This window comes from Hypanus sabinus, chromosome 10 (assembly GCF_030144855.1).
Source record: "Hypanus sabinus isolate sHypSab1 chromosome 10, sHypSab1.hap1, whole genome shotgun sequence".
NCBI classification, from domain to species: domain Eukaryota; kingdom Metazoa; phylum Chordata; class Chondrichthyes; order Myliobatiformes; family Dasyatidae; genus Hypanus; species Hypanus sabinus.
This window is the reverse complement of record NC_082715.1, coordinates 121,748,789-122,037,146: the sequence shown is the minus strand read 5'-3', so window position 1 is coordinate 122,037,146 and position 288,358 is coordinate 121,748,789. Positions and strand designations below refer to the sequence as shown.

General features: G+C 41.9%; 2 protein-coding genes and 1 pseudogene across 4 annotated transcripts; 2 read left to right on the top strand and 1 right to left on the bottom strand.

The window, feature by feature from the left end:
* Positions 1-61,153: 61,153 nt before the first annotated feature.
* slc4a1ap (solute carrier family 4 member 1 adaptor protein) lies at positions 61,154-214,398 on the bottom strand. 3 transcript variants are annotated; one of them, XM_059982808.1, is made up of 16 exons: positions 213,857-213,944; positions 202,446-202,688; positions 166,275-166,960; positions 158,905-159,100; positions 157,503-157,625; positions 150,670-150,730; positions 144,027-144,166; positions 134,301-134,461; positions 131,787-131,856; positions 123,840-124,029; positions 121,405-121,516; positions 105,818-106,037; positions 83,859-83,966; positions 73,866-73,936; positions 65,256-65,328; positions 61,541-63,939 (listed from the first exon to the last, which is right to left on the bottom strand). In XM_059982808.1, exons 2-16 carry the CDS (start codon positions 202,471-202,473, stop codon positions 63,890-63,892), a joined length of 2,289 nt encoding a protein of 762 aa, XP_059838791.1. In that variant the 5' UTR covers positions 202,474-202,688; positions 213,857-213,944; the 3' UTR covers positions 61,541-63,889. The 3 variants fall into 3 exon arrangements, with proteins under 3 accessions (XP_059838792.1, XP_059838791.1, XP_059838790.1); XM_059982807.1 differs by lacking the exon at positions 202,446-202,688 and adding an exon at positions 214,269-214,398 and having other exon boundaries at positions 61,543-63,939; positions 213,857-213,955; XM_059982809.1 differs by lacking the exons at positions 83,859-83,966; positions 202,446-202,688 and having other exon boundaries at positions 61,154-63,939; positions 213,857-214,061.
* On the top strand, positions 117,164-117,754 carry LOC132400341 (annexin A1-like; annotated as a pseudogene).
* A 342-nt stretch (positions 214,399-214,740) lies between the features above and the next one.
* supt7l (SPT7 like, STAGA complex subunit gamma) lies at positions 214,741-269,644 on the top strand. The gene is made up of 5 exons (XM_059982811.1): positions 214,741-214,879; positions 242,461-243,134; positions 247,406-247,730; positions 257,185-257,425; positions 266,859-269,644. The coding sequence occupies exons 2-5, from the start codon at positions 242,722-242,724 to the stop codon at positions 267,125-267,127; spliced, it is 1,248 nt and encodes a 415-aa protein (XP_059838794.1). The 5' UTR covers positions 214,741-214,879; positions 242,461-242,721; the 3' UTR covers positions 267,128-269,644.
* Positions 269,645-288,358: the final 18,714 nt, after the last annotated feature.

Genomic DNA, 288,358 nt, shown 5'->3' with positions numbered 1-288,358 from the left:
GGGGAGCGGGCATCCCCGTTGTTAGTTAAAAGCGGTTTTCCGTGATTCCAGCCACAGATTCCAGGCCCGGAATCTAACGCACGTGGCTTCCTTCAAAATGGCTTCCCGCTACGACGGGATCGCTATCGTGTCTTCTTGGTGCGTCTGAAGGTGTTGTCCCCCCCCAGACCCTCCTTTATACTTCCTCATGGGATCGCAGGTGTCAATCAGTTTGGGATGATGTAATCTCTCTCTCACCAGCCCACTTTGCCTGAGAGCTTTACACGTGGTCTCCATGAGACAATAGTCAATGTCGCCTTATTTTGCATCCCGGTGGAACGCGGTATTCGGCCCGTCTCTCTCTCTCCCACTTCCTGGGTCTACTGACCCCCCTCAACTAGTGCTCTTGCGATTCTCACAAAGGAGGGGGCTGCGGACGTAACACTCCACACTGCCAAGAGTCTTGCCATTAATACTACATTCTGCCATCACATTTGACATACCAAAATGAACCACCTCACACTTACCTGGGTTGAATACCATCTGCCACTTCTCAGCCCAATTTTGCATCCTATTGATGACTCGCTGTAACTTCTGACAGCCCTCCACACTATCCACAACACCCCCAACCTTCGTGTCATCCCATCCCTCCACTTTCTCATCCAGGTCATTTATAAAAATCTCCCAGTCTGCGGCGGGTCTCCCCAATGTATAAGTGGCCACATTGGGAGCAACAGATACAGTATATCACCCCAATTGACTTGCAGGTGAAGTGGTGCCTCACCTGAGAGGACTGTCTGGGGCCTAGGATAGTGGTGAGGGAAGAAGTGTGGGGGCAGGTGTAGCACTTCTTCTGTTTGCAGGGATAAATGCCTGGAGGGAGGTCAGCGGGGAGGGATGGGAGGAATGAATGGACAAGGGAGTCATGTAGGGAGCGATCCCTGTGGAAAGCAAAGGGTGGGGGGGGGAGGGGAAGATGTGGTTGGTGGTGGGATCCTGTAGGAGGTAGCAGAAGTTATGGAGAATTATACGTTGGATCTGTAGGCTGGTAGGGTGATAGGTGAGGACCAGAGGGACTCTATCCCTGGTGGGCTGGCGAGGGGATGTGGTGAGGGCAGAGGTGCGTGAAATGCGGGAGATGCGATGGAGGGCAGAGTTGATAGTGGATGAAGGGAAGTCCCTTTCTTTAAAAAAGGAAGACATCTCCTTTGTCCTAGGATGAAAGGCCTCATCCTGAGAGCAGATGCGGCGGAAGCAGAGGAAATGAGAGAAAGGGATAGGGTGGGAGACAGGGTGGGAGGAGGAATAGTCTCGGTAGCTGTCACCTGCCCCCAAACTTCTTCCCTCACCACCATCTTAGGCCCCAGACAGTCCTTTCAGGTGAGGCACCACTTCACCTGCGAGTCAACTGGGGTGATATACTGTATCCGGTGCTCCCGATGTGGCCACTTATACATTGGGGAGACCCGCCGCAGACTGGGAGACCGTTTCGCCGAACACCGGCGCTCAGTCCTCCTGCAGTGGTGGGATCTCCCTGTGGCCACACACTTCAATCCCACAGACCACTCCCACTCCGACATGTCTGTCCGTGGCCTCCTCTACCATCAAGATGAGGCCACACACAGGTTGATGGAGCAATACCTTATCTCCCGCCTAGGTAGCCTCCTACCTGCCGGCATGAACATTCAACTCACAGACCTCCGTTGATACCCCGCCTCCCCTTACCTCATCCCTATCTACAATTTTAGTCTGGTTCTCTTTCTCTGTCTTTTCCCCCCCTCACTCTAATCTCCCCCCAGCCCTAACTTTCTTTCTCTTTTATTTCCCATAATTCTCCACCTTCCCCCTAGCCCATTTCCCTCCAACCTAGCTCTCTACTTTATCCCTCCCCCACACTTCTTATCCCCCCCTCCACTATCCCATGTTACTTCACTCCTGATGAAGGGGTTCGGCCCGAAACAACGTCACTACCTCCTCCCATAGATGCTGTCTGGCCTGCTGAGTTCTGCCAGCATTTTGTGTTTTTATTTACTTCCAGCATCTGCAGATTCCCTCGTGTTGCCTCTTAATCATTTATTTACTGTTTTAGAGATACAGTGTGGAACAGGCCCTTCTGGGGGAACATACATGGGGACAAACATACAAACTCCTTACAGATGGTGTCAGAATTGAACTCCGAAGCCCTGTGCTATAATAGTGTTGTGCTAACTACAATGCTGCCATGGCCCCCTGGGACATAGCTATCACTACAGTAGAGATTTCAGTTACCTCGCAAAGTAGCTCCTCTGTGATAGGAAGAAGGTCAGCATGACAGGATTTTATCCATTGCTGCATTAGACAATGAGGGGTGATATTCAAGAGGCGTACAAAATATTGAGTGGCATAAATGGGGTAAATGCATGCTGTTTTTCCCAGGGTTGGGAAATTGAGAACTAGACTTCATAAGTTAAAATGAGAGGGGACAGACTTAATAGGAACCTGAGTGTAATTTTTCTTTTACCCAGAGGATGTAGAAGGCTACAAACTACATGCTAGTAAATGGAATTAGTGTGGTGGGTTCTTAATGGCCAGCATGGATATGATGGGCTGAAGGGCCTGATTCTGTGCTGTATGATGCTATAATCCTGTGTCACCCCTTATGGAAAACAACATGCCAAAACTGGAACAAGGGTCCTGCATACATATCCTTAGTTGGGGTAAATTTTAACAGACAGCCCGGTGTTAATTAAGTTACTTGGCTTTCCCTGTAGCTTAATAGTGGGAGATGTTAGGTTGACTGTAAGTTTGCCTGAAATCCTTCATGTGAGCTGTTTGGGGGGTTCCACCTTTATCTCAGGACCTGGTGAAAGGTTGTTTGTGCTCCTGATTATGAGGAAAGTACAGGCTGGAGTCTTTCATTCGTGCATTGGGTTCCTTCCAGAGGTGAAGCCACTGGTATCCATCACATAGCATAGACCTGCTCACCGACAGCAATTTGTATATGAGCACCTTTTATATTACAGCCTGCCAGTTGTGAAATGTTGCAGGGGGATAGAGAGAAACGGAGAGGTTGGTGGGGGCAGGTAGGTGGTGGTGGAAAGACATCTTTATGCTAATCCTGCAATTATGTTCTGCAAAGGAAAACACGGTTTCAGAACTTAAACACAAGAGATTCTGCAGATTCTGGAAAACCAGAGCACACACACAAAACGCTGGAGGAACTCAGCAGCTCAGGTGTATCTATGGAAAGGAATAAACAGACAATGTCTCGGGCCGAGACCCTTCTTCAGGGCTGGAAAGGAAGGTGGAAGAAGTGGAGGGGAGGTTCTTCTCGCGCTCACCCCAGCTCCCTGTCATGGTTTCGGACTGGCCGTCACTCGCTTCTGCGCGTGGAGAGACTGTGCGGAACGAGTGGCCAAAGTAAGCTGCTGGTGCCTGTAGCTTTAAGAAAATCAGGGTTGCTGTCAGTTTGCATTAAGCTCACTGGAGTCACTGCCAGCTTCCCACACTCCCTGCCAGTTCAGTAAACTTTCATGACATATCCTTCGAAGCAGCTTTAATGGTCTGAGCTCAGATCACAGTCTGACTTTAATTTAATAAAGCATGCACTGATGACTGGAAGGAGGCCACATAGAAATGATTAAAGACTGGGCTAATTCTTTCTCTGCAGCTTGCTAGAGAGCTTTTTGCAGCTGCATAACCAAAGAGTCTAGTTGTCCGGCCAAGTCCATATTGATTGTTGAACATCCATCTGTGTGAGGAACAGCACCTCATACTCTACCTTGATAGTCTTCAAACCCAGCAGCAGGAACATTGATGTGTCCAGGTTCTGGTAAACTGCTCAACCTTTGTCTTTTTTTCTCTTTGCTCCTGATCCATGCTGTTCTTCCTACCCTACACTCACCCCAACTCCCTGTCACTATTTATCTTTCTTCTCCTTCATCATCTCCATCTGCCTATCAAGATATTCCTCTCACCATGCCCTGCCCACCTCACTCACTTTATTCTGTACTGCACCTTCCTCTCCTATCAGATTCCAATGAACATGACCCTTTGAATGCAGGACCACCCTCCTCCCCATCTCACTAGCTCCCTGTATGGCCCTGCTGAAACCTATAGCAGCAACTGGAAATTTCACTGCTATCGAACCACATCTACGTTGGATGGCACCTCCCTGGCCCTACGCTCATCTCTGGAGTATCTGAACAGTGAAGACAGCTACATTAAACTATTTAGTGAGTTCAGCTCCGCCTTCAATTCTCTAATGTCAAGCAAACTCATTTCCAAAATCCTAGATCAGGGTCTCGACATCTCCCTTTGCGTCTGGATCCTTGACTTCCATCAGTAAGGATACAAAAACACCACCATAATTCTCCTCAACCATGGTTCCCCATAAGGCTGCATCTTCAGCCCGCTATTCTTTTCCCTGTACCTTACATTCATGACTATGTTGTCAGACTCTGCTCTAACTCCATCTACAAGTTCACAGATGACACCACCATTTCAAATAATGATGAGACAGGGTGCAGGATGGAGATAGATAGCCTAGTAGCATGATGTCAGTAATCTTTCCCTCAATGTCAGCAAAACAAGGCTTCCAGGAACATGGTGAAGCACACACCTATGTCAGTATTAATGGTCCTGAGGTGGAGATGGTTGAAAGCTTCAAGTTCCACAGTGCAACTATCACCAGCAAATTGTCCTGGTTGAGCCATGTAGATGCTAAGGCCAAGAAAGCACACAGGCACTGCTACTTGCTCAGGAGGTTAAGGAGACTCAGCATGTTTCAAATGAGCCTCACCAAGTTTTACAGATTCTCCGTAGAAATTAAACTATCTGAATGCATCACAGCTTGGTATGCCAAGAAACTGCAGAGTTGTGGACATAATCCAGTACCTCCCCCCTCCGTTGACACTATCTACACTTCTAAAGAACCAGCCAATATAATCAAGGACCCGTTGCACACAGACATTCTCTCTTCTTTCTCCTTTGATTGGGTAGAAAATACAGAAGTTTGAGAACATCTACCACCAGGTTCTAACCCACTGCTATCAGACTTTTAAATGGACATCTTATATGATCCACCAAGAGGACCTCAATGCCTCAATGATCAGGAGACCAGTGCTGGCTGGAGTCAGGGCTTGATGCTTTGGCTCTTGGGAGGGTCACCTACGCCAAACAAGTCAAAGGGTAGAAGTCAGTTTAAGAGTGGTCTACCAGTCCTCCAGGTTCAGGGGTTCAGCTCAGGCTAACAACCCTGACTGGTCAACAAAACAAGGCAGATCAAGTCACTTTTGTTGTCACTTCGACCATAACTGTTGATACAGTACATAGTAAAAATGAGACAACGTTTTCTCAGGACCATGATGTTACATGACACAGTACAAAAACTACACTGAACTACGTAAAAAAAAAACACAAAAAAAACCTGCACTAGACTACAGACCTACCCAGGACTGCATAAAATGCACAAAACAGTGCAGGCATTACAATAAATAATAAACAGGACAATAGGGCAGTAAGGTGTCAGTCCAGGCTCTGGGTGATGAGGAGTCTGATAACTTGGGGGAAGAAACAGTTACAGTCTGGTTGTGAGAGCCCGAATGCTTCAGTGCCTTTTCCCAGATGGCAGGAGGGAGAAGAGTTTGTATGAGGGGTGCGTGGGGTCCTTCATAATGCTGTTTGCTTTGTGGATGTAGCGTGTAGTGTAAATGTCCGTAATGGTGGGAAGAGAGACCCCGATGATCTTCTCAGCTGACCTCACTATCCGCTGCAGTGTCTCGCGATCCGAGATGGTACAATTTCTGAACCAGGCAGTGATGCAGAGGCTCAGGATGCTCTCAAAACAACCCCTGTAGAATGTGATGAGGATGGGGGGGTGGGAGATGGACTTTCCTCAGCCTTCACAGAAAGTAGAGACGCTGCTGGGCTTTCTTTGCTATGGAGCTGGTGTTGAGGGACCAGGTGAAATTCTCTGCCAGGTAAACACCAAGAAATTTGGTGCTCTTAATGATCTCTACCGAGGAGCCGTTGATGTTCAGTGGGGAGTGGTCGCTCTGTGCCCTCCTGAAGTCAACAACCATCTCTTTTGTTTTGTTCACATTCAGAGACAGGTTGTTGACTCTGCACCAGTCCGTTAGCCGCTGCACCTCCTCTCTGTAAACTGACTCGTCGTTCTTGCTGATGAGACCCACCACGGTCGTGTCATCGGCGAACTTGATGATGTGGTTCGAGCTGTGTGTTGCAGCACAGTCATGGGTCAGCAGAGTGAACGGCAGTGGACTGAGCATGCAACCCTGGGGGTCTCCCGGTCAGGAAGTCTAGGATCCAGTTACAGAGGGAGGTGTTCAAGCCCAGTAAGCTCCAGTTACAGAGGGAGGTGTTCAAGCCCAGTAAGCTCCAGTTACAGAGGGAGGTGTTCAAGCCCAGTAAGCTCCAGTTACAGAGGGAGGTGTTCAAGCCCAGTAAGCTTTCCAATCAGTTTCTGAGGGATGATTGTGCTGAATGCTGAACTGAAGTCTATGAACAGCATTCTTATGGAAACAGCAATGAAGAATCCTTCTACATTTGTATGTGTTATGGTGAACAGACAGAGATGAAGGATCTTCATTGCTGCCCTAAATACCAGCAGGCATAATGGGCAGAGAAGTAAGTATCTTATATGATAAGGACGAAATCTTGATCTCTCGGGTTACTTCATCATGGCCCTTGTACTTCATTTGCCTATCTGCTCTGCACTTCGTCTGTGACTGTAAAACTGGGTCTGCATTATGCTTTTTTCCCTCCTGTACCACCTCGATGTGCTATTGTGTGGAATGATCTGTCTGGATGGCACACAACCCAAAAGATTTTCACTGCACCTTGGTCCATGTGACAATAATTAACCAGTTACCAATTACCTCTGGATGCTCTGCCCAAAGTAAAATCAGGGGTTGAGCGCAAACTCAGGAGCAGTTGTTCAGGTAAAATTTCTGTTTTGCCGATCTCCAAAGATTCATGGAGTAATACAGCAAAGAGCAGGAACTTTGGCCCAACTCATTGATGCCAACCAAGATGCAGCCTTCACCTAGTCCCTAACTTCCTAACATTCAGATGTTTATGTTCCTCCACTGAAATGTGGGAATGATTAATTCTGGCAGCAAACTGATGAACAACTTTAAATATATGCATGTACATAAATAAACAATATCCTGCTTCCAATACTTGCACAGCAGAGGCAGAAAGCATGTCAGGAAGATGCTTTCCTGATGTTCCTTAATGCTGGTTCTGTTCAGGCGCTGCCAGGAACAAGCGCTTGTCTCCAGAAAACCTCTGGCATGGACACACTGTACAGGGCCTGCTGGCTTCCAGAGACTTAGAACAGCAGCAGTCTGACATGGGACAATTACTCCTCCTCTCCTAGGTTTGTAACAGTATACTCGGTATCTAGTGCGGTAAACAATCTGCTGAAGTAATTCAGCAGCTTCAGCAGCATCTGTGGGTACTTGTTATGTAAAGTAACTTTGACTTTGAGGTTTTGGATTGAAACTCTATATCAGGACACATGGCAGATATGGACTTGGTCAAAGAGCCAGAGAGCAGTAGAAACCATAAAGGGGGAGCAGTGAGAGAGGGTCTCACAAGATTCCTATCACAAAGAGGAGAGAAAATGTCTTCTGGTCTTAATGTAAGGTCTCGACCTGAAATGTCAACAGTTCCTTTCCTCCCAAAGATGCTGCTCGACCTATTGAGTTCATCCCTTCCCTTCCTTTATGCCTCACCATTGTCTCCTATCAGATTCCATCCTCTTCAGGCCTTTATCACTTCCATCACTCCCAGCTTTCGAATTCATCTGCACTCTCTTCCCTCCCTCGCCTGCCTATCACACCCCACCCTCCTCATATGGAAGCACCTATCAGCTAACAGCTCTTGCTTCAGCCCTTTCCTCCACCTTTATAGACCAACTAGCTCCCCTTTAGCTTTCCAGTCCAGATGAAAGGTCCCGACCTGAAGCATTAACAATTCATTTCCCCCGCCACAGATGCTGCTTGGCCCACTGATGTCCTCCAGGAGATTGTTATTGCCCCACATGCCAGTATCTGCAGTCTCTTGTGTCGCCATACACCAACATCTGCTGCAGTGGAACAAATGAACATTAACAGCCCAATGGCACAGCAGGGAAATGAGCCATTTAACCCATTCTCTTCATGCTGGCTCTTTTGAAAGAGCTCTGCAATGTATCCTAATACTTATTGAGTATTTGTCCACTTCCTTCTGTTGAGTACCTCCATACCATTGGCTCTAGATGTGCAGTCTGTCTTTCAAGCTTCCTTGCTGAGACACTTCTTAAAACAAAATGCTTTGACAAAGACTTTATATCATCTTAGAGACACAGGAGATGCCCAGATGCAGGAAACGTCAACTGTACATTTCCTTCCACAGACACTTCCTGACCCACTGAGTTCCTCCAGCAGTTTGCTGGTTTATATTTTCCTGTAAAATTCAATCCAATTTGGTTTGATAATTTCATTAAAGTATCTTGGATGGTTTTATCCTGCTTCCTCACTCAACCGTGTCTGCACTTTAAAAAATGAATAACAATGTAGACATAAAATACATTGTAGATGCTGTGGTCAAATCAACATGTACAAACAAGCTGGAGGAACTCAGCAGGCCGGGCAGCATCCGTTGAAACAAGCAGTCAACATTTCGGACTAAGACCCTTCATCAGGACTGAAGGAGGAGGGGGCAGGGGCCCTATAAAGAAGGTGCCAGGTGAAAAACCGATCAGAGAAAGGATCAAGGGGTGGGGGAGAGGAAGCAGGGAGGGTATAGGCAGGAGAGGTGAAGAAGGAATGTAAGGGGAAAGCACTATGGGTAGTAGAAGAAGGCAGAATCATGAGAGAGGTGATAGGCAGCTGGAGGAGGAGGCAGAGTGAAAGTGGGATGGGGGAAGGGAGAGGAAGAGAATTACCGGAAGTTGGAGGATTCGATGATCATACCAAGGGGCTGGAGACTACCCAGACGGTATATGAGGTGTTGCTCCTCCAACCTGAGTTTGGCCTCATCCTGGCAGTAAAGGAGGCCATGTATGGACACATCCAAATGGGAATGTAAAGCAGAGTTGAAGTGGGTGGCAACCGGGAGATAACAAGGTAGTGTTGATGGGGTCATTGTTCGCTTAGAAATCTGATGCTGGAGGATAAGAAACTGCTCCTAAAGCACCAAGTGTGCATCTTCAGGGTCTTGTACATTCTCCTTGATCATAGTAATGAGAAGAGGGCATCCTGGCTGGTGAAGGTCTTTTATGATCAATGATGCCTTCTTGAGACATCATCTTTTTAAGATGTCCTTGAGGCTAATGCCCATGATGGAGCTGTTTAAGTCTATAACCTTCTGCAGTTTTTCTTGATCCTGTGCATGGGGCCTCCATGCCAGATGGTGGTGTAAGCAGTCAGTTGCAGAAATTAATACAAATTGCATTACATTTGTAGAAATTTGCTAGAGTCTCTAGTGACATATCAAATCTCCTCAAATTCCTAATGAAGTATTCTTCATGTTTGCATCAATATGTTAGGCCCAAGATAGATCTTCTGAGATGTTGATACCCAGGAACTTGAAGCTGCTCACCCTTTGCATTACTTACTCCTTGATGTGTTCTCCCAACTGCACCTTCCTGAACTCTACAACTAATTCCTTGATCTTACTGACATTGAGTACTAAGTTGATGTTGGGACACCACTCAACTAGCTGATGTACTGTATCTCACTCCTGTGTGCCTCCTCGACAACGATCTGAGATTCTGCCAACGACAGTCATGTCATCAGTGAATTTATAGGTGGAAGTTGAGTTGTATCCAGCCAAACAATCATGAATGTGGGGAGAATACAGCAGTGGGCTAAGCATGCGTCTTTGAGGTACACCAGTGTTGACTGTCAGTGAGGAGGAGGTGTTGTGACTGATCCACACTCTGGTGTACTGATGAGGATGTCAAGGTACAGAGGACCAGGTATGAGGTTTGTTAATTAGTACCAAAGGGATGATAGTGTTGAATGCTGAGCTATAGTCAATGAACAGCAGGTTGATATAGGTATTGCTGTTGCCCAGGTGGTCCAAGACTGAATGGAGAGACAGTGTGATTGTATTCACTGTAGACCTTCTGAGGTGGAAGGCAAATTGTAGTTGATCTAGGTCCAAGATCAGGCAGAAGTTAATTCTATCCATGACTTCATCACAGTAGATGTGAGTGTTACCGGTTAATAGTCATTGAGGCAGCTCATCTTCCTCTACTTGGTCACCGGTATGATTGATGCCTTTTTGAAGCAGGTGGGATCCTCCAACCATAGCAGCGAGAGTTTGAAGATGTCCTTGACCACTCTAAACAGTTGGTTGCCATAAGTTTTCAGTGCCCTGCATGTAAACCATTAGGAACTGATGCTCTGTGAGGCTTCAACATCTTGAACGATGTTCTGATCTCACCCTCCAAGACAGATAACACAGAGTCACCAGATGCTGTGGAGACTTCCACAGGCATAGTGCTATTCTCCCTTTCAAAGCATGCATAAAAGGCAATTGCACTCAATGGGAAGTGAAGCACGACAGCCACTTATGCTGTTAGATTTTGCTTTATAGGAGGTAATGGCAAAGTCTGATACAGCTGCAATGCATCTATCTGTGTCAATAACAATGAACTTTTGATTCAATCTACCTCGTCATGCCCTTGCACCTCATTCATCTATGTGCACTGCATTTTCTTTGTAACTGTAACACTCTGCATATTCTGCATTTTTTTTCTTCTGTACTATGTCATATGGGATGATCTGTCCAAATAGCATGCAAAACAAAAGCTTTTCACTTATCTTGGTACTTTTGACAATAATAAACCACTGATTACCACTGATAAGTCACTGATTACCAATTAGTCATAGCATAGACTTCCTTCTTCATTGTTCACTGCTGAGTTCTGCCAGCATCTTGTGTGCGCTGTTCTTCTTCATTGTGTCTGGAATTGTCCTGATCTGTCTCCCCCATAGTTTTCTGGGAATCCACTGTTAAAGGGCTAATTCAGCATAACTCTGCGTGCCAATAGACAATAGACAATAGGTGCAGAAGTAGACCATTTGGCCCCTCGAGTCTGCACCACCATTCTGAGATCATGGCTGATCATTCACTATCAATACCCAGTCCCTGCCTTGTCCCCATATCCCTTGATTCCCCTATCCATCAGATATCTATCCAGCTCCTTCTTGAAAGCATCCGGAGAATTGGCCTCCACCGTCTTCCGAGGCAGTGCATTCCACACCTCCACAACTCTCTGGGAGAAGAAGCTCTTCCTCAACTCTGTTTTAAATAACTGACCTCTTATTCTCAATCCATGCCCTCTGGTACTGGACTCTCCCAACATCTGGAACATATTTCCTGCCTCAATCCTATCAAATCCTTTAATTATCTTAAACGTTTCAATCAGATCCCCTCTCAATCTCCATGTGAGAAATTCTCCTAACCTCCTGGAGTTGGGTCCATGTCTGTTGCCCATTCGTCTAAGCCGTTCATGGGGCATGGTTATCTAGCCTTACTCTTCTTTCACAGCCCTAGCCACAACCTTGAGGAGAAAGGGGATCTATTTTTGGAAGGTACCCCTCCACACCACTTATCCCATTGCATCTGGAGGGCTGGGCTCTCCAGTGAAGGGCGGTGCATCACCATTATTCTGTACATTGGGTAGCATGCTGGCCTTATTCTGGGGACAGCTGTAAGTCCATCATGTTGCTTCCAACTCTGGCAGCAGAGTGGGTTGGACTGACGGCTCTACACCAAGGGGCACACTGCTTATTTTAGCTACTGGATTTTGAGGAATGGACATGGAAGGATCAAACCAACCATCATCTTATTAATCGCTGGAGCCCGACAGTCCACTTCCATTCCCATTTCTTATGCTCTCACGTAAATTGCTGCCACCTCTCTGTTAAGCATTGTGAGATGTTTCACCAGTCGCCATGCAAATACAGACACAAAACACCATGGACGCTGGTACCTGGAGCAACACACAAACTGCTGGAGCATCGTTTTCCTCCAGGTTTTTGTGGTTCTACTTCATTAGGAGTCTGAGGAGATACAGCAAGTCACCAAATTCTCTTATGGGTTTCTATAGATGCATGCATGGTCATGGGCATTCTGAATGATTGCTTGAACTGGAGATTCCAATGCAAAGGATCAGTGAAGGCTGCAGACTCAGCTAACTCCATCGTGGGCTCCAGCATCGAGGACCAAGATGCAGTACCTTAAGAAGGCAGCACCTGTTATTAAGGACCTTCAGTACTGGGGCATGTACCCTTCTCATTACTACCATCGGGGAGGAGGTGCAGGAGTCTGAAAAACCACACTAACTGATTCAGGAACAGCTTCTTCCCCTCTGTCATCAGATTTCTGAGTGGCCCGTGAACCCGAGAATGCTACCTGATTTTTTAATATATTCTTATTTTTGTAACATACTGTAATTTTCATGTCCTGCACTGCACAAAACAACAAGTCTCGTGTCACATGCCAGTGATAATAAAGCTGATTCCGTTGCTATGCAAATACAGATTATTGTTGCAAATGTGACGTTCTGAGGACTGATGTGGATCCACTTCCGAGGGGTTTTTAGCTTCTGGACTCCAGCTCCTATCAGTCACATCACTGGGAGGAAGGTAAAGCAAGGTACTTCAATGACAATTCAGACACCTTAATAATAATGGGATCGTGACCCTGATGAAAAGGATGGGCTGTGGATTCATGCAGCAAAATCCACACTTGAACTTGAGTCCATGTAGGCAGCTTTCATCCCTGTTTAGACGACCCTTAACAAGCGTCATTCTCACCTGCGAGAGTTCAAAACCACTCTACAGACACGAGGTTCGAAACTTACACAGACACTTTGGTACAGAATAGAGAGACTGCTACACTGTCTGAGGTACTACCTCTGCTCTCATCAACATGCCATCAGGTCGATCCATCAGAGTTCCACTTGCATATTGTTGAGCCTGTAACACCACCATCACAGCCCTCCACAGTTATATTACATTTCTTACTCCCACCTCTTCCCCCCACAGCCCTTTCACTCCTTTGTAAATATTTCCTCATCGTATTTTATCCACTCCCTCTTAAAAGCCACATGGAAACTATTTCCCTCATATCTGCTTTCCATATTCCAAACACACACTGCATGAATAGGTTTTCCTCATGTCACTATTAATTTTCTTTCCCTTTGGAAGTCACTTATAGTAGTGATTTCTGATTCTTGGCATCCTCAATCAAAGGGAACTGCCTCCCACTCTCCACTGTCCAAACCCTCATTTTTAGATATCGATCAATGCCAAGCAAACAAGATTTTTCACTGTATCATGGAATTTGAGACCATTATAAACCAATACCAATCTCCCCTCAGCATTCCCTTCTGCAAAGAAAATAGCACCTGTCTCTCCCATCTGTCCTTGTAACTACAGTTGTTTAGATACATAAATATATGCAGGGAATGGAGGAATATGGATTACATGCAGGTTGATACGATTTAGTTTAATCTGGTGTGTTTGTTCGTGAATGCTTTCACCATTTTCTATTGTGTGGCAAGGGACTTTTCCTGTGCTGTATAGTTCTATGTTGTACATCATCTTCCAGTTCAAGATGGCACGACACGGAAGTTGTGTGATAGCTTACTGGTAGTTCAGAAGACAAGAAATACAACTAAAACCATCTTTATGAGGTAAATTGTGCCATACTATCACCGCAAACAATGAAGAGGCAAGGGGAGGTGGAGCTGAAGTGAGCGTTGAGCCATTCTGGTGTGTTGCAAAGTCAGGGTGCAACATATTCGATGCAGTCTTGGAGATGGAGTTGGAGCAGACAATTCAAAGAGAAACCGAGGCAGAGAAGTTATGGTGCCCCTCCACTTAAACCGGGTGTGAGGTCGGATTGCTCTAAGTGCCAAGCGATTTGGAAAGGCCAAGAACTGTGAAGTCTAGGCCCTGTACTGGGGCACAAGCGGTATTCGGATGAGTTAAAAGCCAGCTCAGATAGATTGGAAAGGCATGGTGCTGAGACTGGTCAATTTTGCTCACTCTCCCATTATGTCCACTCCTCTCTCCATGGCGATAGGGCTACGCGCTTCATGTCTGCGAGCTTTGTGATGGTTTGCCACACTATATGATGAACTTGAGACTGAGGCTTTGGGCCTACTCTGGCTGCTCCAGGAATTCAGGTCCATGGACTCAATTTGGTTTGGAATTCTGTTGTTTGCTTCTATTGTTTGCATGATTTGTGTTTTTTGTTTCTCTTTCTCTGTGAATTTGGTGTTTCTGTTCTTTTTAAAAATTGGGTTTCTTAGAGTTTCTTGATTTGTGGCTGCCTGTAGGCAGACAAATCTCAAGGTTGTATAACTTATACTTTTGAGAATAAATGTACTTTGAATCTTTGAATTTTTGAATATTTCTAAGTCAGGATAGTGGGCAGTTTGGAGATGTCAGTGATCCCAAGTACCTGTTTCCCCTGTTCTTCCTGGCGGTAGAGGTCACAGGTTTGGGTGCTGTTACCTTTAAACTTCCTATGAACCAATATCTCAGCTGAAAACTTTTGCCAGCTGCTCCAACCCCTCCCTACCGACCTCTCCAGCTGTCACTCTGCCATTTGCTTCACATTTATGAAGGGCCTGGGATGTTTTCAAACATTAAGCTTAATTTTTTTGCTGGTCTTGCTGCCCTGAAAGCAGAAAGACATTTTTACATGGGCTTTGGAAGACTGCACTGGTGAACATAATCAGCACAGTCATTATATGATTTGCAAGGAAGATATGAATAATAATTATGGTTACACAGGAGGGAGAGGGAGGAAAAAATATCATTTACTCTTGGGTTCGGTGACTGCTAGCCAACTAGATTTCAAATCAAACAAAGAACATGGCCAAAAATAGCTCTAAAGGAACAAAACCTGGCTCCTGAGATAAATTCCAAGGAGAATTAGATGGTTTATGACATTACAAAATAAAGAGTAAGTCTGTGGCTATTTAAGCGGATGTGTGAAGGAACATACGACTGCAAGGAATAGAGAAACACCAAGGCAGAATGTCGACTCCTGAATAAACAATCATTAGAAGTTAGGACTTTAATTAGATGATCTGCATTTTCATCCTTCACTTTTATCACATTCCTAACCATGAGTCACTTTAATCACTGTAACCTGTGCTTCAGTGCAACTTCCAGGAAAGTTGATCCACACATGCTTAATGCCTGCAAATAATCCAGTCCTGCCAAAGGTTCTTGGCTTGAAATGGCAACTGTACTCTTTTCCATAGATGCTGCCTGGCCTGCTGACACCCCCCCCCCCCCCACCAGCATTTTGCGTACGTTGCTCGGATTTCTAGCATCTGCAGATTTTCTCTTGTTTCCTACTTAACTTTCTCTTTTGACAGCTCTGCTCTACACTCAGCCATCACCACCTCCTGTTGGAATCTTCTATCATCATGACTAACTTGTATGGGACAATATGACCAGTACCTGAATTGTTCCAACAAATTCAGTGAGCTCGAGTGGAGGTACCTCTTTTTTAATTTGAACAATCCAACTTCCTGCTGAACTCCTCTCTCCTTCAGTTCCACAATGGTAGAAATGTCAAAGTTATGCGCAAGATAAATGAATAAAGCAGAGAGAGATTAAACAGTTCCTGATGATGCTCCACTATTCTATGAAGATCTTGTGATCAGCCAGATTTCACAGACATGGTAAAAGGCTGTTAAAGTAGTGGGAGCTAAATTCCTGTACCACTTTGCTTCAATGAAGTGGAACATCATAGCTTGGCAATTTATCTGAGCCAGGTCAATGAAAGCCTTTAGTTCTAAGATGAGTTTCTAACCACAAATAAAAGTTCAAAGTACATTTATTATCAAAGTATAATTATACATTATACAACCCAAACCAACTCATAAAAAAAGACCGTCAAACATCCAATGTGCAGAGAGATTAAAAAACTGAATTGTGCAAACAACAAAAGTAAGCAAGCAGCATTCAGAATAAAAGTGATGGAAGTTAATGCAGGCTAGTGCAAGGTGTTGCACTTTGCTAGGACAAACCAGGGCAGTGAACGGTAGGGCACTGAGGAGTGCATTAGAACAAAGGAATCTGGGTGTACAGGTCCATAGTTCATTGAAAGTGGTGTCACTGGTGAAGAAAGCTTTTAGCACATTGGCCTTCATAAATCGAAGTATTAAGTACAGGTGATGTGATGTTATGTTGAAGTTGTATAAGACATTGCTGAGGCCAGTTTGGAGTACTGTGTGCAGTTTTGGTCACCTGCTTACAGGAAAGATGTAAGTAAGGTTGAAAGAATACAGAGAAGATTTACAAGATGCTGCCAGGTCTGGAGGATTATATGGAAAAATTGAATAGCTTAGGGATTTTTTCTTGAAACATCAAAGATTTGATAGAAGTATAGAACACTATGATGGGTATAGATAGGGTAAATGTAAGCAGCTTTTTCCACTGAGATTGGGTGGACTACAACTGGAGGTCAAGGGTTAAGGGTGAAAGTTGAAAAGTTTAAGGGGAACATGAGTAAATGAGCAGGCAAGTTTATTTCTATAGCACTTTTCAAACACAAGGCAGTTCAAAGTGCTTTACATAGAACAAGATATAAAAATCGAACATCAAATTTCAGAGAACATAGAAGAGAATAAAATCACACAAAAATAGATATGATAAATAGAAGTTACTGTGCAGGAGATTCTAATTAAAAGCTACAGCGAAAAGTTTTAAACTTCAATTTAAGAGAGCTTAAATTTGGGGCAGACCTCAGATCCTCTGGAAGGTTATTCCAGATATGTGGAGCATTGTAACTAAAAGCTGCCTCACCATGTTTAGTTTTGACCCCAGACGACCTGAGAGCTCGGGAGGTTCAAAATGCAGCATAAGATTAGAAATGTATTTTGGTCTTAGACCAGTCAGTAGTTAATAAACCAGTAGTAGTCAAGTGTAGCGATCTGAGAACTGGAGTGGTGTGTTGTACTTTCTTGGTCTTAGGCATTCTGAATGAGATGTAGATGTCTGAAGGATTTTTCCAGAGATCTGTGAAAACGCTATTACAATAGTCAAGCCTACTGAAAATATATGCATGGACGAGTTTTTCTAGACCTTGCTGAGATATAAGCCCTTTAACTCTCGCTATGTTTTAAGATGGTAGTAGGCTGACTTTGTAATTGTCTTAACGTGACAGTTAAAATTTAAGTCAGAGTCTATCACAACACCAGGGTTTCTAGCTTGAGAGGAAACTTCACTCAGAGGAGAGAGTGAGAGTGTGGAATGAGCTGCTAGCACAACTGATGCATGTCAGCTCGATTTCAACATTTAAGAAAAGCTTGGATAGGTACATGGAGGGGTATGGAGGGCTATGGCTTCCATGCAGGTCGATGAGACTAGGCAGCTTAAATGGTTTGGCTTGGACTAGATGGATCAAAGGGCATGTTTTGTGCTGTACTTCTCTATGACTCTAAGACTCCATAAATTGCTGACACATCATCGCTATATGCTGACATTCTGGAACTGCCTACCTGAATTGCTCCTTCATTGAAATGGGAAAATCAATGGGACTTTCTTCAAGAGAGCAGGATGGCCAATGAACACCGAGCTTACTGGTGGCAGCTGCATCATGGGAATTAATTTATAAAACTGAGACCTGTAAGTTAATAAAAAATGAGACAAACTTTAATTGCAGAACTGTATTTGTAGAAAGGGACTGACTGGGTGCTGTTACTGATAAATAATATATAAAAAGCAATTGTTGTGTATCTTTATGCATATAAATAACACTCATGAAAGGAAATACAATGTTTTCTGGTTAGACTAAATTGGATCTTTTACTTTCTGTTGAGTGACATTCTCTTTATTTATTGTTATTTGAACAAAATACGTCATAAAATCATTACTGCACATACCATGTGCATTATCTATACAATTTTATAGCATCCAAAGATCCTTGAGCATTAGAGTGCTATTGGCAAAGTGCAGGCTATAACAATTGTTTTATAATTTTATTAGACTTACTCTTATTGTCGATGATTAAAACATGGAACAGTGCAGAACAGAAACAGGCCCTTCAGCATACAATGTTGCGCCTAACTAATTAAACGCCTAATTAAACTACTGCCTTCACGATGTCTATATTCTTCTACACTCTGCATACTTGTATCTTAAATGTCTGTATCATATCTGCCTCCCTGAGAGCACATTCCTGGAGAACACCACTCTCTGTATAAAAAAGACTTAACCTTCCCATATCCTTCAGTTTTATCCCCTTTCATCTTAATTGCATGCCCTCTAGTGTTTGAGATTTTGACCCTGAGAAAAAAGTACTGACTGCCTACTCTCTTTATTGAATGACAATTGAAGAAAACCTCCATCAGGTTTCCACTCAGCCTCTGTGGCTCCACAGAAAACAGTCCAAGTTTGTTCAACCTCTCCTTATATCACGTTGTCTCTAATCCAGACAGCATCCTCTGTTGTAGTCTTTCTAAAGCCTCAGTATCCTTCATCTAATGGGGAGGCCGGAATTGAATGCTGTACTCCAGAAGTGGCCTAACTAGAATTTTATAAAGTGCAACATCACTTTCTGACACTTAAACTCAATCCATTTACTAATAAATGCCAGCATGCCATTGGGCTTTTTTTTTTAACCACCCTGTCATACCCGTGCAGCCATTTTCAAGGAGAACAGACTTGGACTCCAAAATCCCTTTGTATATCAACACTGTCATTGGTTTTAACATTGATAGCGTACTGTGGTTTGACATTGATCTTCCAAAGCTCAACACCTCACAGGTGGCTCATATATCTCCTCATATCTGCAACTGACTGATATCCCACTGTATCCTGTGGTAACTTTCTACACCAGAGATTTCCAGCCTTCAGTCCACAGACCCCACAGTTAATGGTAGGGGTCATGGCACAAAAAAGGTTGGGAACACTTGTTCCACACTATCCAAAACACCAACAATCAGTGTATACTTTTAGTACACAAGACGATGCATATACACAGTTTGATAAGTATAAGAAAGGATGGTAACAATATAAAGAAAGAGAAACATAATGTGCTTCTAACTCCTATTCTATTAATTTAACTAACTCATTTGTTCTCATGTTTCTCATGTTCTACTCAGCCCTCCCCCCTTCACTGTTACTAAAAACTACTTTGATTTTTTAACCTTCTTCAGTTCTGACAAAAGATCACAGGCTTAAATGGTTTCTCTTTCCAAATATGCTGCTTTCATAGATGTCCAGTGAATCTGTGGGGTCCTTCCTGACCCAGAGAGTGATATGTATCTGGAATACACTGTTGGAAAGAGTGGTGTGAGCACAGTCTCTGAAAGCAGATGAGAACTGTCCAGATACAGCTACATCACTTAGGCAAAGTGAGCTACTCGCCAAGTGTTGGGAGATGGAGTTGATACAGACATGTTTGCGTGGATGAGTTGGCCAAATAACCTGTTTGCCTGCTGTACAATTCTATAATTCTAAATACACACAATGATCTCACCTCCACAACCCACTGGGGTAGAGGAACTTGGAACTGGTTTGTCTCTATCCATCTGTGAAGGAGACGTCCCTGCTCACTAATGACCCCACCCTCTAATATTGCAACTATGTCCATCCTAAATCACAACTCATTCTTTTAAATGCCAAAAGAAGAAACCTAATTTTGTCATCTGCTTGTGATAGACAACCCTCTCATTCTATAGTAATTAGATAAGTGAAAACTCTTTCGGACTACCTCCAAGACCAAGATAACCTCTGTTAAATAAGGGGACCAAACCCTTCCATCAGCGCCAGACTTTGGAGTGAGGGCTCCTGAGTTCGAATCCAGCTGGCTCGCTTGCATGCTCTCCATCCGTGTTGGGTTGAGCATTGAGCTAGCAACTTGGCCTCGTAAAAATAAGAAAGCCTGCTAAAAAAAAAAAACGCCATCACGACGGTGACCTGATGTCTCCACTCAGAGTTAAGGGCTATTAAAAACTTTAATAAAATCCGATATCCCATTGCTTGGAAATCCCAATTGTACTTCCCCTGGCTCACTTGTTCACACATTAAGTCCTTGTTATCGGTGGATTGACTATTTGTGGATCTGTGCAATCGCGAGGCTGGTGACAAATTACATCAGATTTAGATTTGGATTGGTTTATGGTTCTATACACCAGGATGCAATGAAATTCTTACACCGAATAAACAGTATGCATGGTGATAATAAACACTGCAATAAATGCAGCGACGAGTACAAAGCAGTGGAGTGGTGCAAAATATCTTAGAAGGTAATACAAATAAAAATGCTGAAGTGTCAATAACTGAGAGGTAGAATTAAGGGCTCCAGTATGTGACAGCACAACATGGGAGGGTATGCGTAAGAGTGAATTGTTCAGGTGTCTAATGGAAATGGAGGAGAAGCTAATGTTGAGGCTGGTCATTGGGGTTTCAGATTCCTGTGTCTTCTGCAACACACACAAAATGCTGGAGGAACCCAGCAAGTCAGGCAGCATTTATGGAAATGAATAAACAGTCGACGTTCCTTCTTCAGGACTGGAAAGGAAAGGGGAAGATGCCAGAATAAAAAGGTGGTGGGAGGGGAAGGAGGATAGCGAGAAGATTGAAGCAAGGTGGGTGGGAAATGTAAAGGGTGAAGGGGAAAAAATATAATAGGAGAGGAGAGTGGAGAAAGAATGAAAGAGGGAACTCAGTGAGAGGTAATAGGCAGAAGTGAAGAGGTGGGGAAGGAGAGGAGGCCAGAGTGAGGAATAGAAGAAGAGGGGTGGGGGAGGGAAGTTTATTTTCCCTGGAAGGAGGTAAACTGCTATTCATGCCATCAGGTTAGAGGCTACCCAGGTGGAATATAAGGTGTTGCTCCTCTACTCTGAGGGTGACCTCATCTTGGCACAAGAGGACACCATGGATCAACATAAGAACATGAGAATTTAAGAAATAGGAGCAGGAGAAGGCCATCTGGCCCATTGAGCCTGCTCTGCCATTCAATAAGATTATGGCTGATCTGACCATGGACTTATCTCCACCTACCTGCCTTTTCCCCATAACCCTTAATTCCCCTCCTGTGCGGAAATCTATCCAAACTTGTCTTAAATGTATTTACTGAGGTAGCCTCCACTGTTTCATTGGGCAGATTTCACAGATTTATCACTCTCTGGGAAAAGCAGTTTCTCCTCATCTTCATCATAAATCTACTCCCCCAAATCTTGAGGCTATGTCCCCTAGTTCTAGTCTCACCTATCAGTGGAAACAACTAGCCTCTATCTTAACTTTCCATATCATAATTTTATATATTTCTATAAGATCTCCTCTCATTTTTCTGAATTCCAATGAGTACAGTCCCAGGTGACTCAATCTCTCTTCATAGTCTAACCCCTTCATCTCTGGAATCAATCTTGTGAACCTTCTCTGCACTGCCACTAAAGCTAGTATATCCTTTCTCAAGTAAGGAGACCAGAACTGCACACAGTACTCCAGGTGCTGCCTCACCAGTACCCTGTATAGTTGCAGCATAACTTACCTGCTCTTAAATTCAATCCCTCCAGCAATGAAGACCAACATCCCATTTGCCTTCTTGATAGCCTGCTGCACCTGCAAACCAACCTTCAGCAATTCATGCACAAGCACTCCCAAGTCCCTCTGCACAGCAGCATTCTGCAATTTTTTCCCATTAAAATAATAATCTGCTTTTCCATTTCTCCTTCCAAAGTGGATGAAGTCGCAATTACCAAAGTGGTACTCCATCTGCCAGACCCTTGCCTACTCACTTAACCTATCTATATTTCTTTGCAGACTCTCCGTATCTTCTGCACAATTTGCTTTTCCACTGAATTTAGTGTCATCAGCACACTTAGATACACTACACTCGGTCCCCTCTTCCAGATCGTTAATGTATATCGTGAATGTTTGTAGGCACAGCACTGACCCCTGCGGCATGCATCTTCGCCCAGAAGGTAGAAGAGAGAAAAAGGAATGGCCAAGGTAGAAGACATCCTTGATGATACTGTTAGCCTTCCTGATGCAACACAGAATGAAAGAAATGACAAGCCTGTGACGGACTGTGCAGTGCTTACCACTCTCTATATGTTTTGTCATCCAGAGCAGATCAGTTGCTGTACCAGCTGAGATGCAACCCATCAGGATATGTTGTATAGCACATCTGTAGAAATTTGAGAGAATCCTTTTCGACAAACTGAATCTTTTCAGAAAGCACCTGCGCTGATGTATTGAGAATCTGCCAACCGAATGGCTGGCATGCTTAAGGACATCTTCAACCCTTTGCTGTTACAATCTAAAGGTCCCCAACTATTTCAAAAGAGCTGCAATCATGCTGGGTGAGCTGCCTGAATGACTCTCTCCCAGTAGCACTCACATCCACCATAATGAAGTGCTCCAAGTTGGTCATGACTAGAATTAACTCTTGGCTGATCAAGGACCTGGAGCTACAGCAATTTACCTACAGGTCCACAGCAGAAAGCAAGACATATGTCGAGCTGCTGTTTATCAATGATCAATTCTGGCGCAGTGTTCAACCCATCATTCCTTCAGTACTAATAACCAAATTTCAAAATCTGCAACTGGATCCTCAGCTTCCACATTGATTGTGTGGATCAGTAATAACATCACCTCCCCGCTGACAATCAACAGGGATGCACCTCAGAGGTGCGTGCTTAGCTCATTGCTCAATTCTCCCTAAGCTCATGACTGGGTGGCTAAGCACAGCTCAACTGTCATCTATAAATTTGCTGATGACAGCACTGTTCATGGTGGAATCTCAGAAGGTGACGAGGAGCTGTTCACAAGTGAGATAATTCAGCTGGTTGAGTGGGGTCACAACAACCTCTCACTAAGTGTCAGCAAGAATAAGAAATTGATTATGGGCTTCAGGAAGGGGCAGTCTGTAGAACATACACAATCCTCAGTGAGGGGTCAGCAGTGACAAGGGTGACTGGTGTTAAATTACTAGATGCCGACATCTCAGAGGGTCTGTGCTGGACCCAACTCATTGATGCAATCAGAGAGAAGGCATTCCAGCTGCTACACTTGGCGAAGAGTTTGAGGAGATTTAGCATGTCACCAGAGATGCTGCAAATTTCTACAGACGTACAGCATTCCGACTAGTTGCATCATAGCCTGGTATGGAGCTCCAATGTGCAAGATCGTAGGAGCCTGCGCATGGTTGTAGATTTACCCAGCTCCAATACGGGCATAACTCTCTCCGCCATAGCGAACATTCAAGAAGGTGGCACCCATCACTAATGACCCTCATCTTCCAGGTTATGCCTGTTTCTCATTATTACCAGCAGGGAGGAGGTCAGCAGCCGGATGACCAGCACTCATTAATTTAGGAACAGCTTCTTCCCCTTTTGCCATCAGATTACTGAACAGTCCATGAATCCATGAACACAGCCTCTTTATTCCTTTTGTTATACAGTTTGTTTAGTTTGCCATTTATACCAGGTTTTATGTTTTTGCAGTATACTGCTGCCACTAAACACCAAATTTCACATCATGCACTATATGTCAATGATAATACATCTCAGTCTAATTCTGAGTTCCTGATCACATCATCGGTGTGGAGGGACCAGGAGTGATTGCTGGTTACTTGGAGTGTTGGATGTGCAGCTGGAGATAGAGTTAACATCAGGGTTGGGAACACTAGGGTTTCAGAGCGTGGTCTGGGTCTGTGGCCAGAGCTGGGGTCCAGAATCCTTGCCTATTTCAACTTGTTTCTATCTTGCTCTCTTTACTGGAAAATCTATTACACAGCTGTGTAACATTAAATAGAAGATGAAGTAAACAAGTCTTGGGACATAAAATAGTGGAGCACATCAAAAACTCTTCAAGCCACTATGCCTCTGTCAACCCTACTGTCAATCCAAACTAATCCCATTTGCCTGCACATGGTCAATATCCCTCCATTCCCTGCTTGTTCATGTTTCTCTCTATATTCCTCTTACATAAGTGTCTTTCCCGGGGTGAAATTATATCAAATACTAGACAGGCTTAAGGTGAAAAGAGGGAAGTTTAAGGGAGAAAAGCAGGGCAGATTTTATGCACAGAACTGCCTAGAATTGGCTGCTGGAGGCAGGTACAATAATATTGTTCAAGAGGCTCTACACATTGCCCCTAGAATCTTGGTGTTCCCACCAGGGAGGTGGGGGGGGGGGGGTCCCAATTCTGCTGCAACTTTCAGTTTTGACCTGAAGCATCAGCTCTAGTTCTCTCACCACAACCGCTGCCTGACTTGATGAGTATTTCTGGCTTTTTCTGTCAGCTGGAAGCAAATTTTACCTTCTCTACATTCTCATTTATTGTTGGAGTTGGGGCTGCCCCAAAACATTAACTCTACAACTGAGGCAAATCTTGTCATTTCTTGGCAAAACGTTCATACATTTACCAGCAGTCAGCATCATCACTGACTCACAGTTCCTGGAAGGTCATGACAGAAGGAATGTTTCTCTCATCACATTGTAATTGCTTACCATGCTATAATACTCATACTGAGATGAGGGGCTGTTATGAATGATATCATCAAGTTATTGTAGGTTCCAACATCTCATCTGTTACAATCAGATATGAACTACCAAATGTTAAAGTCAATAAACAATGGTGGGTCTGCCACTACATGCTTTTGTGCCTATTTGTCCTAAACTTATTTTCAGTTCAGGCCACATGGTGGCTCCAGGCTAAGGTTATGGGGTGGTACACCATGGTGACTGGACAGTTCTGGCAGAATGTCCGTGGTGGGTTGTGGAAGGAGTTGGCTGGTGACGTAAACCCCTTACCAAAAAGCACTGAAGAGCTTGTCTGTGACTTGAACCCAGACTGTTAAACCCACCCATTTAGATTGGTCCTTGAATCTATCAAAGAACAGAAACAGGCAACACACACAAAATGCTGGAGGAACTCCATCAGATCAGGCATTTCAACAGATGTTACCTGACTGCTGAGCTCCTTCAGCACTGTGTGTGTGTGTGTGTGTGTGTGTGCGTGTGTGTGTGTGTGTGCGCGCGCGCGTGCGTGTGTGTCGGCGCGTGCGTGTGTGTGTGTGTGTGTGTGTGTGTGTGTGTGTGTGTGTGTGTGTGTGTGTGTGTGTGTGTGTGTGTGTGTCGGCGCGCGCGCGCGTGTGCGTGCGACTTTTGATTTCCAGCACCACCTCGAGTTTAAGATAGAAGCAGAGAGGTAGTTCATCCCTTTGTGACTACTGTACCATTCAACAAGATGTCTGATCTTTCACCAGCACTTACCCACACTAATATCTAAATATTCCTTAATACCCAAAAGTCCATTGACTCAGCAATTGTGCTCTCGAGTAAAGGATTCTGAAGATTCATTGACCACTGATTGAAGAAACTTTTCTGCATCTGTCCCGAATGCCTGAATCCTTGACACCCTGACAAAGCAAACATAATGGTCACACCAAACCTGTTAAGCACTGTAAGAATTGTTTAATATTTCAAGAAGATCTCTTCTCATTCATCTAAACACAGAAATGTAGGCTCATTCTGCTTAATTCTGCATCATATTACAAATCTTGGAAATTCATTTGGTGTACCTTCATTGCATTCCCACTATTGCAAAGATCTTCTTCCTTAAGTAGAAAGACCAGAGCTGTTTACAGAACCTACTCTCCACAGAACTGGAGAAAGACACCTTTAATCTTCTTAATTCCTCTGGTAATGAAGATTAGTGTATTTAAAATTGCTAGCTATACCTGCTGGCTGTCTTCAGTGATTCACATACAAGGAAATATAATAAACTCAAGCATCTACAGATGCTGGAAATACAAAGCAAAACACACAAAATTCCAGAGGCACTCTGCAGGTCAACAGCATCTATGGAAATGAACAAACAATTGATACATTGGGCCGAGGCCCTCCTTCAGAATTTGGCCTGAAAAGTTGACTGTTTGTTCATTTTCACAGATGCTGCCTCACCTGCTCAGTTCCTCCAGCATTTTGTTTGTGTTGCCAAGGGTATTTAAGTTCTTTCAAACAGCAATACCATTTAAATTAGTAAATTTCTAGATTGGTTTATTATTGTCACATGCACCAAGGTACCTTGCCAAACTTTGATTTGCACTCCAGATTCCCCACAACCAACTCTTCACATTTCTCCAATCCTCAACCACTGTTCCTCTTCAGTATTCCTCTCACAGTGGAAACGCAGAACTACATCACATCGTTCCTTTCCAACAATGCCTGTCTTTAACTGTGATTTCTCTTTAGTACAGTTGTACCTCAAAGATTTGTTGCCATTCCAGACCTCTGCGCTTTCCATTGAAATCAACATTTTGCCTTTAGTACCTCAGACCATAGAAACATAGAAAACCTACAGCACAATACAGGCCCTTAGCCAACAAAGTTGTGCCGAACATGTCCCTACCTTAGAAATTACTAGGCTTGCCTATAGCCCTCTATTTTTCTAAGCTCCATGTACCTATCTAAAAGTCTCTTAAGAGACCCCATCGTATCTGCCTCCACCACCATTGCCAGCAGCCCATTCCATTCTCTCATCATTCTCTGAGTAAAAAAAATTACCCCTGACATCTCCTCTGTACCTGCTCTCCAGCATCTTAAACCTGTATCCTCTTGTGGCATCCATTTCAGCCCTGGGAAAAAGCCTCTGACTATCCACATGATCAATGCCTCTCATCATCTTATACGCCTCTATCAGGTAACCTCTCATCCTCCGTTGCTCCCAGGAGAAAAGGCCAAGATCACTCAACCTATTCTTATAAGGCATGCTCCCCAATTCAGGCAACATCCTTGTAAATCTGCTCTGCACCCTTTCTATGGCTTCCACATCCTGCCTGAAGTGAGGCGACTAGAACTAAGCGCAGTCTGACCACGGTCCTATATAGCTGCAACATTACCTCTTGGCTCCTAAACTCAATCCCATGGTTGATGAAGGCCAGTGCACCATATGCCTTCTTAACCACAGTCAACCTGCACAGCAGCTTTGAGTGTCCTATGGACTCTGACCCCAGGATCCCTCTGATCCTCCACACTGCCAAGAGTCTTACTATTAATACTATATTCTGCCATCATATTTGACCTACCAAAATGAACCACTTCACACTTATCTGGGTTTAACTCCATCTGCCACTTCTCAGCCCAGTTTTGCATCCTATCAATGCCCTGCTGTAACCTCTGGCAGCCCTCCACACTATCCACAACACCTCCAACCTTTCTGTCATCAGCAAACTTACTTACCCATCCCTCCACTTCCTTATCCAGGACATTTATAAAAATACAAAGAGTAGGGGTCCCAGAACAGATCCCTGAGGCACACCACTGGTCACCGACCTCCATGCAGAATATGACCCATCTACAACCACTCTTTGCCTTCTGTGGGCAAGCCAGTTCTCGATCCACAAAGCAATGTCCCCTTGGATCCCATGCCTCCTTACTTTCTCAATAAGCCTTGAATGGAGTACCTTATCAAATCCCTTGCTGAAATCCATATACACTACATCTACAGCTCTTCCTTCACCAATGCGTTTATTCACATCCTCAAAAAATTCAATCAGACTCGTAAGGCACGACCTGCCCTTGACAAAGCCAAGGTATAATCATATTATACCTCTCCAAATGTTCATAAATCCTGCTTCTCAGGATCTTCTCCATCAACTTTCAACCACTGAAGTAAGACTCATTGGTCTATAATTTTCTGGGCTATCTCTACTCCCTTTCTTGAATAAAGGAATAAAGGAACAACATCCACAACCCTCCAATCCTCTGGAACCTCTCCCGTCCCAATTGATCATACAAAGATCTTTGCCAGAGGCTCAGCAATCTCCTCCCTCACCTCCCACGGTAGCCTGGGGTATATCTCATCCATTTTCAGTGACCTATCCAACTTGATGCTTTCCAAAAGCTCCAGCACATCCTCTTAATATCTATGCGCTCAAGCTTTTCAGTCTGCTGCAAATCATCACTACAATCACCAGTTGTGCTGCACACATCCTGAGTACTCCCTGGGATACCTTGTGACTGTCCACTCGTTGGAAACATCTGCATACCTCAGCCTCAGAGATGACCAGGTTGCATGTTGTAGTGGTGGCTTTCCTCAGAGGCTCAGAGTTACCGATGTTGAACCAAGCATAAAAGCAATTGAGCTCATATGGGGAGAGAGGTTGTGATGTTGGTGGCACCACAACATCTGGCTTTGAAGTCTGCAATGGTATGCAACCCTCACCACAAGTCATGTGTGCTATTTGTTGTGAATCTTGACTCAATATTCTACATTGTTTTGCAGCCTTGATAGCTTTGTGCAGATCATAGCTGCTTTTCTTGAGCTCTAGCTGATCGCCAGCAATGTAAGCTTGATGTCATGCTGGAAGTGCTGCTCGCATGGAACTATTGATCCAGGGTTTCTGATTCCGGAGGTCAATATTGTCAAAACACGTTACTCCATCAGTAAACCTGGTGACATCCTCATCATGGAAGACATTCCAGTCGACATTGTCAAAGCAGTCCTGTAGCACTGAATCCACGTTGACCATCAAGCACTGCCATAGATGAATCTTAAAACTTAGTGTGTAGCATTCCAGATCTTGGTGAATCAAACACTGTTCCAATATGAAGCTGTTTCTCTTCCCACAGATGCTGTCTGACCTGCTGAGTGTTTCAAGCATTTTTTCTGCTTTTAATCTCAGGTTTTCAGCATCAGCAGTGTTTTGCTTTTCATCCATTTATCTAGGGTTCACAATGGAGCTGCTAAAACTGCATTCAATTTTATAGCAGAAAATATGGGCTTATGCACTGCAGCCTCCAGCACTCCATGGAGACTGAATTCCAATTGCTACCCACCTACTCATCTGACTGAGCCAAGTTCACCTTCTTACAAACCTCCTCAGCACCAACCATATCATTTGCAATCTTCCTAACTGCACTTGCTTAGGACATTAGTGAAGCAAATCTGTGGATACCATATTCTGGACAAAAATATCTTTTAATGCCAGATTGATTTACCTAATTGAATTTAAATTCTGTAGTATATAAAGGAATTTGGAGTACCATTTACATATCATTACAGTGTTTTTGTCATAGAGTCAAAGAATCAGGGAGACATCACCAAGGAGACAGCCCCCCCACCACCTCTCAAGTCCACGCTGACCATCATCCTCTGATTAGTAGGAATCTCACATCAGTCCCATTTATGTATTCTCCCCACACTCCTATCACCCTTCAGCATAGACACACTTGGAGAAAGCTGTGTTGGCCAATTAACCTAACAACCTGTGCATGTTTAGAACCCATGCAGTCATAGGGAGAACATGCAAACTCCACACAGAGAGCACAGAAGGCTAGGAGTGAACCTGTGTCTGTGATTCTATGAGGCAGTGGCTCACAGCCTTGTGCAGCTAGATCCTGGAATTCTTGTCAGATATCAGCAGGTGGTAAGAGTGGGCTCCCTCACCTCCACCCCTGACTCTCAACACAGAAGCCTCTCAGGGCTGTGTGCTAAGTCCTATCCTTCACTCCCTCTATACCCATGTTAGTGTCGTCACCCACAGCTCCAATCTGCTAATTAAATTTGCCGATGGCGCTACATTGATTGGCCTCATCTCAAATAGTAACAAGGGGGCCTACAGGGAAGAAGGCATCTCCCTGTCACAGTGGTGTCAAGAAAACATTTTCTCCCTCACTGTCGCAAAAACAAAGGAGCTGGTTTTGGATTACAGGAGGAATGGAGACGGGCTAATCCCTATTGTCGTCAATGGATCTGGGGTTGAGAGGGTAAACAGCTTTAAGTTCTTCAGCATACACATCACCAAGGATCTCAGTTGGTCTGTACACACCAGCTGTGTGGTGAAAAAAAGCACAACGGCGCCTCTTTCACCTCAGACGGTTGAGAAAGTTTGGTATGGGTCCCCAAATCCTAAGAACTTTCTAGGGGCACAATTGAGAGCATCCTGACTGGCTGCATCACTGACTGGTATGTGAACTATACTTTCCTCAATCACAGGACTCTGCAGAGAGTGGTGTGGACAGCCCAGCACATCTGTAGTTGTGGACTTCCCATGATTCTTGACATTTACAAAGAAAGGTGTGTAAAAAGGGCCCGAAGGATCATTCCAGCTGCTACCATCTGGGAAATGGTACCGCAGCATAAAAGCCAGGACCAACAGGCTCCAGAACAGCTTTTTCCACCAGACCATCAGACTGATGAACTCACGTTGATTTGAGTGTATTTGTACGTTACATTGACTGTTCTATTTATTATAAATTACTACAATTGCACATTTAGTTGGAGATCTAAAGATTTTTACTCCTCACATATGTGAAGAAATAAGGTCAAATCAATTCAATACTGGCTGTACCACATTCTGCTCTTTAGTCCATTAGCTCTGAGCTATAACTATCATATTAAAAGAGGCAGCCCCAGCATCACATGACTTACCTAGTACAAGAACAACAGATTCGACCTTGGTTGAACATTTTTTTTGGAGTGGGATGCTTTTCACTTGTAGATCTTTTGCTTGGTCACCCAGTGTTATTGGCATGGAAGCAACATGAAAGATGAACAAGATGGTCCTTTATCCTGTGACATGTCTTCTTCACATTACTGCCATTAAGGGGGAGGTGCAGGAGTTGAACACCCACACTCAAGACTTCAGGAGCAACTTCATTGCCTTCTGAACATTCCATGAACGCTGTCTCATTATTCCTCTTTCTTTGCACTATTTCTTTAGAATTCATCATATTATTATATCTTTGCACTATATTGCTGCCACAATAATCAATAAACTAATCAATAGGCTTAAAGACCTTGGCCTCAATACCTCCTTGTAGAACGGATCCTCAATTTACTCACTTGCAGACCCCAATCAGTTGGGATTGGCAACAACATCTCCTCCACAATCTCCATCAGCACTGATGCACCACAAGGCGGTGTTGTGGATTTGTCCTGGGTCCAGCATACAAGTTCTATTATGAAGAAAGCACGGTTCTGGAGATAGACTTCTATCCTTACTTCCAGCATGGATTTCGCTGACTTTGCTGTAAGGATATGACAGTGGCCCAGTGGCTGACATCCTGGACTTATAGTTCTAAAAAGCATGGAGCAACAATCTAGTAAACCTGAGTTCAAATCCCACAAATGTCAATGGTTTATAGTCTGGAATGCAGGAATATTGTAAAAATAGATATTTACCGTTAACTTCTACATAACGCCAGATTCAGCCCTACAGTTGTTAGCCAATTAATTCATGGGTAAGTGATGTGTGAAGAGAAGGATGGATGGAAAGACTGGGGAACAAAGAAAGCTATATTGCCATTTTTTAAAATTCTCAGGTACTCGGATAATACCAAAGATGAATTATAAATGAATATTCAGGTTGGAATTTCCCTGATTCAAGCATACATTTTTTTGTTGACATTGAACATGGACTTTGATTAATTTTCAATAACATTAAAGGTGGATTTTTAATTAAACTGAATACAAATGTTGCCTGCTATTTAGTGTGGAAGTTGAGTAATTGCTGGTGGATTTTACTGACAATGATTTTGTGGCTGATTGATTTTGAGGGTGTTTCTTTTACACTGATGCCATTTTAATTGCTTTGGGTGGACATTAGTGGCATGGAAAACTGATTTTTATGTGCCAAGTAACATTATAGATTGTTTCTGACTGTGAATTTGGCTTATCCATTTCACTATGCTTTCTTTTTTTTGACTTGCTGTACTTAATTTGAATGAGGAATTTCACTCCATGAATATTTATTCATGTTTGTATTTCTTTATAATTGAGATTGTGGAGTTGTACAGATAGTGAAAACAGATTTTCAACTATGTCAGACATTGAATTTGCACTTACTGATAATGAGGATGGATATTTACTCTGCTTTGATATGGTATGATAAAGGTTTATTGTTATGTGTACAGAGATACAACAAAAAAATGGTAGTCATCCAGGCAGATCATGCCACATACAAGTACATTGAGAGAGTAAAAAGAAAACAATGCAGACAATAGTGTTGAAGTAACAGAGAAGGTGCAGTGCAGGCAGACAAATAAAGTACAAGGACCATAATGAGAGATTGAAAGATCAAGAATTCATTTTGAGCCTATGAAATGTCTATTCAAAAGTTTCTTTTGATATTGAGCATGGATTTTCACTTATGTTACAAGTGTATATTAGGCTTAGATTTCTGACTGATAGTTGAGTCATAAAGTCACAGAACTGTACAGCATAGAAATAGGCCCTTCTGTCCACCATGCTAATACTGACCCTTTTGCCCTTCTACACTAATCACATCTGTCTGCGTTAGGTCCATAATGTTCTGTTCACAACACCATCAATTGTTATGACATCTGCAAAGTTACTAATCATTACTTCTTCATTCACATCCATGTTGATAATATATATCACTAAAAAAACCAGGAGTCCTAGCATTGATCCCTGTTGTACTCTGCTGTTTATTCCAATCTCAAAAGCATAAACATCTGTCCAGCAGCACCCTCTGCCTCCGATCATCAAGCCAATTTTAGATTTAGTTGTCATCTTGCCTTGGGTTCCATGTGCCCCAACCCTTTTGCACCAGCCTTCCATACCAGACCATGACTGAAATCAACATAGACGACACCTACCGCCCTGCCCTCATTAATCCTAGTTAACTTCTTTAAAAGCTCAATCAAACTAGTTAGGTAAGTGGATAGAATTATGGTTATTGTTTCCAAAGGGTTCCCTCACTGACACTTGCACTACTGCCTAGCTTCATTTCCCAAGATAAGGCTGAGTACGGCCCTGTCTCTGGCAGGACTTTCTAACGTTATCTCAGTAAATTTCTTCTTCGATGCACTTAACAAATTCTTCCCTACTTATGCTACTTGTAATAATGTAGTTCCAGTTAGCTGCATAAATATTGTGGCTACTAGAGCAGGTTAGAGACTAAGCATGTTGTTGCAAATGACATCTCCTAACATACCAAAGCGTTCCTACCCAGAGCAGGGCAGGTCAGGAGTATAATGGAACACTCTCCACCTGCTCTGATGCATGCAGCTCTGGAGAAGCTCAGCATCAGTAAGGACAAAGCAGTTGACTTGACTGACACCCCACCAGCCATGCGAATCACCCATGTCCTCCGGCAAGGACTTACAGTATACGCCATCTACAAAATCCACTCACCCAGGTTACTCTGACAGTATCTCGCCTGTCAGTGACCTCTCCCACCTAAGACAAGGGCAGTAAGTGCATGTGAGCACCGCCACCCGCAAGTTCCTTTCCAAGTCACATAGCATCCCGACTTGGAGATGTATCACCAGACCTTCATTGCTGCAGTGTCTAAATCCCAGGACTCACTCCCCAACAACAACGTGGGATCATCTTTATCAGAACGACTGCAGCTGCTCACTACCACCTTCTCAAAGGCCATTAGAGATGGCCAGTGAATGCTGGCTTGCCAATGACACTTAGAACACAACGGTTAATTTGAAACAAAACAGTGAGTCTATTGATGTTGAAGGTGCTTTCTTTTTATTATAATATGGTTTAGACCGGTTTAAACCAGTATAATCCAGTTTTGAGCAGTATAATCCAGTTTAGACCGGTTTAAACCAGAATGAACTGGTTTAGACAGGTTTTAAGAAGTATAATCCAGTTTAGACCAGTTTTAACCAGTATGAACCAGTTTAGAATGGTTTAAACTAGTATAATCCGGTTTAGACCATTTAAACCAGTATTTAAACTTCTTAAATCCAACCTACCCCAGCAGAAACTACTAGCCCTAATGCAGCAAAATAAGGAGAAGGATTTGCTGCTACAGCTACTAAACCTAAAATAAAACTTACTATCAAAATCAACATTATTCCTACTTAGACTTTTAATCTGAAAAACTACCATTGTTATTCAACTACAAGAACTATCTAATGGCCACAAACATCCGCAAAACCCATCCCCTGTTCAAAATTATCAACAGCTCCCTAATCGATTGCATAATCTGGATTAGACCGGTTTAAAACAGTATAAGGGAAGGGTCTCGGCCTGAAACGTCGACAGCTCTTCTCCCTATAGATGCTGCCTAGCATCTGTGTTCTACCAGCATTTTGTGTGTTGTTGTTGTTATAAAAAGGTTTAGACCGTTTTAAACCAGTATAAACCGTTTAAACATGTATAATCCGGCTTTGACCGGTGTTAAGCAGTATAATCCAGTTTAGACCGGATTAAACCAGTATAATCCTGTTTAGCCCTATTTAAATCAGTATAAACCTCTTCTAACTGGTTTTAACCAGAAAAATCTGGTTTAGAACGGTATACTGGTTTAAATAGGGCTAAACCGGATTATACTGGTTTAATCAGGTCTAAACTATTTTATACTGTTTTAAAGCGGTTAGAAGCGTGTGGTGAACTCCCACAGACCGTGGCTCCTTCCACAGACCCCTGTATAAAGGTGATTGGAGGCACTGCTCCTCCCTCAGTCTCCAGGATGTTGTGTGGTGGTCGCTTGCTGCTTGTGCTTTCTTTTTTAAACCGGGCTAAACAGGTCTAAACTGGTTAAAACCAGATTGTACTGGTTTAAAGTGGTCTAAACCAGTTTATTCTGGTTTAATCCGGTCTAAACTGGATTATACTAGTTTAAACCAGATTATACAGATTTAATCTGGTCTAAACCAGATTATACTACTTTAAACCGGATTATACTGGTCTAATCCGGTCTAAACTGGTTTATACTAGTTTAATCCAGTCTAAACCAGTATATACTGGTTTAAACCGGTCTAAACTGGATTATACTGGTTCAAACCAGTCCAAACTGGATTATACAGGTTTAAATGGGATTATTCTGGTTTAAAGCAGTTAGAAGCCTGTGGTGAACTACATATACCTGTCTGGACACGCCCCTGCTGTGGCTCCTCCCACGCTTTTGGAGCATTTTGGTGATTAGAGGCACTGCTCCTCCCTCAGTCTCCAGGATGTTGTGTGGTGGTTGCTTGTGCTTTCTTTTTTAAACTGGGCTAAACAGGTCTAAACTGGTTAAAACCAGATTGTACTGGTTTAAACTGGATTATACTGATTTAATCAGGCCTAAACCGGTTTATACTGATTTAATCCGATCTAAACCAGTTTATACTGGTTTAAACCAGTCAAATCCAGATTATACTAGTTTAAACCAGATTTACTGGTTTAATCCCATCTAAACCGGTTTATACCGGTTGAATCTTGTCTAAACCAGTTTAGACTGGTTTATACTGGTTAAACCAGTCCAAACTGGATTATACAGGTTTAAATGGTTTATACTGGTTTAAAATGGTCTAAACCTTTTTATACTCATTTAAACCAGTCTAAACCGGATTATTCTGGTTTAAAGCGGTTAGAAGTGTGTGGTGAACTACATATACATATTGCTTTATTTTTTCCATTACATGTAGTGTTTTGACAGTGAGCCTTCATGACTTTAAGTTAATAAAAATATTGTTCGTTGTAATGGACAAGAACCAGTTAATGCATCTGTTTGACATTCCTATGGGCCCCAGTGGGAACAAGTGTCTATTCTTTCTGGTGTCTGCTCAAGAAGGGGGACTTTACTGATTTTACTACTTACTTTTAAGTACTGATTTTGAATGATATTGATGTTGAGGTATGCATATTTGGGGAGAATTCTTTCTCATGTTCAGTGTGGACTTTGAAACAATGTGTGTGTGAATTTTGCAGGATATTTCCTGCAGATTTGTACCAAGATCAAATAGTGGTTTTCAAAGTTGATATTGACAAATCCTCTGCATTGACTTTGAATGATAGTGATCTTGGATTATCATTGATATTGAACACAATCAGAGGTGGAGGATTGTCATTGAGAAAAGCACTTGGCTGACACTCAGGCACCCAGTGTGTATTTTCCACTGACATTAATCAAGGCTATATACTGGCATTGGAGGAGGACGGTAACTGTATTGAATGTGTAATATTATGACATTGGCACTGATAATTAATGTGATGTTTTATTTGTATTGAATCTGAATTTACTAATACGCAACCTGATTTTGACTATTGATAGTGAGTTGGGACTTAATGCTATTTCTCCCCCTAAATGCTTGAAAACATGCACCACCGAGCCAAGAACAGATTCTGTCTTGCTGTTATCAGGCTCTTGAATAGACCTCTTGTACATTGAAGATAAACTCTCATCCTCACAATCTATCCAGTCATGGCCTTGCACCTTATTTGTCTGCCTGCACTGCACTTTCACTGCAACAGTAACATGCTATTCTGCCTTGTACTACCTCAATGACCTGATGCTTTGAAATGATCTGTATGGATGGTGTGCCAAACTAAGTCTTTCAAAGCGCAGTACTTTAATTATCAAAGTATGTGTTCTATGTACAACCGTGAAATGTATCCTCTATATCTCTGCACATGTGATAACAATAAACCAATTGTAATTATCCATTTCCCTGCATTTGGCATTATTTATCCCAATTTATTGACACCCTTTGTTTACCTCCATTTAATTCACAGCCCTAAGGAGCCCAATGTCTGATTGACTTCTTAGTTCCAGGCACACTTTTCCAACTGGCACACGAGGAGCTGAGGGGAGCATAGATCAGCCACTATCATACTGAATAGAAGAGCAGTCTAGAAGGGCCAAGTTGTTCTGATGTTCTTGTTTGTCTCATTGCCATTCTCGAAAGCCCCCATGCAGTGGTGCCTTCTCAACTGGTGACACACACACACTGCTCTATATTACTTGGCTCCTCTGTATACTGGGCCTCTTCCTCATTTTTGAGTTATCAACACCCTCCTGCAGTTTCCCATCAACTGAAGCTTGCCCCAGTTCTTTGGCCACTGGTGCCTTTTTCATTTCTTGTTCACCGTGTTTGTATATTCCCTGTTCAATGGGTCTGCATTGGATTAATCAAGTCTGCAGTTAGTAAGAAAAATGCAGATTTGTAAAAGTTGGAGCTGACAGGCAACATAAGTTGTGAAATATGTTCTCTGTCGTTGTGATTCCAAAATACAACTCCAGCCTCACACTAAACTATTAATTCCCAGAGAAGCCCACTGCATGGCCCCTGACATATAATATTCTCAGGAAGTTTAGAATGGGGAACATGTACAGCTTTTCTAATTTACCTCATGAGAAAATGATTTTTGTATCCAAGGGTCAAATAAACAGGTTAGCATTTCAATGTCCTTAATCCAAAATTCACCATTTGCAACTCATTTCTTTTGTTTTTTTGGTCAGGCTTCTTGTACTTGGTTTTATGCTGTGTGTTACAGATGCCAATTAGCTGACTTAACCTCCATTATATCTGTTACTGGATATTTCCCTTGCCACAGCAGATCCAGTTAAGCACTGAGCATATAACGATTCTGATTGCTGTGTGTGTGAGTGTGTACATTTGTACTGAGTGTATTGTTTTTTATATTTATGTATGTGTATATGTGCATATACATGTGTACATGTTTGTGAATGTACATGAGTATACAAGTCTCCGAAATAAAACAAAAAGACAAAAAGTTTAAAAAGTGATAAGAATTTAACTTCTGGTCACATGAAGACACAACTGAAAATGGTGATGAATACAAGATTGAAGGTGTTACATTTGATGTCTTGCAGTGCAGTTAGAAATTAGTAGGTAAGACACGAGTCACGGCTGAAGGAAGATCACATTTGGGAGATTATCAACCAAGTACGTACTTTGTATTGAAAGGACAGGCAAGTGGACAGAGGATGCTCTGCTGGTTTTAAAAAAAGAAATCAAATCCTGAGAAAAAAGTGACATGGGATGAGCAGAAACTTTGTGGGCAGCGTTAAGAAACTACAAGGATAAAGTGACCCTGATGGATGATGTGTACAGGCCTCTGAACAGTAGCCAGGATTTGTGTACAAATTACAACAGGAGGAAGAAAGGGAGATTTAAAAAGAGGCAAATTATGATCGACATGGGAGATTTTAATATGCAGGTAGATTTGGAAAATCAAGTTGATGCTGGATTGTGAGAGAAGGAAATTTTTAGAATACCTATAAGTTGACATTTTAGAGGAGCTTGTGGTTGAGCTCCTAGGGATAAGACAATTCTGAATTGGATGTTGTCTAAAGATCCAGTTTTGATTAGTGAGTTTAAGGTAAATGAACCCTAAGGAGGTAGTGATCATAACATGATAGATTTTGCCCTGCAATCTGAGAGAGAGAATCTAAAATCAGATGTATTGGTATAACAGTGGTGTAAAAGGAACTGCAGAGGCATAAGACAGGAGCTGGCCAAAGATGAGTTGAAGGGGTCTCTAGCAGGGATGATAGCTGGGCAGCAGTGGCCGTAGCTTCTAGAAGTAATTTGGAATGTGCAGGATCAGTTCAAAGACAAAGAAGCATTCAATATAGTAATTTGGAATGTGCAGGATCAGTTCAAAGACAAAGAAGCATTCAATATAGCAAAAACTAGTAGGAATCTTTTTAAAAACCAACAGAAGCCAACCAAAAAAAGCAATAAGGGGAGAAAAGAATTAAATATGAAGGTAAGCTAACCAAAAATATAAAGGAGTATATCAAAAGATTTTTTAGATACATGAAGAATAAAAGAGGGGCAAGAGTAGATATCAGACTGCTGGAAAATGATGCTGGAGAGGTAGTAATGGGGGACAAAGATATGGCAGACAAACTCAATATGTATTGTGTGTCAGTCTTCACTGTGGAAGACACTGGCAGTATGCCAGGAATTCAACAGTATTGGGATAGACGTGAGTGTAGCTGCTATTACTATGGAGAAGGTGCTTGGGAAGCTGAAAGTTCTGAAGGTATGTAATTCACCTGGACCAGATGGACTACACCCCACAGTTCTGAAAGATTGTGGAGATATTAATAGTGATCGTTCAAGAATCATTAGATTCTGGAATGGTTCTAGAAGACTGGAAAATTGCAAATTTTTGCTGTTCTTTGGTTGAGGTAGACAGCTGATACCTTTTCCCAATGTTGAAATGAGTTTAAGATAAGAATGGGTAAGTTCAAATAAAGTGTATACAGGCCAAGTTAATGGTGGGTGTCTGGAACGTAGTGTTAGGGGTGGTAATGATGGTAAATATAACAGAGGTGTTTAAGATAGTTTTGGTAATGCGAAGTTCAGAGAATGTAGAAACATAAACATTAAATGGGCAGAAGATATTAGTTTCGCTCATCATTTAATTATTAGTTTAATTAGTTTGGTACAACATGGTGGGTCAAAGGGTCTATTTCTGTGTGCTACTGTTCTATGTTTGATGTAAATTAATATCAGCACTGAATAAAAATACCCTGAGACTGGTTATTGTTTAATGTGGGTGAACCTATGCACACCAGCCACAACATGTCATCAGACAGTGAAATATTGATCCAATGGCAAGGGGGTCCAAAGCTATTGGGGAACCAGGATCTGCTGAAGAGAGATCAATGCTCACACATTAGTGGACACAAAGAAAGTGACACCTAGAAGGTGCACCATGACCCTGTCACACACATTTAGGATATCAGGCACAGAAGGCCTTTCCCAAGCCTTGCTGTTTGCTTCTTACCCACTGCCTGCCAAATTGACAAGTGATGAGAGAAATCCCATGGAGGAAGAAGGCAGACCTCCCTGGCTACAGTTTCACTGACCTTGACTGAGTAATCTATCTTGTAGATCTTCAGCCTTTCTTGTGTTGAATGCCAATTCACCCTCCACCTCAGTGATCATGCATTGGCTATTGTCAGCATAACTGGACTTTCACAAAACCATGCTAACTTTTTTAAATTAGCTTATCCGTTGCATTTTGGGGACCAGCTTTGTCCATGAATCCAGCTACTTACCCACTGTTGAACTTGCAGTCATTACTAATGCCTCCAGAAACTCGTCAGCACCTCTTTTAGAACCTAGAGGTCTGCACCATCTGGTCCAGGTGACCTATCTACCTTCAGAGCTTTCAGTTTCCCAAGAACCTTTCTCCACAGTAGTAGTATCTTCACACACTTCATGACTCCTGACACCTGGATTTTCCACCATTCTGCTAGTATCTTCGACAGTGAAGACTGTTGCAAAAAAACTTATTCAGTTCATCTGCCATTTCCTTGTTCCCCATTACTACCTCTCCAGCATTGTTTTCTAGAATTCCAATATCCACTCTCGCCTCTCCTTTACACTTTAGATATTGAAGAAACTTTTGCTATTCTCTTTATTATTATTGGTAAGCTTACATTCATATTCCACCTTCTTAAAAATTTTTTATTTGCCTTCTGTTGGTTTTTAAAAGCTTCCCAATGCTTCAACTTCACACTAATTTTTGCTCTTTTTTTAATATTCTTTTGATATTTGCTCTTCAGCTTTTATGTTGGCTTTGCCTTGTCTTGTTGGCCATGCTTATGCCATCTTGCCTTCAGAATACTTCTTCCTCTTTGAGATCTATATATCCTATGCTTCCAAATCACTTCCAGAAATTCCACTCATTGCTGCTCTGACATCATTCCTGCCAGGGTTAATTTCCAATCAATCCTGGCCAACTCCTCTTTCATGCCTCTGTAATTCTAATACACCTGACTTTATGCCTCTGTAATTCTCCTTCTCAAATTTCAGCAGTGATAATACTCATAATTATTGTTATAAAAATTACTTGCCTTCATCCATACCTTTTGATACATACCAACAATTTTCTTTAAACTCCTGAAAATGTGTCCACATTTTTTGACAGAAGGTAAACATATATCTTACCTAAAAGAGAAATCACAAATGACCCATTAAATATCCTTCTATTACTTGTTTACAAAATTTATGTAATATATATAAAATTGTAACATCATGCATCTTATAATTAATCACCACTCACTTAGAAAACCATAATATACTTACAAAAGTGCAGAAAGGATGTAAATACCACCTGAAATGGACTCTGTATTTCTAAATCACACTCAGCATGAAAGTATTTGATACAGTTTGATATGTGTGTGTATATATTTATATAATATAGTAATAAATATACACATACACAGTCCCATTATTTCTTAGCAAGTTCCTTCAGCCTTCCTTTGAATGGATGTGAGAAGTCAGATGTAGAATAGAGATAAGGAATAAAAAGATGACTCTGCTATAAGTAAACCTGAACAATAATTAGAAGAATGGACAAACTACTCCTTGTACTGCATCTACATCCCTTGTCATACTCTTGTATCCACTCCACCCCATCTACATCTCCATTTTCGACTGCTTTGAGGTTTATTGAGGTCAATGGACCTTGTCAAAACCCCGCAGCTTGGAAGCATGCATGACACTGGGCAGGGGAGAGGGTGGCAAGGTGTGTGTGTGGTGGCAGGGCAGTGGGGAGAGGAGGGGTGTTTAATGAAACAAAAGAGAAGTTTTCTGCCCTGTGAAATCCGTCAAGGCATAGATAAAGTAGATGGTCACACTCTTTTTCCAAGGATTGATGAGTCCAGGGGATAGGTTTAAATTGAGATGGAACTTATTTAATAGGGATCTTCTGTAACAGTTACATTTTTACCAACGCAGTGGTGTATGGAGTTACCTACATACATAGGTGGAGTGGTGAGAACTATTGCAGCACTGAAGAGACATTTGAACAGGTACTTGGATAGGAAAGGTTTAAGGGATGTGAACCTCATTCAAGCAAATGGGAAATGCTCAGATAGGTACCTTGTCTGGCATGAATAGATTGGTTTCCCTGATGTATAGCTCTACAGCCCTATGTCCTCTAGTATCCCTGGTGTGGCCATGTGAGATCCACCTTACTGGTGTGTTTTGGAAATCAGAGGAAGGAAGAGATGTTGGCTGGCATTTTGCCAAGTTGGGTCTACACTTGTGGAGATATTCTCTTTACAGCTACTCAGTTGTCAGGGCTGATGACCACTGTCAGCTGCTTTATGGCATTATCCCGGGAATTTGAGCACAACAATCAGTAGGTTCTGAAATTGTCAGGTATAGAAGAGGATCATTCCACCCATTTGTTTTGTTGTTGCTCTTCATTTCACTTCCCTGGCTTTTTACCCACAGCTTCCTGTCAGCTTTCCAGTGACACCTCCGCAGTTAATCTTCACGAGGCGCACTTCCTCGCTGACTACATTGGGATCTAGCAGTACAAGGCACACAAAGGCTCCAGAGCACTATAACCATCTTTGGGCACAGCAAGTAAGATAAATGAGAAATGTTTAAACTGGCTGGGTTTTGGCACATAAATGCCCTGTGCACCACTGGATATAGAGTTGTCGTCACTGTCTCAAATGTGCTCTCCCACTGACAGTCTCACCAATTGCCCAGGTACATTCCCTAAGATTAGGTCCAGTATTAATCTTTCTCTAGTGGGGCTATCTAGGCAAGGCTAAAAAAAAAAATTCCATTTCAAACCCTCTACATTAGTAGAACATTGAACATTACAATAGAGCCCCGATGTCTATGCCGAACACAGTGCCAAATTAAACTGATTCTTTTCAGACTTTATGCGATCCATATCCATATATTGTCTGCACTTCCATGTATCTGTCTAACAGCCTGCTAAATGCTACTGTCATATCTCTTTCCCCCACCCCCCGCCCCGAGAGCCCCTTCCAGGCACCTAGGACTCACTGTGGAAAAGACTTGTCCTATACATCTCTTTTGAAAATTTCCCCTCACATTTCAAATGCATGTCACCTAGTGCTTGACATTTCATAAGAACATAAGAAAGAGAAGCAGGAATAGGCCACCTGGCCCATCAAGCCTACTCTGCTTTTCAATAAGATCATTGCTAATCTACCTGTGGAACAGTTGCACATTTCTGCCTTTCCCCCATAACCCTTAATTCCCCTACTGTGCAAAAATATGTCTAACTTTGTCTTAAATACTGTATATTTAATCAAGTAGCCTCTACTACCACTTTGGGCAGAGGATTCCAATGATTAACTACTCTCTGAGAAAAGCAGTTTCTCCCTTCTCCATTCTTAATCTATTCCCCTGAGTCTTGTGGCTATTTTGCCTGGTTCTAGTCTCACCAAGTCATAGAAAACTACAGTATTGGGTAGGTGACCAGAAATGCACACAATACTCCAAATTAGGACTCACCAACATCTTATACCAGTTCAACATAACATCTCAACTCCTGTGCTCAGTACATTGATATTTTGACTCCAACTATCAGTGGGAACAATTTTCCTGCTTGATCTTATCTCTTTCATAATTGTATATGTTTCTATAAGATCACCTTTCATTTTTCTGAATTCCAGTGTCTCAAGCAACTTCATCTCTCCTCAAAGACTAATGCCCCACCTCAAAAATCAACCTATTGAACCTTCTCTGTATCATCTTTAAAAGCCAGTATATCTTTCCTCAAGTAAGATGACCAGAATTGCACACAGTACTCCAGGTATGGCCTTAGCAGTACCCTGCACAGTTGCAACATAACTTCCTTGCTCTTAAATTCAATACCTCTAGCAATGAAGGCCAACGTTCTAATTGCCTCCATGATAACCTGTTGCACCTGTAAACCAACCTTGTTCATTTCATATACAAGCATTCCCAAGTCCTTCTGCACAACATGCTGCAGTCTTTCACCATTTAAATAATAACCTACACTTCTAGTTTTCCATCCAAAGTGGACGACCTCACATTTACCAAACTTGTACTCCATCTGCCAAAACCTTACTCATTCAGTTAATCTATCCAAATTTCTGTGTGGTTCATTCCACATCCTTTGTATAATTTGAATTTCCACTCAATTTAATGTCATCAGCAAACTTAGATAAGCTACATTCCATCCCCTCTTCCAAATCGTTAGTATATATTATGATCAGTTGCAGGCCCAGGACTGATCACTGTGGCACTCCGCTCACCACTGACAGCCTTCCAGAGGAACACCCATCTATTACAACTCTCTGCCTTCTATTGGCTGACCAATCTTCCAGTCTATTACCCACACCTCCATGCGTCCTAATCTTATGGATATGTCATTTATGCAGAATCTTATCGAATATAAGTCCAAGTATACAACATCCAACTGCTCCCCTCTATCCACCACACTCACTATATACTCAAGTAACCTGTCCTTCATGAACCATCCTGTGTCTGCTTGATGGAACCATTTCTGTTGAGGTATCTTGCTAATTCCTCCATAATAATAGCTTCAAGCATTTTTCTGATTACAGACATTAAGCTAACTGGCCTAAATAGTGACCCCCCCCCCCTTTTTGCTTAAATTCTTTTCTAAATAGTGGCATGACACTCACTGTCTTCCAAACTGCTAGGACATTTTCAGAGTTCAGAGAATTTTGGTAAATTATTGCAAACATATCTACTACAACTTCTGCTATTTCTTTCGGCATTCTGGGATGCATCCCATTAGAATCAAGGTAATTGTCTACCATCAGGTCCACTAGTTTGTTCATCACTACCTATGACAGTGATTGTTTCGAGGCCCTCCCTTCCCATCGCATCCATAACCCCTCACTTTGGCATGTTATATATGTCCTCCAGCATAGAATAGTTGTTCGAGTAGCCATTTCTTCACTATCCACTATCAATTACTCGTTTCATCTTCTAAAGACCTACATTCACCTTAACCACTTTATATAATTATAAGAACTTTTACTGCCTGTTTTTATATTTTGTATTAATTTACTTTTGAGATCTATCTTCTCTTTCCTTATTTGTTTAGTGGTTCTTTGTTGCTGTTTAAGGTTTTCCAATCTTCCAGTTTCCTATTACTCTTGGTGACTTTGTAGCATGAGTATTTAGCTTGATGCATTCTTAGTTCCTGACTCTCCTCACACGTACTGTCCTTGCTTTTAATAGGAACATACTTTTGTTGATCAACAACAATAATCTGTTCCTCAATTGTTTAGCCATATAGCCTGGGTTCCTACTCTACGCTAGCCAACTCCTCCCTCATCCTATTGTAGTCTCCTTGTTTAGGCATAATACACTGGTTTTACATTGAACTATTGCAATATCCATTTGTATGAGAAATGCAATAATACCATGATCAGTCTTTCCAAGAAGATCCCTAACTACATTTTACACCTATGACTGTGCGGCTAAGTAAAACTCCAACACCATATACAAGTTTCAATACCATATTCACTATTGTGGGCTGTAAAAGGTGCTGATGAATCAGCATACAGAGGAGGGAGATTGAAAATTTGGCTAAGTGGTGCCACAACAATAACTTCTTAATGTCTGTGAGACCAATGAAGGAAGACTTCAGGAGAAGGAAACCGGAAGTCCATGAGCCAGTCCTCATTGGAGGATCAGAAGTGGACAGGGCCAGTAATTTTTAATTCCTGCACATTACTATCTCAGAGGACCTGTCCTGGACACATCATATAATTGTAATTGCAAAGAGAGCATGGCAGAGCCTCTACTTCCTTAGAGTCTGCAGAGATATAGCATGACATCAAAACCTTTGACAAACTTCTATAGATGCGATGGGGTGGTGGCAGCAGTGATAGGGGACTCTATAGTTGGGGGGCCAGGCTGGCAACTCTGTGGACGCAGGAAAGAAGCACAGATGGCAGCGTGCCTCCCAGGTGACAGGGTCCACGATATCCTGAAGTGGGAAGGAGAACAGCCAGAGGTCGTGGTACATATTGGTATCAATGACAAAAGTAGGAAAAGGGAGGAGGTCCTGAAAACAGACTACAGGGAGTTAAGAAGGAAGTTGAGAAGCAGGAGCACAAAGGTAGTCAGCTCAGGATTACTGCCTGTGCAACATGACAGTGAGTATAGGAATAGAGTGAGGTGGAGGATAAATGTGTGGTCGAGGGATTGGAGCAGGGGGCAGGGATTCAGATTTCTGGATCATTGGGACCTCTTTTGCGGCAGGTGTGACCTGTACAAAAAGGACAGGTTGCACCTGAATCCCAGGGGAACCAATATCCTGGCAGGTAAGTTTGCAAAGGCTACTGGGGAGAGTTTAAACTAGAATTGTTGGAGGGTGGGAACAAACTGAATAGACTGGGGAAGAAGCAGCTGGCTCACAAATAAAGAAAGCTTGGAGACAGTGCGAGAGGGAAGATAGGCAGTGATAGAGAAGGGACACACTCAGACTGATGGTTTGAGATGTGCCTATTTTAATGAAGGCGTATTATGAAGAAAGCAGGTGAGGTTAGAGCATGGATCAGTTCTTGGAGCTATGATGTTGTGGCCATTACAGAGACTCCGGTGGCTCGGGGGCAGGAATGGTTTCTTCGAGTGCCAGGCTTTAGATGTTTCAGAAAGGACAGGGAGGGAGACAAAACAGTTGGGGACATGGCACTGTTGATCAGAGATAGGGTCTCGGCTGCAGAAAAGGAGGAAAACATGGAGGGATGTCCATTGAGTTTCTGTGGGTGGAGGTTAGGAACAGGAGGGGGTCAATAACTCTACTGGGTGTTTTTTCTTTTTTTTTTTACAGACCACCCAATAGTAACAAGGACATCAAGGAGCAGATTGGGAGACAGATTCTAGAAAGGTGGAACAATAATAGGGTTGTCATGGTGGGAGATTTTAACAAAGGTTGGGAGTGTTGTGGATAGTGTGGAGGGCTGTCAGAGGTTACAACAGGACTTCGATAGGATGCAAAACTTGGCTGAGAAGTGGCAGATAGAGTTAAGCCCAGATAAATGTGAGGTGGTTCATATCGGTAGGTCAAATATGATGACAGAATATAGTATTAATGGTAAGACTCTTGGCAGTGTGGAGGATCAGAGGGATCTTGGGGTCCGAGTCCATAGAACACTGAAAGCTGCTGCGCAGGTTAACTCTGTGATTAAGAAAGCATACTGTACATTGGCCTTCATCAATCGTGGGATTGAGTTTAGGAGTCGAGAGGTAATGTTGCAGCTATACAGAACCCTGGTCAGACCCCACTTGGGGTACTGTGCTCAGATCTGGTCGCCTCACTTTAAGAAAGATGCGTAAACCATAAAAATGATGCAGAGGAGACTTACAAGGATATTGCCTGGATTGGGGAGCATGCCTTATGAGAATAGGTTGAGTGAACTTGGCCTTTTTTCCTTGGAGTGACGGAGGATGAGAGGTGACCTGATAGAGGTGTGTAAGATGATGAGAGGCATTGATTTGTGTGGATAGTCAGAGGCTTTTTCACAGAGCTGAAATGGCTAGCACAAGAGGACACAGTTTTAAGGTGTTTGGAAGTAGGCACAGAGGAGATGTCAGGAGCAAGTTTTTACACAGAGAGATGTGAGTGTATGGAATGGGCCGCTGGTAACAGTGGTGGAAGTGGATACGATAGGGTCTTTTAAGAGACTCTTTGACAGGTATATGGAGCTCAGAAAACTAGAGGGCTATGGGTAACCCTATGTAATTTCTAAGGTAAGGACACGTTTGGCACAGCTTTGTAGGCCGAAGGGCCTGTATTGTGCTGTAGGTTTTCTGTGTTTCTTAGTGTCATGGAAAGTGCATTGAGTGGTTGCATCATGATCTGGTATGGGAACACCAATGCCTTTGAATGGAAATTCCTTGAAAACGTAGTAGATTTGCCCAGTAAAATTCTCCCATACCCTGAACACATCCACTTGAAACACTGTCGTAGAAAAGTAGCATCTATCATCAGAGATCCTCACCAGCCAGGACGTGCATGCTCGTTTCTCACTGCAGCTGTCTGGTAGAAGGTACAAGAGCCTCAGACTCGCATCACCAGGTTTAAGAACAGTTACTACTCCTCAATCATCAGGCTCTTGAACAAAAAAGAAAAACTACACTCATCTATTTAGACATTCTCATAACAAATGATCTCACTTTACAGATCCTTTATCTTGCTATTTCATGCTTTTGTTATTTATTGTTATTTATTTACAGCATATTTACATTTGCAGTTTGCTTTCTTCTGTACTCTACCTGATCTTTCATTGATCCTGTTCTAGTTACTATTGTATAGATTTGCTGAATCTCAGAGTTGTATGTGATGCCATATACGTACTGTGATAATAAAATTTACTTTAAACTTTAAAGCCCACACTTAGACAATCAGCAGCCCCTCTCAAAATGACCGCTCCACTTGACCCTAACCTCTTTTTATTTGCTGCTGATATTTAGTTAATTAATTAATCACCTATTAATTAACAATTAGTTGACTTAAAAACAGGAGAAAGTCACCTCTTTAAATTCTTGCAAACTCTCAAGCAAGCAATGAGAATCATCTGTTCTCAATTTTCATTTCATTTCATTTTTCAATCTTTTTATTGATTTTCAAATAAAGAATATACAAATCAGAGGAGTTTAACAAACAGATAATATAAAAGACATATAAACAGCAATAAAAAAAACCCCCCAGAAAGTATATATTGTCAAAATCAGATAGGTAAAATGTCACGCTGTTATATATACAATATAGTCAAAAAAAACTACAACTCCTCATAGCAATCATAAAAAAATTGGAAATTTTATTTGATAAAGGGAAACAACGCTACTAACTAAACTAAATCAAAAAAAAAGAGAAAAGAAAAAGAAAAATTGGGCAGTCCAATTGAGGATAAAATTAGAAAAAAGAGAAAGAGAAAAAAACATCCTTCTAGTCATCTCCGAACCTTCACGGATAAGGATTTTCCCAAAAGAGAATAAAGAAAAATATATAAATAAAAATTAAATTAAATCATGTGAAAATATTGAATAAAGGGTCACCAGACTTGTTTAAAATTAAAGGATGTATCAAATGCCTGGCTTTTAATTTTCTCCAAGCTTAGACATGACATAATGGAGGAGAGCCAATTAAAAAACAGTAGGCGGAATAGGGTCTTTCCAGTATAGCAAGATAGCTCCCCTAGCCAGTAAAGTTGAAAAGGCTATCACATGTTGAGCGGAAGCAAACACTTTGCTTGATTCCTGTGGAATAATCCCAAAAATTGCTGTAAGTGAATTGGGTTGAACGTCCACATCTATAACTTTAGATAATATTCCAAACACATCCCTCCAAAAATTGTTTAAGCTTACACATGGCCAAAACATATGAGTTAGAGTAGCCACTTCTGCATTACATCTATCACAAATAGGGCTTATATATTAGGAAAAATATGTGCCAATTTATCTTTGGACATATAGGCTGTGTGTGCGCAGATAGATGAATTATTGACTAGATAATAAATTTTATTCCATTGATTATCTGAAAGTGAATGTTGAAGTTCTACTTCCCTGATGCGTTGAACCCTATCATTAGGCGACATGCGAGCATTCATTAACTGTTTATAAATGATAGGTATTAATCGTTTTTGAAAAGGTTTAAGCTTAAAAATAGCATAAGCCAAATTTAAAGAGCAGGCCAAGGAGTAATTCAATAAAAAATCAATTTTCTTACTCTTACCCCAAGTCCTGACTGTGACAATTGAAACTCTCAAACATTATTTGAGAAAGAAAGAGAAAGTTACCGGAAATTTGTCTTGGCTTCTCCCTCATCTCGCTGAAGCTTCTTGAGGCCAAAACTTCAACCTTGGGAAAATGTTTCTATTTATATCTCTCAAAGTTCAAAGTAAATTTATTTTCAAAATGCATATATTTCACCATATACAACCCTAAGATTCTTTTCCTTGTGGAGATACTTAATAAATCAATAATACAATACTAACCATAATGGAATCAATGAAAGATCACACCAACTTTGGCATTCAACTGGTGTGCAAAAGACCCAAACTGTGTAAATACAAAACAATAATAATAAACAAATAAACAAGAAGTATTGAGAACATGACATGAAGAGTCCTTGAAAGTTAGTCCACAGACTGTGGGAACATTTCAATGAAGTGGAGTGAAGTAATCACCTTTCGTTTAAGAGCCTGATGGTTGAGGGGTAATAACTGTTCCTGAAAATGCAGGTGAGAGTATTGAGGCTCCTGTACCTTCTTCCTGATGGCAGCAGTGAGAAGAGAGCATGTCCTGGGTGGTGGGGGTTCCTGTTGATGGATATTGCATTTCTGCACTGCTTTGTGTAGATGTGCTCAGTGATGGGAAGGCTTTACCATTGATGGACTAGGCTGTAGGATTTTCCATTCAAGGGCATTAGTGTTTCCGTACTAGGCTGTGATGCAGCCAGTCAATACACCATCCTCTACACATCATAGAAGTGTGTTAAATTTTTAGCTGTTGCGCGGAATCTTTGCAAATTCCTAAGAAAGTAGAGGCACTATCATGCTTACTTCATAATTGCACATATGTGCTGGTCCAAGACAGGTCCTCTGAAGTGATAACACGGAGGAATTTAAAGTTGCTGACCCCCTCATAATTTTATTAACTTCTGTCAGGTCTCCCCTCAGCCTCTGAATCACGAGAGAAAACAAGCCAAGTTTGGTTAATCTCTCCTTATAGTCCGGGCTCTCTTTATAGTGTGCACACTATACTTATTTTTTTTAAGAGTGTGCACACTCTCTTTTTTTTTTATATAGTTCTGTGATTTGCCTACATATTTGCTCCATGTTATTTGCTGCTTTGTACCACATCCCAAAATGAATGACTCCTCATAGTTTCTAAGCTTCATCCATAGTCTTATTTGGAAAAAAAACCTTCAAGAATAACCTTAATCTTTATTAGAGTCCTTGATTAATATTGCAATGTAGACTTCTCTTGTACACTCCTACACTGAAATGCCTGAAGACCCCACACCCTGTGATATTGAATTCATACAGCACCTTGAATATTGTTCAAGGACATCTTCAAAAGATAATGCCACAAACAGGCAGCATCCATTATTAACGACCCACCACCACGTTCTATCTTCTCATTACTACCATCAGTGAGAAGGCACAGGAGCCTGACAACACACACTCAATGATTTAGAAACAGCTCCTTCCACTCCAGCATCAGAGTTCTGAATGGACAATGAACCTATGGACACTACCTCACTACTTTTGCTCTCTTTTTGCACTCACTTAATTGTTCATATATCTTTCTTATTGTTATCTAGAGTACATTTTACATATTGCACTTAACAGTTGCTGGAAAACCACACCTTTCTCAACATGCCAGTGATAATAAAACCTGATTTTGATTCTGAACATTTGTAGTTTCATAACCTATTCACTGTTTCAAGAATCAAAATTAAAGTCGGTGAGAGGATCTCCTATTCTGATCTGTTATTAGGCTACATTTCAAATTAAAGAATTGAAGGTCAGTGTCGGTTTGTTTTCATTGGTGAAATATGATTAATATTATAACTGGAACAAATCTAATCAGCTCTTTAATAACAGGTTTTAACTGTTAGAAAATAAAACTATCGACCAGTTGTGTTGGAAGAGGTCAGAACACTGATTTGAAAAATTGAAGACGTGTCACTGAGGACAAAAGTGGAGCTTCTTTGTCCAACACAAACTGCATAGTTGCTTCAGGCATTTCACTAACAATGATGATTTGTGTCTAGTGCATTGGTTGTATTATTAAAAGTGGGAACTTTAGTATAAATTACAAAGTTCAAAATACTTTATCAAAGAATGTATAAATTATACAATCTTGAGATTTGTTTGCTTACAGGTAGCCACAAAGCAAGAAAGCCAAAGAATCCAATTAAAAAGCAAAAAAAAAAAGAATAAAAATAAAAATAAAAGACCAACACTTGATATGCAAAAGTAAGAAAAAAAACACAAATAATGCAAATAATTGGAGGGAACAACAGCATTTCAAACCAAAAATTGAGTCCTCAGATCCGAACCCCAGAGCAGCCTGGAGCAGGGTCAAAGCCTTGCGTATCACTTCATCAAATGAGCAGACATGGAGCACAGCAGCTGGAGCAGTCTTCATAGATTCAGCACCATAGAGAGAGAGAAATGACCATCCTGGAGAAGGAAGAAAGTTGTCTCGCCCTTGATCCCAACTACTTGACTTTTCTGTCTATCTAGGCCGGTGTTTAAATTGATGTCTATCCACTGGACTATAAACAGGAAAATAATTAATATGCATCAACGTAACAACTTACCATAACAAGTTTCTTTATTATTCCAGCCAAGTTGCTAAGTGATGGATTTTGATGGATTGAGCAGGACCATTGAGCAACTTCCATCAGTTTTTTGGAATGTATTCTCCTCGTTGCATTTCTGCCTTTCAGTAGTGGCCAGGGCATGGAAATGAAAAGATGAGATGTAATTGGCTTATTATTGTCACATGACTGAGGTATGGTAAAAATACTTTGTTTTGCATGCCATCCAAATAGGTTATTTCACAATATCCATACATTGAGCTAATGCAACAGAAAAGCAACAGAAGGCAGAATATGTGTGATGACACAAGCAGTCTTGTTGAAGCAGTTGTCATGTTTTTGCCTTTGAATGCTTAAGTTAATGGACTACTGTTGTTGGTCCAACAGTCAGCTCTGTCCAAGTCCTACTTCCCATGCCCAGCTCTTCCTCCATTTGATCAGTAGTGGTGATTCAATTCAGAAGAAAAAACTACAGATGTTTTAAGGCTGAAGATTACAACTGTAGAAATCTCAGAGGCAGCCTCCATGGAAAAAGGCAGCATTTAACTTTTTCAGCCACTTGATCACAAGTGGGGCTAAAGTCAGAACATTGCAGCTCTTCATTTACAGTGATGGCAGCTAACCAGCCAAGGAATTGCAGATTTGTGTGCTTCTGTCACAGGTGGATGTTCTCGGAGCAGAGCTGCCATTGCTACCCACTCAGACAATTTGGAGAATGGCTTAAGACAGGTTGAACTTGAATTGCAACTGTGCATTATAGAATCATACCAACCAGAAACAAGGTCTTCAGCTCACTAAGTGTACGCTGCATTTATCTAGGCACACATAGATCCCTCTCACTGGAGCACGCCGTCCACTTGATCCACAGTGCTGTTCACAATCAGTCCTTCGGTGAGACCTCAAAGAACTACCCCCGAACATCCCGGAAGCTGACTCACACCCCCTCCATTAATATGGAATGCTGCAGTAAGTGGACCAATACATCAGCTCAAACCATTGAAGCAGAACCAATCATCACTTGTCACCACTCTCCACAAGTCACCTAACTTTCACGTTTCCACATTAGCATTCCCATAGTGTAATCCAAGCTCCTATACCCAATGCTGTTACATTCAAGGCCCTGGTGGTGAGGCATTTGACAAGCACGAAGATTAAACTTCTACAAGACACGGGTTTAGCTAGCACTGTCAAAGCCTCAGTGAGATGCTGCAGTGCACTTTGTAACTGCTACACACTCCAGGGTGTCAGTGGTGAGGAGGTGACTGATCAGGACAATGGAATGAAATGCCACTCAAGCAGTTCGTCTGCTTTGGGTGATGTCGAGCTGTGACTGTGAGTAGTGACTGTCAGAGCTGCTGCAAGTAAGTTTATCATTGCACCTATGCATGCATGTACTTGTGTATATAAAACTCAACTTTGACTTTGAACTGCATTCATCCAGGCATGAGAAAAAAACAATCCATCACACTCCTGATTTTTGTCTTAATGGAATATAGAACAGTACAGCACAGGAACATGTGGCAAACATGGTGGCAAATTAAACTAATTCCTTCTGCCTGCACATGATCCATTTCCTCACACTCATTGCATGTTCATATGTCCAGTTAAAAGCCACTATTATACTTCCTTCCAACACTACCACCCCTGGCAGCACATTCCAGTCCCCTACCACTCATTGACTTTTATAAAAATATCTTGTCCTATTTATCTCCTTTAACTTACTCACTCCCACCTTAATGATATAACCTCTTTGATGGTAGTAATGAGAAGAGGGCACGTGCTAGGTGGGTGAGGGTCCTTAATGATGGATGCCACTTTTTGAGGCATCACCTTTTTAAGATGACCTTAGGGAGGTTAGTGCCCATGATGGTTTTGGTTGAGTTTACAATTCTCCACCACTTTTTCCAATCCTGTGCAGTGGCCCCTCTGTACCAGACGGTGATGTAACCAGTTAGAATGCTCTCTGTGGTACTTGCTAGACTTTGGTGACATATCCAATCTCCTCAAACTCTTATGAAACATAGATGCTGGCATGCCTAGTTCACTATTGCATCAATACATTGGGCACAGGATAGACCTTCAAGAGACGTTGACACCCAGGAACTTGAAACTGCTCACCTTTTCCACTGCTGACCACTCAATGAGTTCTAGAATATGTTCCTTCAACTTTCCCTTCCTGAAGCACCCAATCAATTCCTTGGTCTATTGACGTTGAGTGCAAAGTTGTTGCAACGCCACTCAGTCAGTTGATCCATCTCACTCCTATACACCTCCTCATCACCATCTGGGAGTCTGCAGACAACAGTTGTGCCATTGGCAAACTTATATAGTATTTGTGCTGTGGCTATTATGGCAGTAGGCAAATTGCCGTGGGTACAGGCCCTTGCATAGGCAGGAATTAATTCTAGCCATGATCAAACTCTCAAAGCATTTCATCACAGTAGATGACAGCAACTGGGCAATGGTCATTCAGAAGGCTCATCCTGCCCTTCTAGGGCACTGGAATGATTGATGCCCTTTTGAAGCAGGTGGGAATCTTTGAGGGCAATATTGAGAGAGTGCTTTCCAGTCAGCTTGAACCAGTCTGGCCACTCTCCTTTGAGCTCTCTCATTAGCAAGGCATTTTGCCCACATAACTGCTGCTCACTGGATGTTTTTTTTTTGTTCACTGCACCATTCTCTATAAACTCTAGAGACTGGTGTGCATGAAAATCCCAGGATGTCAGTAGTTTCTGAGACATTCAAACCTGAGAAAGACATATGGCACCAACAGTTATTCCACAGCCAACATCAGTTAGATCACATTTCTTCCCTATTCTGATGTTTGATGTGAATAACAGCTAAATCTCTTAATCATGTCTCCATGCTGTTATGCATTGAGTTGCTGCCACATGATTGGCTGATTAGATATTTGCATTAACACCCCTAATAGTTCTATAAACATCTATTAAGACGATCATCAGCCTCCTTTGCTCCAGGCAAAAAACTCACGTCTAACCAGCCTCTCCTTATAAATCAAGTGCTCAAGTCTCGGCAAGGGTCTAAATTGCAATATGGGGAAATAACCAGCAGGTACGCAGAAAGCTCCCACAATAATGATAACAACCAGATGTTTTTTCAAAGATAAGAGTCTGGACACGGTGCCAAATGGGCTTTCTATATGGTAAATTCCATTAAAGTTCCCCTGATCCTCTTCAATGTACAGGATATCACTGCCTGTCTGAGAGCGCAGAGGAGTCGTGGGGTACCTTCTTTAGTGACTGGAACTAGACTTGAATTCAGAGGGCAATAACCATTGATGCACAGCTGACAAATAACTAGAGTGGACAATTGGTGGTTTACTTTTCAGACTGTGTAAACCACTGTGTAATGAAACAGTCCTATCCTATTGGCTGAGCAGTTTCCAACTATTTCAATTTGCATTCTACTTTTACTTTCTGGATCATGCAGCCACACATCCAGTAATACCACATTTCTTAAACACAATAAATTCTGCAGATGCTGGAAATCCAAAGCAGTGCACACAAAATGCTGGAGGAACTCAGGCAGGTCAGGCTGCACCCATGGAAGTGACCAGTCAACGTTTAGGGGTGAGACCCTTCTTCAAGACTCATTATTTAAGTGACATATTTATGCAAGCATTTCAATGTCGGAAAAGAGGCAAAGCAATGGTGTTAGAACATAAAGTTTAGGACAATGGACCACCCGCTTTGTTTCCCACTCCACAGACGCTACCAATTTGCTGTTTCTGGTATTTCCTGCTTTTATTTATAAGGAATATGCTTAATTATTTAGGTTTCAGTTGATTTCTACTTCCAAAGGGTTCAGATGACACTCAAGTGCACCCATCTCCACACAATCATTCCTGCCTCGGGCTTTCCATCCATATCTTAAGGCACTGGCACATGTTATTCCCACTGAGGAAAGATGAAACGCTGACAACAAGGCTTGAATCATAAAATTCAGCTCCGGTTATAGGAACCATCCAACTTTGATCAGAGAAGAGTGCTACAGAATCACTCAAATCTTACTGCCACAGGCACTGCGTGACATTTCTATATGGATCTATGTGTTGGCTAGGATAGGAAACAGGGAAACGTTACTTAGTTTTCTTCCCCATTCCTCTTACAGATCCCTTTCCAGAATAGCTTTAAGAAGACATCTTAGTTGTCTTCACTGATTTGTGTATTTGATGTAAAAGGGAAAGCGTACTTTCTGAGAAAGACAGACCTTTTTTAAAGCAGAGTTGATACAAGGAGATCCATGTTTGACACTGCGACAGCCCCATCTTGTGGCAATATGCAGCATTGTTTGTTTGTACTCTGAACGTAAAACATTTATGTAGGATTCCATCCGTCAGGTACAGACACCCACATCCTACTGCTCAGTTTACTTAGTTTGTTACCTACAATGACACTGCTCCATATGATTAATACCCAATATCAGTGTTCTACAATTGAAAGCAACAAGCAATCTGCTTTCTCTCTCCTCGTGGCCCCCATCACCACTTTCCTCTTCCTGACTCTCCCTCTGCCCATCACTCACTCTTCCTACCGGTTCTCCTCCCACCTCTTACCCATTACTCCAAGCTCCACCATCTCCTCCTATCTGATTCCATCATCCTCAGCCCTCTGTCACTTCCATCCATCATCTCCCAGTTTTTGACATCTTACTCATCTATTGATCACTTGCCAACTCTTGCTTCTCAACTCCCCTACAACGTTTTATACTGGCCATCTCTCCTCTTTCTTTCCAGTCCAGATGAAATGTCTCGACACGAAATGTGACTGTCCATTTTGCTCCACAGATTCAGTTTGCAACCGAGTTCCTCAAGCATTTTGTGTTGCTCCACTTTGCAGTATCTGTAGTTTCTGGTGTCTCCATTTTAACATTGAAATCCCTTAAATGGGCAGTATTTTCTACCCTGATTGCTAGTTCTGCTTTTTTTTAAAACACCTCCTAATCTCTTTGCTCTGTTCCTTCTCAGTTGTATTCTTATTCAAGCCTCAGTAACGTATGTTCATATTTTATATAAAGACTGTTTCAACTTTCACAGAGGTATGAAATAATAGTCAGATTGAAAGCCCTTATGAACATATTGGACAGTGAGTGTGGATGATCTCAACAAACTGGAATTTTCTATACACTGTAGACTTGATTAAGACCATAAGACATAGGAATAGAACTAGGCCACTTGGCCCATCAAGTCTGCTCCACCATTTCATCATGGCTGATGCATTTTTTCCTCTCGATCCCAATCTCCTGTTTCCCTCTCTCCCCCCATGACCTGACCAATTAAGAATCTATCAACCTCTGCCTTAAGTACACATAAAGACTTGGCCTCCACAGCTGCTTATGGCAACAAATTCCACAGATTCACCACTCACTGGCTACAGAAATTCCTCATCTCTGTTCTAAAAGGATACCCCTCTATGTTGATATACCCCTCTGATCTTAGACACTCCCACCATAGGAAACATCCTTTCCACAAGTACCCTATCAAGGTCTTTCACCATTTGATAGGTTTCAATTAGGTCATCCCTTATTCTTCTAAATTCTAGTGAGTATGGGCCCAGAGCCATCAAACACTCTTCACTGGGCAGGAATTTAATCCTGGAATCATTTTTGTGAACCTCCTTTGAACCCTGTCCATATGACCCAACTAACTGAACAAAGCAGGTTCAAAGAAAATCCAGCACACTACTTTTGGTTGTATTTGTCCTTGGTATGAGAAGGAACTAATATCTAATTTCCCTGTTGAAACAGTAGGACTTCTCCAAGAACTGCTACAGATGGGTGGTTAACAGTTAACATTTCTGTTTGATAGCCTTTCATCAAACAGAATGCTGTCTGATATGGAGGTGACAATGTTCCAACAGAGAGAGACATGAGAGATTGTAGACTGTCTCTGGAGTCTGGAGCAATAAACAACCTGCTGGAGTAACTCAGTTGATCGAGCATCATCTGTGTGGGAGAAAAGGAATTGTTAATGTTTTGGGTCAAAACCCTGCATGAGGCAATCAACTTCAACATTCCAACAATGTTGCTTTTCTAGTTGTTCTGCGTCCATATCCGCTAGTATTTCTGGGTCACTGACTTCCTTCAACAAGTGCTGCCCAAGGCTAGTGGATATAGAATTTATTATCAATGGAAGTGATGAATGCAGTGAATCGGGAATTGTTTTCCTGAATATCAATAATACTAACAGCAAACAGGATCTATGGAGGAAAATGGACGGTCACATTGAGCGCCGTTCTGAAGGGATGGGCAATGGCCTTAGGTATTGATAGTGAATGATCAGCCATGATCTCGGAATGGTGGTGCAGACTCGAGGGGCCGAATGGTCTACTTCTGCACCTATCGTCTGTTGTCTATTGTTTCTCTGTAAGCCCATCAGTTCTCCAGCCCCACCTTTCTTCATCCCTCTTCAGTTAGCAACTAGTCTCTTGTAAGGACAGAATCTGGCTGGGTTTTCTTGTATTCTGACTACCTTCCTCACATGGGAGAGTCACAGAGAAATATAGCACACAATTGAACCCCTCAGCTTAGCAAGCCCATGTTGACCTTTGTGCCCATGTACTGCACATTAATCTCATTTGCCTGCATGAGGACTGTATCCTTCTCTGTATCTGGGTGGTGGGGACAGGGTAAATATAAACATTTGGATTCTTTAACCTCTTTTGGATCAGATGCTTTGCCAGTCAAGCTGATGATATGATTCAGATTTGTCAGCTGAGCTTGGAATCTGGTAGTTTGTGTGTGTGTTTAACCTACTGACCAAGGGAGCCAACCCTTTGCCACTTAGTAGCAGCATTGGATGGCTGTGTTTCCATTGCCAATTCATTCAGCCTGACACTTAAGTTCTAAGGGAGATGAGGCATTTAACTGATTGTTCACTTACTTTCACTCTGTGGACATCAACAATTTCATGGCATTACCTGATGTTCTGGTTAATATGTAATCAACGTAATGAAAAAACCAACTATTGTTGGCACTATTTTCACACACGTTGTACCTTGCTGTGCATAAATTATCTGCTGCTTTTCTTACCATAATGCCAACAACTGTTTCATTAGTTGCAGAGCACTGGAGCATTTCAATGTCATGAAGGATTCTTCATAAATGGAAGCTGCAAGTCAAACTTTTATATGGCGGTTTGTGCTTGATACCTTTTGCAAATTCATTTATGCTTTGGTTTGAAACACTCCTGCTTAAATCTACCACATACAAGCAGCTAGTGTTTTAAATAAATAAGACTTCACTCCCTGCTGTGTTGGTAAAGTGCTGGTGTTGATTTTAGTGCTGCATCATTTTTCCAACAGTTCCACAAAATATGTGAACTACATATTTGCTGTTAAGCTTGTTTAAAAGCAGTGAGAACTGTTCACTGAGGGGGTGGCTGCAATGTGGGATTCTCAAAGGCCCCCAGAGATAGGAAAGAGCCACAAGCTAGAGGCAGCAACGTTTAGCTGAGAATTCACAACTGAGTGTGTAGATTTAGGGAGAGAGGTTTGAAAAGAATGTACATAGTTTTTACCAAAGATTAAAAAAATTATGATTAAGGGTAAGAGTGCTGGGTGGAGGGAAAGTTATAAGGAGAGACAAGCTGGGTCAATTTTCCATGAAGCACAGGATGCCTTGAGGCGACATGACAGAGGTATATACATAAATATGATGGGCATAGATCTATAGACTTAGAAGAAACGAGATTAGCTTTATTTGTCACATACAGTGAGATGTGTGGTTTGAGTCAGCGAGGTTGTGCTGGGGCAGTCTGCAAGTGTTGCCATGCTTCCAGCAACAACACTGAATGCACACAACTTACTAACCCCAACTGTACATCCTCAGAATGTGGGAGGAAACCAGAGAACCTGGTGGAAACCCACATGGTCATAGGGAGAAGATACAAATTCCATTCAGGCAGCTATGGGAATTGAGCCCGATTGATGATTGCTGGCACTGTAAAGAGATTGGGCTAATCACTACGTTATTGTACCACCCTATTGGGGGTGTCTAAGACTAGAGGTCAAAGGTTTCAGGTGAGGAGCAGGAAACTTAAAGGGGACTTGAGATGCATATTTTTCCTACAGGGAGTAGTAGGAATCTGGAATGAACTAAAAGTGGAGGTGGTGGGGCCAGGTACAATATCAACATTTGAGGGACATCTGGACAGGTATTTGAATAATCAGGATCTAGAGGGATGGAGAATTAACACAGTTAACTGAGATTATTACAGATTGGCACAATGGTTGACATGGGCATGGTGGGCCAAAGAGCCTGTGGCTATGCTTTACAACTTTAGCAACCCCCCCCCCCCCACCCCCCACCCAGAGAACTCCTCCAAAATGTGTTCTTCTGACCTGGGAAACACATTGTATTACATCACTATTATTTGGTCTAAGCCCAGCAACACCTTACCTAACAGCACTGCAGGGACACCTTCACCAGATGCTTCAGGATACCTTCTTAGGGAAAATCAAGAATGGGAAATAAGTGTTGTCCTTGATAGTGACATCCATGTCATCCATGTCCCAGAGAATGGAAAAAAAAATCATAGTTGAGGCAAGAAATAAAAACTAAAGCGCAATATACAGCAAGAAACAATGAAGATTTAAATGTTAAATCATTATGTGGTTCTCTGTGCTCAAAAATCTTGCTTTTTCTTGCACTTTCTTTACAATTAGAATACTCTCAGTCCTTAACTGACTACTTTTCTGACCGTGACATCATGTGTTTGTTCCAACTTTCTTTCAGACACCTTCAGTCAAATGAGTTCCATGCTCTGGAATTAATTTCCTAAACCCATGTGTGCTACCACCCATCCTCCTTGAAGGCCATTGTAGAGGTAGTGGAAAACACAGAGGGACGCAAATAATTAATTCCCGAGTGCAGAACCGAGTTGACTGAAGTTGCCCCAGGAGTTGGAGCAAACCCTTGTTAAGAGAATAAGAGGGGGAAAATTGGTCACTAAACTTCCAATTACAGGGCATAAAACTATTTATTAGGATGAAAGGGTCATAGATTGCTTTTTGCAACATGCAATGCCTAGCAACAGCAGCAGATGATAACAGATTTACAAAGGAAAGTGACAAGTTATCTAATTCAACTGTATGGAAAGACACCATCATGGGACCAAAGCAGCTAACATGGCAGACAGAGTTAGCCACCCTCTTTCGTTTGAAGAACTTGCCTTTCACCAACATTCACATGAAACAAAATTGCCCAACATTTCAATGTTGCAAATATAAGTAATAAAAATAATTGGGAGTCAAGTTCTTGGACATGGTGGAGTGGGGAGTAGGGTATGTTTCATATAGATAGGAAGCCTAGGAGTAGGGACCAAAATAGAACTAGGCCATTCAAGATAGATATGCATAGAAATTTCTTCATTTAGATTGTGAAAGCTTGGGCTGCAAAAGCTCAGATATTGATTTGAAAGCTGAGATTAATGGGCATCTGGGATTTTAGAGTAAGCAACGGATATGGACAGGGAAGTGGGATTGATATAGAAGATCAGACATAATTTTGTTGAGTGAATCAGTGGGATCAGGAACCAAAGGTCTTACTCTTATTCCCATTTGTTATGTTATATTGCTATGCAGAATTTAACACAAAACTCATTATTCCATTCCAAAAAATATAGCATTAAATATTTTAAGCTTTCCCCCCCCTATGATTTGAATACAAGTGTAGAAGAAAAGATTCCTTTAACCTTCTGAAAGGCAATTGAACTCAGGAGGGATACAGCTATTAACAATTTAGAAAATTATGCTCACATATACTTAAAGGTTTTCTGTTTAGATTAGAGCACACAAGAGCAGGTCATATCTCAGTGTAGTGGAGTAACAAGAAGAGGATATATAAAACCTGACGTATGCAGAATTAAATTAAAAATGGGGATACTTACACCATGGCTTTAAATATGTCACAAAATTTCAAAAGGCAGTTAAGTACTTTATAAATGCAGTCAATGTAGGAAATGCAGCAAACTGTTCTTTCTTTTTAGATAGTCTTTTAGGATTGAGGATGTTTGACTTCCAATCCACTTCTTGGGGTTCTTAGGTGGCAGTTGTGGCTAACATAGAATCCATGGATACCCCTCCATCAGTTCTACCTGGTCTCTGAGAACAGCTGCAAATTCTCGGTTCATAATGCCTTCTTTTCCTGTAGGCGCAGTCATCAGTCTTACTTTACTTTTAGTATTCTGAGACTATTCCTTAGTCCTCCCAGATTTTTTTCTTTCTGTGGCAGAATATGGAGTAGGGAGTCTGTTTTGGTTCAAGTTCAGTTATCATTCAACCATACACATGAATACAACCAAAACAGTACCAAAAGTCACATATAGTGAAGATACCAATGCTCTTTCTGAAAATAATGCCTTGTAATCTTTTAATGCTGTAAACTGGGCCTTGGTTTCTTATCCAGTATCTGTTGACAGTGGAGCATTCCCTCAGTACTGCATTGCATTACTTGCCTAAATTATGTCTCAATTATGCAACAAAACTTGGAAGTTTCCAGCTTGAGTGAGGGAATATTAACAATTGAGGCACACTGGCACTCATGTTACTAAATAGTAAAAAAGTAGACAATCAAAGGGTTTTGAAATAGTTACAGGTACAAACCGAAACCAATATCAAGGATACATCTAATTACAGGTACCTAGGCATTGCACAGTGTATTCCATGTCCACAGACATTCCAAGCCAAAACTGCAGCAGGATGAGGAAATTTGACATATCCTCAATGACTCTTACCAATTTTAAAAGGGTGGACCATAGAAAGCATCCTATCCAGATGTACTACAGGTTGGTATGGCAAGTGTTCAGCTGAGGACTGCAAGGAATTGCAGAGAGCTGTGAATGTAGCCCAGTGCATTAAGGAATCAACCTCTCCTCCATTGAGTCCGTCTATGTTTCTTGCTGCCTTGGGAAAGCAGCTGACTTAATTCAGTACAATGTACTTTCTCAGTAACTGCAACACTATATTCTGCATTCAGCTCTCTTTTGATTACGTTCGGCACCACCTGGCTGGATGACATCACAAACAAAAGCCTTTCACTGTATCTCTGTACATGTGATAATTATCTTATATAAACAAAAAATTATTCAAAACAATATACATTTATTCCCAGAATAACAGAGCAGTAGGATGGTCTCATCCTTTTAAAAGTGACCACGCATCATGGTTGATGAAATATGCATGCATACAAAGACAGTTTTCTGACTAGATTTCAGGAATTACAGATGCCCCTCTATTATTAATATTGGGAGAATGGCCAGTGACACATGGCAAGAAATTCCAACATAAACAAGGCTTTTGGTTGAGAGTGAAGTCAGAACATCCCCCATTATACCCAAACATTCCTGTTACAGATATAAATTATGGACAAGCCCTGAAGAAATCATGGGATTGTTGAAACAATAGCACATGTAATAACCAGAAACAAATACACTGCATACTTAAGGTTACTTATTGCAGACCTCTCATTCCAGACTTCCACTGATGAATGCAATGGGAATACCGAGCTACTGGCAGTTAGACTCTTTCAGCTATTGCCTTTGTCGAACCAGCTGCTGCTGTAAATATTTCTGAGTCTCTGCTTATAGCTTGAGAGGGCAGGGATTCCTGATCACCCCATGCACCAAGTGCAGGGTTCCAATTTCATCTCACGCTGCCCCAACTTTATACATAGAGTTGATGGGTAGGGATAGACAGTGGCGGAAGTGTTCAAGTTGATACTTCGACTATAATGTCAATCACCATGTCAGGAACTACTGGTGTGAACTTGTTCTCCATCATGCTACATCTTGTCTGTGAGGGCCCATAGGGCAAAGACCATGATTTACTCTCCTGTCTCCAGAGTGGCAGTAATTGTACAAAGTCAATGGAAATTTTACACATAGCAGGAGTCCAAATGTGATTGCAGGGAAATAAGCAGCAGTACTGTTATCAACTTTAATATGGCATTGGGGAAGCATCACTGCCCAAATCCAAACATAATGGTAGTGGCACAGCCACGTCTTCAAACATCCTTCGATGAGGTCAAAGCCCTTGGGTTGCAACACCTGCCTCAAGCCTTCAATATCCATATTTGTCATTCAGGTGTGTCCTCCCATCGCCTGTTTGACCTTTGAGGTGAGAGGGAAAAAAAATGAAACAACCTGAGTCAACAACTAATGCAATACGCAATACCTTTGCATTCACAAAATATGGATGTTATTGAATAATAGAGTGGAAACAGGCCCTTTGGCTCATCTTATCCATTCTGACTGAGATGTCCATCTAAACTATTTTATTTGTTCTTTCTTTGGGTCACACCCCTCTAAACTTTCCGTATCAATATGCCAGTCCAAAGTCTTAAATATTGTTAGCTTACCTTCCTCTCGCAGCTAATTCCTTATACCCAGCACCCACTTCATGAAGAAATTTCCCCTCAGGTCATATTTAAATTTTTCCCACTCATGTTAACCCTGTGCCCTCTATGTTTTAACTTTCCCTAGGAGTAACAGTGTGTGTTCTTCACTCCATCTACACTCTACATGATGTCGCTTTAATAATCGATGCTCATCTTTCATTAACCATTAGAATGAGAGGTTTGCTGGGTCATTTTAGAGACTGTTAAGAATCAACCACTTCTGGATGTATTTAATTCAAAAAATAACCAGACTAATTAAGGATGACAGGTTCCTTTTCTGAAAGGAGGTTAGAGAACCAGCTGTTGTATGACAGTCTGCTAGTTTCATGGTCAACATTACAAATACTGGTTTTAACTGGTAGGAGGGGGTGGAGATGCGCACGTTAATCATCATCAACAACTCACCTCCTGAAAAAAATGAGATTTCTAATTGTTTCTAGACTGTGCAAGTCGACCGGCAGCTACCAACATGTTAACAACTACGTCCTCACAGGGGTAAATACATTATTAATTATTGGACTGTGGCAATCAACAAACCTTAAAATCACAAGCATTCCATATTTCATATTTTCTTACAGCATAGAAGGCAGCCAGTTTGGCCCATTGAGTCTATGCTAGTTCACAGCGCAACCTCAATCTCCCAATAACTTTCCTTCTAATCTATTCTGCTCACAGTATCATCTCTTGTCAGACTTTACTAACCACTCTAGACAACTTACAATGGCACAGCCAACCCTATCTTTGGGAGGTGGGAGGAAACTAAAGCAACCAAAGGAAAATAGCACAATTACAGGTGAACACCACACAGATAGCATCCAAGGTCAGAAACAAACCTAGGGAGAAACTCTATTCTGTCACCTCCAAAGCCCAGAAAAGTCATTTGTTTAATGTGTGTCAACTTTTTCATGCTACTAATTGTGCTGCAGCTTAACAATCACAGACATCATTCATATCATTTTCATTTCTGGATAACAATTCTGACCCATCATTCTAACATTTGAAGTCTCTTTTGCAGTTGAGGGGAAATACCTGCAGGGGGCATCCAAACACAGTAATCAGGATCATCACTGGGGTAGTGTTCCATTGGGAGTTGTTGAGGAGGCTGTGGGAAGAGAAATATTAAATAAACAGAAATAACTGGAGTTAAAGACAACCAATCAGCATCTGTTACATACAACACAGACTAAAGAAAAAAAACAGCAATGCTGGAAACCTGATAAGAAAATATAAAATGTTACAAATAAGACTCAGAAGTTTTATATCAAGAACATTCACCATCAGAAATGTTAACATTGTTTTGATAAATGTGCATTCATCAGATTTTTTTACAACTTTATTATGGCTGCTTTTCTAGTCCATTTAACCTCCCTCAAAACAGGATGCTGGAGGGCCAGTCAGAGAGTGCGAGAAGTCAATAGATTGAGGGGACTGACAGTATCATCTGTAGCCCTGTCAAATAGAGGAGTGTTTTACAATTCACATTGGCTACTCCGCTTCCATCCTACTACTGACACCATACTAGTGTTGCCTTCGAACTTGAGCACTCTGATAAACTCATGTTTGGTCTCCAATCGGTGAACCAAATCTTATCAATGTTCATTGTGGACTATCAGATACAGATCAAACTAACACTAATTCGCATCTTTGTTTACAAAACCCTCCAATGTTTCATGCTTTTGGAAAGCTATGAACTCTTCCCATTCTTCAGCCCTCCCAATATTGTATAGTCCACAAAACAGGGGTTTTACATTCCAATTCTAACCCGTTATCATTGTCAGCTGCTTTCTGTAGCTAAGGGGGTAATCTTGAATGCTGCTTTCATCATTTCTTTCCACAAGATGCTGTTTAAAACATCCCTCTCTTCTTCAGCTTTTTGCAATCTGTCTTAATGTGGCTGACTCTCTCAACTTTGAAAGGCTCCTTGAGACAGTTCACTGCTAAAGGTGCTACAAAAATGTAGTAAATAAAGAAGCCAGTGGAGTTTCATGAATGCTTCTGATTAAGTCACTGGCTTGAAACATTAACTGCTTCTATGACCATACTTCTTGTCTGGGCTGCTCAGCATTTACGGCTTTCTCAGTTGTTGTCTTGAACTTCTAGTATCCACCTTTCTATAGAAATGCCAGATATTCTTGTAGTTACACATTAAAATATTCTGCTCCTTATTTTAATGGTGCCATGTGACTTTCAAACCTTATTGGAAAACATAGGTCTAATATCTCATCCTAAAGACCTCACCTCAGATACTGCAGCATTCCCTCAGCAGACAGACTCAAGCTCAAGATTCTATTTTGAGACCCGAAACTAACCTTCAGGTTTAGAGAAAAGCTGATATGCGCAAAAGCCAGAGGTAGTTGAAAATGTCTGCTCAGCTGATCAGATGGGATTTGTGTGATTGAAGTACATGGTGCTTTGAATAACGAAAACAATTTAGGGATGTTTCACAATAATAAGGCAATTATTGACCAGAGATGGAGCCATTAAGAAACATATCCAATAAGCTTGATGCATAGTTTGTTTATACCACCTACACTATAAAAGCATTTAAAGATTTTACCTTTACAAACCAATTGCATATGGATTAAGCACACTGGAAGAGTGTTTTCAGCTGTACTGAAACTTGGAGAAGTACTGGTGACATGAGCAACTAAAATTGATGAAATAAGGGCATCGCAAAGAACGCTACTAAATAATATTACATTACACTGGATTGAAGGCAATTCACTACACCTGCAAGAGACATAATTGCAACATGGAGGCTGACACCAGACAGAAAAAGCAAGTGTTCAAGAGTACCGTATTCAGAAGTAACATGGTACAATTCTGAGCAGGATGTGGGCCATGTCCTAGATGAACACTTAATATCTGTAATCACCAAGGACAGGTACATGAAAGGCAGCGAGTTCAGGGAGGGTTACATCAATAATGTGGAGTACATCAATATTAAGGAGAAGGATGTTTAGATGTCATGGAATGCTTAAGGGTTGATAAAAGCCCAGGGATGGATGCAATGAGAATTAAGGAAGAATATAGCTGAAAAGCCTGACAGAGATTCTTGCATCTTCATCAGCCACAGGTGAGTTACCAGAATACTGGAGGACAGCTAATGTTGATTCTTTACTTGGAGGACAGAAAGGATCAATTACAAAATTACGGCCAGTGAGCCTTATGTCAGTGATAAGAGAAATTATTGTAAAAAATTCTAGGCCATAGCAGTTAAATACATTTGGGAAGGCTTTCTGCCCAACCAATTGAGCTTTTTGAAGAGGTACCCAAGATGAATGAACATTGCATAAACTGAATTTAGTAAGGCATTTGACAAGGACTTGCATGGTAGGCTGGTCCAGAAGTTAAGGCAAGTGGGTTCAAGGTGATTTAGCTAAAAGAATCCAAAATTGACTTGGTGATAGAAAACAAGTGGGTGATGGTAGAAGGATACTTTTCTGATGTGTACTGCATTAGGCAGTACTGAGACTGTTGTTCTTTGTGAGATGTATGTACGAAAAATAATCAGAAAGTCAGTCATGTAATGAACACTATTCCCTCTAAGCTGCATGGGTGTGTAGCCACACAGTAACTGAAATGCTCCCATGCACATAGCCTTTGTTGCTGCCAAATTGGAATTGGACACAGCTAGAAAAATTTTACAAAACGTGAAAGATTTTCTTTGTTGCACTGTATTTCATTATATCATTCCTTCAATAAATAAAATCAAAAGTATGTGATTTTTCAGTTTTCATTCTAAATATTCATAGCATGCATAAAGTGGTACGCAGTTTTCCGGCCATGTAAAAATTTCCTTTTCAGATAATGTTGGTCCGTACAACTGTAAAGCAAATAGAGAGAACGCTGGTTGTGAATAACAAGGAATCTTTTCTAAGGTTATAGCAGGATATAGATCAGATGGAAATATGGGCAGAGCATTGAATTCAACTACAACATGTGAGGCGATGTATTTTCAGAAGCGTAATATGGGTAGGACATACACAGTCAATGTCCAGATGCTACCGGATGTTGATGAACTGAGAGACTTTGGGGGTTGTGTTCATAGTTCATTGAGAGTGGCAATACAATTAGATTGGGTGGTGAAGTGGACAAATGGTAAGTCTACATTCATAGTTTGAGGTGAAGAATATAAATGTTGGCAGGCTTTGTTACAATTTTGCAAAATCCAGGTTACACAACAATTGAAGCATCATTACGTGCAGCTCTAGTCATCATACTTAGGAATAGTGCAGTTCTAGTCATTATAATACAGAAACTGCAAAGGAGATTCATCAGGAGATTGGTCAAGTTGGAAGACTTTAGTTAAGGGGAGACTTTGGATAGGTTGGGCTTGTTTTCCTGGAGCGAACAAAGCTAAGGGGTGATCTGATGGAAGCATATAGTGTTATAAGAGGCAGAGAAAGGTAGGGAGCCAGAAATTATTTCCCATGGGAAGAATATCAAAAATATGAAAGCACAGGCTTAAGTTGAGACACAAACACCAGAAAATCTGTAGATGCTGGCTATCCAAAGCAGCAAACACAAAATGTCAGAGAAACTCTACCATCAATGCTGCCCTTAGCCGCATGTCTGCTCTCGCTCCATCCTCCCACCACCACACCAGGGATAGGGTTCCTCTTGTCCTTAACCTATCACCTCACTAGCCTCCGTGTCCAGTGCATAATTCTCCTTAATTCTCACCATCTCCAACAGGATTCCTCCACCAAGCACATCTTTCCCTCCCCCACATTTTCTACAGGGATCACTCCCTACATGACTCCCTTGTCCATTCGTCACTCTCCACTGATCTCCCTCCTGGTACTTATCCTTGTAAGTGGAATAAGTGCTACTCCTGCCCCTACACCTTCTCCGTCACTACCATTCAGTGCCGCAAACAGTCCTTTCAGGTGAGGCAACACTTCGCCTGGGAGTCTGTTAGGGTCATCTACTGTATTCAGTGCTCCAAGTGTGGCCTCCTGTGTATCGGTGAGACTCGACGTAGATTGGGAGACTGCTTCACTGAGCACCTATGCTCCATTCACCAAAATAAGTGGGATCTTCCTGTAGCCACCCATTTCAATTTTACTTCTTCCCATTCTGACATGTCAGTCCATGGCCTCCTCTATTGTCATGATGAGGCCACACCCAGGTTGCAGGAACAACACCTTATATTCTGTCTGGGCAGCCTCCAACCTGATGGCATGAACATTGATTTCTTGAACTTCTGGTAATTGACCACCTTCACCATTCCCCATTCCTATTTCCCTGTCTCACCTTTTCTCCTTACCTGCTCATCACCTCCCTCTGGTGTTCCTCTTTCTTCCCTTTCTTCAATAAAAATTCTATCTTGTATCAGATCTTCCCTCCTCCAGCCCTCTTTATCTCTTTCACCAATCGACTTCCCAGCTCTTTACTTTACCCCATCCCTCAGTTTTACCTATCACTTGCCACCTTGTACTTCTTCCTCTCCCCCCTCACCTTCTCACTCTGACTTCTCCCCTTCCTTTCCAGTCTGATGGAAGGGTATCGGCCCGAAACATTGACTGTTTACTCTATCCCATAGATGCCACCTGGCCTGCTGAGTTCCTCCAGCATTTTGTGTATGTTAGTTTAAGTTGACAAGTTTTAAAGGTTATTTGAGGGGCAAGTTTTTTAAAAAAATACAGAGAGTGGTTGATAGCTGGAACTTGCTACAAGAGGAGGTGTAGAATCAGATACAGTCAATGTCACTCTTAATTTAAACAGGCACTTGAATATGGAATGCATAGAAGAGTAATAGCAGAGTGTGGGCAAATGGGATTTGTGTAGATGGGCAAGGTTGGCATATACATGGTGGACTAAAGGGCCTGTTTCCATATTGTATGAGTTGTGAGGTAGCAGTGAATGTTAAGAGGCACTGTACTCTCTCAAATCCAGACACTGCCAGATGCCCACAAAATGCATGTTACACACCAGCAATGCAGTGGTGATGCCTCACAAGGTGAAACTAAGTCTGATACACTATCCTCATTTGTCAGCCCCTTTGTCTGCTGATGAGAATCTGCTGTAGATGCACTATCAGCTTGGACAAATGCTCTACTGAACTTGAAGCAATGCCTCTAGGGGCTGCTTTCTCACAGATCAACCTGCAAACTTATTGTGCAATACATCACAGCACTATCATCACATAAAGAGCTGAGAACCAACAGCTCATTTCTTTCTAGGACAGACAAGGGGATTGCTTTCTACCTTCATCTGGCTTTCCAACCTTCAAAAAAAAAAATCATTTTAGAACTTGCTTTGGAGAACACAATGCCTTATTGACATTGCCCTGATTTATTGATTCCAACTAGCTTGTATAACCAGGAATGTACATAGACTACTCGATACAACTGCGTAACAATCCACAGCCCCTTTTCTCCTTTCATCATTACACCTTTAAAATGAATAACAGTTTATTTATAATGAAAGCTGAATTTTTTTTATTGGTCTTGGGTTTAAGAGTTGACTCCTGTTTATCTGCTTTGGTTCGTTCTGATCCAATCAGTAGAACTGTGAACTGTTGGCAGATGAGGGAGAATGGAGTAAAGTTATGCTACTAGATTTAGATCTATTAACTACAGAACCCATAAAAGGTCATCCAAACGTCAATAAAGAATGACACAAATCCAACTTGGTTTGAGGCTCTTGCCAATTTCATGTTAGTGCTTTTCATAAGGAATTACTCTAGAATACTATATCAAGTTTCAATAAACCACTGCCAGTTCATGTGTTAAACTACAATTATGAACTGATTAATTATTTATGGCTCTGATCCAGATGTTGATGAAGAAGAAACATTACAAATCAAATGGATTATTCTTAGGTATACTATCAAAATTTAGTTAGAAGTTAGTTTAGTCAAAAGTTAAAACTTCCAAAATCACAGCATTTCTCAAATTCCCCTGTATCAATGCTGCTAAGGTGGAGATGACTGAGGATCTTTGGCGTGAATATCACTAACAACTTGTCCTGGTCCAACCACATTGACAACATGGCCAAAAAAGCTTGTCAGAAGGTGAAAGAGATTTGGCATTTCCTAGGTGACTTCCACCAGATTTTACAAATGGACCATAGAAAGTATACTATACAGATACATCAGTTTGGTATGGCAGTTGCTCTGCCAAGATGACAAGAAACTGAAAAGAATTGTGATCATTGCGCAATCCATCACACAAACCAGTGTACCTTCCATTGACTGTACATTTCTTGTTGCCTTGGGAAAGCAACCAGTGCAATCAAGATCCCTCCCTGTCTGGTCATTCTTTCCTCTTCCCTTCTCCCAAAAAGGCAGATGATACAAAAGCTTGAGAACTTGTAGCACTGGGCTCAATGACAGTTTCTTCCTAGCTGTTATCAGACTCTTAAACACACCTCTTATACACCAAGAGATACACTGAGGGATGATCTCTCGATCTACCTCTTGCAATTCATCTGACTAGCTCACTGCACTTTCTCTGTAACTGTAACACTATATTCTGCATTGTTTTCTTTCGTGCTGTACTAACTCAATGTAATTATGAATAAAATGTTTCTGTCCAGATGGCACACAAAGTTTTTCACTGTATCCTGATGAATTTGATAATAATAAGCCAATTACCAGTTAATATTTAATGCTTCGTGGTTCTGTTCCTTTTCCTTTAAGGAAGCAGATCCCACCCTTTTTTATGCCATGGACCCCTCCCATGAACCGAGGGGTCCATGGACTCCTAGTTGGTAACCCCTACTTTAGGGAGTCAACTTAGTTAAGGTGTGGTCACCATGTTAGACATTGAGACTGAAAGCAAGAAATTTTGTAGGGTTGATCATTATCCAATACAGAAGGTGGGAAAGAAACTCACTCTTCTAGAGTGCTAATGATTCTAGTACATTTTTGCCCTTTGATCAAGCTCAAATTAAATCACTGATGAATACAACTACCCATACCATCAACTCTGGGGTGTAGGAGTGGGATCATTGGTTTATCTTCTAAATATTTCCATTTCTGGAATTCTTAACACATCCAGCTTTAGCCAAGCTGTTGGGCATTTACTCTGTTACTTAGGTGGCTGCAGGCCAGATCTTTCATAGTTCTGTTCCTGTGGAACACTTGAGACGCTTTGCAATTTGCTATAAATGCAAATTGCTGTTGAATAATGTGGCAGCGCTAAACTTCAATCAATGTACCTGCTGTTAACGCTTGCTTAAAAATCCCCAACATAGTTGGATCTTAAAAATGGGCAGGAGAGAGTTTAACTAAAGTAAATTGCCTGCAGAGTCCTCCCTGTAAGAGCTTAAACCAGTGGTCATTTATATATAAAAAAGAAGCCTGTTTCATTGAGCTGAAACTCACTGCCTCTGGGACCAAAAAATTGGCAAGGAAGTATAGCCTGAAAAAATTCTTCAGACCCACCTGTGCATCTATTCTTTAAATAAGTCTAACAGATGGGAAGTATATTTAAACAAAGATTATTCTTTAATATATACAAGACTAAACATCAAAAGGCCTCTTGCAACAGAACCCATGTAGTGCTGAAATTCATAAAATATTATTTGAAGTTGTTTATTTCCATTCGATTCCATCATTATAAAAGCTTTGTTCATCTTAACTTATATCTCCATAGATACCCCTTTCAGTAATAGCTGTTTGTGCTTCTGCTGCATTTTCACAAGATATTCATGATTATGCCAAAGCTGACTCTGTGTGCATCACATTAATAAGAGCATTGCTGACAAAAGCAGAAGATAAAACTGTGACTGGCTAAAGGCTGCAGTTTCCTTTTAAATTGCGGACACACTGAACAATTTAAAACTTCTTGACTTTGAAGGGATTAGAGGATTTGCCTGCCACTGTAACTCTCAGAAGTTAAAGGAAACATCCAAATTCATGCAGTACCTGAGTCCATCCTTTATAAATATCTACAGTACTTCATAGACAAAGGAGAATGTAGAAACTAAAAAGACTTGGATTAGTTTGAGCCTTGCATGGCCTCAGAGAACCCAAAGTGATTTTCAGTTAATGATATACTTCTGAAGCAAGTTCATGGTTGTAAGATTTGAAAAGCAACATCCAGTCAATGCAAAGGACTAAAGAGCAATACAATAAGTTATTTATTCAGTACCACTGATCACTGATCAAGTGTTCCGCAGGAACAGTACCATGCAAGATTTGGTCTGCAGCCACAAAAAGTAAACAAGAAACGAAATAGAAGATTAAATGTAAAAATATTAATAGAATGAAAAGGATAACCAGATGGAGAAGAAAAGATGCAAGTAATAGAAACAAAAGCATTGGCAGGATTTCTACAAATATCCTCCTCAACATGTGCTGTGCTTCAATGTTAGTGAACAGGAAGATGTAGCAGTACTTCCTTCTTGATAGCAAAGTTCCTGATTGCACTCAAGTTGACATGAAAGTGATGCTTAAAATTGCATCATCATGTCTTTGGTGCACGCCATGATCAACAGACCGCACACACTAAATTTTACAGCAGTTATTTTCTTGTTGAATAACATCACTGAAAGTGGAAAGGCAAGAAAAATATATGCCTAAAATCTGGAGCTCATACGCAGCTTAATACTCTTTTGAAAAATAATTATACCATTGAGCTGATACTGCCATATTCTGGGAAGAGTGATGAACCTTATAATACTTACTTTTTTTGGACCATACATTTTCTTCTTCACAGATTTTCCTTGACTTTTCATATCCTTAGACTCTGTTATCACTATAAAGTAAAAAAAATGTACTCAAGATATTGTTTAAACAAAATTAATATTTTACTTTGTACAAAATTTCTTGATATAATAACAATGATTTTGTTTAATCAATTCCGGTGTTCATGATTTAATTTTCCTACAATAAATGCAAAGAAAGGAGAGGGAAATGTAAATTATTAATTTATAAGCTATTTTTCTCTTTAAAAGGAATGCACATTCAAAGTAAATTTATTATCGAAATACATATATGTCATCATACACTATACTACGCGGAGATTCATTTTCTCGTGAGCACTCACAGTAAATACAAAGAAACACAATAGAGTTAATGAAAAACTACACACAAAGATGGATAAATAATCGATGTGCAAAAGACAACAAATTATGCAAATACATAAAGAAAAACAAACTAATAATATATACATAAATAAACAATATTGAGATTATGAGTCTTTCAAAGTGAGTCCATAGGTTGTGGAATCAGTTCAGTGTTGGGGTGAGTACAGTCATCTACTCTAGTTCAAAAACCTGATGGCTGGAGGGTAATAACTGTTCCTGAACCTAGTGATGTGGGACCTTCCTTCCAGATGGCAACAACGAGAAGAGAGCACAGCCTGGATGGCAGGGGTCGTTAATGATGGATGCTGCTTTCCTGCAACAGTGCTCCTCATATATGTGCTCAATAATGGGCAGAACTTCACCTGTGAAGGACTGGACTGTATCCACTAACCTTTTTATTTGTCGGCTTTTCTGTTCAAGATTATTAGAGTTTCTAGATCGGGCTGTAATGCAAACGTGATGCAGGGCAGATATTAATGTGATATTAATAATCAGACATTAGTGTGTTAAACAGGTCAACATTTCTATGAGTGATGAGGTGATATCAAGCCCAGCAATGTTTGTTACTAACAATGCACTACTAATGTCTTTCATTCTGAAAAAATGAGATAACTTCAATCATGCCATTGAGATGTCAAAAGCACTTTACAGAATCAAAATTAAGCTCTCAAAGTAGGAAACTAAAGTATGCACACTGTAAACGAAGCACTAGTTTCCTTTCCCTGCTAAAAAGTGCACATTTTTAAACTGGAAGGAATGCAGAAGACTTATGAGAATGTTGCCAGGACTAGAGGGCCTGAATTATAAGGAAACATTAGCCAGGCTAGAATAACGTCCTTGGAACTAGGAGGGGTGACCTTACAGAAGTGTTCAAAATTACGAGAGCACAGATGAGGTGGATGGTAACAGTCCTTCCCACAGGATGGGGAATTCAAAAATTAGAGGGAATAGAGTTAGGGTGAATGGAGAAATATTTAAAAAGGACCCAAGGGGTAACTTCCTCATGCAAAGGGTTGTGAGTATATGGAATAAGGTGCCAGTGGAAGTGATGGAAGCCAATACAATAATATCATTAAAGAAGCACCTAGATTGGTACATGGAGGAGTGGGACTTGGAGAGAAACATAAAAACATAGAAAATATACAGCACAATACAGGCCCTTCGGCCCACAAAGCTGTGCCAAACATGTCCTTACCTTAGAAATTATCTAGGGCTACCTATAGGCCTCTATTTCTCTAAGATCCGTGTACCTGTCCAGTGGTCTCTTAAAAGACCCAATCATATCCATCTCCACTACTATCGCCAGCAGCCCCTTCCACACATTCATCACTCTCTGCGTAAAAAACATACCCGACATCTCCTCTGTACCTACTTCCAAGCACCTTAAAAATGTGCCCTCTCATGCTAGCCATTTCAGCCCTGGGAAAAAGCCTCTGACTATCCACATGATCAATGCCTCTCATCATCTTATACACATCTATCACGTCTCTCATCTTCCATCGCTCCAAGGAAAGAAGGCTGAGTTCACTCAACATATTCTCATAAGGCATGCTCCCCAATCCAGGCAACATCCCCGCAAATCTCCTCGGCATCCTTTCTATGGTTTCCACATCCTTCCTACAGTGAGGCAACCAGAAATGAGCACAATACTCCAAGTGGGGTCTGACCAGGGTCCTATATAGCTGCAACATTACCTCTCGGCTCCTAAACTCTATCCCACGATTAATGAAGGCCAATGTACCGTATGCTTTCTTAACCACAGAGTCAACCAAGATGGCGAGTGATCCAAGATGGCGGCGCGACGCAGCTTGCAGCGGCCACTCTGGAACTGATTATCTGTTACTTGTGAAGTGGGGTGCTGTGCGCAATCATAATCGATTGAAAACGGACATGGAAGCATGGAGAAACATTGGGAAATTCCAGGAAGGCCTTCTTCGTTGCTGCTGCTGCTGTGAGGTCCGGGACTCTGCTGGGAAGAACAGGCCCCCAGTCCTCGGGGTTACTTTGCCAATGGCGGGGCCATCTTAATACGCTCGGCAGAGGATGGTGCTCGGAGAAGCTGTGCTGGAGGGGAAGGTCGTCGGCTCGGAGGTTTGACAGACTCGAAGTCCTTTTGACAGACTCAGGTCGCTTTCGGTGTGTGGTTCGTCTGCGAGGCTGGTTTCAACGGAGCTTCCATTGTGTGCTGCGTCTGCGAGGCTGAGTCGGGTGGCGCTTTGAAGTCCATAGTGGGGGTACTCCCTTCTGCCACTGGCGTGGGATGGCGAGTCTGTCGGGACCCTGGGGACTTGTGGAAACTGTGGTGATTTCTTTTGAACTTAAAGTCCTTTAACATCTTGGGACTATTTTTACTGTGCCCATAGTCTGTTTTTTTTATCAATTATGCTATTGTTTGCACTGTTGTAACTATATGTTGTAATTATGTGGTTTTGTGCCGGTCTCGTAGCTTTAGTTTTTAGTCGTTTTCGTCTGGTGGACTTGGAGCTCCTTTCCGGGGAATGCGCTAGACGGTAGCGTGATATTAATATGCAGCAGCCTCTCCGGACTCTGGATTGGGAATTGCCAAATGTTACGTGGATTTTCTGGTGTAGTCTGTTTAGTCATATGCTTTTGTGATATCATTCTGGGGGAATGCTGTCTCATTTTTAAACTGCATTGCATTTGTGGTTTCTAAATGACAATAAACTGAATCTGAACCTGCGCTGTAGCTTTGAGTGTCCTATGGACTCTGACCCCAAGATCCATCTGATCCTCTACACTGCCAAGAGCCTTGCCATCACTACTATATTCTGCCATCATATTTGACCTACCAAAATGAATCACCTCACACTTATCTGGGTTGAACTCCATCTGCCACTTCTCAGCCCAGTCTTGCAACCTATCAATGTCCCGCTGTAACCTCTGATAGCGCTCCACATTACCCACAACAGCCCCAACCTTTGTGCCATCAGCAAATTTACTAACCCATCCCTCCACTTCCTCATCCAGGTTATTTATAAAAACCACAAAGGGTGGAAGTCAGAAAATAGAAGTTGGCTGAATACAGAAATTGGGACCAGCTGAGTGGGCACCTTGGTTGACATTGACTGGTTGGACTGAACAGCCTGCATCCTTGCTGTATTTCTCGAATACTGTACATAATTGATGGGGACCAGCTAACACGTAATAGATAAGGAGTCCATCCTGATACCTTGTTGCTCAAGTCTAAGCTAAGAATCTAAGGACCAGCACCTTGTGGTGCAGAAGCTTTTGAGCTCCTGAGATCCTGAGAGTGATGCTGCCTGGCATTTAGCCATCTGGTGCTTAGCTCCTGGTAGGGTCACCCATGGTGGTAAGTTCAAGAGGGAGATTCCAAACAAAGAGTGACCCAACCAAGACTTCAACGGTGGATCTAGTGGAAAGTGATGACACATCACCATGCCAGTGAAGCCACCACAGTGGAGGAAGGCTGCATCAGTGAAGGAAGCTTAGCCGTCTTGCATTCCATGCCACTGGACCCTGACCCCAATCAGTCAAGGACCGTATGTGTATCAGCCTCCCCACATTAAACAAAGTCATGCATAGGCATTCTCCATGAAGGGAATCCACTGTGACATTCCGGATTAAGTCCTGTGGCAATCAGCAAATTGTGAAATGGGCAGCATTGTGAGGTTGTATAGCGCCTCAGAATACATGGATCCCAGATCAGACTCTAGAACCAGCTGAAGACACACCAGCAGATAACCCCTTAGTAGAACATCATACTCGACTTGAGTGATCAAATTACTTAAGCCCATCAACAGCAATGGTCAATGGCAAACAACCATTTCATGTTTTTCTTATTTTTGTGCTCACATGCAAAGGCATAAACTGGAGATATTCTATCATTAGCACCTTGTGGCCTTTACTACTTCATTCATATGATCTATTTTGAAATTCAACTGTTTCCAGAGAGCATGTTTGGCTCTTCGCCCATTAGAGATCTCACAGCTGATGAAGTTATATTCACCAAAAGTGGTTCTTGAGGATCACAGTTGTGACAGTTGTGTGTTTCTGAATACCAATCAGATTCACAGTTCTATTTGGAACAGAAATACCTGTCAAGGGCAATTGCAATGCCCCAAAGGATTGCTTTATCATTGTACCTTGGTAACAACAATAAAGCAATTCAATCCAGAAACTATTTGATCCACTTGGCTCAGTTATTCTCTGGATAAACTGGGGTGACCCACTGCATTATTCCTATCAATGAGCAGAAAATGGAAAAGTGAATCTGCCAGCTTCAATGGTATCCTACTACCAAACACATCTTTACCTCCTCCCCACTTTCACAGCAATCGTTCCCTCCACAGTTCCCTTGTCCATTCATCTCTCTCCACTAATCGCTGTCCCAGCTCATATCCCTGCAAGTGAGAGAAATGCTACACTTACCCATTCACCTCCTCCCTCACCTCCATTCAAGGTCCCAAACAGCTCTTCCAGGTGAAACAACACCTCTGGGATCATTTATTGTAACTGGTGTTCCTGATACAGCCTCCTTTACATTGGTGAGACCTAGCATAAATTGGGGACTGCTTTTTTGTGTATATCCACTCCATCCACCAGAAGTGGAATTTCCCAGTGACCAATACCGTTCCAACATGGCCTCCTCTTTTGCTATGATGAGGCCACTCTCAGGGTCGAGGAGCAACACCTCATATTCCATCTAGCTAGCCAGCAAACCTGAAGGCATGGATATCAGTTTCTCCTTTCAGTACTTTTTCTCCCTCCAACTTCCCTCTTCTTCTATTCCCCACTCTGGCCTTGTACCACTTTTCCTCAGCTACCTATCAGCTCCCCATGGTGCCTGTCCTTCTTCCCTTTCTCTCATATCAGATCCTTTCTTCAGCCCTTTCCCTTTCCTAACCACTTGGTTTCACTTATCACCTTCTAGTTAATCCTCCTTCCTCTCCCCCACCTTACTATTCTAGCTTCTTTCCCCTTCCTTTCCAATCCTGAAGAAAGGCCTCCACCCAAGAAGTCAACTGTTTGTTCATTTCCATAGATTTGCCTGACCTGCTGAGTTCCACCTACATTTTGTGTGCATTGCTCTGGATTTACAGCATCTGCAGAATCTCATATTTAATGTCTTGGTCCTACCTAGTTTGATGGATCCTTAACTGACAGAGTAAGATCCGCATAAGGAAACTTTACAGCAATTGAATTGACTTTACTTCTTACATTCTTCACATACATGAGGAGTAAAAATCTTTACGTTACGTCTCCATCTAAATATGCAATTTATAATAAATAGTATGTACAACAGGGCAGTCAATGTAACATAGAAATACAGTTGTGTCAGCATGAATTAAGCAATCTGATGGCCAGTTGGAAGAAGCTGTCCTGGAGCTTGTTGGTCCTGGGTTTTATGTTGCAGTGTCATTTCCTGGATGATAGCAGCTGGAACAGTTAGTGGTTAGGGTGACCCTTTCTACACACCTGTCCTAGAAATATCCCGAATAGTGGGAAGTTCACATTTACAGATGCGCTGGGCTGTCAGCACCACTCTCTGCGGAGTCCTGCATTTGAGGGAAGCACAGTTCCTATACCAGGCAGTAATGCAGCCAGTCAGGATGCTCTGAATCGTGCCCCTATAGAATGTTCACCAAACTTTAACTGTTTGAGGTGAAAGAGGTGCTGTTGTGCCCTTTTCACCACAGGGCCAGTATGTACAGACCACGTGAGATCCTCCATGATATTTATGCTGAGGAACTTGAAGCTGTACACCCTCTCAACTCCAGATCCATTGATGTCAATAGGGGCTAGCCTGTCTCCATTCCTCCTGTAGTTCACAACCAGCTCCTTAGTGGTGTCAAGAAAACAACCTCTCCCTCAATGTCACTAAGATTGTGTCAAGGTGATGACTTCTCCTCTGTAGGCTGCCTCATTATTACTTGAAATTAGGCCAATCATCGTAGTGTTGTAAGCAAATTAATTTGCAGACTGGAGGAGGAGGTGGCGACAGTCATGGGTATACAGAGAGTAAAGGAAGGGGCTTAGTACACAGCCTTGAGGGGCACCTGTGTTGAGAGTCAGAGAGGCAGAGGTGAGGGAGCCCACTCTTACCACCTGCCAGCAATCTGACAGGAAGTCATCTCCTCAAAGTCGTTAGGCTCATGAGGCTCAATCCACCCTCACAAAGCCATCTTGACTGATGCTAATCAGACTATATTGCTGGGTTTAGCTTTGAAGTCTTAGTGTGCAGATCTTGCCACAAGCTGTGTGCATTGTTGGTGGAGAGTTGAGTCTGAATCTAGTCCCTGTATTGTTGTTTCACCACCTTGACTTTGCGCAGATTGTAGCTGCATTTCTTGTGCTCCTGCTGATTACCGGCAACATAGGTTCTGTGTCACGCAGTAAGAGCTGCTTGCACGGAACTGTTGATCCAGGGTTTCGGGTTTGGATAGACCCCGACCGATTCCTGGGGGTCAACATACCCGATGCACTTCCAGGTGAAATTCGTGACCTCATCCGTGAACTCAGAGACAACCTCATCATGGAAGACATTCCAGTTGATGTCATCAAAGCAGTCCTGTAGCATGGAGGCCAATTGGTCGGACCAACAGTGGACAGTTTTAACTATGGCCGCCTCGTTTCACCTTCTCCCTGTACTTTGGCAGCAGCAAGATGGAGGAATGAACTGATTTTCCAAATTGGGGGGGGGGGGGGGGGAGAGAGAAGGAGCGCTTTGTAAGCATTGTGTAAGGGAGAGTAGCAGTGGTTGTGTATATCTCCCTGTGTGCTCACCTGAATGTGTTGACAAAACTTCGGAGAGACCTTAGTCAGTGACACTCTATTAAAGTCACCGGTGACGATGAAGGCAGATTCTGGGTGTGTAGTCTCCAGGGTGCTAATGGTCTCGCACAGTTTCTTCAGAGCCAGGTCAATATCAGCATGCGACTGAATATACACAGCTGTGATAATAACAGCCGTGAACTTCCTAGGCAGCCAGAAAGGTCTACTCAGCAGCGTCAGGTACTCCAGATCTGAGGAACAAAAGGATTTGAGGGCATGCATGTTCTTGGGGTTGCACCAAGCATTAATGACCACAAAACATACTCCACCTCTTCTACTCTTCCTAGAGAGGTTTTTAGACCTGTCCACCTGGAACAGGGAGAAATCCGGAGGGCTTGATGGCATGATCCAGTATCTCATCTGTCAGCCAGGTCTCCACGAAGCACAAAACATTACATTCCTTTGTTTCCTGCTGGTAGGAGGTTCTGGCTCTCAGTTCGCACAGCTTGTTGTCCAGGGACTGAACGTTAGCCAAGAGCATGCTAGCAAGAACATCCTCTGAGAAATGCAATGTCTACTAAACAACGTAGACTGCATATTTTTAAGTGAAATCTGCAATCTTCATGTCTACACAGTGTGGATGGAACCTACATACTTAGTATAAACATCAATAATGCAAAGATTTGAAGGATGAGGAGAAATTATAATCACCTATGTGTTCTCAATACCATATTGACACCTGATGGCAATAGGGGGACAGATTAGAAATATTGTTTTATGTTGATAATAGCAACAAACTAAATGTGCAGACAGGGGTTCTATAGATGGCTTTCTACTCGCAAATCAGATTGAGCACATATGGACAGAATAGTAATGATACAATCTATTTTAATTCATTACACTATCACTGAATTGCTGCTGGTACTATGATCACTAAATCATTTTTTTTTAATATACTTTGCCAATTTGCTCCATAAGGTAGCCTGAGAGTAGCTTAAGAAGACTTATGAGAGCTAGAAGAAGACATGAGAAGACTACTGCATGCAGAGTTAAGGAAAACCCCAAGGCATGAACAAGAGGATGACTAGATTGAAGGTAGAATTGATCAGGGATAAAAGAGGAAGCACGTGCTTGGAGTCGGAAGAAGTAGTGGATCCTTAATAAATACTTTGCTTCAGCATTCACCATTGAGAGGTACCTTGACGAATGTGAGACAGGCAAAGAATAGACTAATATGTGCTGGAACATGTTAAGAAAGAGGATATGCTGGAATTTTTGAAAAATATTAGGACAAATAAACCCCAGGTTACTATGGAAAAGCGGGTGAAGAGATTGCTGAGCCTTTGGTGATGATCTTTTTGTCCTCACTGGCCATAGGAGTAGTAGCAGAAGATTGGATGGTGACAAATGTTATTCCCTTGTTCAAGAAAGGTAATAGTGATAACCTTGGAAATTTTACAACAGACGGTCTTAACTGTTGGAGAAAGTTCTTAGAAACAGGATTTAGAGCAATATAGTCTGATTAGTGATAGTCAACATGGATTTGTGAAGGCAGATTGAACCTCATGAGACAGATGACTTCTTTGAGGAGATGACAAAATAAAATGATGAAGGTAGAGTGGTGAATGGAGTGGATAAGGTGTTCAACAAGGTTCCACGTGATCTGCTCATTTAGAAAGTCAGGAGGCATGGGATCCAGCGAAACTGGCTGCGTGGTTTCAGAACTGGCTTGCCCCCAGAATTCAGAGATTGGTAGTAGATGGAGAACATTTGGCTTTGAGGTCCGTGACCAATGCTGTTGCACAGGGATCTATTCTGGACCCCTGCTCTTTGTGACTTTTATAAATAACTTCGATGAAGAAGTGGAAGGGTGGGTTAGTAAGTTTACAGATGACACCAAGGTTGGTGATGTTGTGGACAGTATAGAAAGATGTCATAGGTTACAATGATGCATTGATAGGATGTAGAGCTGGGCTGAGAAGTGGCAGATGGAGATCAATCTGGAGAAATACGAAGTGATACACTTTGAAAGGCCACACTTGAAGGCAGAGTACATGGCTAATAGCAGGATTCTTAGAGCGTAGAGGAACAGAGGGATCTTGCAACCCACATTCATAGATCCCTCAAAGTTGCCGCGTAAGTTGATAAGTGATTAAGGCGTATGGTATGTTGGCCTTCATTAGTCAGGGAATTAAGTTCAGGAGCCACAGAGTAATGTTGCAGATATATAAAGCTCTGGTTGGACTATACTTGAAGTATGAAGTCCAGTTCTGGTCACCTCATTATCGGATGAATGTGGAAGCTTTACAGAGGCTGCAGGGAGTATTTACCAGGACACCGCATGAAATAGAGAGCATATTTTATAGAAAAAGGTTGAGCGAGCCATGGCTTTTCTCTTTGAAATGGAGGATGTTGAGAGGTAACTTGATAGAGGCGTATAAGATGATAAGAAGCATATGTAAGACTAGACAGCCAGCACCTTTTTCTTAGGGTACAAATGTTAATATGAGAGGGCATAATTTTAAGGTAATTGGAGGTAAACATAGGAAAAATGTCAGGGGCAGTTTTTTTCTCCCCCAGAGTGGTAAGTGAACGGAATGCACTGCCATGGGTGGTGGCAGAGGTAGATACATTAGGGTATTTAAGAAACTCTTGGATAGGCACATGGATGTAAGAAATTTGGAAGGGAGGAAAGGGTGAGACTGATTTTGGAGAAAGTTGAAAGGTTGACACAACATCATGTGCCAAAGTGCTACTATGATGTACTTTTCTATATTCTATTGATTAGTATTTGAATAAATATAAAGCCAAATGGTGATTTGTTTGCATCAGTTATACCTGTTGACAAATCCTCAGACAGAAGGTCCTTACAATCTTCTTGGTGTTCCGGTAACTGAGCTCTGGCTGTTTCACCTTCCTTGGCACACTGAGTGGTCAAAGCTATTTCTATTCAAGGGAGAGAAGCAAAATGGATTAGCACACATTGTGTCAGATGTTTTCATGAGCAGCCTTACTCAATTGCGCTTTGCTCACTGAAACCACGCAGTGGTTAATCCCGTGGTGAGAAAGTAATTTTAAATGAATTGGAAAATCAATGCTTGGATTACAAGGCATGAAATTGTATGCAATTGTCAAGCAATAAAACAGAACTCAAGACAACATTGTGATTTAAAATCTTCTGGAATGGTAAGGGAGGGAAGGTTTTGTTCAAGCATTTTCCTATGGGCAGGGAGGACTCATGGTACAGTGAAACCTCGATAATCTGCTATACTACCATTCAAAAGTTCTGAACGTTCAGAATCTGCTTCACCAGATAATGCTTCCTTCCTCCGTTGAAATTTACCAGGATCACTGGTCCTGTACTCCTTTTAAATTCTCCAGAACCCTGCTTCTTACACATCCTTGAAATATACAGGTTTCACTGGAAAAAAATTGTAATACTGTGTAATATCTAAATTGAAGTGTGTTCAGTTATTCATAGGAATAACATGTAAAAGTCTGGAAAATTTGATGATCTGGCACCACCAACTTTCTGAGCATACTGGATTAATTGAATTTTTACTGCAGTTGAGAGGATGTCAACCAAAGAGTTCCAATAATTCCTGAAAGGCAGCTGTGGTAAAAAAGCTTAAGAGAATCGGGTAATGGAGACATTAACATCTGTAATTAGGGAGTGGGAAATCAAACAGGAAAAAATATTAGAGCATAAAGTTTGGTATTGGGAGCTTCTTACAGCAATATCTGATCTGTATAATTCTTGTTGATTCCTTGGACAGCTGGTAAAAAATTCATCTTGTCATGATTCTTTAAAAGTAACTCATAATTTTTCTCTGCCTTTTATCAAGTAAAGAATTGAATTCTTTACTGAACCTCATCAATCCAAATTACCAAAACTTTTTCTCCAGTACTTACCATGGTTACCACAACAAGAAAACTTAGCTTACAAAATGAACTTTGAATAATCCCTTAAGGGATAAACTAGGGAAAATTGTAGCCAAATAGTAGTACATTAACAGACAAGTAGGATTTGAGAACAAGTCTAAAGAACTGTGCTAAATTTTGTATCACTGGCACCAAACAGATTTTAGCCTGAAGAACAGGGTTGCCACATAAAAAGCAAAACTCCAACTTTAAACTTTTCTTAATATTCATCCGAGTCTTTGTGTTGTGTCAGTTAAAATATACAGTTAGGCTAATGGATTCCTATTGCTCTTTAATTGTTATTGTGAGGACTTCTTGTTATTGGTCAAAATTATCACTGAACTCTTAATATCCACATTAATTTTTAAGCCTAATATGCCTGGTTTATGAATCTTTGTCAGTAATGCCAGATTACTGGGAGAAAATAAGCACAGAAAATGGGCTAATAAATCAAACTGTCCAAGACAACAACACTGCTATTCCCTCCATACCCCCAGTTTATCAGTGCAGAATTTCTTCAGGTCAAAGTCCTTGCTATGACCACTCTTTCAGTATTTCATCAGTGAATTTCCTTCCATCATAAGATCAAAAGTAGGCATATTCATTGATGATTTCACACTGTTCAGGCAGAGGGTGATAATTGGTAAATAAAATTTGTACCACAGGAAGTTCCAGGCAACAATGTCTCCAACAATTGAAGAGCCTACCTCAACACTATGATTTAAGATTGTTTTCTTGTCATTCTTTAGTACACAAATGTAAAGGAGAATGAAATAGCTGTTATTCTGGATCCGATGTAGCATAAAAAGAAACAGAATAAGCATAAAGAACACAATAACAAAACAAAAAAGCACAATAAATATAAAATAAACCCTATAAAATATGGTGTACAAGAAGTGTGGCATTATATACATAAGATTAGCTTATATACATTGACTGACTGTATGTACATAGAGATACTAGATGCAGGAGTATCTGTAGTTAAGGTGACTGACAGGAACTGCTAAGTGACAAAGCGACTCTTGCAAGAGGAATCCTTCTAGGTGGCAGCAGGGCATATGAAAACACAGTAGGACAGTGTGTCAGTGTAGGTATGAGGTGTGAAGTCTATGTATGAAGTGTCAGTGCGTGGGGGGGGGGTAGTTTAAGGGCGCTGAAATGCTGTGGAGAGGAGTGACCGACGTATATGTAGTGATGGTGGTTAATGTGTGTCAGAATTGATAAGCCATCACTGAGTTATATGCTGAGGCAGTTCTAATAGCATCTTACACCACAATAAAGGACAAGGCCAGACAAATGGAAACATCCCTATCTACACACACTCTGCTGGCTTGGAAATACAGTGCATCACTGGTTCTTCATTGTTACCAGATCCTGGAACACTCTACCCAGTTGCACTAAGGGAGTACCTTCATCAAAATGGCTATAGCAGTTTTTCCAATGGTCTTGTTGACAGGCTTGGGCAATCAAAGCTGGCCTTGCTGAAATCATTCTGATCCTGATAAATACAGGCATTAAAGAAAAAATTGCTGCTTGATCAGCATTTTCCATCTTCACTTTAGATTTCCCAGAACTTACAGTTTTTTTAATACTTAATTTTCAGATGAATTTTGTTTCAGTCTTAAAGGCTCTTCCAAAGAAAAAACAACATACAATTATGCAGGAATTATAAACTCTGCATTACTTCTCCTTCAGGGGTTCTTTAGCAGCAATGTTTCCTCTAACTTTTTTTTCAAACAGCTGCTTGGACTAGCCATTGATCTGAGCAGGAAATTTTTACATGGCTTGAACACTGCAAACACTTTAAATGAGTATTTTTTTTTGAAACATGCATTCTATGAATAGCTGCACGGCAACAAAACCTATGTGCGCTGGAGCATTTCAGTAACTGCGCGGCCATGTGGTCGAGTAGCTTAGAAGGAACAGAGTTTAGCAGTCCCACTGTTGACTCAAGCTCAAAGCCAAAAAACATACTTTTGTAATCAGCCACTAGGTGGTGCACGGCATCTATGGCAGTCAACCCTTTGCAGAAATGACAGATGAAGTTCACTTGCACCAGCTCAATAGAAACGAATGGGAAAAGGGATCCGTGTCCCTTTCCTATCCACTCCCTAAGCTAGAACCAATGCATCAGAGATTAGTTTTGTCTATTAATGAACTTATAAATGCATACTTTAAAAGTTATGGTCATTGCAATAGCAATAATTAGTTTTTTCTCTAAATGATAAAAGAAAGTTGCATTATCACCCATTTTGGATCTTCCATAAACTTTTTTTGCTGCTCAAGCTAAATGCATGTGAGAGTTTCAGCTGCCAGTTGTACTTCCCTTGTGCATTTATATCTACTAATGGAACTAAATGTGCAGTGTTTATCTAGCAGCTGATGATCCCCACACATTTTGTACATGCAACCAAAGACAAATTACTTGTTGTTTAGGTATTACACCTCATTTAGGTATTATTTCTGAAGAGCTGTCACTGTAATGCAGAAACTAATTTACACAAACAACATCTCATAAATGATAAATGAATGAATCAATGTTTTAAACAGTTGTTGTTCGATGGAGGAAATTCTTGCCCAGCAGACCACGAGAACTAAAGATTCTGTTCTGATGAATCGTCAACAACCCAAGACATTGAATCTGTTTCTCTCACAAAAAATGCTGCCTGCTGCCTACCCTGCTGAGCACTTCCAACCTTTTCTGGTTTCATTTTATATATCAGAATCTGCAGGATTTTTACTTTCATTGCATTACTTTCTCTTTTCAAAATTATGCAGTGACATCATTAATATTTCTCCAGGCAAATTCTTGACACTTAACCTGGAAATTTGTATCCGTGGTGATACAGCATTCCTTCAATACTGTACTAAATTGGCAGCCTGGAATATGCAGCAGGTTCATAGTCTGTTGTGAAGACTGTCTTATCAACATGTTATGAAAAAAGACTAAGTAAGAGCAAGCTAAGGTTTTTTTTCTTTAGAGTGGGATGGGAGGCCACTTGACAGAAGCGCTTAAGATAGAATAGAGTGGCCCCTTTCTCAGGGTGGCACTGGCCAATACCAGAGGACATCTGTTTAAGGTGAGTAGAAGAAAATTTAGGGGAGATGTCAGAGACAGTTTTTTCTTATATACACACAGAAGGTAGGTGCCTGAAACACACATCCGGGGGTAGTAGTAGAGGCTGATACAATAGGTATATTTAGGAGACTCTTAAATAGGCAGGCATGTGGATGTAAGAAAAAGGGAAGGTTAGATAGATTATGGAGTAAGTTTACGTTGGTTGGCATGTTATACTCTGCTGTACTGTTGTATTTCATCGAGGATGTTACATAGCTGAATGCTGATCACTTAACCAGCTTATTGAGAACTCCAGAGCAGGAAAACAGTCTATATTAATCTGGCTTCCTATTCCATCAGATCATGGGCGATCTGAACTTCAACTACTCTGACCTCTTCCTTAACAAATGGTATCAAAAGCACGCAAGGGTGAGGAGAAACTTCTCAGCCTTCAATGGCTTAATAAGCAAGTTCTTTCATTTCCTATAGTGGTACTGAAATAGTCCAGTAGAACCAGCTCTTGTTTCCTTAGGATGTATCCCTGCACTTTTGTCAGAGGAGACTTGGGAATAGTATAGGGAGCTGGTGTGGTGAAGTACTATAGTGTGCTGATTTCACATTACAGTGTCCAACGGGTCATGATGCATTCACAAATTCTCCATGCCTGAAGGGTTGAGGGAGGGAGGGAATGGCTAAAATATCAAAACTAACTTTTCTAACCAAGAGCTTTACCAGAATGCTGACTGGATTTGAGGATATATGCTATAGGGAGAGGTTGACAGACTTGGGTTGTTTTCTCTGAGTGGTGGTGATGAGGTGGAAGCTTTTGAGAAGCTGTTAGATCAGCACATGAAAGTGCAGAGAATGGAAGGATGAACAGTATATATTTTGTAGGCAGAAGGTCTTAACTTAGGTGTTTGATTACTAGTTTAATTAGTTTGCCACAATGTCTTGGGTTGAAGGGCCTGTTCTTATTTTGCACTGTTCTATGTTAACTTCATGGAGATGGCACAAAAAGCAAACTGCTGGAGGAACTCAGTGGGTCGAGCAGCTTTTGCGGCGGTAAAGGAATTGTCAAGATTTTTCGGTCAATTTTCTACAACCTTTATGGAGATGCAGTTATTCAGTTTACCTCTGTAGAAGAATTGTTCTTTGATGGTGTCAGTATCAAAGCATGAATTCTTGTGCTATGGAGAAATGTGACATTCAGGTCTGTCACTTTTGGCAGCCCATGAAGATCCTCCTGTTTCAGGTGCCAAACTTTATACTGGGGACTGTAAGTTAAGGGTATTTTATTTCTTTTAACATGGTGTCATTATGTATATGGACTAAATAGACTAAGTCATTGAACCAGTGTCAAGAAGTACCAAGGCAAACCAAGACTAAACCCAGCTGCCATACAGAACATTGTCTTCTATATATGGTAAGACTGTAGCCAACAAACGGACACAAGTTGCCTACAAAATGCAAATCCGTGCTCCTTCCAGTTCGTCAGCAAACTCGGTGGTTTGTTGCAGGGAACAATTGTAGCTCACACAGAAATATAGGAAAAGCTAGGAACGTTCAGCTATTGTCAGGGGTCAGCTATAATTTCAATGAATGGAGGTACTAAATTATTATTTCTGCATCTAGACTCTGCTTCTTTCAGTGATTTTATGCTCAAAGTAAAAAAAAATAGGTAAACCGTCTTGCAATGACCTAGAAGTGAAAATCTAATCAATGGAATCAGCAATCACAACAACACAAAACTCATCCAGACATGAAGTTCAAGATGTAATTGTTCTCACTGTATGTTATTTGTTTGGAAATGTTGGTGTGAAATGTCCCTCTTAGTTTGAAGTCTGGTGCATCTTCCATTGTTTAATAAAAACTGTCAGTAGGTATATTTATCACTGGCAAATTGCTCTCGCCCTTAGTGACAGATCTGTAAGTATCTCAGCTATTTTCATATAACTCAAACTGATCTCTCTAGACACAACACAAATTTAGAAAAGGCAGCAAAAATTAACATTTATATAAACTGCCACATCCCAGCCTCTGGACATCCCAAAGTAAATGTAAGCCAATGTAGCCCTCCTGAAATAAAAGCAGAGAAATAGTGGAAATTCTCAGCAAGTCAGGCAGCATCTTGTGTGTTAAGAAAGAGAATTTACTCTTCAGATCAATGACTTTTATCAGTTCCATTGAAAGGACTTTGATTTTAAATATTAAATCGGTTTCTCAAATAAAAACAGAAACACTGGAAGGACTCAGCCATTCAATAGACATAGCATAGGTGGAAGATATTTGATTAACTCAGCATTTAATTAACTAGTTTAATTAGTTCAGCACAACATCATGGGCCAAAGGGTCAGTTTCTGTGCCGTACTGATAAATGCTCTAAGTTAAGTTTGGTGGAATGAGAAAGTAGTTGTGGTGAGGACCTACAAGCACCTGGATGACAGACTTGAGTGGAGCACTAACACAGAGACTGTGCACACGAGGGGCTGGAGTTTCCTCTACTTCCTGAGGAGACTGAGATCCTTTGGACTATGCAGCCTTCTCCTTCATATGTTCTACCAGCCTATTGTCACCAGTACAATCTTCTATGTGATTCACGGGCAATGGCATCAGCACAGGTGATGCCAACAGTCTCAAAAAGCTGAATAGAAAGGTTGGCTGAACAAGAACACTTTTAGTAATAGACTAAGACAACTGCACTGTTCCAAAGAGGTCATTCTTAGATTCGACCATTAGGCTCTGTAAAGGGGGTTTCTTTTTTTTTCTTTGTTACTGTTGGGAAAGGGTTTCCTTTTGTTAACTAGCAGGAATGCTAATTTACTGATAACGAAAATGGTATTCCTTTGTAAACCAAATGGGGATTAATGTTCTTTCTTCTGAGTCTGTAAGCTTTTGTTGAGGGGCTTTTGGGCAGATCGGCACGAGGGGGTCGAGAGAGAGGATGCAATGCTCTAAGCTGGGCGAGGATCGGACCCCAAAGGGGGGTCCGAGGCCGGGAGATTCTCCGGGGGGGGGGGGGGGAATGAAGCTAGATGTGCTTGGTTGACCACTCGGAGGGTCCTGAGCTGTTTGGAGAGTCGAGGAGTTCGGAGGGTCCTGAGCTGCGAGTCGAGGAGTTCGGAGGGGATCGAATGGTGGCCAGAAGACTTCAGAAATTGAGCTCCAACGGTTGTGCACGAAGTGGTTTGGACTTTGATAAGTTTGGCGCCTTTTCTTTAATTTTCTCTTCATATATACTGTATCGTTATTAATCACTTAGTTATAGTAACCTTTATAAATTGTACTCATTTAATCGCATATGGTGTACTGTCTGGTTTTGGGCGAGGCGGGGACATCACACAGCATCCACACCAGCTGATTATCCAGTTTGGCGGGGCCGAAGGCTGCTCCCCCTAGACAAGAACGAGCTGAGCGAGCCTGAGGCGACTCAGGGAGTTACATTGTGGGGGCTCATCCGGGATTGATTTCTGTGGAAGCTGTGTGATCACCCTCTTTAAATTGTGTCTGCGGCGAAGAGCTGGTGTGCCTTTGTGGGTGTGCGATTGCTGGTTATCGCTGTGTGTGTGTTGGGTGGGGTGCTTGCTGTTGGCTGACGAAAAGCGACAGGGACGGGTTGAAAGTTTGAGTAGGCGGGTTGGTGACTTTGTTAGAACTGTCAGGCACAATTACCTCGAAGTGACCGCTGCCAGTTCTGGGAAAGTGTGGGAAAATGCGTGTGGTTCGACTGGAAGTCAAATGCCGCAGCTGGGGGGCTTATTATATCTGTGGCAGGAGATTGGTGGGAAGTTTTTAGGGTATCCCTTTTTGCCTAGGGGGGCAGATAAATTGCTTGTGGTGCCAAGGGGATCTGTCAAGGGGATCAGTTGTTCCGTTGATACGAGAGGTGTCGGGAAACTTAGAGGAGGCCCAGTGGGGGAACGGCTTGGGGTCTCTGGGGGAGCACGTTCCCAGCAATGTACCAAGGAACTCCCGAAAGGAACAGACCCTATTCCTGAAGGTTTAGAGGGGCCATGCGCACAGGTGTTGTTACGGATGGATGGAAGTCAAGTTAAAGCCATCCTCGGCACCGGGGCGCCGGTGAAGTTGCTGTACAGTTTGTTTCATAACCGTTATTGGAAGCATTTACCCTTGACAACATTGAGGACATTCGGGGTACCAGTGCCGGTGATTATCCAGACAACGGTTGTTGGTCAGTGAAAATGGAGTTATTAGAGGCAAATGTGGAGGAGACTGAGGTTCATGAATCGTTAATGCTGATGTGTCCGGACCCTGTTGAGACGGGCAGCGTTTCTGTTCTAGAGAGAACCAAAATCCTGCTGGTGCGCTTGGGAGCCTGCCCGGAGGAGGCGGGTGAGCGCTGTTTGGAGGCATTGTCGATGCACCCAGGGTTTTGAGCTGCTTGTGCGGACGTGTGTAGCAGCATTGGGCTGATACCGAATTCAAACAAGAGCCAGTGGTGGTACGGCCTGGGGGAAGTATCTGACGGTGAGACCCTCTTCGTGGATGCTGCGAAATACCACAAGGGAGGGGAGTTGACTGCTGAAGACACCTCGGAGAGAGAGAGGTTGCGGCGACTGGCCCCTACAGCCGTGGAAGATGTAGGCAGCGTGTGTATGGATTATATTGCGTTGAAGAGGCGCACTGTCAGTGACCAGAATATGGCCCTGAGGGCCAGAGAGGCGATGGCCTGTCTGAGTGGTGTGAAGTGGTTTAAGGTGCTGGATCTGAGGAGTGGATGTTGCCAGATCCCGATGAGTGGGGCCAACAAGGAGAAGACGGCCGTTATAAATTCCCTAGGAGTCTTCGGGTCCGAAAAGATGCCACAGGGCATATCTGGAGCCCTTGCAACCTTCCTGCGGGGCAGGTGGAAGACCATAGGGGATGTGGAGGCGTTTGGAGTTTTGGTGTATGTGGATGATCTCTTGGTATTTGGATTTGCCTCAGGAGAATATGAAGTGAGGTCGTTGCAGGAGCAGCTGAGAACTACCGAGTTAAAGTGTTTTCGGGACACGTGCCAGGGCTGGCGAAGGTCGCAGCTCGTGAGAGACTGTCTCTACGGAATCAAGTTTGAAATGAAGACGGAGAGACTGGAGAAAGTGATCTGGAACCATTCGGAAGACTTACAAGTTGGAGAGAATGAAGAAAGTTGTCTGACTGAGGGTAATAGCAAACTGAGAACCCGGAGAGGGGAGTTTGCAGAGGTGAAGAAATTACATACGAATCTCAGAAGAGAGAAGCGGAAGCTTGAAGGGAACCTGAAGATGACCATCGACAGTTCAAATGAAGTGCAAAACCTGAAAGTTAATCTGGAAGAAGTCATGAGGAAGAAAAAGCTGGAGAGAAGTGCAGTGAATACTGAACAGGAGGCTGAAGAGACTGCGGGAGCAGTGCAGGCCACGTGTTTCCGTTTGGAGAAGATCAAACAGCAGCTACCGATCACAGGAATGAGGAAGAATACAGATTCGATGGATGATGTGCTGGATGTGTGGTACATGCTGCCTTTTGCTGACTTTCCCTCGATTGAGGAAGAGACCTTTGGCCCTTCTCCCATTGAGTCAGGTGTAGCGGGGAGGGTTAGCTGTGTGCAGTGTGGGGCATGAGTGAGAGGCTGAGAGAGGAGTTGGTAGTGGGCCCAAGGTATCCCCAGTTGTGTCCGAGCCTGAAGGGTTTAGGTGAGGGGGTACGGAGGCCTCAGAAGGGTTAGGGAACTCCCAGATAGTTGGCCTAAGTAGCGCCTGAGGAACAGGGCGTGAGGGTTACTGTGTGGGGAGGAGATGTCACTGTTTGTGCTTGGGTTACGGTGTGTTGGCAGGAAAGGTGGCGAGTTATTTAGTAGTCATGAGGACATGACTTTTATTTGGTGGAGGAAGAGTGTAAAGGGGGTTTCTTTTTTTTTCTTTGTTACTGTTGGGAAAGGGTTTCCTTTTGTTAACTAGCAGGAATGCTAATTTACTGATAACGAAAATGGTATTCCTTTGTAAACCAAATGGGGATTAATGTTTTCTTCTGAGTCTGTAAGCTTTTGTTGAGGGGCTTTTGGGCAGATCGGCACGAGGGGGTCGAGAGAGAGGATGCAATGCTCTAAGCTGGGCGAGGATCGGACCCCAAAGGGGGGTCCGAGGCCGGGAGATTCTCCGGGGGGGGGGGGGATGAAGCTAGATGTGCTTGGTTGACCACTCGGAGGGTCCTGAGCTGTTTGGAGAGTCGAGGAGTTCGGAGGGTCCTGAGCTGTTTGGAGAGTCGAGGAGTTCGGAGGGTCCTGAGCTGTTTGGAGAGTCGAGGAGTTCGGAGGGTCCTGAGCTGCGAGTCCAGGAGTTCGAAGGGGATCGAATGGTTGCCAGAAGACTTCAGAAATTGAGCTCCAACGGTTGTGCACGAAGTGGTTTGGACTTTGATAAGTTTGGCGCCTTTTCTTTAATTTTCTCTTCATATATACTGTATCGTTATTAATCACTTAGTTATAGTAACCTTTATAAATTGTACTCATTTAATCGCATATGGTGTACTGTCTGGTTTTGGGCGAGGCGGGGACATCACACAGCATCCACACCAGCTGATTACCCAGTTTGGCGGGGCCGAAGGCTGCTCTCCCTAGACAAGAACGAGCTGAGCGAGCCTGAGGCGACCCAGGGAGTTACAGCTCTTTCATGAACCAACCTATAGGCGGGGAAGTGGTGACCTCCTCCTCCTGTTACACTGTTTGCGGTAACTTTAAAAAAAAAATTTCTTACTTCTCTTCTAATATTTGTATATCTGTGCACATTTAGTGCTACTGTGACACTGTAATTTCCTTTGGGATCAATAAAGTGACTATCTAGTTAATGTTTCAGAGTGGTCAGAAGAATAGAAGGCTTACAGTTTTCAAACCAGAGCGGGGAGGTGGAGTTAGCTAGTGCCAGAGTGACCAACAAGCACCTGTGGCATCAGAGGAGCCAACACACTTATCACTATTACACCAGCATCAAAAATGCTTACTGTGTTATCCCAAGCCCATACTTCAGCAAATCCGATTTCTGTTCATATGTTAGCTGTACTCCTGTCAGAGAATGAAGACTGCAGCACCAGACATAAGAACTATAAAGGTATGGTCAAGGGAAAGGGAGGTGCATTTACAGGAATCAGTGTACTGGACCATATTCAGGGATTCATTTTTTTGAACTGAATGAATATGCCACAGTCATCACTGCATCAAGACCTGTGTGGATGAGTGTGTGCCTTCGAGAATATAACAGCCATACCCAAATCAGAAACCGTGGATGAACCGAGATTCGCAGTCTGCTGAGGGCTAGATCTGTGATGTTCAAGAGTGGTAATCAAGAATACAAGAAATCCAGGTACAAACAATGGAAGACCATTGTAAGAGTGAAAAGGTAATTGGTTACACAGTCGTTATGGCAGGGTTTGTACGGTATTACTTCCTACAAGGCAAAACCTAAGAGATTTTATGCTTATCTCCCAGATGAGCTCAACATTTTTTATGCATGCTCTAAAAGGGAGAATAAATCTACACTGGTGCGAATCCCCACAGTACCTGGTGATGCTGTAACCTCTTCTTGAAGGTTGTTGTCAGCACATCCTTCAAAACCTGTGATGACCAAATATCTGTTGTGTTCAAGGACATCAGCAAACTCTAACTGCGGTAGTTGAAGGATCTCGCCTGCTTCAAAAGAATATCAATCATACTGTTGCTCGAGAAGAGCAAGATGAGATGCCTCAACTACTTTTACTTGGTAGCACTAACATCTACTGTAATTAAGTGTTTTGAGAGGTTGATCATGGCAAGGATCTGAACCAGCTGCAATTTGCCTACTGCCACATTGGGTTTACAGTAGACAAAATCTTACTCGCTCTCCTCTCAGCCCTGGACAATAGCAATACCCATTCTAACTACTCTTTATTAATGAAAGCTCAATGTTCAATACCAACATATCACAATGCTAATCTTCAAGCTGTACATCTCTCTGCAACTGGATCCTTGACTTCGTCTGCAGGAGATCCCATTCAGTGTGGATTGGGAATAAAATCTCTACATTACTGATAATCACCAAAGGCACACCTCAGGCACATGCGCTTAGCCCACTTCCCTACCCTTTCTACACTCATGACTGTGAGGCTAGGTACAGCTGAAACATGATCTATAAATTTCCCAATGACATGACTATTGCCAGCAGAATCTCATATGGCAAAGAGTAGATGTACAGGAGTGATATAGTTCTGCTGGTTGAGTGGTGTCACAACAACAACCTTGAACTCAACATCAGTGTTATGTTTTGTAACTCCAAAACAAAACTAATTGGAAGAAAAACACAGAGCTGGGGATAACGTGTCTGCTTCATTCCTTGCACATATGATGTGGAGGCATAATGACGTATGCTATTCACGTACTTCTTATATATAACCTGTAATGAATTAGGAAACCAAACAAAGCATTAAACAATATATTTATAATATTACTGAGATGCTAAATACACAGTACTCCTTCCTACTTAGCTATGAACTCCAACTCAATATAGAATGCATCTCAACTCAAACATATAACGGCTTGCTCTCTAGTCATTCTATACATATAGTACTGTACAAGACTTCACACCATATTTTTATAACTTTTGTTTCAGATGTTTATTTTTTGTTTTCTGCATTAGTATGTCAGTAAAAAAAAAAGCAAATTTTAGATTTTCAAATATTCATTTTCCAGAGGGACAGGGGGTTAAAGGGGGGAACATTTGCTTGGATCCAGAAAATGTGAGTGAAAGATATTTAATGAGTACTTTGCTTCAGTATTTACCAAGAAAAAGGACATGGAGGACCAGGAGATTAGTGCTGACTATATAAATATGCTAAGGTGTTTAGATAGGATTTATTCTGGGTTATTGAAGGAGGCAAGAGACGAGATTGCTGGGGCCTTAACTAGTATCTTTGTGTACTCTCTATGCACAGGTGAGATTTTGGACGAATGGCGAGGGGGTAATGTTGTACCTCTATTTAAGAAGGGAACAAGGGGAAATTCCTAGGACCTATAGACCAGTGAGTCTTACGTCAGTTGCAGGGAAATTGCTGGAGAAAACTTCTTAGAGATAGGATATATGAGCATTTGGAATTTGATAGCCTAAGGTGGAAGAGCCAGTATGGTTTTCTGTGGGGCTGGTCATGTCTTACCAACTTGTCAAAAAACTCTGATCAAGGTGACAAGACAGAAAGATGGAGTTAGGGCAGTGGATGTTGTCTACATGGGTTTTAGTAAGTTGCTTGACAAAGTCCCTCATGGGAGGCTAATCCAGAAGATTAAGATGCATGGGGTCCGCAACGAATTGGCTAGATTGAGAACTAGCTTGCACATAGAAGACGAAGGGTAGTGGTTGAAGGGCCTTATCTGAGCCTGAGGTCTGTAATTAGTGGTGTTCCATGTGAATCTGTGCTGGGACCTCTGCTATTTGTGATGTCTATAAATGACTTGAATGAAAATATAGATGGGTGGGTTAATAAATTTGCGGATGATACCAAGATTAGTGGAGTTTGGATAGTGTAGAAGAATGGCAAAGAATACAGCGTGATATAGATCAGTTGCAGGTATGGGTAGAGGCATGGCAGATGGAGTTTAACCCAGATAAATGTGAGGTGTTGCACCTTGGCAGGACAATGCAAGGAGACAGTACACTTTTAAGGGCAAGATCCTTAACAGTGCCGCTGAGCAAAGAAATCCTGGGATCCAAGTATCCAAGTTCATAGCTCTTTGGAGGTGACGACACAGGTCAATAGGGTGGTTAAGGTGGCTTATGGATATGTTTGTTTTTATTAGTAAAGGTAGTGAGTTCAGAAGTCACGAGGTTATGTTGCAACTTAATAAAACTCTGGTTAGGCCTCATCTGGAGTATTGGGTACAGTTCTAGTTGCCCCACTACAGGAAGGATGTTAAGGCTTTGGAAAGGGGCAAGACGAGGTTTACCAGGATGCTGCCTGGTTGAGACGGCATCGTGAGAGACAAGATAAATTAAGGTTTTCACAGGAGTGGCGGAGGCTGAGGAGAGATCTGACAGAGGTTTATAAGATTATGAGAGGCATGGATAGAGTAGACAAGGAGCATCTGTTTCCCAGGGTTGAAATGTCTAATACCACAGAGGAAGTGTCTGCGTTGTAGGTGAGAGAGAGTAGGTTCATCGGGGATGTGAGGGGTGAATTTTTTTTACTTAATGCCTGGAATACGCAGCTTGATATTGTGGTAGAGGCAAATACATTGGAGGCTTTTAAGAGACGTTTAAATAGGGAAATGAATGTGAGAAAGATGGAGGGCTATGGACATTGTGTAGGTAAGAGGGATTAGTGTTTGAGTGTTCTTGATTTGCTTTTCAGCTGGTTCAACACAACAACGTGGGTTGAAAGACCTGATCCTATGCTGCTCTGTTCTATGTTTTATATTCTAAACAATTAAATGCTAGGGAAATTTTTTTATTTTTCAAAAAAATAACTAATTAAATAATAGACCACTTTTCAAATGCAAATTTGATTAGAGGGTATATAGCCCAGCTCATGACTAAACAAAGATAACAAACAGGTGCTAATGATTAATGACATAATGAGTTGAATGAATTAAACTGATTAACCAAAACAGAAATGAGAGTAGAAGGAATCAAACGAAGCGAAGGACAATCAAATTAAAAAGTGATGGCGTGGCAGATATGGCACTTCAACCTTCATATCAATTCTTACACCATGGCAAGAAGGAGTTTCAAGATGTGCTCTCCAAGCTCTTCTGAAGAAACACAAGGAAACAGACAAGGTCAAGGACCATAAATGCAGTGACTGGCCATCGAAATTGAGTGCAGATGAGAGATAAATCAAATTGATGTCCTTTCTAAATTGGAAGAAGTCCATCACTGCTATCAGTTCTGAACTCACAGAAACCACTGTAATCCAAGTGCACCCCTCTACAGTCCAGTGAAGTCTTGTCAGAAGAGGTCTTCATAAAAGTTGCTGCCAAAAAGCCATTCCTCTGAAATGGGAATAAAGCCATGAAACTCACCTATACACAAAGAACACAAGAACTGGGGTGCTGCATAATGGCAGCAAGTGCTCTGGACTGACGAGTCAAAATTTAAAATTTTTGGTCCAATTAAGAGACAGTTTGTCTGTAGAGGAGCTTGAGGGTGCTACACAGATGAGTATTTGCAGCCAACATGAAGCACAACAGAGGTTCCCTGCAAGTTTGGGGCTGTACTCCTGCAAATGTAGTTAGTGATCTGGTCAAAATCTCAATGCTGAGGAGTACAAGCAGATTCTCAACCATCATACAAAATCATCAAGGAGGCATCTGATTGGTCCCAACAATTATGCAGGAAGACAATGACCCCAAACACATGTCTAAGGTCATAAAGAACTATCTTCAGCAAAAAGAATAACAAGGAGCACTGCAAAAGATGCTATGGCCTCCACAGAGCTTGGATTTCAACATCATTGAGGCTGTCTGGGATCAGTTGGAGACAGAAGCAAGCAAGACAGCCAAAGTCTGAGGAAGAACTGTGGCAAGTTCTCCAAAATACTTAAAGAACCTACCAGTTAATTTTCTTATAAAACTACATGAGAGTGTACATAAGAGAACTGATGCAGTTTTAAGGACAAAGGTGGTCACACCAAATATTGATTTGATTTAGTTTTTTTTAATTGTTTACTGCTCTTTATAGTAATTTTTTATAGTTAGTAATGTCTCATTTCATTATTTTGACACTATCTTCACTTAACAGAATTTTTTTTAATGTACCTCAAACTTTTGCACAGTATACGGTATAATACAATTATTATACAGACATCCACAGCATAGTACATTTTAAATTGTCCCTTTTCCGGCTTAAATAATTAATCGCTGTTTGCTGTGGAGGATTTCTTATTCTTGTACGATAATGTTTTTCCTGACAAGGATGGTGGTGGGGGGGGGGGGGGGGGGCGTCACTCTGCTTGGTAAGTGAGACGTGGCTGTCAAACAGTCTCATGGCCTCCTCCATGGTGGTTGCAGGAGTTGACTCTGGAACTGCAGGAAGTGCTTCTGACAGCTCCAGACACTTTCTTCTCTAACAATTGACCCTCAACTGATTGAAGTGTCGTCACTAGATGACATCAGATGCAATCTTCACTATGTAGGACAGTGGTCCAGTTTTGTCCTTAATCTTTCCAATTATCTACTTTTGATCATCTCAGTCCTCACCAGGACTGTTAGTCTAAGAATGAAACATTGAACTTTATTGTTTGAGAAGTCCTCAATTTGTCTCAGCTACTGGTTCTGCATACTCCTCCTGAGACTGGGTTTGCAGAGATCCAAGCATTGATACAAGAGACGACCCAGAACAGCAGAGCTGGTGAGTTGTTGGTTGTGGAGTGTGCTGCATTGTAATATGCAAGGAGGAAATTGGTGAGTTTCTGATTCAGTGTTCATGTAGTGTGTTCCACTGACATTGCCTGCAGTGCATTCCTTAGAATGTGGATAAACCTTTCCACCAAGCTATTTGTAGCTGGGTAGTACAGTGCGGATGTAATATGACTTATTCATTTTCAGGAAAGACTGGAACTGTTCCACAACAAACTGGTCCATTGTCACTAAATGTTCTGTTGCACTAGTCCTTGAGAAGAGGCTTCTGAACACATCAACAGTGTGTGGGGCTGTACTGCAGGGTATTGGGAACACTTCCAGCCACTTTGTAGGTACATCCACTACTATGAAGAAATTTGTTCCCCTGAATAATCCAGTGTAATCCACATGAATCCTCTGTCAGGGCAGTGCAGGCCATTCCCAGGGATGAAGAGGCACCGCTCTTGGCATCTTCTGGATGTGTTGGCATCCGAACACTGCATGGCAAGCTGCTCGATCTGCTGATCTATTCCAGGCCACCAGACAAAGCTTCGAGTGAACACCTTCATTTTGACCATGCCTAGAAGACTGGCATGTAGCTCCTCCAACACTTGCTGTGTTTCATCGGGTAAGTAGTCATCTTAGGCTAGTTTTAAAACTACCTCATCACCACTGTTATGTTTTGTAAATCCCAAACATAAAACTAATTGAAAGGAAAACATGAAACTGGGATAATGTGTCCATTTCCTTCTTACATTAGTGAGGCGTGCACATAAGACATGGTGACGTAATGACATTTGGCATTCATGTACTTCTTACATATAACCTGTAGTGAATTATGTAAACTAAGCATGTTTGATCAATCAATGTATTTACAATATTACTGGAATAGTAATGTACAACAGTCAGTAAGAGCAAGGAATTGATTATGGACTTCACAAAGGGGAAGTCGTGAGAACATCACCAGTTCTCATTGAGGGATCAGCAGTGGAAAGAGTGAGCAACTTTAAGTTTCTAGGTGTCAACATTTCAGAAGATCAATACTGAGCTCACCATGATGACACAATTATAAAGAAGGCACACCAGTGGCTACACTTCTTTCAGATTTGAGGAGGTATCAGATATACATGGAAAACAATGTGACTGGTTGCATCGCTGCCTGGTTATGGGGGCTCCAATTCACAGGATCAAAAAAGGCGGAAGAGGGATGTAAATCCAGCCGGTTCCATCAGGGGCATAAAAGCATTTCTATCTTTGAAGACATCTTCAAAATGCAGTGCCTCAAGAAGTAAGCATTCCTTCTTTAAAGGCCCCCAACATCAGGACCATGACTTCCTGTCATTACTACCATCAGGAAGGAGGTGCAGAAGCCTGAAGACGTACACAATGTTTCAGGAAAACTTTCTTATTCTCTACCATCAGATTTTTGAATGGTCCATGAACACAAGAACACTACCTGTTTTGCACTATTTATTATTTTTATTATTTGTTACTGCTAGTAATATTTTATGGCTTGCACTGTACTGCTACAAAACAATAAATTACATGACATACGTCAGCGATAATAAACCTGATTCTGTATATAAAAAAGATAGGCAAAAATCAGTCTGATAAGAAGCAGCAGGAATAAGTAGCAAAACATTTTAAAGAAATGGAGTGAGAAAAGGTCATAAACATGATAAGACAGCAGTTTACCTTACACTGGAGAATTCATAGCTCATTCCAGAAAGCTGTAAGGTGCCCAGATGGAAGATAAGATGTTCTTCTTGTATATCCACAAACATGAGAAAATCGGCAGATGCTGGAGGAAGTCAGCAGGCCAGGTAGCATCTATGGAAAAGAGTAAGCAGTTGATGTTTCGGGACAAGACCCTTCCTCAGTCCAATTGAAGGGTCTTGACTCGAAACACTCACTGTTTATTCTTTTCCATAGATGCTGCCTGGCCTGTTGAATTCTTCTAGTATAACTGGGCTTCTCAGGTCTCCATTCCGCTCTCCTAAGTCTCTACTTAAGCACCTTCCTGACTATCTTAACTCAGCATGACCCACTGAGTTCCTCCAAAAGTTTGATTTTTGAACATTTTTTTTCTCTATTTTCCAGTGAATGCACAATTGCTGTCAACGATTGTGTTTCCTGAGGATTAACAGTGACCATCACTCAAATTTGCTGGACTGCTGCTGAAGCCACAGCACATCACTGAGATGATCAGAGAAGCAGCATTGTGTGGTGCTGGTGAAAAGATCTTGGTGGTACTCAAGGCAGTGGTTTTATGATGATTTGTTGGGCACAAGAATGAGAAAAGTGAAAACTTCAAACTGGACTTGCTGTTATAACTGCCATGGCATTGGAATAACAGCAACTATCTATTGTGACTAGTGAGGTCTGAACAACTTAAGATACAGACATTTTGAACATGATACTGGGACACATCATCAGTGATGTAACCTGGGGTCAATGGGTGCTTTGCGGTATGGGTTATTTTAAAGGGAAGAAAAAGTATAAGCATAGTTTTGATTGATCAAGTCGTCCATTTCCCAGTGCCTCACAATCATTGTCTCTGTAGGATCTCAGTATTTGGTGCCCATCATTCCATTAATTTCTCCTGCACTGTGCACTCACATACAAATCAAAGCAGAGGCAACCAAAGAAAACTCTGCTGATGCTTATGTTTCATGTGACTTCTCCCACCATTCATCTATTAGGTTGGATTCATGACTTACCAGGGTCTTCTTTGTGCCGTACTTGTTCCGACCCTTATAGTGAACAACATTATCACAGAATCCTCCTAACCTAATCCTAGTGCTGGCTTCCAGTCTTGTAACTCTTGTGTTGAAATGATTGTCTTTGTTTTCATCTTTTAACAGTTCCTTGTCTCTCATCACATCTCCTCATCTCTATACTCTACAACCTTGAGCTATCTATACTCCATTTCCGGCTATTGCATGTCTGATTTTTGTGACTCCCCTCACTAAAAGAAACAGTCATGCTCTTAGCTTTGATTTTTGCTCATTAATTCTCTCTTTTACCCATGGCAGTTCCTTTGCTTAGACTTTGTAATTAAAAAGAAATGCACCCCCCCCCCCCCCCGTGAAATATTTAAAATAAACTAATTGGAAACACAGTGCAACATACATAAAATACTGGAGGAACTCAGCAGGTCAGGCAGCATCTACGAAAATGAATAAACAGTCAATATTTCACGCCGACACACTTCTTATCAGGCCAACGTATTATTGGGCTGCTTTCCTTCAGGACTGATTAAACTTGTTCAAGGCATCTCCATTCAGGAGGAAAATTAAAGAAACTATGCCAGCTGGAATGCGGGGCTGACAGCTTAAAAGAGAGAAAGCAGTGGTTTGAACCAAGGAGAAAAGGAGAGAAATGACAGGTCGAATAAACAACGAGAGGAAGAGGAACTGCAGTTCTTATTAAGAGAGAAAATAAAGGATTTCTCGCTGTGAACATGGTTGGTGTGGGTAACAAGTAGAACAAGGGGAATTGGTGGGAATATGGAATATCTGAATTCAGGAATCTGTCAAATTTGGATAAGGATATGAGGTGCAATTGGTTTAAATTCAATACTGAAAGTAACCTTTGGAGAAATGATAGTGTGGTCACATATTGATAGTTCAAACCATGACATTTTACAATACGGAAACACAGAAAATTTTAACAATAGATTAAAAAAACAGTAAGGAGAATTAACTGGAATACAGTTACTCTATCTTCAACAAAAAATTCACAAAGCGTCTCATCAATAAAGATAGGAAACATAATTACTAAGCAGGTCAGAAAGCAGGAGTGTAAGAAAGGCAGTAAAACTTTTCATTGGAAAACCACGTACCCTTATGAAGAGTCTTAGCCTGAAAGGTCAACTGTTTGCTGTTTTCCATAATTGCTGTGTGGCCTGCTGAGTTCCTCCAGCATTTGCAGATTTTCTTACGTTTCCTGATTTCTTTGTTTGTTTTGTAAACTGTTGGATTCTGTTTCTTTTAACAAAGGTTTTCGTGACATGGAACCAAGGCAGGTAGGTGGATGGAGCTCAAATACAGATCTGTAATTGATTAACTGCTTTAAGAGTTCCACACTCACTACATCGTGAAGAGATGTGTCGATGTATGGCTTGATTAACAACAATCACATCGCTACCTTACATATCACTGGTTCACAATGTTCATTCTCAAGCAGTTAGTCTGTCTGCAAATTATGTACCACATTTTGCTAATATTCTAAGATGCTTTATATGCAGAAAAGATGACTGTAAAATACTATAAAAATTCCAGAATCTCTGCCAATTTCAAGCTGTTGACAAAACTGAGGTCTGACTCCATAATGTAAACACATTCTTTCAAACCTGAACAACTATTAATTAATGGGTACAGAGAAAGAATTTCTCTAGCCAGGGAGAAACCTGTTTAGAAAACCCTGTGGCACAAAGATTAAAAAAGACACTTGATGGAATGGAAGCAAGAGAAAATCTGCAGATACTGGGAATCCATGCAACACACACAAAATGCTGGAGGAACTCAGCAGGCCAGGCAGCATCTATGGAAAAAAGTACATGGGGAGATTCCTGCCGAAGGGCTTCGGCCCAAAATGTCGACTGTACTTTTTCCCATAGCTGCTGTCTGACCTGCTGAGTTCCACCAGCATTTTGTATGTGTTGATGGAACAGAAGTGCATTTCCAAAGGTATTGAGGTAGGAACTGAAGTTAAGCTGTTAATAGCAACTACTAGTTGGAGCACAGCATAAGATACAAACATTGAGAAAAATGAAGCTTCAGAACTCTCAAATCCAGGACAGAATCTTTGCCTACTGCATATACCACCTTTAAGTCAATGGCTTAAAGACTTTTTTAAGAAGCATTACCAAACATGTCTTATATTGAAACATATAAAGCTGTATTACAGTAGATGATGAAACTTGGTTGCAGATGCAAAGGTGGGAGAGGTGGAGAAGTAGAAAGGGTATTTCAGGGAAGTCCAGATCTTAAGACTACAGAAGGAACCATTAAATTCCAAGAGGATATGGTCAAAATTTAAGAAGCAAACATATTGCTAGGCTGCAAGTGAGACAGAAAGAGTAATTTGAAAAAAAGAGAATTTTTAAATGAAAGCACTACTGGACCAGAAGCCATTATAGGACAAAGAGCAAAGGGACAATAGGTGAACAGGACTCAGCGAGGGTTGAAAAAAACAGAAATATTAAAGGAGACAGATGAATTGCTCTCATTTTCTCTCGTTCACTTGACAAGACTCCATTCACACCAATAGCTCCAATTTTGTCATTCTTCAAGTACTAAACTGTGTAACAAGTGGTGTGAAGCAAAATGGAATGCAGTTTAAAACTGATGATGATGCCTTCACAATGCAGAGTGGGATGAACAACTACATCTGGGCTCATAATGTCAACACATATCAGGATACTATTCTTTTGCCAATTTAGGTTCACTAATGTCAGAAAGCTTTTTCCTTTAAACTCACCTTCATCCTGGTTGTGATTTTTTGATGAATCTTTGGAATGAAATGGCTCTGGCTGCTGTTCCATTTCTTGATCTTGAGTCTTGCTATCTGGCTTGTCCTTTTCCTCAGCTACTTCCTCTTGTTCCTGTTCCTCCTCCTCCTCCTCCTCAGCCTCAAAAGCTTGACTATCCTTCATGTTAAATAAATTACTGGGTGGTTCAGGACGTTTTGGTGGTAGTCTCTGAATGGGACGGAAAATTAGAAAAATATATTTATTTAAAGACTTTTCTTTTGAAAAAAGGAATTTACCATTAGATCACTATATGACTACTAATTGTCTCAATTCCTAGTCAAAATTGCTTATGTTCTCTATTGGGCCAACTTCAAAAAAATGTTAGTATTGCAACTCTCTGTCAGTGACTGTAAGAAGCTGCAGATTTGTTGTGGACACAGCTCACCCTCTCTTCCATGGACTGTATCTACACTTCGCGCTACCTTGGTAAAGCAGACAACATAATCAAAAGACCCCACAACCTTAGACCTTTTCTGTTCTCCCAGTTCTGTCATGGAGAAGATACTGAAAGGACGTACCACCATGGTCATGAACAGCTTTGATTCTGCTGTTATAAAGCTATTGAACAGTTCGAGTACAAGAAGATGGACTTTTGACTTCACTTCCACACCGTCGTGACTTTGCACCTTATTGTCTGCAACTATAACCTTTTATTTGGAATGCTGTTATGCTTTTCCCCTTACTACCTCAGTGCATTATTGGACAGAAATGATCTGTACAGATCACATACGGAGTTTTTCACTGTATCTCTGTACTTATGAAAATAACAAACTAATTTGTCAATAATTCAATATCCTTTCCTGGTAACTTACTTCACAACTTCTGGGTAACTTTGCACCTTATTTAAACCTCTTGGAATCTGAATTTTTAAATCAGTAAATTCATCTTGTAATCATATACAAAAAAAGTAAATGGAAAAGCTTCATAGAACGGATATATTTTAATGAAGTCTTTTAAATAGAAAAAGATATAAGTTTGAAATACAAATTCTATGCTATAGTTTGATGCTGTGTAAAGTGCAGAAACCAAATAGGAAAGATTCAAACGGGACAAACAGACACAAGATTTGAGAGATAAAAACATTCAGCTACCAGAAAAGATGAATCTGGCAATTATTACAGAGGAATTTTGTAAGTAATTTGTCTATGTGTAAACCTCTCACCAGGGCTTGTTTTCAAACTTGGTTCGTTAGCAATCTCTGTTAACAGCACTGTGATCTAACAGTGTCATCTTTCATAACCAATGCAGGTCTGGGGTCGGCATGATTTGGGTTCAACCAAACATGAAAATTGGATTGCTCCATGAGGGGCATGAATTGTAGTGAATGACGTGTAAATATTGTCCCATGTAAAGTTATCGTCCGCCAGAAAAAAACCGGCATAAAATTACAAAGGAAATATATTTACCAATTTTTCAACTTTAATAAACGGTCAACAGAAAAAGAAAAATGAAAAGGCCCATTACAGTTAATCCAGTCCAAATGTGCACATAAACATTAGAGCTCGTTTCTGAAGTAGTCGGGACTCTTCACTTTGATTAGTCACACGATGAACCCACATTGCGTGTGAAGGATACCAGCCACAGTTCGAACTTCCCTCAAAGACTATTTCCAGCGATCTGGCTAACTCAGGGGTATTGGCACTTCCTCCTTTTGAACTGTTCATCTGCACAAAACACTTCTTAAAATAGGGGTTTCCCTTCAAGTGGGATCTGCCAAGCATCTTGACTTGTGCTCTTCTCTGCAGCTCCTCACAAAAGACTCCAAACTAGACTACTGTCCTTCAGAAATCTGATCCTGCTCAGCTCTCTTGAAACTTCCATGACATCCCAACGGGTAAGATATTACAACACATTACCAAGACAAACCTGACTGGCTGACACAACATTCCTAGGTTGGGCAAATAGCTCCTTATCTTTAGCTGAAACCAGAACACCAGTCTATGAAGCTTATTAACAGGACAATTGTTTGCAGAAAACTGTTAATATAAAAATACCTCAGCATAGCAGAAATCTTAACCAGGACCAGGGCATTACATACGTAGTAAACCTTTAAGCCTCCTGCATACTCTTTCCTTGGATAAGAGGAGTGGCCACTAAGGACTTTACAAAGGGGATTCACCAAGATATTCTCTGGAATGGAAGATTTTAGTCATGAGGAGAGTCCAGATAGGCTGTGCTGCTTTCCTCTTGAGCAAAGCAGGCGGAGGGGTGAGCTTGTGGAGGTATATAAAATTACAAAAAGCACAGACAGGGTAAATAGTCAGAATATTTTTTTTCCTGATGGGAAAGTTTTGTACACAGGGAGTGGTTGATACCTGCACGACACTGTCAGGGGAAGTAGTAGAATCAAGGGCACATAGGCAGGGTATATGAGGATACTGGCCGAATGCAGGCAAATAAGCATAAATAGCGTGTAATAGATAGCATGTGATATAAGTGTGTGTAGACTCGATAGACCACGGATTTGCACCTTGGAAAGTTTCCAGGGTGCAAGCCTGGGCAAGGTTTTTTTTAATGGAAGACCAGCAGTTGCCCAAGCTGCAAGTCTCCTCTCTCCACGCCACCGATGTTGTCCAAGGGAAGGGCATTAGGACCCATACAGCTTGACACCGGTGTCATCGCAGAGCAATGCGTGGTTAAGTGCCTTGCTCAAGGACACACATGCTGCCTCAGCCAAAGCTCAAACTAGCAACCTTCAGATAACTAGACGAACGCCTTAACCATTTGGCCATGACTTGGCCAGATAGAGTGAATACATATGTTCTCTTGCTTAGGAAAGGGGAACTAAAAATGAGAGGCATAGATTTAAGGTAAATTGGTTTATTATTGTCAGATTAATGAGGTACAGTGAAAAACTTCTTTCATACTATTCATATAGATCAATTTATTACAACAGTGTACTGAGGTAAAACAACAATAAAGTGCTGAAAAAGTGTTACAATGCAGAAGGTGTAGTACAGGTAGACAATAAAGAAGAACGTCATTATGAGGTTAGGAGTCCATTTTACTGCACCAAGGAACTTATAACTGCAAGACAGAAGATCTCCTTGAGCTTTTGTATCTTCTACCCAATGAGAAGACGGCAAGTGTAAGATTTAAGATACCTGAGGGGAAATTTCACATATAGGGTAGTGCATATATGAATGAAATGCTGGAGAAGCCAGCAGAGGTAGATACAATAACAACATTTAAAAGACACCTGGGTAAGTACATGCACAGGAAAACCTCAGCGGGATATGGGTCAAACACGAGTAAATAGAAGCTTGGTGTGCACCATGGTCAGAATGGATAAGGTGGGCCAAAGGATCTGCTTCCATATTGTGTGACTCTATGATGCTAAAAGGGATTAGTATAGATAGGGAAAAAAGTTTGGCATGGATGTGGTGGGCTGAAGCACCTGTTAATGTGCTTTATGACTCCATGTCTCTATGGAAGTGCAGTAAGTGTGAACAATTTTAACATCTCATTCAGGTGGCACAAAGAGTATAGATTCCAGATTTAAACTGGATCATGGATACATTTTTAATCAGATAACTCTAGTAGCGGTTAGTTAAGTGGTATATTGTATTTGCAAATTGTTCAAATGACAATAGCATGATGCAATAATATCCAACTGTTGTTAGCTTAATTGCGCAAAGAAAAAGCAGACATTACTCATTTGATTGTTGAGATCAGGATACTTAATAGTCCAGGTAAAAAGATGATAATGTGAGAAATTGCTTAGGTTAAAAGTAGGACAGGAATATTCCAGCTAACAAATCATGGGCAAAGCAATGGAAGGAGCTGTGAACAGTACTTATTCATCATCAACCTGCTTCTGATGCCCAGTTTGGATTTCATCAGACTTTTTTGGCTCTAAACCTCATCACTGCCTTGGTTCCAACACGAGTTAAGAGTTGAATTTCAAAGGTGAAGCGAGACAACAGTATTTGATTAAGTGTGGCATTAAGGAGTGCTAGTAAATTGAAATCAATGGAAAGAGAAAAAAAAGACTCTAATGGAAGGAGTTAAATATCATATTAAGCATGATGGTCGTGGTCAATGGAAGTCAATAATATCAGTCCCAAGACATCACTGCAGTGCCTATATATCCTATATACCAATAATTTACAGCTGCTTTAAGAGTGATTTCTTTGCTTCATCAAAAATGTGGACGTTTGCTGATGGTTGACCACTTCCACGTAATTCACAACTCCTTACAAATCAAGCAGGCAGCAATGCCCTAACCATATTCAGGCATATTCATAGAGGGTAAATAAAGACTATACAATAAATGGAAGAAATGACCATTTCCAACAAGAATGAGTATAACTACCTATTATTAATATTCAATGGCATCGCAATTGCCTAGTTACTCTGTCATTGAAATCTGAGAAGGACCATTGATCAAAAATTCAAATAGATTAACCACATAAGCACTGTTGCTATAAAGTCAAAGGTGTTTGATATCCTATGGCAACTGGGTATCTTCCTGAAACTTAAGGTATGCTCACGGACAGCTTCTACCCCACTATAAGACTATTAAAATGTTCCCAAGTAGGATAAATTGGACTTCTGACCTCATATTTTCCTTGTTTCGATCTTGCACCTTAATTGCGTACCTGCACTGTACCTGTACTTTCTCTATAGCTGTGACTTTTTAAAATCGGCGTTGTTACTGTTTTATCATGCTCTACCTCAAAACACTGTGTAATGATCTGATCTGTATGAACAGTATGCAAGAAAAGCTTTTTACTGTATCTTGGTGCATGGGATAGCAATAAACTTACTCCAATTTTCAAGTACCTCTATCAGAATCATAATGGAATGCTCTCTACTTGATTGGATTAATGCTGTTCAACAACAGTCAGAGACTAACATCATCCAAGACAAAGCAGCTTCAAAATACATTGCAGTTCCTCACCTAGGTTTATGTAACAGTGACTTCCAAACCTGTGAACTCTACCACCAAGAATGATGTAGTCAGCAGATGCATTGAACTCCACCACCTACAGCTTTAGCTCCAGGTTATACACTATCTTGATTTTGAAAGGTATCACTGTTCCTTCAGCAATGCCACAATGAAATCCTAGAACCTCCTACCTAAAAACAATGCGGGAGCAACTTTAGCCCAAGGACTACAGTGATTCAAGGAGGACCTTAACAGCAACTGGGGACAGGCAATAAATGCTGGCAATGCCCAAATCTCAAAAATTAATAATATAAACAAGGATGGCACCACCATTTCCCTGGAAAATCATTTATCCAAATTTTTGAACAATTTAGGCAAAATGATAGGTACATTATTAATGTGCACACCAGCTCAAGACTTGCCTGCTATCTTATCCAACTCAATCCCAGTGTTTCAGTCTTAAAGTTCTGGATATATCAGTGGCTAGTTCCCAGGACAGTTCTCATACCTCAAGAGTTTGATGCTGGTGCTGATAGCAGAGAAAGACCTGCTCACTATCCAATAACAGTCATCACCTCCAGAAGCATCATATAAATTTGCTCAATCAAGATCTGGTGATGTGCAAATTCTCATGAGCAACCTGGCATATGTTGAGATCCTAATATGGGCTGTGGTAGATTGGTGTCACCTTTCAAAATACTAATTATCTCTCTGCAGGCCTAACTTGCTTTATTTCCAGTCTTGACCAGCACTGCTGGGAGCCCCAGACAAGCTGCACAACAGATTGAAGTGTTTGGCATCTGCTCTGTTTCTGGACTCTGGAGTTAATAGTACAGCCTAATTGTGCTGGTATTTCCCGAATAGCTCACCTGTATTCTATCCCAGTTAAAACTGGCAAAGGATCAGAATTGTAATTAATTTATAAAGGGATTCCCAATCTGAAAATCAGGATAAATTCAGATCTGAGGGGCAGGTCTTTCCACATAGAGGGTGGTGATTATGTGGCATGAGCTGCCACAGTATGTGGTAAAAACAGATACAATGTACTGTTTAAAGGATATTTGGACAGGTACTTAGATAGAAGGGGAGTAAGGGGATACGGCCTAAAACAGGCAAATGGGATTAGCATAAATATATGTCATGATCTGCAAGGATGATTTGGGCTGAAGGGCCTATTTTTGTTCTGTGCAGCTGTGTGACTCTTATTTTACTTCGTCTGATTTTTTAAAAAAGTGTTTTAGTTAGTTAGAGAAAGTTATTGCATTACCTTTAAATATCCCGGCATATCTGAAGCAATTAAGTACTCTTGGGAGTCTCAGAGACATTGACAAAAGATCACTGTCACAGTCAGGACTATAACAGTACTCCACCATGTATGGTGTTCAAGTTGGAAGGCCAACAGACCCTAGGGTAATTGGACACACTCATCTGTTTCAGGTTAGTAGAGGCATGTGAAGAGCATAGCAGAGATGCAGAGTGGGACAGGGAAATAATCTGGTGGTTGGCTAAATCAAATACTATTTAAACCCACATAACTCAAATTGACAGCTGACTTGAAGGCAGCTCATCTTTTGATGTAGAGCATCCCACAATTATTTTCACATCTTACTGTCTCAATTTCTAAATTTAAAATATATTGTAGAATTTTATGAGCTAATCTACAAAACATTGTGCATGTCAAATCAAAAGAAAAATTCCAAAACCTGTCAACAATTTACTAAACATTATAAACCAAAATTGAGAAGCTGAAAAAGTATTCACTCTTTTGTAATTACTATGCTAACTTCTCTCAGGTACAATATACCTTGCCAACTCACCCAATTTGCTGATGTACATAGAAAACAGTAGGATCACCTGTTTTCAATAAGTTCATAAGAATAAATACCTCTGTCTCTGTAAGGTTCAACATTATGGTAAATTTTCAAAAGATCAAACCAAAATAGAGACAAAGCATTCAAGATAAGTCAAGGAAATGATAATAGAGAAGTATAAATCAAGGGAAGCATACAGGGCCATTTCAAATGCACTGAACATACTTGAACATGCTCAGTGCAGTCAATCATGAAAAGGTGGAAAATAAATGAAATGACAGCCACACTGCCTAACTCAGGCCACCCCTCTAAATTTAATCGTCAGAGAAGAATGGCACTTGTTAGAGAGGCTACTTTGACGCCAATAGTCACTCAGAGTGAGCTACAGGAGTCAGCGCCTGCAACTGGAGATGAAGTTCATGGCTCCACAATCTCTAAGGCCTTGCATAAAAAGGCTATTTGTGGAAGAATGGCAAGGAAGAAAACCTGACTAAACAAAACATTTGCAAAATATCACTTAGAAGATAGTAAAGATGTGGTAGAAGGTCTTGTGGTAGAATGAGACTAAAGTGGAACTTTTCCGCCTCAACCTAAATGGTACCTGTGGCATAAATCTAATACTGCACATCAGCCAGGTAATACCATCCCCTACTGTAAAGTATAGTAGAGATAGCTTCATGTTATGGGGATTCTTTGCAACAGCAGGGACTGGAAATCTGGTTAGGATTGATGGGAAGATGAATGCTGTTAAATTCAGAGAGATACTGGATAAAAACCTGCTCGGCTCTGCTAGAAAGCTTAAACTGGCGAGGAAGTTCAACTTTCAGCTGGACAACAACCCAAAGCACACGGTCAGAGCAACCATGGAATGAATGGCTTCAAATGAAGAAAATTAGTGTCCTTGAGTGGCTCAGTCAAAGTCCTGACCTTAACCCGAATGAACACCTCTGGAAAGACCTCAAGATTGCTGTCCACCACTGTTCCCCAACTAACATGGCATAGCTTGAACAATTCTGCAAGGAGGAATGGGCAAATCTTGCTCTATCACATTGTTGAAAGCTAATAGAGACTTGTCCAAAATGACTACTGGCTGTAAGTGCTGTGCGAGGTGAGCAAATGGGGATTTGAACTGCTGATGTTTCAGTTTTTGAATTTTTAGTTTTTCATGCTTTACAATTTTCCCTGTTTTAGAGCTCCACTGTGGAAAAAAAGAGCATGTGACTCATGAATAAATATTCTCACTTAAGTTGATCAAAATCCCTGGTTTTGCTACTCATTTATGTGAGCAAAGGGTTGGGGGCTGAATACTTTTACAAGGCACTGTATAAGTATTTTTAGGTTACTCTATTAAACTTGTCCGATATCACATATCCGATAATACTACATATAATTAATTAAGAAATTTCACATTTACCATGACAAATCACTAACCAGCATTTTAATCTGAAACACCAACACAGTCAGTTGTCGCCACATCTTATAACAAAGTTAAAAAAGCCAATCCCTTTGGAGCTCATGATGAAAAACAGTATTCTGAAATCCAATTAAAATAAAATGAGCAAACACCCATATATATGACAGCAAGTCAGCTGCTGAGGAAAGATATCTCTAATTTACCTTGATGAGCTTTAATCCAAACTTTATAAATGTACCTCCTACTGCTTCAGCATTGCACTTCTGTCTCCCACTGTTATGACATCTGTGCATTAAATGGCAATTTGTTTCAAATCACATATCACTGTATTTAGTGTGGGAAAGGTTACTTTACCAAAGACCTTTCAGAAGGAGCAGATATTTAAGGGATTTGTTGCATCAGTTTGAACTGCATAGAAATCTAGTTTACCGAGATGATAGAAAGTCTGCTTTGTACTTTAAATGAAACACAAGTCCTTGCCCTTCCAAATGATTTAATTATCGATTTATTTATGGAGGTGCAGGATGGAGTAGGCCCGTCTGGCTATTTGAGCCATGCCACCCAGCAATCTCTTGATTTAATCCGAGCCTAATCGAGGGACAATTTACAACAACCAATTAACCTACCAACCAGTATGCCTATGGACAGTGGGAGGAAATCGGGGCACCCGGAGGAAACCCACGTGGCTATGGGGAGAATGTACAAACTCCTTACAGGCAGCATTTATGGAGGAAAAAGGATAGTTAATATTTTGGATCATAACGTTGACTGTCCATTTTCCCTCCACAGACACTGCATTGTCCACCGAGTTCCTTCAATAGCTTTTAAAAAAATCCAGACTCTCTGAAGTCTTCTGTATCTCTATTCTGAAACAAAATGGATAAACTGAGTAGTGACACAGTTAAAAGACCAGTCAAGATATCCAAAAAGAATCCTTTCCTTCTAGTTTGGGAGAAAATATATCAAATTCACCATGCTCCTGTGGGGTCAGAAATTTAAATAAGAACAGTAAAAAATGTGAAAAAGTGAACCATAATTTATTTTTTGGTCTCCCACTTTAAGATAGAAATCTTCTTGGGTTTTCATGACACATTAGACCCCTGCCACTTAATAGAAGCTCCTCCAGTCACGATTCTTCTGTAGATCAAAATTTGGCAGTCACCGGTAAAACATACGGCTTACCTCTTGTAATCAGTAGGTCTGATTGCCGTAGCAGCTACCAAAATTAAATTTGACATTTAGCAACTAATATCTGTGTAAGCATTTTGGAAGCTAGCACTTAAATTAGAATCTGCTGAAATCTTTAGAATCTCTTTCTTTGAAAAAGCGAAGTAGGAGGCCAGACTCTGTTAAGGGATATAAAATTAAGAGTGACAGATGTCTATAACTAGGGGTCATACAGTTAAAGATATTAGTACAAGAAGACAGTAGGGGAGATTTTTTCTCATCCAGATGGTGGTGCAAATTAGCAACTCATTACTGAAAACATGAAAACAGCACAACTAATCACATTATAAAAAACTGAACAAACATGTGTATTGCTGTAAGCTGCAAGACTTAGAAAGAAAGATCAGTTGGTTAGCTCTTAATTGACTGGCACAGACACTTCTCAACAAATGGCCATCTTCTGTGCTATAATTTTATATAACTCTACAAAATTCTAGCGTATTTGGGGAAGGACAGTTGACAGTCATCTAAATAAAGAACAGGTAGCCATCTTTCAGATGAGACTTTTAAGCTGAGGTCTGTCTGTCTGTCTTGTACCTGCGCTGTTTCAGAGGGAAAATGAACCTCTGAACTTTTGTGCCTCAAAAAAAAAGCTTTAGGGATCTTACTATGTACAAAGCACATGCCTTGTTTTCTGCACTAAAAGTGACTAGACATCAAATGTATTCCATAAGCTGCAAAGTGCTTTATATCTGTTCTGAGGTATGAAGGGCTCCATATCATTGCAAGCCTTTCTTTTTAATCCAGATAATTTTCCTCAAGGCTCTCTGAAATTACACCGTACCAATATCCAAGTACATTATATTAGCGCAGGCTAGGATTTAAAACCCGATTGCCTGAAAATCCAAATCCTTAGCTGTTGGCACTTTTTTTTATATAAAAAAGATCAGTTGGAGTCTCAATTTATTTATTTTAGAGTCGCTTAAAAGCATGCATTCACAATCCAGAATAAAATATATTTGAATTTTGCTCTGATTTAGAAAGATATAAAAATGTAAATTCTTTTTAAAATGTTTTGAAGATTGCTTTATTCTTTAAAGTGATATTGCACAGCCCATTAAATTCATGGTGGAAAATATGCTCTCAGACAATAGGGTTTAAGGTTCTGTGAATGAACATTCATTTCTTACATAAATTGCGTTATTGCAGAGGAACACAAGAGACTACAGAGAATGCTGGACTTGGCCTGTTTCATCATTGGTGCTGCTCTCCTTCGCTCTCCCTACCAAAAAAGATCACTCCCTACTTGTACATAGTTCTTTCCTTTTGCTTGTTTTTATTTTCCACTCTTTTCTATAAGTGTATACCTCAGATAAATACTTTGTGGAGATTTGTGATATATATTATTATATGATATATATGTACAATGTCTGAAATACATCTTATGGAAATGTTTGGTTGATTATGAACTTCAATAAAAAATAAATTACAAAGGACAAATACAAAAGATGATGTCTTAGGAAGGTAGCAGCATCCATTATCAAGGACCCCAACCATCTGGGCCATGCCCTCTTTTTGATGTAGATGATACAAGAGCCCAAAGACCAACACTTCAAGGTTCAAGAACAGTTCTTCCTGACTGCTATCAGATTCTTGAAACAACTTGGAAAACTTTAAAACACAACTTTGGACTATATTTTATTCTCTGCACTAATGTCATATGGATATATTGTTTATGTTGTACATTTGTAAATTATGTATGATACGTGTTAATTTAAGTTTATGTTAATGTTTGTCCTTGTAACATCCTATGCTTCTGTTGAAAAAAGTTAATTCTAATGTCATTTGTATCCTGGGTATGTACACCTATGACAAGAAACTTGAACAAATGTTTGAAGGCAGTTGCTGAGGTCTTTGTGTTTTGGAGAGGGAAGCACTCAGCTTTGAGACATGATGTTCTCAACAGTTATGCTTTTGGGGCAATAGCTCCTCTGACTGATAAGATTATGTTATGAAGGGTCTTCATACTAATGAAGACTGTGGTGGAAGTACTAGTAATCAGGAGCAACAAAGAGATAAAGGAGTTTATTAAAGCCAATAAAGAAAAATTCAACAATGATCTAGCAGAAAAGATAAAAGGTGATATACTTGGAACATTTCAAAAAGCTTTACTCATTTTACTTGGAGACACTCAGAGATGTGAGTAACGAAGTGGGTCATGATCTTGCTGATGATGATGCAAGGGTTTTGTATGAAGCTGGTGAAAAGAGGAAAGGGACAACATTGACACAAATCATTAAAATTCTGTCTGACAGGAAATTTGCACCTCTAATGACCGTGTCTGAGAGGTACACAAAGTATAGTCAACATGATGTGGGCAAGGCCTCAGATCTTGAGCTGTGAGGGGACATAGAAAATCCATTAAGAGCTTTATTAAAATGCTTTGGCAACAAACCAGCCTATTTTACTGAGAGGTTGCATTGATCAGTGAAGGACTACAGTACAGAAGATAATCATTTGATCAGAATTATAGTTTCCCATTTTAAAGTGGATTTGAAGGATAGTTAAGTGGATTACAAAGCTAAATATGGAAAAACTCTGCTGTCAAGACTCTGCTATCAAGAATTAAACTAAAGGGGACTATGAGAAAATCCTACTCTTTCTCTGTGGAAGCAATGAGTAATGTACATCGATTCATGGTGAAATTGTAAAGAAGACAGTGCAGTGAAATTGAAACTGACATGGAGTTGTAAAATCAACTCTATGTATCTAGTTGTACCTGGTGCAAATAAAATACTTACTTGAATAAAATCTTTTTTTTAATTCAGAAAGTTATGCTGCAGCTGTATAAAACTCTAGTTAGGCCACATCCGGAGCACTGCGTACAGTTCTGGTTGCCCCATTATAGGGAAGATATCGAGGCATTGGAGAGGGTGCAGATGAGGTTTACCAGGATGCTGCCTGGATTAGAGGACACGTGCTATCACAAGAGGTTACACAAACTTGTGTTGATCTCACAGGAGCAGCAGAGGAGAGGGGATATCTGATAGAAGTTTATAAGATATAATAGGCATAGATAGAATAGACAAATGGTATCTCTTTTCCAGGGATGAAATGTCCAATACTAAATTTCAAAGGAGATGAGAGGGGCGAGTTTTTTTTATATACAAATGTGGTGGTTGCCTGGAATGCACTGGAGTAGTGGTAAAGGCAGATGCATTACAGACTTTTAACAGATATTTAGGAAGGCACACAAATGTGAGGAAAATGGAAGGATGTGGACAATGTGTAGGTACAAGAGATTCCATTCTGCCGAAGGGTCTCAGCCAGAAACATCAGCTGTACTTTTTTCCATAGATGTTGCCTGGCCTGCTGAGTTCCTCCAGCATTTTGTGTGTGTTGCTTGGATTTCCAGCAACTGCAGATTTTCTCTTGTTTGTGGCAGAAGAGATTAGTTTAGTTAGCCATTTGACTACTAATTTAATTGGTTGGGTACAACATTGTTGGCCAAAGGACCTGCTCTTGTGCTGTACTGTTCTATGTATTAAAGCCTTTATAGTATCATTTGATATTAGGCAAGGCACAAAAGGGGAAATGTACAATAAACTTAATTACCAAAGAATAAGGGGTATATCATGAAAATAACCCCATAGTTCTCATTCAGAAATTAGACAGAGAAGATTAACAAACAGGTAACCTTAAGCAAGCAAGCAAGCAAGCACTCAGTAACATTGCTAGGACAAACTATGAAGAACTCTAGTACACCACCATTATTATTTACCTTCATGAATAAGAACAAAATTAAAAACAGGACATTTGTAAAAAGTTAAGGGTACATGAAGAAAAGCTCAAGGTACCATCTTTCAAATCTTTAGGATGCGCGATAATGTTTCATAGATAATTAAGAACTTTTGGAAATGTATTGCAGAAATTGTGTCAGTCAATTTGTACACAGCAAGCTCCCACAAACACTGAGGGAGTAATTTCTGCATTGTTTTTGCAACATTGCAAAAGGATTAAATATTGACAATGGCATCTGTGAGAACTCCTCTATTTTGAAATATAATGGATGTGCTTACAGCGTCATTCACAGATACAGCATGCTCCTTTCTAGCTTCTATATCATAACAGTTTCTCATAAAATGTGCAGTGTCTCATAAAATGTGTAGCCCTCCATCTGAAAAAAGTAGGGAAATTAAGAAATTGCACCAAGAGCAGGGGCTCTGCAAGAGATCATCTTTTGATTTTGGGAAACTAAGCCAAGTGTTTTCAAAATAGTCATTGTTAAATGGGACAACCTACAGATAAGTAATATCAAATTCAAAATTAGAATGCACAAATTAAGAGCAATTTCAATTTGTTATCTTAAGTGCATACAATGGTTCACTTTAAATAATCATCAATATTGGGAGAACAAACCACTAGGGCCAAGTTATAAGGATACCTCTATTCCCTGCCACCTCCCCTTATGACTGCTTGGTGTTCAGAATTATAAAAATTCACCTTCTTTCCTTCTTGCTGCTAACTCCCAGCCCTGATTTTGATGCAGGAAGAGTTCTAATGAAAGGTAATTTTTCAGTTTCTCCTTCCTCATGAGCTGCTTAATATTTTGAGTACTTACAGCATTTTCAATTTTTTTGTTTAGATTTTCAGTATTAAAGGCTTTTGATGAAACAGGTTTGTAATGGCATGAAATCTGGGCAGGATCTTTACATGTAAAGTGATATGACCCAGCTAACCTTCACATTATTTTTACATATCAAAACTAGAAAATAGTATTATTCACTGTAGTCAGAGTGAATGGAGTACAAATGTACTGTGCTCGATTCCAATGTGGTATTTTAAGAGGTCTCCAATTAAAATTTGGCACTGCTATGACGGACATTTTAAAACACACAGACACAATCTCACAAGCAAGCAGCCCACACAAACACCCACTTCTTTGGCCATTTATAGCGAAAAACCTCTGTATTAGCATAAGTCCCTCAAGGCAGAAGGTTGTGAAAAAGGAAAGAAAACAATGTTTTAAAAACAAAATATATACATTGAAGTATGTTCAAAGCTTTGATTCACCCAACTAAGATCAAACATCTTAAATCCTTTAGTCTTGTTGGGGCCATCTAGCTACTCATTCATCTACAGCAAAAGAGAGACTAATTAATAGCAATAGTGAGATCCCAATAGTATCTATCAGGCACACAGCGACCACAACATTTCTTAGCCTGTGGTTTTGTGCTTTCTTTAGTCTCATAAGTAATTCAAAGCTCTGCAGATAAAAAAAATCATTATTGCACCTAAGGTTTACTACCTCTTTTATCCATAAATAATTCAGATGATAGATTTTTGTGTTAAATAATCAAACCTCTTGTCACGCTGCATAAATATCTCATTTTACAACCAGAATAGCCCATGGGGATTTTTAAATTCTTAAAACATATAGCAATCCAATTTATTTTTGCAAGATACTCGTTTTAAAATCACTAGGGTTATGGAGAGTGGATGGAGGCGAAGAAAAATAAACCCGTTGAAAGTAAACTAGTAGAGAAGACAATCTAAGAAGGTTTGCTGAAGGAACCATAATTTGAGAGCAAGAATGCCTGTTTGGTGTTAAAATAAGCAAAAATAAATCTACTTGCTCTTATAACCAAAACATAATTTACTATTTTTTGTTGAGCAAGACTTTATTTTTGTTTGGCAACGGTATTGGTTAAGGAGTTAAGAACAGGTACATGGGATTGTGGTATTAATCAGTCATGATGGCACTGTATAACAGAACAGGCTGAGTCGAATAGAGCATTCTTGCTCCATCCAATTCAGTTGAGAAGTGTTATGTCTTGTGTGGAGCACAGTTAACAGTGTAGATCAGTAGGACAGAAATGGTCTATTTCTGCCGAAACACACATTCGCTTTAAAGAGATGCTAAGCCCAGCAGGGTAAGAGAGATGAATTGACAAAGACAGACTGCACTGAAGCATTATTGGGTTAAGGTCTGAATTGCTACTGATGCTCATTAGGTTCCTTCACACAGTCAGACTCAGTAATTCTTTTAAATTGGCAAAGCCATCAGCATTCACCATCTCAACCAAATTTGAATGAAAATGGATAGAGACAGATGGAATGGATTAACTAGTGGACATTCCGTGGCATTGCTTTAATAGCCTGGCAGCAGCAGCAGTGACAGAGTTTTCCAATTGCACAGTGGTGCAAGCCACTCTTGTTCTAAAAAAAATGTTCACATTGCACTTCACTTACCCCAATGGTGCCTGTCTTCAGTTTGAACTTTTTCCCTCCCTTCATTGCCCCAAAGATAGGAACAGCAATTTTCTTAGCTTTGGTCTCTGTGTCTCCAGTTTGTCCAGCAATCCTTTGAAATGAAATGTTTTGAACATCAGATATCCACAACATAGAACAGACCCTTCAGCCCACAATGTCTGTTCTGAACATGACGTCAAATTAAACTAAGCTTCTTCTGCCTGTAGATGATACATATCTCTGCTGTTCATACTGTATGCCTATCTATAGTGGCAGTTTCTACCACTACTCCTGGAAGCCTGTTCCAGAAACGCAGCACTCTGTGTAAAAAAAAACTTGCCTTGCTCATTTCCTTTAAGCATTTCTTCTCTCACCTTAAGTACACATCCTTTAGCACTTGACATTTCAACCTTAGGAAAAAGATTCTATCTACATCTCGTAATTTTACAAACTTTTTTCCGACCCCTCCACTCCCACATTCTCCAACACTCCACAGAAAACAACCCCAAGTTTGTCCAACCTCTGCATAACTCATGCCCTCTAATCCAGACAGCCTTGTGATGAACTTCTAACTACACTCCTTCTAAAGCTTCAGTGGAAAGATTTCACTAGAAATTCCAGCTCAGGTAAAGCTCTCAAACTTTTTATTTAATGCACAATGACTGCAAAATTCTGGTCAGCATTTTAAATAAAGTAAAACAAAATGACATATCAAAACTTGGCTTTTGCAAATTTTTTTCAAAAACAGCACAAACATTTGTAGGATGCTGAAGACAAGACTAGGAATGCCTTTGGGTTTTGTTGTAATCGTTGAAAAGCACATTTAGATTGAACTCCTTGAATTACAAGGAACTATTGCTGAGACTTACTCTCAACAATTAACAAGACTCTGCTGACAGCCAGTAAGAAGATGGGATTATGTGTGACGTTCATGAAACAGTCTGTCAATAGGTCTTTTGGGCAACATAATAACGGAACTCTATCTGCCACCGTCATCCCTAACTTCAGGATAAGCAGGAATGGGAAATAAACACACATTTTGCAGGCTTTCCCTGGAACTGAGAGTACATATAGTGAGTAACTGAGTCATGCAGCATTGGCTGGAATCAGTTGGTTGCCTTACTGTCTGAGTCAAGAGTTCAAATGTTCATCCAACTCTACAGAATTGAGGAGAAAATCTATTCACATTAAAATTGTATAGTCAGATAAAACTGTACAAGTGATACACTAATCACAGATCTTACTTTGTTGAGTGTTAGAAAATAGAAAACCTACAGCACAATACAGCCCTTTGGCCCACAATGCCATGCTGAAAATGTACTTACTTTAGAAATTACCTAGGGTTACCCATAGCCCTCTATTTTTCTAAGCTCCATGTACCTATCCAGGAGCCTCTTAAAAGATCCTATTGTATCCGCCTCCACCACAGTCGCCGGCAGCCCATTCCATGCACTCACTACTCTGCATAAAAAGCTTATCCCTGATATCCCCTCTGTACCTACTTCCAAACACCTTAAAACTGTGCCCTCTCGTGTTAGCCCCATTTCAGCCCTGGGAAAAAGCCTCTGACTACCCACACGATCAATGCCTCTCATCATTTTATACACTTCTATCAAGTTACCTCTCATCCTCCGTTGCTCCAAGGAGAAAAGGCCAAGTTCACTCACCTATTCTCATAAGGCATGCTCCCCAATCCAGACAAGATCCTTGTAAATTTCCTCTGTACCCTTTTTATAGTTTGCAGATCCTTCCTGTAGTGAGGTGACCAGAATTGAGCACAGTACTCCAAGTGGAGCCTGACCAGGGTCCTATACAGCTGTAACATTACCTCTTGGCTCTTGAACCGTATCCCACGATTGATGAAGGCCAATGCACCGTATGCCTTCTTAAGCACACAGTCAACCTACACAGCAGCTTTCAGTGTCCTATGGACATCCTCCACACTGCCATGAGTCTTACCAAAACTCTTGCTGGAATGTAGCTACTGTTGAAAAAGTCCCCCAGCCCTGACAGGACAGATATTTTTGATTGGGTTATTAAAAAGCTAATTCCGTTCAATGTATGAAAATTCAAGCAGTATACCAAAATTGTTCTGGTTCTGGTGCTTGAAAGCCTAGTTAGAACCAAGAGGCTGGGAAAATTCCTCGAATTATTTAAAATAAGCTTAAGCCTCTTTTAAGCAAAATTGCTTGTTGTTAACGAGTTTTGAACTGTATACTTTATCAGAGCAACACACAAAGCATGCTGGTGGAACACAATAGGTCAAGCAGCATCTACAGAAGGAAATCAACAGTCAATGTTTCAGGCTGAGACCCTTCATCAAGATATCTTAGCCTGAAATGAAGCCAAGAGTATTGAATCATCTTGTTTTCACTCTAACCATGTACAGGATAAATGATTCCACTATGTCAATTAGCTCAAAGGCACTCACTTACTCTGTTTTTAGCTCTGGTAGACCAACTGGCGTCACAATCTTTATTAGTTTCCATAATCTTTGCTGCTCCTTTTTCAGCTCAAAAGATTGTATGTGTAGTTTTTTACGAGTGACACTATCCATGGCAGCACCCATTTTAATATCTGTCATGAAGGCATCCAGTGAATCTTCCCCTGAAGGCTGTGAACAATCTGTGATGGAAGAGCAAAAATATATGAACAAAAACACTCAATTTCTTTTAAGTTGCAGTATCTGGGCGTCTGTGCCTCCCTCTGTAATTGGATCCTCAACTTCTTAACGGGAAGACCACAGTCTGCGTGGATTAGTGATAACATATCCTCTTCTCTGACTATCAGCACTGGTGCACCTCAAGGGTGTGTGCTTAGCCCACTACTCTACTCTCTGTATACACATGATTGTGTGGCTAGGCATAGCTCAAATATCATCTACAAATTTAATTACGATACAACCATTGTTGGTAGAATCTCAGGTGGTGACGAGAGGGTGTACAAGAGTGAGATATGCCAACTAGTGGAATGGTACCGCAGCAACAACCTGGCACTCAACGTCAGTAAGGCAAAAGAGCTAATTGTGGACTTCAGGAAGGGTAAGACGAAGGAACACATACCACATAGAGGGATCAGGGAACATCAGTTTCTCATTACTTGTCTTTGTTTTCATTACAAGGACCCTTCAATATGTGCTTTTTTCTCTTAAAATTGTTCATTTAAAACATATGGTGTTTCAGTCAATCAAACATAGTGTCCTCTTGCTGGGGTAAATTTCCTTTTCTTGATATTCTGACTGTAACATGCATAATATTCTGTGAAGGCTTAGTATTGTGTCTACTTTTAACAACATGTTGAATGCAGGCTACTTCATAAACTCATCCCCTTTATAAAGATCAATGAATATCAACCCTTATTAGACAGTACTCACTGTTTTATTTCTGCACCTGGCTGTGAATCCATTTAACTTTCCCCATGCTGATTTTTTTATCCAATATCTAATTGGGAAAACACAGCAAAACCAACATACTTCAAAGTGGAAGATCCTTGCTGAGAAATTCATCAAGAAAGTCATTATTTGAGACTGCAAAGGATATTTGACCCAATTGAATAATATTTAATTTTTTGCCTGACTTCTGCCTCAACACTCTTTTTTCCCCCTTCTAGGCAGGCATTAAGTTATTCACTGCTTCCATTTCCACCTCAAATCTTTCCTGGTCTGCATGGTTCAATTATTTCCCTTTTAAATTCCTGTAAAACTGTTATTCTAAGGACAAAAAGCTCTTCTCTGTTTAGCTTCCTTACCTTTAACTTTGTATTTGAGCCTTTCATCACAACAGCCAGTTTTCCCTGATCATTGCAGGAGGGGAATTCAAGTAATCTCATCAATGGGCTCCACCATAATACAAAGCCAATGTAGAATGATTGCAAGTATGAAAGTAATCTCTCATAGATCTGAGAAAAACACAACTCAGCAAAACTCAAAGAAATTACTTTCTATGTGATAAATAATAATTGTGCCAAAGTGGAAAATGATATTTCACATTTCTCTATCAGGAGACATTGTCCATCATACCATTCATCCATTCAGGAAGAGATTTAGTGAAGGTGGTGACAGGGAGCACAATGGTGGAGAAGAGATTAATGAGTAAAAGAGAAGAGTTGGAGGGAGAGAGGAAGGGGGAGAGAAAAAGTGGAAGAGAAATAAAGAGAGAGTGAGAGAGAGAAAGAAAAAATGGTATTGAGATTTATCACATTGCAGTTATGCAGTTACTAGCTAAAAGGAGAGCTTATATAACAAATCACCTAGTGACTTCATCAAAAAGAAAATCTATGGCAAACCCCAGAGAGTACAACCAAGGGCAAACTTAAATTTTGGAGTTCTTTGCTCCAAGGGAAAATACATTCAGAACTTCAGAGCAGAAACCTAATCTGCATTTCATTGAGATGCACAATGTAGAATTTTATACTAGAGGCAGTTTGTCAGAACGAGTTTTGTGGCTCTTCAGAACCTTAATCAAGTCATGTAAAAATTCAAATAATTAAAGTCTCCTACATACAAACTGGAAACCTTTTCTCATCTGTTAAAATGTCTTTTTATGTGCCTCTTAAACAGGGCATGCTCCTTCATTACAATAATAAAAGAAATCAACTGTTTCCTTACAATTATATAGCTGCCAGTATTGGGACCAATGTTGTGAAATGCTGAACTAAAAACTATGAAGGAATACAGTTCAGCTCTAATAGCATTATTATTTGAATATAATGTGGTAGATAATTAATAACAGATAATACACATTGAATGTGTATTATCTGTTATTAATTATCTACTCTGATCCCCATTACTTTCACTAATTAGTATTCATGAGTGAAAGTACCCAGCTTTCAAGGGTAAACTTTGACAATATGTGTCAGCAAATCATGGGGACTTCATATTACTAAGAAACAAAAGCCAGTTGATTTGCAGAACCAGTCATACAATGACAGACACCAGTTATCTCAGCACAGGACTTTTCCTTTGTTACTCTGTAAGGACTGAGGCCTTGGGGTCAGCCTTTCACTCCAGTTATATAGATTCTGAGGTGGTTGATGCCAATAAGAGAACTGGCGACTCACAAGAAAATGGTGGCTGCTGCTCTGTTACCTTTGGTCAGCTTCTCCATGCTCTCAGTGCATAGCTATTTTGAATGTTCTTCTCCACCTCAAGAAGTCATGGGCCAGGCATTCTCAGGAATCAGTGAGGATATTGCCTTTCTGCTGGAGATTTTGAGCCTCTTATTGAATCTGATGGGCAGACCTTCAATTCCTTATTATGGAGTCTGCCAATCAAATTCCTTGTTTTCTTATTGACCATATTTAATCTGTCTTCCCTTTTCTTTGTTCTTAGTTTGTCCTTGAATTATCAATTACATTGGACTTCCTAAAGAGCATGCAGGAGGCAGAGAATGTCATAGTTCAGTTTCAGTGAATTGGTCACACCAAACATTCAGTTAGATAAATGGGCGATCAGCAGCCAGATCAGTAGCACTATTACTGGCCCTGTTGGGCAAAGTCTAGGCAACGATGACAGGGGACTCTTCAGTCAGGGGCACCTATGTGTCTCTGTTGTCTCCAGCAAAACTCTAGGATGTTGTGTTCCCTTGGTGTCAGGATCAAGAATATCGCTGAGTGAGCACATTACATTGTAAACAGAGAAGGTGGGTAGCAAGGGGTTGTGTTCATTATTGGTATTACACAATGTGGGCAGGTAAAGAGATGAGGTCCTGCAAACAAAGGACTAAGGAGCTGAAGCAGCAGGGAGGGTTCGGTAACATATATCACTGGGTTCTCTTGCAGAGCGCAAATGATCTGTACAAGAAGGGGTGGGTAAAACAAAACTTAAAGTGGTAGAAGTATCCTCTTTGGGAAGTTTGTTAATGCTACTCACAAAATTTAAACTGGTGTGATGAGAATCAAAGCAGTAGGTCAGCAAGTGGAAGAAATGAGGGGAAGGTAGAGATCAGGTTCTGAAGTAAGGCTGTAAGGAAGGACACGAAGAACCAGATTAATGAACACATTGGAGGTAATTAATTAATTTATTTCAATGCAGAGTATTGTGGTTAAGACAGATGAACATAAGGCTTGGATTAATAAGCAGAATTACAGAGTTGTAAACAGTTTCAGAGACTTGGTTGAGAGGGGACAGGGCTGGCACTTCAGCATTCCAGGATTCAGATGTTTCAGATGTGATGGAGAGGGGGATTTTAATTAGTTGGGACAATGGGCTGAGAAGTGGCAAATGGGGTTTAATTCAGTTTACAGTGTTGCTTTTTAGAAAGTCAAATCTATATAGGACTTTCACAGAGATAGGACCCTGGAGAGTGTTGTAGAACACCTTGGAGTTCAGGTACATGGATCCCTGAAAGTGGAGTCACTGGTAGACAGGGTGGTGAAGAAGACATTTGGCATGCTGGCTTTCATCAATCATGGGTTTTGCTGCAGTTGCACACAACTCTAGTAAGGTCACATGTGTGGTACTGTGCTATATTAAACTGAAAAGAGTGCAGAAAGGATGTTGCTAGAACTTGAGGAAATCAGTTATAGGGAAAGGTTAGATAGGCTAAGACTTGGAGCATAGGAGGTTGAGAGGTTATTTTAAAATCATGAGGGGCACAGGTACGGTGAATACAGCCTTTTTCCCAGGGGTGGGGAATCAAGAACTAATGCGCATAGTTTAATGCGAGAGAGGAAAGATTAAGTAGGAAATTGATGAAGAACTTTAGTTCTTCCTTCTGCTTTGTACAGAGTGTAGTACATTTATGAAATGAGCTGCCAGAAGAAATAGTTGAGGCAAGGACAAAAGACGACTGGACAGATGCATATCTAGGTAAGGTTTAGAAGGATATAGGCCAAATTCGGTAAAATGGGATTAGCTTGGTTGGGCATCTTGGTCAGCATGGACCCAGTTGTGATAAAGGGCTTGTCTCCATGCACTATGGCTTGCTCATGAGGCAAGTGAATTTTTTTTTCCATACAGCGATAGCTGCCTGGAATATGCTTTAGGACGGGTAGTGGAAGCAGTTATGGTTGTGAGATTTAACAGGCATTTATGCATATTTAGGTGGAGGGAATAGATGGATATACATTTTGTACAGGCAGATGGGACTAGTTTGAATTGACATCATGGATAGCACAAGCAGCATGGATCATAGGGCCTGTTTTTGTGCTGAACTGTTCTATGTTCTAGATATCTGGTCATCTTTGTCTACTAGATTTTGGAAAGAACCCCTTAGGTTTTTCTGGTTCCTATATTAATATAGATTCTTCTTAAAACCAACATTTTTTCCACCCTTACTCTCCACATTATGAAAGCAAAAAGAAGATTTGCAAAGTACAGTTTACAAAGTGAATCTCACGAATATAATTTTTCTAAGTAGCACTGATAGGTGTCTTTTGCTCACTTTGTCAGTGCTATTTGTTGGAACATTGTGCTTGTAAACTGCCCTTCTTGCTTCTCCAAATTGCAAATTTAACCATATTTGAGGAGCATTGTGAAAGGCTTTGGAAAGCTCCATGGACATGAAAGGTGCCATTTAATATTTTTTTATTTATAAAGTGACACATTGTGGATGATGGAAATCTGAAATAAAGCAGAAGGTGCTGGATTATACTAGGAAGCCCGACCTTCTGGAGAGTTTCCATCAAATTCTGACTTTGCTGCTTTCACTGCCGAAACAGCTTAAAAAGGTTTGAATTTATAAAATGCCTTTTCATCTCATCAGGATTTCCTGAAACATTTCACTGTCAAGTATCCAGATTTGAAATACAGTCACTTCCTGCTCAGGCAAAAGTAATGGACAAATTGCACACCAAATTGCTCCCATTAATGGAAACATCCAACCAGTGGCACTGGAAATACTTCCAATAAGAGTTTTCCTGTTTATAGCTTATACACATAGATTAATTGTATGTACATAAAGTGATTATTGACTGTACTTAAGATGACTGATGGAGGAAATAATAAAGAAGTGGTGGAGTTAATGGGTGGAGATATTGATCAGTCTTACTGCTTAGGGGAAATAACTGTTTTTGAAACTAGTGGCCCTGGAGCAGACACGACATAGCCTTCTCCCTAATTGGAGGGGACAAACAGCCTGCAAGCAGGGTGCGTGCAATCTTCTAAGATATTACTGGCCGTTTTCTGGCACCTTTCTGTATATATGTTCTTGATGGAGGGTAGGCTAGTGCCAGTGATGAGTTGGGCAGTTTTGACTACCAAAGGCAGTACAGCCTTCCTGCCTGTCACAGTTCAGTTTCCATACCAAGCAGTGATGCAGCTTCTTAGGATGCCCTCTGCTGTGAAGCTGGACATTGATGTGACTATGGCTGTGCAATGTCCAGCTCTCTTCAGCCTCCTCAGGAAGCAGAGGCACAGGTGAGCTTTCTTTACTGTCTAGGTATGTTCTGGGACCATGAGAGGCTGTGCATGATGTGCACTCTCAGGAGTTTGAAACTGCTCGCAGTTTCCACTGCTATGCCACTGATGTAAACAAGGTTTGTGTGGTGTGAGTTCTCTTAAGTCAATAACTATCTCCTTTGTCTTGTTGACATTAAGGAAGAGGTATTTGCCTGGCACAGCATTCTAATCAATAGAAACCTGGTTACAAAACCACAACCCAGTCTTCAATTTAGCAAACCCCAAAACAGTCATACAATTAGCTTGTAAGAGGGATGTTTGAACTGCACTCTGGGAACTAGGGCATGTTCTTATACAATATGTAAGTTGTTACTGAGGCTCACTGTGAGAGCTGGATCATCATTAGTGCAGAGATAGCAATAATGTTAGGAATTATTCAGCACCAGCTGTTTATGCAGCTCCATCTCAGTGTAAGTACAATATTTCCTTTTTAACCACATACTATCAAAAATTGATTAACTCATTATTCATCTTCTTACAGTATTTGGGGCCCTGGCTGTGCACAAAATGGTTGTAGCTTTTACCTAAAATGTAATTCTATCAATGCAAACAATTTGGAGACATTTGTAGGACCTGATACCAAACTAGAATGATTCTTTATTATCCCTGGAGAAAATCATCAGCAAGTTAACTGAGCAGAACAAAACCTATAATGTAATACATAAACCCTTTCTAATGGTTTGTGATTTTTTTCTTCTTTCGAAGAAATTGCTTTTTACTATAGTTTCATGGATGTTAATTGTTGCTTTGGTAACCAATACCGTTAATCATTCTTTCTATAAGAATCTCAACTATTAATGCCCCAAGAGAAGGATCAGACAGGGTGTGGTGTAGTGCTTAGGAGAAAGGTGTGCCTTGTGGAACCTCCACAGGTAAGCCTAGTTGCATCAACATCCTATAGTTGGACAAAGATTTGCCGATTTCTCTTCAGCCAGTTCAGGATATTTCTTCTTCAAATTAATTGTCAGATTACCTATCCCTCACCACTGAAGACATACATCATCTCTGTAACCAGTGGACTTAAACCAAGATTTAGTCCTTTTGTTCACTGGCGAAGGAATGAACATCCAACTTGGTATTGGGAATATGTCAGCACTAGAATTGCTGGATAACCTCTGAATGCAGTGCCAGCGGCTCAGGAGCTTTGCACTGCTGTAGTCTTCCTAAAAACAGTAATTCAAACAATTCACTACTTGGGAATTAGTATGGAATAGAATGTAGGCAACACTAAATTGAATTGACATGATGGACATCCTTAAAGCATAGTTAGGCTGACAGTATCTATTGCAAGACTTCTGTGTCAATTCCAGATTAGAGAGACTTAAAACCAAATAAATCCTCCAGTGCTGTACCTTTAAACTTAACAAAGAAGAATAGCCATTTCTATTTTCCTGTTCATGATTTATCATATTCTCAAAACACTTTAAACCTATTAGGTATAGGTGAGTAGGCATGGTTACTATTATGCTGTAGAAAATTTAACAATCAGCTTGCATGCAGCAAGTGAACATAAATAACAACGTTGTAGTTAACAAAAGTAAGTCTCAGTGTGAAAAATCAAAAAACAAATCCTGCAGAAGCTAGAATTCTAAAGTCTACAATACTCAGCAGATCTGAGCCATTGCCGAACCTCAGATGTTACCTTGTTGCAATTGAGGCAACTACTCAAATCAGAAATTAAGTTAGAAAATATTATGGACATTCAAACCCCTTGCTTTTAAAAAGACCAGTGAACTTGCTTAATCTCTGCAAAAAAAAGAGGAAGGGATTAACAGTGATAAAATTGTTAATTAAAATCTTTGTAAATTGATGACTGGGAAGTCTAGTCGAGCTCTTATTCAGGGCACTATAGATGCGCCATTGATTATTAAGCAATGTCACTGAAGTGAACATAAAGAGCGGAGCACAAGGACAACCCTAGATAAGTACTGTAATTCCTGGTGCATTCCTGCACATTGTCCTACTTAGTGGGGAAGATGCTTACCTTTGCCAGATCTCTTCAAATTGGATTCAATATCAGACAATTTTCTTTCCACATCAGCTAACTTGGCAACCTTCAAAAGCAAAATGGCAATTCTTTTAATACAAAGTTTTGGTTTGCCGCAAAATGCAAAAATGGATCAAAACAAAAATCAGAGAAACTGATCAAGCACAGATATATGGTACAAACAACAAAGCAGATCTTTAAATATGTTTACATAAAGGTGGAAATGGAAGCAATGAGACTGCCCCACAATCCACATTCACAGGGATGGGTTTTGTGAAGAAATGCCAGTTCTTCTTCTTCAGACTGCTGGCATGTTTTTAAGCAAGTGCCATCATTTGGGATTCTTGCACTTAAGAAGTCCAACAATGAAGAACAATGCCATTGCAATGCCCCTGTCTGGTTAAGAGTGTGTGGTGAACTACGTGTGCCTGTCTGGACACACCCCCCTGCTGACTGCTCCTGTGGCTCCTTTCACAGACCCTTGTATAAAGACGATCAAAGCAAATACTTCCCGCTGGTCGAGAGGGTTCACCTTCTACATGCGAACCCCCAGTATGCCTACGTGGTCTTAACTGATGGGCGGGAGGACACGGTCTCCGTTGGCGACCTGGCGCCCGCAGGTGCAGCAGACCACTACCCTGTACACTCTCCGGTAACTATGAACCCTGTACCCGAGGTGACACCACGCTCACCAGGCCCTACACAGACTCCTCACGACACTCACATACCGGGCGTTTCGTACGCATATATACCAGGCGCCTCGCACGTGCGTGAGGGACCACTGGCGCCTAGTGGGCTGGAACCAGCACAACCTCCGTCTCCTGTGCAATCACCGCCACCGCCGGCATCTGTGCAATCACAGCCGGTGCTACGTAGATCGCAGCGACAGATTCGACCACCTGATAGACTTGTAAGAAACTGTAAGAAACTTCGCCACATGGGGACTCTTTTAAAACAAAGGGGGGGGGGGGTGAATGTGGTGAACTACGTGTGCCTGTCTAGACACGCCCCCTGCTGACTGCTCCTGTGGCTCCTCTCACAGACCCTGGTATAAAGGCGATCAAAGCCTGAGCTCGGCCTCTCAGTCTCCAGGATGTAGTATGGTGGTCACTCACTGCTTGTTCCTTCTTCCAGTCAATAAAAGCCGATATCTCGCCTTTACATCTCAGAGTGAGTTATTGATGGTGTATCAGAGTGGCACAAGAAAACACAATCAATTCCCATTCTTTGGCAATGGTTTGTAGAACAACATTACCATTTCCCTTCCCCCATGGACTATCATGTTGCTGAGAGGTGCCTTCAGTCATGGGGGAGCAGATCTCAAGAAGTGACTGATGAGACTAATGTAGAATCTGTAGACTTGACCACAGGAGTGAGAATGGAGAGGACTAGTACAGGAAGAGAATGATAATAGAGGTGAGCTGGACTTAGGAAGGTGATGCGCTTCAACTGCCATTTACACTGAGCTTGTTTATGTACATTCCTGATGAAGGGACAAGGTTCAAAATTCTATCCGAAATGCTGATTCTCTGTTTCATGCAGTCAACAAGCAGGGATTTCCACAAATCAGACCAGAGTTTATTGTTATTCTTTTCCAAAAGGGATTTTAGAAGATTTTTGAGTCATTTCCTTAACCCGTTCGGTTAATTCTTGCTGTGACTCAGCTTGTTGCAGACTGATATTGGTCTGACATTGGATCTTCTCCTTTGATGTCAAATATAACTTGAACCTCCATGGTGGGATGTTATCCTGGATGAGGATGTTTAGGTTGATTAGCTTATCCTGACACTGAATTCTGGTTACTGCAGAGGGGTTCCCCTCCCACTTCATTCCTTGTATAATGTTCCATACTGGAATTTGGATTAAATTACTGGACAGTCCCAGCCATCCATACTTTATTACCCAAATAATAGGATGGGAAACCTGTTCACTTAATCAACTACTGACCTCAAATATTTGGTCATCGGCATCCCATCCCATCCCTCTCCACTAACTCCAATTCCCCAGATCTCTCCCTCATCTTCCAATCTGATTGTCTCCCGATAATGAAGGCGCACACGATGTGTCAATTTCACCCACACTGTTGGGTTCTGGTCTTCTTGCATCACACCAGCATTTCCTTCTAATCTGCTAGTCTCTGATCCCTACCTCCAAGCATACCAACCATCAGTAATGGACCAAGAACACAAGAAATTCTACAGATGCTGGAAATCTGTAGCACTCTGAAGGAATTCAACAGGTCATGCAGCATCCATGGAAATGAACAGTTGATGTTTTGGGCCAAGATCCTTCCTCAAGACTCCAGTCTGTTTTTGCCTACAGAGCATCCTGAATCTAGCTTTTGAAAGATGTGCCAGAGTGTTCATGCCAGAAGCATGTAAATTAAGTCAGAAACAGTCAGCAGCCCTTTCATAATGCCCCAAACTTGGACATCTATTAGTGTGCACCAGGATTTCTAGCCATAGATTTTGTGGCTCTGCACATCATTAAAAGAATACTTTTGAAATTTACCAGTGAGTCATAAGTCTCCACTTTCTCTTCTATTTTTCCTGCTTTCTTCATTCTGTTAAATCGCTTCTTTTCAATAACTCCTGTCCGATCTAAGAAGGTATCTTCATCACTGTCATAGAAATCCTCTGCCTCCCAGTTTTTAGATTTGCGTTTCCGAGAAACTGGTAATAAAGCAAAGAATGAGGTTATTGCAAAAGAGGAAAAGTGAGACCTCCTCTTAGTTTTTGAATATAATATCTACAATTTTCTACTGATGCTGATGAAAGTACACTCCTCTTAACTGATCTGTCAGGAATGGGTATCTTCCTGTTAATATATCTTACCTTCCCATTTCTAATGAGCACAATGAGTCATGAAGTTGAACCACCTTTTGTGACAAATTATGGATGAAGGGCTACTTTTATCTTCTGTCACCTTGGAAGAAAGCATTCATCCCTCCCTCCAGCAGCAAAAACAGAAGCTACTTCTAGCACAACAGTCAATAATGCGCTTTACAACAATAAACCTCTGTTTACACAGCATTTCCACCACAATATTTTGCCTCTGAAAAGATGTACAGCATAAATAAATGTAATTTAATATTTATGAGCGCATAAACTATTTTAATAAGGTATGCTGAGGTGAGGAGGGTGTTGAATCTATAGAATTCATTGCCATATAGGGTTGTAGAGGCCAAGCCATACATAAAGCAGAGGCCAATAGGTTCTGAATTAGTACAGGTGTCAAAGGTTACGGGGAGAGAACAGGATGATGGGGTTGAGAGGAAGTAATAAATCAGCCATGATCAAATTCTGCTTCTATATCTTATGGTCTAAGGTGCTGAAAGTGCTAGGAGAATGAAATGCATAAGACATAATACAGCAAAACCAAAGACAGACTATTAATGGATCATGAATGTTCTACTGTTCGCAGAGGCTGTGTTGACTATATACACAAAAGCGAGTTAAATCATTATTACATGTGCAGGTATCTAAACCATTCATAACACAGGGTTATGCACCTGGAGTACAGATTTAATCTATAGCTTTCAAAGTAGCTGTCACCCTAGTATGTACGTAGAAAGACCTTGCCTATGGCTGGCTTTTTAATCTTAGTCAGCAAGGGTCAAGCCTCTTATCACAGGGTTGGCCAGGCACCATCATTCAGAAAACTCTTGGGATATGCTAATTGTCCATCACCATAAATTCTGGCCTAATCCAGGCAGAAAGTGAAGACAATGAAGGGTCAGAAAGGAAATAAGTGCACATTGTAACTCTCATTCTTCCAACACTGTTCAATGCTTGTGTTTGTATAAAAATCTGTAGACTGGTAACTCAAAGGTCTGGACTAGTGCACAGCAGCTAAGAAATTTTGACTACTTAATTAAGTAATCTGGAATAAAATCTCAAATTTGTAATTGGAACCATGCAATGATCATTGTCATTAAGGATAGCAATACACTTCAGGGAAGGATTTTTTGCTAGCATATGATTGGGTTATATCCAGAACTACAGCAAATTGGTTAATTCTTAATTGTCCTTTGAAATGGCTTTACTGCCCCTAAATTGTAAGGCTAGAAACAGGCAATAAATACCAGCTTTTCCATTGAGTAAATAAAACAAAATTAACAGCAGAATGCTGGCTTCAAAATAGACTGTTCAAAGAAATATTCACAGTTTAAAGTTGACTTTGAGTTATTTGGATGAAGTGATGAGTGGGTATGGATGATATTTAGTCTGGGACCTGGATTTACGGTAAGCTCAGAAGAAGAAAGGTGTAAGAATAATTTAGATATTATTGCATGTGTGGAAGATATTTAAAAATGGATTACACAAGAAGGCCCTGGAGTTGGATAGCAAAAGTTTAAAATTCAAACTAGGCAAGGTATTTTGCACTGAAGGGTGCGTAAAAATAGAAAAAGCAATATGGAATGGGATTCTTAAAAACAAAATATCGGCTGTCAAACAGACTGCAATCATCTCTTTTGCTTTGTCCATTCCTGTGATGGACTACCCAAATCAAACTTTTTTTGTATTCTTCCCTAAACAATAAAGAGTAATATGCAGAGTATTGACTTGAAAATAACATTCTGCCAATTCGTGGTACCTAGCCGTGGGGAGATTTGGTGCACCAATAGAAAATTATTGTACATCTTGATGACATCTTCCATATTCTTTCTATGCCCTTTCGTACTTTCTGCCCATTACAGATTCTCACTTAACACTAGGTCATGTGCAGATCTACATTATGTGTAGATCAAACAGCACAAAAGGACAGATCAAACAGCACAAAAATTAATATAAACAAATAACATGGCCAGCAGGAGCTATCTCTGCTCTTCAAGACTGCTTTGAGCACACTGACTGACACATGTTCAGGGAGGCTGCAACCTACCAACAGTTTATGGTCAAAATGACTATAAACTTGGCTTGACTTGACTTGAAAATGGTTACTAATCATGAGACTTAAAATGCCTTCTTTATCTAAACAGTTTGTGCTAGTTCAGCTACTGGAGAACCACGGATCTCAGCTGTTGCAAAGAGACTATTCTGAACTTCAATCTTGTACAGCAGTGCACTGCTTAATTTAAATAATGTAACATCAATAAAATGAACTAGGTTTGAAAGCAGAGATAAGAAACGTTTGTGATAAGTACATGGCTATGTTATTTCAGTTTCCCACCCCAGATCTATTTAACTATTTAATTTCAAACAAGAGAAAATCTGTAGATGCTGGAAATCCAAGCAACACACACAAAATGCTGGAGGAACTCAGCAGGCCAGGCAGCATCTATGGAAAAGAGTACAGTCGATGTTTCAGGCCAAAACCCTTCAGCATGACAGGAGAAAAAAAGATGAGTTAAAAAAAAGCTGATTAATTTACATGTTTTCAGTCTGAATCATTAGAAATAGAATGTTTGAATTTTAAAGAAAACAGGAATAAACATGTTCACCGCAAATACAAGTAACAAAATAAAAAAAAAACACTCAAAAGGCCAGTCACTGTCTGGGGAAGAAAGAGAGATAACTCTTTCATGTTGATTTACACATTTCCAGACTGATAATTTGCACTTGCAATATAGTAGTATTTAGCTATTTTAATGAATGGTTCTTGTTCTATGCAATTTTATAAATTGAATCAAAGAGGCCATATTGTTCAGGTTTCCACAGTCTCGCCCGTGTCTATGTGCTGAACTTTAGCTGTCATCTCTCTTCCCCTTTGCAAGGGTTTTGCATATAGCATCACTAGTATTTTGAATTTTAGATTATGAATTAGCTTGTCAGGGTGTATTAGGTTGGTCCATAGAGTGGATATTAACTACAAAGTCTAATCATAACAGTCTATGTATCCTAGTCAATCAGAAAAGGAAGTAGGAATGTTAAGACAGCATTCTGCAATTTAAAAGCTTGAACAGATTTTTAAGCAGAGCTCTCAAAGTAACAGATTGTATCTGGGCAACATTTCTTCCAAGGAAAATACACATCATGCTAACTGGGATGCAAATAAGAAAAAGGTGGGACTATGGTTTGAATACCATACAAAAAATAAAACAGACGTTAGTTAAACTGCTCCCAGAATGGGATAGTTACCTAAACAATAAATGGAGAGGCCAATTAAATAAAATCAGAGTTGAGAAGGAATTACATCGACATTAACTAATCAGTCATCTGTGATTGAGTAGATTATACATTAAGTTAATGAGAATAATAAGGAACAGGGAGCATTTGTCAACCTCTTAACATATATTTTGGTAATTGAAGGGTAAAAGGCAGGTATCTAACCAGAGAACTTTGTAAGACTTGTTTAAACCTTGGATTATTCTGAGAGTATGATGACCAAGAGAAAGCAGATTGCTGCTTCCCTAGGCTGGAGCTCAGACATTTCACTGTTACTGCTTGCTTGATTAACCAACCCATCACAAGGGAATAGTTACATCTGTTAAGGGCCACATGTCTGTTCTGCATCAGTACATTGTGATAATTATGGTAACCATTACTTCTTTGTGAACCAGTAAAACTGCTCTAATGCTTGACCTTTGGATACCTAATAACCTTTGGAAAATAATTAAAATGTTGTATACCGAAGACTCACTGAAATCTATGTTAATTTTAAGTTGCTCTTCTCTGTTAAAGATGTTAAAACTTCTGCTGTGGCGACTCAAAAAAAAATCATACGTAAGTTGCAAATGTAATGAAAAAGATCAACATTAATTGTAAGCTGTTAATTGTTTTTGAGAAGATGATGGCGCATTGCTTTTGTGAAGCATGGCAGCTCACATGGTAAAGACACTCACACAATGCTGTTCGGTTGGTTGTTACAGATTTATACCAAGCAACAATGAAACAGTAATGAGAGATTTACAAGATGGCACAAAAACTGGTGGAGTTTTTCCACAGCAGAGGATAGGCTTAGGTTATGAGGACACATCGATGTGTTGGCGAAAGGGGCTGAGAAATGGCAGATGCAGTTTAATACTTGTAAACTCAAAATGACACATTTTAGACGTATTTATGAGGCGAGGATATACATCATAAAAGGCAAGATCCCAGGCAGTACTAAGGAACAGATGGTGTACAGGTAGATAACATGGTTAAGTAGACATCAGGGACAACTGCCTTCATTAATTGGGGCATTAAGCACAAGAGTAGAGAGGTTATGCTCCAAAATATAACACATTGATCAGGACTTAGCTGGAGTACTGCATGCAGTTCTAGACATCACACTATAGAAAGGATGTAACGGTGCTGGAGAGACTGCAAAGGAGATTCATTAGGATGTTACCTGGGATAGAGCACAATAGTTAGGAGATACTGGAGAGGCTGAGTCCGTTTTTCCAGAGTGGAGGAAGTTTTCCATGGCTTCCTCAATTGTCCTGATGAGGCCACACTTAGGTTGGAGAAACAACATCCTATATTCTGTCTAGGTAGCCTCCAACCTGATGGCACAAACATCAATTTCTCAAACTTCTGGTAATTGCCCCTCCACCATTTCCTTCTCTTACCTTATCTCTTTCCCTGTCCATCGCTCTCTGGTCCTCCTACCTCTTCCCTTTGTTCCATGACCTTCTGTCCTCTATCAGATACCCCCTTCTCCAGCCTTCCATCTCTTTCACCAATCAAATTCCCAGCTCTTTCCTTTGGCCCGCCCCCTGGATTTACCTCATACGTACTGCCTTTTACTTCTTCCTCTCTGTACTCTCACCTTCTTACTCTGACTTCTCACTTCTTCTTCTGCTGTCCTGATGAAGCGTCTTAGCCTAAAACGTGACTGTTTACTCTTTTCCATAGATGCTGCCTGGCCTGTTGAGTTTATCCAGCATTTTATGTATATTACTTTGATTTTCAGCATCTGCGTATTTTCTCTTTTTAGGAGGAAGTTTGGGGGAGGGTGGGGGGGGGAGGGAACATGATGTAGCTATTATAGGAAATATTAGCTTTTAATCTGAGGTGAGTAAAAGATTCAGGACAAAGAACACAGATTTAGGGTAAGGGTTATGAAATTTAGCGGGGATCTGGAATGTGCTGCTTGAGAATAGTAAAGGCAGAGTCACTGACAGCAGTTAAGAAATGTCTATATTTGCAATTGAATCACCTAGGCTTAGAAGGCTGTGTGCTAATTGCTGGAAGGTGGGATAATATTGATGGGTGAGCATTTGCCAACATGGACATGGAGCATATAAGTCAGGAATACATATGCAAGACTGGAGGGCAATCTGAAAAAGATAGAACTTCTGTTCAAAAAATGAAATATACTTTTTGCCCTTGATCTTCTGATATGCTATCTAAGAATTGTTGCAAGTCACTGTGGTATGCCTTGCTAAGTGATCTACTCTAAATTATATTGCACTACTGTTGGAAAGTGTAAGTGTCTAGGATAGTGTATTTGGATCAAACACTTAGGATGCATTGCCCTGCATAACATCCAATTTGGCTATTCAAATTTCACTCATCCAGCACTGTATTCTACCACACACCCAACTTGTAACTTGCAGATGGTGAAAAGGCTTTGGCACATCAGCAGGTGAGTCTCAGAATACCCAAGCTATGACGTGATCTTGTAATACTGGTCAATGTGACTTGGAGGATGTTGATGATGGGAGATTCAAAGCAGTAGCAATGAATATCAAGAAGCATTAATCGTCCTGTCATAGAAGATGTCACTTGTTTGACCTAAGTTTTATTTGCCATTTCACAGCTCAACCCCAAACTTTGTCCAGACATTGCTGCAATCAGGCATTATCTGAGGAACTGCAAATGGAACAAAGCATCAGCAGTCATCTGAAAACATCCCCACTTCTTACCTCTAGAAAGTCACAGCTGGCGGTGCTTGGGACTAGGACACTGTCCTGAGAAACTGTTTTAGGGCTAAGAAGATTAGCTTTCCAATATCACAATCCCCTTCCTTTATGAGAGATATAACTCTGTCTGCTACAGAGCTTTCCCCTCAATTCACATTAGATTTGTTCAATTAGAATAGCTGCACACAGGCAGACTGTATTAGACAAATGGATGCAATTACGGTGTATGTGCAAGGGAGTTGAGCATCAGATGAGACCAATTATGATCAATGGCTTTTAGAAACAAAATAGTTATGCTTTATAATGAGTAATAGATGGTCATCTGCAGAATAGTATGTTTTGTGTCTTGTTATTTTCTATCAATTTAGATTTAGAAAATATTACAGGAGAATAGTTCGAGATTTTAGTTACTATATTTCTTCACTGGGGAAGAAGAAGATGTTGAATATGTGTTTGTGTGTGTACATCACATTTGACACCAAGGTAGGCAACATTCACATCATCATTATTACAACATGTTTCCATCTTTGAACAAAGAATCATTTCTGCCTTGTTTCAAATCATCTGTCCCCAGCACCTCCTCAACCCTACACACACCCCCCCCCCCCACCCACACCCATCTGCGTCCTTCAAAGCCTTTTAGCCAGAGAGCAGTGAATTTGTGGAATTCATTGCCACAGGCAGCTGTGGAGACCAAGTCTTTATGTACATTTAAGGAAAAGGTTGACAGGTTCTTGATTGGTCCGGGCATGAAGGGATACAAAGGGATACTAGGAGGAGGCAGGAGATTGGGGCTGAGCACAAAATTAGATCAGCTGATGAAATGGTGGAGCAAATTCTACGGGCCAAATGGCCTAATTCTGTTCCTATATCTCATGGTCCACTTCAGAAGTAGACTGTTTCATCACTAATGTGTTTCCTGACCTACACTTCAATTTTAAAAATCTCACTTACATTCATAAATCCTTCTATATTGAACAGCAATGCTGCTCTCTTCAGCAATCCCAAATTTAGTCCACTCAATGGTGATATTCATTTCAGCATTGAGTCTGAACATCAAGAATTCCTTCCCCAAATATCTCTGCCCCCATTTCTCTTTCTTCATTTCACAGGCTTATGAAAACACTCTGTCCTAATATTTGTTAACGTGGATCATGTCAAATTTTATTTGACACTTTCAAGTGCTTTTGAATATTTATATTCAGTTAAAGGGGCTTCATGAATATGTTGCTTTTGCTATTGAAATTGTACATAGTCCCTACAAAGGCCAATTCCCCATAACAGAACGGTTACAGAATAGACTACCTCCTCTTTTAAAAATTACCTACTTTTAGCAGTAATTTGCAGGTGTACTCTCAGAATATCTTTCTTTATGAAGATTTTGTACTTGATAGCTTTTATTGCAAGTTAAACGGAATGAGTGGATTCCCTCCTCTTGGCTGTTAGAGGTGCAAAAGGTATACAGAAATCTACCCTCTCATCTTCCCTTTCCAGTTAGAAAGAGTATGAGCTTTATTTCAACATTCTCTCAGTCAGTAGTAATAAGGGAATGTAAATTAATAAAGACAGCACCTATTTGTGTCATATTAAGCTACTCAAACCTTTTACTGTGCTGGAAAAGAATCAAGTTTTTTTTATTCAGTAACATTATATTGCAATATCCAGACCAACATAATCTGTTAAAATTTGACTTCTTTTCCCTCACGAATATTGAAGAGAAATAGTGTAAGTCAACTTTTTAAAGATTTAGAAGTACTGTGGGAAAGGGACTTTGATGCAAGCTCCACACAATTGACTTAAGCATCGTTTTTGATTAATAATCCAATTCAATTCATACTCTTATACATCTACAGTAACAAAGCTTTGTTTCCAACTTCCAGAAAAGTGGTAAAGTATTATATGTTGTTCCCAAGCCTGGGCTTCCTACATAGACAACGATATTAAATCATTTACTGCTTGATCAGTACCTTGCTTCTTAAACTTTTAACCCTTTAATTTCAAAATGGATGACACACATGGTACAATACATGAGTATCAGTCACTATTGCCCACAAAACAAAACAAGCTATCACATAGCTACAATAAGGAACAGTAGAACATGTATTTAAGAATATTTTTCATTTATTGACCACAGTTGTGTGAGTCACCAAGTGAAAGACAAATGCATTCTCAATGAAAGGAGTATTAAGGGAAAAACATTAATAAGAGGGATATTCTCCCTCGTCCATGTCCTCTAACCTAGGGTTTTCAGAGTGGAATTACCAGGGATATAAAAATAAGGCCACACTAACACATTTTTTGTGGTAGCTACAAAGTAACACGGAGAAACCAGAAAGACCGAGTGGTGCATAGGAACAGGACGTACAAAACATAGCTTTGATGAAGGCATAAAACTTGAATTTATAGCTAAAGATAGAGTGGTCAAGAATGATAATGGATTGGCACAAAACTTCATTAAACTACAGTTTGAAGCTTTGTTATAGAGAGCACATTAAATCACTGAAGCATATCAAGGTGTAAAATTACTCGGATGGGACTAAAAATGGCAAATCTGAGTTATGAGGAAAGCATCGCTCAGATACCAGAGAACGTTCTCACTAGAACAGAGAAAAATGAAAAGAAATTTATCAGAAACATTTTAAAATTATGGAAATTTGATAGATTTTATGAAAATGCTGTTTCTTCTGGTTGGGTGTGGTGATGAGAAGAAATCAGTTTAAAATGATCACTGCATGTGAGTGAAGAGAAATTTTATTTTAATGCAGGGTGTTGCTGGAGCATGAAATGCTTTGCCAAAATGATTAATCAATGCAAAAATCACTGCACCTTTAAAGAGAAAAGTGGATAAATACTTGAAGCAAAGGGTATGTGAATGAGTACTGGGACTAGTTTCAAATTGTTCAGGCAAAGAGCTGGCACTAATGGTCTCCACACGCACTATAAAGTATAACATTTCTAAGCATTAGCCTTGAACTTTTGATTACTCAGTCCATGCAAGGACAGAGATTGTTCAGATAAAATCCTTCGGCTACATTGGCAAGAATTCCTGCACTAATAACTTATACATAATCCATCTCAATTCTGTTTCAATTCATTTTATGGGTGCCCCCTTGGCAATTCATTCAGTCCTAAATGAATATGAAATGTTGCCTACTTTAAAGATAAATCAAGCAGTTAAAAAGGGAAACTGATTTAATTTTCATCGCTCTTTCAGAATCAATCCCTGGACTGACCAATTTGAATTCCCATGTACTAAATGAACCTCTTGCTCTCAAGATCTTATCCTTGATTTGGAGAAATGGGCACTATCATCGGAGGGGACATTGCGAATCTCCTCCCCAGTGCAGCTGCCAAGTGTGCCAAACAATTCCAGGGCTGGAATCCTTAATTCTTTGTTGATGCAATTTGTTTGGAATATTTTCAAATACATGCTCTAGAGTATTACTAACCTGCCTCTAGGCGTAGAACACCTCTGGCATCCAATATTCTGCAGGCCTCTAGTGAACACTGGACCATGGCTTCTTTCTTTTTGCCAGCATGTGTTACTTCTGCAACAAGCTCATTTCCTACTGCATCAGTGACTGGTAGCCTAAAGAAGAGGGAATTATTTAACACTAAGCAACATACTTCATGTAAGCAAAATAAGCAAACAGGGATTAGTAGAAATTTTTTTAAAAAATCCACACACACACCTTTACCTCATTCAATACAAAAGTAGCTAAGGAATCCATTCAGATCTGCCTCATGCAGATTTCAATACAGAATGAATTGCTGTAAACTAATAGCACAGGGAAGGATGATACTTAACCCATGATCTCATGCTGCCCCTGTGCAAAAACACTGCCCAAGTATTCACAGTCTATTGCACTTCCACATAGCCCCTTGTTATTTGCAAGTCACATGAAGACTGTGTCCTACAGTTACCTTTATGCATTCATTACCTGAGATGCGAGTGTTGCTGAGAACACCAACATTTATTGCTCAACCCTGTCTTTGTTCTTTACGGTGGCAGAGGTCAGAAATTTGAGAGCCGTTGTCAGACTAGCATAGTTACTGGCTGTTGGGCCAGTAACTACGCTAGTCTGACAACCAGTGTATCACTATACAAATATTCAAATTCTAATCTTCACTTGCAAGCACCATTTTTTTATGGCTAGTCCAGCTGAATTTCTGATCAATGGTAATTTCCCTACCCTGCAGAATGCCTTTGGTGGTGGATTCATATGGCAATGACTTTGTGTGTTGTGTGTGAGTTGTATGTACTGTGTTGTTTGTGTACCTTGGTCAAGTTTTATTTGAACTTGAACAATGCCATTGAATATCAAGGGTAGATGACATCAATAACTAATGATTATTGTCCCAGATTTTTATGGTATGAATGTTAACCTGCCACTTTATCAGTCAATGCCTGACTGTTATCCATTTTTTACTTGTGGTCATGGACTGCTTCATTTTCTGTGGAGATGCAAATAGTATTTAACATCATGAAATTTCAACTAACATGCTGACCTCAGGTTGTAGGAAAGGTCACTGATGAAAGCAGATAAGGGTCAGACAAACTTAAGAGAGTGCCCTGAAGAAGAACTGCAGCAATGTGCGGGTGTAGGATGATCAGACAGTCATATTCAATTTTCTTCTTGCAAGCAGTGGCCATTGGAATGAAATCTTCACAATGCCTACTGACTTCAGTTTTACCAGCAATTCTTAATGCTGTACTTGATCAAATGCTGCCTTGCAATCAATCTGAACTCCAGGAATACAGATTGTTGATCCTTGTTTGGCCCAAAGGTCTGGACCAAAATGGCACCAATAAAATCCAAAATGGCATTGGTAAATAGGTTTTTGGCATGTTTGTGCTGTTTGACAGCAGTGTGTGAGACAACTACCACTACCCCACTGATAGATGAGAATAAACATTTATCCACTGGATTTGATTTCTCCTGCCTTTTGTGGATGGGATATACTCATATGTTTTCACATTGTTGGGAAGACACTAGTGCTTTAAGTCCATTGGAATATCTTAGCTAGAGCACAAATCTTCAGCAGCAGAGCTGGGACGTTTTATCGTCTCAAACTCTCGCTGCATCCAATGCTGATGTCAAGTGGAGTAAATTGAATTGGCTTTTGTGATGGCAGAGATCTCAGGAGGAGGCTAAGATACATCTATGTGCCACTACTGGTTGCCTTCATCACTCACATGCTGACCCCTGACATTGTTAGAAACAGGGGCATTCTTGTAGCCTCTTTCTTCTATTAGCTTTTAAATTGTCCATTAGTGATAAGATAGGACAGGACTTTGCATGCTCCAATGTCTGTGTGATCTGTTACCTAGATCTCCTGTGTACTCTTTAGTATGCATGTAGTCATAACAGATTTGTTCCATCTCTATCCACTTAGCATGATGGCAGTGCCACTTAACAGGATGGAGGGTGTTCTCAGTGTGCAGACAGGACAGTGGTGATCTCTCCTATCAATGGTGTAATGGACAGATATATCTGTATCAATAAGACAGGTAAGAACAAGGCAAAATACACTTTCCCTCCTGTTGATTATCCTCTGTTGTAAACCAGTTTTGGCACTGTCTCCTGCACAGCCCAGTCATTGATAGCAATAAACAGCCATCCAAAACATTACCCTTGCCAATGTCTGTGCTTCCAACCTCAACCCCAAGACCTGCTCATGGAGGAGAACTTGAAGGAGGATGGTAGATAATAATCATGAAGTTTCCTTGATCATGTTTTACCCAATTCCATGAGGCTGGGTGGGTTCTGGAGATGACATTTAAGGTCCAGGTGTACCTACTCTTATATCTACTAATGTATTCATGTCTTTGGATGGCTGTACCGGGTCACTAGCCTTAGAACCAATCCACTGCCACACAAATGTACCCAACTATACCCAACTCTGCTATGATGAGAAACAATTTCTTCTTGCTCTTTGAAAAAAATATAGTGGTAGTGTCTGGAGGAATCTGAGGGAAAAATAAAAAAAGCATTAATGTAAATGAGTGTTTGGTGGCCAGTGTGGACAGTGGACTCAAGGGTGTTTCAATGCTGCATGGCTCTATTGTAGTAAACCTCTTGCATCTTCTAACCAAGGCCTTAAAATTCTTCTAAGAGTATGGTACCTAGAAATGTGGACAATTCAGCAGCTGAGGCTGTAACAATGTTGTTTAAAGGTTTAATCTCTTGATTGTGCAGTCCATTTCTATACTGGTAATTTATTTCATAAACATTTCAATCTGCACCAATTGTTCTCACACCTGTATAGACTTGGGTACATGTGATATCAAGTATCTTTTTCATGTAATTCCAATAACATTGCAACCAGTTTTTCATATCCTTCTTTTCAACATTTTCTACAAAATTATCTAACAGCAGAAAAGTCTGTATATTTTACCAAAGTCCTCCTGAAATCTCACATTATTTTCTATTAGAATTGGAATCTGTCTACTTTCACAGGTACAGTGAAAAGGTTTTGTACATTGTTCATACAGATACAGTGCATTGAGGCAATGCAATGTAAATTAACAGAATGTAGAATAAAAAGTGTAACAGCTACAGAGAAACTGCAGTGCAAGTTAACAATAAGATGCAAGGTTTTAATAGGATGGCTTGTGAAGTCAAGAGTCCATCTCATCATACTGTGGAATTATTGCAGTACAATAGAATACAGTGCAGTAGAAGCTACCTTTGAACTTTTTAAAACACCATTTACAAACTTTGAAATGATACCTGTATGCCATAAGTCTTTGGGGCACATAACTGATTGAAGATGATTATACAACATTCAGTTTAATTTGTTGATTCTCAGGTAATGCAGCAATCTGTGGCTACAAGCATTAAAACCAAACAACTCTTCAGGTAGGGGCTGGTAATTAGCGATAATAATCACAAGAAGGGGGCATGAGAAGGCTTTGGCGAGTAGGGTAAAAGAAAACCCCAAGGCATTCTTCAATTATGTGAAGAACAAAATGATGACAGGAGTGAAGGTAGGACCGATTAGAGATAAAAGTGGGAAGATGTGTCTGGTGGCTGTGGAAGTGAGCGAGGTTCTCAATGAATACTTCTCTTCAGTATTCACCACTGAAAGGGAACTTGATGACGGTGAGGACAATATGAGTGAGGTTGATGTTCTGGAGCATGTTGATATTAAGGGAGAGGAGGTGTTGGAGTTGTTAAAATACATTAGGACCTATAAGTCCCCGGGGCCTGACGGAATATTCCACGAGGCGAGGGAAGAGATTGCTGAACCTCTGGCTAGGATCTTTATGTCCTCGTTGTCCATGGGAATGGTACCGGAGGATTGGAGGGAGGCGAATGTTGTCCCCTTGTTCAAGAAAGGTAGTAGGGATAGTCCAGGTAATTATAGACCAGTGAGCCTCACGTCTGTGGTGGGAAAGCTGTTGGAAAAGATTCTTAGGGATAGGATCTATGGGCATTTAAAGAATCATGGTCTGATCAGCATGGCTTTGTGAAGGGCAGATCGAGCCTAACAAGCCTGATAGAGATCTTTGAGGAGGTGACCAGGCATATAGATGAGGGTAGTGCAGTGGATGTGATCTACATGGATTTTAGTAAGGCATTTGACAAGGTTCCACATGGTAGGCTTATTCAGAAAGTCAGAAGGCATGGGATCCAGGGAAGTTTGGCCAGGTGGATTCAGAATTGGCTTGCCTGCAGAAGGCAGAGGGTCATGGTGGAGGGAGTACATTCAGATTGGAGGGCTGTGACTAGTGGTGTCCCACAAGGATCTGTTCTGGGACCTCTACTTTTTGTGATTTTTATTAATGACCTGGATATGGGGGGTTGGCAAGTTTGCAGATGACACAAAGGTTGGTGGTGGTGTTGATAGTGTAGAGGATTGTTGAAGATTGCAGAGAGACATTGATAGGATGCAGAAGTGGGCTGAGAATTGGCAGATGGAGTTCAACCCGGAGACGTGTGAGGTGGTACACTTTGGAAGGACAAACTCCAAGGCAGAGTACAAAGTAAATGGCAGGATACTTGGTAGTGTGGAGGAGCAGAGAGATCTGGGGGTACATGTCCACAGATCCCTGAAAGTTTCTGGGGGTACATGTCCACAGATCCCTGAAAGTTGCCTCACAGGTAGATAGGGTAGTTAAGAAAGCTTATGGGGTGTTAGCTTACATAAATCAAAGGACAGAGTTTAAGAGACGCAATGTAATGATGCAGCTCTATAAAACTCTAGTTAGGCCACACTTGGAGTACTGTGTCCAGTTCTGGTCGTCTCACTATAGGAAGGATGTGGAAGCATTGGAAAGGGTACGGAGGAGATTTACCAGGATGCTGCCTGGTTTAGAGAGTATGGGCTATGATCAAAGATTAAGGGAGCTAGGGCTTTACTCTTTGGAGAGAAGGAGGATGAGGAGACATGACAGAGGTGTACAAGATATTAAGAGGAATAGACAGAGTGGACAGCCAGCACCTCTTCCCCAGGGCACCACTGCTCTTGTACTGACAAGAGGACATGGCTTTAAGGTAAGGGGAGGGAAGGTCAAGGGGGATATTAGAGGAAGGTTTTTCACTCAGAGAGTGGTTGGTGCATGGAATGCACTGCCTGAGTCAGTGGTGGAGGCAGATACACTAGTGAAATTTAAGAGACTACTATACAGGTATATGGAGGAATTTAAGGTGCGGGGTTATATGGGAAGCACGGTTTGAGGGTCGGCACAACGTTGTGGGCCGAAGAGCCTGTAATGTGCTGTACTATTCTATGGTCTATAGCACCAATACCAGACAATGACCATCTCTAACAAGAGTTGAATCATCTCCACTTACTCTTGATTATCTTCACAGAATGATTACCTATTTTATATTCAATTGCTTATTCTTGTGGTTCCTCTTTTCTTATTTAAGTCACATATCACCCATGAAATAGGAGACAGTAGGCTTCCTATTGCAAATTAGTGATGTATTACTTTGTGGCAAAGGGCATAACACTGAGTATGCCAAATGCTCCGACTAGTTATCCCCATTTCTAATAAGATCTTGTCTGCTGCCTTGTATACACGAGCAATCTAGTTTATTTTTGTGAATGTAAATAGGAAACAGACAGACAGCTCTTGTCCAACATCTAGCTTTCTGCAAGGGAAATTTGTCTTAGATCAACTCCTTTTGCTGGATGTTAGAGAATAAATCACTTAGATGTAAAGTGCAAGAACATAAGGGAATTAAAGTATATGGCAGAAATGTAACTGGTGTAGAAGTGAAAGCAGGCTTGAAGAACATAGAGCCTATTCCTATTCTTGTTTCTGAATGCAGTCAGAATGTATGAGATTCTCCAGTGAGGTGCAGTTTTGGAAAATTAGTACTTCGGTATTTGCAAAATGCAATGAAGTTAATTGAAGTTACAGGTATTGCTTGATAAGTATTAGACCCAGGTATGTGTCTCAGCATCTGACATACAGCGACCATCCAATTATATTTTGCTCAAACATTAGTCAAGAGCTTAGGATTAATTTAAAATTTCCACCAAACAGCATATTTAATAAATACTAGATCATTTTTCATTTTATATCTTAACAAGATTATATTGCAGCATTAACTTTGTTCCAGATTAGAATCTTCAAAATTAAAGTAAAAAAAGTCCCTAGTTCTCAGTCCTGAGTCCTGATGCAACAATTTATTATACTCTGAAATTTGCTGATGAAAAGATTTGCTAGGTTAAGACACAAAATAAGCTAGGTAATTGCATAATTAGAATCAAGTAATCTAATTGAAGAAATTTATTGGAATTTGCCATGTCTGCTGGGAAGGACTCTGTATTTGAAAAACAACTTTGATCTTCCAGTAAGGTAGGCACTGCAACTGATTTTAGCATCTCTGTAAAAGTACAAAGATGCTCAAGTTAAGAAAAGGGGAGGGTTAATGAACAGAAGTATGTATGCAATTGCTACGCATGGTGATTGCTAAATTAGAATCATATGTTGTTGATTCTAGCTTGTTTCTGGTTGAACGAGGATGTACCTTTAGCCAGAGAAGACCATTTTACTAGTTATCACAAGTAATTTAATGCTCAGAACTACAAGTGTTTTTAATAATATTTCAATTCTTGATAACATTTAAATACCTGACTCTGCAGACCCAAGTACCAGAGCCTCGCTCATCATACTCATATTCAAGCTCCTCACCTGCAAGAAAATGTAAAGCATAACAGATATTTTGAAATAGGAATCAAACAGTAGAGATACATAATTAACATCAGAAACTGTGGTATACCATTTCATCATCCATAACACAAAGGAACATAATTAGGCCTTTCAGCCCATTGAGTCCTTGACCCCCTTACTAATATCAACCTCTGCTTTAAATATACTCAATGACTTGGCCTGCACAGCTGTCTGCAGCAACAAATTCCATAGATTCAACATCCCCTAGCTGAAGAATTTCCTTCTCATCTCCTTTCTAAGGGGATGTCCTTGCATTATGAGGCTGTGCCATGTGGTCCTAGAATTCACTATTATAGGAAACATTCTCTCCAGGTCCACTCTATCTTGGCCTTGGCCTTCAATATTCGATAAGCTTAAATGAGATCACCCTTCATTCTTTCAAACCCCAGACCAAGAGCCATTCTTGGGATCATTCTCATGAACCTTCTTTGGACTCTCTCCAATGCTCATAATACTCCAAACGCAGTATGTCCAATCTTATAATGCCTCAGGATAACACCGTTGCTTTTGTATTTTAGCCCTCTCGAAATGAATGGCAACAATTCACTTGCCTTCCTTACTACTGACTCAACCTACAAGTTAACCTTTTTGGAATCATGTACAAGAACTCCCTAGTTCCTTCGCACCTCTGATTTCTGAATTTGCTCCTCTTTTAGAAAACAGTCTTTGCCTTTTTCCTTCAACCAAAGTTCATGACCATACACTTTCCTACACTGTATTCCATCTGCCACTTCTTTGCCCATTCTCACAACCTGTCCCAGTTATGAGCAGTTCTCAGAATTGGAACCATGCAATACAGGTAGTCCCCGAGTTATGAACGTCCGACTTAAGGAAAATTCGTCGAACCGAGGAAGGAGGACGCCATCCATCATTTTAAGTCGTTGCCATTGACACTGTGTTGAGTATTTAATTTTCTACTTGGCTTAAACTTTTCTTAGTAAGATTCACCCTGACCCCTCCCCCCCACCACTCCGGTTGGCTGGTGGCGCAGTGAGATTAGCACTGGGCTCAAGAACGGAGGTTTCCGAGTTCAATGCAGTGACAGACCGCTCCCGTCCGGGCTGATGTCAATCCAGCGACTCCTGTACCATCCATGCCAGATTGATGTTGAGCTTGCAACTCGACTTTATAAAAAAAAACACTTCCACCTCCAGTTTAAATTCCCACGCGGAATATTGTGCAGGATCAAATACCCAAACCCAGCACAGCCCCCACTTGTCCCATTTAGCCCGTCTCAATGCGGCGGTCCTTAGGACCCAACAGACCTCGGGAGCCGGCGGAGCTCGGGACCCACCGCCCGCAGTGTTTCTGTTCCATTGACGGGAAGCGATCGCAATTAAAAATAAAGCGGAAATAATAAAGCATTTAGAAAGAGGTGAAACGCCATCGGTCATTGGAAAAGCATTAGGCTACAGTTGGTCAACGATCAGAACAATTTTAAAGAATAACGTATAAAGTGAGAATAATGGAGCATGTGAAAGGCCCTGCCCCGATGAAAGCTACAATTATTACTAAGCAACGTAGTGGTTTAATTATTGGAATACATATGTTTCTTAAGTGTTTTATATGCATAGAAAGGCAAAATATATACTATAAACTAAGACAAGTGTTTGACTAACTGACGTTAAATAATACCGGATGTACTTGTTCCAACTTACGTAAAAATCTGACTTAAAGACGCACTCAGGAACGGAACTCGAATGTAACCTAGGGACTACCTGTAATCTGAGGAGGACCCTTACATATAAATTTTTCTCTTCAGCTTTAAACACCGAATGAAACTCAATATTTCAACTAAGTTTTATATCACTGCTACTAAGTTCGTCACTTTTATCTTCATTCTTTTATCCATCCCTTCCTGTGCCTTTTAATGTGCCACAGAATGCTTACTAGAATAAAGGCATAATATAAATCTAAGATATGATTGCGTTGAATAATAATAAGAAATAATAGGGCACTGAAGGATTCTTCCTGCTCATTTTTATATATTGTCATGAGACCAGTGTGACTACTGAAAATATCAAAAGGTAAACAGACATCAGTTTAATGCTCCATCGGGAAGGCAGTCACTGCTGGAGTAAACACACAAAATGTTGGAGGAACTCAGCAGGTTAAGGAGCATCTATGGAAATACATAAACTGTGTGTGTTTCAGATTGAGACCCTTCAATAGGACTGGAAAACAAGGGGGAAGGAGCCAGAAATAGAAGGAGAGGGAGAGAAAGGAGTACCATTTAGAAGATGATGTGTAGCCAAGTGGGTGGGGGAGGGGAGGGGATGAAGTAAGAAGCTGGGAGGTGATTGGTAGAAAAGGTAAAATGCTGGAGAAGAAGGAACCTGATGCGACAGGAGAATGAACCATGGGAGAAAGGGAAGGAGGAGGCACCAAGGGGAGGTGATAGGCAGGTGAGAAGAAGTAAGTGGGGAATTGAAGAAGAGGAGAGGAAGCAGGGGAATTTGAAGAAATTGATGTTCATGCCATCTCATTGGAGGTTACTAGTACGGAATAAACCCTGCTGGAGTACCACTGGATTACATACCCAGGTAGCTGAAACCCAATCATCTGATTTAGGATTGAAAATAGACCCAAAGGAGACAGATTGGCAAACACAATGCAACCAATGAAACTTCCAGAAAGCTTTGCAAACACTGACCATCACATGGTACAGTATGTGAGCAAAATTCATGTTTCGGCAATAATTCTGCTTGTCTGATGTTTAAATGTATTAAAAATATTAGACAATGTTTATTCCACAACTTCCTTGAGGAAGTTGTGGAATCAAAACAAGTCCTTCTCATATTCCTGCACAGTTTACTTACTGACACTTGCTGCAAGTTTGAAGGTAGAAAGTATTGTTGGATAAACTCGCTCAGAAAACAAGCCAGCAATTCACTAGGATACACTTTATGAGGATTGGATTGGGTAGCTGGTTGGTCAGGCAGTATATATTTATAATGCCAACTAGCAGCTGTACAGCCACTTTCAAAATACCATAGTAGGTTTTGAAAATGTTGCTTAAATATCAAAGAGAGGAGAAACTGTTTTTCTCCAATTGAAAAAGAGTTGCACACGGATCAATGGTAACCTCTCGCAATGTGGCAGTAATTCTTTTAATCTGATAAGCACAAAGCTGCCTGAAGGACAGTTTTAAATTGAATTCAACAAAAATATTTCACCTTTAATCCAGACCACTGGGTAATTTATTCCTTTCCTTATATTGAACTCCCCAGATGATCAGATATTATTCTCATGCGGATGCAGACTCTTGGGATGAATGAGTTCTACATTGGGAACAAGTCTTGATAATGATTCCTGACACTTTGTGTTTCCATGTAAACCAGATTTTTTAATTTATCTGTGGAGTATAATAGTATGCAAGGCAGCTACCCAACTCTCTATGCACAGTAATCAAACCATGTCAGATGCTGTGCTGCATAAAACTGCGCTTTAACAGTATGCCTCTGGTCAAACTTCACTATTCAATTTCCCATTGTAAAACATTCCTGGGCCACCATCTGCAATAATGCAAAGCACGTATTAAATCAGGATAACAATGATTTTTCAAACTTCTGGTAATTTCTCTCACAATCCTACTTCTTTTTCCATTCCTCATTCTGGTTCTCCTTCTCTTCTCCTCACCTACCCATCACCTCCTTCTGCTGCCCCTCCCCCTCCTCTTTCTCCAATGGTCCACAGTCCTCTCCTACCACATTCCTTCTTCAGCCTTTTACCTCTTCTACCTATCACCTTCCAGCTTCTTACTTCATTCCTCTTCCCTCACCTGATCTCACCTATCACTCTTTCCCATTTCCCACCTTCTTATTCTGGCTACCACCCCACGATCCTTCCAGTCCCATTGATGGACTTGGGCCCCAAAATGTCTATTTTTCATTCCTCTCCATAGATGCTTTCTTATTTTTCCAGCATCTGCAAATTTTCTTGGGTTTATGTTAAATCAGAGAGCTTCCTGCTGTACATTTTTACCTTGTGCCCTAGTGAAACCTCATCAGGATCCTTCAATCTATTTATCAAATGTAGATGTCTACCCATGTTCCAGTCTAGTATTCATTCTGAGTAGGCTAATAACTTAATGTTATGCCTTCTATCAGTATTAATTGAAAAATGGAAACCATTTGTTCTAAATGTATTTTGTCAAACAACTATATCTGGTAGAAAGGAATAGAAAGCACTGTTGATAAGATAGGAACAGGCATGTGAAAAGCATAAACAGCAGCACTGACCTGTGAGTCTATTGTTTTATGCTTCACTATAACCTTATGGCCAATATTCTGAGGAAAACGAACAATTCTTATATAAGAGTTGATTTTCTCATTTCTCATGGAACACAGAAATATCCTGGAGCTGGCAGTGAGAAAGTAGCCAAATGATAAAAGGAAGGGCAAAAGCCATTTGACATCGTACTAGGTAAATATTCTGCTCACTGTGACACTGAATTGACCAAGGTTGTCCAAAGCCCAAGTGAAAAGGCCATGATGGTGCTGTAAGAGTTGATGTTTGATTCTATGAAGGATTTTCGCCCAAAACTTCGACTGTTTGTTCAATTCCAAGACAGCAGCCCAAAATTGGGCATCTGATATGCTGCCTGACCTGCTGAGTTCCTCCAGATTTTATGTGTGTACCTTTGTTATTCTTGATAACCACAGCATATCAGATGCTGAGTTGTGGGCTGCTGTCTTGTGCTTCTGGTAACGACATACCAGGAAACAGAAGGTGTCCGCATTGGGAGGACAAGAGTGAAATCTCAGGCTGGAAAGGCAGTACATTCCTGGAGGACTGTCACGGTATCTGACAAACTGTAAGATTAACAAATAAAACTGTATATGGTGGAATCTGAAATAGAAACAGAAATAGTGGAAGAATTCATCCTGTCGGGACTTGTCTGCAGATCGAGAGATCATAGACAGTTTATAGACAGTTCGTTGTGGACTTTACACGCCAGTTTTAAAAAGTAACTGGGGCCTGTCAGAACTTGTCTGTGGAGCAGGAGCTTGCTTTGGTAAGTGGAACAGCCATTGTGGGAGTGGCCAGTGTTGGAGTGGGTGGCTTTGGCTCAACAGGCTTCGGTGAGAACAAACGGAGGATAAGCCTGCTGAGGTGTTTAGTGATTGTAGAATTTAAGGTTAAGAATTTAGAGCCAAAAGTATAACAAATGCAGCCGGATGATTGGTGAGAGCTAATGTTGTTCCATTATTCAAGAAGGGAACAAGAGATAATCCTGGAAACTACAGACCAGTGAGCCTCAAGTCAGTGGTAGGGAGACAACTCTTAAAAATAGAATTAACGTGCATTTGGAAAACCATGACCTAATTAGAGTGAGCCAGCATAGTTTTGTGCGGGGCAAATCATGTCTTATTAAACTGATTGAATTTTTTGACGAAAGTTATTTGACTAATGAAGACAGATCTGTGGATGTGGTCTAGATGGATTTTAGTAATGCATTTCACAGGGTCCTTTATGAAGATGAAAATGCATGAGATCCATGTTGAATTGGCTGTTTGGATTCAGAACTGGCTTACCGATAGCAGATGGTAGTGGTCAAAGAGACTTATTCTAATTGGAGATCTGTAATTAGTAGTATTTTGCAGCGATCTGTACTGGGATATCTGCAGTTTGTGATGTATATAAATGACCTAGTTGAAAATATAGATGGATGCATTAACTTTTCAAGTTGAAAAGTCTGACAAAGGGTCTTTGTTCCTCTTTCCTCAGATGCTGCCTGACCTGCCGAGTGTTCCAGCTATTACATTGATTGATAGAATATTGCTGTTATTCATTGGTTCTTCCATTTGCACAGTGTTTGCCATTTTAACATTACAAAAGCGTAAGAATATAAACCAAATTAGTTATGTAACTGTTGTAAAATTTTATAAATCTCTTTATTTCTACAACCGAAGTCTCAGATCCATTGTTTCCAACACTATCTTAACTTTGGCCAAAGCCACCTTTCAGATTATATTTTAGGACTGATTTTTCCTTAATGTAGATGTTGATTAACCTGCTCTGTACTCCCAATTTTTTGTCACAGCATTTTATTTCTATTTCTTCTGGTCAATTATCCCTGATTATTGAAAAGATGCTAGACATTAAAATAGTCGAATAAAATATCATCACTAATGTCCCAATTCTTTTACCTCACTAGTTTCTTAGTGGTCCTTTGAGTTTTGAGAAAAATCAAATAATACTGCATTTCCTTTGCAAAAATAAAACAAAACTATAAATATACTTAGCAAGAATTACATCCCAAGTTACACAGTGTAGGTAACTCACATTGATAAATTATATCTATTTTCAATAATAAAGATACTATGATACGTTAATGTAGTAAAACAGCCTACATACTTCACAGATTGACAATGAAATACTGATATAGTAAAAGGCTTCAAGTGAATGGATTTAGGCTGAGGACTTCAGAGCAAGTGCACTTCAGCTGGAAACATGGAGGGTAAGAACACGAGGCATTAAGCTCAGTTGTGCACCACCATAACTAAATATTTTAATAGATGATCATAACGTGGGTTAAGAAATGAAGAATTATGGCTTGGGAGAAGAACTAAAAAGATCTCACAGAACCATATCTCAACAAGGATTCATGCTGTCAAGCAAGAAACTGAAAAAAAGTGATACTGAATGCTATTAAACCGATGCGAATTACTTCCATAATATTGCTTTTACTGGAAGCAGAACATTTTTCTTTAAGGAAGACGATGCTTACCTTCTCTGTCAAAGAAGCCCTGAAGTGCTTTCTTAGGGTCTTTGATATAAAATGCTTCTCGGTCTTCTTGGAATTCAATGGAATATGGGTTCTCTTCACTTTCATCCTCCACAGCATCTTCCACTGTTGAAATATTTAAAATCCAATCACAAATCTGACAGACATAATCTAGTTGATATGATAATTCTCTGAATAGCATTTCACTTACTGCTTTGGGATCTAGAGAAAAACACTTGATGATCTCGATAAATAGTAAATAGAAGCTAGGTACTTGCAGGAAGGTGTGGGGAATAAATGTGGGAAACAGCAAAAATTACAATGCTTGTTTTTTTAAATCCATTTGTTTGAATGATGACACCTTAACCAACCAGCATGTCCTATTCGTAATTTAAGTTGTATTCCATGGAATACTTTTTTTTCATTCATTTTACTTATTTAATGAAAGTGTTTAGGGAAAAGTAAGGACAGTTGCCAGTTTACTAAGGTTGTTTTATTGATTTGTAGTTGACTGAAACACTTAGATCTCATGACACTGAGTGCTCTCCACACTAGAACCACTTCAATTTTTGAGAAAACTTCAGACATCTGGAATGTGACCTTTTCAAAAGCGTTAGATTTGTAACTAAACAGACAACGCTGAAATAAAAAAAAAAGTATGCCTAGAAATGGTGACTTCATCAATGTCTCACAAGTTTGTTGATTAAAACTAGTGTCTCTCCACTTTATCTCACTTTCTAAACAGTCAATTTTTATCTGAATGGTGGGGATTTATTGCTTATTTATTATCTCTTTTTTATTTCCACAGTTTGTTGTCTTTGCACACTGGTCAAATGCCCAAGTTGGTGTGGTTTTTCATTGATTTTATTAGGGTTATTATTTTAATATAGAGTTATTGAGTATGCCCACAAGAAAATGAATCTTGGGGTTATATATGATGGTGTCTATGTACTTTGATAACAAATTAACTTTTGAATATGGAGATTAAAATGATTCAAACCTTGGTATTTGACGTATATAGTTACAGGCATGGCTGAGTTCAGGGGAACCTGTACTTGGCTTAGATAAGTACTTCAAGAAAATAATCCTGGTTGAGTATCAAAATTGTTTACCTTTCTTGAAAGCTGGTTATCTTATTCCTAAGCACACATTAAATTCTGAAAGTTATTCTTGAACCTTCCACTTTCTTTTCAGGTATACCACTTTCATGTAGAAAGTGTGGAAAAACCTCCAATTATTACCCTTGAACTTCCTCTAACAGAAGGCTTCCAGGACTACACATCATTGAAATACGGGAAAGGAAGGTTGTTTAGTTCCTTGAGCCTGCTCTATCATTAAACCAGATCATGACCGATCTGTGCCTTAACATCACTTTGTAATAGGTCCATAAGATAACTGCACCAACCAATTCCCCACGTGCACCCAGAGGCAGCTTCAGTCACAGGCTTCCTTGGCTGCTCCACAGACTCAGTGGAGACATTATCTTCTTCATCCGAATCTTCTCCCAGCATTCGTTTCTCCAGCTGCTCATGCTGCTGGCTCATTTGTTTCAGTTCGGTCACAGTGAATTCAGATTCTGCTTCTTCATCCTCTTCCGGCCCCTGCATTTGTGCATGTTTCATAAATTAAAAAAAACGTTAAGTTACATTGTTTCACACTAATAACAAACTCAGCTACAAAAAGCTTTTCTATTAGAATGCCCAAATTAATTATGAAGTTTAAAAAATTCCCTTATAGAACCTGTAATAAATGTGCTTATACTGGATAAATGTAGAAAAAAGGTGAATTTCTTTTTTTTTTTAGGAATTTCTCTGCAAGTTAAATACTTAATTTTCTTCTGGAAAATTAGAAGAAATAGAAACATGTAACAATTTAAGTTTCAGTAAGGGCTAGTTTAAAAATGCCATATCATTATTTTGGCTATTTCCCAACTAGCCTGGTTGAAGGACTAAACAGAAGATAGTGTCAATGCACAACAAGTAAAACAGAAAAAGAAAAATAAATACCTTGGGTGCAAGTATTAAGAGATTTTCTCTCCCTTTATAACTTTCTGATTATTCCCGTACCCCAAAGAAAAATTTGTCAGAAGTAGCTATGCTGAAGAATTTTACCTAAGAAACCATAGTGGGTTCAAAGCGATGGCAGGTGAAAAGCTTAAACTGACACCCAACAAGGGCAAACTTGCAGGTTGCACATATTAGATTAGAATAGATTCAACTTTATTGTCATTGTGCCGAGTACAGATGCAAAGCCAAAGAAATGCAGTTAGCATCTAATTAGAAATGCAAAGAATAGTGTTGTTTAAAAAATAACTGCGAATAAAAAGCGCTGCAGCACACAAATGTAAATGTACTGAGACAGTATAATATGGGTGCAATACTGCTTAGCGCTGTGATGTGAGGTTCAGCAGGGTCATAACCTCAGGGAAGAAGCTCTTCCTGTGCCTGCTGGTGTGGGAGCAGAGGCTCCTGTAGTGCCTACCAGATGGGAGCAGAGTAAAAAGTCCATGCTTAGGGTGAGATGCATCCTTGATAATGCTTTTCACCCTGCCCAAGCAGCATTTATGGTAGACGTTCTTAATGGTGGGCAATTTGGTGCCGATAATCCGCTGGGCAGTTTACACCACACGCTGGAGTGCTTTGCAGTCCGATATATATTTTTTGACATATGTTTGTACTCACACGCCTCAGAAAATATGTTCTGAACTAGACTGGACCATGACATGTAGGATTGCAAGTACTGCCTCTTGCACTTCAAAGGTACATGCATCATATACATCCTGATATGAAATTGCCCAGCACTAGAAAATGCTTTAATTTGCTGAGATCTTCAGTTCAAAATTCTCTCTTTAATCCTCTTTAGGCCCTTCGCACATTAATATTTAATCCAAAACATAGATTTTAGTCAGTAGACCTCTACTTTCTTCAATAGTTTAATGGCATTTTTAAAAAACAGCAAGAAATACTCTAGATGTTTATCTTCTGTCTCCAGCATTTTACTTTGGTGGCAACTTCAATAATGCTGCAATCTGCCTGGAGACATTTTAAATTGTCATTTCTTGATGTTGAAAGGGTATAAACTATGTTAGGTTGTTTTTGAATGACTAGGAATGGAGAGTGGAGAGAATGGAGTGCTATGTGGTGGAGATGGTGCTAGGGAAACACTATGATGGAATGCAAAGGCCAAAAAAAAAGCTATGATATAGCTAACTAGCACTAGAAACTGCAGCAAAATAATATTTTGGTACCTTGATGACAGGGCTCTGGGATGCAAACAAATGAAGAGTCAGTGGTCACTGGGATCCAAAAGGATGAGTAGAAACTTGTTCAAAAGGATGCTTTTAGATGACACATGAATATGCAAAGATGGAGGGATGGTGTACCTACAGAATAGATTGTTTAATTTTGCATCATGTTTGGTGCAGATACAGTGAGTGAAAAAGCCTGTTCAGATGTTGTGCTAATTTGTGTCCTAATTGGTCAATGAGAAAATAGATGACTGCATTTTAATGATAGAGGAAAAACTTGTATTACTGTGAAAAACAGTTTTACAGAAAATCAAAACAGGAAGAAACATTTTGAAGGAAGCACTTCTCCAAGCAGCCAGAGTGGAAAAAAAAACAAGATAAAACTAATTTCCACATTGTATGACAGAGTTTAGCTATCACGGTGAAAGGGAAATTAAACTAAAATAGGAACGCGGGTCACTGACCTATTCTTGTGTACCTTCTGATTTCCATGTTAAAACTTTCAGATCCTTCACAGTTTCTGCCAGCTTCAACATGATCTCATTAGCAGACTTATTAGCTCTCCTCTCCCTTTCTGCATCCCTCAGCAAATACTTACTTCATCACTCCCCAATCTTCTCCCTTGCCTTCACAACACCTGCTCATGCAACCACAGATGCACTATTTTCTCATTCACCTCTTCCCTCCCACCATCCAAGGACCTAAAACCTCACTTCAGGTGCAGCAGTGGGTCGCTTGCAAATCTTCCAATGACCTGTGCTGCATTCGAAATTCACAGTTCATCCCCCTCTACACTGGAGAAACCAAACCCAGACTGGGTGGTGTTTCATGCAGTACCTGAATTCGGTCTGTAAGAATGATCCTGAGCTTCCTGTTGAGTGTCATTTTAATTTTCAATCCCATTGCCATTGTAACCTCTGTGTCTACTGCCTCCTCAATAGCCAAAGTGAGGCACAGTGTAAACTAGAACATCTGCCTTGGCACTTTGTCAGGTAAAAACTGACCTCACGTTGTTTTCCCCATTATTATGTTTCTCACTCTATTTCTTTAACATACCTAACAGGGTGGAGCTAAGGAGACAATGGCACCTAATGACGACTCCTTTGCTTACATCTTCGGAAACAGCTCTACTTCTATCTTTAATATCTCTGTTTTTCCCTTTCAGGGTTCTTTGAAGACCCTGACCTGGAGTTATACGCTGACTTCAGATCTTTACGGGAATGTGACCCACTCTCGGGGTCTCACGACTGACCGCTATTCGATATACTAAGGCACACAGCCTAGAAGATTAGCGTGCCTTTGGAGTACCACGATTTCATGGCTGTGGAGGTGGGCGGACTCGAGTACGGTGCCTCCGCAAGAAATTGGTGTGTTGTGGGAGACAGAAGATCAAAAGCAGCAAGCTGGCTGCTGGCTGTGTGCCCAGAGACCCGAGTTCTTCGGGCACAGAGCTTGGAAAAAGCAACACAAGGAACTTTTAACATGCTATCCCTTTCTCTCAATTCCTCTACCTCTGCTGCATCTGCTCTCAGGATGAGGCCTTTCATTCTAGGACAAAGGAGATGTCTTCCGTTTTTAAAGAAAGGGGCTTCCCTTCGTCCACTATCAACTCTGCCCTCCATCGCGTCTCCCGTATTTCACGCACCTCTGCCCTCACCCCATCCCCCCACCAGCCCACCAGTCCCTCTGGTCCTCACCTATCACCCTACCAGCCTACAGATCCAACATGTAATCCTCCGTAACTTCTGCCACCTCCTACATGATCCTACCACCAACCACATCTTCCCCTCCCCCCACTCTCAGCTTTCCGCAGGGATCGCTCCCTACGCGACTCCCTTGTCCATTCATCCCCCCCAACCCTCCCCACGGACCTCCCTCCGGGCACTCATCCCTGCAAACGGAAGAAGTGCTACACCTGCCCTCACACTTCTTCCCTCACCACCATCCCAGGTCCCTGACAGTCCTTTCAGTTGAGGCACCACTTCACCTGCGAGTCAACTGGGGTGATATACTGTATCCGGTGCTCCCGATGTGGCCATTTATACAATGGGGAGATCCACCACAGACCGGGAGACCGTTTCGCTGAACACCGGCGCTCGGTCCTCCAGCAGTGACGGGATCTCCTTGTGGCCACACACTTCAATTCCACAGACCACTCCCACTCCGATATGTCTGTCGGTGGCCTCCTCTACCGTCAAGATGAGGCCACACGCAGGTCGATGGAGCAACACCTTATCTCCCGCCTAGATAGCCTCCTTCCTGCCGGCATGAACATCCAACTCACTGACCTCCATTGATACCCCTGCCCCCCACCCTTACCCCCATCCCTATCTATTATTTTAGTCTGGTTCTCTTTCTCTCTATTTTTCCTCCCTCATTATAATCTCTCCTCCCAGCCTTACCTTTCTTTCTCTTTTATTTCCCATAATTCTCCACCTTCCCCCTAGCCCATTTCCTTCCAGCCTATCACTTCCCAGCTCTCTACTTTATCTCTCCCCCCCACTTCTTATCCCCCCCTCGACCATCCCATGTTACTTCACTCCTGATGAAGGGTTTCAGCCCGAAACGTCGTTATTACCTTCCCATAGATGCTGTCTGGCCTGCTGAGTTCTGCCAGCATTTTGTGTTTTTTAATGAACTTTTAACATTGTTTTGTTATTTCTCCTCACTGGCCGTGAAACAGAGACTCCTCTTTTTCCCTTATTAGGGAAAGAGAGAGCCTGTGGTATGTTGAATTTCTGGGTGAACAAGTAGACTTTGGGGTACTGCAAGTCTGCATCTTTATTCAGGGGTCCCCAACCTTTTTTGCACCGCGGACCGGTTTAATATTGACAATATTCTTGTGGACCAGCCAACCGGTGGGGGGGGGGGGGGGTGTTCATCTCGACCGGAATATAGGTGATAAGTCAACTATAAGTCACTTACAAATGGCTAATACACTTAATTTTGTTTCTAAAAGGGTATATCTAACAAATTTAATATTAAACACACAGCGCATACGTTCCCCGTATGAACATATAAAATCATTGCAACACACCAATATCGTTGAATCAGTGGGAGCCCTGGGCTTGTTTCCCTACAACAAGACGGCCCCATCGAGGGGTGATGGGAGACAGTGATACTGGAAGGGGATTCCTTATGTCCAATCTATTCCGTAATTTAGTTTTTGTTGCATTCATTGCAGAAAAGCCCGCTTCACAGAGATATGATGTTGGAAATGGAAGCAACATTTTTAGAGCTTTCATGGCTATCTCAGGATATTCAGCCTTGACTTTGATCCAGAATGCCAGCAGAGATGTTGTGTCAAACATACTTTTCAGGTCACCGTCATTTGCAAGCTTGAGGAGTTGATCTTCTTACCACGCTGACATGGATGATGCATGGGTAATGACCTCGCGTGCGTTCAAGTTCAATAGTGGGCCCGACAGGGAATAGGGAAAGGTGCAGCAAACTCATATCGTTTCATATTGCCAGATCATATCATTCCCTCGCAGCCCGGTAGCACGTTTTGCGGCCCAGTACCAGTCCGTGGCCCGGTGGTTGGGGACCATTGTCTTTATTGATGCTTTGCTGCTGCTTACGTGTGGGAGGGGGAGCTGGGGAGGCTTTAGGGTTCTAACATTTAACTGTCATTTATTCTTTAGGGCACTCCTCTGTTTTTGAGGATGGTTGCTAAGAAAAAGTATTTCAGGGTGCATACTGTATACATTTTTCTGACATTAAATGAATCTTTGAAACCTTGCTAATGGTCATACTCCTAATCTTTATCTGATCTATCTGAACCCATCTCCATGCAGTCTTTTACCTTCATTCTTTACCCCAGCTCTTCCTTGAAAACTATAAACCCTCCAATCTCCCCAAGTTCTCAGGAAGAGTCATCATCTCTGTCCACAGAACATGACTATCTGAGTTCTTCCAGCATTTCGGTTTTGGTTTAAAATCCCCAGTCAGCTGGAAATGCTGCAAGTAGTACAAGGAAACATATTAATTAAGGCAAACATGAGAAAATCTGCAGATGCTGGAAATCCAAAGCAACATACGCAACATGCTGGAGGAACTCAGTAGGCCAGGGAGTATCTATGAAAAAGAGTAACAGTCGCCGATTTAGTAAGATGTTTGTGTGGCAAGCTTAATGTTAATTTTTCTTTCGGTTGGACCAGTCTAAAAAAGAAAAATGAGACGTATGATTTAGTGGCACCTGCCAAGCAAAGTATAACTGCCCACAAATAAAATTTAACATGACTTTGCAACTAATACCAACATTTCTGCTGGTCCTTCTTGTTAATTTAACAGAGTGGGCATTATATCAATGATGGCCATAAAAAATTGAATAAAGTCCAACCACACTGAAAGATAATGCTGATTAGATCCTGTAATCCAAACTTGGTTGCTTATGGAAAGAATGGAACATGGAATTTCACAGCAATGAATTAGGCTGGTTTAAATTCAGGTCTTATGTACTGCTGAGCAGTTCTGAAGCAAGCTGGTCTTGCAGAAACTGATTTGGCCATCAACTCTCCTTCTATCGTGAGTTATTAGTGGTGCACAAAATGTAGAGAAAGTGAAATAATTCAGGAGAAAATTTGCTCTTGGATCTTAATCATGTCTAGAAGTCACTGCTCCATAGAATAAGATAGCCAAATAAATTGTTGTCAGCACTTCTCAAAGTTGCAATATCTGCTCTTCATTCAGCTGTCTTAATATCCCTAGCACTTGTTCCAGACACAATCAAGCATAACTTAGCAGGGAAATTCTCTCTTAAGTCTTGATTCTGTCAGAATGTGATACCTGGAACTTCATGACACATGTGATGTACAGTTGAATGTAGCTGTGCACCAATCCTGTCTCTGCAGGATGTTAACAATCAAAATATACCCTTTACAGTAATTCAAGTTATTAGCCAACTACTGTAAATGGCACAAAATAAAACATTGTGAACTGTGAAGAGGATAGTAATAAATTGTGGCACAATATAAACAGGCTAGTAGAATTATAGACAGTAGCAGTTGAAGAAGAATGGGGAGAAGCCTGAAATAATCAATTTGATAGAAAGAATGAGCAAAAGCAATATAGAATAAAGGATACTGGTCTAAAAGGAGCACAGGGATAAAGGGGACCAAGTGTATGAGTGCACAAATCATTGAAAGAAGGTGTGCAAAATTCTGAGCTCTATTTAAAAAATCATGTACAGAACTTTTGAAAAACATTAGTCCAACAGAATGGGTAGTGTGAGTGTGGCCACTGGTAGCCAGTTTCACAGATAAGTTCAGTGATACAAAGGGGACAAGAATTAATAGAAACATGAATAAAAACACTTTGATGCATAGTGCAGTTTGAATCTAGAATGCATAGCCTGCAAGTGAGGGGGAAGCAGGTTGCATTGCGCCTCAATAGAATTGGATGACCAGGGAAAACTTGTAAGGTTATGGAGAAGCTAGGGTGCGGAACTAATCAGTTGTTCTGGTAGAGAGCTGGTGTGTGCATAATGTGTTAAATCAGCTTCCCTTGTAAGTGGATTCCATACTTGCCTGTAAAATCAGAAGTCTTGTGCTCCCTCCAAATTTAATAACATGGCCAACTTTAAGTCGATGGTAGCTTTGCGGCTTCACTTTTTCTTTGTTAACCGTTGTCCCATGTGTGCTCCCCAAGTCATAAATATAAAACCCAGTGCCGCTTTCCCCATCAGCAACTCGCCTGTGCTGCACCACAGCATGGTAGCGGGAAATGGAAGGATGTTCAAGAGAGATGTCGCAGACAGGAAGCCTTCCAACAACATAAAAGCTCTTCAAATTCAGACCAATATCTGAGACAATGCTGCCATTCTTGAGGACTTCAAAACTGTAGGGAGTTTCTGCTAATCCTCCCCATGGTGGTTCCACGTATGGAAGTGGTGGACAAGATTTGTATTTGTCAGACGGTAAGCTGGGAACAGACCTGGACTTAATCAATGGCAATGCAGATTTAGGATGAAGATTTTCAATGAGTGGCTGATCTTCTACAGAATTGCCTTCGGAGTTAGACTGAGCAAATTGCTTCTGCACCACAAAGCTCTCTGCAGCTGCCACCTCATTCTTTACAGATACCTCAGTGAATTTGACATTTTCGCTTGTTTCTGTGCTGGATGATGAGTGTCTTGAGTGAATAGTCTTCTCTTTCTTCTGCAATGGAGCCAAAGGGAGTAAGGGCTTCTTAAAACTATCACCATTTAACGCATCTACAACAAAATAAAGAAATGTGTAATAGTATAACAAATAGCACCCATTAAGATAAATATTTGATGTAAAAGCAGTACACAGTTTGGGGAAAATACAGGACAGTGGGCTTGGATTTGCACTATTCTTGCAAAAGGCCAGTACAATCAATGAAGTAAAATAGCTTCCTTGTGTATTTTTACATCTGGTCACTGTACAATTCTGAGCAGCACAGTGGATAATAACAGCTTAACTGAGGTAAAGACACTACTTAAAATAGTATAATTATCAGAGAATTTATATCAAGCAACACAGATATTCCTTCTTATACAGTCACAGAAAAGGCCAGTAGTTCCTAGTTGCTACTGAGTATGGGCAGTGAGTCACATTCGTGAAATTGCTGCAGGCCAGGTGAAGAAAGTGTGGGAGTTCCATGATTTAGACTCAGCAAAGACTAAGAAACTGTGATATGGGATAAGAATTTATGGAGGATGCTCTACCCATGCACCCACTGCTGATCCAAAGTGGAAGTCATATGTCAGAAAGATACTGCTGCACAACACAAAAACTGATTTTTTTTGGCCCACCAGGTCCATGTCAACCTTTTAGACCATCTACATGAATCCTATTTGTCTGCACAAACTCAATACTCTTCTATCCGCCACCTATTCAAGCTCTTGTCTAAACCTCTCTTAAATGTAGTTGTTGTACATGATTCTAACATCATCTTCAATAGCATAGTCCAAAAATCTACCACTGTCTGAATAAAAATTTTATTCTTCAGATCCCCTTTAAAACTAACCTTAAATCTAAGCCCCCTTGTTTTACGAAAAAAATTCTGACTAACTACCCTATTACAATTTTATGCACCTTTATCAAATTATCCCTCAATCTCCTTCACTTTGGAACCAATGGAATCTAGATCAACTAGGAGTGAAAAGTGGAATTTAACTCAGACAAATGGAAACTGATGCATTTTGGGAAGCTAAAATAGAGCAGGACTTGCATAGTAAGTGTAAGAAACCTGTGGAATGTTGTGGAACAATAAGAGATGACATAGAAAGACGAGGTGAAGGGGGCAAATGGCACGTTTGTCTTAAATGGATGGCCCTGGTGAAGAAGGAGGAGGCTCATATCAGGTTAAGGATCAAATGAGGCACTAAATTATAAGAAATGCAAGGGAACACTTAAGGGAGAAATCAGGAAGAAAAAGGACACAAGGTTGCCCTGGCAAACTAGGTGAAAGAGAATTCCATGGGTTTCTATCAATATATTAAGAACAAAAGGACAGTAAGGAACAAAACTGGTCTTGTTAAAGACCATAATGGTCATTTATGTATGAAGCCAAAAGAGATGGGGGGGGTGGGGGAATCTTAGATGAAGTTTTTACATCTGTATTTACTTGGGAGACAGGCAAAAGATATATACAGACAGACAGACATACGTTATTGATCCCAGGGAAATTGGGTTTCGTTACAGTCGCACCAACCAAGAATAGTGTAGAAATATAGCAATATAAAACCATAAATAATTAAATAAGTTAATTATGCCAACTGGAAAAAAGTCCAGGACCAGCCTATTGGCTCAGGGTATCTGACACTCTGAGGGAGGAGTTGTAAAGTTTGATGGCCACAGGCAGGAATGACTTCCTATGACGCTCAGTGTTGCATCTCGGTGGAATGAATCTCTGGCTGAATGTACTCCTGTGCCTAACCAGTACATTATTGAGTGGATGGGAGACATTGTCCAAGATGGCAATGTAACTTGGATAGCATCCTTTTTTCAGACACCACCGTCAGAGTCCAGTTCCACCCCATAACATCACTGGCCTTACAAATGAGTTTGTTGATTCTGTTGGTACCCTCAGCCTGCTGCCTCAGCACACAACAGCAAACATGATAGCACTGGCCACCACAGACTCGTAGAACATCCTCAGCATCGTCCGGCAGATGTTAAAGGACCTCAGTCTCCTCAGGAAGTAGAGACGGCTCTGACCTTTCTTGTAGACAGCCTCAGTGTTCTTTGACCAGTCCAGTTTATTGTCAATTCGTATCCCCAGGTATTTGTAATCCTTCACCATATCCACACTGACCCCTTGGATGGAAACAGGGGTGACTGGTGCCTTAGCCCTCCACGTGTCCACCACCAGCTCCTTAGTCTTTTTCACATTAAGCTGCAGATGATTCTGCTCACACCATGTGACAAAGTTTCCCACCGTAGCCCTGTACTCAGCTTCATCTCCCTTGCTGATGCATCCAACTATGGCAGAGTCAATAGACAATAGGTGCAGAAGTAGACCATTCGGCCCCTCGAGTCTGCACTGCCATTCTGAGATCATGGCTGATCATTCACTATCAATACCCAGTCCCTGCTTTGTCCCCATATCCCTTGATTCCCCTATCCATCAGATATCTATCTAGCTCCTTCTTGAAAGCATCCAGAGAATTGGCCTCCACCGTCTTCCGAGGCAGTGCATTCCACACCTCCACAACTCTCTGGGAGAAGAAGCTCTTCCTCAACTCTGTTTTAAATAACTGACCTCTTATTCTCAATCCATGCCCTCTGGTACTGGACTCTCCCAACATCTGGAACATATTTCCTGCCTCAATCCTATCAAACCCTTTAATTATCTTAAACGTTTCAATCAGATCCCCTCTCAATCTCCTCAATTCCAGCATGTACAAGCCCAATCTCTCCAATCTCTCTACGTAAGACAGCCCTGCCATCCCAGGAATCAACCTAGTGAATCTACGCTGCACTTCCTCAATTGCCAGAATGTCCTTCCTTGAACCTGGAGACCAAAACTGTACACAATATTCCAGGTGTGGTCTCACCAGGCCCCTGTACAAATGCAAAAGGACATCCTTGCTCTTGTACTCAATTCCCCTTGTAATAAAGGCCAACATTCCATTTGCCCTCTTCACTGCCTGTTGCACTTGCTCATTAACCTTCATTGACTGGTGAACTAGGACTCCTAGGTCTCTTTGCATTTCTCCCTTACCTAACTCTACACCGTTCAGACAATACTCTGCCCTCTTGTTCCTGCTTCCAAAGTGGATAACTTCACATTTATTCACATTGAATGACATCTGCCAAGTATCTGCCCACTCACCCAGCCTATCCAAGTCTCCCTGTATTCCCCTAATGTCCTCTTCACATGTCACACTGCCACCCAGTTTAGTATCGTCAGCAAACTTGCTGATATAGTTTTCAATGCCCTCATCTAAATCGTTGACATAAATCGTAAAGAGCTGTGGTCCCAATACAGAGCCCTGTGGTACCCTACTAGTCACCTCGAGCCAGTCCGAGAAACACCCATTCACTGCTACCCTTTGCTTTCTATCTGCCAACCAGTTTTCTATCCATGTTGAAACCCTGCCCCCAATGCCATGAGCTCTGATTTTACTCACCAATCTCCTATGTGGCACCTTATCGAATGCCTTCTGAAAATCTAGGTACACAACATCCACTGGCTTACCCTCGTCTAACATCCTTGTTACACCCTCAAAAAACTCCAACAGATTAGTCAAGCATGATTTGCCCTTGGTAAATCCATGCTGGCTCGGCCTAATCCTATTTCTGCCATCAAGATGTGCCACTATTTCGTCCTTAATAATGGACTCAAGCATCTTCCCCACGACTGACGTTAGGCTAACAGGGCGACAGTTCTCCGTTTTCTCCTTCCCTCCCTTCTTGAAAAGTGGGATAACATTAGCCACTCTCCAATCTTCAGGAACTGATCCTGAATCTAAAGAACATTGGAAAATGATTACCAATGCATCCGCAATTTCCTGAGCCACCTCTTTTAGAACCCTCCGATGCAGACCATCTGGACCCTGGGATTCATTAGCCTTCAGTCCTACCAGTCTACTCATCACAGTTTCTTTCCTAATGTCAATCTGTCTCAATTCCTCTGATATCTTATGTCCCTGGCCCATCCATACATCTGGGAGATTGCTTGTGTCCTCCCTGGTGAAGACAGATCTAAAGTACGCATTAAATTCTGTTGCCATTTCCCTGTTTCCCATAACAATTTCTCCCAATTCATTCTTCAAGGGGCCAACATTGTTCTTAACTATCTTCTTTCTCTTCACATAGCTAAAAAAGCTTTTGCTATCCCCTTTTATATTCCTGGCTAGACTGAGCTCATACCTGATTTTTTCTCTCCGTATTGCTTTTTTAGTTAAGATCTGCTGTTCCTTAAAACTTTCCCAATCATCTGTATTCCCACTCATCTTAGCCCTGTCATACTTTTTTTTCTTTAATGCTATACAATCTCTGACTTCCTTTGTCAACCACTGTGGCCCCTTCCCCCTTTTTGAATCCTTCCTTCTCATTGGAATGAACTGCTTTTGCATCTTTTGTATTATCCCCAAGAATATCTGCCACTGCTGATCCACTGTCTTTCTTGCCAGGGCATCCGCCCATTTAACTTTGGCCAGCTCTTCCCTCATGGCTCCGTAGTCTCCTTTATTTAATTGCAACACTGACACCTCTGATCTGCCCTTATCCCTCTCAAATTGTAGATAAAAACTTATCATGTTATGATCACTACTTCCTAATGGCTCCTTTACTTCAAGATCACTTATCAATTCCTGTTCATTACACATCACCAAGTCCAAAATAGCCTCGTTCCTGGTTGGCTCAAGCACAAGCTGTTCCAAAAATACATCCCTTAGACACTCCACAAACTCCCTATCCTGGGGTCCAGCACCTACCTGATTCTCCCAGTTCACCTGCATGTTGAAATCTCCCATAATGACTGCATTACCTTTAGCACATGCCAATGTTAACTCCCTAATCAACTTGTACCCAATATCCACGCTACTGTTTGGGGGCCTGTACACAACACCCATTAGGGTCTTTTTACCCTTACTGTTCCTCAGCTCAATCCACATAGACTCTACTTCCCCTGTTCCCAAGTCACCTCTTGCTAAGGACTGAATCTCATTCCTCACCAACAGGGCCACCCCACCCCCTCTTCCCATATTTCTGTCTCTACGATAGCACATATACCCTGGTACACTCAATTCCCAGGCCTGATCCCCTTGCAGCCATGTCTCCGTTATCCCAACAATATCGTAGTTGCCCATTTTCATCTGAGCTTCAAGCTCATCTGTCTTATTTCTGACACTATGCACATTCAAGTATAGAATTCTGAGTCATCAGAAAACTTCTGAAGATGGCAAGACTCTGTGTAGTAGTTCAAGTCCGAGGTGTAGATGGTGAAGAGAAAGGGAGACAGGACAGTCCCCTGTGGAACCCCAGTGCTGCTGACCACTCTGTCTGACACACAGTGTTGCAAGCGCATGTACTGTGGTCTGCCAGTCAGGTAATTAATAATCCATGACACCAGGGAAGCATCCACCTGCATCACTGTCAGCTTCTCACCCAGCAGAGCAGGGCAGATGGTGTTGAACGCACTGGAGAAGTCAAAAAAACATGACCCTCACAGTGCTCGCCGGCTTGTCCAGGTGGGCGTAGACACGGTTCAGCAGGTAGACAATGGCATCCTCAACTCCTAGTCAGGGCTGGTAGGCGAACTGAAGGGGGTCTAAGTGTGGCCTAACCATAGGCCGGAGCTGCTCCAGAACAAGTCTCTCCAGGGTCTTCATGATGTGGGAGGTCAATGCCACCGGTCTGTAGTCATTGGAGCCACTGGGGCGCAGCGTCTTCGGTACAGGGATGAGGCAGGACGTCTTCCACAGCACAGGAATCCTCTGGAGACTCAGGCTCAGGTTGAAGACATGGTGAAATACTCCACATAGCTGGGGGGCACAGGCTTTGAGCACCCTGGGGCTGACACTGTCTGGGCCTGCAGCCTTGCTTGGGTGGAGATGTTTCAGCTGTCTTCTCACCTGTTCAACTGTGGTGATTTCAGGTGGGGGAGGTGTGTAGTCATGAGAGCAGGGTGGGGGCTGTGAGGAGAGGCAGGAGGGGAGAGTGGAGTATGTATTGGTTGGGGGCCGACAACAGATGAATCATGTGGGGTATGGGCAGGGGCCACAGTATCAAATCTGTTGAAGAACAGGTTAAGTTCGTTGGCCCTGTCCACACTGCCTTCAGCTCCTCTGTTGCTAGTTTGCCAGTACCCAGTGATGGTCCTCATCCCACTCCAGACCTTTCTCATGTTCTGCTGGAGTTTCCACTCAAGCTTCCTCCTATACCTGTCTTTAGCCTCCCTGATCTTGGCTTTCAGGTCCCTCTGTAATGTCCTCAGCTCCTCCCTATTTCCATCTCTAAACGCCCTCCTTTTAGCGTTCAGGATGTCCTTAATGTCCTTTGTTACCCATGGCTTGTTATTTGAATAACAAAGGACAGTCCTTGCCAGAACATTGCAGTCCATACAGAAGTTGATGTAACTAGTGATGCACTCTGTGAGCCCATCAATGTCCTCTCCATGTGACTCACAGAGTGCCTGCCAGTCTGTCACCTCAAAAGTGTAATATGGTCATCGACTGTATCCTGATTACAGAAGAGGAGGTGCTTCCAGTCCTGAGGTAAATTAGGGTGGAAAAATCACTAAGATTTACCACTTCCACCTATTACCTGCAGGCTTATTTCATCCCCTCTCCCTCACCCACCCACCTTCCTTCACTTATCACCCACTAGTTTACACCTCATTCACTCTCCCACCTTGTTATTCTAACTTCTTTCCCCTTCTCCAGTCCTGATGAAGGGTCGCAGCCCAAATATTATCTGCTCATTCCTATCCATAGATGCTGCCTAACCTGCCGAGTTCCTCCAGCACTTTCTAGGAACTGTCATCCAAATCATTAACATATATGTGTAAAGTAGCCGACCTAACACCGACCCCTGTGTAACACCACCAGTAACTGAGAGTCAACCAGAAAAGGTCCCCTTTATTCCCAATCTTTGCTTTCTGCCAGTCAACTAATCTTCAGTTCTCATTAGTATACCTCCTGTAATACCTTGGGCTCTTTTGAAGATAAGCTAACCAATATTATAAAAGAGGATATCAACATTTTCTTTTCCAGAGCTATAAAGAGTAAAAGGATATCAGACCGCTGGAAAGTGACACTGGAGAGGTGGTAATGGGGGACAAAGAAATAGTGGATAAGCTTAACAAGTATTTAGCATCAGTCTTCCCACTGGAAGACACTAGGAGTATACCAGAATTCAAGAATCTTAGGGTCCGGGAGTAGTTGGTAAGATGTTGGAGTCTATTATTAATGATGAGGTTTAAGGGGTTCTTTAAAGCAAGTGATAAAATAGGTTGAAGTCAGTGTGATTTCCTTAAGGGGGATCTTGCCTGACGAATCTGTTGGAATTCTTTGAGGAAATAACAGGCATTATAGACAAAAGAGAACCAGTGGATGCTGTTTACTCGGATGTTCAGGTGCCACTTGACAAGGTGCCACACATGTCACTGCTTAACAAGAAAAGAGCCCATGGTAATACAGGAAAGACAATAGCATTGGCTGACTGGCAGGAAGCAAAGAATGAGGATTTTCTTGTTGGCTGCTGGTGACTACCGGTCAATGTTGGGACTGCTTCTTTTCACGATATTGTTTTTTAATTTAGAGATACAGCTTGAATAAAGACTTTCCAGCCCTTCAAACCATGCTTTTATTATTTTTTTAATCAAAATATACTTTATTCAAAAATAAAATTATGTACAATAAGCCATTCAATGATTCTCAATCCTTTACAAATGTTTCCATTACCATCTTTACATTCCCACACTTTTGCCACCCACGTGGCACTCTGTTATTCCATATTTACATACACTTGTTCAGGGGTATACACCCCGCGACCCTACCCCTCAACTCCCACGGGAGAAGAACTCTAGACTGTGGTCCTTCCCCACCGGGCCCTTGCGTGGCTGCACCAAGTTTGAGCGCGTCCCTCAGCATGTACTCCTGCAGCCGAGAATATGCCAGTCGGCTGCATTCCCCCACGGACATCTCCATGTGCTGGTAGGCCATCAAGTTTCGGGCCGACCAAAGAGCGTCATTTACTGAGTTGATGATCTGCCAGCAGCACCAGATGTTGGTCTCCATGTGCACCCCCGGCAACAGCCCATAGATCAGGGAGTCCTCTGTTAGGCAGCTGCTGGGGATGAACCTCAACACTGTCCCTTCCATCCTCCTCCACACCTTCTCGGCAAACCCACAGTGTGCAAAGAGGTGGGTGACCGACTCCTTCTCACTGCAGTCCTCCCATGGGCAGAGGGGTGTGGAGAGGACATTCCGGGCGTACAGAAGGGATCGGACTGGAAGGGCCCCTCTCACGGCCAGCCAGGCAAGGTCTTGGTGCCTGTTGGTGAGATCTGGCGATGAGGCATTTTGCCAGATGAACTGGACAATCTGCTCAGGGAACCACTCTACTGTGTCCATCACGTCCTTCTCCTGCAGTGCCCGCAGGACCTTATGTGCTGACCACTGCCTGATGGCCCTGTGGTCAAAGGCGTTGACCTGAAAGAACTTCTCTACGAAGGACAGGTATGGCGACAACGACCAGCTGACAGGGGTGTGGCGTGGTAAAAGGGCTAGACCCATCCTTCATAGCCAGGGCGACAGGTAGAACCTGGGCACATAGTGGTACTTGGTGCCCATGTACCTGGGATCCACACACAACCTGGTGCAGTCACACACGAAGCAGGTCATCAGGGTGAGGGTGACACTGGGGACATTTTTGCCCTCGTTGTCCAGGGACTTGTACATGGTGGTCTGTCTGACCCGCTCCATCTTGGATCCCCAGATGAACCTGAAGATGGCTCGGGTGATTTCCGAGCTGAAGGAACAGGGGACTGGCCACGCCTGCGCCAAGTACAGCAGCCCTGAGAGCACCTCACACCTGATGACCAGGTTCTTGCCCGCTATCGATAGGGAGCGCCCTCCCCACTGTCCCAGTTTCTTTTTGACCTTGGCAGTCCACTCCTGCCAGTTCCTGTTGCACGCCTCAGCCCCTCCGAACCAGATCCCCAACACCTTCATGTGATCAGACCTGATGGTGAAGGGGATGCTGGTTCGGTCGGGCCAGTTGCTGAAGAGCATGGCTTCGCTCTTCGTGCGGTTGACCCTGGCCCCCAACGCCTGCTCGAACAGTTCACAGATGATCAGCCTGCGAACTGATCTCGGATCAGAGCAGAAGACTGTGACGTCGTCCATGTACAGGGAGGTTTTGACTTGGGTCCCTCCACTGCCTGGCAGCGTCACCCCTCTTATGCCCTCATCCCTCTTGATGGCTTCAGCAAAGGGTTCTATGCAGCACACAAACAAGACAGGGGAGAGAGGGTAGCCCTGCCTGACTCCAGACCCGATGGGGAAGCTGTCTGTTTCCCATCCGTTGACCTGGACTGCGCTACAGATGTACGTGTAGAGCAGTTTGATCCAATTCCAGATTCTCTTCCCAAATCCCATTTTGGAGAGTACATCCGCCATGTACGTGTGCGATATCCTGTCGAAGGCTTTCTCCAGGTCCAAGCTGACCAGGCAGGCATCCACCCCCCTGTTCTGCACGTAGGCAATGGTGTCCCTCAGCAAAATGAGGCTGTCTGAGATCTTCCTGCTCGGTACAGCACAGGATTGGTCCGGATGGATCACCTGCTCCAGTGCAGACTTGACCCTGTTGGCGATAGCCCTGGACAGGAACTTGTAGTCCACATTCAGGAGTGAGATGGGCCTCCAATTTCTAATGTCTTTCCTCTCCCCCTTCTGCTTGTAGATGAGGGTGATGATGCCCTTCCTTATGGATTCTTACATGCTGCCTGCCAGGAGCATAGCATTGTAAACTTCCAGCAGGTCGAGGCCCAACTGGTTCCACAGAGCTGAATACAACTCGACCAGTAAGTCATCGTTTCCGGGAGTCCTACCCGACTCAAAGGAACGGACGGAGCCAGTCAGCTCGTCCAGGGTCAGTGACTGCTCCAGACTCTCCCGTCGCTTCCGGGAGTCCTACCCGACTCAAAGGAACGGGTGGAGTCAGTCGGCTTGTCCAGGGTCAGTGACTGCTCCAGACTCTCCTGTCGCTTCCGGGAGTCCTACCCGACTCAAAGGAACGGACGGAGCCAGTCAGCTCGTCCAGGGTCAGTGACTGCTCCAGACTCTCCCGTCGCTTCCGGGAGTCCTACCCGACTCAAAGGAACGGGTGGAGCCAGTCAGCTCGTCCAGGGTCAGTGACTGCTCCAGACTCTCCCGTCGCTTCCGGGAGTCCTACCCGACTCAAAGGAACGGGTGGAGCCAGTCAGCTCGTCCAGGGTCAGTGACTGCTCCAGACTCTCCCGTCGTTTCCGGGAGTCCTACCCGACTCAAAGGAACGGGTGGAGCCAGTCAGCTCGTCCAGGGTCAGTGACTGCTCCAGACTCGCCCGTCGCTTCCGGGAGTCCTACCCGACTCAAAGGAACGGGTGGAGCCAGTCAGCTCGTCCAGGGTCAGTGACTGCTCCAGACTCTCCCGTCGTTTCCGGGAGTCCTACCCGACTCAAAGGAACGGGTGGAGCCAGTCAGCTCGTCCAGGGTCAGTGACTGCTCCAGACTCTCCCGCTTGCCGTCGTCTAAGGCCTGCGTGATAGACGACAGGAAGTTGCAGGAGGCTGTGGAGTCTGTGGCCTTCTCTCCGTACAGACTGGCATAGAAGGACCTGCAGATCCTCAGTATGTCTGTCTGCGAGGACGCAACTGAGCCACCCTCTTCCTTAAGGAAGAGAGCTCCCCCTGTGCACCTTTTGGAAGAAGAATTGTGAGCACCTCTCGACCTGCTCCATGGTTCAGACCCTTGATCGGAAGATGATCTTGGAGGATTCGGTGGCAAAGTGTTGGGCCTGCTGGCCCTTCACCTCCCACAGTTCCTCCCTGACATCCACCCCCTCGACTGCAGAAGGAGGAGTTGCTGCAACTCTGGAGTTTACGCAGTTCCCTCTGCCCCTGCCTTGCTTTCTAGATACCCTTGTGGATGAAGAACCTATTGATGTTCTCCTTGGTGGCTTCCCACCAGTGAACTGGGGAATCAAAGAGGGCTTTCAAGGTTCTCCAACCTGTGTACTCTTTCTCTAGATCCTCGATGTTCTCTGGGGTCAGCAGCTTAACATTCAGCTTCCACGTCCCCCTACCTGCCTTCTGGTCCTCCCGTAGATGATGGGTGGCTCGCAGAAGGCAGTGGTCAGAGAAGAACACCGGCGTGACGTTGGTGGATCTAACTGTGAGGGACTCTGATAGGAAGAGGAAGTGGGCTGAGCATCCAATCGTGTCCAAGTGGCTTGCAGCTGCCATTCAAACCATTGTGGTTTGAGGGAGGACCCAAAAAAAAACACAAGTTCCACAGGAAGGACATACAGAACTCTTTGAAGAGTACGTCAGGAGTGAACTCTGAACTGATAGCCATCTTGAAACTACATACCACTAATGGATCCAAAACGGTACCAATCTAACTCACTTCTGCAATTAAGAACTGAAAATTCTGAAAATAGGAGTAGGTAAGCAACTGTGGGGAAAGGGCAGAGTTAGTATTTCAAGTTGATGACCTTTCAATCAGAAGCTGCAACATTAACTCAATTTCTCTATCTATAGATGCTGCCTGACCTACTAAGCATTTCTAGCATTTTCTGTTTTTATTACATGAGTGGGATAGGCTAGTAATAGAAACATAGAAAACCTACAGCACAATACAGGTTCTTCGGCCCACAAAGCTGTGTTGAACATGTCCTTACCTTAGAAATTACCTGGGGTTGCCCATAGCCTCTATTTTTCTGAGCTCCATGTACCTGTTCAGGAGTCTCTTAAAAGGCCCTATCATATCCGCCTCAACCACCATCGCCAGCAGCCCATTTCACACACTCACCACTCTATGTGTAAACAACTTACTGCTGACATCTCCTCTGTACCTACTTCCAAGCACCTTAAAATTGTGCCCTCTCATGCTAGCTATTCCAGCCTTGAGAAAAAAACCTCTGACTATCCACACAAATCAATGCCTCTCATCATCTTATACACCTCTATCAGGTCACCTCTCATCCTCTGTCGCTCCAAGGAAAAAAGGCTGAGTTCACTCAACCTATTCTCATAAGGCATGCTCCCCAATCCTTGTAAATCTCCTCTGCACCCTTTCTATAGTTTCCATATCCTTCCGTGAGGCGACCAGAATTGAGCACAGTACTCCAAGTGGGGTCTGACCAGGGTCCTATATAGCTGCAACATTACCTCTCGGCTTCTAAACTCAATCCCACAATTGATGAATGCCAATGCACCGTATGCTTTCTTAACCACAGAGTCAACCTGCACAGCAGCTTTCAGTGTCCTATGGACTCTGCTTCCAACATCCCTCTGATCCTCCACACTGCTAAGAGTCCATCACAATGAACCTCCTCACACTTATCTGGGTTGAACTCCATCTGCCACTTCTCAGCCTAGTTTTGCTTCCTATAAATGACCCAGCTGTAACATTTGACAGCCCTCTACACTATCCACAACACCTCCAACCTTTGTGTCATCAGCAAACTTACTAATCCAACCCTCCACTTTTTTATCCAGGTCACTTATAAAAATCACAAAGAGCAGGAGTTCAAGAACAGATCCCTGACGCTCACCACTGGTGACCAACTTCCATGAAGAATATGACCCATCTACAACCACTCTGCTTTCTGTGGGCAAGCCAGTTCTGGATCCACAAAGCAATGTCCCCTTGGATCCCATGCCTCCTTACCTTTTCAATAAGCCTTGCATGGGGTACCTTGTCAAATGCCTTGCTGAAATCCAAATATACTACATCTACTGCTCTACCTTCATCAATGTGTTTAGTCACATCCTCAAAAAATTCAATCAGGCTCATAAGGCACGGTCTGCCTTTGACAAAGCCATGCTCACTATTCCTAATCATATTATACCTCTCCAAATGTTCATGAATCCTGCCTCTCAGGATCTTCTCCATCAACTTACCAAAAACTGAAGTAAGATTCACTGATCTATAATTTCCTGGGCTATCTCTACTCCCTTTCTTGAATAATGGAACAACATCTGCAACCCTCCAATCCTCTGGAACTTCTCCCGTCCCCATTGATGATGCAAAGATCATTGCCAGAGGCTCAGCAATCTCCTCCCTCACCTCCCACAGTAGCCTGGGATACATCTCATCCAGTCCTGGTGACCTTGATGCTTTCCAAAAGCTCAAGCACACCCTCTTTCTTAATATCTACATGCTCAAGCTTTTCAATCCACTGTAAGCCATCCCTGCAATCACTAAGATCCTTTTCCGCAGTGAATACTGAAACAAAAAGTACTCATTAAGAACCTTTGCTATCTCCTCCGATTCCATACACACTATTCCACTGTCACACATGATTGATCCTATTCTCTCACATCATATTCTCTTGGTCTTCACATACTTGTAGAATGCCTTTGGGGTTTTCCTTAATCCTGTCTGCCAAGAACTTCTCATGGCCCCTTCTGCCTCTCCTAATTTCTTTCTTAAACTCCTTCTTGCTAGCCTTAAGATCTTCTAGATCGCTATCATTACCCTGTTTTTTTTTAACCTTTTGTAAGCTGTTCTTTTCTTCTCGACTAGATTTACAACAGCCTTTGTACACCATGGTTGCTATACCCTACCATCCTTTCCGTCTCATTGGAATGTACCCATGCAGAACTCCACGCAAATATCCCCTGAACATTTGCCACATTTCTTCCGTACATTTCCTGAGAACATTTGTTCCAAATTTATGCTTCCAAGTTCCTGCCTGATAGCCTCATATTTCCTCTTACTCAATTAAACACCTTCCTAACCTAACTTGCCTGTTCCTCTCTCTCTCTCCAATGCTATAGTAAAGGAGGTACAATTGTGATCACCATCTCCAAAATGCTCTCCCACTGAGATCTGACACCTGACCAGGTTCATCTCCCAATACCAGATCAAGTACAGTCTGTCCTCCTGTAGGCTTATCTAAATATTGTGTCAAGAAACCTCCTTGAACACACCTAACAAACTCCACCCCATCTAAACCCTTTGCTCTAGGGACATGCCAATCTGTATTTGGGAAATTAAAATCTCCCACCACGATAACCTCATTATTACACCTTGCCAGAATCTGTTTCTCTATCTGCTCCTTGATGTCCCTGTTACTATTGGGTGGTCTATAAAAAACACCCAGTAAAGTTACTGATCCTCTCCTGTTCCTAACTTCTACCCACATAAGACTCTGTAGACAAACCCTCCATGACAACCCTGTTATTATTACACCTTTCCAGAATCCGTCTCTCTACCTGCTCCCTGATGTCCCTGTTACTATTGGGTGGTCTATAAAAAACACCCAGTAGTTATTGACTCCTTCCTGTTCCTAACTTCCACCCACATACACTCCATAGACAATCCCTCCATGTCTTCCTCCTTTTCTGCAGCCATGACACTATCTCTGATTAACAGTGTCATGCCCCCACCTCTTTTGCCTCCCTCCCTGTCCTATTTGAAACATCTAAAGCCTGGTACTCTAAGTAACCATTCCTGCCCCTGAGCCATCCAAGAAGTCTCTGTAATGGCCACAACATCATAGCTCCAAGTGCTGATCCACACTTTAAGCTCATCCTCTTTGTTCATAATACTCCTTGCATTAAATATTTTGGATCTGTTCCACTGCAAATTTCCAGTATCTGAATTATTATGTTAGTTCCAAAAACTGCATTTTCGACAAAGCTAAGAATACATAATCCAAAACAGAATACTGACTTATAATTTGCCAAAGTTACAGTAAGCCTGCAGGAGAAATAGTATGTCATGAAGTTATACTAACCATTGGAAATGTTGGAAGAAAGTATAAGGGGAGGAATGTCAGAGGTAGGTTTTTAAACAGAATGGAACGTGCACGAAGTGCAGTGCCAGGTGGGGTGGCAGAGGCAGATTCATTGGAAACATTTAAAGGACTCAAGAATGGGCAAATGGATGAAAGAACAATGGAGGGCTATGTGGAGGGAAGAGTTAGTTTAATCTTGGAGTAGGTTAAAAGTTGGACTCAATATCAGGACCAAAGGGCACGTATTGTGTTGTATTGTTCTATGTAATAATGCGATGAACAGGAGGTCCTGATTAAGGGTCTCAGTCCAAAATGTCAACTCTATTTCTTTCCATAGATGCTGCCTGACCTGCAGAGTTCCTCCTGCATTTTGTGTGCATTAAACAGGAGTGGTCTTTATTGATCCAACAGCCACTGTGATAGAAAGTTACACTCTAAGGTACATAACCAAATTATACAGTTTCATCATGAACACTGCGTGGTGTCTGGCCAAGTGGTTAAGGTGTTGCACTAGCGATCTGAAGGTCGTGAGTTCAAGCCCCAGCCGAGGCAGAGTGTTGTGTCCTTGTCCTTGAGCAAGGCACTTAACCACACATTGCTCCAGTCCACCCAGCTGAAAATGGGTACAGCCAAAATGCTGAGGGTTAACCTCGCGATAGACTGACGTCCTATGCGGGTAGGAGTCTCAGTCGCTTCATGCCACAGAAACCGGCATAAGCACCGACCTGATGAGCTTATACGGCTCGGAACAGACTTTAACTTTTATCATGAACACTAAGAGGTACTGTATTTCAAATTTATAACCAGTTAAGGAAAAAAAGTATGGTTCAAAGCCTGTTTGTAGAATGGTTCCTCCAAGTAACCACACTAACACCTGCTAGTATATCCGAGATTCAAGATTATTTAGACATTTCCAGTACACGTATGAAGGAGAACAAAATAATCGTTACTCCGCATCCAATGCAGCACAAAATCTCAATAAGTTAAAGAACACAATAATAATAAAACACACAATAAATATAAACATATTGGATAGGTTAAATCACATAGAATGTCCATAAAGTGATGCTAGGCAGAAGGCTGTCTATGCATAAGGTGACTGACAGAAGTAGTGGTGGTTGGAGATATGGAGGGGTGAGTTAAGTGGGTAGAGGTGTGAATCAGTCCTACTGCTTGGGGAAAGTAACTGTTTTTGAGTCCTGGTGAGGATGATACGTAGTCGCCTCTCTGATGTGAGTGGGACAAACAATCCATGAGTAGGATGGGCAGGGTAGGCAGGATCTTCCCTGATGTTACTGACCCTTTTCCAGAATTTTCTGTACAAATGTCCCTGATGGCGGGTTGGCTGGTTCAGTGATACATTGGGCAGTTTTGACTACTCATTGTCGAGCCTTCTTGTCCACTGCAGTGCAGCTTCCATACCATGCAGAAAGAAGAAGTGAGCTTTTGTGATTATATCGAATGCATTCTGGGACCATGAGAGGTTTTGCAAGATGTGCACTCCCAGGAGTTTGAAACTGCTCACAGTTTCAACTGCAGTGCCACCAATTTGAAGAGGGGTGTGAGGGGTGTGAGCTCTCCTTAAGTTGTTAATCACCTCCTTTGTCGTGTTGACATTGAGGAAGAGGTTATTTGCCTTGCACCACGCCTTGAGCTATTCCACCTCCTCTTAGTAGGCTGTCTCATCATTGTTGATGATGAGCCTCACCACTGTCATGTCATCAGCAAACTTGACAATGTGATTACTTGGGTGTTTGGCTGTACAGTCATGTGTGAGCAGTATGTACAACAAAGGGCTCAGTACACAACCCTGGGGGGCACCCATGTTCAGGACGATAAGGAGGGAGTTGCGGTTGTGCATCTTGACTCTGAGGTCTGTTGGTTAGGAAGCCCAACACCAATTGCATAGTGGTGTATTTAGACCAAGGAGTAGTTTGTTTGCCAAAGCCTGTGGGACATCAGTGTTGAATGCTGAACTGAAACCCTATGTACTATATTAAATGCAAATTAATGCATGATGCATAGAAGGCAAGCAATAAATGCACACATTTGTGGATGACACCAAAATTGGGGTGTAGTTGTCAGCAAGGAAGGCCATCAAAGCTTACAGTGGCATCTGCACCAGCTGTAAAAATGAACTGAACAATAGCAGAAAGAATTATTGGAATTAGTGTGACGAGTTGCACTTCGGGAGGATAAACCAGGGTTAGACTTACACAGCAAGGAGCAGTATGGCATCGATGGCAGTAATGTGATAAGACAGAGAGATCTGGGTATATAGATCAATAATGATTTGAAAATGGCATCACAAGTAGATAAAGTCATAAAGAGAGCTTTTGACACATTGACCATAAATCAAAGCATTGAATACAGGCGTTAGGACATTATGTTGAAGTTGAATTAAGATAATGGTGAGGCCAACTGTGCAGGTCTGGTCACCTATAGGAAAGAGTACATAGAAAATTTACAAGAATGTTGTCAGGTCTTGAGACCTTGAGTAATAGGGAAAGGTTGAATAAGTTAGGAGTGTATGAGAATGATAAGGGATATAATAGAGGCATACAAGATTGTGAGAGGTATAGATAGGGTAAATGCTATCAGGCTTTTTCCACCGAGGTTAGGTGAGATTAAGTGAGATTAGAACTAGAGGGTGAAAGGTGAAATGCTTAAGGGGAAAATGAGAGGGAACTTCTTCGCTCAAGAGGGTGTTGACAGCGTGGAATGAACTGCCAGTGGAAATGTGAATGCAGGCTTGGTTTCAACATAAAAGAGAAGCTTAAATAAGTACGTAGATGGGAGGGCATGGAGGGCTGTGGTCCATGTGCAGATCGATGGGACTGGGCAGAATAATAGTTTAGCTTGGACTAGATGGGCCAAAGGGCCTTTCTCTGTGCTGTAGTATTGTATGACATTACCAATGTGACCAACAGATGTGTCAAAATTGAAATAAATATGATGGACCTCAATACCCATTATTATCTGCAGTAGATATAAACATACCTACAGCTGTCAATTACTAAAGCACTATCATTCTCCATCAGTATGGTTATCTAACTGTAACACACCAAATACTGAAGCAGATCAAGTATATCCTCGACAAAAGCATCCCAGAGTACTTTGGTGTTGCTGTAAATTGTTTCCTTGCATTATATTCAGGACATCATGGTAAAGCCTCTGCATGGGTAGCTAGCTCAAGATATCCAGCCAGCTTAATATGGAGAGCTGATTTCAAAACTCCTCAGAACTATATCCCAAGAAACTAAGAGAGAAGGCATGATCTCTCAGATAACAATTAAGATCTCTTTTTCAGATCAAAACTCAAAATACCAATGTAGTAAAATGATCTACTCTAAAATAAAACAGCAACACCACAACACTCTCCTTCCTCTAAAATACATTTTTCTGAAGCAATTTCTTTTTGAACAAGATTTACATCCCAGCTTTTCAAATTGAACTCCATAACCCAACACTATGGGAATCAGAGAAAGTGAAAATCAGACAGGAAAGTGGATTTGACGCACAATAAGCATAACCTTATTTAATGATGGAGAAGGCTTGAGGGCAATATGGCCTCTTCCTGCTTCCATTTCATGTGTGCTTATGAATGAGAACGAGAAATAAATGTCCTGACTCAATGGCAGCATACTGTGAACATTTGCAAAAATACAGTGTTTCGTTTGTTAGTGTGTTATTTCAATTGCAAAATAATGCAATTATACAAATGCATCCTTTCAGACAGCAAACAATTGAAACCAAGATGGATGGGTAACCTCCTTCAATTGCCTGGGTTGTCTAAAGGTCATTAGAAAGGTTTGAAAACAACTGATCTGGAAACCAGTGATAATTTGCTTTGGGAAGCAGAACCGAAGAAATATGCAAAACACAGCACGTAGACAGTATCATGCAGTTTAAGGGAAATACTCTCAGCATAATGTACTCAACTTTTTCAGAAGCTCTGAGCAATTGCATTTTAAGCTTGCTTTAAAGAAATTACATTGTTGAATGTATATAAACTTATTCAGAGGATAAAGGCAAAGTAGGTTCAATCTTAGACCCACCAACAGCACTCATCACTATCACCATTCACTCAACCACTTTGTTAGACCCCTGGATACCTTGAATCAGACCCAGAAAAAGACCTTGTTTTAGCAGCAACTGAGCCTCTAGATGATGTATCCCGCGGCCTACACTTCCAACACCATCTTGACAGTTATTGGTAAATCATATCATCTCAGACTCAATTTAATTGTTTTTAAATATCTCACTCTAGAGAATTAGAGTCATAGTTCATGAACCAATAGGTTCATGCCAACATGTCGTCCACCTTCCAGTCCCAATTTCCTGCATTGGGCCGATAGCCATGCAGGTCCCTGCCCTCCATGTACCTATAAAAGCGCTTTTTAATTGATATTATTGTACCTACCTTGACCACTTTCTCTGTCAGATTATTCCATATACACACCACTCCCTACATGAAAAGGCTGCCCCTTTGGCTCCTTTTAAGGCTTTCCCCCTCACCATAAATCAATGCCCCTAGTTTTATACTCCGCTAGCCTAGTCGAAAGACTTTTACCAACTACCCTAACTGTACTTCTCATTATTTTGAACATTTCTATACGGTCATTTTTTATTCTCTTACATTCTAAGGAATAACTAGCCATCCTCTCCATAACCCGAGCCCTCTAGCCCTGGCAAAACCATTGTAAATTTTTTTCCTCTTTAATCACGTTTGTTCTGAATACAGAGTGACCAATCCTGTGCACTTACTCCAGTGTGTGGCCTCACCAAGCATTTATACAAATATAACATAATGCTCCAACTTCTATACTCAATGCCAGCATCCTAAATGCCCTTTTCACCTTTCTGCCCACGTATGACACCGTTTTCAGTAAATATGCACTCGTACGCCTAGTTCCCTCTGTTCCGTAACACTCCCTAGTGCCCTATCATTCACAGTGTTAGTCCTACTCTGGAATAACTTTCCAAATTCATCAGAAACATTTAAAAATAATTAAAATTGAGCCAAATTGTTAGAAAAAATATTATTCAAAAATTAAAACAGAAATACACATAAGAAAAGGAAACAATAACTCAATTAAACTAATCTTTTTAGCTAAGTTCAGTGGCCTTATTCAAATGAAAGGAACAGTGTTAGATATTCTAGTCAGCGCTACACAAAGCCAAAAGGCTAGATGTGAAGTATCTGTCAGCTCAGAAAGTCAGGAAATGCCCCTGAACTCAGTGGCAGGAGTGTTCAAGTACATCCACTTCTTACTGTAATACATTCTATACTTCTAATACAAGGTGACCAGGTGTTTGGCAGCTGAACTTGAGTGTATGAGAATAACCACCAATGCCAGGGCTCTCGATGTCCCACAACTCCTGTCCTTCATCCGGGAAGGACAGAACCGGGGGCTAACTCTTTGCCTCACAACTCATGCCCGCTGAGTGCAGCCAGGGAATGGGAAATGCGTGTCGATTTAGACCAGAAACTTACCTTCCCATCTGAAATTGCAACGACCAACCTGCGGCCTGACCTGGTCCTTTGGTCCAACTCCTGTCTTTATCTTTTAGCTGACGGTCCCCTGGGAGGATAAGGCTTACGAATGGAAAAGGCTGCAATATGCCAACCTTGCAGTTGAGAAGAGGAGCGAGGCTGGAACGTAAAGTGCGCCCAGTTGATGTGGTGTGCAGGGGCTTTGTAGCCAGTTCCACCGTAAGGCTGCTGAGGGAGTCAGAGGGCAGGCCCATAGGAAGACAACTTGCTAAACCAACCGAAAGGAGCAGTCACTGGCTGTGGCTGAAAATAAGGGATGCTATCTGAGCTGCCAAGAGACCATCTAGAGACTAACCATGTGACACACACCCAGGTCTGATCAGCCTGTGGTGGGCCTGCCTCGGCTGAGGGTGTCTTGTGATAAAAGACCGAAACACCCAGTGATATCGAGCTACACAACTGAAGATGTGTCGTAATGGTAGTAACATCATCTGACCGTATCAAATGCCTTGGTCAGCTTTACTTATCTGGGCAGTACTCTATCACAAGCGGTGTACATAGATGCAGAGATCAGCAACAGAATTGCCAAAGCCGGTGACGCCTTTGGGAAACTCTGTGAGAATGTATGGGGGTGGAGAGGACTCAGCTTTACCACCAAGCTGAAGGTCTACCGAGCAGTGGTTCTCACCACCCTCCTCTATGCCAGCGAGACCTGGACTGTCTACAACAGACATGCTAAACAGCTCAACCACTTCCACTTGAGCTGCCTCTGCAGACTTCTCCATGTACGATGGCAGGTCCTGGCACAGAGGTCCTGGTGCGGGCTAGCACCCACAGCATCTACACCCTCCTACAGAAAGCCCAAGCCAGATAGGCTGGACATGTCGTCAGGATGTCTGACAGTCGACCACCAAAATAGCTGCTGTATGGAGAGCTGAGCCAGGGCAAGCACTCAGTTGGAGGGCAGAAGAAATGTTTCAAAGAATGCCTGAAAGTGTCCCTCCAAGATCTCAACATCAATCCCAGTAGCTGGGAATCACTTGCTCCGGACCACCCAACCTGGTGGAGCAGGACCACTAAAGGGGCGTATGCAGCAGAAATCAGACGCACCGCAGATGTTTGGAGGAAACGCGCCACGCACAAGGCTTGAGCTACCTCCACTTCTACTGCAGCACCTACCCTCATGTGTCCCACATGTGGGCGAGCTTTCAGGGCCCGGATTGGCCTCACCGGTCACCTCTGGACCCACAGTCACAAACCCTCCACCTGACAGAAGTCGTGGTCGTCTTCAACTCCGAAGGACAAACAACAACATCATCATCTAGTGGTCATCTTTAAGAATTACTTCCACTCAAGTCAAGTGCAGTGCAGAAACATTAGGGATTGTAACATCCAGCCCTATTAATCAAATTGCATCACAATCTATAGGATATACTGACTGCAGTCCAGAAATCACAGACTTAAGAGCTAGCTCAGTCAACACAAGTATGCCTCCACAGTTGGAGGATGAACTAAATGACTTCAAAGTTTGCTGAGCTTCTGTCTTAAATGTTTTGCTCTCATAACACACTTCTATTTTATGATATTATCTCTTTCAATTCATCTTCTCCACTGACCCTCATTTTGATACATCTAGAATTCTTTATCTTGCTGCTGCTGGATATCTGAAATAAAAGTAGAAAATTAAAGTCAGGCACCTTCTGTGGTGAGAGAAACAAGGGTTAATGGTTCCGCTTCTGATAAAAGGTCACTGTGGGCCTTCAGCTCTAGAATTCTCTCTCTGAATTTTGTTCCACTGCCTTCAAATCTATCTTTATGTCCTAATATATCTTGAAGTAATATTGAGTCAATATTGAGGCAGAAGCAAGTCCTTTGGCCTCCAAAGTTTGTGTTGATCATCAACCATCCAGTTTTACAAACCTTATATTAATCACAATTTTTTCTCACTACAAAACCATCCACTCACCCCAGATTCTACCACACACATGGGCATTAAGAGCAATTTACAGTGACCAATTAGGTTACCAGCCTGTATGCCTTTGAATGCAAGAGGAAACTGCAGCATCTGAAAGAAATTCACTTGGTCACAGGGAAAATGTACGAACTCCACAAACACCACACCCAAGGTCAGGATTGAATTTTGCTCTGATGCTGCTAGGCATTTGCTCTACAAGCTGCACCACTTGACAGCACCCTTGAAAGCATTTAAAATATTTGTTGAAAAACTTATTCAACAGAACAGGTTTTTGAAGAAAGAAATACTTATATTTTTGGAGCACTTTTCATGGAATCAGGATATTTTAGGTATTTTTCAATCTTTTTGAAACTGGCAATAGTTTTGAAGAGCTTATTAGAGCTTCTCAGATTAAAGGCAGATGGAAGACCATTATCACCCTCATCCTATGACACGGCACATCATGATGATGATAAATCTTGTAACATAAACTGAGTCAGCCAATTTGTGTACAGCAAGAGCACAAAACAGCAATGCAATAATGAACTGGTTTCTTTTTATTTGGTTAGTTTAGAACATACAACATAGAAATTTACAGCACATTACAGGCCCTTCGGCCCACAATGTTGTACCGACGATGCAACCTACTCTAGAAACTCCCTAGAATTTCCTTAGTGCATAGCCCTCTATTTTTCTAAGCTTCACGAACCTATCTAAGAAGCTCTTAAAAGACACTATTGTATCCCAAGTTTAGATAAATCATAATTGCTTAAATTAAGCAATTACACTTCCATTAATATGGGATGTGTAATAATTCAACTGATTACTTTCAAATTCATTTTTTAAAATTTGTAAACCTGTGCTTTACAGACATAGGTCAACAATGTAAAGTTAACCATTGTGTTCAGGTAGAATGAGATATCAGGTGGTGGAAGTAGAAAGTTGCTGATTTGGAGCAAAAATATCTGGGGGTGAGACTAGTATATCCAGTGGTATGCAAAAGTTTGGGCACCCCGGTCAAAATTTCCATTACTGTGAATAGCTAAGTGAGTAAAAGATGACCTGATTTCCAAAAGGCATAAAGTTAAAGATGACACATTTCTTTAATATTTTAAGCAGGATTACTTTTTTATTTCCATCTTTTACAGTTTCAAAATAACAAAACAGGAAAAGGGACCAAAGCAAAAGTTTGGGCACCCTGCATGATGAGTACTTAGTAATACCCCCTTTGGCAAGTATCACAGCTTGTAAATGCTTTCTGTAGCCAGCTAAGTCTTTCAATTCTTGTTTGGGGTATTTTTGCCCATTCTTCCTTGCAAAAGGCTTCTAGTTCTGTGAGATTCTTGGGCCGTATTGCTTGCACTGCTCTTTTGAGGTCTATCCACAGATTTTTGATGATGTTTAGGTCAGGGGACTGTGAAGGCCATGGCAAGGCTTTCAGCTTGCACCTCTTGAGATAGTCGATTCTGGATTTTGAGGTAAGTTTAGGTTCATTATCCTGTTGTAGAAGCCATCCTCTTTTCATCTTCAGCTTTTTTTAGTCGGTGTGATGATCCATTCTTCCCTCTACCAGTGAAATGTTCCCGTGCCACTGGCTGCAACACAAGTCCAAAGCATGATCGATCCACCCTGTGCTTAACAGTTGGAGAGGTGTTCTTTTCATAAAATTCTGCATCCTTTTTTCTCCAAGCATACCTTTGCTCATTGCGGCCAAAGAGTTCTATTTTAACTTCATCAGTCCACAGGACTTGTTTCCAAAATGCATCAGGCTTGTTTAGATGTTCCTTTGCAAACTTCTAACACTGAGTTTTGTTGTGAGGATGCAGGAAAGGTTTTCTTCTGATGACTCTTCCATGAAGGTCATATTTGTGCAGGTGTCGCTGCACAGTAGAACAGTGCACCACCACTCCTGAGTCTGCTAAATCTTCCTGAAGGTCTTCTGCAGTCAAATAGGGGTTTTGATTTGCCTTTCTAGCAACCCTCTGATCTGTTCTGTGAAAGTTTTCTTGGTCTTCCAGAACTCAAGTTGACCTCCACCGTTCCTGTTAACTGTCATTTCTTAATTACATTAAGAACTGAGGAAACGGCTACCTGAAAATGCTTTGCTATCTTCTTATAGCCTTCTCCTGCTTTGTGGGCATTATTTATTTTAATTTTCAGAGTGCTAGGCAGCTGCTTAGAGGAGCCCATGGCTGCTGATTGTTGGGAGAAGGTTTGAGGAGTCAGGGTATTTATAAACTTTGAAATTTACATCACCTGGCCTTTCCTAATGATGACTGTGACCAAGCTATAGCCCTAACAAGCTAATTAAGGTCTGAGACCTTGGTAAAAGTTATCTGTGAGCTCAAATCTCTTGCAGTGCCCAAACTTTTGCATGGTGCTCCTTCCCTTTTTTTCATTCTAAAATTGTACAAAATGAAAATAATACACTAATCTTGCTTAAAATGTTGAAAAGAATGTTTCATCTTTAACTTTATGACTTTTGGAGATCAGTTCATCTTCTACTCACTTAACTATTCACAGTAACAGAAATTTTGACCAGGGGTGACGACCAAACTTTTGCATGCCACTGCAGTTTATTGTTGTAGCAGAGTACACGGTTTAATCTACACCTATTTCATCAGAGAGATTGGCAACAGCAGTTGGTTAAATTCATTTTAATGAGTGCAAAACTGCCAGAAAAAGATAGCTGGCAGAATGTGAAAAGAAGTATCTCAGCATGATTGAGAGGAGCAGTATTTTTCAAGGTAAAGCTTCACACCATGTATAATGTTGCCATAAAAATCACAGATGCCTTGGAAGCAGTGCTCAAATCTGAAAAAACTACAAAAAATTAACCATTTAACTTTAATCCACAGTTTTGACTTAGCCAAGATTAAAAACTTAACAATTGTCATTTAATAGTGTTTTTAGAAGTGGATGTGATCAACTAAAATTTACACGACCACACTAACTTATTTTTTTAAGATCATTCATAGTCTCTGAACATGGACAGTTCAAATTCCATTTCCATTGGACCAATGACTGGTGTAAACATTTCTGGCACAATGGAACCCAGATCAATCATAGAAACATAGAAAATAGGTGCAGGAGTAGGCCATTCGGTCCGAGCTTGCACCGCCATTCAGTATGATCATGGCTGATCATCCAACTCAGAACCCTGTACCCGCTTTCTCTCCATACCCCCGATCCCTTTAGCCACAAGGGCCATATCTAACTCCCTCTTAAATTCAGCCAATGAACTGGCCTCAACTGTTTCCTGTGGCAGAGAATTCCACAGATTCACCACTCTCTGTGTGAAGAAGTTTTTCCTCATCTCGGTCTTAAAAGGCTTCCCCTTTATCCTTAAACTGTGACCCCTCGTTCTGGACTTCCCCAACATTGCAAACAATCTTCCTGCATCTAGCCTGTCCAATCCCTTTAGAATTTTATACATTTCAATAAGATTCCTCCTCAATCTTCTAAATTCCAGCGAGTATAAGCCCAGTCTATCCAGTCTTTCTTCATATGAAAGACCTGCCATCCCAGGAATCAATCTGGTGAACCTTCTTTGTACTTCCTCTATGGCAAGAATGTCTTTCCTCAGATTAGGGGACCAAAACGGCACACAACACTCCAGCTGAGGTCTCACCAAGGCCTTGTACAACTGCAGTAGAATCCTCTTGCTATGAATGCCAACATACCATTTGCCTTTTTCACCGCCTGCTGTACCTGCATGCCCACTTTCAATGACTGGTGTACAATGACACCCAGGTCTCGTTGCACCTCCCCTTTTCCTAATCGGCCACCATTCAGATAATAATCTGTTTTCCTGTTCTTGCAACCAAAGTGGATAACCTCACATTTATCCACATTAAATTGCATCTGCCATGAATTTGCCCACTCACCTAACCTATCCAAGGTAACCTGCATCCTCCTCACAGTTAATACCGCCACCCAGCTTCGTCTTATCCGCAAACTTGGAGATGCTGCATTTAATTCCCTCGTCTAAATCATTAATATATATCTTGTAAACAACTGAGGTCCCAGCACTGAACCTTGCGGTCTGCCAATCTGAAAAGGTCCCGTTTATTCCCACTCTTTGCTTCCTGTCTGCCAACCAATTCTCTATCCACATCAATACCATACCCCCAATACTGCGTGCTTTAAGCATACACACTAATCTCCTGTGTGGGACCTTGTCAAAAGCTTTTTGAAAATCCAAATATACCACATCCACTGGTTCTCCCCTTATCCACTCTACTAGTTACATCCTCAAAAAATTCTATAAGATTCGTCAGACATGACTTTCCTTTCACAAATCCATGCTGACTTTGTCCGATGATTTCACCTCTTTCCAGATGTGCTGTTATCTCATCTTTGATAACCGACTCTAGCATTTTCCCCACCACCAATGTCAGGCTAACCGGTCTATAATTCCTCGGTTTCTCTCTCCCTCCTTTTTTAAAAAGTGGGGTTACATTAGCCACCCTCCAATCCTCAGGAACTAATCCAGAATCTAATGAGTTTTGAAAAATTATCACTAATGCATCCACTATTTCTCGGGCTACTTCCTGAAGCATTCTGGGATGCAGACCATCTGGCCCTGGGGATTTATCTGCCTTTAATCCCTTCAGTTCACCTAAAACCACTTCCCTACTAACATGTGTTTCCGTCAGTTCCTCCATCTCACTAGACCCTGGTCCCCTACCATTTCCAGAAGATTATTTATGTCCTCCTTAGTGAAGACAGAACCAAAGTAGTTATTCAATTGGTCTGCCATGTCCTTGTTCCCCATGATCAATTCACCTGTTTCTGACTGTAAGGGACCTACATTTGTCTTAGCCAATCTTTTTCTTTTCACATATCTATTAAAGCTTTTACAGTCAGTTTTTATGTTCCCTGCCAGCTTTCTCTCATAATATTTTTTCCCTTTCCTAATTAAGCCCTTTGTCCTCCCCTGCTGGTCTCTGAATTTCTCCCAGTCCTCAGGTGTGCCGCTTTTTCTGGCTAACTTGTATGTTTCTTCCTTGGAATTGATACTATCCCTAATTTCCCTTGTCAGCCACGGGTGCACTACCTTCCCTGGTTTATTCTTTTGCTAAACTGGGATGAACACTTGTTGTAGTTCATCCATGCGATCTTTAAATGCTTGCCATTGCATATCCACCGTCAACCCTTTAAGTATCATTTGCCAGTCTATCTTAGCTAATTCACGTCTCATACCTTCAAAGTTACCCTTCTTTAAATTCAAAACCTTTGTTTCTGAATTAACTATGTCACACTCTATCTTAATGAAGAATTCCACCATATTATGGTCACTCTTACCCAAGGGGCCTCGCACGACAAGATTGCTAACTAACCCTTCCTCATTGCTCAATACCCAATCTAGAATGGCCTGCTCTCTAGTTGGTTCCCCAAAATGTTGGTTCAGAAAACCATCTCGCATACATTCCAAGAAATCCTCTTCCTCAGCACCCTTACCAATTTGGTTCACCCAATCGATATGTAGATTGAAGTCACCCATTATAACTACTGTTCCTTTATTGCACGCATTTCCAATTTCCTGTTTAATGCCATCCCCAACCTCACTACTACTGTTAGGTGGCCTGTACACAACTCCCACCAGGGTTTTTTGCCCCTTAGTGTTATGCAGCTCTACCCATATCAATTCCACATCCTCCAGGCTAATGTCCTTCCTTTCTATTGCGTTAATCTTCTCTCTAGCCAGTAATGCTACCCCACCTCCTTTTCTTTCCTGTCTATCCCTCCTGAATACTGAGTATCCCTGGATGCTGAGCTCCCATCCTTGGTCACCCTGAAGCCATGTCTCTGTGATCCCAACTATATCATATTCATTAATAACTATCTGCACATTCAATTCATCCACCTTGTTACGAATGCTCCTCGCCTTGACACACAAAGCTTTCAGGCTTGTTTTTACAACACTCTTAGCCCTTATACAATTATGTTGAAAAGTGGTCCTTTTTGATTTTTGCCCTACAATAAAACGAGAATGATAAAATTACTTAACAGGTCAGGCAGCTTCTTAGGGCTAATTGGCCATTGTAATTTGACTGTTATGTCTTGATTTATTGGAGAATCTTGGAGAGCTAATTGAAGAGTTGAGAGGGTAGAATGGGATCAGTGTAGGGTTAGTGTAACTAGCTGCTGAATAGCTGGTGCACACTCAATGGGTGAGAGCCTGGAACCATGTTGTATGAATCCATGAGAAAGAAACACAGGTTAAATTTTAAGTTTAATTTAATTTTCATCCACACAATTTATAAAAAATAAAAAAGTTAAATATCTTTTTTAAAAATTTTCTCTTCAGTTTCCAACTTTAATACTGTATTCAATCATGAAATGCATCATGTTTTTAAACTTTTTGTTTGCAAGTAAACAACTACTTCAGAAAATCCTTAAAAACATGCATCCTTTAAGGATCAGACAGCTCCATTTCATTAATGTACAATGTTTAGGTGTCATCAAGAACCTATCTATCTCGGCCTCAAATGCATCCAATGATTTCGCCTCCATAGCTGCTCGTGGCATCAAATTCCACAGATTTACCACCCTCTGACTAGAGTAATTTCTCCACATCTCTGTTCTAAATGGACACCCTTCAATCCTGAAGTTGTGCCCTCTTGTCCTGGACTCCCCTACCATGGGAAATAACTTTACTATATCTAATCTGTTCATGCCTTTTAACATTGGTAATGTTTCTATGAGATCCCCCTCAGTCTCCTGAACTTGAGAGAATACTGCCCAAAAGCTCATGTTCCTCATATGGTAACCCTTTCATTCCTGGAGTCATTCTTGTGAATCTTCTTTGAAACCTCTCCAATATCAGTTTAGCTTTTCTAAAATAAGGAGCCCAAAACTGCAAACAATACTCCAAATGTGGTCTCATGAGTGCCTTTTAGAGTGTTAAGATCACATCCCTGCTCTTATATTCTATACCTCTAGAAATGAATGCCAACATTGCATTTGTCTTCTTCACCACCAACTCAACCTGGAGGTTAACCTTTTGGGTATCTTGTACAAGGACTCCCAAGTCCCTTTGCATCGCTGCATTTTGAATTCTCTCCTCATCTAAATAATAATATTCTGTTTATTTCTTCCACCAAAGTGCATGACTATACACTTTCCAACATTGTATTTCATTGGCCACTTCTTTGCCCATTCCCCTAAACTACTTCTCTGCAAGCTGTCTGTTTCCTCAACACTACCCGCTCCTCCACCTGCTTTTGTATCATCGGCAAGTTTAGCCACAAATCCATTAATCCCATAGTCCAAATCATTGACATATATTGTAAAAAGCAGCAGTCCCATCACCAACCCCTGTGGAACTCTACTGGTAACTGGCAGCCAACCAGAATAGGATCCCTTTATTCCCACTCTCTGTTTTCTGCCGATCAGCCAATGCTCTACCCATGCTAGTAACTCCCCTGTAATTGCCTGGGATCTTACCTTGCTAAGCAGCAGCCTCATGTGCGGCATCATGTCAAAGGCCTTCTGAAAATCCAGGTACACCACATCTACTGCATCACTTTTGTTTACCCTGCTTGTAATTTCCTCAAAAAATTGCAGTAGGTTAGTCAGGCAAGATTTTCCTTTCAGGAAACCATGCTGGCTTTGATCTATCTTGTCATGTGCCTTCAGGTACTCCGTAATCTCATCGCAAACAATTGATTCCAACAACTTCCAACCACCGATGTCAGGCTAACAGGTCTACAGTTTCATTTCTGCTGCCTCCCACTTTTTTTAAATAGCAGAGTAACATTGGCAATTTTCCAGTCATCCGGTACAATGCCAGAATCTATCGATTCTTGAAAGATCATTTTTAATGACTTTGGAATCTTTCCAGTTACTTCCTTCAAAACCTGAAAAGGCATTCCATCAGGTTCAAGAGATTTATCCAAGCTCAGATCATTTAGCTTCCTGAGCACCTTCTCAGTTGTAATTTTCACTGCACATACTTCACTTCCCTGACAATCTTGACTGTATGGTATACTGAAGATGGCTTCCACGGTGAAGACTGATGCAAAATAATCATACAGTTTCTCTGCCATTTCTGCGTCTCTCATCACAATATCTCCAGCATCATTTGCTATGGTTTGAATTGATATGTGTTTTTTTTATCCTCCAAAAGTTCTGACCAAAAAGAGGAAAAAGTTCTATTTAGAATTCCAAATTTTCAGTATTAGCAGATTAATTTATTTATCACTTATTTACTTAATAAAGAGAGATGGAAAAAAATATATTTTATTGTATCAATTGGTTGATTATTGTCATTCATAAGATTTGAACACAAAATGTAAGCTCGTATTTTAATAGCAAAGTAAGAGAATGCTATAAACTGGATGGAACCATCTGCCTGCTCAAGATCTGTAAAACTTCAAATGGACTGAGGCACCTATCCATGTTGTGTACTGAACCAGATTTGATTAGGGAGCTTAAGATAAAGAAATCCTTAGGGGTCTGTTGGGGAGGGATTCAACTAATTTGGCAGAGGGATGGGAACCAGAGTGAAAAGACTAAGGATGGGACAGCTGGTTTACAAGCAGATGCATTGTGCAGTGAGACTGTGCGGATGGATAGGCAGATGATAGCGCAAAATTGCAGAGTTGTAGCGTAACATGGGGGCAAAAATCGAAAAGGGTGATGAATACAAGACTGAACATGTTATATCTGAATGCACACAGTAAACGATATAAGGTAGATGTTCTCGCAGCAGATTGGCAGGTATGGCGTGGATATCACTGAGTCATGGCTGAAAGAAGACAATAGCTGGGAGCTACCATCCAAGCATACAAATTGTATTAAAAGGACAGGCAGGTAGGCAAAGGAGATGTGATGGCACTGTTGGTAAAAAATGAAATCAAATTCTTAGAAATGTGACATAGAATCATAAGATGTAGAATCCTTGTAGGTAGAATTAAGAAATTGCAAAGATAAAAAGAACACGATGGGAGCGAGTAGTCAGGATGTGGAGTACCAATTATAATGGGAAATAAAAAAAGGCAAGTAAAAAGTGCAATGTTACTATCGTCATGGGGAGATTTCACTATGCAGGTAGATTGGAAAATCAGGTTGCTAGTGGATCCCAAGAGAGGGAATTTGTAGAATGTTTATGGGATGACTTTTAGAGCAGCTTATGGTTGAGCCCACTAAGGAAAAGGTAATTCTGGATTGGGTATGGTGTAATGAAACATATTTGATTAGAGAGCTTAAGGTGCCGAAACCCTTAGGAGGCAGTGATCACAATATGATAAAATTCACCCTGCAGTTTGAGAGGGAGGTACATCACTATTACAGTGGAGTAAAGGGAACTCCAGAGGCATGAGAAAGGAGCTGACCAAAGTTGATTCGAAGCAGATACTGGCAGGGATGATAGCAGAAGAGCAATGGCTGGGATTTCTGGGAATAACTTTGAAGGCATAGGATCAATACACCCAAAGATGGAAGTAGTGTGCAATCGTAGCTGACACGGGAAGTCAAAGGCAGCACAAAAGCAAAAGAGAGGGCACATAATATAGCAATAATTAGTAGGAAGTTAGAAGATTGGGAATTTAAAAAAAAAACACAGAAAGCAACTAAAAAAGCTATAAGGAGAGAAAAGATGGAATGTGAAGGTAAGCTAGCCAATAATATAAAAGAGGATACCAAAAGGCTTTTATTTTCAGATAGATAAAGAGTAAAAGAGAGGCAAGAGTGAATATAGGACTGTTAGAAAATGACACTAGAGAGGTAGTAATGGAAGGCAAAGAAATAGTGAGCAAACTTAATAAGTATTTTGCATCAGTCTTCACCTTAGAAGACACTTGCAGTATGCCAGAAATTCAAGATTGTCAGTAGGCATAAGTGAATGTAGTTGCTATTAATAAGAAGGTAGTTGGAAATCTAAAAGGTCTGAAAGTATATAAGCCACCTGGACCAGATAGACTACACCCCAGGGTTCTGAAAGACGTTAGCGTGGAAGCATTCACAATAATCTTTTAAGAATGGTTACAGAGGACTGGAAAACTACAAATCATTCCACTCTTGAAGAAGCCAGAAGAAAGAAAATTATGCAGGAGTCCGTTAGCCTGACTTCAGTGGTGAAGAAGACATTGGAGTCCATCATCAAGGATGAAGTTTCAGGGTACTTTGAGACACATGATAAAGTAAACCAAAGTCAGCATTGCTTTCTTAAGGGGAAATATTACTTGACAAATATGTTGGAATTCTTTAAGGAAATAACAGGCAGGATAGACAAGGAGAGTCAGTATAAGTTTACTTGGATTTTCAGAAACCCTTTGATCTGGTGCTGCACACGAGGCTTTAACAAGGTAAGTATTACAGGAAAGATACTAAATAAAAAACACAAAATGCTGGCAGAACTCAGCAGGCCAGACAGCATCTACGGGAGGAGGTAGTGATGACGTTTCGGGCCAAAACCCTTCATCAGGAGTGAAGTAACATGGGCCAGGAAAGATACTAGGGTAGATGGAAGATTGGCTGACTGTAGGAGGCAAAAAGTGGAAATAAAGGGGGCTCTTCTGGTTGGACGCCAGTGACTTGTGGTATTTCGCAGGGGTCGGTGCTGGGTTCGCTTCTTTTCATGTTATATGTCAATGATTTGGGTGACTGAATTGATGGCTTTGTGGCCAAGTTTGCAGACAATATGAAGATAGGTGGAGGGACTAGTAGAATGGAGGAAGCAGGGTGTCTGCAGAAGGACTTGTACAGACTGGGATAATGGACAAAGAAGTGGCAGTTGGAATATCGTGTACTGAAGTATATGGTCATACACTTTGGTAAAAAATATAAAGATGTAAACTATTTTCTAAATGGAGAAAAATCAAAACTCAGAAGTGCACATGGACTTCGGAGTTCTCCTGCAGGATTTCCTAAAAGCTAACTTGCAGGCTGAGTTGATTGTAAGGAAGGCAAATGCAATGTTAGCAATCATTTCAGGAGGACTAGAATACAAAAGCAAGGATGTAATGTTGGGGCTTTATAAAACATTGCTCAGACTAGGACTATTTGGAGCAGTTTTGAACCCCCTACCTAAGAAAGGATGTTATGGCATTGGAGAGGGTCCAGAGGAGGTTCACGAGAGTCATTCTGGGAATGAAAGGGTTAATATACGAGGAGCATTTGATAGCTCTGAGCTTGTGCTCATTGTTGAAAACAAGGAGGGATCTCAATGAAACCTATAGAATAAGTAAGGAGTCAAGTTAGAAAAAGGGGAAGTACAACGAGATCCAGGTGTTCTTGTACATCAGTCAATGAAAGGAAGCATGCAGGTACAGCAGGCAGTAAAGAAAGCTAATGGCATGCTGGCCTTTATAACAAGAGGAACTGAGTATAGGAGTAAAGAGGTCCTTCTGCAGCTGTACAGGGCCCTGGCGAGACCACACCTGGAGTATCATGTGCAGTTTTGGTCTCCAGATTTGAGGAAGGACATTCTTGCTATTGAGGGAGTGCAGCGTAGGTTCACAAGGTTAATTCCCGGAATGGCAGGACTGTCATATATTGAAAGATTGGAGCAACTGGGCTTGTATACACTGGAATTTAGAAGGATGAGAGGGGATCTGATTGAAACATATAAGATTATTAAGGGATTGGACACGCTGGAGGCAGGAAGCATGTTCCCGCTGATGGGCAAGTCCAGAACTAGAGGCCACAGTTTAAGAATAAGGGGTAGGCCATTTAGAACAGAGATGTGGAAAAACTTTTTCACCCAGAGAGTGGTGGATATGTGGAATGCTCTGCCCCAGAAGGCAGTGGAGGCCAACTCTCTGGATACATTCGAGAGTTAGATAGAGCTCTTATAGATAGCAGGGTCAAGGGATATAGGGAGAGGGCAGGAATGGGGTACTGATTGTGTATGATCAGCCATGATCACAGTGAATGGCGGTGCTGGCTAGAAGGGCCAAATGGCCTACACCTGCACCTACTGTCTGTCTATTGTCTATAATATTGAAAGGCCTAGATAGCTGATGTAGACAGAATGCTTCCTATAATGGGGGGAGTCTAGAATCAGAGGCAAAGCCTCAAAAATAGAGCAACATCCATTTAGAACAGAGATGAGGAGGTCCTTTAGCCAAAGGGTAGTGAAACTGTGCAATTCATTGCCACAGGCAGTTGTTGAGGCCTAGTCATTGGGTATATATAAAGTGGAGGATGATACTGATTTATTATCCCTCTCAGCCCCATTCTCTTTGCTTCTCCCTGTTTCTAACTGTGGGAACCAAAAACAGCTTTATGTTTGGGAGCACTGATGGTTGGGGGTTACTTTCACATTTGGAAACAATAACCAATGGCGTACAGCAGATAGTCCTGGTGAGACCCTTCCTGGAGGTTATATATGTTAATGATCTGGATGTCTAGTAACTAAAAAAAATATAGACTTTGGCAAGTTCTAGAGATTTCTGCAAGTCATTTGCTATTACCCTTGGGTTCATTTTCACCTTGCTCTGCAGTGCATGTTGTGCTCTTGGTGTGATCTTTGCAGGACATCTACCAGTAGTAGGGAGAGGAGGTTAGGAGTACAATGGCACGCCTAACAGCAACTCCTTTGTTTGCTTCTTTGGAAACAGCTCTACTTCTATCTTTAATATCTCTGTTTTTCCCTTTCAGAGTTCTTTTGAAGACCCTGACCTGGAGTTACACCTTGACTTCGATTCTTTGTGGGAATGGAAACCGCTCTCAGGGTCTCACGACTGGCTGCAATTTGATATACCAAGGGCGCAGTCTAGAAGACTACAGAGCCTTCTGGGTTCTGGGATTTTGTGGCTCTGGAGGCGGGCAGACTCGAGGTCGGTGCCTCCGCAGGAAATTGGTGTGTTGTGGGAGACGGAAGATCAAAATCAGCAAGCTAGCTGCTGGCTGTGTGCCCAGAGACGCAAGTTCTTTGGGCACAGAGCTTGGAAACAGTGAAGCAACAGACTTTTAAAATCGTAAATCAGCGAATTATTTGTGATGTCTCTCCTCTCACTGTCAAATGGGGACACCTCTTTTTTGCGAGAGGGGGAGTGGGGCAGAGGGGGAGGTGGGGAGGTTGAAATACCAGGTGAATGAGTAGTCTTTGGGGTACTGCAAATTTGTGTCTTTGTTGATGCTTTACTACACACTTGAGTGCTCAGTGGAGGGTGCTGTTGCTCTTTTTTGCTGGTGGGAAGGGGGGGGGGGTTCATTGCTTTGCTGCTGCTTAAGCGTTAATGGGGGTAGCTGGGGTTCTAACATTTAACTGTCATTCATTCCTTGGTACACTCCTCTGTTTTTGTGGATGGTTGTGAAGAAAAAGAGTTTCAGGATGCATATTGTATATATTTCTCGGACATTAAATGTACCTTTGAAATAGTACTGAATTTCTTCCATTTGTAGATAATTTCTCTTCCTGTGGACTGATGAACACTCAAGTCTTTAGAAATGCTTTTGTAGCCTTTTCCAGCTTCATGCCTCTCTACAATTCTTCTATGGTCCTCCAAAAGTTGTTTTGATCAAGGCACGGTGCACATAAATAGATCTTTCTTGAGAAGAGCAAGCTCTGTCAGTAACCTGACTTTGTGTGTCTTTTCCATAGGGCAGGACACCTGTACAAACCACACATTCAATCTCATTTCATTGATTGTAACATCTGACTCCAAATAGCTTTTGCAGAGGCATTACCCCAGAAGTTTGCATACTTTTGTTGAACCTAGACAGGGATTGTTTAAATGGTGTACTCAGCTTTGACAAGAAGTAGTACAGTTGTTTGTGTATTATTAGTTTAGGGAGATTGTATTTGTCTATTCTTGTGACTTAGATGAAGATCAGAATCAGGTTTATTATCACCAGCACGTGTCGGGAAATTTGTTAATTTAGCAACTGCAGTTCAAAGTAATACATAATATAGGAGAAAGAAAACTACATTTTATGAATAATTAATACAGAAAACCAGGTATTGGCGGGGTTCACAAACTTTTGTTTTGCAACTGTCTTATTAGGTGATAATAAACCTGACTCTGATATCCAAGGATCCCTGAAGATGGCAACACATGCAGATTTGCTGATTAAGAAGGCATACTGGATACTTCTGGGTGGTGGGGTAGAGATGCGTCTGGACCAAAGGAGATGTAAGGTTTCACATGAAGCCATGGGAGCAGGTGGTGGATGGCCATATGAGCAGCTGGTATAAGTCCAAGTTATGTGACCCCTGATGCCAAGCAGACGATCTCTGAAGGGAATTGATAATGGCTGAGGTCACCTGTCTTGTGAAGACATTGCCCAGAAGGCGGCAATGGCAAACCGCTTCTGTAGAAAAATTTGCCAAGAACAAAAATGGTCACCATGATCACCTATATCATATGACACAGCAAATGACGATGAAGAGGAAGATGACTGGATACTTGCCTTCACTACCTGTTAGACCATAAGACCACAACACATAGGAGCAGAATTAGCCCATTAGCTCATTGAGTCCATTCTACCATTTCATCATGGCCGATCCTGGATCCTATTCAAGCCCATACACCTGCCCTCTCACCATATCCCTTGATGACTTGACCAATCAGGAATCTATCGATTTCTGCTTTAAATATACCCATGGACTTGGCCTCCACCACAGTCTGTGGCAGAGGATTCCAGATTCATTACTCTATGGCTAGAAAAAAGTTCTGGATACCCCCACTTGAGGAAACATTCTCTCCACTAGTTCTTATAAAGGTTCAGCATTATCTCCTTGTTTTTAAATTGTATTTCCCTTGAAATAAATGCCAACTCTTCATTTGCCTTCTTTAGCAGACTCAACTTGTGAATTAACCTTCAAGGAGTCTTACATGAGGGCCCTTTGCAACTCTGATGTTTGAAATTTCTTTACACTTAGATAATAGTATTGTTCCTTTTACAAAAATGCATTATCATACATTTCCTAACACTGTATTCCACCTGCCATTTTTTTCCCCTTTCTTTCAATTTGTCTAAATCCTGCTGTAATCGCATTAATTATTCAGCACTACCTACTCTTCCCTCCACCTATCTTCGTATCATCTGCATACTTTGCCACAAAAGCACAATTCCACTATCTAAATCATTGACAAACAATATGAAAAGTAGTGATCCCAATACTGCCCCGAGGAACACCACTAGTCACTGGCAGCCAACCAGAATAGGCCCACCTTTATTCCCACTCACTGCCTCCTGCCTGTTAGTCATTCCTGTATCCATGCCAGTATCTTTCCTGTAGCATCACAGGATTCTATCTTGTTAAGCAGCCTCACGTGAAGCACTTTATCAAATGTCTTCTGAAAATCTAAGTCAATAACATCCACTGCCTCTCCTTTGTCCACCTTCCTTGATACTTCCCCCAAAGAATTGTACAGATTTGTCTGGCAAGATTTCCCTTCACAGCAACTATGCTGACTTTGATTTATTTTATCATTAGTCTCCAAATGCCCGAAACCTCATCCTTAATAATGGACCCCAACACTTCCCCAACTACTGAGGTTATGCATCTGTTATCTCTTTAGCAACCTCTCTTAGGAGTCTGGGATGTAGTCCATCTGGTCCAGGTGACCTATTCACCTTAAGACACACTTTTTCTTTTGTAAAAGCAATGGCATTCACTCCTGCTCCATGACACTCACAGAGCTCTGGCACACAGCTAGTATCTTCTACAGTACTTATTAAGTTCATCTGCCATTTCTTTGTCCACATTACTACTTCACCAACATCATTTTCTAGTGGTCCAATATCAACTCTCACCTCCCTTTTACTCTTCATGTAACTGAAAAAAACATTTAGTATCATTTTGCCCTCATTTTTCATATTTTCCCTTTTTGTAGCTTTTTTAGTTGTCTTTTGTTGGATTTTAAAAGCTTCCCAATCATCCAACTTTCCACTCACTTTTGCCATCCTACATGCCCTTTCCTTGGCCTTTATCCAGTCTTTAACTTACCTTGTCAGACATCGTTGTCCACCCCTGCCACTTGAGAAAAACTTCTTCTGTGGGATATTATCTATCCTGCGCCTTGTGAACTAATCCCAGAAACTTCAGCCCATCTGTTCTGCTGTCATTCCCCCCCCCCCCCAATCCACCAGGGCAAGCTCCTTTCTCATGCCTCTGTAATTCCCCTTATTCCATTGTAATACTGATACATGTGATTATGCTTCTTCCTCTCAAATTGCAGTACAAATTCAATCATATTGTGATCACTGCCTCCTATGGGTTCCTTTACGTCAAGCTAATAAAATCAGGGTTATTACACAACACCCAATTTAAGATAGCTTTTCCCCTAGTAGGCTCAAGCACAAACTACTCTAAAAAGCCATCTCATAGGCATTCAACAAATTCCCTCTCTTGCAATCCGATACCAGCCTGATTTTCCCAATTTCCTTGCATATTGAAGTCCCCTATTACAATTGTGACATTACTCTTATTACATGCCCTTTCCAGTTCCCTTTGCAATCTCAACCCCCTATCTTGGTTACTATCTAGAGGTCTATATATGATTCCCATAATTTTTTTTTACCCTCACAGTTTCTCAACTCCACCTACAAGGATTCGACATTTTCTGATCTTATGTCACCTCTTTCTAAAGATGTAATTCCATCTCTTACTAATAGACCCACACCACTGCCTATGCCTTTCTGTCTGTCCTTTCAATACAAAGTGTATCCAGCGATGTTAAACTCCCAACTATGATCACCTTTCAAGTATGACTCAGTGATGCCCACAATGGCATACCAATCTCTAATTTCATCATGAGTTAGTCCACCTTTTTCCAAGTGCTACTCGCATTTAAATCCAGCACCTTTAGTCCTACACTCTTCATCCTTATGAATTTTGCCTCTGTGGTACAACTTAACTCTTTGCTGTGTCTGCAGTTGTACCCAATCATTGGCTTGTCATTCCTTACATTCTAGTCTATAAGTGTTCTAGACTATAAAAGCAGGGTGGTTAAAGTATAACTATATAAATTAATGGTTATACCATAGCTGGAGTCCTCTGCAGTTCTTTTGATTTTGGTTTATGAAAGTAGGTGTGCAATTCTGGTTATGGTTTTTTAAAATAAAGCCCAAGATGTTCAGTATTCATTTGGCTCCTGGCAAGAGCTGTGTATATCTTTACTTTTCTGTAGGGTAGCAAGTGAAGCAAATATAATGACATGAGATATTCAGGTGGAAGTTGTCAATAAGATAGTCTTAACCAGAAATGAAATAACATGAACTGGATTGCAATTCAAACTAATAAGTCTTATTGTGAAGAACCCTCTCTTAGGTGCAACTTGAATCCATGATAATGTGGAAACAACATTCTTGTTTTTTTTCTGAGCCATGAAAGTATTTGCATTTCTCAGGGGGTGCCATTTCAGAGTGAATTTTGATCTATTTAGATGATACAGGATAGGCAGTACACTTGGAACTATAGCAATGTGCACCATGCTGAAATTCTGTAGATAGATGGAAGGTGACAACCTCTAAATAGGTTATTGCAGCAAAGCTACATCAATCAATCAGGATTGTAATGTTGGAATGGAAGAGATCGTGCAAACATTGAAAAGTGATGTGGAGTCCGTGAGACCTCTGCTGTTCAAGGGGCCTGCGCGATAGAATAATATGATCGTCAGAGACCAGCAGCATATTACCCAAACCCTCAAGCCTATATTGCTATGAGAATGGCTGATCTGCGTGTAATCTCAACTGTGTATTCCCAAATACTAGCAATAATCTTTAATTATTATAACCTATCTAACTCTGCCTTAAAAATATTTCTATGGCCTTTGAGGAAGCAAGATCCAATAAACCATGATCCTTCTCTCCAGCTTTACCTCATCCTTATCGAAATAGGAACTATTTATTTTTTCTTAAATGGTAATCCTTGGATTGATATTCTCCCACAAGAGATTCTTCACATCCAGCTTGTCCTTGGGCTTTAAATACTTCAATGAAATTTCCATTAAGCTTCAGCGAATATCAGCCTCGGCAACCCAATACTTCCTCATAATGCCTTCCTTAACAAAGAAGATCTGAAGTGTATGATTTCACTAATCCCTAATGGAACTGAAGCATTATCTCTTCACTTTTGTATTCAATTCAACCAGCAGTAAACAATATTTTATGAGCACTCTATACTAGCCCTTTGAAGATAATATATTCAGACACTCCTTTGAAGGTGGCAGATCTGCAGTCTTTCATCATTCAGATGTTATAGTGTCAGTCACATAAGACAGAAAAGGACCCATTGGTCTGTGCTGACCCTTGCGTCCACTTTCACTAATCCCATTTGCCAACATTAATTCAATATCTTTCTATGCTTGTATCTTAATGTCTTTTAAATCTAGTCATTGTATCTAACTTCACCGTCTCCTCTGCCGACAACTTCTAGAAAGCAACAGAATCAGAATCAGGTTTAATATCACTGGCATGAAAAACTGTTCATTACAGTAAAAAAAAGTTAAATTAATTAAAAATAGAAATTAAAAAAGTAGTGAGATAGTGTTCATGGGTTCCAACATTCATTCAGAAATTGGATGGTAGAGGGGATGAAGCTTCCTGAATCGTTGAGTGAGTGCCTTCAGGCTTCTGAATCTCCTTCCTGATGGCAGCAATGAGAACAAGGCATGGTCTGGGTGATAGGGTCTTCAATGATGGACCACTGATTTTTTTAAGGCTTTGCTCATTGAAGATGTCCTGCATACTATGGAGGCTAGTGCCCCATGATGGAGCTCACTAAAACTTACTGTACATTCCCAACCAAAAGCCATGGATGAAGCAGGAGATACGTTGTCTGCTGAAGGCTAGATCTGTGGCATTCAAGTCTGGCAACCCAGGCCTGTACCAGAAAACCAGGTATGATTTGCGGAGGGCTATTTCAAGAGCGAAGAAACGATTTCGAATGAAATTTCAAGCAACTCTTGCAAGGTCTGCAAGACATTACTTCCTACAAAGCGATACTTTACTACCAGATGAACTCAACGCCTTCTATGCACGCTTTGAAAGGGAGAACAAAACTACAGCTGTGAAGATCCCTGCTGCACCTGATGACTCTGTGATCTTTGCCTCAGAGGCCGAAATTAGACTGTCTTTAAAGACTGAACCCTCACAAGGTGGCAGGTCCCAGTAGAGTACCTGGCAAGGCCCTGACAACCTGTGCCAACCAACTAACAGGAGTAATCAAGGACATTTTCAACCTCTCACTGCTACGTGCTGAAGCTCCCACTTGGTTCAAAAAGTCAATAATTATACCAGAGCCTAAGAAGAATAATGTGGGCTGGCCTAATGACTATCACCTGGTAGCACTCACATCGATAGTGATGAAATGCTCTGAGAGGTTGATCAAGACTAGACTGAACTCCTGTCTCAGCAAAGACCTGGACCCAGTGCTATTTGCCTGTCGCCACAAAAAGTCAAAGGCAGACGCAATCTCAACGGCTCTCCACACAGCTTTAGATCACCTGGACAACACAAACACCTACATCAGGATGCTGTTCATCAACTATGCTCAGCATTTAATACCATCATTCCCACAATCCTGACTAAGAAGTTGCAGAACCTGGGCCTCTGTCCCTCCCTCTGAAATTGGATCCTCAACTTCCTAACAGGAAGACCACAATCTGTGCAGATTGGTGATAACATCTCCTTCTCGCTGATGATCAACACTGGCACACCTCAGGAGTGCGTGCTTAACCCACTGCTCTACTCTTTATATACACATGACTCTGTGGCTAGGCATAGCTCAAATACCATCAATAAGTTTGCTAAAGATACAACCATTGTTGGTAAAATTTCAGGTGGTGACGAGCGTACAGGAGAGATATGCCAACTAGTGGAGTGGTGCCGCAACAACATCCTGGCACTCAATGTCAGTAAGACGAAAGAGCCAACTGTGGACTTCAGGAAGGGTAAGACGAAGGAACACATACCAATCCTCACAGAGGGATCAGAAGTGGAGAGAGTGAGCAGTTTAAGATTCCTGGGTGTCAAGATCTCTGAGAATCTAACCTGGTCCCAACATATCGATGTAGTTATAAAGAAGGCAAGGCAGTGGCTATATTAAGAGTTCGAAGAGATTTGGCATGTCAACAAATTCACTCAAAATCTTCTATAGATGTACCGTGGAGAGCATTCTGACAGGCTGCATCACTGTCTGGTATGGAGGGGCTACTGCACAGGACTGAAAGAAGCTGCAGAAAGTTGTAAATCTACAAACACCATTTCCAGAAAAGTTGGGATATTTTCCAAAATGCAATAAACACAAAAATCTGTGATATGTTAATTCATGTGAACCCTTATTTAACTGACAAAAGTACAAAGAAAAGATTTTCAATAGTTTTACTGACCAACTTAATTGTATTTTGTAAATATACACAAATTTAGAATTTGATGGATGCAATGCACTCAACAAAAGTTGGGACAGAGGCATGCTTACCATTGTGTTACATCACCTTTCCTTTTAATAACACTTTTTAATCATTTTGGAACTGAGGATACTAATTGTAGTAGATTTTCAATTGGAAATTTTGTCCTTTCTTGCTTGATATAAGACTTCAGCTGCTCAACAGTCTGTGGTCTCTGTTGTCTGATTCTCCTCTTCATGATATGCCATACATTTTCAATAGCAGATAGATCTGGACTGGCAGCAGGCCAGTCAAGCACACTCGCTCTGTGTCTACAAAGCCACGCTGTTGTAGCCCGTGCAGAATGTGGTCTGGCATTGTCCTGCTGAAATAAGCACGGACGTCCTGGAAAGAGACGTCGCCTTGATGGCAACATATGTCTCCCTAAAATCATAATATATGCCTCAGAGTCAATGGTACCTTCACATACATGCAACTCACCCATGCCATGGGCACTGATGCACCCCCATACCATCACAGATGCTGGCTTTTGCACCTTTCGCTGTTAACAATCAGGATGGCACGGAGAACTTGATGCCCGTTTTTTCCAAAAACTAGCTGAAATGTGGACTCATCTGACCACAGCACACGGTTCCACAGTCTTTCAGTCCATCTGAGATGAGCTCGGGCCCAGAGAACTCACCGGCGTTTCTGCATAGAGTTGATGTACGGCTTCCTCCTTGCGTAATTGTTTCAAGTTGCATTTCTGGATCCAGTGATGGACTGTGTTAAGTGACAATGGTTTTCCGAAGTACTCCCGAGCCCAGGTGACTATAATTGTCACAGTAGCATAATGGTTTCTTAGGCAGTGCCGCCTGAGGGCTCGAAGATCACGCGCAGTCAACAGTGGTTTCTGACCTTGCCCTTTACGCACTGAGATGTCTCTGAATTCTCTGAATCTTTTCACAATATAATGTACTGTCTATGTTGAAAGACCTAAATTCTCTGCAATCTTGCGTTGGGAAATGTTCCTTTTGAACTGACTTAACAATTCTCTCATGAATTTTGGCACGAAGGGGTGAGCCACGACCCATCCTTGCTTGCAAAGACTGATCCTTTGATGGACACTACTTTTATACCCAGTCATACCTCACCTGCTACCAATTAGCCTGCTTAATATGGAGTCTTCCAAACCGATGTTACTTGAATGTTCTGTGCACTTTTTAATCTTATTTTAACTCTGTCCCAACTTTTGTTGACCGTGTGGCAGCCATCAAATTCTAAATTTGTGTATATTTACAAAATACAATTAAGTTGGTCAGTAAAACTATTGAAAATCTTTTCTTTGTACTTTTGTCAGTTAAATAAGGGTTCACGTGAATTAACATATCACAGATTTTTGTTTTTATTGCATTTTGGAAAATATCCCAGCTTTTCTGGAAATGGCGTTTGTAGTTAGCTCCATCTTGGGTACTAGCCTACAAAGTGTCCAGGACATCTTCAGGGAGCAATGTCTCAGAAAGGCAACATCCATTATTAAGATCCCCCAGCACCCAGGGCATGCCCTTTTCTCACTGTTACCATCAGGTAGGAGGTACAGAAGCCTGAAGGCACACACTCAGCGATTCAGGTACAGCTTCTTCCACTCTGCCATCTGATTCCTAAATGGACACTGAAACTTTGGACACTACCACACTTTTTAAAAAAAAATATACATTATTTCTGTTTTTGCACTTTTAAAAAATCTATTCAATATACATAATTGATTTACTTGTTTACTTTTTATTTTTAAAATATTATTATTTTCTCAGCTAGATTATGTATTGCATTGAACTGCTGCTGCTAAGTTAACAAATTTCACATCACTTGCCAGTGATAATAAATCTGATTCTGATACAACCCTCTGCAGCTTACTTTAAGCCTGAGCAGTAGCCACCTCACCCAGTACCAGACGATGATGCAGCCAGTTAGAATGCACTCTACAGTACATCTATTGAAATCTGCGATTGTCTCTGGTGATATAACACATCTCCTCAAATCAAAGTTCAATGTAAATTTTATTGTCAGAAAACATATGTCGCAACATATGACCCTGAGATTCTTTTTCCTGTGGGCATACTCAGCAAATCTATAGAATAGTAACTATAACAGGATCAATGAAAGATCAAGTAGAGCATAGAAGACAATAAACTGTGCAAATACAAATATAAGTAAACAGCAAAAAAATAGCATGAAATAACAAGATAAAAAATCCTTAAAGTGAGATCATTGGGGTTGTGGGTACATCTTAATAGATGTGTGTAGTTATCCTCTTTTGTTTAAGATCCTTATGGTTGAGAGGTAGCAAATGTTCCTGAACCTGGTGGTGCAATTCTCGAGGCTCCTTTCTACTTGATGGCAGCAGCAAGAAAAGAGCATAGCCTGGGTGGTGAGGATCTTTGATGATAGATGCTGGATTCCTAATGAAATATAGCTGCCGTCATGCTTTCTTTGTAGCTGCATCAATATGTTGTGTCCAGGTTAGACCCTCAGAGATACTGACACCCAGGAATTTGAAATTGCTCACTTTCTCCACTTCTATTACACATTGCACATTTAGACAGAGATATAATGTAAAGATTTTTACCCATGTATGTGAAGGTTTAAGTAATAAAGTCAATTAATTCTTTTCCCAAATCCCTCTATGAGAACTGGTTTGCGTTCCCTCATCTTACCCTTCCTGAAGTCCACCATCATTTCTTTGATCTTACTGACATTGAGTGCGGGGTTGTTGCTACAACACCAACTAGCCGATATACCTTGCTCCTGTACACTCTCTCATCACCATCTGAAATTCTGCCAACAATAGCATTATCACCAGCAAATTTACAGATGGCAATTGAGCTGTGCCTACCCACATAATCCTGTATGTAGACTAAGCACACATCCTTGAAGTGCACCAGTGTTGATTGTCTTTGAGGTGGAGATGTTATTTCCAATCCACACAGAATGTGGTTTTCCAGTTAGGAAGTCAAGAATCCAGTTGCAGAGGGAGACACAGAAGCCCAGGGTATGGAGCTTTTCAATCAGAACTGGAGGAGTGATGGTGTTAAACACTAAGCTATAGTCAATAAGCAACTCGGTGTAGAAAATCCCCAACAGTTGTGGGGAAAGGAATTAACGTCTACAAAGTCTGATGCTGGGTTTCAGCCTGAAACATTTGACAAATCCATCCCTGCACCCTCCTTCCCCCAAACAGATGCAACTCGACCTACTGAATTCCTCCAGCAGATTGTTTGCTGCATCAAAAGAGGCTCAGAACTGAGATGGCTGAGTATATCGCCCTGGAAACCATACAGACAGAAATGATCAGAGACAATGATATCATGTTTCTGAAGGATCAGCTCGGAAAAGGAAAGATCCAGTAACCATGGGGAGGCTGCAGGAGAATTGCAATGTGGACTGTAAATATAGGAAAACTAGAAAGTATTAGAAAATAATAAGTTATTGTTGCTCCTGCTCGTACAGTATTATCCATTTTCCAACCACAATTCGCAGCATTTACATACAGTACAAAACAGGTCCTTTGTACTCCAGTCCTTGCCAACTGAGATTCCCCACCTAAGTTAGTGCCGTGTTGAGCAAATTGCCAATGGAAGTGGTGGAGGCAGCAGGTTTGACTGCAATACTTAAGAGAAGTTTGAAAAAAATTGCATTAGAGCAGTGGTATGTAGGGCTATGACCCTGGTGCAGATCGATGGAACTAGGCAGAATATAAGCTCAGCGCAGATTAGAGGGGCCTGCTTCTATGCTGTGGTACTCTATAACTCTTTTTGCTCATGTTTAGCCGCTATCCCTCTCAACCTTTTCAATTCATATTACCTGTCCAAATGCATTTTTAACATTCTTAATGTACCTACTTCAACCACTTCCCCTGGCATCTCATTCGACATGCTAATCAGCACTGAAATTAACACGAGAATGACTTGGTCTATTAGTTGAGGCAGGTACAAACAATATTTAAAATAAACTATGGTCCAAATCCAGGAAAATGGAATTCACTTATATGTGTATCTTTGTCAGAATGGATGGGGAGGGATGAAGGTTACATTTCTGTGTTATATTACTCTACGACTATTATTATAAGTTACGACTTGTTGGGTAATGCACGTGATGTACAGCATAGTAAATAATAGTTGAAAGTAATTTCTTCAAGCAGAATAAAATTTACAGTATCACGCGCCGAACCTACTTATTTTCTCATCATCTGCAGTCTAGGTAATATTTCATGCAACCGCAGAACTACCACCCTGCAGAGCCATTCGGCCCATCGAATCAGAATCTGTCATTGGCTCCGAAGTGGAGCATGAAAGGGGACACACAAGTGTAAGGTTTTGAGTCGATGTCCCAGGACCTTTCCATCCGGGGACGACGGAGTGACAAAAAGAACTGGCATTGCTCCTTACCTGGCGAGGCCTCAGCCTCCGTGGGTCGATCCACCACCGCCTCTTCCTCCGCCATGGCAACGCGCGCCCTGCTCTAATTCTTCCTCTCGCGTCTTCCCGCTGCCTCCACAACGTCGGTTCCGGGTAGAAAAAATATAATAATTTTATTGTACTTAGAATTCCTTCCAATAACCAAAGACGCCAGAGTTCATCCCCCAAATGCTACGACTTTAGTCTTCATTAAGGCGGTACTCTGTGGCAAAATTTCCATCCCGAAGTTGCCGGAGGTCCCTATTCGTTTGATAGGGTTATTCCTTCTCAAAAAGGACTTAACCCTGGGCACGTTACAGCTCGGAGTGATTGTTTGAATTGTTAGTTATAAATGAGATAGGGGATCATTATAATGTGGACATTGTCACGAAAGAAAATTTACCGTGAAGGTCAGGAGCTGGTAGGGGTTTGTTTCCGGCGGAGGAGCAAAAGGGAGAGCCGGTGTCCCGGAGCGGCGTCATCAGGGGCGGCCGGTGAAGTGCGGTAGGAGAAGAGAGAGAAAGGTGGATGAGTAGAGAAAGAAGAGGAAAGAGAGACGGGGGCAGAGGGAAGAAGAGAAATTGAGAGTGGGGCGGAATAATAAGGGAAAGAGGAGAAGAATATCGGACAAGAGAGGGTAGCAGAAGGGAGAAGAGGAAATGAGGGAATGAAAATAAAATAAGGTTTTTTGGGAATTAAAAGGAGGGAGAGGATAGGGCAGAGGAAAGAGGTTGAGGAAGAAAGTAGCGACAGTAATAAGAAAGAACTGGACGGAGGGAATGAGGGAAAGTGAATAGGTGAAGGTTGTGAGGAACTGAAGAGTAATGAGTGTGGGAGGAGGGCAAGAGTGTGAAAAGGACGGCAGTGTGATGCTTCTGTATCAGAAAAGAATGAGGTCCTTTATTTAGTAAGTGACACATCAGTTGGAGAAGGAGAGTAAAGTGCAAGGCGTGAGGTACTGCCTGAAAGTGAAGTGGAGTCAAACAACTGCAGTCAAACCCTGCCCAGACAGAGGTAAGGAGCATGCTGATAGCGATCCTGGCATCTTAACAAACTAGAATGTCTGTTTACCATCAGTGAAGTGATTACTGGTTGATTAGAATGGAGAAAGTTTTATTAGTAATGAGTACTTGCATATTCCCAAAGAGCTTTATATATAGCCAAAAGCATTTAATCCAAAATAGGAAGCAGAAATAATTTGAACAGTAACCTTAAACAGGATTACAACAATGATCTGTTTTTAATCATTTTTATTGTGGAAATAGTGGCCAGGACATTAGGGCTACATGCTCCACTCTTCAAAATAGAGCAACTAAATCTTTTAGATCCACATGAAAAAGCAGATACAGATTCCTCTTCACAGATATTGCCTTGCCTGCTGAGTTCTGACACCATTTTATTTGTTGCGCCATTAAAGTAGAAGACTTTTTCAATACAGATACAGAGTATCTGTCTTAATTCTTATGCTCTGGTCTCTGGAGTTGCACTTAAACATGCAACTTTCTGATAAAATGGCAAATGAACTTGTCAGCTGGAGCACTGTTTGAGGGATGTTTTATAGTGATTATGGAATCTAGAATCATCACCATCATTATGTGCCATGTTTTATGATGTAGGGATCATGGTCTCATGACCATGATTGTTCTTGGCAAATTTTTGTACAAAGTAGTTTACCATTGTCTTCTTCGGGGTAGTGTCTTTACAAGATGGGTGACTACAGCCATTATCAATACTCTTCTGAGATGGTCTGCCTGGCATCAGTGATTGCATAATCAGGACTTGTGATATGCACCACCTGATCGTACAACCATCCACTGCCTGATACCATGGCGTCACATGGGGGGGGGGGGGGAGAGGGTGGGCTAAGCCTGTGCTACACCTTGCCCAAGGGTGACCTGCAGGCTAATGGAGGGAAGGAGCACCTTACACCTCCTTTGGTAGACATATCTCCACCCTGCCACCACAGAATCTAGAAGCAGTTGGATGAATGTTGTACTATTTTCAAGTGATTTTTGTTTCACCGATATGAGGAAAAATATTTTTCCGGAAGAAATAGTTAAGTTGTGAAACTCACCTCCTGAAAAGACAGTGGTTTTCAAAATGGAATTACCAGTAAGTATATGAGGGAAAATCACTTTCAGGGTTAAAAAGTTTGGTGCTATCTGCAGTGCATGTATGAAAAACTAGAATATGTTTGGAAGTGTAAGAAGTTTGCCACCTGTGCTGCCATGATTCTATTTGTACCTGTCTCACTCTTGTTTTCCTCTTGGTTTCCAAAGAGGAACTACTTTCTCTCAGTCCTTCTGTAAAACTAAACATCATGAATGTAAATTCTAAATATTTTGTTATTCCACATGCTGCCCATATGTCAGGTGTCGCTTGAACTCTCTTACTGCCTGCATGCTGCTTGGTTATTGTTCTCAGGCACCCTGCAGATGATTGTGGTGTGGTGCATTGCAGTGATGAAAGTCCTCACATTTTATTCCTGCTTTCTTTGCTTGACAAGGTTTGAAGTTCTTCAGCTTGATGGTTAATTTCCTTCTGAAAATTAGCAGAGGTGCTTAAGACTTTATGGGTTCCCTTGCTGAATAACATGGAACCTCCTAAGAATTTTTGATTCTTGAAGTCAATACATATTCAATCTTCATCAGTATCAAGGTTAATTGAAATTCTTCTCAATCAGCACAGCATGTCTTGATGAAGGGTTCATTGGTGGTGTTTCTGCCACCTGTAAGCATTTGCTGTCGATGGCTTGAAACAGATTTCTGCAGGATATCACACATAGCATATCACATACAAAGGAAGCAGTCAGGTATTAGAAAATAACAGACTCCCAAACACTACCACCCCACCCCAATCCTGTGCACATGCACCCACACCCACACACACCCTCCCCTCCCCTCCTTTTGGAAGTACACTTCATTGCACCAGGCCATTCAATTCTAGGCCTGATTCTTCTCTAGGTTTCATTTTTTGTGCAACCCTACAGCTAATTTGCAACCAAAGATGATGTGCAGAATAAATTAACCTTGTACTGTACAAGATTAGGTGGTGGGAACTAGTGAATGCAAGGTAGCTTTGGTATTTCGTCTTACAAAATCAAACTTTCTGGAAAAAAAAATTGTTTTGAGTTCTATTTACATTTCCACATCTTTCCAAGGTGAGCACCTTCCATTCGAGAGAGAAGTTTTTTTTTCTTGTTCTTTCCACAGCAAGTTCTTACTGACTGCTGTTAATAGGGGTTTCTGTCCCGTGTTTTTGAGTACATTTTACAAGCTCTGATGAAACTTAATGTCCTTTTCTTCTCTCCATGGAACCTCACAAAATCAGGACAAGAAGATGGGTGTTGCTGATGCAAGACCATTGATTTCCAAACATAGGCTCTGGGTTCTAGTGTTTGACAAATATGTGAAAGGTATTATTGCAATTTCAGTAACTGAGTGAAACTTGCTTTTAATTACCAGTCAAGTAAAATTATATGCATTCTGGTTATTGAGCTCAAATTGGTAAATAGGTTTCTTATTGCCACATATAGACTGTGGCATGAGGAGTGATCTCATAGATGTACACAAAAATGAGACGTCTTGATAGGGTGAATACATTCAGGCTTTTCCCCCTCAGGTTGGGTGAGAATTGACCTAGAGATAGAAATAAGATTAGGGTGAAAAGTGAATATGTTCAAAGTAAATTTATTACAAAAGTGTGTGTGTGTATATATCTCTCCATATACAACCCTGAGATTCATTTTCTTTTGGTCATACACAACAAATCCATAATAGAGTAATAACCGTAATAGAATCAAGGAAAGGCCACGCCTATTTGGGTGTTCAACCAGTGTGCAAAAGACAACAGCCTGTGCAAATACAAAAAAAAAACCCACAAAGAAATAAATAATAAATATCAAGAACGTGAAATGAAGATTGCTTGAAATTGAGTTCATAGGCTGTGGGAACAGTTCAATAATGGGGCAAGTGTAATTATTACCTTTGGTTCAAGAGCTTGATGGTTGAGCGATAATACCTGTTACTGAAGCTGTGATGTGAGTCCTGAGGCTCCTGTTCCTCCTTCCCAATGGCAGTAGCAAGAAGAGATCATGACCTGGGTGGTGGGGGTCCTTGATGATGGGTGCTGCTTTAAATAACACTTTGTGTAGATGTGCTTAATTGAGGGGAGGGCTTTATCTATCATGGACTGGGGCATATTCACTACTTTTGTAGGATTTTCTAATCAAGGACATTGGTCTTTCCATATTAGGCTGTGGTGTAGCCAGTCATTATAATTTCCACTACACATCTCTAGAAGTTGTCGAAGTTTTAAATGTCATACCAAATCTTTGCAAACTCCAAAGGAAGTAAAGGTGTTGCCATGCTTCCTTTAAATTGTACTTGCGTGTTAGGCCCAGGGCATGTCCTTTGAAGTGATAACACCAAGGAATTTAAAGTTGCTGGCCCTCTCTGATCCTCTGTTGAGGACTGGCTCATGGACCTCTGGTTTCTCCTCCTAAGATACACAAGGATGATTCGGGGAATGAAGGGGTTAACATATGAGGAGCATTTGGCAGTTTTGGACCTGTACTCACTGAAATTTAGAAGAATGCATGGGGATCTCATTGGAACCCACTGAATGTTGAAAGGACTAGATAAGGTGGATGTGGAGAGGATGTTTCCTCTGGTGTGGGTATCCAGAACTAGAGGGTACAGTCTCAAAATTGAGTGTCAACCTTTTAGAACAGAAGTAAGGATTTTTTTTTAGCCAAAGAGCAGTGAACCTGTGGGAAGCTCTGCCACAGATTGCAGTAGAGGCTAAGTCTGTGGGTATATTTAAAGCAGATGTTGATTGGTTGGGGCATTAAGGGATATAGTAACAGGGCAGGTGTATGGGGTTGAATGGGATCCGAGATCAGCCATAATGAAATAGCAGAGTGGACTCAATGGGCTGAATGGCCTAACTCTGCTCCTATGCCTCATGGTCTTATGCCCTTGATGTCAATAATCAGCTGCTTGGTCTTGCTGACCTTGAGTGAGAGGTTGTTATTATGGCACCACTCAGCCAGGTTTTCAATCTCTCTCCTATATGCTGATTCGTCACCGCCTTTGATTTGGCCAATGACAGTGGTGTCAACAGCAAACTTGAATATGGCATTGAAACTGTGGTTAGCCATGTAGTCATAAGTGTAAAGCCAGTAGAGCAGGATGCTAAGCACACGACCTGTGCTGATGGACATTGTGGAGATGATGTTGCCAATCTGAACTTTGAGGAACTCAAAGATCCAATTGCATATTGAAGCCAAGGTTTTGAAGCTTATTGATTAATTTTGAGGGGATGCTGGTATGGAATGTTGAGCTGTAGTCAGTTAAGAACATCCTGATGTATGCACCTTTGCTGCCCGGATGTTCCAGAGTTAAGTGAAGGGCCTATGGGATTGCACCTGATGTGAACCTGTAGCTTTGGTAGGCAAATTGGAGTGGATCCAAGTCACTTCTCAGGCAAGAGTTGATGTGTTTCATCACTAACCTCTTAAGATACTTCATTGTGGATATAAGTGGACTATAGTCATTGAAGCAGGTTATTATGTTGTTCTTGGGCACTGGTATAAGTGAAGTCTGCTTGAAGCAGGTAGGTACCTCAGACTATTGAAGCAAGAGGTAAAAGATCTCAGTGAACAGTCCAGCTAGTTGATCAGCTCAGGTCTTTAGTACTTAACCACCCTAGCAACTTATGCAGCGACTTTGAAGGATCTATGACTGTGGGTGTCAAGATCCCTCTAATCCTACAAAACTTATTGAATCCTGCCATTAACCATGTGCCCCACTTTCAAGTTTTACCTTCCAAAGTGTATCACTTAATACTTCTCCAGATTGAAATCCATCTGGCACTTTTCAGCCCAACTCTGCTTCCTATCAATGTTCCATTGTAACCCAAGATAACCTTCTATACAATCCACAACACCACCAACCTTTGTGTCATCTGCAAACTAAACTAAATCAATCTGCCACCACTTAATTTATACATCACAAAGAGCAGGGGTGTCAGAACATGTCTTAGCAGTACATCACTAGTCACAGACCTCCATGCAGTATTCCCTCCATCTACTACCAGCTTCTACCTTCTATGGACTAGCCAGTTCCAAATCCATGTAGCTAAGTTTCTGTGGATCTCGTGCCTTCTGACTTTCTGAATGAAACTAGCATGGGGAGCTTTGTTGAATACAGTAATAAAATCTATATACACCATATCCACTGCTCTATCTTCATCAATTTGTTTTCTCACTTCCTCAAAAAAGTCAATCAGGCTCTTGGGGCACGAACTGTCTTTGGAAATCCTCTCCAGTAGTTTGCCTACCACTGATTTAAAACTGACTGGTCTGTAATTTTCAGGATTATCCCTATTACCTTTCTTGAACAAACAAGTAACATTTACCACCTTCCAAACTTCTAGTATTACTCCCATGGCCAGTAGAGATGCAATGATCATTGCCAACAGTGCAGCTGTCTCTCTCTCTCTCTCTCTCTCTCTCTCTCCCTCTCCCTCTCCCTCTCCCTCTCCCTCTCCCTCTCCCTCTCCCTCTCCCTCTCCCTCTCCCTCTCCCCCTCCCTCTCCCCCTCCCCCTCCCCCTCCCCCTCCCCCTCCCCCTCCCCCTCCCCCTCCCCCTCCCCCTCCCCCTCCCCCTCCCCCTCCCCCTCCCCCTCCCCCTCCCCCTCCCCCTCCCCCTCCCCCTCCCCCTCCCCCTCCCCCTCCCCCTCCCCCTCCCCCTCCCCCTCCCCCTCTCCCCCTCCCCCTCTAGTAATATAGTAACCTGGGGTATATCCCATCCAGCCCCAGGGATTTATCTATCCTAATGTTTTCAAATGTTCCAACATTTCCCCTTTCTTAACCTCAACATGTTCCAGCACATTACCTTGTTGTATGTTGATGTCACATTTATTAAAGTCCTTCTCACTGATGAGTTCTGACTCAAAAGTATTCTTATAGGATCTCTATTACCTCCTCCAACTCTTTAAGTGCATTTCCCCTCTTTTATCCCTGTTTGGTCCTATCTTCACTCTAGTCATCCTGCTGTTCTTCATGTATGCATAGAAAGTCTTGGTGCTTTCCCTAATTCTGCATGCCAAGGCCTTCTCATGACCCCCTCTAGCTCTCCTAATTCCCTTCTTAAGTTCCTTCTTGGCTACCTTATATCAGTTTGTTTTGTCACTTCCTCCTTTGCCTCCTAAACATTAAGTATACTTCCTCCTTCCTCTTGACTAGGTGTTCCACCTCTCTTGTCAACCATGGCTTCTTCACCCGACGATCCTTTCGCTGCTTCAGAACCCCATGCAAGTGTTCTTCAAACAACCTCCCTCCACATTTCTGCTGTATATATCCCTAAAAACATTTGTTCCAAATTTATACTTCCAAATTCCTGCCTAATGGAATCATAATTAGCCCTTCCGGAATTAAATACTTTCCCATACTGATCTTCCTCATCCCTGTGCAGGGCTATGTCAAAGGTCAGGGTTTATTGTCACAGTCTCCAAAATGCTCATCCACCAAGAGACGCTCATCTAACTATGTTCATCGCCTTGTACTAGATCCAATATGGCCTCTTCTCTACATATTTTCTCAACATTTTGTCAGGAATCTTTCCTGGACACATAACTTCTATGCCATCAAAACCTCTTGCACAGAGGAGGTGTTAATCAATATTGGGTAAATTGAAGCCACCCATGACAACAACATTATTATTTTCACACCTTTCAAAATCTTTCTACTAATCTGATTTTTTCTGTCTCTGTTGCTATTATTGGGCCTATGGAATACCCGTGATAGAGTGATTGCTCCCTTCCTGTTTCTGACTTCCACCCACGCTGACTCAGTAGACCATGTTCTCCCTTCCTGCAGCTGTGATACCATTGCTGATTAGCAATGCCACTCTCCTGCCTCTTATACCTTCCTTTTGACCCTTTTGAAACATCTAAACCCTGGAACATTCAGCAGCCATTTTTTGCCCTTATGACAGTCATTTTCCAGAGAATGTCCTGCAGGGACTTGCCAGTGTGCCACCAGAGATGAACATCAGTTATAGTAGATGTTGAAACTGATATTGTTATATCTGAGGCTATTAAAAAATTGAAGTTCAGAATTATGAGCCTCTTAAACTTCAATTAATAAGCTCAACTCTTAAGATAATCACTGGTAGAGTAAATATTACGACTGGAGGGAGGTTTTATAACTGTAGGATGCAGAATTAAGTTCATTGGCAGGGGTGTTATGAGGAGAAATCAGTGGGTGGTTAATTAAGAACTGGAATGCACTTTCTGAAAAGTTAATCAGGAGAATATAATACAGTGGATAACCATTTAATGTGGTTGTTTGGGGAATAATACAACTCTCTGTGCAAAGGGGGCTAAGTGGAGAGCTGTTTAAAAGGTTGTCATAGTCAAAGTGGCCTAGTATCCTGTGTTTTATGGTTCTGTAATATTTCTTAGATCTTGATTCTTGATTGAGTACAATTAACTACAATTTTCTATTGTGTGCCAGTTGACATATCTTGTACTCCAGCTTGAGGTAGTTATTTTCTGTTCCAAAGCTATGTGTGCCATTTTCCTACTGAAATCAACACAATTGGACCATGGACCACGCTGGAAGCCTCCACCGTCAACCCTCCTTCATGGGGGGGACGTCACGTGATGACGTAGGATCGAGATGCTGGAATCCAGCCCTCCCGTAAAAAAAAAAGTTAATAAATTAATGTTTAAATGAAGAAAAGTTAATTAATACTTTTTTAAGGTTACTTATAAATTACTCTGGATTGTTTTAAGCTATGCCTCATAAACAGAGGACAAAGAAAATTACTACCGCGAAGACCGCTCAAGTTGGAACAGAATCAAGGCCTACTTCTACTGAAGAACCACGGACTCGGGTACAACACACCATCGGTGAAACAGAAAAGGAGACCGCGGCAGCATCGGCCATTTCTAAAGGGAAAGATCAACGAGAATTGCGCCAGCGTAAAGGAACGAGCATGCGCAAAAGAGAGCAACTAGAACTACAAAACCCAGCAATGACTGAAACCGACAGTGAAAGTGAGTCTGAGAGAGAGCCGGACTCTCTGGAAAAATCAGACGAAGATGGAGAAGAAGATGAAAGTTCCTCTGAAAATACAAAAAAGACTTTGAGGCAAATAATGCATAAATTAGAAAAATTAAATGCATTAAAAGTAATTAAAAGTAACCAAAAAGTAATTAAAGAAAAAATAACAAATATGGAGGCTATGTTTGATAAAATGACAAAGAAACAGGAAAAAAATGGAAAAGAAAATTACAGATTTGGACGTCAAAATGGAAGAAATGGATGGAAGAATGAAGAAGATGGAAGATGATAATGATGCCTGGACATCAGAAAGAAAACAACTCGTGGGAAAAATTGATAAGCTTGAAAATTTTAGTAGACGCAACACAATATTAAAATTGTTGGACTTAAAGAAGGTACCGAAGGAGAAGACCCAATAAATTTTTTTCAAAAATGGATTCCTGAAAAATTGGAAATGGGAGAAGAAACTTTAATTGAGATTGAAAGGGTGCACAGAGCCTTAAGACCAAGATCTCAAGATGATCAAAATCTGCGATCAATTTTGATAAGATGTTTAAGATACCAGGATAAAGAAAAGATTTTGAGGGCGGCTGCCCAAGGTGCTAAAAGAAGAAAACATTGATGATAGCAGAGAAACCAGTTCTTTTTTATCCTGATATAAGTTATAACCTTTTGAAGAAAAAGAAAGAATTTAATCCAGCTAAAAATGTTTTATGGGAAAAAGGTTATAAGTTTTTAATGCGTCACCCAGCAACATTGATAATTTTTTTGGAGGAGGGAAAAAGATTTTTTTTCTGATTATCAAGATGTGGAGGTGTTCGCACAAAAACTTCCATCTCTTCGCTAATTAAACGTAGAGATTTCTAAATGTAATGGTTAAAGACAAAGACAGAGAAAGCAAATGGAACTGATGGACATTTAAGGATGATATAAGGGAGAAAAGTAAAATTTTAGAAATATTAATTGAGAATAGTATGTTTTTTTAATATATATATATACTTTTTAAGTTGCGGGGGGGCTGGGGAGCTTTGAATCGGTTACTACGGGATTCACGTGTGTAATCATGGCGATTGCCATGACCTGTACAATAGAGGGGGGTAATGTTGTGTTTTTTCTCTTTCACAACATTAGTAGGGGGGTATTTTGTTTTTTTCTTTATTTTCTATTTTTCTTCTATTCTTTTGCCTGGATGATTGGTGGGGACACACATAGCAACATGGAGACTTCTAAAAAGATTTCCCAGGATACAATGAAAGTTGAAAGATTAGGTATTATTATAGATTGGAGTAACATAAATAAAAATAATGACTAAGTTATTGAATTTTTTAAGTTTTAATGTTAATGGGCTTAATGGACCAATAAAAAGAAAAAGAATTTTAACATATATTAAAAAAATGAAAATAGATATAGCTTTCTTACAAGAAACTCATTTAACGGATATAGAACATCAGAAATTAAAAAGAGACTGGGTTGGAAATGTTATTGCAGCTTCATTTAACTCAAAGGCAAGAGGAGTTGCAATTTTGGTTAATAAAAATTTACCAATTAAAATACAAAATGTATTAATTGATTCGGCAGGAAGATATTTAATTATACATTGTCAAATTTTTTCAGAACTATGGACTCTTATGAATAACAAATTGGTCAAGACTATGTCTTGATAGTATGACAAATACAATAAATGTTCGGTTAAGATTAGTGCAGTATAATTTTCTACTTCAGTTATATATTACACCACAAAAAATAAAAAAATTAAATCCAAATTTATCGGATCAGTGTTTCTGATGTAACCAGGAAACTGGTACTTTTTTACATTCTACATGGTCTTGCTCTAAAATTCAACCTTTTTGGACAAATTTAAGACTTTTACTGGAACAAATTACAGGAACACAATTTCCTCATAATCCAATATTACTTTCACTAGGTGATATTGAAGGGATAAAACCGAAACTCAAACTAAATAAATATCAGAAAGAATTTATAAAAATTGCACTGGCAGTAGCCAAAAAAGCTATTGCAGTTACTTGGAAATCGGATACATATTTAAGTATAGACTCTTGGAAGAAAGAAATCTATGGCTGTATTCCATTAGAAAAAATTACTTATAATTTAAGAGATAAATATGAAACATTTCTGAAAATTTGGAGCCCTTATTTACTAAAGACAGGATTAAATATATAGATGCTCTGAAGATGAAACAATTGGTTATTAGGGGAAAGAAATAAATATACATATTAAAGTTATTACGAATTCCATGGAGCATGTGGAGATCTTCCAACAACCAGGCATTCTTTCTTTCTTTTTTTTTCTTTCTTTCTCTTTTTTTTCTATAGGGCAGTTAGGGGGGAGGGGTTAAGGGTTATATACATTTTTTTTCATACTTTACTTTGTAACTATTTAAAAATGCAATAAAAAAGGTTTTCAAAAAAAACCCTCCTTCATGGAGAAACTCAAGCACCTACTCTTCCCAGACAATAGCAAAGACTTTGGACAGCTATCCAGGTGTTCTTAAAACAGTTGAAAAGAAGTTAAAGTAGAATTATAATGACCAATAAAATGCAGTACAACTAAAAATAGTTTATTTAACTGCAGGGGAAATTAAAACATAAATTGACAGCAAGTTGAAGCAAATTAGATTTTTAAAAAAATCTTAGTTTGTAGATTAGGGACAAGATTCAAGGAATAACCATCCTTCATCTCCATTCATGCCTCTTGACTCTGATGTCTATGGCATAGTCTGTTGGACAGTAAGCAATGAATATGCTGCAAAGAAGGAACAACTTTGGTTACGGGCATTCATCGGATTTGGTCATATTTTTCTTTACCTGAAGGTGTGAAGTGCACATGTATTTGGATAAAACCGTAGTTTTCTCTCACTTCTATTTAAAGTTCATTGTGAGATTGACAACTGGCACTTATTGCCCATTCTTAACGGCTTGAACTGTAGCATTCGTTCATGGTGATGAGTACTTACACAATGGTCTATTGGGTGAAAAATTCTTATATTCATGGTGGGCAGGTTTACAGTGACTGTTTAGCATATTGGAGAGATTGAGGTTGTTTTGTTTCCTAGAGGGAGTGTGGATCTGGAATCCACTGCCTGAAAGGTTGAAGGAGGCAACAAACAATATTTAAGAAGCCTTTGGATATGCATGTTTTTGCAGCTCACAAGGCTGAGGAGGACCAAGTGCTGTGTGATGGAATAGGGCTGATTGTAAGGATGAGAGAAATAGCCTGTAGCATATATTTTTAACATCCAATGATTTCAGGACTCCTTCCCAGCATAAGCATTCTGTGCACGTTGTTGCTTTATGTGCTTGATAGAGTTTGTAGCACTAGTAAATCATAACTAATGTCTGTGGTGTAGACTTGGCTACAAGAAAAAGGGAAGGAATTATCAAACACTTTTGATTTGGAAAGAATAAATAGGCTTAGTGTAAAATGGGCGTTTGGTGCTTGGTACATCCTTGGTGGGCTAAAGGGCCTGATTCCTTGCTGAATGACTACCCAATTCTTTCATGGTAGATGGAAGAACTGTATTAGCACATAAACTAGATGTGAAACGTGTGGCCTCTATCTTGGCCACAGTTCTGGAGGGAGTTGGAAGGTTGAATGACATGAATGACAGAGTTCTTGATTTGAGATGTTTAAAGATCAAAACTAATAGAAACACAAATGAGTCTGGATTAATTGGTTATTCATCTCCAGTGATTTGGGGCAAATCTTTAAAAACATAAAGGTGAAAATGCAGTGTAAATGGAATTCTTTTCGAAATTAAACCATTGCAACATATTTGTGAATGACTTGGTTCCACTTCTGTTTACAAAACAATGTGTGCTGATTGCATCACTGGGGAAGCTGGCTACAATAGGTACCTATGCTTGACAGCAGGAGAGAAATGTGTAATTGGAGCAGACATGGTTATTAACCTCATACTTGGAGACGTCACTTCAACTGGATGCTTTAATTCAGCCCCCCTGTTTTTGTCAGTTATTCTCACTAGCCGGCACCTTGATGAGGCTGTTGTTGACTGGAACGACAATATCCTATACACGTCAATGGAAATAGATTTCTTTTCAGAGTTACCTAGTCATAATACCTTGTCTCTAAAAAGGCAATCTGCATCTTTATTTTGTTAAACTAAGGTATGAAAATTGTGCCTGCTTTGCCGGTGGTGTGGAAAATTAGGATTTCATTCTCAAACATGGTCTTGCAAGCTGAGTAGTCTTCGGGGAGAAATGCTGATTATCTGTGAGGGCATTAGTTTCTGGCCACCTGGGAACAGGCTTATTGTGTGGCATCAGCACTATATCTCCAGAGTCTTCGGTTTACGCATCTTGTTTTTGAAAACGTTCCCCCAAGGGTGTCAGTGTTTGTGATTTATTCCCCAGAATATGCCACTATTTGTGGAATAATTTGTGAGCATATGCATGGGATCTCTGGGAAAGTGTTAGCACGTAGGGTACCCTGGGCACCTGTCTGTGAAGTGTCTCCAGATGTTTGTCGATATTTGAGAGGAATTGTTGAAAGTTTATCCATATTTGCAGAGGTCCCTGGACACCTGTCAACTCTTGGGGGACATGTAGCAGAGCAGTTGACATCACACTTTTTACAGTGCCAGTATTCGGGATTGAGTTCCCGACACTGTCTTTATGGAGTTTGTATGTTCTCCTTGTAATCGTGTGTTTCCTCCAGGCGCTTCGGTTTCCTCCCACATTCCAAAGATGTATGAGTTAGGTGTTAGATTTTGCGGGCATGCTGTGTTGGCACCAAAAGTATGGTGACCCTGATAGGTCTGTCCCAGCACATCCTCAGACTGTAGCAGCTGTTGACCCAAACGATAGATACATTTCACTGTATCTTTTAATGTAGGTGTGACAAATAAAGCTAATCATTTGCCTGTGCACATTAGTAAAGAATCCCTGACAGTGCTCAGCATTCACCGGGCGATATATGGAGCAGCATGAATGTCCCAACTTTTGAGGTGGAGTGTGGTGGTGTATCAACATGTGTAGGGCAGGATGGTAAAGGAGTGTGTCATGGTGACCCACTTTCTGCGCAGGCAAACCAGCTCACAAATAGCCAGTGCGAGGGGAGAGACTGGTAATGCACCTCTGATGTCATTTCTGCCCGGAGAGGGCGGGCGCTAGGGATTAAATGCCAGCGCCGCGAAGTTTGAATAAACTAGTCTCGAAACGACTTACCGACTGAGTGTCATTATTGCAGCGCTGTGTGTAGCACATCGCTACATTGGTGACCCTGACGGTCCAAACGGGATTTGGACCAAAGATGACTGACTCTTCATCTGTTCACGCAGTTTCGCCAAAACTGCCGACTTTCTGGACCACACGTGTGGTTTAGCCAAGCAGAAGCCCAGTTCCAGATTCATCAGATCTGTTCTGATTCCACACGTTACTATCACGTGGTGAGCGCCCTTGACCAGGAGACGGCCACCCAGGTTGTGGATTTCACACAGTCGCCCCCGGAAGAAGGCAAATATGAAGCATTCAAAGCGCTGCTCATTGGGATCTTTGGCTTCTCGCAGCGTGAACGAGGTGCCCGCCTGCTTCATCTGGACGGTTTGGGAGACAGACTGCCGTCAGCATTGATGAACGAGATACTGTCCCTGGCTGACGGACACAAGCCCTGCCTCATGTTCGAGCAAGCGTTCCTAGAGCAACTGCCCGAGGACATATATCTGCTGCTGGCCGACGCAGATTTCAGCGACCCCCGGAAGGTGGTGGCCTGGGCAGATGTGCTGTGGAAAGCCAAGAGGGAGAGCATGGCATCCATCGGTCAAGTTACCAGGCCACGCGCCCAACAACGGACCAGACCAGGCCCGGCAGGGGGGCGCACACAACACACAGGCAGGAGTGAGGAGGCCAACAAACAGTGGTGTTTCTACCACCAGTGGTGGGGCACAAAAACCCGCCGTTGTCGCCCGCCCTGCAAGGGCCAGGGCCAGCTGCCGCTAATGACTATGGCGGCTGGCCACCAGGACAGCCTCTTGTACGTCTGGGACAAACAGTCGAGACGCCACTTCTTGGTCGACACCAGAGCAGAGGTCAGTGTCTTGCCCCCGACGGGGTACGACACCCGCACAGTGCAGCTGCAGTTCGGCGCCAGCCGGTTCATGTGGGACTTCACACTGGCCGTCGTGGCCCAATCACTCCTGGGGGCAGACTTCTTGAGAGCTCACCGCCTGCTGGTCAACTTGCAAGGGAAAAGACTGGTACATGCCGAGACTTTCCAGACGTTCTCCCTGGGTGAAGCCAAGTTACCGGCCCCACACCTGGATTCCATCACGCTGTTGGACAACGAATTCACCAGAATTCTGGCGGACTTTCCATCAATTCTGGCACTGTAGTTCACGGCAGCCATGCCCAGACAAGGGGTACAGCACCACATCCTGACCCAGGAACCACCCCTCCATGTCCGCGCATGAAAGCTCCCCCTGGAAAAGCTCCGCCTGGTGAAGGAGGAGTTCAAGAGGATGGAGGAATTGGGGATTGTACGGAGGTCCGACAGCCCATGGGCCTCCCCCCTGCACATGGTGCCCAAAGAAGCTGGGGGTTGGAGACTACCGCAGACTGAACGAGGCTACAACTCCAGACCACTACCCCGTGCTGCACATACAGGACTTTGCAGCAAACCTGCTCGGGGCAAGAATCTTTTCCAAAGTAGAACTTGTCTGGGGATACCATCAAATCCCGGTGCACCCTGAAGACATCCCCAAAACAGCACTTATCACCCTGTTCGGCCTGTTCGAGTTCCTCCAAATGCCGTCCGACCTGAAGAATGCCGCATAGATGTTCCAGCGGCTAATGGATGCGGTGAGATGCGACCTGGACATTGCGTTCATCTATTTGGACGTCATCCTTATAGCCAGCAGTTGTCGTCAGGAGCATCTGTCCCACCTCCGCCAGCTCTACTCCCGCCTGAGTGATTTTGGCCTCACGATCAACCTGGCCAAATGCCAGTTCGGTCTTGGTACCATCGACTTCCTGGGCCACAGGATTACCAAAGACGGGGCAACACCTGTGCCTGCCAAGGTAGACGTGATCCGTCACTTTGCCCAGCCCAACACGGTCAAAGGCCTGCAGGAGTTCGTTGGTATGGTGAACTTCTATCACCGTTTCCTCCCCTCAGCAGCCCGTATCATGCGCCCTTTGTACACCCTGATGTCGGGTAAAGGCAGGACATTACTTGGGACGAGGAGGAGGAGGCCGCGGCTGCTTTCGTTAAAGCCAAGGAAGCCTTGGCAGATGCCACGATGCTGGTGCACCCCAGAATGGACGTTCTGACCGCACTCACGGTGGACGCATCCAACACAGCGGTCGGTGGGGTGCTGGAGCAGGTCATCGAGGGGCGCTGGCAACCCCTGGCGTTCTTCAGTGAGCACCTACGGCCACCCGAACTCAAGTACAGTGCTTTCGACCGGGAGCTGTTGGCACTGTATCTGGCAATCCTGCATTTCAGGTACCTCTTAGAAGGCAGGCCGTTCACCACGTTCACGGACCACAAACCGTTGACCTTCGCGTTCACGAATGTGTCTGTACATCTCCGAGTACACGACGGACATCCAGCATGTCTCGGGGAAGGACAGTGTCATGGCGGATGCACACTTCAGACCAGCTGTCCAGGCCCTGTCTCTGGGGGTGAACTATGCAGCACTGGCGGAGGCGCAGCAGGCAGGCGACAAGATGCCCAGCTACAGGACCGCAGTCTCGGGTTTGCAGCTGCAAGTCTTTCTCATCGGCCCAGGTGATAGGACCTCCTGTGCGACGTGGTTACCAGCCAACCTCATCCCATCGCCCTGGCAGCCTGGAGGCGGCGAGTTTTCAACTCCATACATGGTTTGGCGCACCCATCTATCAGGACAACTATCTGGCTGGTCTCCAGCAAGTTCGCGTGGCACGGACTTCGCAAGCAGGTCAGTGAATGGGCCAGAACCTGCGCGCAGTGCCAAACAGCCAAAATGCAGCGGCACACTAAAGCCCCGCCGCAGCAGTTCGAACCCACCCACTGGATTTTCGACCATATTCATGTGGGTATCGTGGGCCCCCTACCAGTGTCCCGAGGAGTGCAGTACCTCCTAACTATGGTAGACCGGTTCACGAAGTGGCCAGAGGCGGTCCCGCTCACCGACACATCTGCTAATTCCTGCGCCTGAGCACTGATTGCAACCTGGGTAGCGCGCTTCTGGGTACCGGCCCACATTACCTCTGACAGAGGCGCCCAGTTCACCTCCAGCCTGTGGCCAGCCTGTTGGGAACACAGCTACACCACACTACTGCCTACCACCCACAGTCGAACGGACTAGTGGAATGCTTCCACCGTCACTTGAAGTCAGCTCTCATGAGAGGACCTAACTGGGTGGACGAGCTTCCCTGGGTCCTGCTTGGAATTCGCACGGTGCCCAAAGAGGATCTGCACGCCTCGTCGGCCAAGTTGGTGAACGGTGCACCCCTGGCCATCCCAGGAGTGTTCATACCAGCCCCAAGGGGGCAAGAGGAAGAACCCACAGCAGTCCTGGACAGGCTACGCGAAAGGCTCAGCAACCTGGCCCCCGTACCAACTTCACAGCATGAACGGACCCTGACCCATGTACCCAAAGACCTGCAGAACTGTAAGTTTGTGTTTGTACGAGGGAGCGGACACCGGGCACAGCTACATTGGCCGTACGAGGGGCCGTTCAAGGTGATTAACAACAACTGGTCCACGTATGTTCTGGACATTGGAGGGGAGAGAGGAGGTTTTCACGGTGGACCGACTCAAACCAGCCCATGTGGACTTGGCGCAGCCAGTCGAGGTTCAGGCACCGCAGCACAGAGGCAGACCTCCCAAACAGAAGCTGATCCAGACTGTGGACATTGGGGGGTGTATTGTCAGTTCTGGCGGGGGGTGGGGGGGTTATGTGGCGACCTACTTTCTGCGCAGGTGAGCCAGCTCACAAATAGCCAGCGCGCGGGGAGAGACTTTGGTAATGCATCTCTGACATCATTTCCGCCTGGAGAGGGCGGGCGCTAGGGATTAAATGCCAGTGCCGCGAAGTTTGAATAAACTAGTCTCGAAACGACTTACCGACTGCGTGTCATTATTTCAGCGCTGTGTGTAGCACATCGCTACAGTGATTTGTGTGAGGGTGTGGTTATTATTGTCACTTACACTGAGATACAATTGCGTGCTATTCAGGAAGATCATGTCCTAGTATAAATATCACAAACAAGAAAATATCTGTAGATGCTGGAAATCCAAGTAACTCACACAAAATGCTGGAGGAACTCAGCAGGCCAGGCAGCATCAATGGGAAAGAGTACCAGTCGGCATTTTGGGCCGAGACCTTTCAGCAGAACCAGTCTGTGTTGAGGTTGTAAACTGAAAATAAAATGTAGAAAATAATTTTGACCGGTTGTAATACATGTAATGAGAGGGTATTATGAGAGCTGGGGTCAGATCAAGTGTCACAACATTCCAGTGCCTTCTTGAGTGATCATATCACTGGAAATCTGAAAATATTGTCTTGTAGCGGTGTGCTACACGCAGCGCTAAAATTACGACACAGAGTCGGTAACTGCAGTCGAAGGAAAAAACTTTATTCGAAAACTTCAGCCTCACTTTTAAGCCTCTGTCAACCGGCCCCCCATGGCGCAGAGGCTCCAAAGCTCTGTGCTCGCAAACCCCCGTAGGCTATCTAATTGTGAGTCGGTTCGGATACGTCAGGAAATGGGTCGCCACATAACCCCCCCCAGAACCGGCGATACACCCCCCAATGTCCACAGTCAGGGCCAGAACCTGCTTGGGAAGTCGGCCTCTGCGCCGAGGCGCCGGAAACTCGGCCGGTTGCGCCAGGTCCACATGGGCCGGTTTGAGGCGGTCCACCGTGAAAACCTCCTCTTTCCCCCCAACGTCCAGCACGAACGTGGACCCGTTGTTCCGGAGCACCATAAACGGCCCCTCGTATGGCCGCTGCAGCAGCGGCCGATGCCCGCCCCTTCGTACAAACACAAACTTACAGTTCTGTAGGTCTTTGGGTACGCAGGTCGGGTGCCGCCCGTGCTGTGAAGTGGGTATGGGGGCCAGGTTACTGAGCTTCTCGCGTAGTCTGCCCAGGACTGCTGCGGGTTCTTCCTCTTGCCCCCTTGGGGCTGGTAGGAACTCCCCTGGGACGACCAGGGGCGCGCCGTATACCAACTCGGCCGACGAGGCGTGCAGGTCGTCCTTGGGCGCTGTGCGAATGCCGAGTAGGACCCAGGGAAGCTCGTCCGCCCAGTTGGCTCCTCGCAGGCGGGCCATGAGGGCCGACTTCAGGTGACGGTGGAAACGCTCCTCTAGCCCGTTCGACTGTGGGTGCAGCTGAGTCCCCAAAAGGCTGGCCATAGCTGACCACAGGCTGGAGGTGAACTGGGCGCCTCTGTCGGAGGTAATGTGGGCTGGTACACCAAAGCGAGATATCCAGGTGGCGATCAGGGCTCGGGCGCAAGATTCGGAGGTGGTGTTGGTGAGCGGGACCGCCTCTGGCCATCTTGTGAACTGGTCCACGATAGTCAGGAGGTAACGCGCTCCGCGCGACACTGGCAGGGGGCCCACGATATCCACATGAATGTGGTCGAAACGCCGGTGGGCGGGATGGAACTGCCGCCGTGGGGCTTTGGTGTGCCGCTGCACCTTGGCCGTCTGGCAGTGCATGCACGTTTTGGCCCATTCACTGACCTGTTTGCGGAGTCCGTGCCAAATGAACCTGCTGGAAACCATCCGGACAGTTGTCCGGATGGAGGGATGCGCCAAGTTATGAATGGAGTCGAAAACGCGGCGCCGCCATGCTGTCGGGACGACTGGACGGGGCTGGCCGGTGGCGACGTCACAGAGTAGGGTCCTCTCACCTGGGCCCACGGGGAGGTCCTGGAGCTGCAAACCGGAGACTGCGGTTCTGTAACTCAGAATCTCCTCATCCGCCTGCTGCGCCTCTGCCAGTGCCTCAAAGTCTGGTGTGGTAGCCTCGTTCAGCCTGCGGTAGTCGCCGCACGGTCTCCAGCCCCCCGTCGCTTTGGGCACCATGTGCAGGGGGGAGGCCCATGGGCTGTCGGACCGCCGGATGATCCCCAATTCCTCCATCCTCTGGAACTCCTCCTTCGCCGGTCGGAGCTTGTCCGGGGGAAGCCGCCGAGCACAGGCGTGGAGGGGTGGTCCCTGGGTCGGGATGTGGTGCTGTACGCCGTGCCTGGGCATGGCCGCTGTGAACTGCGGTGCCAGAACCGATGGGAACTCCGCCAGGACCCTGGTGAAGTCGTTGTCGGACAGCGTGATGGAGCCGAGGTGAGGGGCTGGCAACTGGGCTGCACCCAGGGAGAACGTCTTGAAAGGTCTCGGCGTGTACCAGTCTCTTCCTGGGCAGGTCGACCAGTAGGCTGTGAGCCCGCAAAAAATCCGCACCCAGAAGCGGTTGGGCTACGGCGGCCAGTGTGAAGTCCCACGTGAACTGGCTGGAGCCGAACTGTAGCTGCACCTGACGGGTGCCATAGGTCCTTACGGTGCTGCCGTTCACGGCCCTCAGGGGGGGACCCGGTGCCCTGCTGTGGGTGTCGTAACTCGTCGGAGGTAAAACGCTGATCTCAGCCCCAGTATCGACCAAAAACCGGCGTCCCGACCTTCTATCCCACACATACAGGAGGCTATCCCGATGGCCAGCCGCCGTAGCCATCAGCGGCGGCTGGCCCTGGCGTTTCCCGGGAACTTGCAGGGCGGGCGACAACGGCGGGCTTCTGCGCCCCACCGCTGGTGGTAGAAGCACCAGTGTTCATTGGGCTTGGGGTTGGCGGGCTCTGTGGCTGGGCCTGGACTGGTTTGCTGCTGGGAGCGTGGCTGGGTGATCTGTGCGATGGACGCCCCGCTCACCTTTTTGGCGTTCCACAGCAAGTCCACCCGGGCTGCCACCTTCTGGGGGTCACTGAAATCCGCGTCGGACAGCAGCAGGCGTATGTCCTCGGGCAGCAGCTCCAGGAATGCCTGCTCAAACATGAGGCATGTGTGTCCGTCGGCCAGAGACAACATCTCATTCATTAAAGCCGATGGAGGTCTGTCGCCCAAGCCGTCCAGGTGCAGTAAACGGGCAGCCCGCTCACGCCGTGAGAGTCCGAAAGTCCTGAGGAGCAGAGCTTTGAATTCCGTGTACTTGCCGTCTGCCGGGGGCGACTGTACGAACTCCGCGACCTGGGCCGCTGTGTCCTGGTCGAGGGAGCTCACCACGTAGTAGTAGCGGGTGTCTTCTGAGGTGATCTGGCGAACGTGGAATTGGGCTTCGGCTTGCTGGAACCATAGGTCCGGGCGCTGTGTCCAGAAACCCGGCAGTTTCAACGAAACCGCATGAACAGAGGCGGCGTCGGTCATTTCTGGTCCAAAAATCGTTTGGACCGTCGGGGTCACCAATTGTAGCGGTGTGCTACACGCAGCGCTAAAATTACGACACGGAGTCGGTAACTGCAGTCGAAGGAAAAAACTTTATTCGAAAACTTCAGCCTCACTTTTAAGCCTCTGTCAACCGGCCCCCCATGGCGCAGAGGCTCCAAAGCTCTGTGCTCGCAAACCCCCGTAGGCTATCTAATTGTGAGTCGGTTCGGATACGCCAGGAAATGGGTCGCCACAGTCTCAGTGCACGTGGTTGCTTTCATTGTAAACCACTTCAACTACTTTTGCTGAGTTTGATGGACAGAGATGAGCAGTTCGTCTGCTCTTCAGTTGTGGTGATTTTCAGGTAATTAGTGTGAGGTAGAATCATGTTACATAAAAGTAGTCCTTTATCCTCACCTGTCGAGGCTGACCATCCAATGCCATTCTGTACAAATTCCAATTATTGCTCTGTACTTTGTTTTGTTTTTGTAATTTATGTGCTCCTCCTGGATACTTCTTAAATGTAGTGAGGCCTCTCTGTCAACCACTTTACAAAGCAGTGTAAAAAATCTCCCTGGGTGTCCATAAACCTCTGACCAGTTACTCTAAGCACTTTGCTTTGGGTTTAACGCACTTCCTCTATGTGGAGAAAATGTTCCTTTTGCCTTCCCTATCCATCCCTCTGTGAATTTTGTATTCTTCTACAGATCCTTCTTTCTCTCCTAAATAAATTCAAACTTGTCGTCCAGTCTCTTTTCACAACTGAATGTTCCATCCCAGGCAATGTCCAGATAATCGCCTCTACATCCACTCTGTACCTCTGCTGTAGACATTTACTAACCATACAAATGTAAGAAAAAGGGCACTCTTGAGCCTGTTCTCCAAGAAGATCACAACCTTGATGTAAAGTTTGGAGGCTTGCATGCCTCAATTACCCGGAGAGTTATGTTGGCGGGAGTAAGGGTCATGTGCTTCGGTTCTTGGTAAACAGGTCAAAGGGTAGAGACCAAACTAGGTTGGTCCACTGGTTCTCCAAATTCAGGGGTTCAGCTCAGGGCTAACAACCCTGAATGGTCAAAAAACAATTGTTATAGAAACAGCGATGAAGAATCCTTCTGTACAAACAGAGATGGAGGGTGGATCTTAATTACTGTCCTGGATGCCAGCGGAGTAATGGGCAGTAAGTGAACCTGTTCCATCATTCAATAAATCATAGCTGATTTGATCTTGACCTCAACTCCACCTCCTTTGCTATTCCTGATACCCTTTATTCCCCTATAATCCAAAAACCTCTCAGGCAGAGTGTTATTTACCATTTATTTTGAGATTCAGAATTGGAACTTGCGGCCTAATGAGCCTGTGCTGTCCGGTTACACCCATCTGACTAATTAACTTACTAACCCATATGTTTCTGGAATGTGGAAGGAAACTCAAGCACTTCAATAAATGTAGGCAGTCAAGGGTAAATGTACAAACTCCTTAGAAACAATAGCGGAATTAAACCTGAGTCGCTGGCTCTGTAATAGCATTACCCTAACTGCTATGTTACCATGCCACCCTTAAGGGGGCCCTATGTATTATACAGTGGCATGCAAAAGCTTGGGCACCCCTGGTCAAAATTTCTGTTACTGTGAATAGCTAATCGAGTAAAAGATGACCTGGTTTCCAAAAGGCATAAAGTTAAAGATGACACATTTCTTTAATATTTTAAGCAAGATTACTTTTTCATTTCCATCTTTTACAGTGTTAAAATAACAAAAAAGGAAAAGAGCCTGAAGCAAAAGTTTGGGCACCCTGCATGGTCAGTACTTAGTAACACCCCCTTTGGCAAGTATCACAGCTTGAAAACGCTTTCTGAAGCCAGCTCAGAGCCTTTCAATTCTTGTTTGGGAGATTTTCGCCCATTCTTGCTTGCAAAAGGCTTCTAGTTCTGTGAGATTCTTGGGCCGTCTTGCATGCACTGCTCTTTTGAGGTCTATCCACAGATTTTCGATGATGTTTAGGTCGGGGGACTGTGCGGACCCTGGCAAAACCTTCAGCTTGTGCCTCTTGAGGTAGTCAGTTGTGGATTTTGAGGTGTGTTTAGGATCATTATCCTACTGTAGAAGCCATCCTCTTTTCATCTTCAGCTTTTTCTACAGACTCTGTGATGTTTGCTTCCAGAATTTGCTGGTATTTAATTGAATTAATTCTTCCCTCTACCAGTGAAATATTCCCCTTGCCACAGGCTGCAACACAAGCCCAAAGCATGATTGATTTACCCCCATGCTTTACAGTTGGAGAGGTGTTCTTTTTATGAAAATCTGCACCCTTTTTTCTCCAAACATACCTTTGCTCATTGCGGCCAAAAAGTTCTACTTTAACTTTATCAGTCCACAGGACTTGTTTTCAAAATGCATCAGGCTTGCTTAGAGGTTCCTTTGAAAACTTCTGACGCTGAGATTTGTGGTGAGGATGCAGGAAAGGTTGTCTTCTGATGACTCTTCCATGAAGGTCATGCTTGTGCAGGTGTCGCTGCACAGTAGAACAGTGCACCACCACTCCAGAGTCTGCTAGATCTTCCTGAAGGTCTTTTTCAGTCAAATGGGGGTTTTGATTTGCCTTTCTAGCAATCCTATGAGCAGTTCTCTCAGAAAGCTTTCTTGGTCTTCTAGACCTCAATTTGACTTCCACCGTTCCTGTTAACTGCAATTTCTTAAGTAGTTTATAAACTGAGGAAACAGCTACCTGAAAACGCTTTGCTATCTTCTTATAGCCTTCTCCTGCTTTGTGGGCATCAATTATTTTAATTTTAAGAGTGCTAGGCAGCTGCTTAGCGGAGCCCATGGCTGCTGATTGTTTGGACAAGGTTTGAGGAGTCAGGGTGTTTATAAAGCTCTGACATTTGCAACACTTGGCCTTTCCTAATAATGACTGTGAACAAGCCATAGCCCTAACAAGCTAATTAAGGTCTAAGACCTTGGTAAAAGTTATCTGAGAGCTGAAAGCTTTTGGGATGTCCAAACTTTTGCGTGGTGCTCCTTTCCTTTTTTTCCACTCTAAAATTGTACAAGGCAAAAATAATACAATAATCTTGCTTAAAATGTTGAAAAGAATATTTCATCTTTAATTTTATGACTTTTGGAGATCAGTTCATCTTCTACTCAAATTTTCACAGTAACAGAACTTTTGACCAGGGTGCCCAAACTTTTGCATGCCACTATATATGTAGAGTTAGTAAATGTCTCTGGCAGAGATACGAAGAGGATGTAGAGAATTCCAAAGATTCCTAGCATTTGGAGAAGAAAATCCCCCTACTCATCTCCTTCCCATCTGCTTCCTTACACAGACACCATGTATCTTATTTCTAGTCTCGCGTTCTCTCTCTCCCCCTTCCCCCCTCTCTCCCCCTCCCCCCACCTCACTCCTGTAAAGAGGAAGCATTTTTCAGCTTCTACCTTAAAATTCTGAATTTTATATAAACTTCGTATTTACAGCAGTTTATTTTCAGGTTTCCAACATCTATAGTAATTTGCTTCATAATTAGTTGGGATGGCACAAGATGGAAACTGGAAGGTTTATAAGGAGAGTGATATTTGAGTCAGAAGGTACCGTTTAGTGTCTTTATAGCAATTAGGGAAAAGGTGAGAATGATATTTTAATAAATGTAGTGAATGAGAAGATGATTTATGAGGATGAAAATGTTCTAATGCTCTTTCAGGAGTAGTGATCAACAGTCAACCTCATCTATTGTTTTGTTTACATTCCTGTGAGGTTATGTTCCACCAGCTGTTATGACTTAGATTAGCACAAAAGCAAAAAGAAATAAAGACCTGCAGGGCTTTTCATAACTTCAGCTCACTCCATAAGGCTTTATAGCTGATGAAGTACTTTTGTACTGCAGTCACTGTTGTGAATAAGATGTGCTGGTGTTATTTTACATGCGGCAGTGAGATGACGATGTGTTTATCATTATTGGCTGAGGGATAAGTATGATTAGAAAAAACAGCTCTTTGAAGAAGTGCCACTGGATTTTTTGCTTCTGTTTAGAAGCTCAGTTTCAGGTCTCCTTTGGAAAGATAGTGCCTCTGACAGTGTAGCACTCCTCGATATTGGGATTAAGCACTGAATTCTCAGGAGTGAGATCTAACTCCATAATTGTCTGTCTTAGAGTGTGTGTCATTCTGAGCCTCTACTAATACCTGTGGGTATCGAAAGCTGAATTTCCCCAAATGCCGTATTTCATAGATAACATTTCAGCCTTGCTGAACAATTGCATTTTTACTAAGCCGCTCTGTGACACTGAGGAACAGATCTGGAGGCAGACTTTGGAAAGGTGCAAAAATAACAGGGCTGTTGGCATGAGTGATTTCAACTACCCTAACGTTGACTGGCACCTCCTTAGTGCAAAAGGTTTAGATAGGGCAGAATTTGTTAGGTGTGTCCAGAAAGGGTTCCTAACTGAATGTATAATCAGGCTGACTGGAGCAGAGCCCATTCAGGAAGTGGTACTCGGCAATGAACCTCAGGTGTCAGAACTCTCCGTGGGTGAACATTTCAGAGACAGTGACAACTCCTCCCTGACTGTTACCTTAGCCTTAGAGAGAGATGGGAGCAGACTGTATGGGGAAGTATTTATTTGGGGGAGGGAGAGTTATGATGCCATTAGGTAGGGAATTGGGAGTGTAAACTGGAAACAAATGTACTTGGAAATGCACAACAGAGAAATGAAGGGTTTTTAAGGAGTAATTGCATGGGGTACTGGCTAGGTTTGTCTCATTGAGCAGTAAAAAGACTCATGGTTGATAAGAGGTGCAAAATCTACACAAGAGGAAAAAAAAAGATGCTTACTTAAAGTTTAAAAAGCAAGGTTCAGACAAAGCTCTACAGAGTTACAAGGTAGTCAGGAAGGAACTTTAGAATTGTCTTTGGAAAACTAGAAGTGGACATGAGAAAGCCTGGATAAGGAAAATCCCAAGACATTCTACAAATATGTGAAGAACAGGGGGATGACTAGAGTGAAGGTAGGACTGATCATTAACAGAAGAGGAAAGTGCCAGGAGTCGGAGGAGGTAGGGGAAGTCCTTAGTGAATACTTTGCTTCAGTATTCATCAGTGAAAAGAATCTTGATATTTGGAGCACAGCATAAAGCAGGTTGATATGCTAGAGCATGTCAATGTTAGAAGATGTGCTGACACTTTTGAAAAGGATTAGGATAGGTATGTACCTATGTACCTGAGACCACATGGGACATATTCTAGGTTACTATGGGAAGCAAGAGAAGAGGTCATTGCACCTTTGGTGATGATCTTTGTATCCACATTGGCCACAGGAATAACACCAAATGAGTGGAGGGTAACAATTGTTATTCCTTTGTTCAAGGAAGGGAGTAGGGATAACTCAGAGTTCATAGACCAGTGAGTCTTACTTCAGTGGTGGGCTAATTGTTGAAGGTTTTTAGAGCAATGATTTACAAGCATTTGGGAAAAGTGTAGTCAGATTAAGGATAATCACCCTGGTTTTGTGACGGTTAGATCATGCCTCACGAGCCTGATTGAATTCTTTGAGGATGTGACAAGACACATTAATGTAGTTAGAGCAGTGAATGGGTGTATATGGATTTTAGTAAGGTGTCTGATAAGGTTCCCCCACGGTAGATGCATTTAGTAAGTCAGGAGACATGGGATCCAGGGAAACTTGGCTGTGTGGATTCTGAGTAAGCTAACAGAAGGCAAGAGGATGGTAGTTCTGCCTGGTGGTCAGTGACCACATTGGATTTTCTGCAGGGATCTTCTGGGACCCGTGCTCTTTGTGATTTTTATCAATTATTTGGATGAAGAAGTGGGTGGGTGAATTAGTCAGTTTTCAGATGGCATATAGATTTGTGGTGTTGTGGATACTGTATAAGGTTGTCATAGGTTACAATGAGATATTGATGGAATGTAGATCTGATCTGAGAAGTTCAACTGGAGAAGGGTGAAGTGATTCACTTTGAAAGATGAATTTAAAGGCAGAATACAGGGTTAATGGCAGGATTCTTATCAGTGTTGAGAGATAGAGGGGTCTTTGGGTCCACTTCCATATATTGCTCAAAGTTGCTATGCAATTTGATACAATATAAAGTATTTGGCCTTCATTAATTGAGGGATTGAGCTCAAGAGTTGTAAGTTAATGTTATGGCACTATTAAACTCCTGGTAGATCTCATTTGGAATATTGTGTTCAGTTCTGGCTGCCTTTTTATATGAAAGATGTGGAAGCTATAGAGAGAGTGGAGAGAAGATTTACCAGTATGCTGCGTGGATTGAAGAGCAGGTGTCATGAGGATGTGTTGAGTGAGCAAGGGCTTTTGTCTTGGGAGTGAAGGCGGATGAAAGTTGACTTGATAGATGTGTACAATGTTATAAGAGGCATAGATCGAGTGGATGGCCAGAGATCTTAGCCAGGGTGAAAGTAGTTAAAAGGCCTGAACAAATTTGATATGGCAAAGTTATTTCCCATGGTAGGGGAGTCTAGAACAAAAGGTCATGAATTCAGGATTGAAGGACGTCCATTTAGAACAGAGAAGTGAAGAAATTACTTTAGTCAGGTGGTAAATTCTGGAATTTGTTGCCACGAGTGGCTGAGGAGGCCAAGTCATTGGGTGTATTTAAGGCAGAGATAGATAGGTTCTTGATTAGCCAGGCTATCAAAGGGTATGGGAAGAAGGCAAGAGAGTCGGGATGACTGGAAGAATTGTATCAGCCCATGACTGAATGGTGGCACACTCAATGGGCCGAATGGCCTACTTCTCCTATGTCTTATTGTCTTGTAGTTAATATGAGCGGATGTACAGTAATTTTAAAATAATTGGAGGAAAATATAGGAGGAGATATCAGAGGTAAGTTATTTACGGAGAAGGTGATGAGTGCATGGAACGTGTTGATAGGGGTAGTTGTAGAGGCAAATATATTAGAAACTTTTAAGATACTATTAGATATGGATAACAGAAAAATAGAGGGCTATGTGGGGGATAAGGTTAGACTGATCTCAGAGTAGGTTGAAAGATTGGCGCAACATTGTGGGCTGAAGGGCCTGTAGTGTGCTGTAATATTCTATGTTTTATGCTAATTAGTTGCATGAAGCCTTAAAGTAATCACTATACCCTCTCTCAACAGGTTTCACCAAGGATATTTCAGCCAGTCTGAGTGTAGCTGACGGTGAAGAAGAATGATCCATTATGATCACATTATCAAGCTGTTATGCATTGACTCATTGGTTTATTGACTGAGTTCTCCTCATTGGTTCCAGAAGATTGCTTGGACAAATGTTAAGCCATAGTGAATTGCTGCAGTTAACCTTTGCACTTCAGTGAAGACTCTGTGTTATTTAAATTTGCATGCTGCTCCATTCCAATCCTCACTTGACTGGGAGCAAAAATGATCAAGTATTGGGGAGAGATCCCAGTGTCATCCACTCAGCCCAGTAGGAGCTCTTTCGATCTGCTGCAGCGGGAGTTCCGGACAGTGGAAATCCAAGACCCACCATTGCACCAGCCCTCGGCCGACAGACCTCGGCCTGCAACTATGCTGGATGTGCCGTCCGAGCCCTGTGGTCTGACAGTCCACACCATCCAGCTGATACAATACAACCGGCGACTGCGGAGCCTTGTTGCCGCCGCTCAGGCACAGGGCCAACCACAGCCAGACGGGCTAAAGGCTGAAGAAGCAGACACCCTGCCCCCTGCCCCCAGCTCACCGCTGATGCCAGAAGAGCTGCTGCCTGTGGACAGCAAGACCCCAAAGTTCCCTTTCCAGCTGAGGCACAGTGATCCAGAGAGCGATTTTTACAGGTGAGCTCTGAACGAAAGAAGGTTGGATTTATACGGTGCTTGGCATTCTAACGTGGTCAAATCCAATAGAATCAATGTTGTAATGTTGGAAACTCAGCAGCCTGTTGGCACTTCCTAGAATATGTACCTGTTAACAACCAAATGTGTAGAGCTTCTTTTGTTGAGGGTAACTAGAAAGAAGTCCTCTCCCTTAGCACCACCGACCTTCTTCAAATAAGCAAAGATGCGGCATTCCCTCAGTGTTGCATCAGTTCTGAACTGGAGAATAGTGTGGAAGAAAATAGGAGCAAGACTACCAGGCCCCTCAAGCTTGCCTGCCAATCAGTATGATCATGACTGATCAATGCTGGCTCTATCAGCTCCTCTTCCATGGCTGTTCCCCATAGATCTCAGTTCCTCAGTCTTCCAGATATTTAGTCGAAGTCCAGTTTACTGTCATATTCACAAGTACATGCAAGCACAGGAGCAATGGTAAAGCTTACTTGCAGCAGCATCACAGGCACACAGCATTAGATAAACAGCATTCACAAAATGTTAAGCATAAATTATTCATTTTTTTACACAAATGCAGTTAGAACAAAAAAATTAGAATATCATTTCCAAATTCACCAATGACATACTATTGTTGGGTAAATCGCAGCTAATGATGAGTCAGCTATCTAGAATGAGATAAGCCACCTGGTTGAGTGGTGTCACAAAAACAACCTCTCAAAGTCTGAAAAACTAAAATTGATTGTTAACTTCAGGAAGAGGAATTTGGGCAAACGTGCAAATCTACACTGGGGATCCATAGTTCTAAATTTCTGGGTATCAAACATGTCCAATGAACTCTCCTGGGCCTAGCACATGGATGCAATCAAAAGTCTTTATTTTTTTAAGAGGTTAAGGAGGATCTGTTTGTCATCAAACAGTCCAATAAGCTTCTGTAGATGTACTGTTGAAACTATCCTGATTGATTGAGTCGTAGTGTGGTGCAACAACTAGATGTGCAGAAACATACAGAAGCTGTAGTGGACTCTGCCCAGTATGTCATTGTCTAAAGGTGGTGCTGCCTCAAGAAGAAAAAACTTCCATCAAAGATCCTCACCATCTAGGTCATGCCATCTTTTCGCAACTACTGACAGGCAAGAAGTACAGCACTCTGAATTCCCACACCAGCAGGTCCAAGAATAGCTACTTCCCTTTAACCATTTGGTTCTTGAACCAACCGGCAAAATCCCAAGCACTACAGTTTATTAATACTATAACCAATTTGATCACCTTACAGTAAAATGGACTTGGCATTCTGTTTTGTTCTAATTACAGTATGTTCTCGTAAAAATTATGTAAAACTTAAGTTTAAATTTATGTTTTACTTGTGAATGCTGTTAGCCTGATGCTTGTGATGCTGCTGCAAATAAGTTTTTCATTGCACTTGTGCATGTTACAATAAACTCAACCTTTAACAAAGTCCATTTTAGTCCATCTGTAGAGGTTTGTTAAAGTGTTCACTGACTCTGCCTTATTTTTTTCTATGATCGTGGCAGAGAATTCCAGAGATTCAGTGTGTTCTGAGAGAAGAAATTTTGTTATATTTCATTTTTAAATGACCAGCCACATATCTTGTTGCTTTCTTCCCCCCCCCCCCCCACCACCCCACCCCCAAGTAAAAATATCTCAAAATCTACCCGTCAGGCATTTGAATAAGGTCACCCTTCATTCTTCGTAAATGCAGTGAATACAGACCTAAATTATCCAGTTTGTATTGATGGGACAATCCTCCCAGCCAAAAAAAAATACTAGATTGTGGGTGGAACTGAAACCCACACTTCCACTGAGATCTGAATGCAATTGACTGAGCTAGACTGAACTGCCTTAGTGGGAATGATCTATAGAGGTGTTCAGATAGAGTACTCTTCGAGTTGTAATAACTGCACAAAAAAGTAGTGTTTCAGAACTCAAGAAGACACTTGATGGAGAAGTAAATCTTGCAATGTTATTACAATCTATTTTTCTCTTACCCTGATCATGAATCTGCTTTATTGATCCTAGTTGTAGTTAGGCCAAGTGATTTGTTATAGCTGGTCTTCTGCTAGTGTCATTATCAACACAACACCTTGGCTTCATTGCTGGCAATACTTCTCAGGAGATGATGGAAGGGGTCAAAATTGGAGTCCATGGGCCATGTATCATGTAATACTTAGGAAAAGATAGAGAAGCTAGGGCTGTGAATGCTCCTGCTGCAGAATTATTGATATCAGGGACATTTGCAATGTTCTTTGTGAATATCCTTAACAGGAAAAATGTCCAATTGTCAGTCACTTAGAACTATTGAAGCTGTAGTTTGAAACTTCTGCGTATATTTACCAATGATGTAGAAAATGTTGTAAATAGTACATTTGGCAAGTTGGTCACACCACAGCTACAGAAAGAAAGAATAAGAGTGACCACCACCAAAGAGAGTAAGTATAGGCTGATATTGCAGGACTCCCTAGTGGTTGTTCCTTTCTCAAACAGGAATATTGCTTTGGATACCGTTGAACTTGTGAAGGTGGAAGGGGCAGGGTGGAATTACCTCTTTGAGGAAAGCAACCAAATTTGCAATACAGCAGGGTAGGAAATTTACAGTAAATGCTAAACCGCTGACGGATGTTGTTGAGCAGAGAACTTTTTTGTTCAAATCTATGCTTCCCCAAAATTGGCAACAAAGGCAGAAAAGTTGGTGTACAACATGCTTGCCTTCATTGGTTAGTGCATCGAATATAAAATTTGGGACGTTATGTTGCAGCTTTACTGGCTAGGCTGCTCTTGGAGTATCATGTGCAGTCTGGTTGCCACATGATTGAAAAAATGGGATGTCAGGATTGAAGGACTTCTGTTATGGGGAGAGGCTTTTTATACCCAGAGCAAAGGAAGCTGACAGAAGTGTACAAAATTATGAAAGGCATATGTTGTCAGAATCTTTTTCTCATGATAGGAGTAAACACCCCAGGGTTCTGAAAGAGGTAACTGAATACCTTGAGAAGCATTAGTAGTAATCTTTCAAGAATCACTAGAGTCAGATACATTTCCAGAGAACTGGAAAATCACAATTGTCACTCCACTGTTTAAGAAGGGAGGAAGGCAAAAGACAGGAAATTATAGACCAGTGAGCCTGACTTCAGTGGTTGGTGAGATGTTAGAGTCCTTTATTAAGGATGAGCTTTCAGGGTACTTGGAGGCACATGATAAATCAGGCTGAAGTCAGCGTAGTTTCCTTAAGGGGAGATCTTGACTGACAAATCTGTTGGAATTCTTTGAGGAAGTAACAGGCAGATACATGCCCTATCCTGGGCGAGATTCATTATGAAATCCCTAAAGTTTGGAAGTATATTGTGTTATACCGTGCTCTTATTGTAAACCCTCCAGTTCTCAAGGGCTTTTTTTAACAAAATTGTTCATGAGAATGCCTAGAAGGACAGATGTGTTACAGTATCTTGAATACGTCACACTTAATTCCAAATAGCCTCTCAAATCATTCCTGTAATTATTAGCACAGTTCTGAAAAAGTCAGAGAAAGATTACCAGTGCTTTATGGTGAAAAGCTACATAGCTTTAGTTGTTTAATCTCCAGCTCACACGCTTTGCTTTTGTTCTTCCCGGCTTGCACATCAACTCTTACTTGAATAGTAAATGGTGAGAAAAGCAAGTATTTTCTTATTTCATTAATAGGAGAAAATTTGAACTTATCAGTTTGTTAGGAAGTTAGATTGGAGATGTGTTAGAACAGCAGGAGGCTGTTCTGCCTCTCTTCTCTCTTTTACTTTAAACTGGATTTCTGCTCTTTATCTTAAATTCCCATTTACCTTCAGATCCCTTGATACCCTTGCCAACAAAAGGAATATCGATTTCACTTTTAAAATTGTACCTAAGTAAGACTAGACAGCTTATTTTGTGATTTTAAGTTCTTAATTCCTTGACCATGACAGTGACTTTCAGAACTCAACAGATCAGGCAGCGAATATGGACAGTCAACATTTCTGTTTGAGGCTCTTCATCTGGAGTCTTGAGTTCAAACATCAACTGTCCACTTTCCTTCATAGATGCTAACTACCTGTTAATTTCCTCCAACTTGCTCCAGATTCCAGCATCTGAATCTCTTGTGCCTCCAGACACTTTCTATAATTTTAACATTTGGGTGTTGTGGTTTAAAAAAATTGTGGTTTACACTTGGGATTTTTGATGCAGTTAGCAATGTTGCAACCTGCCTGAGAGATGTGAGTAGCTCTAACAATTTTGGCTTGCGTCCCTAGGGGAAAAGGTGAACCTGTCACTGAACTCAGCTGGGCCTCTTGTCGGCAGCTCCTCTACCAGTCGGTGGCCACCATTCTGGCCCATGCAGGATTCGAATCCGCTCACGAGGGGGTTCTGGAAACATTGACTGATGTCGCCAGTGAGTACTACTTCAAATTCACACGGCTGCTGCGCTTTGCCACGGATCGGGAAGCCCGGGTTGGCCAGACCCCGTTCCAAGATGTGATGGAGCAAGTGTTCCACGAAGTGGGCATCGGCAGCGTCCTTTCACTGCAGAACTTCTGGCAGCATCGTATCAAGGACTATCACAGCTACATGCTCCAGGTGGGTATATTGAAGTATCCCAAACCAGACCCATACACACTGGCAACATCATATCATCCTGACACTCTGCAATTCCCTCACTAACCCTTCCTGCATGTTCTCTAGTGTACTGCCTCTCATCAGTCCTGATATCTATTTGTGTGGCACCATGTCAACCTTACTTTCGTGACTCTCCAGTGCCTGTGTTGGAGCTGGCTGAGTCCACAACCCTCTGAAGCCTCTTGTGATCCAGTGCATTAGAGGCTCTATACTGGGCTGTGATGCACTTAGTCAGAATGCTCTCCACTGTACACCTGCAGAAATTTGCAAGAGTTGCTGGCATGCCTTCTCCGTGATTTCACCAATATGTTTGTACCCAAGATATGTCATCTGAGATGTCGATACCCAGGAACTTGAAGATGCTCTCCCTTTCCACTGCTGACCTCTCAACGAGGACTGGTATGTGTTCTGACTTCTCTTTCCTGAAATACCCAATCAGTTTCATGACCTTTCTGATTTCAAGTGTCAAGTGCAAGATTGTTAGTCTAACACCCACAACCAGCCAATCTTTCTCAGTACTGTACATTTCCTTGTTCCTTCCATCTAAGATCCTGCCAGCAGGAGTAGTGTCATCGGTGAATTTATAGCTAGTGTTTGAGCTGTGCCTAGCCACATCATCACAGTAGATGTGAATGCTTCTGGGCTATAGTTACTGAGGCAGCTCACCCTGCTGTTCTTGGTCAGTTGTTGTTCTTTTAAAGCAGTGGGAACCTTCAGTTGCAGCACTGAGAGGTTGAAAATGTCCTTGAACACTTCAGCTGTTTGGTCAGCACAGTGCCATGTCACACCCATCATCAGGGACCAGGTTCTCCGTCTTGAAAGATGTTCTGACATTATCTTCCAAGATAGAGATTATAGGATCACCAGATGCTGTGGGCATAGGCATAGTGTTATATTCCCTTTTAGAACATGCGTGAAAGGAAGGCCTTGAGCTTATTGGGGAATTGAAGCCTCTCTGTCATTATGCTGTTAGGTTTTTCCTTATTAAAAGTTACAGCATGCAAACCTGACCTCGATTGTCATGCAACCAGTTGTGTCTCTGCCTACTTCACAGGGAATTGCCTTTTAGCTCTCACTATGTCCTTCCATAAATAATTTCTGAACTTCTTGTAGGGTTCTCGATCGCCGGTCAAAAGAGCCACAGATCTAGCCCTCAATAAATCTTCTGGTTCATCCGGGATCTTTGGTTTGGAAAGACACGCACTGTTCTCGTGTGTTCACACACTGTTCAAATGTTCTCAAAGGCACACATTCATCCGCTGTAATTCTATTTGTTGTCTTAACTATTTGTTCCATGAATGTACTCAATCACTGGACATCCATGGCTGCCAAGTAGAGAATTTCAAAGATTCCCAACCATCAGTGTAAAGAGAGTTCTCCTTATCCTGAGTAAATTAGGAGTAGTGGTAGACCCCTAATGCTCTCTTATTTGCTTACCCTTTGAGAAAGCAGGTACCACTGTCTCATGATCCTTAGAGAGAAAATAACTCACTTTAGATATATCAAAAAATACTGTAGAAGCTGAAAATCTGAAAAATAAAAAAACCAGAAACATTTAGCAAGCTAAGCAATAACCATGGGAAGAGAAACATTAACCCTCTTTCAGGTATCTGAAATATTAAATCTCTCTCTTTCCACTGATTCTGCCTGATCTGCGCAGTGTTCACCATCATCCTCTTGGTACTAATCAACAAGCGTTAAACCTGAGACTCTTTATCTCCCTTTGCACCAGGATCTTTGACTTCTTCATCAGGAGGCCTTAGTCAGATCAGCAAAAGCATCTTCTTCCTGCTGATGATAATACATGCACACCTCAAGAATGCATGCTTATCTTATCCAACTGCTCTACTCTCTCTGCACTCTTGGCCCAGGCACAGCTCAAACGGCATTTATAAATCCACCGATGACATCAGTGTTGTTGGCAGAATCTCACATGGCAAACAGGAAGATGTACAGGAGTGAGATCGATTGCTGGTTGATTGATGCCACAATACCGACCTTGCTCTCTCAATGTCAGCAAGACCAAAATTGTGGACTTGAATAAGGGGAAATTTAGAGAACACACATTAGTCTTCAACAAGGAGTCTGGATTGGAAAGGGTGAGCAGCTTCAAGTTTTTGAGTGCCAGCCTTTTACAGGATCTATCCTGGGTCCAGCCCATTGATGCAATCATGAAGAAGTCACACTAATGGCTATTCTTCATTAGGACTTTGAAGAGGTTTGAAATGTCACCAAAGGCAGATGTACAATGGGGAGCACTCTGACTGGTTACGTCACCGCCTGATATGGAGGCTTCAATGCACAGGAGTGAAAGAGGCTGCAGAGGGTTGTAGACTCAGCTTTTTCCTCATGGGTGCAACCCTCACCCAGCAGTACCTCAAGAATGTGGCATCCATCATTAAGAACTCTCATTACTGCCGTCAGAGAGAAGGTACAGTTAATTTTAGTCCGATATTTATATCATGGATTAAATTGATTTATCATACTCCAGTAGCCTCAGTGGTTACCAATAATCAAAGATCTCCCTTTTTTCGCCTATTTCGGGGCACTAGACAGGGATGTCCTCTTAGTCCATTACTATTTAACATTGCCTTAGAACCTTTGGCAATTGCCATCAGACAATCACAGGATATTTTGGGTATTAATCGTGGGACAGATATTCATGTTATCTTTGTATGCAGATGATTTATTACTATTCATTTCTAACCCGGAGAAATCCATTCCAGCAGTTTTATCATTATTGGCTCAATTTAGTGAGTTTTCTGGGTATAAGTTAAATCTTAATAAAAGTGAATTGTTTCCATTAAATAAACGGGTCCCAATTTATGGAAATTTACCCTTTAAATTAGTTAATGACTCTTTTACTTATTTAGGGATCAAAATTACAAAGAACCATAAAGATTTGTTTGGATTTAATTTTTTACCCTTAATTGATCAGATTAAAGGTTTGTTTACTAAGTGGTCACCTTTGTCTCTATCTCTAATAGGTAGGATTAATGCTATTAAGATGGTTATTTTACCTAAGTTTTTATATATTTTTCAAGCGATACCAATTTTTATCCCGAAATCTTTTTTTACTAATGTTGACTCTAAAATTTCTTCATATATATGGCAGTATAAAAATCCCAGGTTAGGTAAAACATATTTACAGAAGACAAAAAAGGAAGGCGGGTTAGCATTACCTAATTTCAGATTTTACTATTGGGCAGTTAATATTAGATATTTGTTATGCTGGTTGAAAGATGGGGGTGGATCTTTTGGCCCTTGTTGGGTGAGTTTAGAAACTAAATCGGTATCAGCTTATGCTTTGGGTTCTATTTTAGGGACTTCTCTCCCTTTTGCTCTTTCTAAATTGCCGAAACGAATTGACAACCCGATAGTTAAACATACATTGCGTATATGGTTTCAATTTCGGAGATTTTTTGGGTTGACTCAATTCGTTTTAAATAGTCCTATTGTATCTAATTGTTTTTTTCACCCTTCCATTATAGATCAAGCTTATTCAGCTTGGAAAACTAAGGGATTACTAAGATTTTCTGATTTATTTTTAGATAATTGTTTCATGTCTTTTGAACAATTATCCAACAGATATAACTTGCCGAGATTTCATTTTTTTAGATATTTACAGATTAGACATTTTTTAAGTTCTGTACTCTCTACGTTTCCAAATTTTGTGCCTTCAGATACTTTGCAGAGTTTATTTGAATTAGACCCTTTTCAAAAAGGGCTTATTTCAAAACTTTATAATATAATTATGAAGATACGTTCAGAGCCCCTTTATAAGACTAAACAGGATTGGGAAAGAGAGCTTAGTTTTAGCATTTCTAGTGAGAATTGGGATAGAATTCTTCAATTAGTTAATACATCATCGTTATGTGCCAAACATTCACTAATACAATTTAAGGTTGTACATAGGGCCCATATGTCCAAGGATAAATTAGCTCATTTTTACTCTCATATAAGTCCTATTTGTGATAGATGTCATTTTGAAATTGCGTCTTTAACTCACATGTTTTGGTCGTGTTCATTTTTGGAGAAATATTGGAAAGATATTTTTGATATTATTTCTGCGGTTTTGAATATTGATTTACAACCTCATCCTATTACCGCAATTTTTGGTTTACCAATGTTAGATTCACAGCATTTATCTTCTTCAGCCCGTCGAATGATTGCATTTCTAACTCTGATGGCTAGAAGATCTATATTATTGAATTGGAAAGAAATTGATCCTCCCACTGTATTTAATTGGTTCTCTCAAACTATGTTATGTTTAAATTTAGAAAAAATTAGAAGTGGTACTTTTGAGACTTCTATTAAATTTGAAAAGTTATGGAGACCATTTATTCAACATTTTCATATGATGTAATATGACCCTGTGCCAAGTACATTTGATTTCCCAGCTTTTAGCTTATGTATTTTGAGAGGACCGGAAGTGACGGCATTGATGAATACTTATTTTTGTGAGATATTATAAACAGCCCACTTTTTTTTTTCCTTCTCTTTTGTTTGTTTTTTTTTCTTTTATATTACTTATTAGTTATAGTTATTAGATTAGTTAGTTTTGCATTATATAATTTTTTTTTGGTTTTTTTTCTTTCTTTTTTCTGTTTTTTTATATTATACATTATGAAATATTTAGATTTACTATGTCCATACATATATCTTATGGCTTATGTCTTGGTAAACTCATTTATATTGTAACTATTATGTATGTTTTTTTTTCATATGTAATGGAATGTGTATGTTGGTAATTTCTTTATCAATATATCATCTGTATTCTGTCCATATTACTAATATTAATAAAAAGATTTAGAAAGAAAAGAAAGAAAAAAGAAAGAGAGAAGGTACAGGAGCTTGAAGATGCACACTCAAAGTTTTAAGAACAGCTTATTCTCTGCCATCAGATTTTTGAACAGTCGGTGAACTCACAAACAACACCTCACTATTCCTCTTTTGCACTATTTATTGATTTTATTATTGTAACATATAGTAATTAATGTCTGCCACCACAAAGCAACAAATTTCACACCATACAATACTGTAAAAGTATTAGGCATGTATATATAGCTAGGTTGCCCAGTACCTTTACACAGTACTGCATTTGCCAATGTGGAGCAGGGAGTGAGTTTGTAAATCTGGCAGAAGCAAACGCTGTTGGGAAAGGCGACAGTGGAGCGCTGCTTGAGGGGTGTGGGACAGGTGACAGAGAGAGAGTGCCAGGGGCAGGAGGTGGTGCAGATGCAGGCAGACCCAGCCCTGAGTCACCAGGCAAGGTCATTTGATTCCAAACAATTGGTTTATTGATCATTACAGAATGTCTCTCTGGTGCTTCCTGCTCCTGCCCCCTTCCCACTCTCAGTTCACAATAGAGACATATATCAGAGTCAGGTTTATCATCACTGACATATGTCATGTTTTTTTTTTGCAGCAGTCTCCTGCACTACATAAAATTACTACAGTACTATGCAAAAGTCTTAAGCCACATACATTTGCCTAAAACTTTTGCACAACACTACTGTATGTCAGTGATAATAAATCTGATTCTGAATGTTTCCAGCAATCTTTGTTTATAATTAACTTTTCCTTTGTCTTAAATAAGACAACATTTAAAAAATTTTACACATGACCCAAGTTCTCAATTCTTCAACAAAGTGAAGCATTCTCTCTAAGTTCATTCTGTCCACAACCTTCTGTACCTTACGGATAAGAAAGGTTGAGGGGTAGGCCAAGCATAAGAAATGGGATAAGCTCGGTTAGACGACTTGATCAGCATGGATAAGGTGAGCTAAAGGGCCAGTTTCTGTGCCGCATAGCTTAAGCAACCTATGACCCTGTTTCAGTCAAGTCCGTCTTGCTTTTCTAAACTGCAATGATACAAACCTGGTCTGACCAATCTATCCTTGTCAGACAACTCAGCCATCCCAGGTTAGGTCACCCAGATCCTTCTGCTTCTCAGATCTCTGCAATTTTTCACAATTTAGGTAATATTATTTTGTTCCTTCCCCCCTCCCCCACCCTGAGATTGTGTCCATTGTTGTAGATGCTCCAACATGAGGAAACAGCCTCTCAGCATTCATGTTGTTAATTTCTCTTAAAATCTTGCATGGCTTAGTGAGATCACCTCTCATTCTTCAAGACTTGTGCTAGTACAGCTTGTGTACATTTTGTGCTTGTACTTTTGACCTTGGGATAGAAGAACCCTGGAAACGGCCACTATTGATTATTGCTATGAAAGTTCCATCTTCCTGTTCTTTGCAGGAATTTTTGGAATGGGTTTGGATGATCAGAACCTTGCCGGAGAAGCTGAGCCTAAAGAAATACAGTCAAACTGAGAATACTTTAAATAAAATACTTAGTAACATCTCAGTAGTTGCTGCAGAACATGGAATTTCCCATGATTTTGTTGGGGTGAATTGTACTTCAGCTATGTCATCCATAAGTAGAGATAGAGGGAGACAAGAATATGTTTGGTTAAGCAACTCACGCAAAATGCTGGAGGAACTCATCAGGTCAAGCAGCATCTATGTAAATGATGCTGGAATGTTCTAGGTGAAGGTGGAAAAGTCAAGAGCTGGGGAAGAAGGAATCTGATAATAGAGGAAAATGGACCATAGGAGAAAGGCAAGGAGGAGGGGACTGGGAAGTAATAGGCAGATGAGAAGAGGTAAAAGGTCAGAGTAGAGAATAGAGAAAGTCTCCTTCCCTCCTCTCACCTTTTTCTTCTGCATCTTCCCTCTTCTCAATCCTGAAGAGGGGTCTCGGGCTGAAGCGTCAACTATGTATTCTTTTCCATAGATGCTGCCTGACCTGCTGAGTTCCTCCAGCATTTTGAGTGCTCTTGGATTTCCGGCATATGTAGCATTTCCTGTGTATACAGTGCCTATAAAAAGTATTCCCTCCCTCCTTTGGAGTTTTCATGTTTTATTGTTTTACAACATTGAATCACAGTGGATTTAATTTTGACTTTTTTGGCACTGATCAACAGAAAAAGATTCTTTTATGTCAAAGTGAAAACAGATCTCTAAATGAATTACAAAATCTAAAACACAAAATAATTGTTGCATAAATATTCATCACCTTTAATATGACACACCATATCATCACTGGTGAAGCCAATTGGTTTTAGAAGTCAGATAATTAGTTAAATGGAGATCTGCTTTTGGAGGCCTGTGTGCAGTCAAGGTGTTTCAATTGATTGTATACACCTGTATCTGGAAGGTCTAATTGCTGGTGAGTCAGTATCTTGGCAAAAACTACATCATGAAGACAAAAGAAGTCAGTTAATATCCCTTGGAGTACAGTTAATTCAATCGTCTAGAAATGGAAAGAATATGCCTAGAGCAGGCTGTCCTCAAAAACTAAGTGACCATGCAAGAAGGGGACCAGTGAAGGAGGCCACCAGGAGACCTATGACAACTCTGGAGAAACTACAAGCTTCAGTGGCAGAGATGGGAGAGACTGCGCATACAATTACTGCCAGGGTGCTTCATTAATCACAGCTTTGTGGGAGAGTGGCAAAGATAAAGGCACATGAAATCTTGACTAGAGTTTGCCAGAAGGCATGTGAGAGACTCTGAAGTCAGTTGGAAGAAGATTCTATAGTCTGATTAATCAAAAATTGAACTTTTTGGCCATCAGACCAAATGATATGTTTGGCATAAGCCAAACACCGCACATAATCAAAAACACACCATCCCTACTGTGAATCATGAGGGTGGCTGCATCATGCTGTGGGGATGCTTCACTACAGCAGGCTCTGGAAGGCTTGTGAAGGTAGAAGGTAAAATGAGCGCAGCAAAATACAGGGAAATCCTGGAAGAAAACCTGATGCAGTGTGCAAGGGAACTGTGAATTGGGAGATGATTTGTTTTCCAGGAAGAGAATGACCACAAGCATAAAGCCAAAGCTACAAAGGAATGGCTTAAAAACAACACAGTTAATGTCCTGGAGTGCCCAAGTCAGTCCAGACCTCAATCCAATTGAGAATTTGTGGCTGGACTTGAAAAGAGCTGTTCGTTCATGATCCACATGCAATCTGACAGACCTGGAGCAGTTTTGCAAGGAAGTGTGGGGAAAGATTGCAATGTCCAGGTGTGCAAAGCTGATAGAGCCCTGTCGACACAGACTCAAGGCTGAAATTGCTGCCAAATGTGCATCTTCTAAATACTGACTTGAAGGGGGTGAGTTATTATGCAGTCAATTATTTTGTGTTTAATAATTGTAATAAATTTAGACCAATTTGTAGAAATTTGTTTTCACTTTGACACGAAAGAGTCTTTTCTGTTGATTAGTGCCAAATTAAATCCACTGGGATTCAATGTTGTAAAACAATAAAACATGAAAGCTTCCAAGGGAGAGTGAATACCTTTTATAGTCAATATATGTTTGGTTAACTTTGGAAGACTGAGAGGTGATCCCTTTGAAACATATAAAATTCTGAAGAGGATAAATAAAATAAATATCAAGAGCTCGTCTTCTGGATGAGGCATCTAAAACTGGAAGTCTGACACATTTATTTTGCTGAGTTAATTAAGGATGGAAATCAATGAAAATCAAAGTTTACATTGACACAGAACTGCGGGCCCTGTGGTCTGTTGTTAAAGGCCGAAAGTACATGTTTTATTCAATGGCAGTGTATGCTTGAGATAGTATAGTCCACTCCCATTTCTTATGCTGTTTTAGCTTATAAAGTTTGGTTTGCTATCATCACGTGTACCAAGATTCACTGAAGGACATTGTTATGCATAGGCCCACAATATACATCAAGGCGATACAAGAGAACAACAATAACAAAGCTCTGAGTATAGTGTTCGGTTACAGGGAAAGTTCAGTGCTGGCAGACAATAAGGTGTATGGCCATGTCAAGGTAGATTGTGAGGTCAAGAGTCCATCCTCTTGTAAAAGAGATCTGTTCAGTATTTTTATTACAGTGGTATGGAAGTTGCCCTTGAGCCTGGTGGTAGGTGCTTTCGAGCTTTTATACCTTCTGCCTGCTGGGGGTGGGGGGGGGGGTGAAGAGAGAATGTCTGGAATGAGAGAGGCCTCGGATTATGTTGGCTGCTGTTCCGAGGCAGTGAGAAATGTAGACGTGGTCCATGGAGGTGAGGCTGGTTTTCTTGATGTGCTAGGCTCTGTTCACAATTAACTACAGTTTCCTGCAATCTCAGGGAAAGCAATTGCAATGCCAAGCGGTGATTCATCCAGATGGAATGATTTCTGTTATATATCTGTAAAACAAAAATCCTGTTATTGCTCTGTTAACTAGTTAAAATAATTGGCAAGCATCTTCCAGCATGATGTATGAAATATTAAAAAGACGTGTTCACCATTTATATTGCCTTTCTAGGACAATTTGCCTGATACGCACATTGTCACCTGTCTGGGTTTGTATATACTATGTACTTCTTGTCTACAGGTGAGCAAGCAACTGGCTGAAGAGTATGAAAAGCTGGTTAGCCCAGAGAAGGCGTCTGCTGAGGATACCAAGCCACTGAAGATAAAGGAGGAACCTATCAGTGACATTGCTTTCCCCATCAATGAAGAGAATGAGCCTGACCTTTCCACAGGCGAGCAGGCCTTGCAGCTTGGAGTTCTGGCACAGGCTCATGAACGTTATACTGCTGCACTGGAGGTTGATGCATCTCCTCAGACATCAGGTGAAGAGAAATTCTGCCATTTTTCTTTGCTAGGTTGTCAGATACCTTGAAGGCCAGCGTCAGCTGTTCCTTTTTGAATTTTGTGTTTTTCCTTTTTTTCTAAAATGTTCATTGAGTATTTTAAAGAGGCAGTAGAATGAGAATAGCACACACAAAATGCTGGAGGAACTCAGCAGGTCAGGCAGCATCTATGGAAAGGAATAAAGAGTCATTGTTTCAGGCCAAGACATTTCATGAGGACTGGAAAGGAAGGGGAAAGAAGCCAGAATAAGAAAGTGGGGAGAGGGGAAGGAGTACAAACTGGAAGGTGATAGGTGAGAGGGAAGGTAGGTGGGTGGGAGGGTTGAAATGAGAAGTTGGGAGGTAATAGATGGAAAAGATAAAGGGCTGAAGAAGAAGGAATCTGATAGGGGATGGGAGTGGATCTTGGGAGAAAGGGAAGGAGGAGGAGGGCAGCAGAGAGGTGATAGGTAGGGAAGAGAAGAAGTAAAAGAGTAATGAGAATGGGGAATATAATAAGACAAACAGGGTACAGAGGGGGAGAAATTACCAGGTTAGACAAATTTGATATGCATGCCACCAAGTTGGAGGCTACCCAGAGGGAATATGAAGTTTTGCTGCTCCAGTCTGAGAGTGGCCTCATTATGGCAGTAAAAGAAGCCATGGACCCTTTGTCAGAATGGGGATTGGAATTGAAATTGTTTGCCACCAGGTAATCCTGCTTTTTACAGATGAGCGAAGGTGCTCGACAGGTGTCCCCAAATCTACTTCAGGTCTCACCGATGTCGAGGAGGCCCCACCAGAAGCACCAGATAAAGTAGATGACCCTGACAGACTTGCAGGTGAAATGGTATTCATCATGAAGCTTAGCTGGCATTAATTATTTTAAAGTGGAGGCAAATGTGGCAGGCCATTTAAAAAAAACAGGCTTTCATGTATCAGAGTGAGCTGAAGAGCCAGTCATTGAACTTTAGTTGATTGAAAGATTCCAAGGTGAGAGCTGCATAGACATTATTGGGGTTCTTCAATATTCACTGACATGCATTATCTTAAAGGTGGCACTTCTGAATGATGCAATTCCCTCTTCATACCATACTATAAAATTGGTCTTGTGCGAAAATCTTAGGTACATGTATATAGCTCGGGTGACTAAGACTTTTATACAGTATTGTATTTGTCAATGTAGAGTGGAGAGTGAGTTTGTAAACTGACAGGAGCAAAGGATGTTGAGAATGGTGTGGGACAGGTAATAGAGAAGGATTACCAGGGGCAGGGAGTAGCGTCAGTGCAAACACACCCAGTCCTGAGACATGAGGTCAGGTCATTTGATCCAAACAATTGGTTTATTGATCATTATAGAAAATCTCTTTGGTTCTTTCTGCTCCTTCATCTCTCCCTTCCTCTTTTCCCAAACATGATTCCTTCTCCCTGCCTCTTCCCACTCTCAGCCCACAATAGTGACCCATAATCAGAATCATGTTTATCATCACTCACATGCGTCATGTTATTTGTTTTTTCATTGTGGCATCAGTACCATAAGACCATTAGATATAGTAGCAGAATTCAGTCATTTGGCCCATTGAGTCTGCCCTGCAATTTCATCATGGCTGGTCCAATTTTCCTCAGCCCCAATCTCCTGCCCAATATCCCTTCATGCCCAGACCAATCAAGATATCAACCTCTGCCTTAAATATACATAAAGACTTGGCCTCCACAGCTGCCTGTGGTAAATAATTCCACAGATTCACCACTCTCTGGCTAAAGAAATTCCTCCTCATCTCTGTTCTAAAAGGATGCCCCTCTATTCTGAGGTTGTGTCCTCTGTTCTTAGACTCTCCCACCATAGAAAGCATCCTCTCCTCTCTACATCCACTCTATCAAGGTCTTTCACCATTCAACATACACAAAATGCTGGTAGAACACAGCAGGCCAGGCCGCATCTCGGCCCGAAACGTCGGCAGTGCTTCTCCCTATAGATGCTGCCTGGCCTGCTGTGTTCCACCAGCATTTTGTGTGTGTTGCTTGAATTTCCAGCATCTGCATATTTTCTCGTGTTTGCCTTTCACCATTCGATAGGTTCCAATGAGGTCATCTCTCATTATTCTGAATTCTAGTGAATACAGGCCCAGAGCCATCAATCGCTCTTCATATGGCAAACCATTCAATCCTGGAATCATTTTTGTGAACCTCTTTGAACCCTCACCAGTTACAGCACATCCTTTCTAAGATAAAGGCCCAAACCTGTTCATAATACTCCAAGTGAGACCTCACCAGTGCTTTATAAAGCTTCAGTATTACATCCTTGCTTTTATATTCTAGTCTTCTTGAAATGAATGCTAATATTGCATTTACCTTCCTCACCACATACTCGACCTGCAAATTAACCTTTAGGAAATCCTGTACAAGACTCTCAATCCCTTTGCATCCTAGTTTTTTTGTATTTTATCTCCATTTAGAAAATAGTCCTTTCATTTCTTCTACCGAAGTGCATAACCATATACTTCCTGACACTGTATTCCATCTGCCATTTCTTTGCCCATTCTCCTAATCTGACTAAATCCTTCAGTAGCCTCTCCATTTCCTCAAAATTGCCTACCCCTCCACCTGTCTTCACATCCATCAATTCCATCATCCAAATCATTGACATATAACATAAAAATAATTTGTCCCAACACATACCCTTGTGGAACACCACTAGTCTCCAGCAGCTCAACATAAAAGGCTTCCTTTATTTCTGCTCTTTGCCTTCTGCCAATCAGCCACTGCTTTATCCATGCTAGGATTTTTCCTGTAATGCCATGGGCTCAATGCTTATTCAGCAGCTTCATATGTGGAACCTTGTCAAAGGCCTTCTGAATATCCAAGTACACAACATCAACCGATTCTCCTTTGTCTATCCTGCTTGTTACTACAAAGAATTCCAACAGATTTGTAGGCAAGATTTTCTCTTGAGGAAACCATGCTGACTACAGCCTATTTTATCACATGTCTCCTAGTACCCTGAGACCTCATCCTTAATAATGGACTCCAACATCTTCCCAACCACTGAGATCAGACTAACTGGCCTATAGTTTCCTTTCATCTGTCTCTTTCCCTTCTTGAAGAGTGGTGACATATGTAATTTTCCAGTCTTCCAGAATGATTCCAGGTCTAATGATTCTTGAAAGATCATTATTAATGTCTCCTTGATCTCTTCAGCCACCTCTTTCAGGACTCTAGGCTGTACACTATCTGGTTCAGGTGACTTATCTACCTTCAGACCTTTCAGTTACCCAAGAAACTTCTTTCAAGTTATGGCAACTTCATACACTTTATGCCCCCTGACACCTGGAACTTATACCATGCTGCTAGTCTCTTCCACAGTGAAGACTTATTCAGTGTGTCCACTATTTCATTGTGTCTCATTACTACGTCTCCAGCATCGTTTTCCAGTGGTCTGATATCCATTCATGCCTGTCTTTTACACCTTATGTAGCTGAAGAAATTTTTGGTATCCTTGTTAATATTACTGGTTAGCTTACTTTCATATTCTATCTTTATCTTAATGACTTTGTTAGTTGCCTTTTGGTGATTTTTAAAAGCTTCCCAGTCCTCTGACTTCCCACTAATTTTTGTTCTATTATATGCCCTCTCTTTGGCTTTTATGTTGGCATTGATTTATCTTGTTAGCCATGTCTGTGTCGTCTTTCCTTTAAAATCCTTCTTCCTGTTTGAGATGTATATATCCTGTGTCTTCCAAATTGCTTCCAGAAATTCCAGCCATTGTTGCTCTGTCATCATCCCTGCCAGTGTTCTTTTCCAATCAATTCTGGCCTACTCCTCTCTCATAGCTGTGCAATTCCCTTTACTCCACTGTAATACTGATACATCTGACTTTAGCTTCTCAGTGCAATGTAAGATGTACAATGCAATGTAGTACAGTCCCATACTTAAATTTCTATAGTACTGTGCAAAAGTCAGGCACCCAATATACACATACACTCTATATATAGAGGGTCAGAAACTAGAATGCTGCCACAGCGAAAATAAAACATTAAAGCTTAAATAATCCAGCATCGGGTCTTTGGTAAGTGTGGGACCAGCAGATTTTCCAGGTGATTTGATGTTGTTTATTATTAACCCAACATGTTTATAACTCACTTTTTATGTTGCATAGTATTGTGGTGACCCACTTTCTGCGCAGGTGAACTGGCTCACAAATAGCCAGCGTGCAGGGAGAGACTTTGGTAATGCACCTCTGATGACATTTCCGCTCGGAGAGGGCGGCCGCTAGGGATTAAATGCCAGCGCCACAAAGTTTGAATAAACTAGCCTCGAAACGACTTACCGACTGCGTGTTGTCTCTAGCTCTGTATGTAGTACGTCGCTACGTTGGTGACCCCGATGGTCCAAACGGGATTTGGACCAAAGATGACCGACTCTTCATCTGTTCATGCAGTTTCGCTAAAACTGACGAATTTCTGGACGCTGCGACCACGCGTGTGGTTTAGCCAAGCAGAAGCCCAGTTCCAAATTCGGCAGATATCTTCTGATTCCACGTGTTGCTATCACGTGGTGAGCGCCCTTGACCAGGAGACGGCCGCCCAGGTTGCGGATTTCATACAGTTGCCCCCGGAAGAAGGCAAATATGAAGCATTCGAAGCGCTGCTCATTGGGACCTTTGGCCTCTCACTGCATGAACGAGGTGCCCGCCTGCTTCACCTGGACGGATTGGGAGACAGGCTGCCGTCAGCATTGATGAACAAGATGCTGGCCCTGGCTGATGGACACAAGCCCTGCCTCATGTTTGAGCAAGCGTTCCTAGAGCAACTGCCCGAGGACATACATCTGCTGCTGGCTGACGCAGATTTCAGCGACCCCCAGATGATGGCGGCCCGGGCAGATGTGCTGTGGAAAGCCAAGAGGGAGAGCGTGACGTCCATCGGTCAGATTACCAGGCCACGCGCCCAACAGCAGACCAGACCAGGCCTGGCAGGGGGGTGCGCACACAACACAGGCAGGAGTGAGAAGGCCAGTGAACAGTGGTGTTTCTACACCAGCGGTGGGGCACAAAAGCCTGCCATTGTCGCCTGCCCTGCAAGGGCCAGCTACCACTAATGACTATGGCGGCTGGCCACCAGGACAACCTCTTGTACGTCTGGGACAAACAGTCGGGACGCTGCTGCTTGGTCGACACCGGAGTGGAAATCAGCGTCTTGCCCCCAAAGGGGTACGACACCCGCAACAGGAAGCTAGGACCCACCCTGAGGACTGCAAACTGCAACAACGGACCTACGACACCCGCACAGTGCAGCTGCAGTTTGGCGCCAACCGGTTTACGTGGGACTTCACACTGTCCGCGGAGGCCTAACCACTCCTGGGGGCAGACTTCTTGCGAGCTCACAGCCTGCTGGTCGACTTGCAAGGGAAAAGACTGGTACATCCCGAGACTTTCCAGACGTTCTCCCTGGGTGAAGCCAAGTTACCGGCCCCACACCTGGATTCCATCACGCTGTCGGACAACGAATTCACCAGAATCCTGGCGGACTTTCCATCGATTCTGGCACAGCAGTTCACGGCAGCCATGCCCAGACACAGGGTTCAGCACCACATCCCGACCAAGGGACCATCCCTCCACACCCGCGCACAAAGGCTGCCCCCGGAAAAGCTCCGTCTGGTGAAGGAGGAGTTCGAGGATGGAGGAATTGGGGATTGTACAGAGGTCCGACAGCCCATGGGCCTCTGCCCTGCACATGGTGCCCAAAGCAGCCGGGATTTGGAGACCATGCGGCAACTACCGCAGACTGAACGAGGCTACAACTCCAGACCGCTACCCCGTGCCGCGCATACAGGACTTTGCAGCAAACCTGCATGGGGCAAGAATCTTTTCCAAAGTAGACCTTGTCCGAAGTTACCATCAAATCCCGGTGCACCCTGAAGACATCCCCAAAACAGCATTTATCACCACGTTCAGCCTGTTCGAGTTCCTCCGAATGCCATTTGGCCTGAAAAATGCCTAACAGACATTCCAGTGGCTAATGGATGCGGTGGGTTACGACCTGGACTTTGTGTTGATCTATTTGGACGACATCATTATAGCCAGCAGTTGTCGCCAGGAGCATCTGTCCCACCTCTGCCAGCTCTACTCCCTGCTGAGTGATTTCAGCCTCACAGTCAACCCGGCCAAATGCCAGTTCGGTCTCAATACCATTGACTTCCTGGGCCACAGGATTACCAAAGACGGGGCAACACCTCTGCCCGCCAAGGTAGACGCGATCTGCCACTTTGCCCAGCCCAACAAGGTCAAAGACCTACAGGAGTTCGTTGGTATGGTGAACCTCTTCCACCGTTTCCTCCCCTCAGCAGCCCGTATCATGTGCCCTTTGTACACCCTGATGTTGGGTAAAGGCAAGGACATTACTTGGGACGAGGAGGCCGCGACCACTTTCGTTAAAGCCAAGGAAGCCTTGCCACATGCCGCGATGCTGGTGCACCCCAGAACGGACGTTCCGACTGCACTCACGGTGGACGCATCCAACACAGCAGTCGGTGGGGTGCTGGCAATCCTTGGCGTTCTTCAGCAAGCACCTATAATCACCCGAACTCAAGTACAGTACTTTTGACCGGGAGCTGTTGTCACTGTATCCAACAATCCGGCATTTCAGGTACTTCTTAGAAGGCAGGCCGTTCACCGCGTTCACGGACCACAAACTGTTGGCCTTTGCGTTCACGAAGGTGTCCGATTGCTGGTTGGCTCGCCAGCAGTCACATCTGTCCTACATCTCCGAGTACACGACGGACATCCAGCATGTCTCAGGAAAGGACAACATCGTGGCGGACACACTCTCCAGACCAGCTGTCCAGGCCCTGTCCCTGGGGGTGGACTATGCAGCACTGGCGGAGGCGCAGCAGGCAGACAATCAGATGCTCAGCTACAGGACCGCAGTCTCGGGTTTTCAGCTGCAGGACTTTCTCGTAGGCCCAGGTGAGAGGACCCTCCTGTGCGACGTGGCTACCAGCCAACCTTGCCCCATTGTCCAGGCAGCCTGGAGACAGTGGGTTTTCGACTCCATACACGGTTTGGCACACCCATTTATCAGGACAACAGTCCGGCTGGTCTCCAGCAAGTTCACGTGGCACAGACTTCACAAGCAGGTCAGTGAATGGGCCAGAACGTGCGTGCAGTGCCAAACAGCCAAGGTGCAGCGGCACACTAAAGCCCCGCCACAGCAGTTCGAACCCACCCACCGGAGGTTTGACCATATTCATGTGGATATCGTGGGCCCCCTACCAGTGTCCCGAGGAGCGCGGTACCTCCTGACTATGGTAGACTGGTTCACGAGATGGCCAGAGGCAGTCCCGCTCACCGACACATCTGCCAATTCCTGCGCCCAAGCACTGATTACAACCTGGGTAGCACGCTTCGGGGTACCGGCCCACATGACCTCCGACAGAGGTGCCCAGTTCACCTCCAGCCTGTGGCCAGCCTGTTGGGAACACAGCTACACCACACTACTGCCTACCACCCACAGTCGAACGGACTAGTGGAACGTTTCCACTGTCACTTGAAGTCGGCTCTCATGAGAGGACCTGAGAGGACTTAACTGGGTGGACGAGCTTCCCTTGGTCCTGCTTGGAGTTTACACAGTGCCCAAAGAGGATCTGCACGCCTCGTTGGCAGAGTTGGTGTACGGCGCACCCCTGGCCATCCCAGGAGAGTTCATACCAGCCCCAAGGGGGCAAGAGGAAGAACCTGCAGCAGTCCTGGACAGACTACACGAGAGGCTCGGCAACCTGGCCCCCGTACCGACTTCACAGCATGGATGGACCCGGACCCATGTACCCAAAGACTTGCAGAACTGTAAGTTTGTGTTTGTACGAAGGGGCGGATACTGGGCACCGCTACAGCAGCCGTACGAGGGGCCGTTCAAGGTGATCAACAACAATGGGTCCACGTACGTTTTGGACATTGGGGGAAAAGAGGAGGTTTTCACAATGGACGGACTCAAACCAGCCCATGTAGACGGCACAGCCGGTCGAGGTTCAGGCACTGCGGCGCAGAGGCAGACCTCCCAAACAGAGGCTGATCCAGACTGTGGACATTGGGGGGTGTCTCGCCTGTTCTGGGGGGGAGTGGTTATGTGGCGACCCACTTTCTGCGCAGGCGAACCGGCTCACAAATAGCCAGCGCGCGGGAAGAGACTTTGGTAATGCACCTCTGACGTCTGACCTCTGGCGCTAGGTGTTAAATGCCAGCGCTGCGAAGTTTGAATAAACTAGTCTCGAAATGACTTACCGACTGCGTGTCGTCTCTAGCTCTGTATGTAGTACATCGCTACAGTATCATAATAAAATTTCCAGTAAATATAAAGAGAACACAGCAAATGAAGACCTTATTAACCTAAAAGGAAATGAGAATAAGGACCAGGATGAATTGGAAAGGAGGAAGTAAATATCTCCTTGTGAGCCAAATCCCAGCGCACTGGAATTTCCATATAGTTGCATAGGGAATTTTCAGTTTTACTGTATTCTGGATATAGCCCTTCTTCCTGAAAGTCATGTGCAGCAGTACCACAAGATAAAGACTTCAGTAAATAATCTTACAGAGAATGACGCAAAAATCCCTGATGAACGTTATGTAGGAGATAAGGGCCATATTCACAGTAGTTGAATGCTACTATAATTGGAATGAAATCCCTGTGATCTTGGAGATGATTGCTGAAAACCCGTGATTCACTCTAGTACTGTCAGTACAAGGGAAATGGGTTAGGTTTTTGGAATGAATCTGCAGACACACCAAAATAATAATTGTAGTGTGGCTTAATTAGTGCTTTTAGAGTTTTATTTTTGTCTAAAATGCAGGTGAATTGGGACAAAATAAAAACATCTTTCAAAGATTTGAATGGTATAGCAAAACACTGAAAATAAGAGGAATAAATTATCTTCATGAACACAGAGATTTGCAAAGCAGGGAAGTATATGTATGTGTAGCTACCATGCATAACTGCAATAGTTCTGGTGTTTAAAATAAAAGAATTGGTGACCTTGAAGTAAACAAGAGAGGGCAAAAAGGCAAAGAATGGGTTGAAATTAAGAAAAATGAACAGATTATGGAAATCTGAAATAAAAACAGAAAAGGGTAGAAAAACTAAGCAGATCAGATAGCATTATGGAAAGAGAACAGTTAATGTTTTGAGTCTACTGAATAATGGGGCTGATACATTTAATGAAAAGATGGAAATATAAAAATAAATACTTGGATTAAAGGATTCAGATATGAAATACAAGTGGTTGGTATAGCTGCATGAATGAACAATAAAATTCTTAGTTTTGCAGATGATGCAGAGAGCAGAAAAAGAAGTCATTACATGTAGTTCCCTGGCTACAACTGTCTAGGTGGAGATAATTTTTTTTGTTAAAATCTAGTTTAATTTTGATTTGCTTCTTCCTTCAGGCCCTGAGGTTAGCAGCTCTCCTCTGTGGAACCTAACTCAAGTTAAAATGGAGCCTCAAGAGAATGAAGAAGGCAACGGTCCTCCTCACGGTGTTTTGGGCAACGATGTGTTTGAAGAACCAATGTCTGCCATGAGTGACTCTGGCATCCCACAAACTCCAAACACTGCTGGCTCTGATGGCAGCTATATATCTCACTCGCCTGACAGTCTAATGGCATCTTCTCCTGTTTTCAATCAGCGACCAAAGAAAAAGCTAAGGAAGGTGTGAAAGCTCACCAACCATTCAATAGTTAGTTTTTAAGGAGTTTATTTGAAGCAGTTGCTCTCCTCAACAATGCTAATTTGATATATTCTTTAATCAGATCTGGGATATATTGTACTTACAGAATTATTTTGTACTTTTAAGAATCAGGGCCAAAACAACAAACAAAAAAAAACAACTAGTTCATACTTCCTTTGAGTTTGTGAGGTAGGGGAAGGCCGTGTGAGAGAGAGAGAATGGGGATTTTGTGGAAACTGATGCATATTTTAACTTTTAGACTGAGTTTGAGTTGAGCTCCGAAGGGAAGCTTTTTCCCTCAGACGGATGGGCTTCTAGAAAAAAAGAAATTCAGTTTGTACCCCATTCAAACAATAAATTGCTTGTCATGGAGGCAAATGTGGAAGCCATTTATGCATGCTTGCCACTCTGGTGTATCACTGTATGAAATAAGTTCAGAGAATTTCAGTGTTTATTCTGAAATTTTAAGTTGCAAGAATTCAAGTCAGTGTTATACAGAACACAGTGCAGTTTAACATTTCATGTTTCATTTTAGTCAATTTCCTTTGTGCCTTCACTTAATACATTTAAAATAGACACCATCTTTGCAAACTGTTGTTCCTCCCTATTCAAACAGATTAACTGGTCAGGTTACTCAGCAAAATCCTACAGTGAAACCTGCGGCTGCTTGACAATGCATATTCTACTTTAAACTAATTTGCTTTCTACATTTGACATTTTAAACTGGAGGGTTAATTTACTGATCCCACACTCTATTTCTAAGGCTCATGGAATTAATGGTGCATTTTGGTAGCTTCTCATTGTTGGGGTGTCGATCCTCGATTACTTCAACCATGTACAATTGCGGTAGGTGTACAATGCATACCTTGTAGACTGACCTCAGTATTATCTTGAGCTTGATTTAAAAACAGATTGTAGGAAGCTTTGTGGAATGAAAGCCAAAAACCACACATCTTGTTTTTCCTAAATTAAGCATTTTCCCATTTAATTTTACACTCTTAAGGTGGATCACTGAATAAGCAAAGAATTGAGAGAAGTTTCAGCACCATTGATTTAATCATGATTATACCCAGAAAATAATTTTTTTTTTAAAACTGCAGATGCTGGAAATCTGAAATAAAACAGAAATGCTCTCAATGAAAAGAGAAACAGTTAACATTTCAAGTGGAAGTGGACTTGAGCTGTCAAGTATTTGCAGCATTTTCTGTGGTTTGTGATCTTATGCCCTTTCTCCCAGCTTAAGTTTGCAAATTAGTTTTGATCTCCAGGCTTTGAATTGTTGCTGGTCAGTTTTGGATTTTACACCCCACAGGAATCTAAAAGGTCCAGTATTAAATGTACTAGCTATCAAAAAGTCAGCATTTTATATCATGCCTTGTATCTGAGACTTCCTAGAAAGAACAGGCTATATAAAGAGATTGCAAAAAAATGAAGAGGAGATTGAGTCATACAGGAGAAGTATGTGTTTTAATCCACTTGACATTGTGGTATTTTGTATCAGCCATTGATGCATCTCTGCTGTGCACTAAAAGGCCAGAACAGCATTTTTGTTTCCCTTTTTTATGTCCTCTTGATGTTACCATTGAACTTGTATAAAGAGACAGATTGGAAGCAAGTGTTACTATTGTGAACACTTGTCTGCTGCTTTTACAAACTCGTTATTTTAATGTGCGCCACTCATAAATTTCCCGACTGTCCTTTTTTCTGAAAGGGGCTCTGAAAATTAACCCAAGTGTTGGAGCATGCAGCCTAACAGCCCTTCTTTCTCTGCTCTGGATTTATTTCTATGTACAATGGCTACTATGTACCCTGACTATGTAAATAAATGGTTCTTTACCAGTCTGCCTTTCACGTATGGTCTATCATAATCTTATCTGAAAAGGGACCAAGTTTCTTGGATGAGACCAACCTTCAGAGCTCATATTATCTGGATTCAGAGGTTGATCAGATTTACTGCCAATAGTTACACATTTCCTTAGAGTGACTATTTCTCAAATGTTAATTTGACCTGCCATTAAATGTTGTAAGATCAACTTGTTGCATACTTTAGTAGTTGAATGCATAAAAATCTATAACATTCAGCACAAAGCTAAGAGAACTTACATAATTACCGAGGTAAAAATCTGATGATGTTTTTGAAAGGTTCTGTGTTAGGGCCTTGATTTTTAAACAGACTACTGATGCTGGAATTACTCAGCAAATTCATTATCCCATCGTCTTTTCCCAGGTATAAAGTTTCAGGGAACAGCCTGTACCTGAAATGTCAAACTACTGACGTGTGCTGAACATTTCTATCATTTTGTTTTTCTTGCTTATCAATTATCCTTGTTTGAACTCCAGCCCACTGCTCCTGTCTACCAATCATGTATAAAGGGAAGCAGTATAGTCTGGGAAAGCTAAGCTGGAATAGGTCTCTTTTTAAGTACCTTGGGCAAGCTCTGTAGCAATAAAAGAAATGAATTGCTGTTGCCTTTTATCCTGTCGGAATAAAATGAATTATTTCAAAATATATTCTTTGAGTACTGTGTGAAACCATTTTGTGAAAATTACATTTTTAAATCTTGATCAGGTGACCACACTGTATATGTAACTTCATCATATTTAATGTCTCCCCTCCCACCCCCAAACCAAGACCTGTAGATGCCATGTCAATAAATTTAATAGTAAATGATTAGCCTGAACAGCAGAGAGGTGAAGGCATCAGGAACACAACAGTATCTTGTAGGACCTGAACATCTATTATCATCTTTCATCAATATTCATCAGTGTGGTGCTGATCTGCTTTCTGAGGGCAGGGGTAAAGCTGGACCTGAAAGAGACAGCTGTGAGGACATACAGGAAAGGATGCAGATAAAGTGAGGTGTGTTTTATTTATGAGATGTGCTGGGCAGGTGTTTTTCTTTACACAGAGTTGTACGTGCTTGGAATACATTGTCAAGAGTGGTGATGGAAGCAGGCACAATACTGGTGTTTAAGAGGCACATGAACATGAAAGGAATGGAGGGCAAGCAGATGGGATTAGTTTCACTTGGCGTCATGATCGCCAAAGGGCCTCCTCCTGTTCAGTGCTGTTCTCTGTTCTAATTAAGGTATTCATAAGATAACCTGTGCCCATGAAACTAATGTTGTCATAGAAATTCATCTTATTCTTCATGTCGGTCAGCATCCGGCAGTTCAGAGGGGTGTGTATAATCTACCATGTGTCAGTGCAAACCTCAAACCAAGTTGTGAGTGGGGCTGAATTGCTAACATGCAGAACAGGAGCCATCAGCAGAGTCACTGAAGATCTGTGGAGGAGGATGCTCCATAGAGTTTTGGCAGGCTGATAAGATTTAATTTACTTCTGGTTGAAGCAAGAATAATGAAGTTCAGATAAATTGTAAAAGAAAATTAAAAGTGCAACCCCCTTGAAAACTTGAATCATTAATCTTATCCGATTAACAAACCAATGTGAAATCAATATTTGCAGTCATGTAATATTAAGCTTATTAAGGGATAATCTTACACTCAGGACATCCAGTGATCAGCAGTTTAAAGGACCTAATTTAAGCTTTCCATTGGGTTCCAAAGTGTGAGTACAATTGACTCTTTGAAGTTGCAATATAAATGATTTGGTGAATCAATTTTTAAAGCACTAAATTCCCATTTAGCAGCATTATTGATGTTGCAAAATTCACATAACTGGACAATTCTAATTATTTAATGTTAAAAAAGATGGAATTATTAGCAAGAGGGTCTATTATGAAGGAATACCCATGTAGTTCCTGCATTATTTATATGGGCAGAAGGAAAATGTTTAAGCTGTATATAAAACAGACAACTAGCTATTTATTTTGGTTATACACATTGAATATTATTAATCTATCTGGTTATTATTCATCGGCTTAATTTAGGGCAAAATGGTATGGTTTCTGATTAATCTCTTGAGTAAATTAGTTTGCTATGACTGGAACAGAAAGCTCTTGTTCTTTTGCAACTTAAATTCATTTTTCCTAGTTGTCACACAAGACATTATGTAGAGAGAGCCATTGAGGACTAGTAAGTTTTCATCATTAGGGAAAATAAATCTCAAGATTTTCACTTCTTTTCTGGCCCTGGTTGCCTCATTATCTACATTGGTGTTGGCAAAAACAGGAGACTTCAGGGAAGAAGGACAAGTAGCAGGATTTGACTCTGAGGTGGGTTTCTGTAGAGCACATTGGACAGGATGAATGCACTAGCTGGTGAATCATGTGAGCCAGGTCTACTTTCATTGGGTATCATTGATTGGTTATGGTGAGGGTAATGACCTGTACCCAACTTGTGCTGGAAAGTAGGAAGACGTCTGCAGGTCCCAGAACAGCTTCAGTGCCAGATCCTTGCCATGCATCACAATAAGCAACTTCCTAGGTTGGTCCAGAATTCACTCCCCTTACCTCTTAAGCTTGACCTCTCCTTTAAGGTGGCCCTAAGACAATATCTTTGACCAAGCTTATTGTGACTGGACATTATGCAGCTTGGAGTCAAATTTTATATGAATACATTTTAAACCTCATCCTTATCCTGTGGCTCTATACATGAATTACCTGGTAATCCCTAAGGGGATCTATTCTCTCCCTGGTTACCTTTTTGCTCTTAATATATTTACGCATTTCCTTGTATTTTTCTTTATCTGCCAAGGAAATCTCGTCCCCTTTTTACTCTTCTGTTTTCCTCCTTAACTGTACTCCTACATTCCTCATTCTACTCAAAGAACTGATCCCAGCAACCTATACCTGAAAACACAAAATGCTGGCAGAACTCAGCAGGCCGGACAGCATCTATGGGAGGAGGTAGTGATGACGTTTTGGGCCGAAACCCTTCATCAGGAGGGTTCCTGATGAAGGGTTTTGGCCCGAAACGTTGTCACTACCTCCCATAGATGTTGTCTGGCCTGCTGAGTTCTGCCAGCATATAGTGTTTATATTTATTTCCAGCATCTGCAGATTCACTTGTGTAACCTATACCTGACATGCCTCCCTTTTCCTATCTAGAGCCTCAATATCCCTCAACAGCCAGGGTTCCCTGATCCTGTTAACCTTGCCCCTCACTCTAGCAGAAACATGCTGGCCCTGAATTCTTCTTACCAAGGTTTTAAAAGCCTCCCAGTTGCCAACCATTTCTTTATCAGCTAGCAGCCTCATCTGTCAACCCTTACAAGTTACATAAATGTGCAGGGATTAGCGGGCTATATACAGGAAAAAGATAATTAGTTTAACTCAGCATTGTGTTTGGTGCAAATATAATGCACTAAGTACTTGTTCTATTCCAACTCTTTTACGCCTACAAAAATATGCTATCGGGGAGCCTATTGTCTATTAGGGAGCTTATAGTGTAGTTCCATTACAGAGATCAAATCTTTCTTATTTTTATAATAGATTTTCAAATTGAAGGCCAGTGGTATGCCAGAGGGATTGATGCTGGGCCCCCTGGTGTTTGGCATATGAATGACTTGGGGAGAGAATAACTAATAAGTTTACTGATGCCACCAAAAGTGGTAGTGTAGTGGACAGTGAAGAGCTTTGTTTGAGGTTACAATAACTGGCAAGCTGGTCAAGGGAATGAGAACTGAAATTTAACACAAGTGCAAAGTGATGAATTTTGTGAAGTTAAACCGGGCAGAACATGCACAGTGAATGGCCAAACCCTGAGGAATCTTATTGAACAGTAAAATTTTGAAGTCTGCGTACAATGTTCCCTGAAACCAGTAACACAGAGATGAAGAAGGCATGTGACCTTCATTGGTCAAGGCAATGAATACAAGTATTGGGACACCATGTTACAGTTGTACAAAACATTGTTTAGACTGTATGGAGCATTGTTTGCAATTCTGATTGCTATACTAGAGGTTGGATGTGATTAAGCAAGAGAGAGTGCAAAAGATTCACAAGGATGTTGCCTGGACTGGAGGGCTTGAGTTATAAGGAGAAATTGGATAGGCTAGGACTATCTGCCCTGGAGAGAAGGCTAAAGGGTAGCCTGACAGAAGTTTATAAAATTATAAGGAAGCATTTTTTCCAGGTTAGTGGAGTCTAAATCTAGAGGGTGTAGGTTTAATTTGAGAGGGGGAAATTTTAAAGATCAGAGGTGTAAGCTGATCAGTGAGTAAATGGAGTGAGCTACCAGAGAAAGTAATCAAGGTAGGTACAATTACAAAGTTTAAAACAAAACATTTAGATAGGTAAATAGATGGGAAAGTTTTTAAGAGATATGGGCCAAATGCAGGGCAATGGGATTAGCTTAGATAAGGAACCTTGTTGACATGGACTGAAGGGTCTGTATCTACATGAATCTGTGACACAGCAGGTAAAGCAGCATCTGTGGAAAGAGAAACAACAATAATGTTTTAAGTTGAGGATCCTTTGACTGAAATGGGAAATTATTTCTTGATCAGCTAGGATCAGTATGGTCACCAGGCTGTACAGGGCCAATTAGAGGAAAGATGAACAAAGAAAGAAAATTGATCAAGTGCAGAACTGTGGAGCATACACACAGAGAGAGTGAGAGAAACTGAGCCCATAATCACAAATGAATGACTTACAGAGGAAATGTTCTGAGGAAGACAATGAAACCAAGTTAGAGAATTTAATTTCACACCTAGCAGCCTGTAACGTACTCAATGGCAAGATGTGGTGCTATTTCTCAAAACTGCAGTGGGTATTGTTGTTGCATGATTTATGACGTGGAAATACTATGGTTCTTCTTATAGAGGGAAGAATAAAGAGGGCTAATAACTAGTAAATAGGGATGAGGATTGCGCTAATGTGTTAACGGAATCGCAGACGAAGCCTATAAGTAGAGACATGAAATTGCAGCAGCGATGAACCCAAGTTTCAGGAGCCTCATTAATCATATAATAGCATTCACCCATTGTTGTAATAGAAAATCGAATTTACTGTTAGACCTGTGAATAATCACTTTATCCTATAATTAGGACCTAGTCTGTTATTTAATTAAGTCTTCCTGTAGGCCCATTCTGGTATCAAGATGCAGTTTTACTAATTATCTTCTCAACTGAGAATGTAAAAACTGTATCAAATTCATGCTCATGTAGATCAGCTTCAGCTGATCTCCTGGTGCACATCAGTTCTTAATAAATTGCTGGTTATTTTGAACACCAACTCCATGTGATCTTTCAGTTTTCTCCTTCAATTGGTGCAGTTGACTGAATACCCCGGTGGATCACAACTGACAATGAGGGTCCAAGTCGGGTGTGTTTGATAAACTACTCTGTTATTTTAGGGGATTACCCTATAGTTGATAGTGACCGTCAGCTGTGATAAAAAGAGACCTTGGAGCGTGAGGAGTTTGGTCTCAGAGAATGGAAGATTAAGGTCTGGGTAACTGGCAGTTGAGGTCCTGGTGATTACGGGTTGCAATTGATTTGAGAAACTCATAGACAAACTAATTTTATTTGAGATATAGCCTTGGGGAGCTGAGATTGGAGATACTGTAAGGTATGGCCATGGTGAGGAAGCTGAAGGAAACTGATGAATTATTGTAGGAATCCAAAGGATCACTCACATAGATGGTTATGCACCGTCAGAGTAAGTTGATATAAAAGAACCGGGAAAGGAGGATCACACTATGGGGTGGAACAAATTGCTTGGTGGAAGGGACAAGAATAGGGCAAATATGTAAAGGTAGTAGAAATAGTAACAGTGTTTATTGTGTAATTATCATGGAATGGCAATCACCAAGCAAGCTTAGAACCCCCAGTTTTAGGGCAAATGGTTGGTAGTGTTGTCCAAGGATGCATCCAGCACATGATGTAGATTGCAATGATTTGGCTGATACAGCTGATGAATATGGAACTTGTAATTAAGATTCATAACCTCCACCTGTAACAGAACTAGCACTCCAGTGGAAAGTCCGGAAGGCTGTAGGGAATAATGCTGTAGAGTCCAGCTGGAAGATACTTTTACAGCAACAAAGAAACAGATATTTCTAAATAAATTCATACTCTGAGATGACACCTTTTACTTACCCCTTGATAAGGATCCCACTCAGGCCCATTAGGCTATTATCTCCCACATCAACACCAACGTCATCAACATTGGAAATCTCTCATCCACTGCCACCAAACTCAGTGTTCCTTTAACCTTCACTGTTTGTTTCTACCTCCTAGACAAGATCCACAAACCCGACTATTCGGTTAGGCCTATTGTTTCTGTCTGCTCCTGCCCCAATGAACTCATGTCTGCATACCTTGACTTCATTTTATCCCCTTTGGTTCAGTCCCTTCCCACCTACATCTGTGACACTTCACAAGCTCAACATCTCCTTAACAACTTTCACTTCCCTGGCCTTGATAAACTAATTGATGTCAAGAAATTTCTATCTCCCATCAAAAAGGCTATAAAGCTGTCTGCTTCTTTCTCAACCACATGGGCCCCAGCTATGCCTGCCTTTTTGTTGACTAAATGGAACAGCCCGTTCCAGGCCTTCCCTGGTAATGCTCTCCAGCTCTTTCTGCACTACATTAATGATCGCTTTGGCACTGCTTCGTGCACCCCTGCTGAGCTCATCAATTTCAACAACTTTGCCTCTTCCTTCCACCCTGCCCTTAAATTCACTCAGTCCATTCCTGACACCTCTCTTCCCTTACTCAATCACTATCATCTCTTGAGACAACTGTCAACCAGTAACTTTTATAAACCAACTGACTTCCACAGATATCTTGACTGTACCTTTTCCCGCTCTGTCTCCCGTAAAAATGACTCCCTTTTCTCAGTTCCTTCAACTCAATCACACCTGTTCCCAGAACATCAGAAATATTCTCCTTCTTCAAAGAATGGAGTTTCCTTTCCTCCACCATTGAAGCTAACCTCACACGCATCCTCTCCTTTTCCCAGATAACCGTCCTCACCCAATCTTCCTGCCACCTGAACAGGGAGAGAATTCCTCTTATCTTCATTTACTACCCATGAGCCTCTGCATCCAGCACTTCATTCTCCACAACTTCCACCATCTTCAGCAGGATTCCACGGCCAAACACATCTTTACCTTCTCCCCACTCTCTGCTTTCAGCAGTGATCACATCCTCTGTGATTCTTGTATCCATGCGACCCTCCCCACTAATCTCTCTCCTGGAGTCATGTACTGTATCTAGTGCTCCTGATGCAGATTCCTCTACATTGGTGATACCCCATGTAAATTGGAGCAGCACTTTGTCAAGTCAAGTCACTTTTATTGTCATTTCGACCATAACTGCTGGTACAGTACTTAGTAAAAATGAGACGTTTTCTCAGGTGTTACATGACACAGTACAAAAACCAGACTGAACTACGTAAAAATCACAGAAAAAACTTTACTTCAAGCACCTGTACTCCATTAGGATCCATCAAGCAGGATTTCTCAGTGGCCAACCATTTTATTTCCAATCCCAAGTCTTATTCCAAGTCAGTCAATGGCCTCGACTGCCAAGATGAGGCCACTCACGGCTGAAGGAGAAACACTTCATATTACCTCTAGGTAGCTTCCAACCTGATGGCATGAACATCAATTTCTCTAACTTCTGGTAACTTTCCCCACTTTGGCTCACTTTTTCCTCTCCTCTTCTCCTCACCTGCCTATCTATCACTTCCCCCGGTGTCCATCCTCCTTTATTTTCTCCGATGAGTCACAAATTGATAGAAAAGTACAACATAGAAACAGGCTCTTCAGCCCATCTAGTTCATGCTGAACCATTTAATCTGCCTACTTCCATCAGCCTACACCAGTACCATAGCCCTCCATCCCCTACCAACCATGTACTTATCCAAACTTCTCTTAAACATTCAAAATCAAAATTGCATCCACCACTTCCATTGGCAGCTTGTTCCACACTCTCACAACCCTCTGAATAAAGAACTTCCTTCTCATATTTCCCTTCGTCTTTTCATCTTTCACTCTTAACCCATGACCTCTATTTGTAGTGCCATCTAACCTCAGTTGTAAAATCATGCTTGCATTTGTTCTATCTACACCGCTCATAATTTTGTATACTTCTATCAAATCTCCCCTCAATCTTCTACATTACAAGGGATAAAGTCCTAACCTTCAATCTTTCTTTATAACTCAGGCCCTCCAGTACTGGCAACATCCTTGTGATTTTTTTTCTCTACACTTTCAGCCTTATTTACATCTTTACTTCGAATTCAACGGCTGTGAAGGCGGATGAAGACTGCAACAAATCCATCAGCTCCAATCATCGTGGTTTCCATGTCATTGGAATCAGTTGGTTGATTTGTGAAGTATCGTGTTCTTTTTGGAGTGCAACATCAAGCACACGTTAAACAAATACATGCACAGGCCTCTTCGCCCTGTGATAGATCAACGGAACGAAGACCATCATCCTCGACCACGAGGGATAGCCACGACGACGACAACTTTAGGGATGTGACCAAGGCAGCACACAATACTCCAAATTAGACCTCAATAACATCTTATACAGCTTCAGAATAACATCCCATCCCCTGTACTCAATATTTTGATTTATGAAGGCTAATGTGACTAAAGCTTTCTTTACAACCCTATCTGTGACAACACTTTCAATGAATTATGGACCGGTGTTCCCAGATCCCTTCGTTCTATACCACTCCTCAGTGCCTACTGTTGAGTGTGTAGGACTTATCATGGTTGGTCTCAGCAAAGAGGAAAACACCTTGCACTTATCTGGAGTAAATTCCATCTGCCATTTTGCAGCCCATTTTTCCAGCTGGTCCAGATCTCTCACTGCAAGCCATGATAGCTTCCCTTGCTGTCCACTACACCCCCAATCTTGGTGCCACCTACAAATCTGCTGATCCAGTTAACCACATTATCATCTGGATCATTGATGTAGATGACAAGCAACAATGGACCCAGTGCCGATCCCTGCGGCACATCAATTGTCACAGGCTTCCTGTCAGAGAGGCAAGTAGCCACTACCACTCTCTTCTCCCACAAACCCAATGTCTAATCTAATTTACTACCTCACCTTGTCAAACGTCTTGCTAAAGTCCATGTAGACAACATCCACAGGCTTGCCTTCATCAATTTTCCTGGTAACTCCCCTGAAAAATTCTTTAAGATTAGTTAGTCATGACTATACATACATGAAGCCATGCTGACTATCCCTAATCAGTCCCAATCTATCAAATTACTCATACACAGTCCCTTATAATACCTTCCAATAACTTTCCCACTACTGATGTCGGGCTCGTTGGTCTATAATTTTCTGGTTTATTTATAGAGCCTTTCTTAAACAGCTGAATAGCATTAGCTACCCTCCGATACTTCCCCAGTCACTAAGGATGATTTAAACATCTCTGCTACAGCCCTGCCAGTTTCTGCACTTGCCTCCCACAGCGCCCTAGGGAACACCTTGTCAGGCTCCAAAGTTTTATCCATCCTAATTTGCCTCAGGACAGCAAACACCTCCTCCTTTGTATTCTGTATAGTGACCAAGAGGTCAATTACGCTCTTGCCTCACTTCTATGGACTATGTGTCCGTCTTCTGAGTAAATACAGATGCCTAACCGGACTATAACCCAGACAGACGGGACTGTTATGGTAATCTTGAATGGTTGAATTTAAGGAAGGGTGGAACTGGAAACGCTGTTTCCATCTGAATAGATACCTTGGACAGGAATAATTTAACCATCCAAACATACGGTATTTCCACAAAAACAGGAAACGTGAAACCTGACAAGATATGCTCAGAATAATTTTGATAATTGGACATGTCACGTTTTTGAGCTCCCTCTCGAGAGCAAATAAAGCACAAACTGTAAATAGAGGGAATAACGAAAGACACAGCTATGGGGTGTACCAGCGATAGATGGTTTTACATGTGGTGCGGTGAAATGGACATTTGAATAATACGCGGTGCGGGAAGGGGACATACAGTGGGGTGTGGGCGCGGCGAGAGGGGGATTTAATATAAATATTCGTCATGCCAAGACACGTGAGCGACGAACCACTCACACTTTAAGTGCGGCCATAAAACTTGTACGGTAACACTTGTCAGCTCATCATATTAGCGGGCACAAAGCACAGCAGCCGGGGGCAGTTTTCATAGCCTCAGCACCATGGAGAGGGGCGTGACCGGCGCAGAGAGCGAGCGAAATCGGCTCTCGCCTCAGATCCCAACTCCCTGTGTGATGCTATTGAGACCTTCCTGATGAACAACATCTACTATGCCGCAAAGTCAGCGATAGCGTATTGCAAGAGGCAGTCACAATGCCAATCTGACAGCTGCAACGTGGCAATTAGTGCCGAACTAATGAATGTCGGGCAGAGTTCACCCAAACCAGCTGCAGAAAGGATGCTGGAGCTAGAGCTTATCATTGGTAGCGAGGCGGACAAAGGATTGCGTAAGTACGTAGTCACAGAACTATCACTCATACCACATTTTACTGCTAATTGGGAAAACATCACCGGGGAAGATGAAGAAGTCATTAGGAAGTAGGATACACTGTGGAAAAGGGTTTACAGATCATGAAAGTAAGGCTGAAATAGTTCTAGAGACCCCTTTTGGTCCTGTATTTGGAAATGGGGTTTGAATGTAAAAGTCCATCCACTGATTCGATTTATCACTCATAATATCCTTATTGTACTACTGATTGTTTCAATGATCCTTACTATTTCAGTGTACAGGTAAAGCGTTGGCCTTAGGGGATAGTCATTTAGTTGGCCAAACAAGGGTTTTGTTGGGGATCTAACCTTTAGGGCCTATTGGCCATTCTAGACCAGGGGCCCTGCCGAAGGGTTTCATAGGCCATTGTACTCCTAGATACTGCCCGGCCTGCTGAGTTCCTCCAGCATTTTGTGTGCGTTGCTCGGATTTCCAGCATCTGCAGACTTTCTCTTGTTTGTGCCTAGAGTGGTGACGATTTTAGGGAGAAGAATAGTGAGGGCAAGATAGGCAGGAAGGCAGAGGAGGTGGGGTGGCGCTCTTGATTAGGGATGAGATCAGGACGATTGTGAGAGATGATATAAGATCTACGGAGCAGAATGCTGAGTCTATCTGGGTAGAGATTAGGAATAGTAAAGGGAAAATATCACTGGTGGGAGTTGTCTGTAGGCCACCTAATAAAAATATTGCAGTGGCAGAGGCGATTAACCAAGAAATAACTGAGGCTTATGAGAGCAGAACGGCAGTTGTCATGGGGGATTTTAACTTTCACATAGATTGGGTGAATCAGGTTCATCAAGGAAGTCTTGGGGAGGACTTCATAGAATGCATCTGTGATGGCTTTCTTGAGCAGCATGTTAGTGAACCTATAAGGGAAAATGTGATCTTAGATCTAGTCCTGTGCAATGAGACAGGTAAGATTAACGATCTTGTAGTCAGTGATCCTCTTGCAGAGAGTGATCATAGTATGATTGAATTTCACATTCAGATGGAGGATGAAGTAGTTAGATCTAAAACTAGTGTATTATGCTTGAACAAGGGAGATTACAATGGGATCAGGGAGGAGTTGGCGAATGTGAATCGGGAGCACAGGCTATTTGGTAGGACAGTTGAGGGACAGTGGAATACTTTCAAAGAGATTTTTCACAGACTCAACAAAAGTATATTCCAGTCAAAAGTAAGGACAGTAAGTGTGGGGAGAGCCAGCCTTGGATAAATAAAAGCTCACGTGTACAAAGTTGCAAAGAGTAGTGGGAGACTGGAGGATAGGGAAAACTTTAAAAAGCAACAGAGAACAACTAAACAAGAAATAAGGAATGGGAAGATAGAGTATGAAAGTAAATTAGCACAAAATATAAAAACATAACAAAAGTTTTTATAAATATATGAAGTGGAAGAGGTCGCTAAAGTCACCATAGATCCCTTGGAAGACGAGAAGAGGAAATTGATATTGGGTGATAAGGAACTGTCTGAGGCATTGAACAACTATTTTGTTTTGGTTTTGGTGGAGGACACATCTAATATGCCAAAGAATGATGTTATGGACGAAGTGGGAGGTGAGGACCTCGATAAAATCACTGTCACTAAAGAGATAGTGTTGACCAAACTAGAGGGCCTGAAGGTTGATAAGTCCCCTGGTCCTGATGGGATACAGCTCAGGGTGCTGAAGGAATTGGTGGAGGTTATAGTTGATGCGTTGGTAATCATTTATCAAAACTCTCTAGACTCTGGACAGATCCCGTTGGATTGGAAGACAGCAAGTGTCACGCCACTTTTTTAAAAGGATGTAGGCAAAAGATGGTCAACTATAGGCCAGTTAGCTTAACATCTATAGTTGGGGAAAATGGTTGCAGCTGTCATAAGGAAGAAATAGCAAAACGTTTAGAAAGGAGTGGTTCCATTAGACAGATGCAGCATGGACTCAGAAAGGGCAGGTCCTCTTTGACAAACATACTGGAGTTCTTTGAGGACATAACGAGTGCAGTGGATAGAGGAGAATAGGTGAGTGTCGTATACTTGGATTTCCAGAAGGCATTCGATAAGGTGCCACACAAGAAACTTATAAATACGATACGGATGCATGGAGTCAGAGGAAGTGTATTGGCATGGATAATGGATTGGTTAACCAATGTAAGGCAGAGAGTTGGTATAAATGTGTTTTTCTCCAGTTGGCAGTCAGTGGTGAGTGGGGTGCCACAGGGGTTGGTGCTGGGCCCACAGCTGTTTACCATTTACATTGATGATTTGGAAGGGGGACTGAGCGTAGCACAGCAAAATTTGCTGATGATGCTAAGCTGAGTGGAAAAGCAAATTGTACAGAGGATGTGGAGAGTCTGCAGAGGGATATAGACTGGCCAAGGTCTGACCGATGGAATACAATGTTGGTAAATGCGAGACCATTCTCTTTGGAAGGAATAATAGAAGAGCAGATTATTATTTAGATGGTGAAAGATTGCAACATCTGTTGTGCAGAGGGACTTGGGAGTGCTTGTTCATGAATCGCTAAAAGTTGGCTTGCAGGTACAACAGGTTATTAAAAAGGCAAACAGAATGTTGGCCTTCATAGCTAGAGGGATTGAATTCAAGAGCAGGGAGGTCATGCTGCCACTATACAGGGTACTGGTAAGGCCACACCTGGATTACTGTGTGTAGTTCTGGTCTCCAGACTTCAGGAAGGATATGCTGGCTTAGGAGACAGTAGGAGGTTCACCAGGTTGATTCCAGGGATGAAGGGGTTAACCTGTGAGGAGAGATTGAGTTGCCTGGGCCTATACTCTCTGGAGTTCAGAAGAATGAGAGGGGATCTTATAGAAACATACAAGATTTTGAAAGGAATAGATAAGATAGAAGTAAGAAAGTTGTTTCCATTGGTAGGTGAGACTAGAACTAGAGGACATTGCCTCAAGATTCGGAGAGAAGATTTAGGACGGAGATGGGGAGAAACTTTTTCCCAGAGAGTGGCAAATCTGTGGAATTCTCTGCCCAGTGAAGCAGTTGAGGCTTCCTCACTAAATATATTTAAGATAGAGTTAGATAGGTTTTTACATAGTAAGGGAATTAAGGGTTATGGGGAAAAGGCAGGTGGATGGAGCTGAGTTTATGGACAGATCAGCCATGATATAATTGAATGGCAGGGCAGGCTCGATGGGCCCGATGGCCTACTCCTGCTCCTATTTCTTATTTTCTTATGTAAGCAACTAGTAAATAGGAATGTGGATTGCGCTAGTGTGGCTGGCAGACAAAGCCTGAAAGTAGAGACAGAGAGTACAGTAGTGAGGACACCCAAGTTTCAGGAACTTCATAATTACTTTATAGCGTGCACCCATTGTTGTAATAAAAATTGGATTTACTGTTAGATCTGTGGATAATCATTTTATTCTGTAATCAGAACTTAATCTGTTACTTAATTAAGTCTTTCTGTAACAACCATTCTGTTATCAAAATGTAATTTTACTGGTAATCTCATCAACTGAAAATGAAAAAGCTGTACCAAATTCATGCTCCGGTACATTAGTTTTGACTGGTCTCCTGGTGCACACCATATTTTTCTTTAAATAAATCGCCCATTATTTCAAATAGAAATGCAACGTGGGCTTTCAGTTTGCTCCTACAGTTCTTAATGGCCAAAGTGCTGTAAGGTCAGGAGGAAAACATGTTAAAGTAAGCAAGGGGTGCGGATAAGTCAAATTATTTCTATATTTTGTAATGCATGCAAAATGCTGGAGGAACTCAGCAGGCCAGGCAAAGATCTATGGAAACGAGTGAACAGTCGACATTTCGGCCGAGACCCTTCATTAGGACTGAAAAAAAAAGATTAGAAGTCTGAGTAAGGTGTGGGGAAGAGAGGAAGAAGTACAAAGTGATAGGTGAAACGGGAGAGGGTAAGGGGTGAAGTAAAGGGCTGGGAAGTCAACTGGGGACAGAGATAAAGGGCTGGAGAATAGGGTATCTGACAGGTGAGGACAGAAACCCATGGAAGAAAGGGAAGGGGAGGAGCACCTGAGAGAGGTGTTGGGCAGGCACAGAGATAAAATGAGAGAGAGAAATGGGAATGGGGTATGTTGAAGGAGAGGTGGGAGGCCGGGAAATCGATGTTCATGCCATCAGGTTGGAGACTATCCAGACAGAATATAAGATGTTGTTCCTCCAACCTGAGTGTTGTCTCATTGTGACTGTAGAGAAGGCCATGGACTGACATGTTGGAATGGGATTAGGAAGTAGGATTGAAATGCATGGCCACTGGGAGATCCCGCTTTTTCCAGCAGATGGAGCTTGGTTGCTCGGCGAAACGGTCTCTCAATCTATTTCGGGACTCATCGATATACAGGAGACAACACCAGCACTGCCAGGTACAGCAGATGACCCCAAGAGACTTACAGGTGAAGTGTTGCCTCACCGGAAGGACTGTTTGGAGCCCTGTATGGTAGTGAGGGAGAAAGTGTAGGGGCAGGTGTTCTGTTTATTCCAGATTTGCAGCGGTGAGTTCTTTGATCTTCATTCCAAGTAAAGAGTTTTATTGTCTTTCCTGCCATGTCAAGAAGTTAGTGATTTCCCTCTTTCCCTAAGGAAGGAATGCAGTCTGCTGTTCACTCTTCCGTACAGGTGGTGTACCTTTAAGTAACCACTTGAGCAAGACCAGTAAGACATACGTTCAACTTCCGTGAGCTGTCATCTTCAACTGAATAATCTAGATATGAAAAGCCTGCAAAATGACAGTTAAAGGTTCACAATAGATCAAATTAGTCTGAATGACTGATCTTTTTTACAAGTTAAAAGGGCTAATCAGAATCATATTGGCTGAATAAGCCCAGTTTGGTTCATAGTAACATCACAAAGGTTTAACAAATAAGAAGCGATTGGGTTCATTGGGGCCATTTGTTGGGCTGATTATGATGGTGTTGCTGTCGCAATTTATCCTCTATGCATTTGTCGATTTCGTGGAAACTGCTGAAACCAGGAGTCTGTTCAGCTGAAAGAACTATTTGATTTATTGTCTCACCCTTGTTCTTGCTCCATTGCCAGTAAGTTTCTCCTTTTAAGACCATAAGATTATAAACATAGGAGCAGAATTAGGCCATTCAGCCCATCAAGTCTTACTCCACCATTCCATCATGGCTGATTTTTCTATCCCTCTCAACACAGTCGTCCTGCCTTCTCTCTCTAACCTTCGATGCCTTTACTAATCGAGAACTGATCAACCTCTGCTTCAAGCACACAACCATCTGTGTCAATGAATCCAACAAATGCACCACCTTCTGGCTACAGGAATTCCTCATCTCTTTTCTAAAGAACTTTCCTCTATTCTGAAGCTGTGATCCCTGGTCCTAGACTCCACCACTATAGGAAACATCCTTTCCACATCCACTCTATCTAGGCTTTTCAATACTTAATAGGTTTCAGGGAAATTCCCCTCATTCTTCTAAATGCCAGTGAGCACAGTCTCAGAGCCATCAAATGGTCCTCATACATGAATCCCCATCAGTCCAGGAATCACTCCTGTGAAGCACCTCTAGACCCTCTCCAATGCCCGTGCATCCTTTCTGTGATAAGGGCCCCAAAACAGCTCACAATACTAAGTGTGGTCTAACCAGTGCTCTCAGCACTACGTCCAGCCATTAAAAATGCAGCTGATGACCTGAACATTGCTGTCAAGTCTGCTTCCACTGCCGATTCGGGCATTACCTTCCTGGTCACAACAACTCACTGGTAAAGATAATTCCCTCTGGTTCCTTTCTTCAGCCTGGGATAAATTCACAACTGACACTGACGTCTTGAATTTAATAATATGTCTAACACTTATCTTTAATCCACTTATCCCTGGCTTGGCTCATCCAATTTTGAACTCTTGGGCACACTTTTCCCAAATATTCCATGTTCACCTGGCTTCCCTCTCTTATTTCACTCCCTTCCCCATGCCAGTGCCCTTCCCTATATGTCTGAGTCAATTTGAAACTACTTCCATCATATTGGCTAGCTCCTGTTATTCCTGATTTTTCTTTAGTTGGACAATCTCTCTCTCTGATCTTAATCTGCCTTACCACAATCATCTCCTGAAGTCCAGAAGAGCTCCTTCAACTCTGGCTTCTGGTTTGTGTTAACTACTCTGCCATTGGCAGATCTGTTTCCAGCTCTTGAAAATTCTGTCCACCCACCATTCAAATGTGATATTGTAGATGTATAAAAGTTTGGTTTGGCCACTCTTGGAGTATTGCTTGCAGTTCTGGCTGCCTCTTTACAGGAAGGATGTGGAGTCCCTGGAGAGGGTTCAGAAGAGGTTTGACATAGAAATGAAATTTTTTCAGTATCTCTTTACATTTTCTGTATTTTTGTAGGGCTTCTCCTGTTTTTGGTTCTCTACATCTCATTCCCTCTGCTTAGACAAGGTCTTGCCTGTAAGCTGCAGGAATTGGAATTGGTTTATTATTGTCACATGTACCAAGGTAAAGTGAAAAGCTTGTCTTGTATATTTTTCAGAAAGCTATGTCATTCCACAGTGCATTAAGGTAGAACAAGGTAAAACAGTAACAGAATGCAGAGTAAACGAGTAACAGCTACAGAGAAACTACAGCAGAGTAGAATCTGCTCGCAGTCCACATTTGCTAGGTCCCGTCTCATCATAAGACCTAAGACATTTGACTTAGGAGCAGAATTAGACCACTCAACCCATCGAGTCTGCTCCACCATGGCCAATCTCAGATCCCATTCAGCCCCATACAACCATCTTCTCACCATATCCCTTGATATCTTGACCAATCAAGAATCTATCAACTTCCCCTTTAAATATACCCACGGACTTGGCCTCCACTACAGCATGTGGCAGAGTGTTCCACAGATTCATCACTTATTGGCTAAAAAAAATCATCCTTCCTTCTCTTCTACAAGGTTTTCATTCCCTTCCCCACCCCAATCCTTTCTGAATAAATGCAGAAAGTTTGAAGTTAATAACTCATCTCCTTCTACCTTGGGCCACGAATTTATCAATCACCCCGATGAGTTATTAACTTCAGACTTTCTGCATAATCACTCAAAGAATTGAACTGCATGTGCATGTAACGAGAGCTGTATAACTCATCTCCTTCTACCTTAGGCCACGAACTTATCAATCACCCCTGCTGTGGACACTTTCTGGAGGTCCAAGATCCGTATGCTCCAGGACCGCTGGGCTAAGTGCGTAAATGTAGGAGGGGACTATGTTGAAAAGTAAATGTGCTAGGTTTTCTAAAATTGACTCCTTCTACCCTAGGCCATGAACTTATCAATCACCCCTCGTATGTTAACCCCCTTCATTCCCAGAATCAGCCTGATGAACCTCCTCTCGACTCTCTCCATTGACTATACATCCTTTCTGGGATAAGAGGCTCAAAACTGTTGATAATACTCCAAGTGTGGCCTGACTAGTGTCTTATAAAGCTTCAGCATTATCTCCTTGTTTTTTATATTTTATTACCCTTGAAATAAATGCCAACCTTGCACTTGCCTTCTTTACCATAGACTCAACCTGTAAATTAACTTTCTGGGACTCTTGCATGAGGACTCCAAAGTCCCCCTGCACCTTTGAACCTTCTCCCCATTAAGATAATAGTCCACACTATTGTTCCTTTTACCAAAATGCATTTTGGTACATTTCCCAACACTGTATTACATCTGCCACTTTTTTACCTATTCTTCCAGTTTGTTGAAGTCCTCCTGCAATTATGTTGCTTCCTACCCCTCCAGTTATCTTTATATCATCCACAAGTTTTGCTACAAATCCATCAATTCCAATATCCAGATCATTGACAAGCAATGTGGAAAGTAGCAGTCCCAATACCGACCCCTGTGGAACACTAGTCACTGGCAGCCAACCAGAAAAGACTCCTTTTATTCCCACTCACTGCCGCTTGCCTGTCAGCCAATCCTCTATCCATGCCAGTGTATTTCCTGCAACACCATAGGATTTTATCTTGTTAAGCAGCCTCATGCCTTATCAAATGCATTTTGAAAATCTAGGTATGCGACATCTACTGTCTCTCCTTTGTCCACCTTGCTTGTTACTTCCTCAAAGACTTCCAACAGATTTGTCAGGCAAGATTTCCCTTTATGGAAACCATGCTGACTTTGACCTACTTTATCATTAGTCTCCCTGCACCCTGAAACCTCAACCTTGATAATAGTCTCCAACACTTTCTCAACCACTGAGGTTAGGTTAACTGGCCAATAATTTCTTTTCTTTTGCCTTTCTCTTAAAGAGTGGAGTGACATTTGCAATTTTCCAGTTCTCCGGGTCCATGCCAGAATCAAGTGATTCTTGAAAGATCATGACTAATACATCCATTATCTCTTCAGCAACCTCTCTCAGGATTCTGAGATGCAGTCCATCTGGTCCAGGTGACTTATCCACCTTAAGACCTTTAAGTTTACCTTGCACTTTTTCCATTGTAATAGCAATGCAACTCACTCCTACTCCGACACTCACAGATCACTAGCATACAATTAGTGTCTTCCACAGAAATGACTGAAGCAAAGTACTCATTAAATTCATCTGCCATTTCCTTGTCCCCCATTGCTAGCTCACCAGCATCATTTTCCAGTTGTCCAATATCAACCCTCACCTCCCTTTTATTCTTTATATAACTGAAAAAAACCCTTTAGTATCCTGCTTTATATTATCAGCTAGTTTGTCCTCATATTTAAACTTTTCCCTTCTTATAACTTTTTTGAATCATATTGAGACTTCCTTTCCTTCAATTCAGGACTTTAATTTCTGGTGCATCTGTATTTCTCCCTAACTGGCAGGTTACAAACTCGCAGTCACTTTCTCTGAAGTGCTCTCTCACTGCCAC

Bases quoted from the DNA above. Each gene is read 5' to 3' on its own strand.
- supt7l (XM_059982811.1), top strand. From the start codon at position 242,722: ATGATCAAGTATTGGGGAGAGATCCCAGTGTCATCCACTCAGCCCAGT. The intron at 243,135-247,405 runs GTGAGCTCTGAA...TTGCGTCCCTAG, and splicing joins CCAGAGAGCGATTTTTACAG to GGGAAAAGGTGAACCTGTCA. The intron at 247,731-257,184 runs GTGGGTATATTG...TCTTGTCTACAG, and splicing joins ATCACAGCTACATGCTCCAG to GTGAGCAAGCAACTGGCTGA.
- slc4a1ap (XM_059982807.1), bottom strand. From the start codon at position 213,911: ATGGCGGAGGAAGAGGCGGTGGTGGATCGACCCACGGAGGCTGAGGCC. The intron at 106,038-121,404 runs GTAAGTGAAGTG...CGTCCCATTCAG, and splicing joins TGAAGACAGGCACCATTGGG to AGACTACCACCAAAACGTCC. The intron at 65,329-73,865 runs GTAAGTATTATA...CTCTTCCCACAG, and splicing joins AAATGTATGGTCCAAAAAAA to CCTCCTCAACAACTCCCAAT.